The 288358-nt window shown below is 31.8% G+C and overlaps 1 protein-coding gene and 2 long non-coding RNA genes across 6 annotated transcripts; 1 reads left to right on the plus strand and 2 right to left on the minus strand.

Moving 5' to 3' along the window:
- Positions 1 to 1147: 1147 nt before the first annotated feature.
- LOC126736839 (uncharacterized) lies at positions 1148 to 1833 on the plus strand. The gene is made up of 2 exons (XR_007660800.1): positions 1148 to 1584; positions 1653 to 1833. It is a non-coding gene; the product is annotated as an uncharacterized LOC126736839 (long non-coding RNA).
- Positions 1834 to 2728: 895 nt separating this feature from the next.
- Positions 2729 to 235476, minus strand: LOC126736832 (homeotic protein proboscipedia). Of its 3 annotated transcripts, none has more exons than XM_050441382.1 (12): positions 235258 to 235476; positions 121370 to 121598; positions 119031 to 119217; positions 14951 to 15093; positions 7745 to 7931; positions 7557 to 7688; positions 7377 to 7510; positions 7107 to 7317; positions 5332 to 5574; positions 5036 to 5275; positions 4828 to 4979; positions 2729 to 3367 (listed from the first exon to the last, which is right to left on the minus strand). In XM_050441382.1, exons 2-12 carry the CDS (start codon positions 121565 to 121567, stop codon positions 3056 to 3058), a joined length of 2139 nt encoding a protein of 712 aa, XP_050297339.1. In that variant the 5' UTR covers positions 121568 to 121598; positions 235258 to 235476; the 3' UTR covers positions 2729 to 3055. The 3 variants fall into 3 exon arrangements, with proteins under 3 accessions (XP_050297339.1, XP_050297338.1, XP_050297337.1); XM_050441381.1 differs by lacking the exon at positions 235258 to 235476 and adding an exon at positions 146920 to 147401 and having other exon boundaries at positions 7377 to 7501; XM_050441380.1 differs by lacking the exon at positions 235258 to 235476 and adding an exon at positions 146920 to 147401.
- On the minus strand, positions 33240 to 35475 carry LOC126736837 (uncharacterized). 2 transcript variants are annotated; one of them, XR_007660798.1, is made up of 4 exons: positions 35338 to 35475; positions 34028 to 34187; positions 33550 to 33979; positions 33240 to 33470 (listed from the first exon to the last, which is right to left on the minus strand). It is a non-coding gene; the product is annotated as an uncharacterized LOC126736837 (long non-coding RNA). The 2 variants fall into 2 exon arrangements; XR_007660797.1 differs by having other exon boundaries at positions 33240 to 33979.
- Positions 235477 to 288358: the final 52882 nt, after the last annotated feature.

Consider the following 288358-nt stretch of genomic DNA (forward strand, 5'->3'; position numbering starts at 1 on the left):
GGAAATTTTGTCAGCCTGTGTTTCTGGCCCCCTAATCAAAAAGGACATATTAGTAGAAGCTACTAAAAGTTTAGCTTCACCTTATTATCAGAGAAAACTGCAGTCTGCCGCACAAAGAATTAACTTAAGAAAACGTAAAAGAGCAAGTCTCGCTTCGAAATTAAATAGACTGGTGCGTTCTTTTTTTAAAGACGATTCGAACTCCATTTGTATTCCAGGCAAAAGACATAATGTTGTTCAAGGTGGTATTGATAAGCAAAAAAGATTTTTAAAAGAAAGTCTTGTCAATCTGTATAAAAAATTTAGACAAGAAAACGATAATATTAAAATTTCTTACACGACTTTTACAAGGCTAAAACCTCTTAGGGTTACGTTTCCCAAATCCACAAGCAGGGACACATGTCTGTGCATAAAGCATGCAAACTTTGGATTTCTCTTACGGGTCTTTATGCAGTACAAAATTGTTAAAAATGTAAATTCTCACACACAAAAACTTTTACACTACACAAACTCTTAGAACAACTATCTTGTTCAAATAATGAACGAGCTTGTATGTATAGAAAATGTTGGGAAGGTGAACCCAAAATCATTTCAGTAAACTTTCAATTTGTAAGTCGCAATACGATTTTACATTATTTTCAATGATCTAATACTACTGAAACGAGACTTATTAAAGGTATTGAAAAGAAAGTCAAAGTTATGAAAAAAGAAAGGATAAGAAGTACCGCAGAAGAGTTGGTTAGTAAGATAAAAGATGAAACTGATAAAATGTTGCAACACCCGTACAGAGTTTATCACCAGGTAGAGTTTCTAAAAAATATGAAACGTAATTTGGCTGAAAACGAACTATGCATAGTAATAGATTTTTCCGAAAACTACATACACTCTTAAGTATGCCGATGAAGTTCAAAGTGTATATTTTGGGGCGTCCAAAGTTCAAATAAGTTTACACACTGGGGCGTATTATAACAAAAATAATAATGAAACAAAATGTCAGACTTTCTGTACGGCCTCTACTTATCTTAGACATGGCCCTAATGCGATTTGGGGAAATATTTTGCCAATTTTGTATGAAATTCAAAGAAAACATCCGCAGGTTAATGTTATTCATGAGTGATAGACCTACTACTCAGTACCGGAACAAAACAAATTTCTATTTATTTGTTCATTACTCCATACAGCTAGGGCTTACACACTCAAGTTGGAATTTTTTTGAGTCGGGGCACGGAAAAAGCGTCTCTGATGGAGTTGGTGGCATGGTTAAGGGAACCGCTGATCGCGAAGTAGCAAAGGGAAAAGATGTGGCAAGCATTGCTCAATTTATTGATATAGACAAAAACAATTTGAAAACAACTAAAATTTTTCAAATAAATGAAGAAGATATTTTATTAGTAGACGCAATACTTAAAGATAAAATTCTAAAACAAATACCAAACACGATGCAACTTCACCAGCTTACATGGAATGCAGTCAATAAATAAATAGTACACTTAAGGGAACTTTCATGTAGTCAATGCAAGGAGCTCTGTTCTCATAACGATTTACTTCCAAATCTATACCCAATTTATGGCATAATACCTAACAGTATCCTTTTTTATTAATTTTTGCGTATGTATTGTTTATATTAAATTTACTTAACTAAATAATTTTAGATAAGAAAACTGGTAAAGACATCTTAGCAGATGTCACAGAAGATACCCCAGAGGATATTATACCAGATGTTGCCGAAGAAAGCATAAAAAGTGAAGGCGATTGGGTGGCTGTTGTTTTTGATGCTGAATGGTTTCCAGGGCAGATTTTAAGACTTGAAGACATTAACCTAGTTATATCCTTTATGCGAAGATCAAAAAAATCTTTCATGTGGCCTCAAAAGATGGACGTTCAAACCATTGCAGAAAACGAGATACTTTGCACTTTAAAACCACCAATTCGATTATTTAGATTCGAAAATATAAGCAAAGTAGATTCCTTGAATAAAAGTTAATTACGTACTTAATAATTGACATTAACGTGTTCATTATTTTAGTGAAAATGTTAAGTTAACAAAAATGTTATGTTTTTCTTATAAGTTATGGAATAAAAGTTTTTGTTTATAATCTTTTTTTTGATGATGATTTCCAATGTAATACTTTATGTATGTTGACAAAAAACTAAAAAATGTGATGTAATTTTAACATATTTTTAAATATGATGCGTTTATTCAGAAACATTCTTTTTAAGTAATTAGCAGATATCCCAAAATCATGTATTTACTAAAATTTGGTGCGCTTCTCCAAATAAAATAATAAAATCTAAAAAATATGCTGGTTTTATTTTTTTATTTGCAATTTTTTACGAGTGACGGAAATGTTAAATTATCTAAGACCTTCTAACAAAGCCAAAAATAACAGCTTAAATCACAATTTATTTCCGCTTTCAATGTTAAAACCTAATTTTTCAAAGCTGTAGCAATTTAAAAAATTTATGACATAACTTAATTCCTTCATCAATTTTTTAAAAGATACTGATACTGAAATATTAAAGGTTATTGAAAATGACCCATTTATATCTTTGTCAATTTTCTTTACTTATATTTATTTCTTTTATTTAGACTGTATGTCCTCACTTACAATAACCCCTTCTAAATAGCATATATAATTTAATTTGACAATATGCTTCCTATAAGGTTATTATAAACACTTTCATATATTTAAAACATTTTATTTAACATAAATTGAATGCGAATCATCTTCACCATTTTATAGTCACTGTTATCTAGAACATCGTTGGAATATTAACCATAACCCATTACATAATTGTTAACATTGAATTGTCAAAAGAAAATAAAACTGTAAGATGTAAGACAACTACCTAACCGTGATGATGTAAATTAGCGAATATGTGTTATCTCTAAAGCTATATTTTCCGACTAACACGACTGATTTGTACATTTTTACAATATTTACAATAATAATAACTATTCCATTGACCTAAAAACTAACTGGACTTAACAAAACAAAAAAAACATTATTAACAGAATATATATCACTTAAAAACAATTTGATTGCACATTACATCATATTTGATAATACTCTGGGATATAATCGTTAGCCAGGTTACTTAAAAAATTAAAATCTGATGATCCGTTGCTACTCTCAGGCGGCGCTACTTGCTGATTTGCGTTTGTAGTTGTACTGTCGGTGTTGTAGTACTGGTGGAAGTTGTAATTCTCACTGTTTTCTGTGGGAACACTAGATGGCGGAGTCATCACTCCTGGAGCAGCATTAGGAGGAAATATTTCCGAGGTCATTGTATATGTAGTTTCTCCGTTTGGCGGTACTTGATTGGATGATTGGGTATGAGGATAAGCGTTTTCATAGTAACCCATCTAAAATAAATAAAAAGTTTTGATAGTTACTTATTATATTGACTTATTGACTTATTGTATTACCATCACTATTTAAATAATATTAAATTTAGCATTTTGCTTCATAAATAAAAGATATTTTGCTAGTGGATGTGTAGGTAAATTTATGCTACTTACTATAAGTCGTAAGGAAATATTTATAAAATAAATATTCCCTGGTATTTTTCGTAAACCACAAAATATGGTGTTTTGCTATTATGTGGAGTTTAAATGGAATTTAAATCTTTCAGAATCTGAAAATTTGTTTTCTAAGTAGGTTATAAATTTGCCTTTCTTGCCTTTCATTTTTTTTTGGAGGGTTTTTGAAAATTTTAAATAATTACCATAATTAATTAATAAACTTAATTTATTCTAGAAGAGCTGCAACATCTAATAAACTGAGTTGATGCAAAAGGACAAGAAATGGGGCTCAACATATAAATATCAACAAGACAAAATTGATGGCCTTCAGTCGACAACCACATCCTGATACTGCACTGCAGATTGATACGAAAAATATTGACAGAGAAATCCAGCTTAAGTATCTTGAATGTTCTTGAATCACCGAAAAAGAAGATGTAGAATAGAGACAGCCTGAACAACATTCCAAAAAATGAAACCTGAACTTAAATTTACGGCAGAGAATGATCAGTGATGCTGTACGGGGCAGAGATCTGAACAATTAAAGCCGCTACAGTTAATCGGTTAGAAGCTTTCGAGATGTCACACCGGCGAATGCTGAAAATATCGTGGACAGCTAGTAAATATAGTTAAGCGCAGGAAAACCTGATATTTTGGACATGTCTTCAAAGGAGAGCGATAGAGAATCCTACAATTGATCTCGATGGGAAAAGTAGAAGGACGTAGAAGAGTGGTAAGAAAGCAGGCTTTCTGACTAAGGAACATTCGCGAACAGACCGGTATTCGCGGCGAAGAGGAACTATTCAGATTGGTGCAGAAATCCAATAGAGGACTTGCGACTTGCCCAAGTAATTATCAACGCGAGGAGGATCTGATGAGCCACTTGAAGAAGTGTTAAAATTTGATAATAAATGGCACTACCTTTTTAAGTATTCTTCTATAGTTCGTTTTAAATTTGATTTTCTCTACCTCAAAAACGATATAAAATTTAACTATTAAAACGTTGGATTAGTTAGGTAGTTTCCAAGTTAGAATTTTTATTCATTAAAGTGATTTCCGGTTGATAGATAAAACCTTAGCTCACAAGTATATGAAACAATCTTAAGTGAATCATCGTGTTTAAGAATTATTGGTCTGGGATTGAACTTAATTATGCAAAGTTTGATTTGATAATTCTAAATACCTGAATAAGTTTAATATTTATTTAAATAGTGACCTATTATCCCAGAAAATTGGTACAATATAGAATTTACGGAAAGCTTTTAACTAAACAATAAATAAAAAAGTACTGGTGTGCCTACCTTATTCTGTTGCTGAAACTCCTTCTGAATTTGAGTGTTAGCATAATAGTTGGCATCTTGGACGGTGCTGGTCATATTGTGAGGTTGCATATTTTCGGTTCCTTCTGAGCTGTACATACTATTTGATGCATATGGATAATGATTGTATGAACCTAAAAAAATAACTAGCTAGATTGTAAATTTAAAAGTAATTAAATTATTTTCTTACCATGATCAGAAGGATGGTAGCTGTGACCATAACTGTTTTGATTGTTTCCTGTTAAAGCATAGTTTTCTGCACCATGAGTTTTATTATAAGCATAGTTGTAGGCAGCATGCTGTTGTGCATAGTTTTGATGAAAATTATGTACTCTTGAATTTCGACCGGTTCTTGGCAGGCTGTTGTGTGATTGTCCTCTGCTGTACCCAGCTCCATCTGTTACTGTAGTATGATCTGGATTATACATTCCTACACCATAAAGAACATTATTAAAATAAATATTGTTTTAATTCTAAAAAACACACCATCACTATATAATTGTGGTCCCATTCCATACGCTCCCTTGTTTTTGCTATAGTCAATCTGATTTGTATTAGCGATTTGATATTGTTGACTTCCAAAGGTTGCAGATACGCCTCTGGTGGCAAATGGAGGTATCGAATTGGGTGGCATATTTTGGATCGTTACAGTCGCTGATGCTATGGCAGTAGCAGTTGTTGGAGAAGATCTTGGTAGGTGGGATGGATACATCATTGTCGGCGACATACCTGTGAAGTAAACAGAAAATGCAATAAACAGCAATATTCAGTTCCAGTACCTGGTTGCCACATTTGAATAAAATGGACTTTAGTCTTCTTATACAACATAAACGAATATTTTATATGTTAATAATCAATATGGACAACTTCTTAAGAATATAGTTAGAAGTGAAGTTAATTTTAATTTTGCAGGCATCTTGAAGAGTTGAAATGTTCCAACATCTGAAGTTTTTTTTGTCTCAACGAATGTTACTAAAAATGTTGCCTTATAATTATTCTATCTGTAATTTAACTTATCTTTAGTTTATTATAACTTACATATTATTTGAAAAAAAAACGCTCTATCACTGGACTAAAACATTTTATCTTAGATACAAGTTCAGTATATTAATGTGTCAAATATTTATGAGTGATCAGCTAAGTATCTGTGAACATTCCCTCAAATTTGCTGAATCTTGAACATTGGTTAACAAAATTGTCTGAGAGTTTTTTTGAGGTACAAATAGCGTTCTTGTTAAAAATTATTGGGTAAAAATTATGCACTTTCTGGCCTATTCAGAGAATATCATTGAATTTTAAAGAAACCTCCCAGGTTTATTGGTGTGCTAGATTTCGAACAAAGGAAAAGTAAGGATTTGGTTAAAAAAAGTTCGGAAAAACTCTTTTTATATCTATCCACAGGATAATAAGTTGATCTTACCTTAAAAATATGCCTTTAAACAGACCTCCCCAATTTTTGTAACTATATATTTGTCTTACTTCACTTCCTCATATACAAACACTGTCATTACTAACAGCATTTTAAAATAGAATCTGCGCATTTAAACTTGTACTCGCTTAATGAAATACTTCCCATTTTATAATTTTTAGCATTTTCGCTCCGTTAAGGGAAGGGTCGAAGGGGATGGTTTTCGTTTCCTTTCATGCTCACAGTATATTAGGGGTACGAAATATATTAGATCATTATAAGGTTACTTAGGTTTTTGTCACCGTGATGACAAATTTGAGATCCGTAAACCTGTATTGTATATGAATGTATATCACCTAAGTTTCAAGATCATTTGAAGGTCAAACAGAAGATTCGACAAAAGATGTTTTGAGAGGCGCTCAATTTAAATCATAACACCTTTTCATACCTATTTTACTATTTTTTTTTCGAATTAACCCTCATATGTTCTTGAAACTCAAATGTAGGTTAACGGACCTTGAAGTAGGCATCACCGACCGCAAAAACTTCGGTAAGCCCTGATTAATTACGGTAATCTAACATTTCGTATAGCATATATTCTATATATATTCTAAACATGAAAAGATATGTAGTAAAACCATCCCGTTCCATCCCCGTGTAGGGTGATAGGGGGATGATGATGCATAAAATCATAAAAGGGAATACGATTTTTCATAGGGAGATTAGAGGTAGAATAACAAGTGTTCGGATCATCCGTTTAAGCTAAAATGACTTATTTCTGTCGGGAGATACTAACTGTTTTTTACTCAAAAAAGATTTTTATAAGTTGCCATATAAAACTGAAATTGCTTACCCAAAGCTCCTGAATGTGACACGCCGCTTGTACTAGCACCAGTTGCAATAACAGGATTTTTCGGTGACATTTTTGCTGCTACAGATGGCGAAGTACTGCTGGTATTCTCAAGGTGACCCAAATTGTCTTTATGGACAATGCTGCTCGGCGAGGCCTTACTTAAACTTACTTTTCTATCACATAGGCTCGGTGAACTTCTCTTATTTTCAACCTATTTAATGATAATAACATTTAAAATATATTACAGCGGATGCCTAAAACACCACTTACTTTGATTGTATTGGAATTGGGGGTGGTTCCGCCCTTTTTTACTTTTAAAGTTGCACTTGAGCTAGCGCATCCTTCATTTGATCGAGAGTCTTCTTCAAGTAGTTTATCAAACGAGCCGGCACTACCTGTAATTTCTTAAGTAAGACTTAATTTTAAATTCTATGCAATCAAATTACTTACCGATACTACTGGGTCCATTAGAATTGCCATTACTGAATGCCCCTGTATTGTTATTTGTCGCACTTGGGGTGTTATTGTTGTTACCCCTAGAAGATGTTATATCTGGAACCTCTTCTGGTGTTCCACAAAGACCTAAATATTTTATATTTAGGGTATGACATATGGTCTTATTGCATGTATAAACTTACTTGCTGAAGGCATTTCGCATCCCTGACAGCTCTTTTTGGACATTTCGTCATCTAAGTATTTATCTGATAGCTTAGCGCTTTTGCTGCCCTCGCTAGTTACGGAATCCTTGTCATCGCCGTCTTCTCCTTGCTTTCCAAGGGTTTGGCGTTTGTGTTTCATTCTTCGATTTTGGAACCATACTTTTACCTAGAAGAGTTAATATATTTAAGATTAATAATTTATTAGGTAACTTAGACGGATTAATATACAGTGCATCCCAAAAGTTATGTCTAAATTCATTTAAAATTCAGGGGTTTGTTCGAAAAAAAAAACGCTCGGGCCCGTCAATTTTTATTTCAAGTTACGCATTTTTGTACGTGAAGTTTGTATATACAGGGTTGCTCAAAAATAAATTACGACCATCAACTTAATTTTTTCAAATGAAAGCACCTTTTTTTATTTTATTTTTAAATTTCGCGTGGAATTCTACATATGTTTTATGCATCATGTCCTATACCTAAAGTCAACAGCTATTGAAAAAAAAGATGACCAAACATTATTATTGAAGTTCACCTTACGAGTCACCTTATCTCTGAGAATTTTTATACAGAGCAAAATTTTATTCATTCGTGTTTTTTTTTATTGTTGGCTGGTGACCGTGAATTTTCATAGAAACTGTATGAGAGTTGTACGCCAAACAGATATTGTCAAGTGTAAAATGTACGAGCAAAGTTGCAGTTTTCACAACGGTAAAGTTAACGGAACGAGAAAAAATAGAAATTCTGTGCATGGTTGGTTTTGGTGATAGAACACGTACTCAAAGAGAAGCTGCTCAATTATTCAATGAAATCCATCCTGATCGTCCTCCGATATGTCAAAAGGTGGTGAGTAGACTAGAGGCTAAATTTAGAGAATTCGGTCATGTTAGAGATCTTCCGAAATCTGGTCGTCCTGCTCGAGATGAAAATGAACAACTTGACGTTTTGCTTTCTTTGGAAGAAAATCCAAGCACTCCTCTGTCGCAGATTGGGGCAAATTTACATATGGCGAAATCTATAGTTCACCGAATAGTTAAAAAGCACAAATATCACCCCTACAAAGTTATTCTTGTGCAAGAGTTATTTGATGTCGACCCTACAAAGTTATTCCTGTGCAAGAGTTATTTTATGTCGATTTCGATTAGCGAAATGAGTTTTGTCAACGCTTACAAAACATGTGCAATCTAAATAATAATTTAGTAACAAATATTATTTTTTCCGAAGAAGCCACGTTCTGTTTAAATAGTAGTGTGAACAGTCAAAATTGTCGATATTGGGCAACAGAAAATCCGCATTGGATGTAAACACCCAGTACCCTCAAAAATTAAATGTGTGATGTGGAATAGTGCGTGGAAGAGTAATAGGTCCCTTTTTCTTTGAACAGACTTTAACGGGACAAGTGTATCTCGATTTTCTCTAATTTGAATTAGTTCCAGCATTACTAGCTTTATTTCCAAATCCATTGTACCCAGCCTATCCTGACGAAGAACTAATTTTCCAGCAAGATGGCGCTCCTCCGCACTATGCTGCAACTGTGCGTACATTTTTGGATGAAACCTTTCCCAATCGGTTGATAGGAAGGAGAGGACCCATAGAATGGCCTGCTAGGTCGCCTGACCTAACACCAATGGACTTTTTTTGTGGGGATACCTCAAGTCGAAGGTATTTGTTAATAGGCCAAATAATCTAGACGACTTGAAAGAGAGAATTCGCCGAGAAGTATGCGCGCCATAACTCCGGAAATGATTGAAAATGTGCAACGAGACTTTATTGATCGCCTTGGATATTGTCAAGCCGTGAATGGCAACCATTTTGAACATTTAACTTAATTTTTGTTCTGTTTTTATTTGTTACATGAATCGTCTTTTTTTCGATAACTGTTGACTTTAGGTATCTTAGTTAGTAGGACATGATGCATGAAACATACGTAGAATTTCACGCGAAATTCAAAGATGAAATAAAAAAAGGTGCTTTAATTTGAAAAAATGAAGTTGATGGTCGTCATTTATTTTTGAGCAACGCTGTATATACAAACTTCACGTACAAAAATGCGCAACTTGAAATAAAAATCGACGGGTCCGAGCGTTTTTTTTTTCGAACACACCCCTAAATTTTAAATGAATTTAGACATAACTTTTGAGATGCACTGTATTTCATTTTAGTTTGTAAAAACGCCTTAAACTTGTACCAAATGCAAGTAATAAAATAGGACAATATATTCCATGAACATTTAGAATATTTAGAGAATTACCTGAAGCAGTAATTTTAAAACTTCTAATATTTGTTTAAGTACTCATTGAATGTTAATTGTCGCATTGGTGATTGACGAACATTTGTCAAATTGCTGATAAAGCTATTAATTAAAAAAATTATTAAGAACATTTTAAGATTTTGTAAGCTAACCTTTTCTGTTATTTATAATTTCGCTTGTTAGTGCAAGATTTTCTAATTTAATTTGCTAATATACAGAGTGCCTCAACTCAAACTACCCACCCCAAATAAAAGTTTAAAAAATTTGCTCAAATAGAATTTATTATTCAGGTAAAATTTATTGAGGTACCTATTAACTTTTCAAATAATAACAAAAAAGAATGACAAATACCTATCAATCATTTATGCGTTTGGTACATTAAGTCTTAAACACAAATTTTTTAACAATTTTCAAAATGACGTTCACGTTACAAGAACGAATTGAAATTATTGTTTTTTACATTAGAAACAAAAAATGCGCTTGAGACCGCTGAGAATTGAGCTGCAGCTGCAAGTCTTAATGAAATTCATCCTGAACATTCTTTTACCCATAAAAGTGTGTTAGAATTGTGGAGAAAATTTACAGAAACCTGTTGGCAACAAAAAACGTGAAAGAGACATACGAAATTAAAACGTTGAAGTTGCACTCCTTGGCCATGTTGCTATGGCCCCAACTAGTGTATCTACTAACTGAATCTATCAACAGACGTATCCCGAAACAGCGTTCACCGAATTTTAACATGACATAAGCTTCGACTCTACAAATAGCAGTTGGTTCAGGAAATGGACGAAGATGACGTTGATCGCAGAACACAGTTTTGTGGAAATATTTCGGAAAAATTGAACAACCATAACTTGTCATTGTACAATGTTTGCTTTTCTTATAAAGCCACGTTTTCCTTAAATGGAGAATAAAACCATCACAAATGCAGGTACTGGAGCGACAGTAACCCTCATATCCAGCACAACACATATCCAGCGTCCTTTAAAACTACATGTGTGGGCGGGATTTCTAGGCAATCACATTGTTGGATCATACAGGCCCATTTATCAGAGTTTTTAGAAAACAACCCGGATTTGGTCGAAAACCAGCCAGTCTTTAAACATGATAGAGCACTACGCTCGTTTTGTAAGAGATTTTCTAGATGTTACTTTTCCTGGTCGATGGATTGGAAAGACGGGTTCAATAGACTGGACGGCACGATCACCTGATTTAACACTGTTGAACTTCTTTCCTTGGCGAAACCTAAAATCAGTTGTTTACAAGACGCAACCAGAATCAGTTGAGGATTTAAGACTACGAATCGTAATTGAATGCCGTCAGCTAACTGAAACATTTTAAAGGGTTCGAGAGGAATTCGAAGCTCGATTGTATCACTGCATGGAAGTAAACGGCGAACATTTCAAACAACTTATAAAATAAATTATTCTTTGTACAAATCATTATTAATTACATTTATTATTATTAAAAATCACAAAAAGTTTATGGTTTTTATCTCAGTCCGAGTGCATCAGAAAATTGCTCTTTTTCAAATTGAAACAAATTTTTAAAATGTTAATTTTTATTTTGGGATTCTCTTTTTCTCCACTACCAGCTTATTTTAATCATCTTCTGACCCTCATCATTAGTGCCGAAGCTTAAAGCGGCTAATTTTTGTGGTAAGTTAATTAAATTAAAAAAATAGCTGTCTATTTGACGAGCTGTGATTTCAACAAGAATGACAATAGAGGCCTCAAAGTTGACAGTTATACTCAAGGTCAAAAGACCTTTAAAATAAGTATCAGTTGACAGTCCTTTCCATTTAACATTTTGTTCACCCTCGCTTAGAGGGTGAAGTGGCGGAGCTTAAAATAGGCGCAAAATATATCCCCCTCAAAACAAAAATCGACGGGTCTGGGCATTTTTTTCTGTCCTCAGTTCCCCTAACTAGAGTTTGACTAGTATTAGGTGTAACGTATGCCGATCAGAGGATATCTCAGAAACACACCAGCGCGAGTGGGAAATAGGGAATCGGTTTAGCACTACAGTTCTCTCTTTAACTTTGCTTATGATTTTCTCTTTCATATTAATCTATAGATGTATCTGCATCCAAGAAAATGGTTTAATCTTTCAGATTTGGTGACCTCAATTGATGTTATATAGTTATTTGATATAATGAAATTACATTAATTTTTTTTTGAAACATGATCCCTTAGAGGGCGCTACGGATACTCATTCCGAAGTAATTTAAGGAATGAATACTCTGGCCGCACCGATAACGGAATGAAGTTCTTCCTTATCACAAACTATATCGGAATGCATATATTTCGTAATATCTTACCATTTCATGAAAATATACTAGTGTAACGAATAAACATAGGAACATTTTTATAAGATTAGCAAAAAAAATTCTCAACCAAAACTGCCCTAACGACTGAAATCGTCGTTAGCGAATATGTATATCATATATGATAATAATCATGTTTTAGCGTCAAATCTGCCCTAAGGGACTTATCTCTATGAATGTCATGTAATGATACAAAGTTAGGCCCAAAACTATGCAAAAATTGTCTCATAGCTAATTTTTTTTAAAGATATATGAAATACCCCTAGATCAAATTATTAGATTAGAAAACCTCTTTCCTTGACCAAATTTTTTAAGAATATTTAATGCTGTCAAATATCACTATGCTGTCAAAAATTAGATAATTATTGCTAACGAAATATTGCGTTAAGAATCATTGAAACATTGATAGAAATTTGATAATAGGAGTCAGTTATAAGGGTATATGGTAAAATAGATAACAACTGATCGCTTTTTCATAGAATTAGTAAAAATATTTTTTGGACTAGCTTTGTCATTTATTAGACTGTACCTAAATACATTTTAATGATGGAAATGCGAAAGATCAATATTAAAATTTTTTAACTTGGTAAAGGACAAATTTTTAATGAAAAACTGCTAACGATTACTTTTCGATAATCTCTGTTTCTAAACGAATAAAGTTCTTCTATTAAATTTTGACATTTTATTATAACTCTGTAGGTATTACCTGTGTGAAAACATTATCAAAAGTATCTATAAGGCACTGAATTAATATTTCATAATGACGGCAAAAAAAAGTTTATATATTATTTAATAATGGAATATCAATAATGGCAAGGTTTCTGCTTTTTCTGGATTTTTAAATAAACGCTTAGTCGAGGAACTATTAAAAAATATCATTAAATTAATGTCGTTATTTCTAGTGTACAAGTTTATAAGCATGACTGAATATATTTTAAACAATTTTATTTTCAAACCGTGATATATTTAAACCAAAATTAACATAATATCGTGCTTAGAAATTGAAACCTAATTTAGTGAAATTAGCTTTCTCAATCTATCTATATAATGAATAAAATATACAGTGTTGTTTTTAATTTTTGAATATTTCTTCACCTAATATGAACCATTTTCCGGTACAAGGTACGCCTAAACCAACTTGATTTAAGTTTATACTATTATGACAATATATGATGGAGGCAGTTTGATTTCCATATCTATTTCATTTCTTTCAGTAGTGAGTTTTTCCAACTCCAATCTGGTAAACAAAAATCAGTTTGGCTTTTAAAATTATAAAATCACTGTAGATTATGAGAAGCATTCGATTGTATAATAGGTATTAATACTGTTGAAGCCTAATAAGTATAGCTTACATGGTGCCGAGCTTTGGGAGGATTTTAAGTCATATATCTCTGAGAGGACTTAAGAAGTCTGTATAAAGGGCACGTAAACAAATATTTTATAATGGCATGTCAATAATTTACGACCTCTTAAAAGCTTGAATCTTTCGAGAGATATGGATGATAATTCGATAAAAAACTCTATAGATCTGCAAAAAATTATCGCTGTGGACACTCAAAATATCAAGACTTGGTGTGGTGCTTGTAAACTTTTCCTTTTCCTATTAAAAACTCGTATTATAAAATTCAAAAATATAAATATGAATGTGGAAAATAGTGCTATTGACATTTAACTCTTAAATGTTGTTAAAGCTTTCAAATTCCTTGATTTACATATGATTACAAATGAAAAATTCAATCTCACTTACATTTAAAAAACAAAGTTAGCTTCAGACTGCTATTGTGGAAAGGTTACTGCCAGGGAGGCGCCACTATTGCCAGAGCTAATTTCCCACTGCTGGTATCCTGACTTATTATATCACTTGTTATATCTCTCTTATACAAGTCTTAAGATAGCAAAACACAAGCGTCAACACAATAATTGTGTCATGTTATTATACATTAACAAAATTTTTGACTATTGAAAAAAAAACGAGGCTATTTGATACATCCTGTATGAGCCATTTTTATAATAAAACGAATGGACGTGAGCAATTTTTCTAAAGCATAAAAATCTGAAATAATTTATTCTTTTTATTATGAGGGCACTATATATCTTGTATATCTAAGAACTCGTCGAATATTAACTTTGTTCATTTCGACCTCAAAACGTCAATGGCTCTAATTAGATAACAAATCGTTTCTCTTCGGAACAACACGTAACAACAAATGGACTTGTGCACATCGCAATCTGTCGCCTCACTAATGAAAAATCTCGGTCTTGCAACCTATTATTTCCAAAGGAATTAATGTAAAAAGGCAAAAAGACGTTACGAGTGGAGTGTTATATGTTGTTCTGATCATTAATCAGGGCGAAATCCATTAAGAAAGACGCGACGGTACTCTTCGATCTATTAGGTGGGTTTTACTTAAGCTCGAAATAATTGGAAACTTGTCTTGGACTGAGGCCGTTTAATTTGATCTAATTAGGTTTATTAAAATATAGTTTTTTTTGGTTTTTGTTTTACCCAGCCTGGGTTTTTAAAGAAATTATAAATTTGATTGATACGTTATTTTTGTCTTCCTCGAACTTTATAATTTAAAAAATCGTATTAAATAGTTACAGTTTTTACCTGTCTTTCTGTAAGATCCAAAGAAGCAGCAATCTCTATCCTTCTTGGCCTACATAAGTATTTATTAAAGTGAAACTCCTTTTCTAGCTCTAGAAGTTGAGTGTTGGTGTACGCGGTTCGAAGTCGCCTCGGAAGGCCATTTTCTGAAATAAAAAAAATAATAAAGATAATGAACGTACTTGCCGATCTATTGATCCAAAAATCCTTCCATTTAAATAACGGCATGAAACCGGGGATAGAAAACAAACTACTCTGCATTTCTAATTTCCAACGTCTTTCCTCTGGACCCGCGTAAAAAGAATTCAGTTAAATATGATTGCGGTAGGAGGGTGGCCTGCGTGAGATTTATGCACGGGGGGTAGCGAGGGGGGAACAAAGCATTTAGCTTCCGACGCTAAATTTTAATCTACTTGCAGAAAAGCAAAGGCGTAGAAGGAAATTTGGTTTTAAATTATGGGTTTATCTCGGGTTTAGAATAGAATAGAAATAACAATATAAACAAAAAGTTTACACTTTTGATAAATATTTAATTCAAGGATAAAATAATTTTATTTTATTAATATAAATAAACCTTATATGTAGCTTTAAATTTTATAGCCTGTCAATATCTCTTGTCATCTTAATGACGCGGGCCATTAATGAATGGTTTGTTTTCTGACCTTAAACTAATGTAACAGTTAAAGGACTGCAGATACTATTAAGGATTGTAATTAAGTTGAAGTTTTTCACGTTTAACATAAGGAAAAGTATGTTTCCTACATAAAGAGGTTAGGCTTCATTTCGCCGGTTTTTTTAATATTCTGTATTTTTAGTCGTGCAATTTTTCTCAAAGTTGGTTAAATTTTGGAATCTTAAAGACTCACTTATTTATTTTATTACAATCTGAATCAGGTGATTGTTAGGATTTTAAGAATACATAGACCTTCATAAATAATAATTTATTCATAAGCTGTTACTAGCAGAACTCTATTCATTAATTAGTGCATAATCATTCAATTTTGTTCAACACCCTATATATAACCGCCATATTTTGACTGTAGTCTTAAAACTTGTTTTTTTTTATTCTATTTATTTCTTTTTCAATAAAATACTTCCACTTTTATTTAATTTTTAAATTCAATTTCAAATTTGAAATATTTTTCATGCATTTTTATCTTGCAGCTATGTTTGTAATTCGAATAATAAATTTCAATTTTATATTTAACTAACCAACATGCACTTTTTTAAGAATAACATTTAAGTATAGCAAATAGAAATCAGATTCAGGTCCATTTTGAACGATCTTGATCTTCTCTTCGTAAACTTTTCTTCTAATATCTCCACAACAGAAATCATTGGCCTTAAGTCTGCTAAGCGAGCTGGCCATTCTACTTCCTTTTACCCGCGAAGAGTCCTTTCGGTAGTGTCTTGATCACGTAATCTGTATACAGGGTAGTTAAAGCAGGAACTATGTCAAGAAGGAACGGAAATAGATCATTTAAAAAGCCCGCGTAAAAGAAGTTTCGGAATTATTTGTGTAACTTAGTTGACACCGATGTTTCCTATACCCATGTCACAAACTTAATAAATATACCTGGAATGCAAATCTATCGAAATCCATTGAAAAATACATGACCACTACTAGGTGGCCGCCATTTTGCGTGATTGTGTCCTTTCGAAGTTGGTCACCCTGAGAAATTTCAGTGGTGCCAATTGTAGGAAAACAAAACATTTAAAGTTTTTGGAAGGTTAACTTCAAGTAACGTTATGTTAGGTGTTGTTGCCAATACAGCGGATTTCCCGCTATAGATTTAGCGGAAGAGTCTGTAACTTAGCGGGTTAAAATTATTTTAGCTGACAGCGGATTTTTTAGCGGTATAACTTCATAATTTAGCGATAACTTATCAAATAACGGAACCACGTCAGTATAATTGGGGAATCCCAATATGATGTGTCCTCTAGCTTGGAAACTAAAACTGGCTGGGGAACCCCAGAATGGAATGGGAAATTGTTATCTCTTATTGATATTGCTTTGGAATTGATTTTTGTTAAGTAGATAAGGTGAGTTAGATTAATTTGTGTCTAACTAATGAAACTATTTAATTTCGATTTATAAAGTAGGGAATGAAATAAAAGCATTAGTACTTATCCGTTTGCTTTATTTAGATGTGCTGTATTTATGATCTTATATGTACTTACTTTACACTTATTTATACTTATACACTTACTTTTTGCTTTGTTTGCTAAGTAGTCAAAAAGAAACCAAAAAGAAAAAGAGGGAGAAAAAGATTAATTTCTTGCAGGCATAATTAAAAAAAGACGAAGAAGAACCAAAGACGGACAAAATAAATGAAAAGAAAGATTTTTAGTTTCGTCCAGGCGGTTAAGACCATGAAGAAGAAATACAAGAAGAACTATCTGTGTGCCTGCAGTACCTCAACTGATGCCTGTAAAATTCGTTGTTTTCTTCCAGGCACTAAAAGAAGAGGAACAAGAGAAAGAAGAAGAAGAAGACATGCAGGATAAAATTAATGAACTGTATGTAAAAGGAACATCAATAATTTCTTCCAGGCAGTTGATGTTATGACAGAGGGAAGCAAGCAGAACTGTGGACTAAAGTAATTTAACTGCCGGTAAACATTTTTTTTTAATTATAAAAAAATTCGTTAATTTCTTAACGCACTTAAAAAAAGAATAAGAGAAAAAAGAAGAAACTATGCATGATTAAATTAATGATTTGCCTGTAACGAAAAAATCAATAATTTCTCCAATATAGTTAAGGTTCTGAAGGAAAAACATATAAGAAGGACGGAGGTCTGTAGTAACTCAACTGCATGTCAAAAACTCGTTAATTTCTTCCGGACACTTAAAAATGAAAAAATCAATGATCTCTTCCAGACAGTTGATATCATGATTGAAAGAAAATAAAACAATATCTGTAGTAACAAACAATATCTGTAGATGTTTAAAATTACCTATTGCTATTATGTAACGTAGGCATATAGATCATAAATATTATTATAAATAAAAATGCGTGTTTGACTTTTTCCAGATCTTATCACCCACAGAATATTTATTATCAAAGGGTAATTATACATTACTACTAAATAACTATACACAAATCTATACATACAAAATTTGGATGCTTAAAAAGTTTACCTGCCAAATTTTTTTTATTATACCTTAAGTCAATAACTTAACTAAAGGTAAAGAGTACTGAACACTGGTTAGCGGATTTTGACGGAATTAAGACTCAACTACAGCAGAGAATCAGATCGGACTATTGGCAAGACTGGTGATGATTACAAAAACGAAATAAGAAGGTATATTTAGTTAAGCATTTAAGATAGTTAGATCTCTGTTAGATCTATATTTTTATTATCTATGTTTTAGACTCGATCTATAATTTGGTTTAAAAATTTTTGCTTGTGTTTACTTAACTTTAACTACTTTAACTAAATAAATTAATACTAAAAAATTATAATGCTTCCAAAAATCTGGCAGTAATTTATTGTTTGTATAGCTTCTCTTCTGACATATCAAATTTATTAAAGACCTGTGGAGACCGCTAACAAACGCTTAAAGCGCCTTATGTAGTGACGTTATTTTTGGTCATGGTGGGCATTTGCATTAACATTCCAGGTATATTTATTGAGTTCGTGACTCACGTACAATTTGAGCGCCATCTGTCATTTAGTTCTTTTACAGTACCTAATTGGTTATTTCATCTCAAAAGTGTTTTGTGAACAAAAATATCGAACGTTGAATTTGTCCTAAATTTTGTATTGAACTGGGTCCAAAGCCTGAATATGTTGTACAAGACTTTTTACTTTTTTTCCAAAAATAAATTTACTACTTCGAGGCAGCGGTTTTCACTCGATAGATGATATAAAGCAAAATTGCGACGAGTAAGTAAAATCCAAATATCACTTTGCATTTAAGGTTTCTGCAAAAAATGTTTTAATATTATGTTATGTAAGAAATTTCTCCCCATATGTTTAGCTTCATTAATTGTTAAAATGTATGCCTTTTAGTAAAGATTTTCTGCTGAAGTTGATTAAAATTTCTCCAAAAGGCAAAATAAGACCTTATCAGGAAATAAAATATTTCGTGTGAAATTTATATATTATATATATTATATTATATCATTGTGAACGTTTTGCATGCGCTTACAAAATTGAAGATGCTAATGAAAATTTATATGATTTTGTAAATAACCACGATACTGACCTTTTGAGTTTGATGCCTTCAAGCATCCTTTAAAAATATTTAAGGTACAGGGTCTTGAAATAAATGAAGGTATTTTAATTATATTATTGTCAAGCTTAACGGTCAACGTAAATTTTTACGTAGAAATTACAAAGATACGCTAAAAAATAAAGTGTAAAAAACGAACAATTTAAGCCCATTTTAAGAGTATTGTATTTTAGTTTATTATCGGTTGGCAGATTGCTAGTTTTTGAGTTTCAGTAATTTAAAACGTCAAATATATATTATTTTTTATTAAAAAATACTTCAAAATGCACCACACTGTATATTTCAAGAGCGAGCCGCCCTCTGCTTGAAGTGCCCTCAAAAAAAGAAAACTGAAGGAAAAAGTTCTGCGACGATAAAAACATCTTGTAGCCACCAAGATTCCGTTCGCTCGAGCACATATTCAAATTATCAGCGAGTTTGTTTTTCGTATTTTTAAAGTTCTGCACCCTTCGTTCGTATTTCGTATCTTTTTTTCTATAAATCAGAATTAAGGGTAAAGAATTTTTTAGCGAAGTATTTTAAATTAACTTTTTTCTGATAATTTTACAAGAAGACTGATTTCATAAAAAGAGCATGTACAATTTTGATTTTACTAGTATCTAGTTTATTAAATAAGGTAATTATATTAATAAAGTATATTGATAGTATAAATTTAATAATTAACAAATTTTAAATCCAGTAATTTTTTTTATAAATTAATTGTATATGATAATCACAATTTATTTATATTTTTAAAAGACTGATGTTTTTACAATATTATTTCTATCATTATAAAAAGTCTAATATAAATTAGACCGCCACTATTAATTCAATACTAGATTCAAGACCAATAGAATTAGGTATTTCCTCAACAAATGATATGCTGTCTTTTCAACCTGTTATCTTTTCCTCTTGTACCTGCTAGATAATTATATTGTACGTGTGGTACGTAATAGGAAAGTTAATCGAATGAATTTTAAAATTGTAAAAATTCGATAAGACCAAAAATAGTCATGATAATTAGTGAAAGAATTTTCGGTTCGATTTGTGGTTCTATTTTTTTCGGTTTTGTTAATATTGTTTAACAAGGGTTAAAAATTTTGGTACCACTTCCACTTTGGTCACACATTCATGGATCTTTTTAATCCACACCATCCGCAATTTTTTGTCAAGTTATTAATTTATAACAATCATACATAAACACTAGTCCAACAAACGCTAAACATGACCACCGTTAACCTCCATATAATACAGATTTTGTTCAAATCGACGTTTAGGAGGGAAAAGAATAAGAATATCAAAATACACGTAAAGAATAAATAATAATGTCACTTAGAGGTTAGTTTAACTTGACCAAAGTGAAATCAGACCATTGATTTTTAGTTTATCGTGTTAAACAAAAAATAATAGTCAAAATGGTTTATACCCTATAAGAGATAGTGAAGTGATTTTTTGCTAACAACCAAAATGTATTTCGAACACGGAACTTTTCAATGAACGTGAAGAAAACAGAAACGTGCAAAGAAAGTATATCATAGAACTAATTACAAAATTTAGGGAAACAAGATCGGTGGCCAATAAAAAAAGGAATGTTGAGAAACCGATAAGGAAGAGGTTGCGGTTTTGGGACATATTAATATGGATCCTACACTAAGCACTCGACAGTTCAGAGTGTATCTACGATCAATCGGGGAAGTATACAACGGATTCTCCCCCATAGGTGGAAATCAGAAACTCATGATTTCCACCCCTATAAAATAAAGCTGATAGTGAAAGAGCTTTAAATAATCCCATTTATGTGTTTAACATTTGTTTCTCAAATAAATGTTCGTTTTTCTTAAACGGCACTGTAAACCGTCGTATTTGCCGTTATTAGTCGGTCCACAATTAATAGTAGAAGACAATTAATAGAAGTCCACAATCCACACATTTATCATAAAACACATACTCAACATCCCGAAAAATTAAACATCTGATGTAGCCTTTATGGCGATCATATTAGACCATTATTGGACCATTTTTTATATCAGCTTATCTTGATGGGGACAAAAAGCTCGATCCGGCAATAACGAACATTATTGAAAATGACAATAACAATCAATACGTTAAAGGCGAGGTGATGTTTCAGCAGGATGGTACCCCTTCATTACGCAATAGCTGTCTGCATTTATTTAAAAGATAACTCCTGGTCGCTGGATTGGATGGAGAGGCTCTGGTGAATGGCCCGCACGCTCGCCTGATTCTTTCACCTCTGGATTTTTCTGGACCAGCTTTACCAGAAGAATTGCGCGAAAGGATTACATTTGAATGCCAACAGATAACTCCTGAAAATCTGAATTATTGCATGGAGGTTAACGGTGGCCAATTTTCAACATTTGTTGGAGTAGTGTTTATGTATGATTGTTAAATATAATATTAATTGTTAAATATATGATTGATAAAAATAACTGCCATACTTTATCAAACTATAAATAAATTAAAAGTTTATAATAATACTAATAATAATAATTTTATAAATTAAAAGAATTTCGATTTATTTCGAAAAAACTGGATAAATTATTAAAATAGTCGATAGTTTGAGAACCGCTGAAGTAAAATCCTTTAAACTAGAGACAGTCGTAAAGAGAATCGAAGTAAGCGACTATTTCGATTATACCAAAAACCTTGTTTGAAAGGTAAAACTCGAGCCACTATTCCATTAAAAATTTTCGAGGTTAGTTCCACCCTGGCTAAGGAATGACAGATGGGGTGGTATTATACTCTGAAAATGTTTCCCCTTGGTAATATAAATTGACGTGTCCGAGCGTTTTCTTTAAAAAATCTTTACGAGCCCGACATGGCCGCCGTTTCGTTTTCGTTTAGCCACTCTGTATATTGTGTATAATTAACATTATTTGGGCTTAATGAATATCCTATAATTGATTTTTTTCTTTTGTTGGTAAAATATAAGAAGAAATATACAGTGAGGACGCGCAAATTAGAACAAATTTATTTAGAATTCAGAGGTGTTTTAAACGCTCGGACACGTTAATTATTATTTTTTTGTGCGATTTTTTTGATGATGAATTCATGTATACAGGGTGGACCAAAAATGAGCTACATCAACTTATTCTTCTATATAACTTCTATCAACTTAATTTTTTTAAATAGAAACCCAATTTTTATTTTATTTTTTAATTCTGTATAAACTTTAACTGTTAAAGTATATTTTGTATACCATGTCCTATACCTAACCTCAATATTTATAAGAAATTTTCGATTAAATTTTTTATAAATAACCATGAATTTTTGGAATAGTTATATATAAAAAAAACAAAACAAAAATAAATGATCAAATTGTTGACCATTAACTTCCTTACAGTAACCAAATCGATATTCAAATTCTTGTAATACTTTACTTATTGTTTGAGGCCGGATTGGTTGTATTTTGGCTCTATTTTTTAATTCTTCTAAGCTTTCAGGTTTATCAAAATAAACTAGAGACCCACAATTCCTGCCTATACGTTTAATTTTTTGGGAAATTGTGTGTAGCTTTCCATACTCCAGTGTGGATTTTCTGGTATTTACAAAACCATCTAAAAAAAAACTTGCCTCGTTGGGAAAAACAATCTTACTTAAAAATTGTGGGTTTGCATTACATTTATTCATCATTATTTCGCAAAATTCTATTCTGCGGATGTAATCATTTTCAGTAAGTTCCTGAATTAAATGAATTTTATATGGATGCCATTTATTCCTATGCAAATATTTTAGAACCCATGATTTACTAACTGACCCGAGCTGCAGCAACGTCGAGTTGATTTTTGTGGATTTTCTTGTAAATCAAGCAAAATATCTGATTGTCTGTTTTCTGGGAGCGTGGGATGGTCAAGGTCATATTTGTCTCTAACATGACCAAAATCTTTTTTTTTCAATTTTGCTTACTACCGAACGTGTAGGGGAAACTGGCCTAAAATGACATACCCTAAACAAAAGCTTCCACAAAACTTAGGAATATTTATTGATGACCATTCATTTCAAGTTCAGTGAGTTCGTTAGTTTATGCCAGTTCCCATGAAAGGCATAAAGCTTTAATTTTTTTCATTTTAAAATATTGATGCCAAATTTTAAAAAAAATGGGCAGCGTGTCATTTTAGGCTTATACTTGGGCAAAATAACATACACCTTTTTATAGAAAATGTTGCAAATAAAAAAAGTAGAAATATTTAAAAAACCTTTATTATGAAATACAAAAATATAATACTTTGGTCATTTACGAAAAAACAAATGCCTATTCAGTTACAAAGTTCGCAAGTAAAAAACTTAGTGCGACGGGAGACCCCTGCGCATTCTGCGTGTCTCCACTTTTTACATTTTTGACACCGCAGCCAAAGCTCGCCTGATTTCGACTGGGAATAAAGGCTGTTGCAATAGATACACGCAGCATCTTCATCATCGTCTTCAACCTCAGCAAATGGATCTTGATTTTTTTCTTCATCATCGGTCCACAATTTGACTTTAACCTAGTTACGTTTTGCACGTCGCTCCAAGACTAAACGTTTCTCTTCTTCTTTCGCCTTGAGTTCTTCCATGTTAGGTGTAGATGTTAGCACAACTGTTCCCTGTCTTTTCCGATTTGTTCGTTTAAAAGATGCCGATACCTTGGGTATTGGAATGATGCTTTCCACGGAAACCCGGCTACTATCTAGTATATTATCTTCTTCTTCATTTGGAGTTATATGGAATGGTCCAGGTCTGTCCCTGTCGGCTTGTGATGGTGGAGGGGATGTGTTTGGATGAGGTCCTTGGTGGTCTCGTGTTTGTAATTCGGGATCATTTTGTTCAGGGATGGCGGTTGTTAATGACGCAGCGAACATCCAGTCGGGAAAAACATTGGCATTAAACGAATGGATTCCTGTTTTTTTGAACCCACTAACGGCATTTTCCATAGTTGCACTGCGTTCATAGGCTTCAGAAAATAGCTTTTCTACTTGAAAAGGAGATACAGTGCGACCTGGATTATTCACTTTGTAATCGCTTAATTATAATAGGCAGCTAGAGGACCAAAAAATGACACATCCAGGAGTTGTAATCGGTGTGTGCAGTGCGGAGGAAAGCAAATCATTAGAACACCATTTTCTTTAGCCAACGTAATAACTTCCAATTGATTTTGTTATTTTGAGATGAATGTGTAAACTTTATAAAATGTTTCAGCCACTTACAAATCAGGTCACCTGTCATCCAGCCCGATTCTTAACACAAGCCCAATGTCCCAGCTGGTGCGTTATCAATTAACTCTGGCTTCCATTTTTTTTCGAGAAAAAATGAAGGAGAAGAATTATGTTATGTTCCGCTACTGTATGTTCCAATAAATTGAAAAATTTTTCAACTTGCGGCTTATTGAAACCCTGCGCACGAGCCGCTGAAGTGGCTTCCGGTGTTCTGAGTGAAATGTCAGGATTGCGCCCCCTAAAGCCCACAAGCCAATCCCAGTCAGCCTTTTTCTTAATCCTGTTAAATCTGTGGGGTAACTTTTTCCTTTCAGCTAATTCAAATGCCAATTGCCTGACCTCTGTTGTGTTTAAGCCAAACATGCATGTTTCCAATTTCTTAATATGTTGCACTATCTCGCGTTCAAGTTCTGCAGAAAATGTAGGTCCATAACGACCCAAGCCTTTTTGAGAACCTTTTATTCTTTTATTTTTATCCTGTGCCCTTCGTCTAAGCGTTGCTTGCGCTACACCATATCTTTTAGACGCCGCCAACCAGCCCAGATCACCGTTTTGGACTGCTTTAATAGCTTCGCTCATGCTTGCCTCACCCCAATTTTGACGCGTCGATTCACGCGTATACTTTTCAACCATATTATCTGAAATCATAAAAACATAGGTATAGGTTTCAGCCTAATGCCTATGTCGTTTTACACCAACACTGTGTATGTCATTTTACCCAAAGAATAAGTGTGTTAGAAATGACCCAAATACTTATTAAAAACACAAAAGAAACCGGGGTTAAATCACATCAAAATAAAAAAAAAAGTCTATTTTTTCACCTGAAGTAACCGTACTTAGGCTTATTGTATTAAGTGATATCGAGAAATTAGGAACTTTTTTTTCGGTTGGCATAATAAATACCGTCAAAGAGTGCTGTGTGTGAATATATATGTATACTCTACAGGAAACTTTAGTCTTGAAATAATTATTGAAAATTAACAAATTAAAGCCTTGTTATCTCTTATGAATTCTTTAATTAATAATTTAGTACATATCATCAAGACCAATGAGCAATGTTACAGAGAGGAGTAGAAGTATGGAGGAGCAGCAATTTACTGTAAAATTACTGAAAAAATTAATTAATTCCAATGAATCCTGAGAAAAGTGAATGGCAAAGGAAAAGTTAAATAAACTCTCAATACGTAATGTTTTTGAGTACTCGATGGCACAATATACACTGGCAAAGAGTCCAAGTGCTGTGTGTAAATATATATACTCTACAGGAAACTTTGGTCTTGAAATAATTTTTGAAAATGAAAAAAGTAGAGCCTTGGTATCTCTTATGAATTCTTTAATTAATAATTTAGTACATATCATCAAAGACAATACAAGAACAACGATCCAATCCGCAAGTTGCTCAGATAATATATTTACAAATATGGAGTATGTTATAGCCTCGGTTGTATTTGACAGTTTTATATTGGATATGGTTTAAAAAAATGATTTTAAACTAGATAAGAATATTATAAAAATAAAAATATATAAGTTATAGGCACATATTCTCTCGAAAATAAAAATCAACTTTTATATCGAGCTTGTGAGAATAGATTTTAAACATAAATTATAAATATGTTGATAATATGTACAGAAATTAATGGAATGGGAACAAATTACCAGACAAGAATACAGCAATATACATACAAATACCAGAGAATATTTGTGAGATAGCACAGAAAATAAAACATATGCATAGTATTGGGATTATCAAATTTTAACTAGCATCATAAAGACCTAGAAATTTGGAAAATTTCCTCATACTCTAAAAGTGGCTTGCTTAAACCTTGATTTAAAAAGGGGGATCCGGAAATGTCTATCTATTGGCTGTTTTTTTCTTGTGATCTTCGAACATGGGATATGCTTTCGATTGGTAAAGTTTTTACAAAATGATAACGTTGTTAGCCATTGTCAAAGTGGGTTTTTAAAGAGCAAATCAACAAATACTGCTATTTTTGCTTTTGGTAAAAATGTGCTTGAGTACTTGGAAAAAAAACTGATTCTTGATATATTACTACATTTATCAAAAGCGTATGACAGAAAAGTACTTATTTTTTAAGCAGAAAAATATGGAATAAGGGGTAATGCATTAAAGTGACTTAAATCCTATATAAATAATAGAATTCAAATAGTCCACCTAATTAAGGAGCGTAAGACTGGAAGCATATTAGTCTCAATTCTGTTCATAATTGTGGTAAATGACCTATACTTCATGCTGGAAAAATAGAGATCCCGCACGGAGCTATTTTTATCAGAAACAAATTTTACGAATTATAAAAAAAATGAATTACAAATAAAGGTGTAGATTTATATTTAAAGATGTAGGCATTGTGACTCTGTATGCAGTTTATATCTACAAAAGTTTCACGTTTTTTTTCAAAATAAACATAACAACAATACAAGGAGGAGCATACAATACTAAAAAAAGTGACTTTAAATATATTTATCATAGACTTATAATGACCAAAAAATCATCTTTGAATACGTGTTAAATTATTCAATGCCCGCCCAGACCAAATAAAAAGAATTATAACTTTATCAAAAAAGTTAACGATTAAAAAGTTGTTAGTAATAAATGGATCATAGAGAAATTTGTCCAACTTTATAGGTTACTCAATGCGTATTTCGATGTCTAGTTTGTACCTTTTTTGTCAGTCATTGCAGAATTTAATTTGTGCCGATCTTATTTCATTTCAGATGCGTGATGTATGTTGATTTGAAATAAAGCAATCATTTACTTATTTCAAAGCTTACTTAGATCCGTGTGAAATTTTTTGGTGCGTTATCTTTAGACAAATAAAAATTGCAATTATTTAAAAACAAATTCTTGCCTCATTTACTTTCTTCTTCAGTGGGACGGTATTTAAAGGCCCTGCGGGCAAATTAATATCAGAGAGTTCAAACATCAGCAATAAAGTGTGTCATGATTTCTATTTACCGTATTTTGAAACCTAATCACGACAAATTTGTTATTTTTTTTCAATTGAAAATGCTAATGTCGATGGGTAAGGACTAGTCCTAGTTTTTTTCGGTATTTCTTAAAAACACGTGTATTCTGCCCCGCAGAGTAGACTCGACTGAGGTCACAGCTGCAAACCAATTAGATTTTGTCATTTACGACAGCGTTGCCACGTCTCAAATTAGAGAAGTGGCCGATATGCCATTTTACCCTAGTATGTCATTTTAGGCCAGATCGCAAACTTCGGCCTGTGTTCGAGTCTTGTCGCCATATCCTACCATCATCAAAATTTCAATTCTTTGTTTTTCAATTAAACGCGCCATACTTTTAAACTTTGCAACTGCATTTGACACTTACATATACCTGTTGAAAAACTATGAAAAAACATGTTTAAATATGCTCAAATGACCCAAACAGTTGCAAATTTATTAATAATGTTAGTATTAGGTATAAGATATGGTATACAAAACAAACTTAAATTTCTATGCAGAATTAAAAAATTGAATAAAAAACAAGAGTTTCCATTTAAAAAATTGAAGTTGATGGTCGTTGCTTATTTTTGGTTTGGTTTATTAAAGTCGACGTGTCCAAGCGTTTTTTTTTTAACACATCCCTAAATTTTAAATGAATTTGTTCCAACTTGCGCGTCCTCACTGTATATTTAGACGAAACAAAACACACATACATTTCAAAAGAAATATTTTGTGTTAGATGTACGATTAATTGTACTTTGGCTGTTGAAGATAAATATTTTTGTTTGTTTCTTTTAGAAAAACCAATGGCGTACCATTTTTGTTTAAGAATATTGAAGTAAAAATCCCGTAGGAACGCCACTGATAAAAAATTAAACAAACTTTCAGATCAAAAATTGTTCTTTGTTACTCTAATAGTAATAGAAAAGTGATGAGTAAAAAAAATGTTTGTTTCTTAAAACTTTAACAACACAGAATATGCTGTTAAAGCTTAGACACTGCAATTCGGGACTCCTTGTATGTAGCCTAGTTCATCTATTCCCCAAAACACGTGTAATTTTATAAAATCCTCGTGATACATCAGAATTAAAAAAAGATAAAATAAAAATATTTCATTAATGTAATATTCCATTTTAATGGAAAAAAGAGAAGTTCCAAAACTTAAAATGTAACAGAAACCATCGTCAGGATAGAGCTGTCGTCGTCGTCGTCGAACTTCGACCCGTATCCAAACAACCCCACCTCCCCCCACCAGCGCCCGGTTCACCGCACACTCTTTGATTGACATGTTCCTCATCAGTATTCCAACGATACGATTGGACAAACGCAGCTGTCAATCAAAACGGTTACGTGCACCCCGTCCGCCCTATATACACATATACACACACACCACCACCACCACCGCCGCCTTTGGTTGCCTTGGTTACTGTTTACTGTGTTTTTGTTTGAAATTTAGTTTGTGTACACGAACGGCTGCGTAATCGGGGGGATTCAGAGTTAATTAAATAAATAATTGAATTGCCCGGCTAGGGTTGATATATCCATAATCAAATATGGCCGATTTGTTTCAAAAACCGTTGACGGCGAGACGTTATAATTATAATTGAGTTTAATGTTCGGTTAAAGTTTTTGTTTAGTTTTTTTGTTGTAGAAGAGCTATGAATAATTAAAACTCTTTGAAATAAAGTATTGAGTACTAGATTAGAAAACCTATATAAAGTTTTAAGCTTTTAAGAGATGTAATAGTATACAGGGTGTCTCTCATTATTTTTTTAATTGAACTCCAATCAAACCACATTATTATTGTAATTACAATAAGGGAGTGCTTACCATCTAACTAAACAAAATCAAACTCACCTAATAAAAAAGAAACAATCAAATTAAAACAATATAGGTATCAATAAAGGCAGTAGTGAGATAAATACCAAAATAAAATAAGATTTAGAATAATAATAAGGACTAGAACAGCGGATTATGAAATTAATTTAATTCCACACTAAGTAGTTTTTCTTTAAGAGTTAAAACATTTATATTAAAAATATCTATATTACAGAGTTGAATCACTTTATTGCACTAAGGCATAATTTTAAAAGGGGATAGACTAGCCAAATTCACAATGAATAACTTAGTGTTTATAGGTCTAAAAAAAACTTGGGTACTTTAAAATTTATTCTATTAATTAAATTCAGATTACTATATTTTTTGTTGTTTACTATATGATGAATTCTAAAAAGAAGTCTCTCAGCAACTTTAGCTTACAATAAGTAAAATGCATAACTTAAATAGTCACGACTTTTATTTACATACTGGTAGTTTTCATCTCTAACTAATTCTACAAATGTTTATACTTAGAAGCTTTGTTAATACGAGAAATTCAAGCTTATTGATGATTTAATATACCACCGAAAATAAGTCTAGTTCATTAAATACAGGTTGTTTTAGCGAAAACAAAACCAAGGCATTTTCGATGTGAAAAACATTTTTTTTTAAACCTTGAACACGTTGAATTTATTTTCGAGCAGGACAATGTTTAATGAGCAAGGCACCCTCAAACCAGTCAAATCACCCCCTCGTCTTAATCTTAAATGGAAACGGGGGTCGTGTATTACCTTAGTCACTGGATATGAGAGCTTTTCAAAATTCTAAAAACAGCGAAAATTAAAAAGGGGGCCTGGACTATGTTTTGGATATTTTTTTTTAAAAAGGGTAAGTCAATCTTATTTTCGAAGGGGTAGCTTATTAATTAAGAGGACATCCTGATACCTACAACCCTTAAATCACCCCTAAAATCTTAAATATCATCATCCTCTTGATGGTACCTTATATTAAAGCCTTTTTTTGCTATTAATTTATTAATTCTTAGCAAAAGAAACACTCCCAAATGGTTTTAACTTAAAAATAGACGAAAATAAACATTTACTTCTGCAATCTTTTCTTATAAAATTTCTTAATATTATTGCTAAATACCTAGTCGTACACCATACACAAAAACAAAACAAATAAAATACAAACACAAGTATCTATCTGAAGAATTTGAATTATTTGATTTTTAAAAACCATAGGTACTTTTTTATAAAATGAGATTTTAAATAGTTTAAAATATTTTACGTGTAGACGTCCTGTCTTAACAATGGTTTATTCTACTCAAAGAGAGTTGAGAGAATAGAGTGTTTCTTTCGACACAACATTGTGCCAATACGGTACCAGTATTTAATGAAGAAAAACGGGACAGAAAATATGTTCTGGAATTAGTGGCTAAATTTAAGGAAACTGGCAGTGTATTAAAGTAAAAGCGTAAAGTTAAACGTGCTGTTGATGCTAATAAAGCAATGCAAATAGCTGTCCTAGGTCAATTTCATGCCGAACCAGGAATAAGTGTCAGAAAATTGGCGACGAGTATAGAAGTAAGCAAAAGTTGCGTTCATAGGATACTTAAGGAAAACAAATTGCATTCTAACAAAATTCAACTGGTGCAAGAACTACAAAGGTTTCCATCTTTTTCGCACCATACATGTGATTTTTTATTTTGTTTCTTTTTCTTTATAAATACAATTTTTTTAACACATATTTTCCAAGTTTCTAAGTTTATTAACTGTTAAGTGTTAGTAGTAGTAGTAGTCGCGTTATATCACTCCTGGAATACTTAATGCCAGATGTCAACGGTTTTAAAAATCGCGATACCATTCTTTTTGTCTAAAGAAAACTATGTGATTCTTCGGCAATGAGCTTTTGGTTAGATTTTTTTTGCTTTTTATAGGCAAATAAAGTATTCTGAATTTGAATTTAAATGAGAACGATTATGATGAACGAGTGCAATTTTGTGAAACCCTTATTGAGTTGATCATTGTTAATCCGCGTCTAACTTAAAACATCTGCTTCTCAGAATATGAGGGTAAAAGTACGCTTTTACTTAATGGTAAGTAAATCTTCATAACTGCCGCTACTGATCAAATGCCAAACCTGGACAGTTTCGCTTTCGACAGTTTATACCCAGTTCGCTGTTAAACTAATGAGGAACTTAAATCATCTTTGGGCGGGAATCTTTGGTGACTCCCTTGTTCGGCCGTTTTTTCTACCCTGGTAAAATATATCAAGATTTCTTGGAAAATGAGGTCAATCCAAGAATAATAGAAATAATTGAAAGCCGAAACGATTGTGATGAAGATCAAGATGGAGCACCTCCACACTATGCTCCTAATGTGAGGCAATATCTTGATGATTTATTTCCTGATCGTTGGATTGGAAGGAGAGGATCCTTTTTTGGCTAGCTAGGTCGCTTGATTTGATGCTACTTGATTTTTTTTTAGGGGGGCATTTAAAAACTAAAGTTTACGCTACCCAACCAGAAACCCTGGAAGACTTACGCCAAAGAATTATAAATAAATACCAGATGATAACACCTAAAGTTCTGGAAAATATCAGAGTTCGTTTTGAGCATCACTTTTATTCATATATTGAAGTGGGCGGAGCTAACCTATCTACTTTTTACTGGCAGTAAGCAGTTATTCCTTGCTTTTTTTAATTTATTATGAATCAGGATCAAATATTCTCAGAATGTTAACAAGCTGCCATTATTAAAAAAAGGCCCCAGTCACATTAAAGTATTTAGTAATATTAAGGAACAAAACATGAAAATTAAGTGACACGTGGCTGTTTTTGGCGATTACAGTAACTATACTAATTTAATAAATTTTAAAGGTTATTTCATCCCCTCTTACGGGGTTGTAAGGAAAACGTTAAAAAATAATTTGAACATATCTGAGAAGGTACTAAGTTTTACTATAGAACTGACAAAGCTATACTATTATCAAAGTTGCCTTAAATTTATGTTCTTAATAAATTAATTACAGCTCTTACATACTCCCGTTAGCTTTAGACAATTATTACATCTCCCTATTTTACTTCACCATATTGAACACCAAGTGTAATCATGCCATTTTATTCAAACTTCAACTGTTTGACTTCTTTTTGCGAAAGTTTAATAAATTCAAGTGGCTGCTGGAGACAGACGGAATACCTAAAGCCAGCATCGGCCTGCCTCCCCCCTTTGAAAGGGATGAAACTCCGGCATTGATATTAAATTTCACCTGGTGACAGATGGCGATGTGCTTTATCACTCACGAATAGGAAACACGTCAAACTTTATTAATAATTTGTCGTTTTCGACTCCTGATTTCATTGAAGTTTTGATTTCGTCGGTTTCATAGATTAAAAATAGAGTGGAATATTTTAAGGGGAAATATATGGGCAGCCAAGAGGCAATATATTCTGTTATTAATGGTTCATTATCTGCATTAAAGTTACTTATTCAATGAAAGTTATTAATGGTTTTTATTTCAATAAATACTACTCCTTTAATGGATTATATTACCATACTATATATCTCTATAGAGTGTTTGCTACCATATTACTACTGTTATACTCGCCGAGCTGTTCTTTCATAAAAGATACAAAAGCACTATGGGTGGTCGGTCAATGACTTGCAAAATGGGATATTCTCATTGGAATATAATTTTTTTATGTTTACGCATTTATCTAACCCAAAATAAACTGTTAGAAATCCAAAGTAATATACAAATAAATTATTTAGCTACAGATCATATTCAATACTAAATAAATAAAATTTAATATACTAAGCCCCACCCAGCTTAAAATATAGGTGATGGATTTGCCAAACTGATTATATTGCCTTTCATTTGCATAAATTGAAAATGTAATTGAATTCAGTCAAACAGGATCTGGTTACTAAAGGGCTAAATAGGGATTACAAAATAAACATTAGGTCAGGGTTGATTTAAACAATACTTAGAAGCAAAAATTCATTTATTTATTGTTGCACTGTCTGACAGTTATACCTCCAATTACAAAGCAGAATATGCTATAAAGTAATTAAAATCTAAATGTAAATTAAACCTAATCTATTACTACTAATTACGTGTATCCTAAAAAAATAAAAAATAATGTAAAAAATCTAAAATGCAGTACACTGTGTCCCATTTTGGATGAGATTGCAGGGTATCTCTCTCGGGGTCATTTTTTAAGATATAACTTTGCGGTTTTCGCGATCCTGTATCACTTTTTTTTAACTTTCAAAGCCACAAACAGAAATATTCCAACTACTTTTCTTCCTAAAATACAGGGCGAAAATGAAAATGTTCACTTTTGGAGATGTTATTAAAACTGCTTATAAAAGATATTTTTATATACCGGGTGGTGCGTCGCCGAGCGAAACATAGGAAATCCCATGTAAATTTTAAGTGGGTCAATTATTGGCTAAGAGACCAATCTAGCAAACCCTCGTGCAAAGTTTCAAAAAACTTTAATAAGCGAATCTTGAATTTATTTATTTACTGGTGCCCGTTTGGTTTTACCTGAACCGAATTTGGTAATTTTGCAATTACTTTAATTGAATAATGTTTTAGTATTTTCGGCGAGTAATATATCGTCTTGCGAAGGTGTTTGTTGTTGTATAACTGCAATATGTTCTTGGTCCCCTTCATCAGCTATATTTTCAGCGTCTGTACTGCGTTCTTGTATTTGCTGTTCGTCTGCGTCAACGTCATCGTCGTTAATTTCTCTTTCGTCGGGAACGCAAATTTTATGTTCATTTTGAGACTTCGGCAAATTGCCGCGCGTCCTAAAAACACTTACATAGAATTGTAATTAAAACTCAAAAGTTATTTACCTTCGACCTTCTAAATACGGCAGCAAAAATGTCATTTGCTGTGCAAATTTCCATGGCGTAATTTTTTTGGTAGCCTGGCCACTTTGTGTAGACAGGCGTCTATTTCTTGCATTATACAAACATCGTCTAAGTTTGTCCCATTTTGTCTTGGCGTTGTCCGCTAGAAGTAAAACCAACGAAATACATATTACACTTTGTTTCAGATTTCTGGCAACTGGAAATTCGTTTAGGAGTATGGGATTTAATTACAGAATGGGATTCAGTACAGTTCGTGAAATAGTAATCGAAGTGTGTGATGCCATATGGAAAATTTGGGGCCTATGGTACTGCCAAAACCAACGGAAGAGTTATGGAAGAAGTCATCAGCTAGATTTAACCAACTGTGGAATTTTCCGAATTGCGTTGCTGCCATAGACGGCAAACACGTTAATATTCAGTGCCCTATTAATGCAGGATCCACATACTACAAATACAAGGGAAGTCATTCGATAGTTCTGTTGGCGCTGGTTGATGCAGACTACAAGTTTATTACCATTGACGTTGGTTCCAACGGCAGGAATAGCGATGCCGGCATATTAGAAAAGTCCGATATTGGAAAAATGCTTGAGAACAGAACACTGAACATGCCAGCACACTTTCCACTGGAACCAAATGGACCACCTCAGCCTCATGTCATCGTGGGTGATAAAGCATTCCCACTGAAAACATACTTGCTTCGTCCATACAGCAAATATCACTTACAAGGAAATGAAGCTCATAAAATATATAACTTGTAAAATATATAACAGGTTATCAAGAGCTCGACGCGTTGTGGAAAATGCGTTTGGCATTTTGGTAGCGCGATGGAGAGTGTTTCATAGACATTTGGAAGTACAACCAGAATTGATGGATAAAATTGTTCTTGCTTGTTGCTGCCTCCATAATATGTTGTGTTCCGATGCATACGAACCTGATAATGACACTTTGAATATGCCTGATGCTGCCTTTCAGTATCTTGACGGAATGAGACGGAATTGCCCTAATGAAGCTTTTAGAGTTCGAGAAGCTTATACAGAATTTTTCAATTCACCTTCGGGTAGAGTAGCTTGGCAGATATATATGGTTCGCAGAGGCAGAGTAGACCGTGATAACAATTAAATATCTACGGCATGGAACTTTCTAATAGAATAAATTGGTAAAAAATTAAGGACTAATACGTGATCAAAATTCATTTATTTCATTAGAAAGTTCCACTCTGTATATACTGTGTATGTCGTCTGCTAATGCGTTTATACATATTAATAATAAAAGAACAAAATCACTAAATTTACCTGTTATTTGTTAGTGTCTACCAATTTCTTCCCAAGCTTCTTGCCGAATCGTCTGGTCCCTGTACTCTGCTGAGTGGCTGATGAGTGATTGTATAGCACTTCATGATTTCTTACAAGTTCAATTAACTTCTCGTCCATTTTTCATATACTTATATGATTTTTTTTATACCAAAACCTGTGTCAAAACACTAAACGTAATGTCACGTTCCACTACAAAATGTAAATTGGCGGGATAACAGAGGCGTGTTATCATGTGAGAGCAGACGAACGCGCCGTGAATACGTGAGGTGACAGCAGTATGATTCTGATACATAAAATTCTGCACGTGCATATCACGAGCTCACGTGACGTGATGATAGTCTTTTTCCGCCTTAAGATGCAAGATTATTGTGTACTAAAGTACTCAAAGGGTAGTCCAATATTGGGTCAATGTTACGTGGCATCTGGACGACTGGATACCTATGCGACGGACTGTATCCATGTGATGTAGCAGCAGGCACGTTAATTGTCCAAGAAGCGGGTGGGATTGTTGCAGATTTATTTGGTGAAGTTTTAATGTTGCGATCGTTATCTTATATTGTCGGTAAAATGCACTGTTTGTTTAAACGATAGAAATGTATAATGCAATGGCTGATTAAATAGCCTATCAAAACTCCAGTAACAAGCTGTTATTTAATTAAGGATTAATATGCATGTAGTTAGAGTGCAATGTGTTTTTGCAATATATTTTGCCTTTAAATTCATCAGATCATATTAAATTCTTTCAAAATCCAGGTTCTCGTTAGATTTGGCTAAAAACCAATAAGAAAATTCCAGTCGTTAAGTCGATTGTCATAATGCAATTCTCGAACAATATTTACCTTATACGGTTTAAATTTGCCTTTTTACATTTTTTTTCACTTTTGTTTTTGAAATTCTGGATTGGATTTTAATCGGAATACTGTAGCCCGAGATGGCTGACATCTTTCTGGAGACTTAATAAGATCTCTTTTATTTTTTAAATTTTTTAACAAAATAAAATAACTCGAATCTTTACATGTTTAAATATAATTGCAGCGCTGCTTCGAGTTTTTTGTTAGAAAGGTTTAAACATTTTATAATATCATACTTTTTAAAATTTTGGAATTATTCAGCCATCATTATTGATTTGTATTGACTCTGTGACTTAGTATCCATGAGTGCAATAAACAAAACATTTTTTATGCACGTTCAAGTTTTATGCATGTGTGAAAAAATTCATCCTACTAATAAAAAAAACAAACATAAATATGAATTTTTCTGATTTTTGAAGCTAAAATTTACTTAGGATTAAGATTAATTATGATACATAAAAAAAAAATGCAAAAATTTGACGTTAGAATATCGGTGTTCCATACGGTGTTCCATTAAAAAATACCAAGTTTGGGCACATCTTAAAAACAGTGCTCTAAAAAATTGTTTAAATACGCCACTGACTTTTATGTAAAAATATCTATTACAAGCAGTTTTAATTTTTTTTCTATCTTACACAGGGCTTGAGAAATAATAACGTCTCAAAAAGTGAACGTTTTTGTTTTCGCCTTGTATTTCAGGAATAAAAGTAATTGCTAGTAAAAGTAAAAGCTATATCTTAAAAAATTACAGAGATACCGTGTAATCTCATCCATCCCATACAGTGTACATATTAAGAATAAAGAGTACAGAGGACAGCACAGGATAGTGAAAGTTTTATAGGACTGGTATATGCGACCTCTAATTCTTTTGCGAATAAAAATCTAAAATAAGGAATAATTAGAAATCATGTACACAAATTTTACGTGCGTGTTTACGTTTTATTTATCTCTGCTATTCATGCTATTATTTTTGTTCTTCATACTTTTGTTTATATTATAATTATAATTGGTGGTAAGCTGTCAGCTAAGAAAGGAGAATCACGTCGTGTTATCTTTCGTGAGCACTGTGCCGTAACTGCTAAGCTGTGCAGAAGTACGGCTCTAACCTCCTCGCGGTGGCAACTATAACTAACTAACTTATAGTAACAGGGTCGCAGTATGGTCATCTCTGGGTACCTGACAAATATAGTCGGTCTGAGAGAGAAAACGCTAAGCACACCCCAATGCAAGAGGGAACAGCATATCTCGAAGAATTATTGACAATAGTCGCGGCAAACAGATAGAGTAATAAAAGTATATATTATATGAGTAGGTATACTAATTTAGTCGCCTAGAAGTTTAAAATTACTTGTTTTTATAAAACAATACAGTTTTACAAGATATAATGATTTATCATCTTTTTTATCAAGCCATTAAGATAAGTGTTTAAATAAAATTAAAAAGTAATGGCGGCAGACAAAAAGGTAGTTGGTAAAATTGATAACTACAGATAAAAATGTATTTTGATTTTAAAACAGAAGGTACTGGGATAAGAGTTTTTTATAGCTCAATTAGCAATAATTAATATGACATGATAATAAGCCATTAATAATATGTGCCTTAAAAATTATTCATAAGTAGAAAAACAATTATAATTAGTCGCTCTACCTAAACTTTCATCATTCCATCCATAGTCCACATTCGCTGCTCTTCTTCAAGACCATGACCTATTGCCCTTTTCCAATTTTCGGCAGTAATATTGTTTAAAGCTTCGTCAATTAGGAGTTTAAGATCATAAAATTTAATTGCAGTATTTTTCCTTCCGACTTGATTTTTTATCTAAGCCCATATCACCTCTATCGGATTAAGCTCGTATAAAGAGGAGTTCTTAGAACAGTCCGACCAGTAGATTTTGCAACTTCATAAACCACATATTTGTACTGAGCACGATTCTCTTTAGCCAAACTTAAAAGTTCGGCTGTTATCACGTCATGTTCATACCAAATGTCTTTGCTATCTAATAAACTTTGAATATCGACCTTCTTGGTTGCAATTGAAAGGACTGTTTCAGCTTTCCTGCTACGAGGCATTAGCTAAAACTATTATGCAATTCTTCTGAAAACGAGGAAGAACTTTTTTAAACCATTCTTCAAAAACCTCTGCATTCATCTCCTCAAGGTACGCCCCAGTTTTTTTCAATTCAAATACCCTTAAACGAACCGATATGGACTATCAGGAGTTTTTCTTTTCCTGATAGGATTGTCAAGCTAGTAGATAATCCTTTAACAAAAGCTTCTCTTGAAAGGCTTGTTACGGTGGTATCTTTCCACACTTTTTTGACCTTATTGCAAGGAATATCAGCCATAAAATGAGTGTTTCCAAATCACTTACAATTAAGGGCAAAACTATAAACTGAAATAATAACCCATTCGGCTAGACTAAATTTATAAGGATCACAGACCAAAAGGCGTCAGTCTTCTATCTGTTCGGCGAGATGACTATAGTAGGTTATTCTATTTCATAAATGCGGACTTAATTAATATGCACATATGAGGTTCTATTTTAATCAATGCCTTACTGCGCTACCTCTTGCGCAGTTGACCGTCTTTTCTCCTTCACTCGTGGGACAACATGGATGTACACAAAAAAAAAACAAAAAAAACAGGAAAAAAAGAAAAATATCAACAATAAACTCTTTAGGAAAGTCCTCACTTGAAGCTAATGAGGAAATAACACCTAGCAGAACAAGTAATGAAAAGAGGTCAAAGAAACTCAGTGAAGCAGGCAAAAAAGGCTGGCCTCATAGAAAGACATCACAACAGAAGTCAAGGAACTAGCCAGATACGTCGCTCACTACCAAACAAATGGACTCCATTCAGAGTATCACTCTGGACAAAATTGAAGGTGGCAAAGATCAGACCACAAAGCCTGCTTTCCTGGGCTGTAATTACAAACTCCTGCATTGCAAAGATAGGGCGTCAGCTGTATGGGTGAAAGTAAACATCACCGACTTGACACCATAGTAGGGCCATAGATGAACACAAGAATGAAGTGGGATACTTCCCAAACTCAATTGCGTTGGAGACGAGCAAGATTTGAATCTGCTACAAAGGCTACTATCAAAGCCTCTTCATTAAAATATGGCGACTACTAAAAAGAGCTGAAAGAGGCTCTCTTGTTACATTGGTCCTTTCGGTAGACCAAAAATCAGCAGTTAGTGTGACGAAGTCAAACAGGAATCTAAAGTTCCGGTTTGGACAAATTGCCCTCAGGGTCAAGGCTGAGAATGTAAGGACGGAAACGTCAGCAAATGAAGGAGATTGAGTTGGAAGAAGGGGATGAAAGCACTCCTCCAAACTTAAAGGTAACCAAAATGAAGTCTGTTCAGGCAAATATTTATCATGCTAAGGCTGCATCGGCAGCAAATTAACAGAAGATTTGCTGGTAGCACCATCAACATAGGGCTTGTACAAGAGCCCTGGATTGCCATATACATGGCCTCAATGTACAAAACACGACGCGCAGACAGGCTAAGGGTTGCGCTTATCATAAATTCCGATATTAACTATCTGCATCTTACAGAAGTTATAGATGGGGATCTTATAAGTTTATAGGATGGGGACACTGCTGTGATGCTAATCGAGTTGGTCTCAAACAGAAGCAGGAGAGAGATTATTTTTGTCTCAGGCTATCCACTTTTCAGGGGGCACACGCGAAGCAGCACCTCTATATATCAAGGAACTTGTGAAATTTTGTAGATGTCATGGAAAGACCCCTAGTTATTAGCTATAATGCGAATGCCCACAATTAAATGTGGCAAAGCACAGATATAAATAAAAGAGACGAGTCACTCCTAGAATAACTAATAGCCACTAATATGCGGATTGCAAATAGGGGTAATAATCCAAGATTTTAAAACACCATTAGGGCCGAGGTTCTTGTTCTGGTCCTCATAACTAACAAATCTCTTAAGAAATTCAGTGACTGGAGGTCTTTAAGAAGACTCAATGTCGAATCACTAACACAACATTTTTGAAGCAAGGAGATCGAAGAAGAATTAATCGCTCTACAGAAACACCAGGGCAACAGATTGGTTGAAGTACTCGCAAGATCTGCAGTCTAGAATAACTAGGAAGACATTTTCCATTATAGCGCTTAAGGAATTGGATGCATCAGTAGGAAAACTAACTGATATGATAATATCCTCATTTCAAGACAACTGTCCTATAAAGATAAACTCTTATACGAAAAGGGTACCTTGGTGGAATAGAAATCTTGAGAAACTGCGCAGCAAAGCAATATTGAAATTCAGTAAATTAGTAATAATTTAGTAGAAAAAAAGCATAGATGAAAGGGACATCAAGATTATTTTCAATATTTACTTTAACCAAAAAGCGAGTTTTAGAACAAAGCAAGAGACAAGGAAGGAAATTGAGATTAAAAAAGGTGTAAGACAAGGATGTATACTCTCCCTAATTTTATTAAACTTATACTCAGAAGACATCAGTAACAGAGCACTTCCAAATTAAGATATAGGTATTAAAATAGATGGCATACCAATAAACAACTTAACATATGCCGATAACAAGGTTGTAACTGAAGAAACTCCAGTAGAAATTTAGATATTAATTAACAAAATTCGCAAAACAAAACTAATAATGGTGATTAAATCATCACAAAACCTACCTGACCTAGTATAGTTATACATGGTCATGTGAAAAATATTATTACCAGAAAACTGTTATCAACGAAAATAGCAATAGCTCTAAAGAAGTCAAGATCAAAGTAGAAAAAGCTAGAGCTACATTAATTAAAATAAATAAAATAAATAAAATTTATAACTAAATAGCTTAAAATCCGCCGCGTGATGTTACATGCTGTCGGTTCTTTTCTAGAATAGAGAAAATAAAAAGAAGGAATTCATGGTTGGAGAACTTAAGAGAATGGTACAAGTGCAACCAACTGTTCAGATTTACAGTATCAAAAAGATGCATAGCAACTTCGGAACGAGGATGACTCCTAAATAAGAAGAAAAAGAAGTCATTGTAAAGTATGTTCCCGTAAATTCCTTGATATTTTTCACAATGTCTGGGAAACCTTCGAATAGTTGCTATAATATTGTATGGAGGTAACCAGCGGCCATTTTCAACAATTCATAAGATAAAAATTATTCTAATAAGAAAGTATTAATCAATAAAATTAAATTCGATTTCTCGGCAGCCCGTATCTCAAATTTCAAAATCAAAGAGCCATTTTAAAGAAAGTGTAATGCCATTTAAAAAGTATAAATAAATTAATAAAACTAATTAGAATAAATTTAGTGATAGAACTTATGAGTAAATACGCTGAGTTGTTTTCGATGGGCCACTGTATTAAAAACATAGATCTAACCATGGATTTTAAAATATTTTTTAAGAAATACTTAGATAACACAGTATAAATTTTTTCATAAGTTAAAAATTAAAAAATATGTAAGCAATAAATGAACAAGCTGACTGCATGGTGACCTTGCTGTACTAACTTAAAGAATCAAAACTGTAGAGCCAAAGATTATTTATTAGGACCTCTGATAAATTCATTAAAATCACTGAAACTTTTTTTATCCCCCATTTTTATTATTCTTGTAAACCTATAAGAACTTATCTAAAATAATAATAAAACCTAACCTTTTACTTAAATTACCAAAATTGATTGAAACTTTTTAGGTTAACTCAATAACCAATAAATTAGTATTTATTTAGAAAAAAAAGATTAAAGTATACAGCCAGTAAATCTTGCAATAAAACGAGCATTGTATCTTTTATGGTAGCTTATCCACACTCACGTCCCTAAGCAGTAAACAGCCGAAGAAATTTATGGCCGACACATCCAAAGCTCAACAGGTTGAACAGGGTTAAATGTAGCACTTCATTGCTTCGACACCACACCATAAATTTACGTTGTTTCCAGAGAATATGTTGTTGCTGAATATTAGAGCCAGTTTATGGAAGTAGGAAAGCTTGTTTCATGGTTTTAAATTTTCATCATTCAGAATATGGAGAGAACTATGATAATATCTTTAAAGGTTTTAGGGTTTTAATCGTTTGATGATTGATATTTTGGTACTTTAATTTATTTATTTATTTATTTATTAATGGACTTACTTAACTCAATATTGTAAAAAAAATTACATAAGATGTAGATGACGTAACCTATAACTAATATATTATATTACTAAATATTCACAAGGAAACGTAAGTATCACAATATTACAGAGATTCAAAGATGTTCGTTGAAGAAGAAGACGTTGAAGTTCTTCAAGAACGTTCATAATAAAAGCAGTCAATTCCATGAGAAGGCTGATTGATCAACCCAAATTCTTACTAAAAAGGAATTGTGACCATAATTGTGCGATGTGTAGGACAGTAGAATGAAACTGCCTGTCTAGTTTATCTGACTTGACCATGAAAACCCATTTTATGTGCAGGGCAAAAGTTTATAACATGAAGAATATCATAAAGTTTTTTAACGCTTAAGTCTTTTGTGTAAGTGTTTGCATCGAGTTTCTAGACTTTTTAAATTTAGGGGTAACAAATTGTTGGTAATTTATTTCATCTAGATAATTAAAAGGCAAACCATTCTGTTTAAAAGCCACATATCTTGATATTTATGTTGCATAATTCCAATTGTATAAATTTATTCATTAGAGTCAGAGGACCAGATGAATTGTATGCAAAATGTGAACGTACCAGTGAACAATAGAGCAAACTCTGTTAAAATCCTAAGAAGACTTTTTAATAAAACAAAGTATTTGGCACAATTTAGTTACTACACTTACTTAGTTACCCACCCCTAAATAAATCTCTGATTGGAATTCCAGCGTGGTATCATTTATGAAATAAGAATAACATTTCCCAGCATTTAAATCTGACAGAAGCCTGAAGATGTAGATTAAAATAAAAGAATCATCAGCAAAGAGGAGAAAATAGCTGTGGTAAAAGAAGTTATTGATATCATTTCTATAAAGGTTAAACAATAGAGGTCTCCTGTGGAATACCAGACAATACTTTAATCTCATGTGACTTATAGTTAAGCATTCTAAAAACCTGTCTTCGATTAGTTAGCCGGACTAATAACGGCTGCATTTATAAATTTATCAATCAACAACTTATGATTTACACCCTATCAAAGGCCTTGTGCAAAGCATGTACTTGATACATCTCCTCCTCAGATAAAAAAATTAAGAAAAGAAAGGACATTGAATTCAGAAAAACGCCAAGCAATGAAACCAAATTGGTGATCCAATAGTTATCCCTGAAGAGCATATGTAAGAAATAAACTGGCTATAAAACTGAACTTTTTAAGGCAACTTGGTAATATACCATCTGGTCCAGGGCACTTGCTCACATCTAAGCTGGATAATGTAGTGTATATATCAGAAATTGGTATTTTTAGACTAGATATACGAATTATTAAAAAACAAATAATCACAGAGATATTTCGGTGAAATAATCCGCCAACAATTCAACAATAGCCTCACCTATAGTGCTCTTGTAGAATAGCACATAAGGTATATGGAAATTGGCTCTCCCGAAGCGAACAAACTTTAAGAAGTTCCTCAAGTTAGTACCTAGAAAAAATTCTATTGGTTGAATATAGCCATTATAATACTAACCTTTTAATGATTTACATTGGGCTCTAATGTTACAGGAACTTCTATAATTACAATACATTTTGTTGTTGATTATGTAATCCTTTCTTCTCAATTATCATATAATTTAGTTCCGCAGAAAACCAAACTGGAAATTAATTAAAATAATATTATTTTCTAGTAAATATTCAAAAAAAAACTTAACGGCTAGCTACCGTTTCAAAAATATTGTTTTCATATAAATTCACTTTCTCGTCATTCAGCGGAAACAAACTGTCACCGTTTTTCTATGGGCGACGTCGTTTGAGAACTTTAATTGATTGACAAGCCGAAACCAAAGAGGAAACGGTAGCAGAAATAAAACGAGACAACCGAAACGGTGACCGTCGAATGATAAACGAAACAAATGATCCTAAAAATAATGAATTATAATATATTATTGCCTTTTTAATTTTATTATGATGTTTATGCTGTAAATTATCAATATCGATTTCATGCATATTTAGTGTAGAATTATAGAGCTGGTACTGGCATAGAAAAAATTCTTATATTTCAGTTAGACTGTAGATTAGCGGTGACACTTGGTTTGTTTAATTTCAAAAAAATCATTAGAAGCAACTTGAATAAGCAAGTCATTAAATATGTGGTAAGACATATTCTAGGATTTCGAATTAATTTTCTAAGAACTTAAATAACTTTCAATTTTCTTCTAAATATTCGAAGTCACTTTGAGTTCCTTCTACATATTCCTGTTGTAGCAATCTAATTTTTGTTCTAGAATTTTAAAGCAACTTAAAAAATCATATTTTTTAAGCATATAAAAAATTATTATTCTACTCCAGGTATTTATATCCAGGAAAAAATTTTATATGTTTTCCAGAATTTGGAAATAATTTTGTGCATTTGCTAGGCTTTTAAAGTAGTATTTTATATTTTCGAGCTATTTTTTTGAATTTTTTTGTGCTTTTTACAGTTTTTGCTGAATTTTTTGATGACTTCCAGGAATTAAAAATAATTTATTGTATAATAATAAGTGTTTTGATCATATAAAGTTTCTCATTTTTTTTCATTACTTGAAATAATATTTATGTCTTTAGAAAATTTAATCCATCAAGGAAATGAAAATATCCCTTTTCATGACATCTATTACAAAAAATATGCATTCATTTTGTTTCGAAATAAGTACCTATTATGCCATCTAAGAGTCTTATTTTAAAGTATGAATTAAAGTCACTTAGTCTAAAAAGGTAAATTATTCAAATATATAATAATAATAACAATAAAGGTCTTTTATTCAAAATTTACAGATGTAGTTAACAATAATAACATTCTATAATTAAGTAGTCGAGAAGCAGGGCGGAGTCTAGCTAAGACAGCTACTATACTGCACCCTACTCAACGGTCATAAACTACTTAAGCTACAATATAAATTAAATCTATTAAATTCATTAAATACCCAAATAAAGAATAATATAAGTATATAATTTAAATAAATATTTAATAGCTAAATATAAAATTTAAAAAAATAAATAATTAAAGGCCTAAATTACGGGTTGAAGGTTAAATGTAAAAGATATCTCTTAAAATATTCAATTTAAAATATTCGCGAAACCTCAACTCAGTATCCAAGTCAATGCCTAAATTTTTTGCACGATCCATCTTGGGAAGAGGAACATCATTTAATAAGATATTTAAATTATTTTTAAGAAAATCTTTATTAGGTCCAAAAATCATAACATTTGATTTAAGAGGGTTGAGTTTTGGATTATGGCAAGAAAAAAGCTGGTTAAGTAAATTCAGGTCATTAAAGAAGATGCATGCAAATAATCCTGATGATTGAAGTGAAGATAACCGGGTATCATCGGCAAAAGCTCTCAGTTTTCTCAGTACTTTAATGATTTTAGTATATCTGAGGTGTATATTATGAATAATAATGGTCCCAGGATTAACCCTTGAGGTACGCCTGATAAAATTCTAGCTTCTTCGGAAAAAAGAATTATTTGAAAATATTTTTTTAAATCTATTATGAAGATCTGATTAAATTAACATCACCGGGCCATCCAAAGTCCATAAAATTTCAGTTTCGCCAATATAAGTTCGTGGTATTCGCATATGCGTCCTGTTTTTACTTTTATATTATGGCGCTATCCAACAGTCTAGTTTTTTAAAACATATAAACTTGTTACAGACTATAATATTTAATGTTTTATACTGTTCCATGCATCCTGAGTAATTTTTTATTTATTCAGGTCATCAGAAGTCGTAAGTTTATTCTATTATTTTTCGTGCTCCCTATATTAAGTACAGTTTCAAAGAAAATATTTTTTGAGGCTCATTGACCCGATGATCTAATAAGGAAGCTTCCACTGGACGTGAATACAAACTTGAAAAAAGTTAATGTGCAGGAATAAGGTTTTTTACTCAAGAAGTAATTTTTATTAGTAAAACAGTGATAATTAAGCAAACTGGTGATTTTAAGTTACTTATAAAGCAATAATAAAATAATAATGATCTGGGGTAAAAGTATATATTTAAGCCTTATTGCATTAGACCCGTATTTGGATCCACTTTCTATTACACTACTATCCAATACACTGCTAGTATTTGATCAAATATATTTTTTAATGATATAATAAACTGATTTAAGATAACCGAAATATTACAAATAAAAACAAAGTACCATTAGCATATTGTAAAAAAATAACTGTCGATCATAAAACTGAGATACGCTTTATGAGAATGCGTGAAAATAGAAAGCTGTATTTAAAAAAAAATAGAATTATAGATTTCCATATTTTTTCCTAAAATGTAACCACCAAAACTGAAAGGATTCTAGAAAAGGATTAAAAGAATCGTAAGCTTACTGAGTGTAATTAGACTTGAATTTTTAAGGCAATGGGCGCTAAAGGTGCTGTTATTCACATAGATCTCCTAAAAGACCCGCTATATAGATATATACATATCTATGTGTGCCTTGTCTGAAGCCAGGTTAAAGTTCAAGCAATGAATTTTTACATGCAAAAGTGATTCAATGGATTTATTCATTGCTACAATTTGACGATGGCCAGAATAATAGCAGATCATGTTATCATCATATAAATTACTGCATAAAGAAAAAAGGTTAGTTTAAGATATAGTTATATTTCTGATCCAATAAATTCCTAATATTCCATTTCTAATATTCATTCTACTATTCTAACCTCTACTATCTAGACCTAAGTTCTTTCCGAAAAATCTTCGAAAAAAATTGCAGAGCCAAATTTGTTTCTTTTGTTTTTCTTGTTAAATATTGATGTTTTTTATATATTTTTTGCCGCCATTATCAAAAAAGTTTTATGCTTATCTGTTTCCGAGATCTCACTGACAAACATGAAATATTATTATTTTAGAATGAATAATACCTAAATTTATTTGAATAATGAAAACAACAATAAAATATATCTCTCAAATCCTATAAAAAACAAACCAATAAAGAGGAAACATGCATTGTTTTACTTAAACCACCTGAAACGTACAGAAAATATTTCGTTTAAAAAAACAATGCCGTCTGGTTTACGCGCGTTTATATCATATAAATACGATGTACCGGTTGGTCGATTGTTCTTCCGCTGGTTTCCCATGGTACTGCCTTGAACAATGGCTGCACCTAGTCAGCCATTGTTCCCCAGCTTGTAGGCTGTCATTAAAATAATGACTGCAATTTCCATTTTTTTTATGCCGCTGGCTTTTCTAGAGATATTTTTATGATAAACATGCGTCCTTCATATCATTATTATTATTCAGTATTGGTTGCAGTATCTTGTCACGAATTAGTATATTTAACCTTCAAAGAACCACATATTTGCATTAAACTCTATTTAACTCACCATAATAGTAATTTTACTACTTCTTCACTGCAATTAAAATAGTATAATAAACGAGTGAGAAATAAGCAAAATTATACACAAGGTAAGAGATTGGTCAAGGGAAAGTTTGGTTAGGCAAAGTAGAATTTGAATTCCGCACATGGTATAAGACTATACTCTTTATACAACTATTAATAGTTGTACAAAAGTAAGTTTTGTTTATTTTTTTTAAAATTCATTTCCGTTTAAATAGCTTACCTTTTTGACTCCAGATACCATGATTCATGTTTTAAAACATGACTGTTAGATGGCGCTATAGTAAAAAAGTGAACATAGTATTTACTTAATAGTTTTTTAGATCCAATGCCCTTAATTCATGTTTTGTAGCATAACTTTCAGATAGCGTGATAGGTACTCATCCCGAAACAAGAGCGAGATATTATAGGACTAATGCTATTCCTTAATTAAAACCTATATCAGAAAGCATTTCGTTGAAAAGCGACATTTCAACTCAATATAGAATATGTATCTCAAGCATGGTTAAAAAGTGGGGATCTGTGGATAATATAAAAACTCAAATTATACAACGTGTTCCGGAAGTTTTACCGTTATTTTTTCATATAGCAAGCTTTATTCTTATGGCACTTTAATAGTATAAGACTTTAATATTATAGTATATAGTTAAATTTGTCTTTTAAAAGTTTTAATTAGACATCCAAAAATTCTTGAAAATATATTTTTTTAAAGTTAATAGAAGAACGTTAAACCAATATTGATATTCTTCTTAAAAAACGTATTTACTAAAATTTAAATAGTTCAATTTTTTATCTAGTTCTTACTGTTTATTTGACCAATTTCTGTATATGATATAATATGGTAATTTTACAGAAAAGCGTATACACCATTGCAATTACTACTGACCTAAAAACCTACAATATACCCTTTTTATTATTTCATAAAAATACACATATACATATATAATACGAGTATAGTTTTCATAATAATTATGTTAATATTCTATAATCGTCTTAGTTATTAAACATCGATTTCTAAGACACCTTGAAAAATCTTAACCCTAAAATTTTAAAATTATAAAACTTGTAAATGCTTTTAGAAGATCGTTTTTCTCCTTAGAAGAAATATAAAATTTGCCACGGAGTCTCTAAAAAGCCTATTTTTCCATGAAACATATATATGCTATAAGATGCTCTTTCTAAAGTAAAACTAACTATTTTGAAATTATGATGATAACCGTGGTTCTGATGGTAATGTCCAATTAAAATAAGAAAACTGATAAGAATCTGTTATGGTTTTAAAACAGCTACAGAACATTAAGCGGTTGGATAGTTATGAATAGTTGAAGAACATTATTCAACATCAGTAAATGTGCTCCAGTAATATCTCATTTATTTTTTTTACTCGTTTTATTAAAGAAACCTTAATTTTAAATAAATTTTTTCAGTTTTAGAGGATGCACTAAAGAAGTGAAATTATCAGAAAAGTGAACATTTGAAATTGTAGATAAAGGATATATAATACCCCAAAACGAAAAAAAGGATGTGCCCATCAATAATAGTATTAATAGTCCGATTGCTTTAGCCCCAGCAATCACCAAAGTAATGAAAAAACTTATTAACCAGCAAAGTTTGAAATACCTGGAGTTCACCAACATCATTAGCGACCGTCAGTATGGTCTTAGAAAACACAGGTCTACTGGCGATCTATTGGCCTATGTCACTTATGTTTGAATTGAGGCTAGCGAGAAATATGGTGAATCCAGCCATTTCAAAATCCAAAATATTTCAATTCCAGAATATTTCAGACATTCGATAGGGTCTGGCATGAGCTTTTAAACAAACTGTATTCTTATGTTTTGCCACCAACTCTTTTTGCTTGGATTGGAAGCTTTCTCGAGAACCGAATCCAGATTGTCGTTAATGGAAAGATCTCGCAGAGCTTTCAAATCAACGCTGGTATCTCTCAGGGATGCAACTTGTCCATCCTTTAAGTCACCCAATCAAAGAACTTTAGCCGAAAAATAACAACTATTATTGCCAACCTTAACATCATTTTGGAGTGGGATGAATGCAATCTAATTAAGTTTAGCGCAGCTAAGACTTAGGCTGCTGTATTTACAAAGAAGGCTGCCTCTGCCCCAAGCCTTATTATGTCTGGGATTAAATTGCCTCTGTCTTCGTCAGTTCGCTTGTCAGGTTTGGAGGTTGGAAGTAATATATCTTGGTTATATTACTTCCAACATCATTGGAAGGAAGGTGGTGGATCTGACAGTGTCTGATCAATACCATTACGGTAAATGCTCTTCCGAACAGACCCATATCATTCCACTTAGAGCTATACATGCAAAATTTACTCGACAGGCAGATGAAACTCATAAATATAATAAAGGGCATGCAGACGCCTAGAACGTCGCTAAAACTCCTTTTTATGAAGAAGTGCACGTATGGGGATTCAACTCACAAAGCACAACTTTCCCGAACATTATAACTTTCAGAACCTTAAGCACTGGCGGTTAAAGTAAAACTACTCGATACTCGAGTACCATAGGTTTTTCTCTTTTGTGTCAGTGTATTCCGTAACTGTCTGAAGATGTGCAAGCCGTGTTAGGGAGAGCACCCACCAAAGCCATATGCTTGAAGTGAAGCGTTGGTAAAGCGTACCTGAAACGCAAGTCAAGTATACAACATGTGTGCATCTTGCGATCGCATACCAAAATAGTGTACAAAACGAAGATAGTTTTTAAACTGTCGTCGTCCGATGAAGATAATTTACTTGCAGTTTTGCATTTAAACAATATTAACAAGGCGAATTTTCAACAAAACGAAGGCGGTTTTGGGTGCATCCCTTTTGGCAAGAACAAAGACGACATAGTGCTTTAAGTAAAAAAATCTGCTGTCAAACTTTTCTTTATTTGTCTAACACTAAATAACACTGGCTTGTTAAAATTCTGAAATTTCAATTATTTGCGTTAAACCAAGATTCAGCTTATTCTTCCTGATGAAGGTTGTTCCAAAGTAGATTAGTATCTTGTGGGGATGCTGGTTGAAGGACTGTAAACTGAGCAACTACTATTTTGAGATTGTTCTGAGCACTGAGTTGGGGGCGAGAGATAAGGTACTATAATCACACTGTTCCCTTCTAAAATATCCGAAGCTAATGAAATTATACCAATCTTAAATCCTCTCTTCTGTTCTGGATTCGATCAAAAATTCTTACTACTTCCATTCTAGTTCACGCTTTTTTGCTGATATTAAATTGGTTCCCGCTGAAAGAACGCTGTACGCTTGACAAACTTGTTTGGCTTTGTCTTTGAATTCGGTTAGTGTGAACATTTGAAGTAATATTAGTTAAATCTTGCTGCTGCCATTGAAGATCTTTTTCTAGGTTATTTTCGGGTAGATCAGCAACCTGTGTAGCATTATTTGATTCATCTAGGCTCATCATCGTATTTTCTGTTCTGTCTTCACGTTTTATTGCACCGATACTGGATCATTGGGAATTATCCGAAAGCTCAGAATGTGAATGAAAAGTCAACATCTTCTTCAGAATCCTCTTTGTAAATTGCTTTTGCTTTTTCAAGAAGTGGTGAAAGGGTCCAAAAAATTTATATATTCTGCTAAGTAATACTGTTTATATTTTACACATGTAGCTCCTGAAGACTTATATTCTTTTGTCTAACATAATGGCCACAGGTTTCTCTATTGTAGCTTACACTCAGAAGCTGGAATCGAATAAAAATTATAATACGTATATTTATTATAATAATTATTATTATACTAGTTTTATTAAGCGTAAAAGATATTAAATACCTTTTTATTTAGTGAATAGTACAAAGAACCTGAGGTACTAAAGACTAATTAATACTATTTTATTATAGGTGTTTTGCTACAGGATGCAACTTAAAAGCTCTATCGTGCTACTTTTTAAGGGGGCATACCACTTTGAGAATGATTATTAGAGATACGTCAGTTCGCATATGAAATGCTTTGCAACAAGAGTATAGGCCTAGCCCTACACTAGAAATTTGGACTGATACCGCAAAGCGTTATTGGGATCTCTGGAATCTACCAAACTGCATTGGAAGTATAGACAGGAAGCACATCAGATTAAAATGCCCTTCAAATACTGGGTCGGCATATTTTAATTACAAAGGATATTTTTCTGTGGTACTATTGGCAATGTGTGATGCCGATGGTATGTTTTTAACAATAGATGTGGGTGAATTTGGCAGGAATAGTGATGGGAGAGCTTTAAAAAAGAGTGCATTTGATAAAGCTTTGTCATGAGGAGTATTAGGAATACCGGACCCCAAACCACTCTCAGGAGAAATAACAAATTTCCCATATTTTTTCGCAGATGATGAGGCTTTTTCGCTAACACAAAACATTTTAAAACCCTATCTCAAGCGAAATCTAACAAGTAACAAGCGCGTATTTAATGCAAGGCTTTCAAGAGGCCGAAAATTAGTTGAATATGCTTTTGGCATGTTAACATCCAAGTTTAGAATTTTAGAAACACCAATCAATTGCAACGTTAAGCAAGTAGATGACATCATCCAGGTTGTATGTGTTTTACATAACTTTATCAGGAAACGCAAAGGAGTTTTTTCAGTGGACCAGCAAATTCCAACTCTTCATAACAACGAAAGGCTCAGAAACAAAAATCGAGCGTCAAATACAGCTCTAGCCTTTAGGGATCAACTCGCTGATTTTTTGATGACACCTAGAGGTTCTATACCATGGCAAAATAAATACCTTGTGCAAGAATAATATTATAAGAAAACACTGTCAAAGTTTTAACTTTTTTTTTGCTTCACAGCTCTAAAAGTTAAAAACAATGGCATAATATAATTCTACCTAATATTAGAAAAATAAATGTAATACAATAAAAATTATTTGTTGTGCTTACCTGATGCATTTAATTGTTTTGCTATAGTTTGCCAAGCTTTCTCCTGCACATTTACTCGATAATAATCTTTAATCTTGATCATCACGCATATTTTTAATAAATGTATACACAAAAGTATTCAAAATCAATTTTATACATAACCAAACATAATATTAGAACACCTCGGTATGCATCAGTCGAAAATAGATCGTGTCCTACGTTTGAGCACGCATGCAGTGAGACACTGCATCAAGAAGCTTTAAAATCTTTCCAGCGGCCGTCGCGCAGCTTCCATGAGCGTCGTTCCATATAAAATCAAGGAACACTGCACTTAATGCACACCTCATGTGCACATCATTCCTTTTCTCTTTAAGCGCACATCTTTGGTGGGCAACTCTCCCTTAGGATTATAAAAAGTGGAGAGAAGTAAAACTTAGAGACGTGATTTTTATCTTATCTATTACTTTGATAACATATTTGATATACTCAGCACATGAAGTTAAAAGCTTCTAGTGCTGTTGAAAGGGCAGTCTGTAGAACAGGAAGTCCACAAATGGCGAATTCACTCTCTTCATCAGATTTATTTAACAATAATAATTATACATCACAATCTAACATATCTTGGATCGTGATGTCCTTCTCCTTGAAGCTTCTGTTACATAGAAGTTGTGGGATCTTTACGGAGTTGTTAAGCGAATTCATCCGAGAGTAAATTTTCAATGTTGCTATTAGCTTTGAAAATAATTATATCCTTATTAGACCGTAAAGAGGTTAAAAGCTTTAAGTCCAAAACTTTTCTGTAAACCAGTAAGTTAAATTATAATGGAGCCCATGGAGCAATTTCGTTATCTCAAGAGAAATCTCTTGATACAGCATTTAAATGCTTGAAATATGAGTGTCAGAGGAATTAGAGTTAAGTTTACTTGTTAGTCAACCCTAAGTAATTCTGGAAAGTTGTAAGCAATGTTATGCAAATAGCATTTCAAATACATGTTTTCAGATGGAAGAGTTTTCTAATCTGGTTGAAGTGTTCAATGAAATTTTGAATTTGTAGCATAACTGCAAAATCTCTGCGGGATATTTCTTTAGTTTATCTTTCAAATCTAGGGATTATTCTAATTTTTGAAAATATAACATAATAAATTTTATTGTTTGCTGATGATCTGTAAATGTTTTTGTAAACTAAGTTACTTGTCAGTTATTAGAGGCATATTTATGCATATTATGCTACTTTAATGGTTTGAATCCTACTTTATTGGAATATAGTATTGATTCGACCGTGTTAAAAAAATAACGGAGCTCAAAGATTTTAGAGTATTTTTTGACAGGAAGCTTTTGTTTGCACCTCACATTATAAGGTCCTTTTATAATGCATATCGAATATGTTTGTATCTTTGTTTAATAAATGAAAATGGAGATCTATTAAAAATAACTCCATTGATAAAAATCTTTAAAAATAATTTTTCTACTACCTTGCGTAAAGTACTCACTTTACGCACTTCCCAGTTGACACAGTTGACTTATTTGACATCTAATTTTTAATTTGTCAAAATATATTTTGAAATTTTTTTTTACAGTAAAGTCATTTGGTATTTTTTATTTTTTTTTATGTTTTCTTCAGTAGTAGAAAAATTTTTGTATGTTACAAGTATGTAAAATCCCCTTTTTTAAATTTCATGGAAATTGTCTGATTGTTGATTGTCAATTGTTCATTGAATGTTGTTGAAATGTGAAATATTTTCCATTCATAAAAAATATAATTTTATTATGAACACACGTGTTACATAAATTATAAACTGTTACATAATTATAACTATTATAGTAACTATATTATATTTAGTTTCTTTAGACAAAAAAGTTAAGCAACGATTAATATGGTTTTTAATTTTAATTTTAAAGGATAATGCTAAATTTGATAAATTACAAATAAAAATGTAAAAATTTGAACGAAAACATCGTGAGTATGTATAATGAACATTCAACTTCATTTTACTCACATTATTCCCGTTATCGATTGCATTAGCTAAAGTATATTCGTCGACCCCCGGATCCATATCTGATTGGATCACAGTAAGCTGTCAATCAAAAAAAGTTGCCGTAGCTCGTCATCCCTCGTATTGGAATATTTTTAGTCGACCCCGCGCTTCCCTCCTATCCGGGGTGGTTTAATCCGGGCTGGTACAAAAATTAAATGGAAATTCACCGGCGCGGCGCGTCTGCAGCGTCTCAAGCCGAGGGTGAATTTCAATTTTAGTTTAAACGCTTTTTAAATCACTTTAAATAACTTCGCATTATTTGACTCACTCGAGTTTGGAGTTTTCCTATCCCGCGTCGAAATTATTAATTATGAAAAATTAAGATTCCGAAAGTTGTTCGGGAGAGAGTAAGCCCTTTCGAGGTTTACCCCTAAGAATTATATAATCTAAAATTTTGTGTTATTTGTAAAAGAAAAAGTTTATGATTGGTTGATAGTTTTTGATTTAAATGTAATGGCGATTAATTATTCAATCCTGTCTCTCAGAAGAGATCTTGATTTCGATAATAATTATAACATTTATAGCGGGACATTTGGATTGTTAATGGTAATTATTGTTTGAAATTCAGATTTTTTAAAAATCCACGGGTTTTTAGATCTTTGGCACTAACAATATCTAATTAGTAAATTTCATTACTTACCTGATGTCGTTGTTGACACTCGCAATGTTTGCAATCATACGTCTACTGTTTGTTAAGCATATTCTCCCATTATTTTATTATTGATTTTTAATATTTTCATTAAACGTTTATATTTTTGACTTTCCTTTAGCATTTAGCTTTACTTTAATGCATATTAAGCTTTTTTTCGCAAAACAGTTATGGCGATTTGGTAAAGAAGTTTGAGTGTAATGTTTTCCAGCCTATACAGTGTATCTAAAAGTGTGATCAGTGTGATTGAAAAATGCTTGGATATATCAATTTTCTTTTATTTTTTTGCATGTTTTCAGATTTTTGAAAAATATACAAGGTGCGTCAAGCAGACTAGGCAGCTGTCAATTTTAAATAGAACACCCCATTTAATATTGCGTTTTTTATTTCTATAATAAATTCTAAACACACTTCATGTATAATACCCTATACCAATCTTGAACTGTTTTCGAAATATTAACATATGAAAGTCGACGTTTTTAAAAAGTTTACCAGGCTGTAAAATCTAAATGATTTAACTTGGAGAAATACGGGTCGCACTTTCCAATCTTAGTTTTTCATAAGCTATCGTTTCATAATAAATTTAAATTCTTAATTTTAATTATATTATTCTAAAACTTCAATTAAATTCTTTAAATTTAATTGAGGTTTAAATTAAGAAAAACAAATTTCTAGTTTCAAAGTATCAAGCAAATAACGGCCTTTTTATAAAGGTATTGTAATAGAAACTTCGTACACAGCAAAACTATTTAATTAAATATTTAAAAAGCTTTCCCTGCACTTCCTGACAGTACACAAGGTTGAAATAAGATTTGTCAATAACGTTTCGCATCATCTGTTGTGTAATTTGGCCAGCTTTATTTGTCATGCATTGTTTTATCTCTACATTTTCATGTTTGGTGACAAATACTCTATTTTTCAAACGGTCCCAAAAAAGTAGTCTAAAGGGAAGAGGTCTAGGGACCTATAATAGCTGGTTATTCTATCCATTTAATTAAAAAAGTAGAATTTAAATAATCACGGACCTCTCGAGCATAGTGCTAAGGAGCTCCATCTTGTTGAAACTATAGGTAGTTGTCTATAGTTTGGACCGGTCAAACGTCTAATTTCAGTAACAATGGGGATTCGCATAGGTCCAGTACCTGCAATTTTGGCGGTTTAAAATACCATGAAGCATAAACGTCGCTTCATCCAAAAACACAATACAGGGTGTTCCAGAACTATGGGATCAAACTTCTGGGGGTTGTTCAGTGCAACAGAAGAATCCATTTGAGTATAGAAACCCATGTCCGAAAATGCGTCACTACGCCACTACGGCCCTAAGACGCGTTAAAATTTATAAAAAACATTAATTACCTAAATAGGATCTGCTGCGTTTATTTTTACCTTTTGTATATGATACCATAACAACAATTGTTTAAAATCAACTCTTATCAATTCTCAATGTCATGTTTAAAAATTTTATAGATTACAATTTTTAAACATTTATTGCTAATGGAAAACTTTACCAATCAAGAATTGGCGGATATGCATTTGGCATACGGAGCAACAAACTGCAATGCACGAGCAGCATCGCGGTTGTATCATGAACGTTATCCCGAACGACAGCATCCTGGATACAAAAAGTTTATTGCGGTTCATCGGCGGCTCGCTGAGATAGGTATGTTTAAGACCAAGATGCATGATACTGGTGTTGCTCGAACCGTAATAACGGTCGAATTTGAAGAAGAAGTTAGCGAGTTGCCGATGAACCATCAAATAGCGCACGTGACGTCGCTAAGAATATGAATACGAGTAACGCTTCTGTCTGGCGGGTACTACATGAGCAACAACTCCATCCTTACCACTTCCAGAAAGTTCAAGGTATGACTGCAGCCGATTATCATCCTAGAGTTCAATTTTGTCGATGGCTTCTGGATCATATCATTGCACAAACATCTTTTTACGATATGTTTTGTGGACCGATGAAGCCTCTTTCACAAGAGACGGTATTTTTAATAGTAGGAATAGCCATGTTTGGGACGAAGTAAATCCTTATGCAATTTTTCAACGTATAGGCAGGCATTGTTGATGATTATTTAATTGGGCCATACCTTCTACCAAAACGGTTAACAAGACCTATTTATCTGCGTTTCTTGGAGGAAGTCCTCCCAGAACTTCTTGAAAATGTTCCACTAAACGTTAGACAGCAAATGTGGTTTCAGCATGATGGAGCGCCGGCTCACTTTGCTGTACAAGTACGCGAGTATTTGGCTCAGCGGTTTGGGCCAACGGTGCCCAAACCGCTGATTGCCAGAGGTGGAGCAGTTTCTTGGCCTCCTAGGTCACCCGATTTAACATCGCTCGATTTTTTCTTGTGGGGACATGTAAAGTCTCTAGTCTACGAAACTCCAGTAGAATTAGAGCTAGACTTAATTGGACGAATAACAGCAGCATTTGAAATCATTCAAAACGAGGATCAAATTTTTAGTGTAGTCCGCCGAAATCATGTGCGGCTTTAAAATCGGTATATTGAGGTTTGAGGAAGGCATTCTGAACAATTGTTGTGATGGTATCATATACAAAAGGTAAAAATAAATGCATCAGATCCTATTTAGGTAATTAACATTTTTTCTAAATTTAAACGCGTCTTAGGGCGTAGTGGCGTAGTGAGACATTTCCGGACATGGTTTCCTATACTCAAATGGATTCTACTGTTGCACTGAATAACCCCTAGAAGTTTGATCCCATAGTTCTGAAACACCCTGTATTATTTAATAAGTTCTGATTTTGGTCTAGTTTTCCCATGATTGTTTCACAAAATTCGATTCTACTGTCACCTTCCAAAAGTTCTTGCACCAAGTGAAATTTATAAGGACGGAATTTATTTTGTTTTCAAATTACTTCAATCGATGATTTAGGCATTTCATCATTTGTTGAGGATTTTGGCCGACCAGATCTAGTCGTTTCTTTAATGCTGCCAGTTTCGTCGAACCTTTTTACTATTTTCTGAGCAGTTGATAAAGTAATTGGATTTCGATTTGGAAATAAATCATTAAATAAATTAGCGACCTCTTCGTATGGTCTAACACGATCTTCATAACCCCTTAACCTTATTAACGTAATTTTTTCTCTTTCATTTAATTGAGTCATTTCGGACAATATTAAACTTAGCGAAGACGTCAAATCTATTAATCAAAGTTTCCCACCTGCTACCTGTGACACAAAAAAGTATCGAGAGTTAAAAAATTTAGATTTTCGAAAATCGTTCAAGATTAATATAGGGTGTTATACATGAAATGTATTTAGAATTTATCATAGATTCCAAAAATGCATTAATAAATGGGATGTTCTATTTAAAATACCACTTAACGCACCCTGTATATTTTTCAGAAATCTGAAAACATGGATGAAATGGGTTTATATTAGGAACGACAAACTGAATAAAAAAATGCTGAAATCAATTTCTATATAACGAAGGGGGAATAAAAACAACCATATTATTTTACCCTTATCTGCAACCCCTTCGACAGGGTAAGATACACCCCTAAAATCTAAAATAAAAAGAGGGTCGAGTGATACATCATATTGAAGCTCTTAAAAAATGCTTTCCAATCATACCATAGAAAGCCACATTTCAGAAAACTCTTCTCTGTTTATTAAGGAAAACAATAAATGAAAACACATTTTTAAAATTTTTTTGTTATTATTTAATAAAATATTTAAAATTATTTCCGTTATTTTGAAGACAATTTTAAAGCCTGCTTTCAAATTCTTCACGTACATTTACAGAGGTTTCTCTAGATAAAGTACGACATTCCTAAAATATTTTATTCTGGAGTTGGTTTAGTACCTCAGGTTGCGTCTTAAAAACCATAGAATTTAGGTGACCCCACAAAAAGAAGTCAAGAGGTGTTAGGTCGGGGATCTAGGTGGCCGTCCAATAGGACCTTTTTCTTCAATTCATTGGTTACGATAATGATAATCCAACCATTGTCTAACAGGAACTACATAATGAGGAGGTGCTGTTGGAATTGTAGTAAGCGTTTTTCTAAAGATTAATTTTCGTGTATGTCTTCCTGATTTTTTAATTCCCACATTATTAGTGGTTCGATAGACCTCTGTAGCATTTTAGCATACATGTCACCATTTAAATTTCGTGGTATAAATATTGAAATTCAAGTTTCAATTTGAATTTCATTTCAAGTTTTTAAATTGTCACCCTGTCGCCAAAAAAAAAACAAAATTAAAGAAACTTTACTGGAAAGTGTAATCTGCTGTGAATTAAATGCTCTTGGTACAGTACATAACAAAAAAAACCTCAATATCATCTCATAAAATTCTTTAAAACCATAATAGAAAGATGATTGAAATACATCTTATCTACCTCCATGATATTTGTTTTAGCAAAAAATATACAGGGCGAGTTTAACTTGGAATAAATTCACTAAATTAGAGGTGTTCTTTTTTTCGAAAATATGCTCAGACCCGTCAATTAGTGTTTTAAAATGCTTTTATTTTAATATTAAAAAAATTATACAGAGTCGAGTATGAACTATACCTTCATCGATTATTTTTTTTACCGGCAATCCTATTTTTTAACGACTATTATTAAACGGTTTAACAAGTTACACAAGCGTGCCAAATTTCAATTTTTTACTCCCTGTCTTTTAAAAGATATTTGACCAACAATATCTAATTCGCTAAATGAATTCAATTAAATAGTTTTTCTTAAATAAATGCTTTGACATTGTGACAAAAAATATGTTATGAATACAAGTAAGGAAAGTAGTATCGCATTTGATTGATATTTTTGCGACGAAACTGTTAGGGGTTTCATAGTTTGTTGTTCGCTATTTGTAAAATGCCCTACTTATTTGAAACACACAAGGAGATAGTACAAGAACACAAAACGAAGTTATACATTTATTTAGAGAGAATTTTCCTGATTTACCTATATCGCAAAGTACCCCAGATTTAAGAAAAACAAAAAATCATCGTCGAAGTGTTTTCCATGTCCCCACTAGTTAGATAGCTAGGGAACTGGAAATTTGCCAGTCTTTGGTGGCAAGAGTTCGTAAAAAAAATTATTCCTATAAAACAACAATCCTTCAGGAACTCAGCAAATATGATCTGAATAGAAGACTTCAAACATCTACTAGACAAGAATGTTATAGAAAACGTCCAAACCAACATATTTATGTTAAATGGTGAGGTAAATTGTCGTTATTGGGCAGAGAAAAGCCCACACTGGATGAGTGAACGATACACATCTAGAAAAAGCCAATATTTAGGCAGGGATTGTTGGTGATCGAGTTAAAGGACCAATCTTCTTCCAAGAAAATCTTAATGGCGCTTTATAATAATAAGATATTTAAAATTCTTGCAGGAAGACCAGTTCTAAATTTGCCTATTTTATTTCGTTGCCCTATGGAAGTTCACGTGCCGAATAGAAATATCTGGTTTTAACAGGACGGCGCGCTTCCTCATTTGGCAAGACCTGTCCGTGAGTACCTGGATGGTGTATCTCCAGGTAGATCTATTGGCAGAAGAGGACCATTTGAATGGCCATCCAGGTTTCCGGACTTGACACCTTTTCACTTTTTTCATAGGGTTACTTGAAGAGCAATGTTTTAAAGACAAAACCGGCAAATATTGAGGATTTGAAAGTCAAAGTCAAAATATACTTTATTTACTAAGTTACAAACTTGTGCTAAAAGCTTCCTAATCCTAGAATTTACAATACTAGTAGTTATTTGGTTAAACTTAAAACAGAATACAGAATCCAAATACATATTTCATATCATCAAAGCAAAAACTAAAAAAAGAAGAAAAGAAAAGGCAATAACTAACATAAAACAAGAATTTAAAAAAATCTGATCTACAGATATATAATTAATTTTTAATATTAAAATAAGTCGTTAAAATACTCTTCAATGCTGTAGTAAGCTTTTGGTCAAATTAATTTTTGTTTAGTTCCCTCCTAAACTTTTTAAGGTCTGTAATAGTCCTAATCAAAAGAGGAACATGATTAAATATTTTTCGACTAATAATTATAAGAGAGTTTCTCGTGAGTGAGGAGGTGAGGATTGGAAAAGATAAGTTGTTTACTTGACGAGTATTATGACTGGTGCAGGATGGTGGACTAACGAGCTTATGTATGAGTGTAGCAGTTTCCAATATTAAGACTGAGGAAACTGTTAAAATGCTTTCAGCTACAAAAAGAGGTTTACGAGAAACTCTCAGACCAATACCACACAAATACCTTAATGGTTTTTTCTGAATAGTAAAAACAATGTTAAGGAATTCCTTGGAGCACAAACTCCAAAATGGTAACCCATACCAGATATGAAAGTCTATTAAAGCGAAATAAACTGAGCGAGCAAACAACCCCCCCAGCTCAAGCCTAGCAACTCTGACTGCAAAATAACCAGAAGAAAGTTTAGCAGCGAGGCCTAAAACATGGTTGTCAAACCTTAAACTTCCATCAATGAAGAAGCCCAGAAATCAACAATAATCCCTACTATGTGGCCTCTGCTCATCAAAGAAAAAACCCTTCACATTACACTTAAAGCCTAGAATAAAAGGCTTATCAACAATTAATCAAGCTGATTGCAGATGCACCATTCTTTAATTTTGTGAAGGTCATCTACTATGAGAGATCTTACTACTTTTTGATCTTTGTTATGCCACTGAGTTGTAGTATCATCGGTAAAGTGGGCCACTAGTTCATGCAGTGGTAGAGAACTTAAGTCACCAATGTATAATAGAAATAAAATAGGACCTAACAATGACCCTTGAGGTTCACCACATTTAAGGTGTGCTATCCCTGAAGAAAATCCAGATGCAACCACCCTCTGGGTGCAACACAGACAGGTATGCTTTCAATCACCTCAAAGCCGCTCCCCTTAATTCGTAAAAATCAAGCTTTGACAGCAGTATTTCATCATCCAAACAATCGAAAGCCTTGGACAGGTCACAGAACCCCGCCGCTGCAGCCTCCTTGGAGTTCATAGATAAGAACATTCCTGTATTATTCGTTCATAGAAAGAATGAATAAGACAAGAGTGTAGGCTAATTTCCCGTGAAATGATCAGAAATGTTCAAAACGACTTTTAGTTCCGTTTCGGGTATTGCCAGTTAGTAAATGGACAACATTTTGAACACTTATTAAAGAAAGACTATTGAATTGAATTCATTTTTCGAATTGGATAATGTTTGTTGGTAAGATTTTTAGCGAGTTTAGTTTTCTTACCACTTCGCACCTAGGTGGTATTATTAAAACATCTTCCTCCGGACTATTTAAAATTGGTATGAAAATATCGCCTCTTCTGCTTTTTACCATCATGGTCCAATTACTATAGTCCAGTAGACATTGGTATTTTGTGATAAAATCTCGCCCTAAAATTCCGTCGGCTGGAATTGGAAAATCGTGGCTTACAATATGAAACATGCTGGTAAAAGTACAGTCTTGTATAAAAATATTTGTTTTTGTAGTTCCAATAGAGTTTGTGTAGCCTTCAGTCACGCCTTTTATTTTGCAAATGTTAGACCTATCAACGATTTGTTCAGGGTCTATTTTCGTTCTTTTGAAAATAGAAACGTCCGCTCCAGTATCAACCAGCAAGGTAACTGTTTGATATCCTGTCATTGCTGTTTGGACTGCTACAAAATTTGATAGTGCTAGGTCCATACTATAAATTTTTAGGAGTGCCCCAAAGGACCTTGTTGGGGTTCCTGTGAGTTTTCCTGATGGTCACTCGCCGTATCCATCGCTCTAATATACGTATTTGGCCGTCTAAAGTAGCTGGGTCGACTATTGTAGCCGCTATTACCCCTTCGTTGGTTGTAATGTCTCTCATACTGACTGTGTTGGTATGTATCAGTGTTGCCAGATGATTGGGTGAGAATTATGGTACATTCTGGACAAAATTATGGAATTTTGTACAAAATTATGGTACAATCATACAATTCTGTCAGTACACAACCTTTTCCTATGTATGACGTCACGTCACAGTCGCGCCGTCGCCAAACTTATAAAATGTGTTACATTTTGTTGATAATGGATTATGAATTTAATCAAATTTCCTATTCTGATCATTTCTTATAATTAAAAGAACGATTTCTAGTAGAAATAAAGTACTTTTTCAACAAAGATAGTAATTTATTGAAAAATGAATAAAACATTGCACTCAAAATCTAAATTAAAAATAGATAAACATTAACACAAATACATATACAAATTTGTATATTGTAATATTTGTATTTGTAATTTTAACCAACCCTGAAACGACTTATCTAATTCCCAATCCTGTCGATAGCTTTGGGGTCTATTTGCTCGTCTATTTTTATTTCCAAACTGAACTTGTTTTAAGTTTCGTTCACTATTTTCATCTTCGGATTCAGAATCAGAAATATTTATATGTTTTCGTTTTGAGCCGGAGTTGGAGGTCATAATCTTATAATAATTATTGAAGCTTTATTCCTTAGTTCTATTTCATCCTCGACAGCCAAAAGCAAACAAAAATAATAACAAACAACTTAACCTCAAATAATAAAAACAAATGACAGACTGTTGACGTTGACGTTAAGAAGGGTTGTGTCTTAATGTTGTTTTGTGTTTAATGGGATTTTTCATGTACATTTCGCATTTTACTGCGAAATTGTTCATATCATATTAATATAAAAACTAATTATAGAAATTTATAAAACCCAAAAAAAAAACAAAATTATGGTACAACTATGGCACATTTCTGCTTATGGTACAAATTATGGAGCAAGCAAAATATGTTGCAAAATTATGGTACAATTCCATAATTATGGTACGTCTGGCAACACTGGTATGTATTGGGGTCGTTTCGCATGGTATTCGGCCTGTGTGGGGGTCTTTGATCGTAGTGGCCTCTTCTAGGAAAATTATTCCTTGATCTACCCCTAAAGTTTTGTCTGTTTGTGTAAAATACTGATGCGCCGGGGGATGCCGGGTTATCAGCGCTGCAATTCACAAATTTCGCCAGAGCTTCTTGCGTGGTTTCGAAGTTTCCGGCTTCCATGATAATTTTTACTTTTTCCGACGCTGCATTGGTGCTTAGAGCTTTGACCGTTGTATTGGTTGTATAAGTCTCTGCGACTTGCTCCGGAACTCCTTCGCCTATATACGCCCTTTTAAGCTTTTGAGCCAGTCCCTCTATTTCAGAGAGGTATTTCTCATCGTTATGGCGTTGCTTTAACCCTAAAAGTTTTGATGACACGGACTGCGAACTTTCCAGTTTTATAGAATTTTTTATTTTCGCATGAATTAGATCCAATGTGTCGCTGTCCCCTACCAAATCTCTTGCCTTACCAATCAGTTTGGTTTTGACATAAGCCACAGCATTTACCTCATGCGTTTCAACATTTGCTTTAAGCAGTGTTAACGCATCAAGAAATGAGGTTAGCTTATCTCCCGAACCGTCAAATTCGCCAGGCAAGATTTTGCTAGCGAGATTAAAAAACTCCATCGTGTTCATAGGCATTTTAGTGATCAAATTTTGTGTCTTGTTCGTCACTGTATCTGTTTGTTGATTGTTAATGTCAGTAATTTCGTCTGTTAGATCTATTTCAACTAGCTCGTCCTTTATTTGGGGGTCTATTACCTTTACTATCGATATAGGGACCTTGTAATCAACAGCGAGAACTTGGTACGATCTAACAACTCTATCTCGGGAAGTGTTAAAAATAGGTTTAATAGAGTTATATTGATTTTCGTTTAAATTTGGATTAATTCCTGCTACTGTTTGTACAAATTCGTTATATAATGTTAATAAACTATCCCTGACCTGGTTTCTGACATTTCCTGATTTGGGCACCTGTGACTTTAATACTCTTTTTGATTCCTTTATAATATCATCTTTCAAGTTTGATAGCTTGGCATAAACATCCTCAAAACTTAATTTTACGGTTGACATAGACAAAATTTAATCTTAAATAATTCTGCTCTGTCTTATATTAAAAATTCATTCATTCGAATTAACCCATATGTTTAATTTAAATTAAATAAATAACTATATTGTTTCGTTAACATTAGCCTAAAATATGTTAATTTAATTAGTTACTCTATACGAAAATAAATAGCTACCTATTATTTACCATATCACTAACACTACTCGGTAGTAATAAGATCCTATCCCATAAAATAAATAGTATATTATCTCTTTGATGTTAATTAAAAAAAATGCATATAAAATATGGTCGTTTGACGCCTGTAACGAAATACTACTCTAATCTAATATGTGCCTGTCTAAGAAAAAAAAAAACTGACCCCTGCTAAACTAAATAGTATACTTTAAAATGCTTTGCAATGTCATTTAAGTGAATGTCCTCATAGAATCTAACGTTTACACCTTTTTTGAAACTATTAAATTGTCCTTGTGTCAGCGACTTGGTAAAATACTACCGTTTATTATTCCTCGGAAGTAAATGGGAAACTGCGTGGAAACTGCCATAACAGTTTGTGCCCAGAAACCGAGATCCAAAAGGTTGACAAAACAAATATTGGTACATACCAGATATCGCCTGCTTATATTTTTTTTAAATTCTCGTTCTTACACATCTGGCTGTAAGCTTTAGGCGTCCTCCGTAGACGTCCTTTGTCCCTGTGGTGCCCTCAGATATATGCTTCTGCCTATATCTCGTTTCAGACTCCTTCGGTACATTTTTCGCACATTGAGGACAGTCAGTATTATTACGCACACGGCTATGATGTACAGTACGATGCGGATGTCATTAGGGACGCTCATTTTATCTTCCTCAACGATAAAGTTCGAGTTAACCACTCCCGTACTTGTAACGTCACTTTCCTTCGAAACGGATTTTCCCATATTTACGAAGTTTAAAAAATAGGGATTCTCACTTTTCTACCGAAATAGCGCGTTACTTTTAAGTAAAGAAAAAAAAATTAAATTTTTTTTTCATTTTACGGGACTGGCAGGATCGCCATGTAAGAAAGTAGACTCGTCTCAGGTTTAGAATCGACTATATTGATCAGATAGAAAATACATATACATTTCGTTAACAATAATATTAATTGGTCTTGATCTATTAACCTACATCAGTGTTGCGACCTAGATTTGACGTTGGGTTATATTTGTTGATACTAAATAGTTTACATAAAGGTAGCACCACAGAATATCTTTTAAAAGACAAAGATTTAAAAATTGAAATTTGAACGCATATGTAATTTGTTAAACCTTTTAATAATAGTCATTAAAAAAACAGGGTTGCCATATAAAAAAATAATCATTCTCACATTTGAGACATCCTGTATAAAATTTTTTTACATTAAAATAAAAGCGATTTAAAATACGAATCGACGTGTCCAAGCATATTATCGAAAAAAACACCATTGATTTAGTAAATTTATTCCATGTTAGAGACTCGTGCTGTATTCTTAGTCAATGGCAATATACCAAAAATATTCTAAAATCATCTTGTCTTCTAGGACACCCATTTTTAATACTTAAAAAAAGGCCAGGAATATTAGAAAGTCAGATCATAGAGCCTTGTTTCATTGAACAAAATTTAATAGAAAAATTGTATTTGAATATGTTCGAGATGTGAATCTCATCGATTCTTTCATTACTGCAAATGTTGAATCTAATCATAAAGAATTCGATGTAGAAATTTTCAAAGAAATTTTGTTTTAATAAGATTTGATTGCATTATGCGAAAAATCTAAGAAATTATTTAGGTACCAATTTTGTTGATAGTTGGTGGCCGACGTCCTACGAAATGTCCAGTAATTCACGGACTTCTTCTTTATACTTTTTCAGATACGAGAAAATCAGTGGATAAAATATATTATAATTGGTTGTATTCATTTGATTAGTGCTGTGTGTTAAACATGTCTTCATAGGCACCCATATAAGGATATCGAACGATCAATGATATACATTGTTGTTTAGTTCTATCTTCAACTTCGTTATTTACGTTACTCTTAAGTATTCACACATTAAAATGGTCTTTGCACGGAAAAATTAGGTTTCCCGATAAATTATGTTTTGTATTTGCTAGACATTGTTTTGAACATGCCTTATCACATTCTTTATTAAATTAATTAATATTCAATATTAAGTTATCCTTGTTGATAATAAATAGTTTTAATTCTTTAAGGTGTAATTGGTAAAGTGAAAAATGTATTATAGTATAAAGTATATATAATGCAGTACAATATTTGCTGCCAGGGTAGTCAGAATTTGTTTCAATTATGCGAACATTATAGTCAATATGCAAAGAGAATATTTTGATCGTGAACCATAGTTACGAGCTGTTGATGTATGATACAGGGTGGTATGGACATCCGCTACATCGCAGACGCTGAAAATTCTACCAAGAGTACTATGGGAAGGTTGTGGCAGAGATTTAAAAAGGCTGGCGATGTGAGACAAAGGCATGTTGATCCAATTGTAACATAATCTATACATGATATGATTATTCGCTTTTGTGCATTACGCAACCCCAAGATTACTGCAAACCAGCTAAGAAGTGAGCTTCAAAATCTTCATGACGTTAGTGTTACTGCCCAAGCAATAATGAATTGGTAATTTTCATGTAAAACAATCTTTACGACAAACGTCCCGTTGGAGCTTTAGTATTATCCCGTGGAAATCGCGAAAGGAGATTAGCTTAGATTAAAGAACATCCGAATGGTCAAGAGCATCAATGGGCATCCACTTTTTTACCGATGAATGAAGGTTTGGTTTATATTCTGATTCATGAAGTCGAAGGGTGTGTCAAATTCCTAATAATGCCTTTCACTTGTAAATCATTCAAAGAGTTTACAGGTACCAAGGTGGAACTTTGATGATTTGGGCTAGGATTTCTATAGATTTTGAGACAAATCTAATTTAACAGTAAACCAATATCAGGATCAAAAAATGGAACCCATTCATCCTACAGAAATTGTTGAACAATCTATACTTATGCACAACAATGTACGTCCGATGTTGGAAGAACCTCTAGAAACCTTTTGGAGCAGTAACATATTTAGATGCGCAATCATCTGACTTAAATCTTATTGAGTATGTTTGAAATATGTTGAAAAGGTGAGTTTAAGTCAAGAAATAGTGTACTAGACAAGGAAAGAGTTGCTGAACTGTGCAAAACGACATTAACAATTTAATTAAGAGTATGCCAAACATAATGATAGGTGGAGCTGTTATCAACAACAGGGGTAGTTATACACTCCATTAACAAACACTTTTCTTTTCTATAAACTCTTTTTATTTCAAATTTTTGTTATTTTACTTCTTTAAATTGACATACATTATTAATTTATTGTTATACTACGATGAATGTTAATGTTTTTGATACACTTATGCTTAGCAGTGTTTTCAAAATAAATTCAGATGTATTTACTTTCAATATTTTGCAACTACAAGTTTGTATTTAATTGTCTTTTAATACATTTGTCCCCTAGACCATTTTGCGGTGTGGATTTATTATTGCGTTGTCTTGAAAATGGATGGATTATGAATGATCTACACAATTTGAATTATTTGGCTCTATATGGTATAATATTAGATAAATATCTCTAAATATATTCTGTTTTCAACTATTTTACTAAATTTACGATCATCCTGTCAGAATATTCAACGCATCGTCCAAGAATGTTGATTCAAGCAAATGATGTAACATGAGTCTCTTCACTGTGATGCTTTTACGTGAAAGGGTGTACAATGTTTCATGATCATAAATTACATTTTTTCAGGTCAATAATAATACAATATAACAGTGCGTTAAGCTTTCGATACAATCTATTTGTTGTAATATGATATGGTAAAAAGAAATATGTTTGATGTTGATTTATTATTGTGTATTTTAGTTGGGATAAATTCGAGCATCCTAAAAAGAATATGCTATTTCCATATATCTAACTTTAAGGTGCAATTGATTGATTTTCTTAAAATTTTCTACTAGAATATCGGATATAACGGGGAAAAATAGGAGAGGTCATTACAGTTTTAGATTTTGTTGTCGTTTGAAAGTACATCCTGAAAAAGTATTCAAAATAAGAATGAACATTTTACTAAGATTTATTATCTTGGTAGAGGTTTAGTTTGAAACATAGTTTGGATGATCTTTATTATAAAAAGAGTATTTCAAATTGAAAACTTAGCCTAAAAACTTTCCAGGCTAAAGCTCTCTATTGTAACATAAAAGAGTTTAGAATAAGGGAAATCCATAACCAATAAAGTAAAGATTTTGGCATCTAAAATTGCATAATTTACCTACCATGCCTCATCTAAATAGATCTTTCTCATAAGTAATGACTGATCTATTGAACTTTAGTACTCTTAAGCTCTACCAGTTAAAACATGACCAGGGGATGAGGATCCGGAAGGGTATATCAGAGTGCAGGGTCACTTACAATAAAAGATATTTCAGAAAATTAATAATATTTTTAATAAAACAATTTTTAATGGGTGAATTTATTACGTAAATACGGTTTAAAGGGCTCAATCAATAAGCTAAACCACATTAGCCAAAGTTTTCAAACAAATCCAGTTCGTTTATCAAGTTTCCTTTTATTTTGTCACCATAACCCAAACCATACATACAAATTTACAACTGAAAACACGATAGCGTGTTAAAAATGTGATGAATTCGACCCCTCGTGGCCCGGGGAAAGTGCAAATGTAAATCAATTCATTACTCTCCGGAGAGTAAGGTCAAAAACGCATTGTCATTACCCGATTATATCGCTTGAAAAATGATCCAGCTGACACCGCTGCGGCTACCGGTCAACGTAATATCACACCATGACTTTGAACAATTTTTTTCCTGTATTTGGTATAGTTCATGTGAGTAAATTTGGGGATAAGATTTCTCATATGATAAATTAATTGGAATTTATTTATTGCTTTTTGTATAATTCCCAAGTAGAATTTAAAAAATTGGCCCTTGAAAGAAATATTTATTTAATATTAAGTCGTTTCTAGTAAACTATCAGAATATAGTTCAAATGCTATAAAGTTATGCATACATATTTTTATATAAACTCTCACTTTTTGCTCATAAAAGATTGTTTTAAATTTATTAAAAAAAAACTCTTTTAATAAATAGCTTTTTATTTCGTATTAAAAGATAAGTTTAAATCTGTGATCCTTTTGTGGTATGTCTCTTATAACTGGACTATTACCGGCAAGGATTAAGTTTGTTAAATAAATAGGAACTATTTGAGACTATTAGTTACATAGGGTTATCAAAGACTCGTCTTAAAATAATAGCTCTAATTTTATTAGGAAGGAAATTTCTTATTTCAAATAGACTTTAAATATAAGGTAATAAATAATTATATATAATTTAATTCCTTATATATTTTAATAAAACTTTATTATGCAAGACGCAAAACAGTTTCATTAATAAATCTAGTCCTGAACGACCAAAGTAGCGAGTATCTTTAAAATAAGTGCCGTCATAACCATAAACACAATGAGGCAAGTGTTCCGGGGATTATCCAGATTCTCCGAAATGGTGTTTGTTTTATGGTTAGAATCCCCCTGATTTTGATTACTTCGCTAGAGCTCGTAACTTACATTCTTATATGGTTTTAGTTTTTTTCATATTGCTTTCACATGTTTCATATTTAGAGTCATTTAGAAGCTAATTTGGTTGAAATATTGGGAAATATATTATTTCCGAGCAGGTAAAAGATTTATATTTTTTATTATTGAAAAATCGCAGTGAAAAATTCGTCACTTGAGGAGCAGTAAAGGGCGTTAAACTCAGTCGTTACAATCATTGTTAAAATAAAAATTTTATTTTCTAAAATGAGAAAAGAGCTCTGATTCCACACGCTTGAAATCACTACAAAGAAAAATAGTTTATAGTACATTCTATAGAAATAAGAACCGCTTACAGGCTTCGCATTAATTAACATTTAAAATCAGTACTAGAAAAATATTTTATGATATTTAACCGACGGTTTATTTAATGGCTTTGAGTCAAAAAAAGTTTAAAATTACTACTGCTAAAATTATTTTTGTATTCTTAAAAAAAAAAATTATAACTGCTAAAATAAATTTTGTATTCATCCTGAATATTACATTTAACAAACACTAATTTTCAAGCCAAATTGACAAAAAAATAAACACTATTTTCTGCTACCGAGTAAACAAGCGACTCTTTAAAATTACTATTGCAACAAATACGTATTTTCAAAAGAAAATGAAATATTTTTAAAATCTAATGATAATGTTTTTTCTTCGTGATTTTTAACGTTTTTTGATCCGAACCCAATCAAAAATTGCTTGTTTCGTTGTTAGTTCTGGGTACTCAACTTTTTAAATCACTTCTGGGATTTAAAAAAGTCGATTTCGAACGAAAAACCCTTTTTTATAAATAATAACTAATTTTCTTAACAGTGAATTTAGGCATTCGTCTAGCACGGAAACTAGTAAGTTTTTTTTCCAATATTGGCTTAAATGCAGTGAAATGTTTATATAAGCAATTATTTTAAAAATTGGTCCATTTAAACTCTAATAAAAAAGTAAAATGTTTTTGTTTTATTTCTCCCGATAAATAAATCATTAATTAAATAAATGTTTTATTGCTTCCAAGTCAAACTTTTTTGTTAGGTTTACATTAATAAACCCTTCAGATAATCGCTGATATAAATATTTTATTATTTACAAGTTGACGAAAGAAAAAGCAATTTGCAATGATTTATAATCAAGAATACTTCAAAATCACTGCTAGAGATATTTATGTTAAAAAAAAAATCCTTATTGGCATAAAAATTCAATTTAAAAAAAAAGTGTTACTTGTCCAAAACACAAAAAAACATTAGATAGTGAAAAAGATATTACAAAATGTACTTAGACAAATAAGGAACATTTCACGATTATGGATAACCAAAACATATAGATAACCACAATATCACGAGGATAAATCAGTGCGAATAATATAGAATTTATCTAAAAATGACCGCAATTGGCTACAGATATAGCTTTTCTAAAATCTTAGATATTACTGAGAAAATACTTATAGGCCTTATGAATTCTTGTATATCATTAACTTTTGTTAAATGTAAATGAATACATTTACTGTATTTAAGAGTGCATTTTTACAGATAGGCAAATAGATCCCTGATTGTTATACCATCCTCTCCACTTGCTTGACTCTTAACTGAAATTATGTGGCGATACAAACTTGACTTTTGATCTACTAAAAGTCAAGGGAGTAGTTACATTCTTATGCTGATTATGTATATACTAGGAAACCCTTTCATTAAGCATAATTGCAATGAGCATACTATTTATTCATATTTATTGCATCGGCCACTTCAGGTGGGATTTCAAAGTTAGGCTTATAAACCAGATTTAATTATTTTGCGTTAGTCCAAAAATCCTTACTAGTTTTTGCAAAAAATTGATTGTTATGTGTGATTTTTTCTTTAGCAATCGCATGCTTAAAAACCGTAGAATATTTGTCTTAGTAGTGGTTTTTATGTAAAATATTAAATTGTAAGAATTATTTCTTATTATAGTTTTTTTGGTATATATAGGTTATTATAAATTTGTAAATTAAAGTTAGAAATAGTGGCTTAAATTGTTTTAGGACTGAATCTCGATTAATCACTAAAAAATCTTACGGTGTGTAATAAAAATGATCCATGAACGAAACGAAATCCATACTTTTTATTTTACTTTTAGCCTACCACTTATTATGTTAAAAGTTATATATTAAAAAGAATAAAAATGTATTAAAACAATTACGAAATATTGATAAAATACCCTTTAGCCCTTTCCATTATTGTCCAATGCCTATGAACTTAGAAATCATAACTTAAAATTTCTCACAGCAAGCCTTAACTCAATATTTTACAAGAATCAAAAAAAGTGAGGGTATGTTGAATAAATCAGTGATAATTTTGATAACTCATAAATTAAATGTAAACTAATTTGATTAATTTACTTTTTTTTTAAAGATTGACCTACGAATTACCTTTCTTTTTTGTAAAATTTTGAGTGATGAATATAAAATTACTATTGGGCGGCTTATTAGAAATAAATATTGAAAAATATTATTTCTGGTCTAGTCTGAGAATACTTATATTTAATATTTCATGATTTACCTCAAGAACAAACAACGAATTGACTAAGCTCTAGCCAGACATTATCAAAGTAATTATTACCGGACGATAAGATTTGCTGAACCTGTACAGCGACAACCAGACTATCGAGGTATCAAAATTGTCTGGGAACAAAATCCGGAAGGCCGGAGATCTACAGGGAGACCGCGCATGAGATGGAGAGACAGCATCGTTGTAGACGTAAGAGCGATGGGAATAGAATACGATCCTGAATTAATTAATGTAAGTTACATATGAAAGGAGAATCCAGTCAGCCAAGACCCACCAAGGGTTGTAGAGCTACAAATGATGATGGCTTTACTTACGTTTTAGAACTTTAGAACTTAATGTTTTAGAACATTTAAACATTGATAGATCTTTAGTATTATGTTTTATAAATGAGAGGGGCTATTAGGGCTCCACTTATTAAAAAAATATGTTACTTTGTTAAATTTAAAAAAACGACAAAATCCAGCCAAATAAAATAGCAGGGCAATCTCGTTTAAAATTAACTTCCACACATTCATTAATTAGGCAAGTTTTCGTTCCCCTTTATCGTCATATTCAATTCCTGTTCATCTCGGGCTCCCATCTCTGGTCCGGGGCGAGAACAAAAAGGAAACATATCCATTTTAGTTGTTTTTGCTTCCGCTCTGACCGCGACCTGTTTCGGTGCAGGTCCTCTGGTCATTCTATTAGCATCTAAAATCTAGATCGTGGTTGAGTTCTTGTTCGGCCTGACCCTTACTTCCACTTCACACGTTATTATGCGGCGCTCTTATCTTGACCGCTTCGCATTAAGACCCCCCATTTTAATGTGTAAAATACTGGCCGGACACTTTGTTTCTAAGTGGGCATTTTAGAAATGTTTTGGGGGGAGTAACTTTTCGTGTTTATGCGGAGAAGATTTATGTTGTTGTGTGTATAGAGTTACCTTTTTGGTTGAGAGAAATTACGGAATTGTAGATTCAGGATGTGAAATATTTGGTTAGGGCATAAAGTCTTGCTTAAATTTTATAAAATGAGGGATTCTTGTTCCTAGAAAATCATTTGGAAACGTCAATTGCATTTTTTTATATGATTTCAATAAAAGAGATTTTCATTATTTTAAAGTCTTCTTGTGGAGCAACTCATTTCATTTCTCAAATTTAGTCTGGTCCCAAAGAACTCGTACTCGTACTCTATATAAAATGCCATAAAGATAAATTCCTGGGAATTTTAGATTCGAGATCTTATGCCAGGTGTCCTTCAATCAAATATTCTCACAGAATCTGAATACATACCAAAGGCAATTTATCAATAAATAAGACATTTCCATATAGAATGTGTCTTAATGAAAAGTTATTGGAGTCATGTTATTCGGGTGGTTTAAGTGTGGATTTCAAGCAAATCCTATATAAAAATTTACAGCACACTATCTTTGGAAAATAAACTTTTAATTATGCTGATTAAATAAAGACTTCATTTGTACTATTTTACAATACCATAATTTTTTATGTAGACGTACATAAAATCCGACAAATTTTGTTAAATCGACCAAGCATCTCCACGAAATTTTTAAGAGAATTGATTTCTAGAATATTTTGTCCACCACGGATAAAGAATACTTAGGTCGTATAATTGACCACTTTTAAGGTACTTGTATCCTATACCGAAAAAGTTGAAATAATACATATTTCAGACAGACAAAATATATTGGAGTGTTCTTCTTAACTTCTTAAATCCTTCGCTTTGCTTTTTTGTTGATCTGTCGAAAGCGTTTGATATGGTTGACCAAAGTATTTTACTGGAAAAACTTTAAAATTTCGTCATGCGAGGACTTGTTGATAGATTAAGTACATACCTTTTAATAGAAAACAGTTGGTTCAGATTAACATCGTAAAAAGTGCGTTTTCATCTATTACTTGTGGAGTTCTTCAGGGATCTTTAGGAAACGGTTTGAGACGGATAGTCTACTAAAATTCCTCATCCAGCAAAAAATTATTAGCTATTAAAATTATTAGCCACCTTTTACTAGCACGACTCATGTGCAACATTAAAACAAGAGATTGAGAGGGACTTTCAGAAGGTAAAATACTGGTTTTAGAAGAACAAACAATCTCTAAATACTTCAAAAATAAAACATCTGCCATTCTCTTCATATACTTTAGGATTACCAAATATGGTACTTTTGACAAATAACAAAGAACAAATTTTTGACATTTGGCGAATATATTTTTTTAAAGTGCTTAAAACACGTGTAGCTTTGAAAAAATTATATGGATTTGATGAGACCGTGACTTTGTGTTCTTACCTTTGTTTTGTTATTTCAGTTAGCCAAAGAATGTGCCGACTCCAATCCTGAAATTGCAAGTATTATCAAACGATTACTTAACGTCGATGACTTACTTTTTAGTGCTAACTCCATTGAACATGCCAACCAAATTTGTCAAGAAATTTCTCGTGTTCTGATAAATGGTTGTTTCGAGTTACGTTAAATGGTATTTAAATGACTCAAGGGTGCTAGATGGAATAAAAACCAAAGACGAGACTTGCGGCATACTAACATTTGGTCCAAATGAAACCACGAAAACTCTAGGCTTGACTTAGTTCTGCCATAGCGACAAGTTAGCATTTTTCATTGATGTACATAATTACCAGAATCATACAAAATGATCAGTGTTGTCTCTCATCGCTCGCATATTTAATCCTTTAGGAATGTTAAGTCCTTGTACCATTATAGGAAAGATCTTAATGCAAAGATTATGGTCCGCAAAAGTGTCCTGGGATGATCACATACCAGTAGATCTAGCTCAGCAGTGGCGCAAATTTAATGATGACTTGCCTCTTTTAAACAAGCTAACGATCGAACGACATGTGGCGTGTCAAGAGGCAAAGATATTCGAGTTACATGGTTTTGCTGACGCCTCGGAGAGAGCATACGGTGTATGTTTGTATGTGCACAGTCTAGATAAAAATAATCAAGTACACGTAAAGCTTTTATGTTCAAAATCCAAGGTTTCACCTATCAAAACTCTAAGCATACCCAAGTTAGAATTGTGTGCAGCTTTATTACTTGCTCGTCTAGCAAACAAGGTCAAGATGTCTTTAACCATAAAATTTCAAAATTGTTTTTATTGGTTCGATTCATCGATAGTTGGATCGAACATCGACATGGATCAAAACTAGTCCAAAAGTTTTTGTTAAAGACCTTCATAGGAACCCGAGTAGCAGTAATTCAGAATCTAACTTATGATGAGTACTGGAGGTATGTACCGACTCAAGAAAATCCAGCCGACTACGTATCACGAGGATTATATCCACAACAAATTCTAGACACAGATATGTGGTGGCATGGACCTGAGTTTTTAAAGGCACTTCCTGCTGAATGGCCGACTTCGTTAACCAAGGTGGATACTGTACCAGAGTTAAAACCATTTTCAATCACTGCTATACCAGTAACTAAAATCTACCCATTTCCTTTCGAAAGGTTTTCACAATTCTCTCGTTTAATTCACGTTACGTCATATATCTTGCGATTTAAAAATAATTGTCTTAAGGTTATTTCTGATAGAGATAAATGTCCGCAAAGTATTCAAGAATTAAATCTTGTCAAGAAATGTCTAATCAAAGCCGTACAGAGACAATCTTTTCCAGACGAATTTTTGTGTTTACTCGAAAAACGTTTTATAAGCGATAAGAGTAAAATTCTCCAGTTAACGCCATTCCTAGATTCGGATAAACTTATTCGTGTTGGAGGCAGATTAGGTTTTTCTGATTTTTCACCAGAGAAAAAACATCCAATACTTTTACATTCAAATCATCCGTTCACTAAACTGCTCTTTACTTATGAACATATTAGATTATTCCACGTTGGACCTCAAGGTTTGTTGTCCTCAATAAGAGACGAATTTTTGGCCAGGTTCGGGACGTAATTTAGCTAAAAGTACGGTCAAAAAATATATTAGATGCTTCAGATTTAAACCTGACTTTGTACATCCAATCATGGTAAATTTACCGCGCGACCGCACTGTTCCCTCTCCTCCTTTTCATGTCAGTGGACTTGATTAGGCAGGTCCGTTTTTGGTGAGACAGGGATTGAGTAAGTCTCGTGCTTGTAAGCTAGAAAAATGTTACGTATCAGTATTCGTGTGTTTCTCCACTAAGGCATTGCACCTTGAACTTGTGTCGAGTTTAACTACCAATTCTTTTCTATTAGCTTTAAGGCATTTCGTTTCAAGAAGAGGAAAGCCTTCTAAAATTGTAAGTGATAACGGCACAACATTTGTGGGAGTACACCGTGAGCTAAAAGCATTTTTGAAATTATATCGAAATGATTTAAAGGAAACTGCAACCAGAGAAGGAATCGCCTGGCAGTTTATTTGTCCATATTCTCCACATATGGGGGATTTGTGGGAGAGGCTTAAAAAGCGTCAAGTATCATTAAAAACGTGTCCTTGCAAATGCGCATCTTACTTTTGAGGAGTTCGCTACTACTTTATTGCAAATCAAAGCTGTCTTGAACTCTCGCCCTCTTTGTCCTCTCTCATCTGAACCCAATGACCTAATCCCGTTAACCCCTGCTCACTTCCTCATTGGAAGACCCCTCACAGCTGCTTCAGACGATAATTTGGAAGACATCAAGGTCAACCGTTTATCAAGATTTCAATTAGTCCAGAAGATTTGTTAACATTTTTGGCGAAGTTGGCAACAAGACTACATATCCGAATTGCAACAACGACAGAAGTGGAAAGTTAGCCGAGGCCAGTTATCTGTGGGCACTCTAGTTCTAATCAAAGATGATCAAGCACTCCCTACAGAATGGAAACTTGGTCGAATCGTCCAACTTCATCCTGGTGGTGATGGAGTTTCCCGCATTGCTTCCATTCTCACAAGCAATGGAATTATCAAGAGGAATTTTCAGAAGATTTGTCCTCTTCCTTTAGAGAGTTGAAAGTGCATCCCTTTCAATGCCGGGGGCATGTTTACGCCAGTGAATAAACACTATGAATTATATTATTTTGTGTTAAGTTCGGCAACATTGCAACCAACGCGTCACACCAGTTTTCCGTCCGTTGCTATTAGCAACGATCCCTAACCATCGGCTCGAGCCCAGCATCCAAGTACGTAGTAGGAAGAAAGTATCAAGCGAGACTAGAACGCCGAGTTTACGTGTGCGCGGGTCGGAACAATAATTTTCACTTTAATTTGTCAATTTTGATTAATAAAGTTATTTATTTTATATAAGAACCAAGTGATTTATCTAGACAAGTACAAGCATACAGTCCACCAATCCAATAATAATCACTAGTAATGTATCAAGAAAACCAAGGATATAGAAATCTTAACAAAGAAATCTAGAGGAACATTCGAAAAGGTTTAAGAAAACATAACAATGAGCTAATTATAAATACAATCGAAGATCAGTATGTATGAAAGTTCAAATGTAAAGTCAAAAATTACTAAAGTAAAAAAAAAAGAAAATATTATAGTTAGCGATAGTAGAAGATTAGATAATAAAATCTTAAATAGAAACCCCTATTTAAGATTTCTACAAAAACCTGACAGTTCCGTCAATATCAGAGGAAAATAATAGAAAATGAAGGATATGAAGATGTCCGAGAAATAAATAAGAGAGAATTACAGATAGCACTATATAAAATAAAAGCATGATTATTGCTTAATAAATGTTTAACAGAAGGAAAAATTTCAACTGAGTGGCAAAATGCGAAAGTCGTCTTATATAAGAAAGGAGACAGAAAAAATATAGATAATTATATAAACCGGCTTATTATCACACTTATATAAACCTCTTACAAAAATAATAACCAAGCGGTTGACGAACAAGATGAACTCATACCAACCAGTCGAAGAAGCGGGATTCCGTAAGGGGTTTAGCACTAGTAACCACCTACCGACAGTTCGTACTCTTATTGAAAAAGCCACAGAGTATAACACAGCACTTGATTTAGCCTTTGTCGACTACCAGAAGGCTTTTGACTCAGTCGAAACAATTCTGAAATCCTTAGACAACACAAGAATCGACAACACTAGATACTCCCGCCTTATCAATAATAATGCTTCCCATATTATAGATATGTTTTCCATAGATAATGCTTTACAAACTTACAAGATTCCAATCAAAAGAGGAGTAAAGCAAGTAGACACCATCTCACCAAAACTTTTTAAGAAGACATCCAGGTAACTGTTGTCCAGTAACCACCAATCTCTAGAAGTTGTCTCAGCATATGGCCACAAAATTCAGCTTAGCAAAGAAAATAAATCTTTTGGAATCACAAGAAGAATAGGCCTCTCCTGTGCAACTTTTGGCAAACTATTTAATAATTTTTTCAATTTTCTATAAATTTTCAAAGGAAAATGTTTGAATCCTGTGTGATGCTGGTGCTCACATATGGATTCGAGACAATGACAACTACCCACATATTTGCCAATATGCTGCAAACCACCAAACGAATAATGGAGAAGACCATTATACGATTCACTTTAAAGGATAAAATTCACAACCAGAAAATTCGTAGAATGAAAGTGACGGATGAACTACTTGTGGTACAACTAATATAGAGATGGTCATACAGCAAGACAGGATGACTAAAGATGGGCACATGAGATTTGTGCACATGAGAAATTTTGCAGGAAGGAATTAGACTGCTAGGGATAGAATAACGTGGAAAGATTTGAGAGAGACATACACAAACATGGAATGAGAAGAAGAAGAAGAATATAAAATAGCCTATAATGATACAATGTAAAAATTAAAACGGCTAACCAAACAAGGCTTTTATACCGACTCACGAGAAAATACACCGATCAAAACTTGTACCCTAAAATTGAGACTTTTGTACACCTACATTGCAAATTTTTAAAGCATACACTAATATTCTTTAGTTTAAATCTTATATTAAATGCATATTCCAGAACACTTTTGTTTTTTTTATACCTGGTATGTTTTACGCGCACATCCAAAAGTTCTCTTACTTCTGGCCTTTTTGTTTGTATGCAACTGTAGTTTTGTATTTTATATTTAAGTAATTTGTTCTGGCAAATAGGCACTATTATTACTAATACTAAGAAAAATACTGAGAAAAATAAGTATATTTTAAAATACAAACAAAACATGTTAGTGATACATATGATATTTTCAGTTTTTTTTTGTCCTAGTCGTCTTGACACCTAGCAAATTTAAGTTTTTTTGTAGTTTTGTAACTGTTAAAACGATATTAAATAAATAACAAAAATTTGAAGAAGGCGTTCCGAAACAAGTGTTTTTAAATATAATAATAATATAAGGTTATGTTTTAATACCAAAAACATACTTACCAGGGTAAGTATGATGATTAATAATATCTAAATATTCTAACTTAATATAATTTAAATTTAAATTATCTCTAAAAAAATCTATGGCCAAAACGAGTATTATCCGATTTTTGTGCATAACTTGAATAAGATAAACGAATATAATTTTATCTTAAATATATGAAAAGTTTTCTTGTGTTTAAATTTCAGAAAGAATTACAAATTAGGTTTAAATTAGGATTGCATTTTTCTTAAGAATGTATGTTATATTTTTTGCAAAGCTTTTACACCTAAAATTAAAACTCGGATCTACGTTATTTGGTAGTTTTTCTGGGCTCAAGGCAACAACTTGTATATTTTTTCCATTAGGCTTTCCATGTTACCAGAGCAGCGTTGCAAAAGAAAATCCGGATTTTTTGTGCTCAGTCCGAAATCCCTCCCTTTGGATGCCGCGTTCAAGAAAAAACCCCCAAATAAGGATGATGCTGGAAATTCCGGTCCGTTTAAAAAGAACTAAAACCTACTTTTATCGTTAACCTATTATTTCGGTAATCCCAGATTTAAGTTGAGGAGTTATATTATTTTTAGTACTAATAAAAGCATTGTCCTAAGATTTAATAAAAAAGCATATCATAAATGTTTCTGGTAGATTAATTTTGCACATAAGAAATTAAACACAAAAGAAATTTGAAAGATGTTAAGTCGTGCAGGGTAATTAAGCGACGATGCAGAATTTTTTGAAGGCGGAAAAATGTCACTAAGCCAATAAAAAGACGGTCCTCCGTCGACCGAAAAAAGCCCGATCGGAAGGGAAAATGTCTTGGAATCGCGAAAGGGCCTTCCGAGAGTAATAAAAATTAAAAACTGCTGCCTCGAAATTAATATTTTATGCAGCGACGAAATATGGATAGTGCCTCTTTGCTGCCATGCTAGCGAATTTTTATGACCTTGTAAGAGGGCAATAAAGAAAAACTCCATAAATCTTCTTCTTAAGGGTAACCCTGAACTATGTCTTTGAGTTTAAAATTAAGCACATTTAAGGGAGTAAACACTGGATTTTCTTGTGGAAAAAATTATTTAATCCAAGAAAATATAATAATATTGTCAATTTTGCACTATTTGGTAAATATTTATTTATTTTTTTCAATAAAAGGCAGAGCCAGTTTACAAAAACAATAATAGATAATACTAAATACTAGATAATATTACAATACAAATATAAATATAATACTAGAGGTTCAAAAAAATATACTAAGATAAAACCTTTGAAAAAACAATCATCAACAAGGCTAAACACTTAACATTATCCAAGGGACGTAGGTTAAAGTCTAAGATTATTTATTTTTGATTTGAATGACCGTAAGCCACTGGAAAATGGATCCAAACTATTTTTATTAAAGAAATGCAAAGTCCTAGTCAGTGGAGAAAAAAAGCCATAGTTGGCCGAATGAAAGGGTAAACAAAAAATAGGAGAGTTGATCCTTCTTCGAGAGGCGTTAAAAGGAATTGCTTCCAAGACGGTAAAACAATGATATAAACCATTTAAGATCTTATAAAACGTTAAAGCATCAGAATAATGCCGTCTGATTTCAAGATTAGGGATATTAAATTGGACACTAATAGCATTATAGTCGATGTAATAATTACGAAAAATATTAACTTCAGCTCTACAAGAAAGGGATCTGAAGAATCTTCTCTGTACAGCCTCAAAGCGTTCAATATGAGAATCATAATAAGTGGACCAAATTACAGATGCATACTGAAGCAAGAAACGTAATAAAGTGAAAGATGTACACTATTTATAGTGATAAAACTAAGACTACGTATACTCCTGTAAATATTATCCAAAATGTGCGGCAAAAAAGTTAGCTTGGAATCGAAAATAACACCTAAATCTTTAACTATATCAACTGACTTAAGTTCGTCATTGTTGATTTTGTATTGATAATTAATGATTTAATTAGAACGACCAAACGAAATATATACACACTTCTTTACATTCAGTTCGAGACTATTGCTATTACACCACTCAGCAACACTATTTAAATCCAATTGACGTAGCTCATCATCAAGATGACTCAATGGCTTTATACAATTTAAAATCATCAGCACAAGCAAGATGCTTTAAATGAACAATTACATCACTGAAATCTCTTATGAACAAGTTAAAAAAGACCGATCCAATATGCAAACCTTAAAGCACGCCTGAAGATACTTCAATACCATTAGAAATATAATTATTTATCTTTATACTAACTGTATGCGACCAGTCAAAAACTGTGAAAAAAATCGACCAACATCATACCAAGGGCCATAGCCCCAAACTTCCTAACCAGATGTTCATGACCAACCCTATCAAAGGCCTTTGAGAAGTCTGTACACACGCTATCGATCTGTACAGACCTCTCAAAAGCACCAATCAAATCATACTGGCATAAAGTCAATAGGTTAGTCACCGTAGATCTACCCTGAGAAAAACCATGCTAATGACCACTAAGCAATCGCCTACAGTCATGAAACAGCCATGAAAATCGCACAGAAAACATCTTGTCGAACATCTTAGGAATTACAGACTGAATACACACACACCTCTATACTTACAAATATCAGTTCTATCGTCATTTGTATGAATTTGTGTTAAAAAGCTTATCTTCCAATAATCAGGAAATTTGCCTGATGTTAATCTAAGATTGAAAAGGTGATGCAAATGCTTACTCAAAGTACACACACAGTTTTTAAGAAAAACAGATGGTATACCATCAGGACCAAAAGAATTTTTGTTAGGAAGGCGTAAAATTTCAAATAAATTGTAATAATACTTATAGTCAGGAGCCTTGCTGATAGGTTACCTATATCTAGTTTCAAAATACCTAGCAAATAAGTTTACAATATCTTAAACATTACCAACAACCTCCGCTTCCATATGCATACTATTAGGGTACGAATCAGACCTACGAAGAAGAATCATGAGAAATTTTAGTATGTAATCTTTCAATATATGATCTAAAATATTCATCACGATGAGTTTTACATTTATTCCTCAAATTTGAAAACATAATCCAATTAAAATGTTTTAGAGATTTAGAATGATTAATTGGAACAAGCATCTCAATAGCAAAATAGAGAGCATTGTAAAAAATATCAATGCATTTATTAATATCTTTCTGATTAAAAGCAGTATTTCAATTCATGTTAGAAAGGTAATTATTAATGGCAACAAAATCACAGTTTACAAAATCATAATAATAAATATCAAACTTTGACAAATACAAAACTTTGACAAACTTGAGAAAAACAGATCAAGAAATGTACCAAACAAATTTGGCAAGCCATTTACCTGCTTAAGATTAAGAGAGTTACAACAACTACATAGCACATTTGCAGATGATATAGACTCAGCCGTCTCAACACGCAGTCCGTTCACAGAGTTCCTCCATACCGTATGTGGCAGATTAAAATCACCACTCAATGGAATATCAGAACTAGTATGAACACTCACAAGATCCATGGATGTAGAGACAAATTCCTCATAAATTGATAAAGGAGAAGCAGGAAAGATGCACAGGGTGGCCAAATAAGCGAGGTAAGCGGCTGTATCTCAGGATCTGTACATCTGGCAGCAATGGATTTTTTTATTATTATAAAAGTGGCCATGAGAAAAATCTGGAAATTATTTTTAAGTTCCGTATTTCACTGCAAGAGGGCGCAACTAAGACTTAAATAAAAGAAACGTCTTTTTCTCCGAAAACTTAAATATTAACTTATACTTTTGATATTATTTTTAGTAAGCCTAGATAATTTGCTATAATTTTGGTTTATGAATTATTGACGTACGAACGATAGTAGGGGTGGGGGAAGCTATTGAAAGTGGAATCATTAAAATCGGTGTAAATTCTAAACCACTTATTCGATTTAAGCAATTCAAAATTTATTCGCAAAATAAATGTAGCTGCTTTAAAAGTCTGATCTCATCACTACCCTATTATAGTTCCCAATAAAACCGCCAGAGGGCGCAATTTGTAATAATTCCAGTTTTTTTCATTTTGCCCCAAAAATTCAAATTGACGAGAGGCAAACAATAACATTAGCCTAATAAGCTAAGCCTTTCATAGAACAGTAATAAATAAACAACTAGATAATTAAAAAATAATTCCTTAATTTAGCATATTTAAGACAAAATTAAGCAGAATAAAGCATTAAATATAGATAATAGATTTGTTTGGTATATATTGCCCTGAATACTTACATGGTAAATGATTCTTAAGATATCTATTTGTTGCATGTTTAGTTAGTAGTTTGAATTAAATTAATTTCATTTCTTTCAAAATTAAACTTAATATCGTAAACATTATCATGTGCCAAAAAATGAATGTTTTGAAATATTATTAGTTTTGTTTTAATTATTAATAGTTTTAATCTGCTTTCTGATTGTGCCATTTAAATTATTTTAATCGTTAGCAATTTTTCAATTCTTACCAATATTTTAGATTAATTATAAACTAGCCTTGGCAACTTTAATTTCTAGATTAATTTTATACTGAATATTTTTGTCCAACTTTTTTTTAATAATTAGAGAGATATGTATCGATTATGTATTACATACAGGGGGTTTTCAAAGTTAAGTTATTTATTTTAACACTTTGTAGAACTCATCAAAAGAACTTAATAAACTAAAAATCATTAAATTTATTTTAAAAAAATCTTTAAAAATTCTTTTAGTTAAGTTAACTAACTACGGTTTTTACAAAAATTGTTCTCATTTGTTCGATTAACACACAATAACATCTTGCTCGGTGAATTCAAAGCTCTTTACAAGCTTCGAAAATAAAATCCTGTCTTCCGAAGTCTTTACTGCAGTATCATGATACACCAACTTTTTCAAAGAGTCCATTGCGCCATATCCATCTATTCGAAAACTTATTATTTAGATGCTCATAAACCTTTGGTCTAAAATGTGGTGGAGAATTTTAGACGAAATGTATTGGAGCATGCTACATATTCTGCCTTAAATTTAGAGAAATATCTTGTAATCATTTTGGGAGATTGTGCCGAAGAAAATCTAAGTAAATTTCACCGGTCAGTCGGAGTGGAAAAAAGTAGGGTCTAATAAGCATGCTATTTACCATGCCAGTCCAAATATTTAATAAAAATGTATGTTGAAACATTGAGAATTGAGCATGCGGATTTTCTACTGCCCAAACATAATTGTTTGTGAAAATTTTGCCCTCCATTTCATGGAAAAATGTGAAATCTTGTTTGCCAAGCTATTTTAAAAGCCACTGACAAAGTAAAACTTCTAAGATGATCTTCAGGTTTAGAATACTAGTAGTAGACTTTGAAAACACCCTGTTTAAGAGGGTAAAATGAATGTTTATTGTCATTTTTTGAAATGGCTTAAAAAACATTTAAAATTAAAGAGTTAGTTGGTCCAGATATCATCAAATGTACGTAAGAGCTAGACTATTAATATAGTAACTTTAAGATAAGAATTAAATAATGAATTTAAAAAAAATTGCATAATTTTATTGCATCTGATATACAGTTTATCATTATTTTAATTTATCCATAGTTCTGTCCAATAAAACAAATCTGGGAATTATTTCATTATTCAGAAGTTTTTTGATACATTTCATAATTTTTCACTGGTACAGCAACAAATGTAATAGCGAATTGTATTAGTAAAGAAAGACGCTTTCTCAATATTTATAGCCAAATAATTTAAATTTTTATTACAGTATATAAAAATAAATTATGCATCCTCAACAACCAGTATGTTTAAAAAAAAAAATCTTTATTTTCCAAAAATAAAGTTTTTCGTTCCCTAAACACAGGTTTCAAGAACTTACCTAGCGAAAAAAAGCATTAAAATTCATCAAAAAATTTTCACAAAACATATGAATGAAGATAAATTATATAAATATTTCTTGAATAGTAAACTACAATTAATTAATATAATAATATGTTGTTAAAGAACATATTGAATTTGGCTTAATAAAAACAAGTAAAAATTTTAACAAAAGGGGAAATATCGAAACAAAGTTGACGCGAATCCTTGTCGTTATATTTATGAGAAGAATATACACAAAGTCATCCATCAATCATATCGGCCGTTGTGTAGGGTTCTACGGATAGGAGCAGTCTCGGGAAAAATTACGTCTTCAAAGATGCGGCAGAGGGTCCGTCACAGTGAAATATTAAAACTGATTAATTTCCTGTCAGAAACACAAAGAAATTAAAAGAGAGACGAAACTCTGATTTACAGGAGGCTACCTTGAGTCAAGAACGAAATTATTTTCGTTATAGTAATTTATTTTAATATGGTGAATAATGAGGCGCAGTAGTTTTATTGAGCTGCTTACGACTTTCAAAGAACAAAGCCGCCGAGACAAAGGAGAAGTTTTAAGGTTTATTAAAAAGGCGAATAATAAATCCTAATTGCAATTATAGTATCGTTGAATACATTTCAATTACAACAGATTATAAAATTAAAGTTTTCCATTGTAGAATGTATTAAAAGTGCGTTTGATTATGTCGAAAACTAAATAAGAATTTTTAGAAATTAATATTATAACTCTATATAATAGCTATAAATAAATTTGAGTTTTCTTATTGAATTATTGTCTCCTCTTGTGCTTACAAGGCATACATTATTACTGACAATTGTTTATTTTACAACACCGGGCTTACAGATCAAACAGACACAACTACAAGGTAAGCAATGCACAAATATACAATCAAAAAGCAACTTAAATAAAAGATAAATATAGCAAAAAATAGAAAACTTATCATAGAATTTCTTAAAATCTTAACAATAATAAGACTCATTACTGCTTGGCATTAGATATCACTTTAAGTAAAAAATAAAATAATAAAAAGCACAGAAGTAAACAAAAATCCAAAAAAGAGAAGCCGCGCATAGAATAACTGAACACGAGAACACGACATATGACAGATTTTGTAACATTAAAAATACCAAATTGAGCCTCATTCTTAAAAATATCACGGATATTACAAATTAGTGAAAATTTCAGTAGGTTGATTCTTGAGGTAGAAACATTTAAAAAAGAAAAAACGTCTGTTACTAAGTAGGGGAACCACTTTTTTAAATTTTAACCATAACTCTTGGTAATGAATGCAAATTTTAGACGTTACTTAGAAACCATGAAAATCATCTGCAAGTATACTAGTTATACTTACGATAACAAAACAGATTATATTTTATAATAAATCCAGTCTATTTTATAACTTCTCATGTTATAGATTTATTATTTATATTATTTACGAATGTCATCAATTTATTTTATCTAAATAAATTAAATTTTTTTACTGTTTTTACGGCACTATAGAAATAAAATATCTGCAATTATTTTCATAAGATTTTTCCTACTTAGATTAAGTCTACTCTTAATGTTTGTAATATTATTTCAAATTCAGTTATTTTAATAAATAGCATTCTTATTTGCTTTTATAAGTTACTTCCATTTATAAGAATTACAATAACTATACAGAATTACGGATCATAAAATTAAACTTCATTAACCAAAGCTTTAAAAATGTGCTTATTTATAATAAAATTGAATCAATACAGTATATAAGCTTTGAAATCTCACTTATTCATCTGTTTTAATAAATATAATCCCAACCTAATTAGAAACTTGTAATATTACAAAATGTCCTACAGTAAATGCGCAATTATGTGTATAAATAGGTATGTCTCATATTAACCAATTTATTAAGATTTTTTTCAAGAGTGCAAGGCGTATAACACTACTTGACGTTACTGTTAATTTTTTAAGAATCAATTGGTAACGAGTAATAATAGATCGAAATATGTTTAAATATTAATTTAGAAAATCATATGGACTCAATCACCTATGCAAACATTGAAATTAATTGGGACTCTGAATTTTTCCTATAAGGAAGCCGTTTCATTAAGTCTTGTTAGAGTTACTTATAGAGAAAATACAATTTTAATAGACTTTATATGAAATTTTAATAATTATTAATATGCATGGCTTTTTTTTTAAGCCTTAAAAATGAGTAAGTAACTTTATATAAACCTATTCCGAAAATTTGTGGTTTTGAAAATATTTGCAAATTAATATTTTTTTATCTTAAGAATACGGTTGCAATATCAGTTGACCATAACGGTGCAGCATTAGAAAACAATCAAGTGATGCAATAATGTCAATATTTATCATTTGCATTACGTCATTTCCGAAAAAAATAAAGAATTACCAAATACTGTCATGAAAATTATACAAAAAAACTTCAAGAATTTTGGATCCATTATAGCAAAAAACAATTAAAAAAACTCAGTTGAAGCATAAAATAATATGATTTTTACAAAAAACTTACTAACCATCTTTTTGCAACGCTTAAAATTATGTGATTTGTCCATTTCTCTAATTCAATGTTATCCGCTCATTTAGAATTTCAAAGGTATATAATTTTTTTATAAGAATTCCGTTTTGAATTATTTCAGAAATTATTGTTGCGATAATAATATTCTTAAAATAACATATTCCTAAAAGTTATATTAAATTACTTTAAACAAATAAAAAAACTTCTTTGGTATTTTACAGGTATAATATTTCATTTCAGTAAACTGTATTTAAACATTAACAAATAATTTAAGTTTTAATAACCAAGGTTGCGTTTACTTCAGAAGAAAAAAAAATTAAATATTTTTGATAATACCTGTAATTTATTACCTAGTAAGGAGAGAGGCTTACTTCATAGTGTAGTACTAATGTAAATACACGTAATTAATATTAATTTCAATATCTTAGACAGTATATATTATAAAATCATTTAACAAAACACATAATTTTCCCAATTATATTATGACAGTTGAATGTGAATATGAGAACATTTAAATATACCGTTTACTGCAATTCCTTTTTTTACCTAGGATTCCAATAGGCCATGGATTTTATAGTAAATAAGTCAAAGTATATGGACACTACACTATGGAATATACTAAAATAGTGTGTTAGTTGTTAGTAAAAACAATTGGTAAGAAACAAAATCACGGGCTGACAATGCAATTTAAAAACAGAAGAATGACTTGTTAGCCTTGAACGTGGACAAAACTAAATTTATACCTTTTTGATCTACCACTATTTAAAATTCATAATGCAATAATAATAGATCCACAGATGGAATTGAAAAAAGTGCTTGCCTTAAATACAAGGGAAGGTATTTTGATAAACTTTGCATTAAAAGAAATATAAATCAAACTTTGACATTAAACATGTCAAAATTAACTATAGGATAAATTGAATTATTAAACTTGTAATTTTTAATAAGAAAAGATACCCCATAAATCAAGTTTTCAAGGAGACTGGTCTGCTTTCTCTAAACTCTATAAATTAACACTATATAAATCCTTTTTACCTCTTAAGTCTAATGCTAATGGAGATGACGACTTAAGTACTTAAGACTTTGCTATGCTGTCCACTAATCATAATTTATTTGACACACAGCGGGGTATATTTCTAAGTCTTGGAAAACTGCAAAGTTTTACAAGTGCTTAAGGGAAAAAATTGTCATTTTAAAAACTTACACCTTATTAGCATTTCGTTAACTTTTTCTGAGGTCTTTGAGAACATTCTTTGTAATCAGATGAAGATGTATTTAAACAACTATAATATTCCACCCATAAATTGATCCAGGTTTAGAGTTCCACATGGCTGTTCAACCGACGGACATAATCTCTGATAATGAAAAAAGAAAATCTCACTTTATTGGTTCTCGTTGACAATTTATTAATTGTAACCTTAAAATAGATTGGCTTCGGTGATTATTTCTTAGGACTAAGCTACTTGAACAATGGATACCAATAGGTTTGCTATCAATAGGATACCGATAGATTTGATGCGATAGAACCTATATAAAATACCAACTCTAATCAATTTTTATTAGAGAACAGGGTACCTTAGGGATCCATACTCGGTTCTCTGATGTTCTCTCTGCATATCATGTCATTCAATAATTGATTGAATCGTTGTCAACGCACATTTTTGCGTTGATGACATTCAGCTTTATATATCTTTTAACGAATCAGATTTAGCAGTAAGCAGTATTCCTTAGGTAATAAAAATATTTTTGACAGCAAACACAGCAACTGGATAATCTGCTTGTGAATTCTATCAAGTCTAGGGTCATGTTTTTAGGTAAAGAATAAGCAATCTCTTCTGCTTACAGATATTGTTCGAATTCAGCCTTTAATTGACTATTAATCCAAGTTTTGAAAGATATTTCTGTTGACAAAATCAATTTTATATAAAACATAACTTAAAGTAACCTTATATGTAAAGGTAGCTTATATGCATTTTGCAGCTTGTTTACGGCCCTTGTCTGACACTGGTGCAAAATAATCTTTTAAAAAGAAAAGTTTAAATTCAAATTCAAACTACAGAACATCAACAACTAGTAGTCTTGCGGATATATCCTGGTTATCAAAAGCTAGAAGTCTCATATAAAACTGATATATATAACCCAAATACTCGTAGAAGTCTCTCTTTGGAAAACATCAGCATAAAATGGCTATATTTACAGCATTCGCTTAAATAATTGTTATTGCAAAATAAAATAACTCTTTAATATATATTTTTTTCTTTATATCTTAGACTTTAGGTATCCTAAGCCTAACAGCATGCTATCTTAATGAAAGTCTTTAGAAAATACAGGAGATAACGCTCATACTATTATAAAATAATATTTTTCACTGGAAAGCTATCAAAGTTTTAGCTTTACTAATGATTAAATTAAACAATTTTTGTCTATTTATAACAATAGAGAATGAGTTTCGAGTGGTGATTAAACATTTTCATTTTAAAACCTTTACACCGAAAGAAATCAATGCTAAGTTAAATGCAGTTTGTGTGTTCCTGCTTCTGTGCTTGCAATTCTTTATAATTGGATAAATGAATTTAAATGCGACTCTTCATTCATAAAAGCTTAACATTGTTCCGGGCGAGCAGTGGAATGATTTGAGGGGATCGTCGAAACTAAGGCTATTTCCGCGCTCTTCCGTGATAATCTTGCACAGTTTTTTTCAGAGATACGTAACTCTGAATGAAACATGGATTCACTAGTACAATACAAAGACAAAGAGAGAGCCACAACAGTGGATTTTTGAGGGTGAACGGACTCCAAAGAAGGCGAAAATGGTAAAATTAGCCGGTTATTTGTTATTATCATTGTGATATATTGATAATAACCAAAATAATCGCTTAAAATCATATTATTTTTTTAGAACTACTCTTTACTGCTCTTTATAGTATCGATGTATTTAAGGCTTTCTTTTAGTTTCTCCACCTCTCTAGTAAACTAAATTTAATTACTGTTTAATACAGTATTTACCGTTAGGATAAAAATAAAACGATCATATAGAAAAAAAGTAGAAGAATTCAATTTTAACTCGTACATATTTATCTTAGTTTAAAGTAATATTATTTTTATATTCGTATGATGAAAGTGAAATACGTGAAATTATTTTATCTGTCACTAACAAACACTCGGTTAGTGACAATTGAACACCCTACTCTCTTATTAAACACGTCCTTGATTTATTGGTGACACTGACTACATATCTTGTTAATCTGTAATTTCAGGAGGGGTAATTTCCATCGGCTCTGAAGAAATCTCTTGTTGGTTGGATAAGCATCTGATATCCAATTATCGAGGAATTTCACTTTTATGAGTGTTTTTGAAACTTTTTGAAAAGTGTTTCTCTAAATGTTTGGAGTTTTTTCTACTCTGATACTTACTAAAAGAAAATTTCTTTTAGTAAATATCAGATTGCTTTCAGGACGGGTCGCTCTACACAAGATGCAATGTTGTTTCTATATTCATATGTTTAATCTAATTTTTTTTCCATTCGGATCTCCGGGCGGAGGCTGGTCGGGGGGGGTCCATCAGGCAGATCAAAAAGCCTAAAAATCAATTTCTGCAACATCAGAGGCCTAAACACCAATATTAATGCAGCACACCAACACCTGCAATCAAATAAGCCTTACATTCTGGCATTGGCAGAAACAAAGGTGAAACCTTCAGCAACAAATGTTCACCTCATTTATCCTGGATACGATCTACACACCCGATTTCGACTAAACTTTGGATTGGCAGTATTTGTCAAGAACGATTTGAGTTGCCAGCGGGAGGAAACGCTTGAACCTGCGGACTTCGACGTCATGTGGTTCAAAATAATAGCCAGTGGTGCCACGAAATTTATCTGCTGTATCTACAGACCACCAAGCGACACCCAATATAGACGGCTCTTTTTAAACCTGGTTGATTGCATTAACCATCTGCAAATTGACTACCCAAGCGCAGAAATCATCGTCATGGGTAATTTTAACGTTCACAATATCAACTGGCTGCGCTTCTGCAACAAGAACGACGATGAAGGACGAGAAGCTGAGCTATTTGTCACCATATGCGGGCTTACGCAGCTTTTGGAAGAACCTACCAGAATCCCCGATCGAGACGGCGAGTTCGCGAGTCTCCTAGATCTTGTCTTGGCTTCAGACCCTGATTCGTACACTGTATCAATACATGCCCCCCTAGGAACATCGCACCACAAATTGATTACAGTCTCTTGCCAGTTGGAGGTTAAAACGCAGGATCCTCCGATACCGCGAAAGGTATGGCACTATAAATCAGCAGAGTGGAACCATCTTCGGGAATTTTATCGCTTATTCCCTTGGAAAGAAGTCTGCTTTAGAACCAATAACATCTCAGAATGTGCAAACCAAATTACAGAGACGATCTTGGCAGGAATGGATGCTTATATCCCTTTTTCTACTAAATGCGGATCAAACAACAAGCAATGGTTCAACCTGAATTGCAAAAAGGCAGTAAACACTAAAAACGCAGCATATCGCAAATGGCGTCAACATCCTTCCATCGAAAATCGGAGGAACTTTTTAGCCTCCAGAAATAGCTGCAAGCGAATTATTGATGAATGCAAAGAGAGTCACAACAACAGGATCAAAAACAAACTGCTAAACTGCCCAAATGGAACAAGATCTTTCTGGTCGGTATCGAAAGCCGTTAGTCAAGGATTTGCTAAGTCGGCCTTGCCACCCCTAAGAGCAGATGATGGTTCTATCGCGGTAACAGCAAGGGAAAAAGCCAACTTACTGGGTAAACTCTTCGCGTCCAATTCTACTCTGCACTTGCAAGGCAAAACACCGCCATATTTGCCAAGGGTGAATTCATCGATGGGAGAAATTTCGTTTCCCCAACGAATTATAAATAAAATTCTTAAAAGCGTAGACACCAACAAAGCTTCTGGACCCGATGGAATTTCAGCCCTAATACTAAAACGTTGTGCAGACGAATTGACTCCTCCCTTATGTAGACTGTTCACGGCATCGTATAAGCAAGGCCAATTTCCAACAAGCTGGGAAACTGCTCGAGTGCAAGCTGTACCCAAAAAGAGTAAGAAGGCGATGCCCTCCAATTACCGCCCGATTGCACTAGTTCCAGTAATATCGAAGATTATGGAGAAAGCAATCAACCAACAACTGTTAAGATATCTGGAATCATCTGGACTAATCAGCGATCATCAATACGGCTTCCGAAAGCTTAGATCCACCGGCGATCTTCTGGCCTACGTCACACACTTGTGGACGGAGGCCATGGAGAAGCACGGCTAGTCCCGCTCAGTCGCCTTTGACATTTCCAAGGCATTTGACAGAGTGTGGCATGAGGGACTACTAACCAAGCTCTCCCCAATCGGCATACAAAACTCATTATTGAATTGGATGAAAAGTTTTCTTCAACAACGAACAATCCAAGTAGCCGTCGATGGATACCTCTCCGACAAATTTAACATTAACGCTGGAGTCCCTCAAGGATGCATTGTATCCCCCACCCTTTTATTGGTATATATCAACGATTTGCTAGGAACCACTGTCAATCCAATTTACACCTTTGCGGACGATAGCACACTTATTTCCACATTTAAGTCCGCCAAACCAACGACAGCCACAAGTTCTCAGAATCTTAAGCAGCAACAACCAACAACGATATTAGAGGAATCTTGGAGTGGGGCGATAACAATTTGGTCAATTTTAACGCTAAAAAAACGCAGGCTGCAGTATTTACGATGAAGACTAACCTTGGTAGCCCGGAGCTGGTTATGGCAGGAAAAACATTGCCAATAAAATCATCTTTACATCTTCTAGGAGTCGAGGTCACCAGCAGAGTGTCCTGGCATGACCACGTTGCCGAGGTCGCCAGGGCGGCTTCCAAAAAACTCGGAGTGCTTTTCAAAACGAAAAAACTGTATACACCAGAACAGCTGCTGACTCTTTATAAGGCTCAAATACGCCCTTCCCTCGAGTATTGCTCGCATGTCTGGAGCTCTACACCCAAGCATAGTTTAAACCTGCTGGATTCTATACAAAAGAGAGCTATTCGTCTTATCGACAAACCAGAACTGACAAAGAGTCTGGATAGTCTGGAGCACAGGAGAAAGGTGGCTGATCTCTGTTTATTCTACCGTTATTATCACGGTAAGTGCTCCTCTGAGCTGGCAGGCCTGATTCCATCCAGGGCTGTTCCGGCAAGAAGGACGCGTCTAGCAGTTGCGGCTCATCAACATCGAGTCCACCTGCCTACCCCAAGGACGTCGCTGTATCGGGACTCATTCATCTGGAGAACATCTTCTTTGTGGAACGGGCTTCCACCTCACATATTTCCCGACGGATACAACCTACAGCGATTCAAGATATAAATGCCCAAACATATCTTCGCGCAAGCACCACTCCAAGAGTGACATAGGACTTTCCTCTTGTGCTTGTGTTTACCATTAAAAAAAAGTGACTAATTTAAAGCTATTTAGGGGCCCAAGCAACACGTCATATATTATTATCGTTAAATATATATTTATTCAACGATTTTTTTTGTAAATTTTTAATTTTGATATATTTATTAACCGTATGCTATTCTGTTTACTGAAAGGAGAAAATTTCGGCATTTAGTTTTTAAACTCGATTCCTACACCTGAAATATTTGATAAAATTCTTCTAAAAAATCACTGTTTTTCGTCCATATTATCCAATGCACTAACGTTGTTTTTATACTAAATATTTATATAAAAAATTACATGAAATTTAAATAAACAGTGTTATTAAATCAAATATGGCATATATATTTTCTGCAAAAAAATAGTTTTTCATCAAGACAACCCTTATCCCCTACCCAGAAATTCTTTTGAAAAACCACTGTTTTCATCCATAATATCCAGTCTAATAATATTATTTTTTTATTAAATATTTTATAATTTAGATATATATGATTATACTAAATTTAAATAAATAAATTATGTTATTAGATTAGTTATTAACAACGAAACCAGCTATTATTCATGCGTTTTATTTTGGAAAACAATTATTTTTTTAAAACAATTTCTTACTGGTGCGTGGGGGGCGGGGGGTAAGGGTAGGGTTATTGAAAAACGGTTTTATTGGCAAAATTAGTAGAAATTAGGAAAGCTGACACGGAAATTATATCTCACTCTATATCTCTCACATAAGTGTACTGGATACACACACATTATTACAAAGACCATTGTGCATCTAATTAGCATTATTATTGTATTATAGAATTATTTGTAAGTTTTCTTTGTAGCGAAAAAATAGACAAACATCAAAAATTTCAATTCCTTTATACTCGCAATACTAAATATTATTTTAAATTTATATTACGTTTTACAATATTGCACATAAAACATGACAGTACAATTTTTGTTACTTATTATAATTTATAATTTTCATACCCTTTTTCCGTTTATTCTAAACGCTACGTAATATTGATATTCGCGAGCTGTCGTGAGCCGAAACAAGATTTTGGTTTATGGTTTAAAGATGACATGAAAATGTCTGCTTGGGGTATCGATCAGGGGGGAAAACAACGACACGAACTGACGTAGAATGACTTGCACATCTCCATCAGACACCAACTATTAATAATGTTTATCCACCCCCGTTTTAGCACATCTCCCATCCGCTGATATTTAATATCAGATTTTGTTTTGGGTGAAACCTCGCGTTGTGAATTATCTTCTAGTTTTTGTTTGTTTGTTGAAAAAAATTATATAGCAGTAGTAGCTTCTATTTAATTAATAAGAAAAAATAGACCGCGCTTTCATGTTTTGTTGGCAGAATGGATTATTATAGGTAAAGCTGTTTGTAGCTGACTAAATTAATTAAAATAAATAACTAAAAACTACATAAACAATATTGTCAATAAAATAGCAACTACAAAAGAAAAATCCATATATTTCCTCCTTTTGTTCTGTGAAAGTCAGAGGGTGGCCAGGAACTGAGGAACCGAGCAAAAGTCTATAATCCACGGGTGTCCTTTTTCTTGTTCCTATTCCTTTATCTTGGTTTTTTCGAACGACTCCTCGAGAGAAATAATGAATAAACAGTGGGGACTTAATGACTTGTGCTGATTGCGGCAATGGCAATAATTTCGGAGCAGTGTTCCGTTAAGACGTCCAGAAACCGCGCGGCTCCCTTATTTATATAGGTGAGCTGCAATTTTTAATTATTAATGGGTCTTTTTTGGGTCTTAAAAGGAAATAAACGTTTCGGTTTAAATAAAGTTGCTATAAGACGTAGGTTGTTCGAAAGATATATACATATATATAATAGCTTTTAAATACGTAGTAAAATAAGTCGATAACTAGACTTTTAAATAAGAACATGTTTTGTATGTCAATGTAATTTTTAATTAAAACCCACTAAGTGCTTTCGGTCTGTTAAACTGCTTTGTCAAAGAATACATCCAAAAACACACCACATAAAAAAGAACGCAAAATACATGAACACATGTACAAAGGTTTAAAACAAAGGAAAACTAGCATACTTATCTAAAAATAATAAAAAACTATAAACGAGACATTAACAATTCGCATTGGCATTGGTAGACAATATAAAAGTCATTGTCATCATAAACTTCTAAAAACTAACTGGTTGTATGTGAACTAAGGTTTTAAGTTTAAGTCCAAGGCTAAGGTAAATATTATAGTGAAAATTTTATTTTACTCTGGTGATTTTTTGTGTTTCAAAATTTTTTAATGCGAAATGTAAGAAAATCATAATTCTTTACAGATGAGTAGATTTATCGATGTTTAGACAAATCTAAGATAAGTTGGTGTTTTAACCTCACATAGCGAATGTATCTTAACTCTTTAACTTTTGCAACTGGAATAAATATGTTATTAACCGCGAATTTTTACACGAATATAAAAAACTGAACAGAAATAAAAACAAAACTTCAAGAAAAAAACATGCGGCTAAATTTGATTAATTTATTAATTTTTTTGAAAATTAAAAAAAAAATAAATTTATTTCGATTCGGCTAACGCTAGCGATTGTGATTGAACATATTACTACTATTTAGTATTCTGTTCATTTTGCCTCATTAGCGGTATTACAATACAAGTTTTTTAGCCTTGGTTGAGAAAGTAATGGATTAGTTAGAGAGCGTATATTTAAACAACAGAATATAAGATAAAAAAATTCAAAAACTTAAATGAAGGGATTAAGGTTCCAGAGCAGAGAACACAACACGATCTAATGATGATGCTGCAAGCACGGCGCAAATTTAATAACTTAGAACATAAAAACTGAGCAAAAATGCATTTAAACTTATGTTTTGCCCACAAAGAAGCCACATCACGATGGTTGCAAAAAAAGAAGGAATATTTAATGAGCATATACCAATAAAATCTTAACTCATCTCAATGCGCCAAATAATAATAATAATAAATAATAATAAACGACTTTTTATTAAACTCGGCGAAGGGCAGCCAAAGCTGTTTGCTTAACAGAGCATACAGAAATCAGCAATATATAATATTATAAACTACATGGTATAAACAGTCCTAAGTAGTAACAATAATTATGATAATGAGAAATTTACAAAATTCAATCCAAATATATCTAAATGTTCACACAACTCTGGTGTAGACCTATATTTACACAGCATAAACCCTTTTTGTTAAAAGTTGACAAACTACAATTTCGAAGGTTATTATGCAACAAATTGTTGTATACTTTTGAAGCAAGAAACGAAAAGTTACGTCGAAACATAGCCGTGCGATGCTTTGGTATATTTAAAAGGGTATTTTGACGTGTGATGCGATCATGAATGGAGAATCTAAAAGTTAAACAATCTCTAAGATACTCAGATGCTCCACTAGAGATGATTCTATGAAGAAAGCATGCGAAGTGTACCGTCTCTCGATCCTGCATATTTAACCACTTCAGTGCAGGTAACTTGTATCTGACGTGATCACAGGCCCTTAAATTGTAAATAAAACGTATACATGAATTCTGCAAGCATACATGAATCTTTTTTTTGATGTTACATCCAGGGCTCAGCTACACACAAAATTACAATAAGCAGTATGAGAGAGACCCAATGTTTCGCATAAAACCTTTCTCAACGGCAGTTCGAGTATATCTTTACTTTTGTACAGATTCCGCACTGACATATACGACCTTTGAAGGACCCTTGCCAATTGGCTGCGAAATCGTAACTTAGAATCAATTATGATGCCGAGATTCTTACATTCTCTCACGATCGGGATTGGAATTTGGGATACATGAACAGCCAAATTATTCGTTGCCCACTCATGATCAGGATCAATGTATATTACGACGGATTCAGTCGCAACCCAATATATTTAATATATTCAACTACTGACTTTAAACACTCATTCAATCGAAGAACAGCTTCGTCCGCATTTGCTTTAGAAAAACTGGTATATATTTGGGTGTCATCCGCGTATCGTTGAATTATACAATTATTGACAATAGAATCCTTGTCACACGTATAAATAACAAACAGCAAGGGTCCCAAAATGGATCCCTGTGGCACGCTTTTAGATAAAGGCCTCAAAGATGATTCCTTATCCTCAAAACCCACTGATTGAGTTCTACCTAATAGGTGGCTCTCAAAAAAACGAATGGACAAAAGAGAAAATCCCAAAGAACTCAACTTAGCGCACAGAACCTTGTGACCTATTGTGTCAAAAGCCGTGCTGTAATCAAGCAGAACCAGTACAGCTGCAACCCTTATCAGCTGCTTCATATATGTCGTCTAGGACGCGCAATAAAATAGATGTTGTACTAAAGCCTTTACGAAAGCCTGATTGATTAGGGCTAAGGAGAGAGTAGTGCTTTAGATAAGTAGTCACTTGGGCGTAAATTAGTTTTTCCAGGATCTTAAAGCACACACATAACAAATTTATAGGTCGTAAGTCACTAAAAGTTACTAGTTTATTATTTTTGTGCAAAGGAAGAACCACATATGATTTCCACAGATCAGGGAATTGGCCACACAGAAGGCATTCATTAAATAGATGTGTAAGAAAAGGGACTATAACCGAGCAGCAAAGTTTAATCATTTGGATCGTTATACTATCCGACCCACAGGCATTTGATTTAATAGTAGAAATTGCATTTAATACATCAATTTCTAAACACGGTGTAAACTGAAAACTGCTTGTTGGATGTACCTGTTTATATTTATTTATACAAACGTCAGTGATGATCTAACGCTAAAGCATCAATTGATTATATAAAAAAATTGTCTATATCTTCGGGATTCCTTAAATGATTTGGTATTGTTATATTGTGTTTTTGTTTTCCATAAATATTAAGATCATCTAGAGCTTTCCATGTATCTTTACTACTATTATTTCGTGCTACAAATTGTCAATAGGCCATTTTCTCTTTTCGAACAGCATTTGTAAAATAGTTCCTGATTTCTTTATAAGCTTGCCAATTCTCTAGTTTTTTTGTTCGCTTATATTTAGATAATGTTTTATTTTGCTCCCTTTTCATAATTTTTAATATATCCGTAAACCATGGTGCCTTTGGTTTTGTCATACATACCTTTTGAATAGGTGCGTGGCAATTAAATAACGCCAATATTGTGTCTGTCATAAACTGTGCTTTTTCATTTATACAAGCAAGATCAAAAATCTATCCACACCTAGTGTTTATCAAGTCAGAGTTAAACGCCTCAAAATCAAAATATTTAAAACTCCTAAATACAACAAATTTAGGTTTCCTGCTAGTTATACTACATAAGAGTTCACACGATAAGCTGGTGGTCTGTTAACTCATGCATATCATGATGTTTGATGTCACCGTGCATCATATTAACATCAGATAGAATAAAATAATCGAGCAAAGTACAATTAGTTTTAGAGAGTCGCGTTGAATCTTTTACGATTTGCGAGAGAGAAAAAAGATTAAAAAAGATATCAAGAGTACTAGTTGAACTATTACAAGTCAAAAAATCGACGTTCATATCACTCATACACACTAACTCATCACACAGAGGAATAACTGCAGCAATAGTCCGTTCAAATGCCGTGATACCATCTAATAAATTAGTTTTAGACGGACGGTAAAAATTACTAATAGCAACATTTATCCCTCCCACTCTGACCATCACCCAAAATTGCTCAAAGATTTCTACAGATACAGTATCAATTGGTACCGCTGAAAGGTCGTCTCTTATGTATATGCCTACTTCCCCTCCCCGAGATCTGCGATCCTTCCCATAAAATTTAAAACCGTAAATAGCTAAAACCTCATCACTTATCGTGTCGCTCAACCAAGTGGTATTTAAAACGTAAAATATGGAGTAGCTGACATTGAAAATAAATAAACCAGGACTTTGGTCATTGCAAAAAAGTTTCCAGAATTGGAGGTTCCAGAAAAGAAAACATTCACTGGCACTTTCATTGATTAAAGTTCGTAATCTACTAAATTAAGACATCTGCTCTCGTGAAGGAAGATTGATCACCAGAGTATATTATATTAAAGATCAAAACATTATTAAATGACTAAAACTCATTAAGATATCGACTGGTAATAGACTTTAACTAAAATTTAGCCCATATAAAAACTACACAATATCACAAAATACTGTCAACTTTAACCAATTGCCATCAGCACAAAATTAAGTTTTTTAATAGGAAACAATAGCAATATTAGTTTTATTGTAGCTACTGGCATGTACAGATTTGATGTCAGGTGACGTACTTAAGATATCCATAGACTGCACAAGTTAGATATTGTTAATGTTGAGATATTGACAAAAGGTGCCCCTCCCATAACAAACCTAAAAGTAACTTTAAAATTTTTTAGTCAGTGGGAAGCTGCTTTTGCTACTCGGCCGAAAGATCCAAGGTTGTTACCATCGTAAGCTAAGCTAGTGCTTTCGAGAGTTCAAAACGTATATTCAATAGTTTGAAGTCATTTTTTAAATTCCACTTCTTGGTCAAATCTTTGAGACCTGACTAAAAAATCAAATGGAAAATTACTTTGACCAAACTTCATTGTTTTAACGGATACAGCGGTCAGGGACCTAAAGATTATGTGACAAGATTCTGGAGGGTTTTCAGTGCAGTTTCTACTCTCAGGCAACATTTTATGATTTGTCAAAAGCTTCCGAGTGTGTTGAGCATAGTATACTCGATTAAAAGCTCATCTTTCATAGATTTGACAATTTAAGTATTAACTTGTTCCAGTTCTAATTAACAGGCAGGAACCAATATATCTATTTTGGAAGTAGTAGTTTAGTTTAGTACTCAGAGTTTACTGATAACTCATGGCTTGCTCCAGAACTGTGTTCTTGAGCCCACTCTCTTTCTGGTGTATCAATGACCTTCCCAGCTATCATCCTGGGTCTGTATTTTATTTTTATGCTGATGAAACAACATCCTTGATTGCTGATAGCAGATTATCCGGCCTGGATACTGCAGCTAATCAGTCATGCAGTCACCTGGGGAAGTGGGCGATATCAAATCGATTATACTTAAATCAGAACAAATCCAAGAAGATAATTTTATGTCTTAAAGATTGTAGTCATGGTCAAGAGTCTCTGGATAAAGTTGTCTTTCCTTGGGGTCATTTTGGATTCGGGATTGACCTGGAAGTTCCAAAGGGGTCATAAACTATCGTTATTGCTTTTAATATTAAACCTGCTATCTAAAAACCCATCCAAAAAGTGAAAATGTAAAACAGCAGAAGAAAAAAATGCTTCTGTATTCTTGCAATTAGACCATTCATATCAAATCAACGCCCTTGATATTGTAAATAAAAATTCCGCATACATTGAAGTCCTGGTATCAAGATCCAGCACTCTGAAGGAGCACAAAGTGTTACTTGTCATGTTCTCGTTTATGACCCCTTTGGAATCTCGACAAACCGAGAACGTTAATAAAGTGAGAATGTTTAAACGAGGAGATTTTTTAGAAGGGGTAAGGGATGAAAAGTGAGATAGGGTGAAAATTGTTTGCATTCAATTTAATAAGCATGTCCAGTACGGGTTGGCTTTTGTTAATTTGTATTGTGCAGAAGGGAAAAATCGTGGGACAACCAATATCGTGCCAGTTAAGACCAGAATCTCAAGATCATTTTTCTCCTGGGAGTCTTTTTGCTAGAAGGAAAATTGTCGAGGGTTCTGGTGATCAAAGTCCAAGTCAACAACTTAAAGGTGGTGCAGCAATCCGTGAAGCAACGTCTATCGCACACAGTGGTTCGCCTTTACCTAAACAAAAAGTTCGATGGTCATTCCCTTGGACACCCACAGCCAAAATGCCTCAACCCATTGACGAAGAAGAATCCAGTAAAACCCCGAAGGAAAGAAAAGAGAGAAACAGAAATGATTTGCTTTTATAACAAAGACGAGGAAGAGAAACATGAAAAAATCGACAAATTAAAGATTGTATTCATGGTCAACAGTCTCTGGATAAAGTTGTGACTTTCCTTGAGGTCACTGAATTCAGGATTAACCTGGAAGTTCTATCTTGGGAAACTCTCGTCTGAGTTATCAAGATGTATATTCCTAATGCGAAATATGTACACCTCAGTTTCGGCTTGCGTGCTCAGGCTTGCATATTTTGGATACTTCCGCTCTGTACCGACGTACTGTTTGTTTAATTGGGGTCACTCTGCTCATATCTTCAAAATATTTGTATTACAACGCAGATGTTTAATAGTAACTGCTTATCTGAACTATAGAGAGTACTTCAGCTTACATTTCAGAAAACTAATAATTCTGACCCCGCCTTGTGCCTATATTCTCCTATATCTCCTATTTGTCAGGGAGAATCCTGAAAAACTTATGACCCATGCTGATATTCACTCACACTATACAAGGAACAATGGCTTCTTAGTACCGCAGTATGGGAGGCTTTATAGATCCCGTATAAGCACATCTTACTATGGAGCTCAGTTTTTCTGAAGAATCTACCTATTTTTGTTTTTAAGGAGTACCTAACTAAAAATGCCTTTTACTTATTTGAGAAGTACCTCCGGTCCAACTTTGCTGACCTTATGTGACCTAATTATTTTATGCCTTGTATTCTATCTATCTATTCTATTTATTTATAGTTGCACTGTTAGTTTTGTTTATTACATTCTTAGATATGTGTTTGCATTTCATTTTATATATTTCTTGATTTGTCTAAGAATGCACTTCATCATTCGAGTTAACAATACTCGATGAATAAAATATAACTAATCAGTTTAATAATCACGTCCAATGCTAGTAACGCCAAATATTTTATGAGAAAACAGAATTTATATAGTTTAATTTTTTTCTGATCAACATAAACCAAGTTTAGATTTAACCCTTTTCATAATTTAAAAAATCTTTATTAAATAGTGACTCAAACCTTTAAATCATGTTAATTATTATTACTACCATATAATCAATAAATACAGTATATTATCCCTAAAGCGGCTACAAATCGTTGGTTAACCGAATTTACTTGTCCACTATAAATGTTTAGGCAGAGAAATTGCGTGAGTTATAGCGCCCTTATCCCGGACTTCGTTTGGGGTGAGCCACTGACAAGAGCCACTCCATCTTTCTTGCTGTTAAGCACGTCATTAATGCCCGACGTCTTGATAACATTCTTACGATACTATTTTGCCCTATTTGTTTCGTTTGTTTGATAAGCGATTTGTCGGGGTACAGCTGATGGGAACCGAGACAATTGGTGTTGGACATACACAGGATGTATTACTAGAGCATTTCGAATTTATTTATTAAGTTGGAGAAATAATAAAGTAGTCAAATCATTTGATTTGCATGGGCCCTAGTAGATTTGGGTTGCGTACGTTTTAAGATTATATCATTAAGCAGCAAGAATATTTCGTATATATATCAATCATTCTTTTCAAGAAATTGACGCTTTACTTCGATACTATCGCGAACTTAAAAACTATCCTAAACACGCATAAATTCGCGAAAAGAACACATAAAAAAGGCAAGCAATTTTGGTCATATGAAAAGTTACCTTCTAAGGTAGCTGATCCATCTGCCATAAGTAGATATTATGCTGAGTGCAATAATACAGCGGACACCACTTGAATACCACTGGAACAACTCTTCTCTAATGTATTCATCAATTATCTATTTTAAGAATTGTAAATACCAACGCCGAAGGTGAAGACTGCCTTTTATTAAAACACCTAAAACTTTGTTTACCATTTTTTTACCTTAAGTATCAAATCCCTTAAGTTTCGACAAAATAAGCATTCCACGAGTAGTGTCTAAAATTTTAGAAAGACATATCCATAGGACCAACTACTTCCTTTTTGTATTTCTTTACACATTATACCAGATTGCCAATCAGGATTTAGAAACAATTTTAGCACTGGTCCACTGGTCTTGCTAACTCGATAAATGATATTAGAAAAAGTAAGGATATTAAAAATATTACATGTTTGGGTTTCTTAGACTTTAGCAAAGCCTTTGATACCATTAATCACAAAATGCTTCTTGCTAAACTTAAACACGTTAGTCTTTCAAAAGCTTTACTCCATTTTTTTCTATCACATCCTAAGAATCACTCTCACTGTGCTGCAATAAAAAACAATAAACCTCGTTTAACTAAATCACAGTATTTGCAAATATCTTATGGCATATCCCAAGGATTCATATTAGGTCCCTTGTTGTTTACAATTTATATTGCAGATATACATGCTTATTTAAGATGAGTTACATATTTATTTATTTTTTCTAAATGTAAATTGCAAATCGCAGAAAATAATTCTAACCTTGATTTGAAATGCACGCCATATTTCATAGTCATACATTATGACTTGACAAAACGAAAGTTGACATAGATGGGAGTTCTAAAACATGGAGCATTTTGCAGTAGAACAATGCGTCAAGATTGTCAAAAATTATTATCAAAATTGTGAAAGTTAAATTGACAATATTTGTACAGTGCTTTCAATGTTTGTTCGTAAAAATGTTCCCAAGTCATCTAATTTGAAAAGCATAATCAAAAAAATTAAAAGTACTGGTTCGGATAGTAATGTAAACACGCGATACGAGCTCATAAAGATCGTTCAAAACAAAAACATCACGGCAGTTTGTGAAAATGTGACAGAAAGGCCAGCGACGTCAATTCGTCATCGGGTCCAAGTATTGGATATTGAACAGGCAGTCTCCAGCGAATTCTTACTAAAGATTTAGAGCTGCATGTCTACAAAATGCAACTGACTCAATAACTTCTATCAGCCGACCCTGAACAGCCAAGAGACTTCACCAATCCTTGAGCAAGCTGCTGATTTTGAGGCCTGATTTCACTGGATTCAATAGGTTCATTAATAGACAAACTGTCGCATTTAGGGCTTAAAAAATCCACCAATTATTTATCAGAAAGCAATGCCTCCGCAACATGTCACGGGTGGGCCTTATGGTCTAGCTAGACGAATAATTGGACCGTTTTTCTTCGAAAAAGAAAAAGGTAACGTTGAATGGCAAACGTTATCGTACATGATATGAGGCACAGTTTCTTGTTCCTTTGGAAGCTATTGATTTTGACATTTTGTTTGAGCAGGTCGGTAACACATGTCATACCTCCCGTGAAACATCGACGATCTTGCACGAGTTTGCTCCTGGTCGTGCAATTTCCCGTTTTAGTGACCAAAAGTGGCCTCCATGCTCTTGCGATTTAACGCCTTTAGACTTCTGGCTGTGGGGTTATCTAAAGTCACAGGTTTATGCCAATAAGCCTGCAACCATCGAAATATTGAAAGGCGAAATTAGATGCTGTATCAATGAAATACCACCACATCTATACAATAACGTTACTGAAAATTTCGTCAAAAGGGTACGCATCCACCAGCGAAGCCGTGGCGGTTTCATGATATTTTCCAAATCAATAAATATTTCATTACTTTGCTACAAAAAAAACATGTTTTATTGAATACTGAAATTTCGCGCTCTTATTAAAACACCATTAATATGCAGAAAATCACAATCTAGAACTAAACGCGTCTGAATCATGTGTTATCTTTTTTGTTGCATCAAAGCCTAATATAATCTCTGGGAATTTTGCTGTAAAAATTAATAACCTATTATTGACAATTATTAACAAAATTAAAGATCTTGGTATTTTTCTGGATTTCAAACTCTCAATAGAATATCGAAAAGTGCATACCTCTTAAAGCAAAATACTTTCTCTGTAATAGCTTGGTTTTATCTCTTTTAGACTATACTATGCTATGGTGACGTTGTTTATGGTGGTTACTTCATATTAAATTTGGTAAAATCAATTCAAAAGTTGCAAAATGCTTTTTTGTGATTCTCATTTTACGTATAGAGATCATATTACCCCATATTTAAATAGACTATCCACTTTGTCCATAAGTAATAAAAATCTCAAAAACAGGTTAACCACCATATTTGCGTGAATTCTTTTATTATAACCAGCACATACATAACACTTGTAATATCAGTATATTTTCTAAACCATAAAATAAAACAACAAGCTTTCAAAAATAATTTAGTTTTATAGGCATTAAATCGTGAAACAAAATACCGGATAAACTTAAGGAACTAAACATAAACAAATTTGTGAAACTAATTAAAGTAGAATTAGTAATAATAATTCAGAACATTTCGAAAGTTTTTTTGTTGGGTATAAGTTCATCACACTGATTGTCGCCTGCGTATTGCTCTATTTTATTTAAGATCTGGTTAATTAAATTTTCAGCTATTGTTTATTATTTATTGCCGACTTTTTCGCCTTAAGGTCTCTCCTATGTTGCTCTCTTTTAATTAAAGTATGTATTCCTGCGTAAGCCTAGAAGTACCCGGCCTGACCTAGAGATGTCGTTAGTAGTATGAAAAATATCAGTGTATTAGAAAGTATACAATCTATAAAGCATATGTTTCAAGTTTGAAGACGCCACGTTGTTTAGTATTTGTTTGGCAGCCATCAATAGTGAACGTTTTCAGTAAATTTGTGAAAATGGAGAAAATTGGTCATCGTTATGTGATACAATACTTTTATTTGAAAGGCCTCAGCCCAACCAATATAAAAGCTGAACTGGATTCTACTCTGGGTGAGTCTGCTCCTTCGTTAACAACAGTAAAATATTGGGTAGCAGAGTTTAAACGAGGTCGTACGAGCTGCCAAGACGAGCATCGCAGTGGTCGACCAAATGAGCTGACGACTCCAGAAATTTTAAAGAAAATTCACAAAGTGGTACTGGATGATCGTCGACTGAAAGTGCATGAGCTAGCGGACATAGTAGGCATTTCAAAAAGTGCGGTACATCGCATTAACTGAAAATTTTGACATGAGAAAGCTGGGTGCCGCGTTTTCTCACACTCGAGCAAAAACAGTGTCGTGAAGATGTTTCAATTGAGTGTTTGGCGAAATTTAATAGCAACAAAGCAGAATTTTTGCGTCGTTTCATAACCATGGATGAATCATGGGTCCATCACTTCACACCTAAGACAAAAGAACAATCAAAACAATGGACTTAAAAGGGAGAACCGGCTCCAAAGAAGGCAAAAACCGTTTCATCTGCAGGTAAGGTCATGGCGTCGGTTTTTTTGAGATGCGCGAGGGATAATTTTCATTGACTATCTTGAAAATGGTAAAACTCTCAATGGCGGGTATTATGCGAACTTATTGCCGCATGCCGCATTTAATTAAGAAGAAAGTGTTGTTTTCCTCAAGACAATGCACCAGCTCACAAATCCGTTATTGCAATGGCCAAAATTAACGAATTAAAGTTTGAATTGCTACCTCATGCACCCAATTCACCAGATTTAACCCCTCAGATTATTTTCTGTTTCCAAACTTAAAAAACTGGCTCAGTGGTCAAACATTTTCCAACGATGAAGAAGTGATGTCTGCAGTTAATGGCTATTTCGAGGCGCAAGACAGTTCTTATTATAAAAAGGGTATCGAACTTATAAAACATCGCTGGAAAAAGTGTATAGAGCTGAAAGGAGATTATGTTGAAAAATAAATACATTTTTTTCCAAAATTTTCGTGTTTTCTTTCTTGGGTCGGGTACTTCTGGGACCACCCTCGTTTATTATGTCTGTAAAAAATATGGGTATGAACTTTAGTGATAAAGTTAAAAATTTAAGTGAGTAATAATATGTTAGTAACTTATTAATTGTTTTTTTTTAAGGGTAATATGACACAAGTGTACAAATTGCATTGTAGTTACCTAACTATGTATTGATTTTATAATAGCAATGATCTCCTTATTTCTCGTCAAATATATGTTTTTTATAATCTGTTTTTTTGGGCAATAAAAAAATATTTGAATTTGAACTTGAATTTCAAAATATTTCAATTTTTTAAGAAAAGCGTTCACAGTGTAAAATAAAATTTTATATACATATACATTTATATCAGTTTAATATTTACATTTTAATATTTAGATTGGATAGTAGATATATTAGAATCAATCAAATACATGAAAGAGTGGGTCTCATGCCTTAAAAGCTCTAAATACAAAAAGATTTAAATGTAGTTTAGAGGAGCTACAATAAACTTTCTTAAATTTAAGAGAGTCTAAAAAAGAATCTCATACTTAATTAAAATACATACATACCATATTTTAAAATATATATAGAAACTAATCTACAAACACTATGTCTACTAAGCTAAAACAAATAATTATTATATTACCAGCAACAATTATCCTGGACGGTCTAGAGTCAATAGGGTCAATCTAAGGAACCCAGTTGATTCTTTAGTTCAGGTAAAATCCCATGAACCCTCATGAACTTTCATGAACCCACTACAATTGTCGTTAAATATTTCAGGATATTTTCGTAGAAATGGCCATTAATCCTATGAGTACAAATTATTTCTTCAAATGCCAAAGAAATAACTCATTCTTGTCAAAAAAAATTGATCGTATACAGGGTGTCCCGGAAAATATGGAAAATCTCTCGGATTCAAGCAGAAAATAAAAAAAATAATATAAAACTTTCCTCTAAAAAAATTTCTATAGGCCCTCCCTACGAAGACACAGTCCCTTAAAGACGCCACTGGAAATAGGTTTTTCTTGAATAATTTTTGAAGTATTTGCTGTAATTTAATAAAAATTTTACGTGATCAACACTACTAAGGACCTTTTAAAATGAAGCCTTTAAAACACATTTACCTTGTTTATTTAACCAGAAGCGGACTAGGATGTATGTTATAATACTTAAATTTTTAACACCATGTATGATAAAGATTTTGAAATAATAAATATGAAAAGCTTGAACCTAAAACTAAAGAAAAAGTACTTGTTCGTTTTTAATGTAACAGGTATTCAAACAACAAAGAAGTTCTATTTTAAATTGTTTAATCTGAAAAAGTACCTAAATGTTTTAAAAAATGTAGTGAGGTTTTTAGAAAGACACCTTAACGAAATTGTTTAAAAAAATGAAAACATATGTTTTTCTTGAAACGAAAAAACAACCTGAAAAAAGAATGTAATAAATAAAGAAACTAATAATTTGAAACAATTAATTAAAAACATCAGACGTAGGTTCAACATGGGACATCTGATGCACTCGCGGGTCGACGAATCGTGGACTGCTGTATTTTTCACAACAATCCTGGATTATTCCTTCTCACGTCACAATGAATCCTGATTCTCTGTAAAAGGTCCTCCCGAATATTGACAGGAGTTGAATAGACCAAGGTTTTGAGGTAACCACAGTAAAAATTTAATGGCGTTAGATCGGGAGACCCAGGAGGCCAGACAATGTATACTCCTCTACCTATCGACCGGTTTTAAAAAACGTTATTCAGGTAGTTCCTTACAGCAACGCTGAAATGAGATGGTGCTCCATCATGCATAAAATACATGTTTCGTCGGATCGCAAGTGGCAAATGCTCTATTAAATCCAGAAGATTGTTCTAAAGGAACTCCATAAAAGTTTTCCATTCAATCGTGACGGTAATACGAATGGCCTAATTAAAAAATTGCCAATGATTCCTGTCCAGATATTAATTGATTGATACTGATGTTGATGATGAGAAACAACAGTGTCATAAGGATTTTCATCAGCCCATAGATGCGAGTTATGTAAGTTTACAATACCAAGTTTGGATTACTTCGCTGCTGATCTAATAGCCAGCGCGAACTGTATTCTATGAGGAAAATCTTCCGGGAATTAGGTCATACACTTTTTGTAGAGGATATGGTTGTAACAGCTGTTCTTGAAGTACTTTATGTATTATTGTTATTGGTGTATTAAGTTAAGCGACTTATTTTCGAGTGCTTTTTGAAGGAATATTAGCTACAACATCCAAAATATCTACCTCCAATTATACCGTACATACTGTTCTTCTCTGACCAGTATTAATTTCCTAAAATTACAATAAAGAAAGTCAATAATATCACCTTAATGAGTGGAATCGCGTATCAGTTTCCCTTAGACGTTGGTCAATTCGTTAAAATGTCTTTAGTTCTGGAATAGTGCGATTAGAAAATCTTTCTACATACAACCTTTTGGCTTCCAATGTATTGCAAGACGCATGACCATACATAAACTGCATATCTGCATAACGTAATATACAATATGCAAATAGCGTAAATTAAGGCATTATCTTAATACTTTGTTATGATAACATTTTAGTTAATAATTTTGGAGAGAGATGCCATTGGTACGCTGGCATGACTTACTATGAAGCTCTTTACTGTTTTAAGAACATCATAAATAAAATTTCTGAGCTATTACCATTATTGACTTTCCGAAAGATCTAAAAGACGTTTATCCAAAAACATAAGATATGTTTACCTGAGATATTGCTAACTCTTAGAAGTTCGTTTAAATTTAAAGGATTTGAGAATTTAGGTTTTAGTATAAACAATTATTGGTTATAATTAAGAATTTTGATAAGCCTTTGTGAACAGAATTATTATTTTATATATATATATATATATATATATATTATTGCTAATAAATGAAATTATTATTTTCTCAAATATCTTATTTTCAAATTCTATTCATTTTATGGAATTTAATTTGAAGACCGTTTCATATCAAAAAAACTTATTCACAAAAACGAATACTAAAGCCGACAGGAGCCGTCGAGTTGAGAATTAGTCGGATGCGACTTAATAGAGGCTGTCATAAAGCCGTGCTAATGATACAAAATGTCGCGGCGGGGGGCGATATCATTCTATTAACAGCAGCCATAATGGTCCGCTGTCGTAAATTAATAATACGAATCCACAGGTTCATTTGTATGTTTGATTGTCAGCGCACCGTGTGTTTGGGGATTTAGATAATTTAATTTTGTCCAGTTTAACGTGCTTGTTTTTGTATTTTTAAATACAAAACATAAATACATTACGAGGGTTATATTTTTCAGTTTTTTTTAGGAACTGCTCATAAAAGTTGAAAACAAACTATATAGATTTGTACAAAATCGATAATGTGCGGGGTTACTAAAAATAAATTATTAAAGAAAAAATTGATAACAATTATGTTATTGATTTTCAAATAATGAAAAAAGGTTTAATTGAATATAAAAGCCATTTACTATTAAAAATAAGACTAATTTTGTCTAATGTTGTACTTTTATTTAAGGAAATATGGCTACGTTACTAAAACCCTGAAGAAACCCAGGTATTAAGGATTGGTGGTGATATTTTTAATGATATAATAGTGTCTTCCGGAGTACATTTAATGCCCCCCTTCAAGCTAAAATAATAAAAAACAAGCCTCTCTTCTACTTGTTTTTTTATTAATTTTACTCATAGATTTAAATATAATAATGCCTTCAGATTTAATGATAAGATAAAATTGCTCGGGGAGGTTAGGTCCTTAGAATATGCTATAGAGTTGACCTCTTTTTAGAATGGCGTGGCCTAAAGAAAATAACATTAAATATCAGTTTCATAGAATATTATTCACACATCATTCACTTATAAAATGAAAATGCCTAATCTTAAGATTCTAATTAGAGTCAATTACTCACATTCTTATTCACATAACTTAAAAAGTACATTAAACAGTACATTCAAAACTATGAGGGTACTTAATACTATTTAGGGACCGTGATATGATTTTTTTATGCTTACTTTTAAGAGTGTGTATTGCTGTCTAGCTCTATCCATTTTGAAATACTGCTGAAATATTTCGTTTATCTAGAATGTAATACATATTGTATTTATATCAACAAAATAGACGGACTTCAAATACATTTTCAAAGTACAGCCTCTTTCCAACACTGATCATCGAAGAAAGGATTATGTGTTTAAGTAGAACTTGGAAATGAGAATCTTCCATATTTATTGATACGTTCTTCTACTCGCTGCTCTCAGTGGCTAGCTCTGCTTCGTTTGTCCCTGTGAAAAATGATAATCTGATAATTTGCTTGGACTAATTATGGTGTCAATGAGCTATTGTTAAAATAATGTTAATGTTTTGAAAAGAAAACATACGCTGACAGGTGAATACGTCCAGATCATTATCATCCAGCTATCTGTGTTAACTGCTGAACATAATATTCCTTTCTGTCTTAAGCTCTTTGTATCTAGTTGCTTGCACGTTTCTTTAAATCGTCCATCTAACGCGTGGAGGTCTTTCTTTGCTTCTTTTATTTGAAGCGTGGTCTTCACTTAAGTAGCCTTTTCATCTAATTTCCGAGTTCGTCATTTGTGCCATATGTCCAGCCACTACGAATTTGGATAACTGCATCAATGATACTGGTTATTCATTTCTTATATGATCGCAAAACACCGAGCATTGACCTTTCTTCTTTTCATTTTTAATGTTTAGATGTCTCTTGAGATTTGGATTTCATAACTATGATAATTATACTTGTTCACCGGAGCTACTTTCTCATCACTAATAAAAATTTGGTTACTGGGAACTAAATTTGTCATATATTTTGTTTTTCAGATATTCATTTTTAGACCTACGTCAGAATATATAGAAAATAATTTTACAGGCTACAGAAAATTAGATGAATGGTCATCGTCAAATGAAATATCACATATATAAAATTAATGTTAGGCAAATAAAAATATAGTATCGCTTTTTAACTGTCATATCTTGTGCCTGAAGTTGAATATTGTTTTTACCCGGAAATCTTCTTAAGATATTTGCATCTGAGTAGATCAGCATATGAGTCTTTCTTTAATACACGAGATTACAGCCTATAAAATCAATTTGCCAAAAGTGTTTAGTTAATTCATTATATTTAAATCACAAAACAGTTTTATCACTAACGAAAACTTTTTATTTTATTCTCGATATGTGTTTTGTTCACGGTGTATTATCATTTGCGTAGCATCTTCAAGAGAAAATTAAAACCTTTTGAGTTTCGAAATACGTGTCGAGAAAAAAATAAAGAGTTTTTGTAAGTGATACAACTGCTTCATCAAGTGTCACAATACAAGTCCCAACCTTAGGACTATTATTACATTATTCAGATCAGCAAATCTCTCTTTTTAACCTTAAATCTGCCTTAAACAAAAAGCGATGACTTTAACACGTGGGATTAGAGTAGGTAAAGTTAATTTACTGAAAATGTATAATTAGATTATTGTATTTAGGTAGTAAATAAAATCCAACTAAAATAAACACACGTTTATAATATCTTAAAGACGTATTAAAAGGTATAATACCCATTAGATTATATAATTATAAAACGTCAACCTCATTAAAATGGCAGCCTATTTAACAAACACAATTTCTACTATCTTCTTTATGTCAAAATATTTTTTTCCAACTAATGAATAGTAATTAATTGAAATAAAAACATCAAATTTTATCTTGTGGTTTAATTAGGTCATGCATGATGACTCAGTTAATTGGATCGTAAAACAAGTAGCGTCTGATTTAAAACTTAATCAAAGCAATCGATACTTAGCTACCGAATTATAGCCGTCAGCTGGATTAGGCCTAATCACCACAACTTGCATTTTCATCCTCATGTTTTGCGCGAACCGTGACACAGCACTTTGCCTTTTCGGTATCGACAAATCGACAAAAAAAACTTCTGTTTGGATATTATACAATATACAAGAACGATTTTATCAGTGACGGCTTGTGAACGTTTTTCTTATTTTGCAATTTTCTTCGCTTATTTATATTAGTTTTTTTAATGCAGGGCTGGTTCATTATTAAACATTGGCCATGTGAATAATATTATTTTACATATTTTTAAAGCAATATCTTATAATCCATATTCCATTTTGCAAAAAGTAAAGTATTTTAATTACTTTAGTACCTTGTGCAATTAAATCACTTTTTGTAACTGTATCAGAGTTTTCTTTGACGGAAAATACCTATTTGACGAAAAAATTTACATTGTTTTGTTATTAGAAATAACATAAGAGACTGCCATTATGTTTCCTTTCTAAAATCTACATTTAAAAAAAATAATCCATATATATTTTTTTTATTACTTACATATTTAATCTTAGGACATTAATCATTCAAGTAAATGTTTTCTAAAATGTAAATTTTTATATACTTTGAAAAGAAATATAAACTTATTATCAGGTCGCGGTCTTTGACTAATACAACTCATTTGTTTATTCTCAATATTTTGTCATATATTTTAGTGACTTCTTCAGGAGAAACTACTTATTAATATATTTATATATATTACTATATTTTGTCATAGGCTGTTCTATGACGAAATGTCACGATTCGCTTTACAAAAACCAGGCTTTGGAAAATTCATAGAAAATTTTAACTATCAACCGAGATAAACCAATCATACCTAAGGCATTTTCGATACATTTCAAGAAGAACGAATGGGCTAGAAAAACTTATTGTGGAGTGGAAGATCAATAGTAAACGATCAAGAGGAAGGTCTCCGACGCGATGGGTGGATCAAATCAAAGAAATCATTGGTTACACTCTTCAGGAAGCTTCTCTTGCAGGTCAAGACAGAGAAGGATGGAGAACTACGATCCGAGCAATTGAAACATGCTTTCGTGTTTTTAAGAAATTAGGTGTGAAAACTAAAGGTACTTTCAATTATTAATATTTTGATTGTATTATCTATTTATTATATGTTATATTTTTTCTAGATTTCTGTTTTTCAAAATTAATTTTAGTCTCAAGGAGATATTGAAGGATATTTTCTGGACATACTTTTTTAATACTAATGTAGATTTTCTGTCATGAATGTTCAAATCATCTAAATTATAAAATTTTAAATGTTTTAAAATTAATGATACTTTAATTGATTGATTTTGATTACAATTAATGATATGGATAATATAATTGCTGCTCATGATCAGGGGGATAACAGTGTGTTAATTTTGTTGAATTATTTCAGGGCGTTTGACATGATAAATTAAAAGTTGCTATGTGATAAACCTAATTACCACAAATTTCAACAAAAATCGATAAACTTAGTTAAATCCCATTCGTAGTCGTAACCAAAAAGTCCGTTTAAACGGTATCTATTACAATGAAGTCAATATTAAACCAGCGTTACACAAGGGTCTAATCTCTGACCATTGCTTTTTTTTTTAAATGTAGGTATTGCGGATATTTGAAATGCTCCTAAATTTTGTCAAGTACAAGCAGATGCAGACGACACACAAGTTTATTATCGTTTAAAGAATAAAAATTACCATTTGGCTATGGCAAACAATTATTATCTTAAAATACTAGAAAAGTCATAAGCCCATAATTTTGCTTTAAATCTAACCAAATCGACTACTATGCCTGAAAATCGTAATCAAAAATTTCTAGGCGGAAACATTAGTATTGATATTAGTAATATTAAGTTACCATACTCATTATATAAGTAGTCATGCTCGTAATTTAGGTGTCATACTTTACTGCCATCTTGAATTTAAGCGCATCATTTAAAGACTTTTTTTAAAAACACTTATTTTTCGTGACTGGAAGTACGACACAGGGATCGGATATAACTCGTACTACTGTGTTAGATTTATTTATATTTATTTGTGGAAATTTGACAACATCTCACACATATATAATCCTCCAGTGGTTGTTGTAAATATTTTGACAAATCCATATGTCTGGGCAACATTTAAAAATCAACTAGTTTATGGAAAAGAAAGCCATTCAAGAAAATTACATCACTTATAGCCCTGTTTCTACGGTCATTTATATATAATCCTGCAAAAATATATAACTCTATTCTTTGTGGAATTCATGTCTCTTAATGCAGCCTAATTTAAGATTTTGTATTTTAAACATTCTCTAATAAAACGTCAGTTTTTAGTTCAAATGTATAAATATATTAGTTTTAATGCCCTATATGTGAGTGCTGATTTAATTTTTTTGTAGTGAAAAGTGATTTCAATAGTTTCTGGTTGTACTTGGATACTTATTTATTGACTGTATGGGTATTGGAAAAGGAAAAGAGAAAATAGCGTTTCAATAATTTTTTTTTTAAATGGGACAAAAAAATATTTTTCTTTTAGTTTCTAAGATTTTAGTTAAAAAAATGCAACCATATATTAAAAAAATCCTTGGAAAAAAAAGGAAAATCTGCAAAAACTATTTAAAGCAAAGTTTGGTTTTTCAGAACAAAAAGTTTATCAATTTTTTTAGAGTATTAATCTTTAAGTGGATTAATATACTTAAAATAAAAAATCCAAAAATTATTAAGTCGCGATAAAACTTAACTAAATAAAACGATAACCCATTTAAAATGATATTGTAGGATACAAGGTAATTTAAATAACTATATTAATGTTATAAAATAAAAAAAAAATTGAAAAACTAAAGAAAATGGGTCACTACAACTTAGTTCTGACTGATTTTACTATTTATTTTGTTTTTAAGAAGTTCCCAAATTATATACTTTTTTATTTTCTTCCTTTGTTTCATCACTTTTATAATATATGGTGAGCTTCTTCTTTTTTACTTTTTATAACTAGTTTTAGTTTAATATTTATATTACATCACAGGATATTTTTTTCTATATATCATATTGCTCTTAAATTAAGTAAAATACGTATAAGAACTCATTATAGAAGTGGCTTTAACTTTAAAGCTTTTTTGGGCTATTGCCTTTTAATTTTAATATAAAGCCTTGAGGTGCCTTTGATGAGTCCTTCAACTTTTTGAAAACATATTTTGTTAATTTTGAGATCTTACTGCGAGAATATTGAGTTATTTAAAATTCCTATAGAGTATTTACATCTTTACATTAAGTCTAGTATATTAATATATAGCATTGACAAATTTATAAATAAAGTGTTGATATTTGACCAATATACTTTAACTCTTTTACGTGACACACTGATAGAAAGATAAATAAATAAATAGATTGATAGAATGATTTTTGAAACTTCAACTACAGATCAAAGAAAAAGGCAATTCAATGTACTCTTTATATTAAAAATAGGAAGTTAATGATGATGAAGAATTAAAATGTTGGAAAAAAAACGGTATGGTATATAATATTTAAAAAATAATTGTTTTTTTTTAAAGTATCAAAAGCCAAAAAAAAAGAAATTATTAAAATTTCATAATAATTTTAAAACTTTGTGCATTTAGCCAAGCTCCCTATTTTTTAGTATTTTATGAAATATATGACAACTTCAGAAAAAGTGGCAGTTTCTAAGATAACTTTAAAATATTCTCATCTCTTACCAAGAAAATTCAAAATTCAAATAAACCAACAAAGCTTTCCACCTCAACTTTTTGCAAGCCAGCTCATCATTTCTATAGTTTAAAACTGACACAATTCGGACCTTAAAATATATAAACTGTTATAAAATACCTTTCAATTTATAATATACGTTTCGAAATATCTATATCGGTTTCGTGTTTCTTGATGACTTTCATGCATCAGTTGGTAGATCCAACTGGTGCATGCCAAAAGACATTAAAAGTAATATGGCTCTGAATCATGCGAACCAAAGTGGGCGTTGACAAAACTGCACGCTATAGCCTTTCATTTCTATAAAATAAAACACATTTTTTATGCTCTATTTTTAGACAAATAATACATATAGTTATTGTCCTTCTATTCTACAATCACTTATTCCATTAATATATGAAATAAGTTGGGGCTCCCTTAAAAGCTTAGTAGAATAAATTGTTGTAGCTCTTACCTTGTTGACTATTTTTTCTTGTAGTTTTCTTTTCTTTCATCCAGGGGTATTCTGGTACGTTGACTCCAGGAGAACCGAGTCCGTGGGGTACTTCCATACCATATCCACCTGGAGAGGTATGCTGCGGACTTATTGATGTACTGTGAGGAGGCATTTCGGCGGAGAGGTGCGGCAATGCAGTCATATACTAGAGAAAATAATAATTTTTAATTATTTTAAATTTAAAAAATGAAAATGAAACTAAATACTCATATTAAATCATACATATATAATATGACAAAATTAAATAATTTTATATGGATAAAAGTATGTAACCATACAAAGAGGGTTCATTTCAAAGCTTTTAACTTCAAATATGTAGAATTTGAAGATTTAAAAAAATAAGAAATTCGTAAAAATTGATCTCTCTTCTTCTCGTAGCATTACAATGCTTCGGGGGTATTAGCTGCATCTACGACTCATTTCCACCTATCTCTGTCTAACACAACCTCCTTCCAGTCCCGTATCCCTAAGATTTTTATATTCTCTCTGATATTGACCCTCCATATATCAGCTTTGGTATTCCTAAAAGTCTCTTTCCCATATTCGTTGTGTGAATGTCTTAATATTTATTCGATAATTTCACGAGTGGTGTATTTAACAAGTATACCAACACTGGTCGAAAAGTCGACCATTATATTTTGTCCTTTACAAGTAAAAGCGTTCACACAATGTATACGATTAACAATTGGACCAACAAACAAATACATCAAGACACTGGTTTATTGAACATTCCAGTGTAATCACGATGGATAGCGGCCATAATATCGTTACGGCCTCTGCAGCTTTTGTTGTATTGAGTGCCTGTTATTTAAAATTAAGGAGGAAAAAATATATAAGCTTCTTTTAATATTAATAATATTAAAAGAAGATGATGTTTCTGTAAATAGAAGCCGACAGAGGTAAATTTGTGTTCCTATATATTTATGTAGATAATTCCCTATTTTAATTTTATTTTCATTTGACCACTTCATCATAAAAATATTAAATAAAAAATATTGTTATTCCAACACGTACCCATTCTACCGGCTTCTAAATATGGAATAAATAGTAGTAGCGAACTAAATGAACAATGTTTGGACGTATCGTGTGAATGCGCCACAAATATAGACCAGTACATACTTGTCAAGTGTACGATGCACTGGCGATTCCTTTGACTTGCCGCAATTTTACCGATACACGACGGGAAAACGGCCAGCACTCGCCAGTAACAAATAATTGCAGAAGTAAAGCATTTACACGATATAACAACTGAAGGCAATTGATAAATATTGGCCAAATATACCACCCGTAAGAATTCGGCTTAAGCCTTTCTGCTTTTATTTCGTTTACCACTCCGAGTTGAATTTTATTGGATCATAAGAAGAAAGCACTTGATTTATTAGCATTCAATTTTATATTGTGATTTTAACCATATTTAGAAATGATAATTATTAAATTGTGTTGGAGAAGGAAGTAAGGATTCGGGACAAAATTTCGTATATAGGTGTGAACTATCAGCATACTGCTTATGTTTTATATAAGTTAATTTTTTGTTTCCATATTAAGGAAAATAATAAGGGTCCTAGAATAGAGCCTTGTGGCACTCCAGTATTTGAAGGTACACAGTTTGTTTTTAAAATTAAGCGTTAAATTTTAAATACAACGCAATGGAATCTGTCAGAAAGATAACACTTTATTAAATTTAGTGATTTAGTTGAAATTTTGCAAGAAACATCTTATGATTTAAATTATTATCAAATGCTTTACTAAAGTCTAGAAGACACAAGCAAGTCGCTAGTTTATATCATTGATAAGGAAATAGTTTTATTGAACTGTTTACAAATATTGGACTCACTAATTATAAATTTGTCTTTAATTTTGGAAACAATTGGTAAAATACTAATAGGTCTTAAATATTTAAGCTCCTTAGCGTCGAAAACTTTAGGTAGTTGCTTGCTTATAGTTTTTTTCTACAAATCAGGAAAAGTTCTCTTTTAAACTCAGATGACGTAATAAAGTAGATGAGCTACTTAGATATTTGATGATGATACCTTACAAAACTTTTAAAAACAATATAAAAAGAATTACTTTGTAAGTTTTTAAGGCAGTAACTTTACTGGCAGTTATAAGGAAACAAAATAAATTATGACGAAATCATCGATCAAATTTGTTTACATATTGCAGTATTTTTTTTCAAAAATGGTTAATTTTCAGATAAAATGTGTTGAAATGATTAGTTAAAAGGGATAAATAAACCGAGTAATCTTAAAACGGAGTAATAAACAATCAAACAAAATATTTAATCTTGAGCAACTTACCTCGGCCATAGAAGGTTGGCTATTAATGAAGCCGGTCTCCGCACATCCGTCCATAGGATGATGCGGAGTGCCTCCGACATTAGCACCGCTAGGAGGCATCCAGTAGGGCCCCCCAGAGGCGCTGTCTGGCGTATTCGACCGCGTTTTGACTGGGACAAAGTCGACCTCCTCCTCGATGTGCCCCCCAACTGTAGGCATTAGTGCGACGAGACCACTTTCTTGGTCTAATCTGGAAGAAGAACATCAATTAAAAATGCAATAATTGTTTCTATTGTAACGATATTGGCAACACCGCGAACCGAAATCATCGTGGTGATTGACCGAGACACGTACGAAGGTCAGTTCAAATCAGAATATTGGCGCGACTTTTAAATCGTTGATAGTTTTAAATAAGAATAATATAAATAAATATTTTTATAAGTTCTAAATGATCGTTATTAGTGTGTATGTGTAATTTAAGTCAGTTGACTATTTTGAACACCGAGTGTTTTAATTAACACTAATGAACAGGTAAAAACGCTACATTATTATATTTTGTAAATTCATGCTATGGGAAATATATAAACTGTATTTACGGTACGGTGTACTCAATTCCAGGTGAGTAAGAAATATTCAGTAATATTAATTCATTGAACGAAATTATTCCAAATGACCTGTGAACGGAGATAAGCATATTATGATTTTTTTAATCAAATTTGTAAATTTGTAAGCCTAAGTCAGACTCAATTATAAACTTAGGAGACTCGTCTTTAAAGATACTCATAGAATTGAAAGATGTAGGTAGTATTCATATTTTATGTATTACACAAATATCTATATTTATTAAATAGAATGCTTAAGTACATCTCAGTTACTTTATAGTTTACATAAGGAGCAGATACTCCTAAGACACATACTAAATTTCAATCACAATGTATTTTTATAATTATCTAGCTCGTGCAAGGGAACTCTTAAATAATTCATCATTAGAAAAGTTCATTTTGTCAATCTTCTTCAGGCTATCAAAATGGGACCAAGTATTAAGTTTGGATGTAGAGTTTCTGGAAAAAATTACGAAGTTGCACTGTCTTTATTGGTTTAAAATAATACGATGTTTATATTTATTTATATCAAACACCTTACAAATAATAAATCCAATTATAAGGTAAATAAATAAAATAAAATACAAAATTAAACCAAATACTGAAATAGAAAACGATGATTCTAAATATAACTAAATAGTAATACCAGATTATTGATATAGAGTATTAGATACTCTATATGAATACTTATAATTTCAAATGTTATATACCTTTACCGCAGAATCTGCAAAAAGATCGGCATACTTTGACTTAGAATTATATAGTTTACACATTGAATGAATTGGTGAAAATTTTAGAATATTTGTACGAGGCGTCTGTAAGTAAAAGAAATTTCTGAGGCGATAATTCTAACGTGGTAATGCAAAATTAAGTTTTTCTAGTAAATCTGGTCAATCTACCATTGCCATTGCCATTGACTAATTTTAATAAAAATAGTAGTTGCCATAATAAAACTTTTACGTTTCATAAGTGAATCGTGATTAAATCTTGCTAGAAGTTCGTCATTGCAACAGCTTTGTAGACGATATATGCCATATTTTTTCAAACTTAGATGTTTTGAAAATATTCGTTGTATGTTCTCTAAACCAGAATGGACAGCATAACCAGGAGACCATACAATAGCGGCATACAGTTAATAATTTAAGAAAAACGAGGGCACCAATGACATTTACCAAAAAAAATTAAAAAGCCAAGAAAGCCATTCATTATAACATACTGACAACGGTCTGAAACGTAATATTTAAAAAGATTCAGAAAAACCAAAATTTGATAATTTAACGAAAAGGATTCCATGATAAATTAACCATATCGATAGTAGTATCACTAATTAAAAATTTACAAACTTCAGAACGGTAAAACTAAAGCATATATCGTTTCTGCTCAAAAATCCCAGTATTTTTAGGGCTTTATTAAAGCAATTTGGTAAAATTTACTAATATTATCCACAAACATGAGCTAAGAATCAAAATTGCAGACATTCACGTTGGCCATTATGGAGTTTTGTAACTAGTAAACATTAGAAAGACAAATATTTCATCTGCTAAATAATATCCAGTTGAGTAGATCCACACTGGTTTGGATAAACACTTCTGGATTTCGCAAGATTTATGTATACTATATTTCCAGGAACTTTAAATTAAATTAAGTGCCGCTCTTTGTACAAAATCATGGATTCAGAAAAAAGGATATTGTGGCATATCTACTCCTTATCCGGAAACTTTACCTGTGAGCTGAGAGTTAGCGCTTATTGATAAAGAGCGTTTCTATGTTAAAGCCAACGTATTGCTCTTGATATTAAACTTTAAATAGTATCTCCCAATTTAAACTTCTTCTTGAGTAACATTTTTCTTGAGAATCCATCCATAATTCCCAAACAATTCATCATTTTTTTCTCAAGAATCCTTATAATGAGTAGTCTTGATGATTTTTTTGCTTGATTGTTATCATTTTCCTATTGTCTTGATTTTTGGATCTTGGTCTTCTCGAACTGTTTATAGAGTCGTAAAGCCATTACTTTATTTTGAATTTTCGGTAAGCCATAGGGATGTGGAGCGTCTGGTGCCTACTGCGTTTGACAATAATAAAAACTCCTTTTTTCTAACACTTTTATGCCCTCCACGTGTATAAAAGTTATCTTATTTTAAACATGATTACATTTACCAGCTTTTGCTAAGAAATTACCTAAAATAATAAATTAAAAACCTGATGATGATGATGATGATGATTTTGATAAAAATGTGATAAAATTGTTTGCACTTTTTCAGTTATATGCTTTAACTTAAAAACCAGGCTCTTAACATATATTTTTTTCCTTCGAGGTTTATACGCAATAAGCTATGCTACCAAATAAACATCAAATTCTTAGAACATTGAATACACTAGAATAACCATTGGCTGGTTTGGATTGAGCGCAACATCTACACAGGGGGCAGAGAGGATATTTTGTTGATAAACATGCTTAGTATTCCATGTTGCCAGTGATTACTCAATTTTAACAAAGAAAATAAAGAGCTATAATAAATTATTATAATTAGCAGAAACTGAGTTGCATTTTTTATTATAAAGCAAAAGAAAGAGTGGAACTTGTTTAATAACCAAAACTATTTTGTACTATTTTACACTAAACACTAATAATAATTAATATTTTTAATTTGGATTCTTTAAATCACCAAATTTCCACACACAGCGGCAAAGCTGTAGATTTTCCCAGATATATTTTTACAATAAAGGTGGCAACTGCGCTCGTTGCTTACTTTTGGATGGTGCACATTTCATACAGTATTAGTATTTAAAGGATGTTTGATAGATGTTATAAACGGCTATGGCCAAATGATATGAATAAAACTTTTTCTTATAGCCGTTAGGAGTTACATTACCCTTTATATTTTTTAACATCTAACAATTCAATAATTTTTTACCAAGAAACTATTGTTTGTAGAGGTTTAAAACCAATATAAATCGATTTAGTTATTGATTGTTAATATCTGGACAAAAAAATTTAAAAATCCTTGGGAATTTCAGGTGATACGGGCATTATATCGATTAAATAACAGCGGGCGCGGACTATAAATAGGTTGCTGGCAAACGACACATGCTGCGTTCTAGACTATTGGTTGCTGGATATCGATCGGGCGGTAGCTTCACAGATATGAAAAAATATCTAGAAAAACAATACAAGGTGATATCGGATACGTGCATTGTAAACATAGAGGTATTACATGTTGCCAAGTTGCTTTTTTTTGTTTTTTTGTCAGGAATTTTTTTATTCTGAAAAATTTGTTGATTACTCGCGAAGTATATATTAATAGTCAGCAAATAAACAAAACTTTACACCTGTTACAAAATTTAACACATTAAAAAAATATGTAGTGTATTAAGAAAATTGTATATTAAATGAAAATTTGGAAAGTCGATTTGACATCATTGTCTGAGAGATGGTGAACTCAAACAACCTCGCCTATGGTTTGCAGCTAGGCTTATTCTAGGCATTCAATGTTCTAAGATCAAATTATACTTATGCTAATTTTTACGTAAATGGCCTGGAACACAAAGCAGGTAAATATTGAGAAAAATAAAATCCCTATATCTATGCAAGTAACATTTCATTATTTTATTATTTATATTATTAACATTTCATTACATTATTCATTATTAGCATAACTTATTCCGTACAAACTAGAAGCAAAAAAAGATATGTTAAGGGCTTTTGAAAGCTTTTTGAAGTTTTTCGTCTATTATTTTGAGTAATTTTTTAGTTAAATTGGTTTAGTAGCTGGTAAATTTATTAACCTTTAAAACAAGACAATAAAATTTGTGGAGGACATAAAAGTGATAGAAAAATGGGTTTTAGTAAACTAGTAAATATTTGAGAAATAAAATTTTGATATTGGTCCCAGGGTGAACCGTGCAATTCCCACTTATATCTTATTTTATCGATAAAATTGGACGTACAACAGGTGGGTAAAATAACGGAAATCGATCTCCTAATATACTGTATATCAGTCGAAACCAATGAATTGTTTCGTTTAAGTAAACACATAAAGACAAGGTAAGCTCAAAATTCTCTTTCTACTCCCCTACTGCCTATCATCTTTGAAATAGATTGTCTTTACACCAATACTCCCATTGGAGAATTTGCCAACATTTTTCGAAATAAGTTAAACAAGAATGCAGTATTATAACTTCTTACTGAATTACCATATCAGGAGGATGAAGCTAGGTCTTTTTAATCCTTAAGCCTAACATAAGAGAGTTGAATCCATCTTACAATGGATTCCACTCTATCTTCAGATGTTGCAAACAGTTACTTATGACTCTGGTATATAGAAAATGCATTCAAGATTTTTAAAAGAGCTACAGCTAAATACGGTTAAACTTACAAATCCTAATAATTTTCTGGAAGCAGATAATAAATAATTCAGCTCTGTGGTTCTTGTGAAAGTACTATGTTATAGAGTTTCAACTATCTTAAGTAAATAACGACAAAGATAGTAAGGGATTAGCAGCAGCTCGGTTAAAGAAAGAATCCGATAAGGTTTAAGATTTTAAGGGCAAACAAAACTATAACTTCTCGGAGAAAATATGAGGAAAATAATATAAGAACTAAATTCTCGAAAATAAAAGTGATAAATGAAGAATTTAGTTAAAACAGCGAAAAATTAATATGTTAAATTATTTATTAAAAATAGTTATGTATTCTTATTTAAATATTGTCGATTAAAGAAACTTAAATTTGGCAGATCCTCTGTAGTCAACAAATACATGTCCTACAAATTTTGTTAAATGAGTTGTCGTAATTATTATTTTTTCAGTTTTTAATATATGGCATGTGTCGAAATGAAGGAACGATCCCAATTAACGAAAATAAGATAAATTGCTCGGTTCCAATGTTTGTCGGATAGTCTAAGTTTGACAGGTAATTATTTAAAGTTACTAGGTGTTACCACAGTTTTGTGTTTTATTTCAGGGATTATACGATTTAACAAATTAATAAAAAACACATAAAATACATTTTGGGGAATGATTATATACTATCAATGTATTATTGAGTAGTAATATTAAAAACCACTTAAAAAGATCAAATTTATCTGGTTAGCGAACTAAAACAAAACAACCTTACGCATACAAACTTTTAGCAATAGTATTGTAAAATTTCCTATGTAATTTAATTTGCTCTCAAGTAATTAAAGTAATTGCCCAGTAGCCTGAGAGAATTTCGTATTTATAGAAAAACAATGTGAATGCACCATTGCTTACTGATCTATACAGGCTATTATGGTTGGCTAGTTCTCATATATATGTCTAAACGAATTTTTATAAATTAAGACTAAAATCGACCATAACTTAATATGCAGCTTCTTGAGATTAAGGCCCGCCATACATGAGGGCAGTGCAGGGTAGGGCAAGTTACACAGAGCAGTCAAAACACGTGTCACACAGTGTGCGCGCATATTGGAAGGCAGTCTTCATAGTTCTGTTGTGATGTAGTATGAATTTATTTATTTCGAAAAAAAGTTTTTATCTTAACTATGATGATGTTTTTGGATAGTTCCGAGTCAGAGTCAGATGCAGAATTTGACCGTTTTAATTTATAATATATTATCAAAAAGGAAGAAATCATTTTGGAAGAGCAACTACATGAAAAGAAAAAATACGCATGGGGAACAATTTGATGAAGTACATAATATAATAGAAAACTCTGTATACTCTGATGGTTGTAACGCAAAAAAACCAATAGTGACTAAAGCAAAGCTACCTGTTTGTTTAAGGTAATATTTTCATTATTCTTTATATTTTAATGAAAAAAAAACAGCGGTAAAAAATCAAAATTTTACACTGCAAAATTTTCAAAAAAAAATACGAACATTTTCGGTATTATCGGGTTGAACAGGTATTACTTCAACAGGAAAGTAAGAGCTGTTCGTAAGTGTATTATAAGAATAATTGCTGCTGCTAGTATCGTAGGTAACCAATGGTGAAGGAAGAGCTGTTGAAATCGTTAAGCTCTTGGTAAGAAAAGTTGGAGGATTACTGTAATTTTGATGTTCACGCTCCGATGTACGCTGGCTACTGCAAGAACTTGGGCTTGGTGATAGAAGAGGTGTTGACCCGTAAGAGGAATAAGGCTGCGGAATATGCATATTATTAGATGCGTATGAAAAAGTTCTTTGGCCTGTATTATAAAAGTTTTGTTGATTCGCATTCTGAATTTCTAGATATTCAGCTTCCACTTGAGCTACAGCTTAAAACACATTATTTCCCGCAAGATGGTGAAACTTAGGAGCTATTTTTTTTGGTTGTTTGATACATAGACATATAAAAATATTCATAAAGATGATCATCTAAAGGCTTCTGTTCTGCCTTTTCAACCGTTCTTTCTTCGGCTCTTTTTTGACATTGAATCATTGACTGTTTTATTAATTCCTTCATACGATCATTTTTATTTTTTTTATGTTTAGACCTAGATGTGGTTGGCTCTTTTTCAGTTTCTTTTTGCCTATGTTTTAAGTTTCCTTCTCCGTTGTTCTTACCAATACCAGACGTAGACGGCTCCTCGACTACGTCATAACTTAGTTCTTGGGTGTCTTTAAACAAATCATGTCGAATATCGCTGATTATCTCCTCACTCTCAAAACTATCATTCTTTGGATCATCTACGAATTCCACTTATTGTGAATTTTTATTATCACCTTCTTGCATGTTACCTTCACGGCTTCTGCTTGACATATATGGAAACAAAAAATCCATTTGTGTTTGAAGTTTCCATTTATTTATGCTGATACCAACAGCTCTGCTTTTAAGACATTTTCTTTGTCTTCGCAGTGCATCACGTTGGCAGTTTTATCTACAGTGACTTCGCCTCATTTCCTGTAAAAAATTTAATTTTTAATAAGCTATACTAAAAATAGAAAACATTTTATTAATATCAATAAAATCTTTTTCATTTTATTAATATCAAAAAAAATTGCTTTTATTTATTAAAAAAAATTGCAAATAAAATTATCATGTGATGTGTCATAATAATCATGTAGGTACATAGTTTAAAAAGTAGTGACTAGATATAACTTTTTTGCAGGTATTTGGCTATTTGGAGATATCTATAGAAGCATAGCATACAGCTACAGAATGGGCTATCAAACAGTTGCTAAAATAGTAAATCAAGGATCTACAGCAATATGGACCAACATGCAACCACTATACTTACCAAAACCGACTAGTAAAATCTGGAAATATATTTATATTTATATTATTTTCCATTGTTTGTTGAAGTTGATATAAATTATACATTTTCTACCATTGATGTGGGGTCAAGATTTAGCGATGATAACATTTTTTCAAGCATCCCACTTGGAAAAAAAAATTATTCAACAAACTTTGGGTCTTCCACAACCGGCCATATTTGATATAGCTGAAGTGCCTTTACCCTATGTTTTTATCAGAGATGAAGCATTTTCCCTAACAGAAAATTTGATGTGACCCTATCCAAGGCGAAGCGTTGCAGATAATTGTAACCTTAGAAACAAAATGTTTAACCACAGGTTGTCACGTGCCCGTCAATGTGTTGAATGTGCCTTTGGACTTCTCGATTTTCGATTTTGTTTCCTCAAAAAACCCTTAGAAATAAAAGTAGAAAATGTTACCAATATTACAAAAGCAGCTTGCGTCCTGCAGAACTACTTAAGAGGCAGTAAAGAATTCTGTAGCAACTTAGACGAAACCGATACTAAAATGCCTACCAATCAGTTACTTGCATTGCAAAAAGCTAATAGCCGAAGTACATCAAGAGCTTTTCTAATAAGACAGTAATTAACGTAATATTTTAATATAAAAGGGCAAGTATCTTGGCAAGAGGCAAGTGTTTTACAAGGAAAATTTTAATATTTTATTTAAGTAGTGAACACTCTGTAGTAGTGAACACACTGTAAAATCCTAGTAGTTCAAAAATTTTATTAAGATCTTGTTGTATCTTCCATAAAAATGTATTATTATTATTACTTTTCATTGTATATAAAGTTTACATTAAACTTATTCACGTAACAAACAAACCTCTTGTAATAAGTTTGTAAACTTTACATACCTACAATAAAGTAAATAAAGTAATAATAACCATCAAAATGTAATGATTATATTACGTACCTACCTCAAAATTATCCACTGCGAATTAATGTACATATACACGAGAGTAGATATTTGATTACCGCTTTCTAAATTACGGTTTTTTCCTATATGATTCCTTAATTGAACCTTCAACTTTGATTTTATATTATTAAGATCATTGGTGTCATAAAGAATCATGTGCTTCCTCATCAATTGAATTAAATTTTCTTGATATAACTCGAATATTTCACGCAAAACTCAAAACCAGAAACAACAAATTATTTCGCACGTGGCGCAAAAAACTGTTTCCGAGACATTGCGCGACGCAGGTTTATTCTGTTCTGCCCTACTCTGCGTTCCAATTCGCGCCGCGGTATTTAATTAACGGTATTTAATTATTTAAGAAACTCTGACAAGTGCACCTTTTAAGCTATTCCCTATTTGAAGAAACAATATTGAAATTATTGTGTCAGCCTTCGAGATTTGCTAACTGTTGTCAAAGCGATGGAGAACTTCTACAAGTACCTCTATGGGAGGAAGTTCTTGCTGCAAACTGACCATGTAGCTTGAAATAGTGTCCTTTAGTTTAAAAATCTAGACGGGCAAGTGGTATGTGTTTCACTAGTATTTTTAAAAAAATGTATAATTAATTGTCAATCTCTAAAAATGTCCATATAATTTAAAATGGCATTATATTTATTACAATTTTTTATTATTTTTCAACTTTAATATATGTCAGCTGCAACTTAATCTAAATAAATTAATATCTGACTAGAGGTCGGTTTTAATAACACTTTAAAATTTTTTAAAGTGTTATTTCCTAAACATTAGAAATAAAACTCGATAGGATTTTTATTTACAAAAAAAATACCTAGGTCATCCCTTAATTTCGGAAGGAAAGTAAGTTTAATTGCTAGCTGAGTGAGTAATTTCTCAACAGTCTACTCTTGCCGTCGCATATATCCGTGAAGTTTGTAATTCTACCGCGTCTAAAGTTTTAAAAAGATAATAATACCCGTACAAATTCTAAATGGTATATCAATTAACTTCAGGACTAATTGAAAGGCCTTTTATCTCCACTATATTTGTTTTAGCAACGAATTTACATTCTGCATTAATGGCATATAGAAAAACAAAATTAGCACTATTAGAATGAAATAAATCATTATATTTTTAGGGAAACCAAATCATAATACCTAAGAAAAATATTATATAAAACACACAATAGGGCCTCTTTTCATGTCATGACTAGCATCATCTCCGGGATTAAAAGCCCTTTTAAAAGTAGATTTTCTTTGGATATAACCGAGAGGGATATGTTAGACATTTGCCTAATATTGCTATTGATATGTTTAAAAGTATAAATATTCTATAGTTGTTAAATGGTTCATTGAGACCTTTAAGGTATCATATTTAAGTCTCTATTGAGCGAAATGAAATGAAAAGATATCTAAAACTATTTCAATAAAACTTAGTTAGTACACCTTATCTAAATTATAAGAACGTCTATAATTAATGGTCTTTATTAGCTAATATTTAAAAAAAACTTTGACAAAAGAAACAATCCCTAAACGTCGATTATGTAGGAGAAATTATAGTACGGTTTTCCTTTTAAATTTTCTGTAAAAGAAGCGAACACACCATTTAGTCTTAAATTTATTCAATTTAAGATTACATATTTTTTATAATTTAAGGCGCTTAAATTCATTCTACTACATCTCTTCCTGTTATTTCAAGCCATTTCTTCGAGGCATTTAAAATTATGGTTTTCTTTCTTCAGATGTTTAAAGTGCCTTTTTAACTTATTCCAGAGATTTAATATTTCCTCTAGGCATTTAAAACCATTTCAAACTTTTTGGAATTTTAAGTTGTCCTTCAAGGAAAATAAACTCACCGTCTTCTTTTAGATATTTAAAGTAATCTTTAATATTTAAAGCTCAAGTCATTTCATAGCCTAATTTTTTCGGAAATTTAAACTAACTTTTTACTTAATTTCAATCGTTTGATGTAACATTTTATGTTTTTTAGATATAAGGCTTCGCAAAGTCTACTACTTAAGTAGGTAATACTTAAACTCAAAGAAATAGTCCATTTTTTTTCCGAAGAGACCGGCTTAATTAAATAGTAATTAAGGATTACACGTATTTCTAGGCATCATTAGACTCTTTTGTGTATTCACTAATAAAAAGAAAAACAAGTCCAGTGTAAAAATTAAAAGTTAATAAAATAGGACGGAGACTAGTTATCACATATCTATATAATATAAAAGAGTTTGTCCTGACTGACTGACTCATCATCGCAGAGCCCAAACTACAATAGTTAGAAATGTGAAATTTTGCCAACGGGTTCCTTTTATAATGTAGCCACCGGATAAGAACGGATTTTTCGAAATTCCACCGATAAGGGGTAAAAAATGAAAAAAATTGTTACCCGTGACCTCGAGAACTAAGGGGGCGTGGCTTCGGAGTTTGAACGGAGACTGCCCGCACCAACAAGTCGCAGGCATCAACTTAAGAAAAAAAAATTAACTGCAACAATGTTTTTTTATAATGTAGGCCCCGGATACGAACGAACTTTTTGAAATTCCACCGATAAGGGGTGTTAGCGATATGATATTAAAATATTTTCTGCTTTACCTCTTGTTGCTTTGCAAGTCTTGGCCGAGTCAATTAACTTTTCATTTATGTCTGGAGTTTTCCCAGAGTGCTTAAAAAGAGCAATGATTGTTACTCTTTACAAGGGTGGCGATCGCGACTGTCCTTCTAACTTCAGACCTATAGAGTTATTGCCTACTTTAGCCAGATAGTGGAGCGGCTCGTTAAGGTGAGGATGGTTTCATTTTTAAATAGGTTTGGCCTATTGAGTCTTCATCAGTTTGGCTTTCGTGAGTCTGTGAGCACAAATGATGCTATCTTTAGCTTTCTAGAGCACCTGTACAACCGACTGAATGTTGGTGAAGTTGCAGCAGTGATATTCTATGACTTGTCCAAGGCATTTGACTGCATGAGTCACAGAGTGCTGCTGATAAAACTGGAGCTCTATGGTTTCAGAGGAACTGCCCTTAAGTGGTTTCGAAAAACGGCGTGGCAATTGTGGGTTGCATGTACTATCAATGAGGCGAGGCTTCGGATTTTATTTTTGTGTATTGTGGGTTGCATGTACAATCATTTAGCCGTGGCTTCGGATTTTATTTTTGTGTATTGTGGGTTGTATTTACTATTATTGGAGGCCTTCTTCGACTTTTCTTTTATTTTCACGCGAGCAACGCCGCGGGAATTCAGCTACTTGAATATATGTGAATTGAATATATAATGTTTGGAATTATATTAAAATACCTATTGCTAAAGCAACTCCTGTGTAAAATAGTTAAGGAATGCCGTGCTATATCCAGAGAAACATTTTGTAAATAAAGGGTCCGTGATACAAAATGATCCATTATCCATTCTGACAAATTTCAGGAAATATAATTATGTGGTATCAGCGGATATTGCAAAAATGTTTGGGTGCGTATTAGTTGATAAAGGGTCAAAAGTTACCGCGTTATTAGTTTAACACTATTAGGTACGGATAGGTGTGCTCGTCCTTTTTGACCATTAGATGCTTATTTCAAGTGGGTATTGAAAGTGAGAAAAAGCATGTTTCCACTGAGAAAGTGGGCATCCTTGCATCCTCGAAGCTTCTCACACAAATAACATTTTTTAGTATATTATCAGTGATAGTGAATTAAAAGCTCTAGGCATTTTATGGGATACAAAATCGGATTTATTTGGATTTTTCATTGTATTTGAAATTCCTAAGCTTTAATAAAGAATTTGAAAGCAGGCTTTATTATTGTCTTCAAAATAGTAGAACAGTGTTACACCTGGAAAGTTCATTTTACTGTGGAAAGCATGCATATGCTTTAAATAAAAAAAATCAATTTTTTTTGTTTGTATGTTTCTTAGGGATAGGTGTATATTTGACATGAGAAATCAATGTTACTCAAATCACAATTCTTGTAAGGTTTACAAGAGGGCATGGAATTTTTTCAACACAAATTTCAATTTATTTCCACACCAGCGCAGCGTAGAGGTAAAGCTCAAGGCGCGTTATATTAAAGTGATTCCCCAGTATAGTACAGTAAATCTGTCGAAAAAAAACCTTCACACTTTTTTTTGCGGAAATCATTAAAAGAGCATTCAAAAAGCTTAACTTGAAATTTGTGACCTCGACGCGTATCGGGTTTTTGAAAAAACTCAAAAGTTTTATGGATTTCATTTATCTCGAGAATGGTAGATTTTTGGAAAAATTTGTAAGGACAAAAAATGTCGGGGACATCATTTTCAGCAACTCTTCTCATTGAGTTCACTTGCTGCGATAAAAATTACAAAAAATAGATGGCGCCAAAGTACCCAAAAAAGCGTTTTTTCGCTTTTTGGGATATAAAAAAATTATTTATTGCAGCATTGTCAATAAAAAAGTTGTTCGTCTCAAAAAACCTAAAAAATTCATCAAAAAAATTTTCTTGGCCGATAAACTGTTCCTTAGTTATAGCGTCTTAAACCTGTTCCCGTAGAATTTCTATTGTAATCGATTTAATATAATTTATTTTGTTTTATTTTTTTTTTTAATTTTTACGAATATACTTGCACCTACATATGTATATTACCGACTAAGTTGATAATAAGAAAATTTACACACATTACCAAAATTAATTATAACAAAACAGATTGAAAAAATTTAAAAAAAAGCATCTTTTTGATAAATTTGATTAAAAAATAAGTAAAGCTATAAAACAGAACTAAAACACTAAAATGATGTCAGAGCACAGGTCAAAAGGTATCATTAAAAAAATCGTCAAGGCTATAATATGCCCTTCATAATAAAAGTGATTTTAATTTCTTTTTGAATTTCTTAACTTCTAAAATTTGTCTGATACATAGAGGAACATGGTTGTAAATTTTTTTGCTAAGGTATATAAGTGAGTTCTTGGTGAGGGAGGATGTAGGGATTAGTAAGGGAAAATCGTTAACCTGGCGAGTCATATGACCAGTGTTAGAAGGAGGTTTAGGACATTTATGAATAGGAGTAGCTGTTTCTAAGATAAAAAGAGAAAAAAGAGTTAGGATTTTTTGAGATATAAAGAGAGGTTTACAAGAATCTCTTAACCCAGCGGAACATAGGTATCTAACTGCCTTTTTTGAATCACAAAAATTATGTTTAATAATCCCTTGTTGCTTAAACCCCAAAAAGGCAAGCCATAACGAAGATAGGACTCAATAAGAGAAAAGTACACTGAACGTGCAACTACCTCTCCCAGCTCATGCCCTGCCATTCTTACTGCAAAGCATCCAGAGGATAATTTTGATGCAAGATTTAGGATATGATCTTCGAAGCGAAGGCAACCATCAATGGTAATACCAAGGAACTTACAACTTTCTTTGTATTGCAAGGGGGAGTTTTCACTAAACATAAGGCCCTAAACGTCACACTTAAATCCCATAATAAAGGTTTTGCCCACATTAAATACAAGCCTGTTTGCAGCACACCACTCCGATAAAATCTTAAGATCCTTAAAAACCCGGGCTCTATCATTATCAGAATCTCTATGATTCCATAAAATGGCGGTATCATCAGCAAACTGAACCACTTTGCCCTGCAGTTTTAATGAACCCAAATCATTTACATAGAGCAAAAATAATAGTGGTCCTAACACTGAACCCTGAGGTACTTCAGTTTTAAGGGATCTGGAATCGGAAAAGATACTGTAACTATTTGAGTACGATTAGACAGATAGGATTTCAGCCATTGCAATGCCACACCTCTAAAGCCATAATTATTGAGCTTAGACGGCAGTATTCCATGATCTACACAATCAAATGCCTTAAATAAATCGCAAAACACTGCTGCCGCGGACTCTCCAGAATTTAAGGACACATAGACACTCTCCAAAAAGCCGAAAACAATGTCATGAGTCCCTTTTCCCGTTTGAAATCCAAACTCATTTGCAGATAAAATGCAATTATGTTGCCAAAAAGACAAAATCCTGATTTTTGCAAGTTTTTCAACTATCTTGGAGAGAGTAGATAATATAGAAATTGGATAGAAATTACAAGGCTCACTCAAATCTCCACCCTTATAAAGAGGGATAACCACTGTCTCTTTCAAACATGCTGGAAAGATGCCGTTATGAAAGGAATTGTTTATGGCAGAAGCTAAGGCATTCAAAGCTGAGTCAGGCAAAAGGAGTAGTAATTTTGATGATATTCCATCAGCTCCAGCTGATTTATGTTTTTTTAAGCTTTTAAATGCATCTTTAACATCAGTAAGGCTAACAGGATAAATGAAAAAAGAATTTTGAACTGACGCTTGTTGAATATAATGCAAAGGGTCAATATTTATATTCACATCCTTGAGCAATAAATGAGGAATATTGCAGTAATAATCTTTTAAACTATTTGGTCTTACTTCTGGTTCTAAAACTTTCTTATGAGAATGCCTAAAGTCATTTATAATTGACCAACATTCTCTCTGCCTATTTGAGGACACATTCAAGCGGTCACTATAATATTTAACCTTTGCTGCTTTTATCGTCTTTCTGTATGGACTACGATATTTCTGATGATAAAGAATAATGTTTGCATTAGTTGTATACTTGCACATAACTTAGCCAAAAAACGGAGATTTTTAGCTGAAGTTCTTTTTAGGAAAACACTGATTGATCTTGTCACATAGCACATGAAATAACAAAGTTAACGGGTCAGGAGCCATTTCAACTCCATTCCAATTAACCAAAGCTGTAGTAGAAGAAAAAGCATTGAAATTTGCTCTGCTGAAAATTCTTCCTATATAATGAGATGAAGGAAATACAGTGTTGCATGGAATCCTAGCGAGAATGGCTTCATGGTCAGAAATACCAGATGAGAGTACTCTACATGACACATCATTTAAATTTGTACACAAATAATCAATAGTAGTTACAGATGAGGATGTTATACGTGTGGGTGAAAGAACATGCATCTTTAAGTCATAAGATTCTAATATACTTAAAAGGGATGTATGATATGATAGCAAGCTTACATTAGTGAAGTTAATATTAAAGTCACCAGCCAATATAACTATGGAGTGTAGAGACAATTGGGATAATAGAGAATCAAGTTTGTCCATGAACATACCAATATCTTCTGTGGGTGGTGTTAATGATCTTTTAATTGTGATTTTTTTAATTTTTATGAATATCGCAGTTCATCTGTTCATCAACGACTAACTTAATTAATTTTATTAGGTTTTCAAACTTTGTTTACATTATTATTATATTGTGCACTCATGTACTACTATGTATTATTATCGCAAAAGGGTGATTTACACGTCAATGTATTAAATGAATAAATAAATAAGTAAATAAATAATTGCACCGATTGTAAATATGTGACATAATAAACAACAATTTTTCTCGTACTTTATTATAAAACGAAAAAATTACATAAGATTTTTTCGTTTTATAATAGAGTACGAAAAAAATTGTTTATTATTTCACATATTTACAACCGGTGCAATTGTTTACCTTATCAAAATGAGTAAGCATAATAATTTCTAAAGTAATAATTAAAAAGTAAGAATTACAAACAACTTTAATTATTAACCATGAATTAATAAGTAATGACAGTTAATTTCACTGTCATTATAACCACATAAGAGTCATAAGCGCAACAAGCTAAAAGAACAAGGATTAATGTAAGTACAAAACAATTTAAATGAAGATTACCATGAAAGAAACAACTTTCAGCGAATTCTTTCACAGTTTACCAACAAGAAATATTCTAACAAGATAATTTATAATTTTTTTTTATAAGTGTTATGCGACTGCGCATGACAATTTTTTTACATCTCTTTTGACCAATGAAGTTAATATTCATATACTATTTTCTTAAATAATCATATAATATTTTTCATTTTCTTATTATTGTTCATTATTATTATTTATAATTTTGCAATTGAGAATATTTTTTCTTATTGTAAATATGGAGGAACGTTTTTAAATAGTTGTATAAAAAAACTTGATTTCATCATACAAAGCAAAAAGGTAATTGTACACACTATAACTAGGGAACGGTTTATCGGCCAAGAAAATTTTTTAAATGAATAATGAAGGGTTTTTTTGAGACGAACAACTTTTTCATTAATAATGTTGTAATAAACAAATTTTTTCTATCCCATAAAGCGAAAAAACACTTTTTTGGGTATTTTGGCGCCATCTACTTTTTGCAATTTTCTTCGCAGCAAGTGGGCTCAATAAGAAGAGTTGTAGAAAATGATGTCCCTGATATTTTTTGTCCTTACAAATTTTTCCAAAAACTTACCATTCCCGAGATAAATGAAATCCAAAAAACTTTTGAGTTTTTTTGAAAAACCCGGTACGTGTCGAAGTCACAAATTTCAAGTTAAGCTTTTTATATGCTATTTTAACGATTTCCGCAAAAAAAAGTGTGTAGGTAATTTTTCGTCACAAATTTACTGTACTAGTAGGCCTACACGAATTCTTGTATTTTTACTAAGGCTTTTTGAATTTCCAAAGCCAATGGCGTCCTTTATTATAATTTTTTCTAATTTTTCTTGTCCGAGAAGGTCGGTTTTCTATATCTTGATCATTTAGTCTATTTTTTGATTGATTTATGAATTTACTTATTAAATTATCGTTGTGTAATCCATTTGTAATATAGTAGGCAAAACGTCATCGCAAATCTCATCGCTGTTTCATAATCATCCAGTTCTTTATCGTGGGAATTAGTGCAACATTCGATGCTACATGTTTCGCAAATTGCTGACCGTTTTAGTCCAGATTTCCTGCAACCACAAGTTATTCTACATCCGGTTTAACACGATATGATCTTCGTTAACGACTCTGGTGCGAGCAATGAAGTGTTAACGATCATTCAACCGATCCAGGTTTAGATCTTTGCTACCGGCAATTCTCGGAACTTAGCGTCAGTTGGCGGTTCCTAGCTCACTGTGGACCACTGATTTTAAAATAATTTTCAGCGCAAACCTTCACATTCACTTAGATATTTAGAAAAAGAGACATTGCTACAATTTAAAAATCTGCTGTGGAAAATATGAGAATTAAAATTTAATAAACTATAATCTTAAATGTTATTATTTATAAGTTTTCTCTAGACAAAATAATTGAACCTTGTCTGTGAATCTATCATCCAAATCAGAGAAAACAATCCAGTTTAATGTAAAAAAAAAAGAAAAAAAGAAATTATTCAGTTGAATATAAATGTTGTTGAGTTGTCGATGATGTTCTTTTTCTTCTTTTAGCCAAAAGGTTCGGTGGTGTGTATATTCTTGCATTTGAATTGTACAAATCGTGAAAATAGTCCGAAGAGTAGGCATTGTTGAATAAACCAGATTTTCAACAATATAATTTTCTATAAAATGAGGGTTTTCTTATATAAATGGATGTGTGTAGCATTAGTAATGATTAATTAAAAAAAAGGTTTATTTTAGGTTTTATTAAATTTACTATGATATTGTGGATTTCGTGTTTTGGTTAGTTTATTGGTATACCTTAATTAATAATAACTTAAACAATCAATATCTTTATAAATTATGAATGATTTTTCCAATTTTGGTATCTAGCTTCCTTGATAATGTTTTTAATATAACTTGTAATATTTTACTATACCAACTGTTTTATTTTCAAACCAAATATATAAAAACATTATTTGAAGGTCAAATATTTTGGAGCAAATATTCATACACATTGTTTAAATCGGAAATCAAAAAAAAATTAATTCAAGCAAAAAAACGATTCTTTCATTAATGTGTTTTAAGAAGAGTGTTAATCAATATACTTGTAAGTAATTTTACATCGTTACACCAGTATTTATAGCAAAAGTAAAAATTGATTTTTAATTGAGCTCGTTACTATAAACTTTAATGAACTATTACTATAATTAAGTTCATCAATGAAAGACCATCAGTTAGAAACTAGAAAAAAAAGGTATTGATGACTAAATGGTTTTATCAAGGAAATCGTTATCTATGGGAATTAGTCATATTATTTCTCTGTATTTGAATAAGCTGATACTCAGAAACCTAACTGATTAAAAAATTTAAGATAAAGGACGGCAGATATGAGGTTTGAAAAGATAAAAGGGATAAACAAGTGCCTTAGATACGTAATAAATATTTATTTCAAAAAAGATAGATCAATTAACGAAAACTCATGGAAATAAATACTAGCAGAAATATATTATTTTTAAAACAGGATACCTAGCGTATGAAATAAATGGAAACAAAAAATATCCAGCATAAATTTGTCAAAACGAGGAGGCCTAATTTACTGGCAAGGAAGGCAGTACATAAATGTACTGTAAATAATTGTTCTTAATCCAATCTTAAATGTAGAATATGATTTAAACAATAATTTTATAAACTTTAAATGATTTGTCTTTAAATGGTGCTGATATTTCGTTCCAAATTAATAGCTGCGATTCCTAATTTTGTGGACAATCCTAGTCTTCACAAATCGAAATTTTTTTAGCCAAAATTAATAAATTTTAATTTTGTTGATGATAGCAGATGTAGTTAAATGAATGATTTTTGAACTTTTTATCAAATTCAACTCTTCACAAATGAAATATTTATGGCAGAGAACCCAATAGTCGATGCAGAAAATTATTTGAAAAGATTTAAGTTCGATTATTATTATAAGATTAAAAAGCTCAAACCTAATTTAATATAATAAAATGTACATGCATGCATTCATTCGCTTTTATTAGGTAATACAAATTCATATTTATTATTTTTAATTGTGTTGAAATTTGTGATTCTCATGAAATCCTACATTAATTGTGAATTACGTCCATTAAGGCATTTATTGGGAAAACTATATTAGGTTATAAAAAGATTCTCATATCATATTTATTATTGGTACAAATTATTTATTACTTAGTTCTTATGCAACTTCTTTTTCCAACATTTCATATATCCTCTTAAATTAATTTTTAGTTGCACTTTTAATCTTACAGGACAATCTTAATTTTATGTCTAAGAATGTGAGATTTTTTTTTTAAAGATTAAAAATATTACATTTATATTAGGCAAACGTTTTATTATCTAAACTTTTACAAAATATTTTTGTTCAGATTATTATAATATTAACGCATTAACCAAGGAATATATCACTGTCCAATAAATTGTGTTTTAAATGTTCTGAAAAGCTCGTAATTACTTTACTATATAAATTAATACACTTGACCTTACGTCCAAGAAAAATTAATTATAAACACAATTTCAAAAAGAAATCCTTGATGGTGTCTTTTGAATAACTCTTACTAACTTGATCTACTAATGACTAACCTAATCAGCAAAACAACATATTCTGCTTTTATATTTCTTTTGACAATCACATTCACAATTACCTATTTTTGTTCTGCTTTCTCTTTATATGGGAAAATATCAAATGTTTATTAAAAAATATAGTACATTGCTTACTTTTTTAATATATTTAAACATTTATTGCTGATAAATAGCATCTGATTCTTTCAATCAATTTATTTCTTGGGTTTTTGCACTTCGTTTATTTACTTCCTTTGCTACTAATTACCTTTTCTGCTCTTAATGAGGTTGTTATTTATTAAAAAAATAACTTACAATTTATTCCCACTAATAAGTTCTTATAGGGAGCTACAATTACCCAACAGCTTGTTTCGCTATATTATAGGTGGAGTTTATTTTATGCAACTACGTCAAAACTTGATTAATTGTAATATGTTTCATTATAACATATGATTTATTTTAGTTTTCGTACATACTGAAAAGAACTTAGGAACACATCCAATGAATATATTTTTATAGTCTATCTATTCTGAATTAAATAATTCTAAAAGCACACAGGAGGAAAAAATATTAAAGAATTTTGCCGCTACCAGAGGTGATTGCCACTCTTTCCCAGGTTACATTTGTTACACTATTTTAACATAACATAAATTTATTTTAAAAATAAATTTTATTATCTAAAAAAAAAACAGTGCAGAAAATTTTAGGAGATTCAATATGTTCAATATACCAGAAAAATTAAATGGCGACATGTAAGATTTCCATTATTTTTGTGTCCATTATGTTGCTCTAGTGACTTAAGTTGCGTTTTAAAAACCACATATTATAGATTACCCCACAAAAAGAAGTCAAGAGGTGTTAGATTCGGGAATCTAGGTGGCCATTCAATAGGACATCTTCCTTTAATCCACTGGTTAGGATAATGAACAGCCAACTATTGTCTAACGGAAACTACATAATAAGGCGGTACTCCATCCTGTTGAAATTGTAGTAAGCTTTCTTCTAAAGATAAATTTTCGTGTATTTTTCTGTTACAAATATTGGGCCGATAATACCAAGTTCCAATATACCGGCCCAAACATTAATTTTCTGGGGGTACTGGGTATGCCCTTTTCTAAATATTTGTGGGTTTTCATTATTACAGTAACAAAAGTTTGGCTTTTTAACATGCTTATTTAAGTAAAAGGTCTCACTCACCAATGAAGGAAATTTTTTTAACTAGTCGAGGTTCTGTCGTATTTTTATCATTTATTATTTTACAATATCGGATTCTTCTATTCGAGTCGTCGTCACCAAGTTCCGCAGTATTTGCAGTTTATAGGAATAAAACTAAATAACATTTAAGTAAGTACCTTTTATATTGATTTACGAGATAATCCAGTTGCTATAGTTGTTTGATGAGTTAATAAAGTTGAATTCGTTGCAAATTGATCCAGAATTTGAATTTGCGCTATTTCGTCTACTAATCTCGGTTGATTTATCTATTTATTCGTTATAGAACCAGCTTCTTCGAATTTGACAACTAGTTGAGGAACATACTCCGGGCTTACATTTCGACCTGGATGCCTTTCATTAAAATGTTGAGCTGTCCTTAAGAAATATCCATAGATGAAAATAATGTCTACACGTTCAGCTATGCTACTTTTCGTTTACACTAAACCGAAAGTCAACTGTTCCTAATATAATAATGTTAATGGTAGAAGTTACTTCTAAAGTAAATTCTGTGATAATAAAATACAAAAATTTATAAGCAACGCTTTTTTTAGGCAAAAAAACCATAGCAAATAAACCAATAAAAATATTTACGAGCTTAACGTGTTTAGAATTCTTAAGACACATGCTAGTAGAGACACTAGCTACCGATAGGTAGCCATCATTTTAAACATTAAATTAAATAATAATAAAAAAACAGCTTCAAGAAGATATATCACTCGACTCTTGTTTCTATTTATGACTTTAGAGGTGTATCTCACCCTGTCCAAGGAGTTGCAGATAAGACTAAGATAATATGCTTGTTTTTGTTCCTCTTTCGTTATATAAAACTCTTTTTAGTGTTTTTTGATTCAGTTTTTCGTTCCTAATACATGGGCATTTTATATTTTTAAACTGTCACATGAAATTGAAAAAAATAGATAAGAAACTATGATTTTAGACAAATATATAAATTAATAAATAAATGTCCGTATTTAATAATTTTAACATTTAAAACGAGTGTTGTGTCAAATAACGAAATCAAATGTTCAGTGTTTATTCCTAAACTTAATGTTGGGTTCTGTATAATTCAAGGTTTAATGCATCCCTTAACTCAAATTTTGAGTAAAGAAATTTTCTACAACTTTAATTGGAACGAAATCAACAATTTCGTAAGTATTGCAACGAAAAAGTTGAACAACTGCATGATTGCATACCTTGCGGTACAACAAATACGATTTGTAAATAGACAATTTGTACAAACCGACAATTTTTTGATATAACTTGTAGATAATTTGATTACCTAAAACTTCATATGTTAAAACCTATTGCGGATGTTAAAATGACGGAGGTAGTAGGAAAAAATCAAATAAATCAAATGGTTAACAATTTAGATTGTTGTTTAAAATATTTTAGTTGAAAAATTGAAATTTAGCATCTCGGGATGAAGGTTTACAAAACTCGTCGAGACTCGTTTACAAAACATCGAGTCGAAAATTGCGAATCCGTATTATTTTAAATTCAATTTCTAATTTCATTGGGCTACTCTGCAAAACCATAAATTTCCAAAATAAAAGCATAACCTAAATGTATATCATTAGCTAATTCTTTGTACATACATATGTCTAATAGAAGATGAGAATTGCACGTATTTTAATTGTTTGTTGTTTAAAGACAAATTTAATTTTATAATTTCTGATGTGTTATGAATAATGAGACTTCCTCATAATATTGAATGAAATAAAAAATAATAAAAGAACAAGGGTATAAGAATATTAAGTACTAAAATATTTTCATTAACATATGAACAAAATCTAACACACGGCTCAAACGATATAAGTTATAATTAAACAAATATTAGGAAAATTAGACATGAAAAAAATATTTAATATTTTTTAAAATTCTCTAGCCGTTATGAATGACAATCTAAATTGTTTTCTAATTTGTGTGTTTAATTTATTCTTATTATCTCTGTCAATTTTGCATACACAATAGCTAATAATATTGTGTGTAATCAAATTATCTATTATAAAAATGTATATTGTTATAAGCAAATAAATGTTATAAACAAATAGGTGTAAGAAATAAGTTTAACATCAAAAATAAATGTTATGTCAAATAACGTAACTAAATGTTCGGTGCTTATTCCTGAACTTAACATTCCGTTCAGTATAATTCAATGTTCTCCAACGCATCTTGTTTATATAAATATTAAACAAGAATTACGCAAGTTAAAAAAACTGCATGATTGTATGCATACCTTGCGGAACAACAAATATGATTTGAAAATAAACATATTGTGCAAAGCAATATTTTATTGATATGGACTTGCAGATAGCTTAATTACCTACAATTTAAAATACTAATAGTTATTGTTCATGCAAAAATGACAGAGATAATAGGAAAAAATCAAATAAGTAAATAAGTTAACAAGGAAACAATAAGAAATAAGTTCAAGATTGTCGCTTTTAATATTTTTGGGGAAAACCTCGAATTTTGCATCTCGAGTTGGAGGTTCACTAAGCTGAGTCAAAAAATTTGGATGTCCGAATTATTTTGAATTTAATTTATAATTTCACAGGGTTACTATGCAAAACCATAAATTGACGACATCCAAGACAAATGTGTCTGGTTCAATTAGTGAAATTATCTAATTTAATAATCTTTAAAATATATAGAGGCGAACCTTTAATGGCGGTAATCTAACTATAGCTTTTTTCAGAAACAAAATGTCAATAAAACTAATAGTCATCTAATTATTTACCTCATCGACTAACACATTTGGAAAACATACTCTTTTTAATAAGTTCATTACTTTTTAAGCAAGTTAATCCACATAAAAAACCACTTGGGCAATTATAAATAGACGAGATGCAAATATAACCTAAATGGATATGATATACAAACTGTTTGTACATATGTCTACTAGAAGAATATGAGAATAAATATTGCATATATTTTAATTATTTGTTGTTTAAAAGCAAAATTAATTCCAGTTAATGAAATTACCTAAATTATAATTTATTAAAATATAAAATGACGGAATTTTAATGCCGGTAATTTAACTACAGCATTTTTAAGACACAAGATATCAATTAAACTGATAGTTATTTAATTATTTACCTTATCAACTAACATAGACGAAAAACAAACACCAATAAGTTTGTTACTTCTTAAGCACGTATATCCACATAAAAAACCATTTGGTCAATTATAAATAGACGACATGCAGGCATAACCTAAATGGATATGATATATCAATCCTTTGTACATATGTTTACTAAAAGAAAATGATAATAAATATTGCATGTATTTTAATTATTTGTTGTTTAAAGGCAAAATTAATTTTTTATAATTTCCTATGTTTCATGAAGAATAACGCTTATTAATGATATTGAATGACGTAAGAGATGCAAGAACATGGGTATAAAAATACTAAATAATAAAAGTTTGCTATTAAAACAAAATTAAAAAGATTGGATGCTCCATAAAATTATAGAAACTGTATTGTATTATTTTTGTTGTTAATCTTTAATAACAATTTAATTAACTTTATTATCAAAGAGCTACCTTAAAATAGTTCCTAGGCTTTTTAAATAAAATAAATGTTTCTGGTTAAATTAGTGAATTTATCTAAAAAATTAATAATTAAAATATAAAATGGCGTACCTTTAATAGTGGTAATTTAACTTTTTTAAGATACAAAATGTCAATAAAAATAATCTTGCAATTATTTACCTCATCGACTAACAAAGTTGCAAAACATACACTTTTTAATCAGTTTCTTTCTTCATAAGTACTTAATCTACATAAAAACCCACTTGGCTGATTGGAAATAGACGACATACAAGCATAATCTAAGTGGATATGATATACCAATCTATTGTACATATTATGTTTACTAAAAGAATATGAGAATAAATAGTGCATATATTTTAATTATTTGATGTTTAAAAGCAAAATTCATTTTATATTTTCTTATAAGTCATGAATAATAATGCTTGTGAATGATATTGAAAGCGTAGAAGATAATGAAAGGGTATACAAATACTAAATACAAAAATTTTCTATTAATACAAAACCAAAAAATGCTTCATAAAATTATAGAAATTGATATAGGTATTATTTTCGTTGCTAACCTTAATTATAATTTAATTATCTTTAATATCAAAAAGCTACCTAAATATAGTTTCTAGGCTTTTTAAAAGAAATTAATATTTCTGGTTCAAATAGTAAAATTATCAAAATTATAAATGATTAAAATATAAAATGCCGGACCTTTAATGGCGGTAATTTAACTATTACATTTTTAGGATACAAAATGTCAATAAAATTAAGAATCATATAATTATTTACCTCATCGACTAACACAGTTGCAAAACATACACTTTTTAACAAGTTTATTACTTCTTAAGCACGTAAATCCACATAAAAAAACCACTTGGTCAGTCGGTACCCACTCTCACAGATAACGTATTTCTCATAACTGTCATCACACATACACAATAAAAAAATGTAAATTGTTGCAAAAACTAAATTTTTCTTGCTGACAGCTCGTGAATTTTTGCAGGTTGCACCGATGAGTCGCGACGTTTCGATTTTGGCGTCGGTTTTCCGTCCAGCAGCAGCAGTTCGCGCGCTCCCGAGAAATAGAAAACCGAATTGTTGGGTTTTACATCCGTGGATACAGTGAGCGCGCCTTGTTTTTGTTTCTCTCGCCTCGAGGAGGTCGTAGAACGTCACGTGGTGCCTTTTGCCTCCAATCGTCATCGAGTATTCGCAGGGAAGAGGCGGACCCTACCGAACGAAGGGCGGTACAACGCCTGTCGTGTTGGGTTCCACTACAATTATACAGGTAAAAATTATAAAAAAAACCTCGGATTTCACATGAACACGCCGCCGATATGCCTTTGATATTCTTATTACTTTAAACACGGACGTGCTGGATGATCACGCGAACCTAGCGACCATTGCGACTGCCATTTAACCTTTTATACGATGTGTTCTGTTTCTCAGGATTTGTTAGTTGATGAAGTGCATAATTTAAATGGCTAACATTCATTTTTGATGAGACTGGTCATATTGAAATAAGAAAGGTAATAGGTTAATATCGCTGTCACGATATTAAAATTAAAATGTTTGAACTTAAAGCAGTTTAGGATTATCAAGTGTTATGTACAGGTGATTTAGAAAGATCGAGTTTTAAATAAGCCAATAGAAGGAAGGTAATAACTTATAAATATGTGCAAGCATAACTGCACGAGACGTGATAGCTTTTTTTAATAAAAAAAACTGGTCCGCTAAAAAAATATTTTGAAAATGACCAAACAAAACATAATAATACTATGTATTGGTAAGTATACATGTTTAATATCTGGGTTCATCTTCATTAAATAATGAGTTTCCACTTGAAAATTTGTCTATTAGTTTTATCTATAAAAAAAAATTATTTTATAGTTTTTGGCGTCGTTTTCAATTTTAATATATATAATTATTGTAATTTAACATATTTAGATAGATCTTTGCACAGCTAGGATACATAAAAATAAAAATTATGTAAGTAGCTGATAATAATTAATAAATATGAACGGTTCAGCATAGTTTAGTTTAAATATTATAAAATCATAAAACAATTAATCTTAAATTAGTTTTATTTAAACATAAATACCTAAAATATTGTATATCATAGGCATTTTGATATATAATTTAAAAAATTTATAAACTAATCAAACCTGAGAATTTTATTAGTTTTGTTCAACTTAAGGTTTTCTATGCAGAAATTATTGAATTAAATTGAAAAGCTGTTAAGAATTAATACTTATGCCCTAAAATTTGAATGTATACGAAGGAAACTGAATATTATCATTGTCACGAAGCCATCTAATGAAGGTTTTAAGAACTACTATTAGGGAAAATTTGGTTGCTATTGCTGATGGATTAATATTGCTTTTAATTGCTTAGATAATTTACATAGTCACTGTATATAAAGAAAATATTTTTTGTCCTTAGTTAATAAAGAATTTATAAAGCCCAAATTACATTAATAAGTACAGCAATGTATAATATAATAAATGTACAGTAAAATTCTTTTTAATGCTTAGTTTTCAATTGCAATTGCCGTTAGTTATGTTATATAGAATTATATTACGAGTATATGAAAGCATAACTAAAATATACATGATAAACCTTTATTATTTCAATAATTTTCCGCAATCTTTTATATATTGTAAAGTAAAATTCAAATTTGATTAGATTTAAATGTGTAATTGAGAAAAATGTATAATACTAATTGTAGATATTAATAAAAGAATAAAATTTAAAAGCGTAATGCTTATGACTTCTACAAGCTATGTATAAATCTTAATAACCTATAATACAATTCTAGATAAGAATAATAGATTTTAAGCAAGGCGCGGGTTTTATAAGAAGTATATTTTATACTACAATTAAATATTTTAAGGGGTAAACAAAAAAGAAAATATGATTATGAAAAATGAAAAATCTCCATTCGGCAGTAATTTTAATTTGAATGATTATTGATTAATCTGCATGAAGATATGATAATGTGCATACCTTAACTCTATATAATAAAATTATTTATTCAAAAAATATTTTGGATGATTACTATTGCAATACACTATCTTTAAGATAATATATTGCAAGAAATATTGAACTGCATCACTTTCAATATGATTGTTTTTTGACTTTAATATTGGGGACTATTTAGGCATTAAGTGGGTTTATAAATTAAAAGCATGGAATTCATTTCAAAAAATTTTATAGTATTTTAAAATTAACTTGAAATTTTAAAACTTTAATATTTTATTCCACAGATAAAGCGAGACAAAATTATGTTCATAATATCTGTAGTTACTGACAAATGTTAATTTTCTATGTCTGAAAAGCTGTAATCCTGTTTTTGGAAACTTAATTAGTTAATTAATATTTCCATATCTTGTATCTTGAAGTATGCATTTTTAACATTTAACTTAGCAAACCTTATAGATTACCGATATAGATATATTTTGAATCATGTATTCTGTTTTAAACTAAATTCGAAAATAATAGTCTTATATTAATAATTATATCTGAATATTTTAATGGCTCAACATAATTTTAATATATTAACTTAATGTAAGATTTAAAGGTTAAGTATTAAAAATAAGGTTCTTATAAAATCACAATATTTTCGATTTTTTATTTTACTTTTTTATAATGCCCTTTAACCTTTTATACAATGTGTGTCTGTTTCTCAGGATTTGTTAGTTAATGAAGTGCATAATTTAAATGGCTTACATTTATTTTTAATGAAACTGGTCATATTGAAATAAGAAAGGTAATAGGTTAATATCGCTGTTATGAGATTAAAATTAAAATGTTTAAACTTGCTTAGGCCTGCATTACATATTAAAGCAGTTTAGGGATATCAAGTGTTATGTACAGGTGACTTAGAAAGGTCGAGTTTTAGATAACCTAATAGAAGAAAGGTAAGGAGATGATACCTTATACAAGCATAACTTCACTGGACATGAGCCATTTTTATTAAAAAAAAATATAATTCGCTTAAAAATTTTTTTGAAAATGGCCAAACAAAAACATAATAATACTGTCTATTAATAAATATACATGTTTAATGTCTAGGTTTTCATTTAAAAATTAGTCTATTAACTTATAGTTTTTGACGTCCTTTTTTATTTTAATTTAACCATATTTAAAATAGTCTTACTGGCAAGAACTTTTTAGAACTAGGACGCATAAGAACAAAAATTATTCTTAAATTAATTTTCTTTCAACATGCATAACTAAATTACATGTTATAAGTATTTTAATATTTGATTTAAAAAATTTATAAATTAATCAAACCTTGGCATTTTTAACGTTTTGTTCTAGTTTAAAGTTAATGATATAAAAGTTGTTCAATTAAATTAAAAAGCCGTCAAAAATTAATTCTTATGCCCTAAAAGTAAAATCTATACTAATAAAGGTTTTAAGAACTGCTATTAAGGCAAATTTGATGGCTATTGCTGATGGATTAATATTGCCTTTAATTGCTTATATAATTTACATAGTATATATCATACATATAGTAAATATTTTTCTTGTCCTTCATAAAAGAAAAATACTTAATAAAGCTATTAGAAAACCCAAATTACATTAATATAATTTAATATAAAAAGTATTGCGATGTATAACCTTACAATTTTAGCCGAATTCTTTCTGATACTGAGTTTTGAATTATAATACGAGAAAATGAAAGCATAACTAAAATATACAAGTTAAACCACTGCTATTTCATAAAATATTTTTTAATAAATTATTATTGCAATAATTTGTCTTAATTTTTTACATGATGTAAAGTAAAATTAAAAATTTGATTAAAGTTATAATGTGTTATAGGAATAAAGATATAATAGTAGTAGATATTAATAGATAGTTAAAGTTTAGAAGCGTATTGGTTATGCCTTTTGCAAGCTATCATTGAAAATTGCTATTATAATTATTTATAATACAACTCTAGATAAGAATTATAGGTTTAAAATAATACGCAGCTTTTATATGAAGATAGTATATATGTATATATGAACAGTTGGTTCTACTATTAATTATTTTAAGACGCAAACAAAAAAAGAAAGTACAGTTACGTAAAATGTTCAAAAATCTTCATTCGGCAGTAATCTTAATTTAAATGATTATTGATAAATTTGCATAAAGATGTGTGCATAACTTAGTTCTATGTAATAAACCTTATTATTCGGAAAAATATTTTCCTTTTCATTAGATGCCATTTTCATTGCAAAGGTTGGCTAAATCAATAATGCTATGCGTATTCTTAAAATAGCAGATCTAAACATTTGATTTGTTGTGCATCTGCACCATTCACGCAGATTCCTTATCTACGAGTGGCGTTTTCTTTTGACACTTCTGCATTAAATCCTTCCCTATGTAAATACTTGTAACAAATAACATGTATTTTGACTTCTATCATAAAATATCCCAGATATTGTAATTTTAGTTTTTTAATTATCAGAATTGTTTCTTTCTCTTTGTTCATGCATTTTAGCATTTTAATATTTATAGTTCTTTCTATTCAGCTAATTTTAAGTATTGTTCGATAAGTTCGAGTCAATGCCTTCATGCCATAAAGCAGTACCGACAGCACATAGCATCTCAGCAATCTAATTTTTAAGGCCAAACTAATATCTCTTGTGCAGATTTTTTTTCATTTTCATAAATTCTGATATTGCCTTTTCTATACTAATTATTATTAAAAATATTTTAAATGATTTCTATTGATTATAATTATATCTCCTACATAATGTATTGCAATAAATATTTAATATTAAACATCACTTTGATATTATTGTTTTTTGACTTCAATATTGAGGATCCCCAGGCATTAAGTAAGTAAATAAAGTATTTTAGTTTGCGGGTTCCATTTAAAAAGCGCATTTATTTCAGTTACTTTTTCTTAATTTCTTTGCAAATTTAAAATCCAATACCAAAATAAATATTTTAATTAGTTTATTTTAAAGTTAATTTAAAATTTTACAACCTTAGTATGTAATTTCACAAATACACAAACAGATTAAATTTGTGTTATCATATATGTTACTGACAAATGTACATTTTTTATTTCTAAGAACCAGTAATTCTGATTTTGGAAACTTAATTAACTAATTTATATTACCATATCTTGTATCTTGAAGTATGTATTTTTAATATTTAACCTAGTAGCCATTATAACACTCGAATTTTTGATCAAAAAATTGATTAACGTATTCTGTTGTAAGCTTTATTCGCAAATATATATGTCTGAATAATTTAATGTTTTAATTATATATTTTAAATATAGCTTTGTTTTGACGATATATTAATTTAATGTGAGGTAAAAATATTGTAAGTATACCATTAAGTACTTAACTTCCTAGTTTTTTTTAATAAAAATAAGGTTCTTATACGACCACAAATTTTCAATATTAAGCAAAGCGAAATAATAGACAAAGGGTCCTGTTTACTTCATAATCTTTATTTCAAGAATCCCGACGCGTTGGTTAAAAAACGGCACAGACATAACATTACAATACATCTAGCTAAACATCTTATTACTAGAAAACATCTTATCACACCGTATTTACAAACATGTGGTTTTGTTTGTAAATTGCAATTTGTTTTGTAATTTTTTACAAAACAAATTACATTAAACGCGTCGGGATTCTTGAAATAAAGATTGTGAAGTAAACAGGACCCTTTGTCTATTATTTTGCTTTGCATAATGGTACTTCACCCTGGAGAAATTTATAGTAATTTCAGTATTAAATTTTACTTTTTTATAATGCCATTTAACCTTTTATACGATGTGATTTGTTTCTTATGATTTTTTAGTTGATGAAATGCATAATTTTAATGGCTTACATTAATTTTTTATAAGAGTGGTCATACTAAAATAAGAAAGGTAGTAGGTTAATATCACTATCACGATATTAGAATTAAAACTATCCTAATACAAAGAAAGTAAGAAGGTAATAGCTTAAATATCTACAAGCATACTTTCACTATATCTACATGACATCTTTTTAATACAAAACATGCAAGCTATGTTTACTCATTTTTAAAAATATTTTTGAAAATGAATAAATAAAGTGTACCTTTGACCTATGAATTTCAAAAAAATTATTTTAATTGGAATTTTCTTATAGAAACGGTTAATTAAATTATAAAGCTGTCAAGAATTATTACTTACATATATTCCTAAATTTAAATTTATAGGCAAAAACTAAATATTAGTTGATTTATAAAAGATAATGAAATCATTTAATGAAGGTTTTAAGAACTAGAACTTAGGAATATTTGATCGCTATTAGTCAATTTGTAACAATGTAAAAACCCTTAGTAACAATGTATATAATTATAAGATGAGAATATGCAAGCATAACTTAAATATACATGATAATCCTTTGCTTATTAATAAGATATTTTGTAAGAAGTTAATATTGCAATAATTTATTTAATATAAAGGAAACGTAGTTTTTACAATTTATAAAGTAAAATTCAAATTTCATTGGAATTAAATGTGTAATAGGGATAACTTTATAATTCTGAATGTATAATTTTAAACATTCATTAATAATAGTTAACATTTAGAAGCGTATTGCTTATGTCTTCTACAGGCCATCAATGCTATTTTGTGCATTTATAATATAATTCCAGATAAGAATTATAGATTTTAAGTAATGCGAGGCTTCTATAAGAAATATAAATAGTCTTCTAATAGAGATATTCCTATTATTATTAAATATAAAACAGAAAGTATACTTATGTAAAAATTTTATTCGGCAGTATTCTTAATTTGCATGATTATTAATTAATCTGCATGAAGATATGAAGGATGCGTATAACTTAACTCTATGTGATAATTCCGGGTATTCAATCAATATTTTAAATGATTATAATTGATTACGATTATATCTTTAACATAATGTAAGTACTACAAGAAATAATGAACTGCATCACTTCAATATTATTGTTTTTTGATTTCAATATTGGGGCTTTTTTTGACATTAGATAGATATATATAAGTTTAAAGCATGGACTTTATTTCAAGTTCATACGTAATTTAAAAGACGCATTATTTTAAATTACTTTAGACCTTTGCTCTATTTCTTGGTAAAATTCATATTTAATTAAAAAAATAATATATTATAATTAGTTTATTTTAAAATTAATTTAAAATTATAAAACCTTAATTTTACAGATATAATGAGACAATATTGATTTAAATTTTATTCGAAAATAATCGGTTTATATTAATGTTTATATCTGAGTTATTTCATGTCATAAAATAATTTTAAGAGATCTTAGATTTGCTAGTATATTAACCTAATATCAGGCTAAACATTTAAGTATACCATCAAGTAGTTAACTGTTTCGTTTTTTTTAATAAAAATGACGTTTTTGTGATCAAAATATTTTTAATTTTTGTTACTTTTTTCCATTATAAAATCAAATTGTTGATATGATAAATAATTTTATCAACCCACTAAACTATTTGGAAAAATCTGAATTATGCACTGAAACGAAGGGTGGACCTAAAATAGTATTAAAAATGTGTACAAAACACCGATGGCACTAAAAAGTCTTTAAGTTCGTTGAGGTTAGTATTACAAGTATAACCCCAAAATCAATAAGCTTCATATAAGACAAGGTAGGACCAAATAAGAAACTGATTTTATTTATTCTTGCATAGAATGAACGATAATGTGCACAAAACAGTTTTTTATAATTACTGTAATTTGGTTAAGTAGGTTAGGCGTATATAGTGAAAGTATATTAAGTTTAAGTCGGACAGGTTAGATAAAATTTTTTAGTTGAAACAATTTTGTTAAATAAAATTAAAACGCATTGTTACCAATAATATGTATAATATGTATATAATTGGCATACGTTCATTTAAGACAATATAAATGAAGAAACTTTGTTTTCATTAAGGGTATTTTTTAATGGCAAGTGATTTATGGTTACAATAATTACATTGACTAGCAGGTTATACCGTCGGCTCGTTAATTTGTGGATCTTCAAAAGAATATTTGAATAGCTGCTTAAAGAGTACACTCTTAAGTTTTTTTTGCTGAAAGGTCTTTGTTATAATAAAAATATGTTAAGTAAAACAAACTTTTTCGAGAACAAGAAAAATTATCCAGAAAAGTTCATATAACAATATCCAGGAAGTTTAAATCGGGAGTACTCGGGAGTAAAATGGGAAAAATCGCTGATTCAAATAATGGCACATGTTTTAACCATATGTGGGAAATATTCCATTATATTTAAGTTATATATTGTCTTTACGGTTTATTTTTAAAGATGTCTGAATGGAAAATCAAATATATATACAATATATATTATATATATTATTATACAATGTATATATTCAAAGGAGCAGGCAATTAGTAAACTATTGGACTAATAATATCACTCCAATTATTCACACGTATACGGAAAATTAGTTTTACTGTTTTCTAGAGACCACCGCGTAAGCATTTTCACCTATTAAAAAAGACTATTGCGTATGGAAATAGTAGCAAAAAAGCAATAAAATTAATTCTATGCGGATTATCTTCTAAGCTTGAACGCGTTGTAAATTGTAAGCGCTAAAAAGTTTTTCTAGATTTATCTAGGGTTATAACTTCAAATTAAATAGTTTGTTCACAGTTCTTGGTCGGCCACCAGACTTACTTACTTTCTTAGATTCTCTAATATAACGACAAATAAAAGCAAAAGTTTTATGATAATGTGGCCGACGTTCGCATCAAGTGAGATTTCTGCTCTATTTAGACAAGCGTGCTGGATCTCTTCATTACACAGAGTTGCATCATGAGCTAAATGCCGTAACATACCGTGCCGTACAACTTCTTTAAATAATAATTTATAATTTTTTTCCTTGTTTGATAAATATGATTTCCTTTGTTTGATAAATATGTATAATAATATAACTTTAAGGTTTTTAAATATTTTTGAAGTTTAACTTACCTACATGTGATAAAAAAGATCGTTTTTATAATAATTACACAAGTCAAAAACAGCTGCTTATAATAATTTTTGTAAATCTCATTGGGTTTCTATATTTGCATTTACTCTTTTTATTACACTTGGCTTTGCAGTTTCTGTTTTTGTATGTTATTCATTAATTTCAGATTTGGCGTAAGCCACATATCGTATAATAATTATTTTAATAGGTAAATATAATATGTTAAGAAGGCTAATATCTTTAAGATTAAATTCTGAATATTTAATTGATACTTGGAAAAGAAAAAACACTCTTAATAGGTTAAATTTTATAAGAATACACACTAAACAGGATAGAGAAATTTATTAAGGTAGAACCATAAAATAATTAGTTTGTTACGATAGACTTAGGTAGGCATAAATTGACCGTATATGATATGCCTTTTATTACTCAGTTTACACAGGGATTACATATAGACCTTCCGTCTGTGTTTCAAACTTTTTTTAAAAGTTCTTATGGTTGAATTGGGTTAGCAAAATTAATGGTTACTATATTATGGGGAAGTCGTTAAAAGATAAAAATTTTTTAGTTTTAATATTAGTATAATATCAGTATGAAGTTATTCAATATACAGATCGTGTTTTCCTTCGTTACTTATAGGAAATCGCATAGAGGCGAAATTTTGCAATGTCACGCGTGTACGAGTGCCTGCAACAGAGCACTCACTGCCCCGGCCGGCCCGAGGACGGGATTAGCACAAAATATTAACCTACGGATATATATCCGTATTTGGCGACAAAATGTCCCAAAATATTACGCGAAAATCCAGGCATTTTTAAAATATTTATTCTAATGCGGGTTTTACAGACATGAAAATGTGTGAAACTTGCATAATGAAAATTGCAATGAAAATTAAAGCGTTATTCTAATAAAAAATAAAATATCAACTCTGATAAAAATATAATAAAAAATCAGAAATAAAACTCTAATAAACAAACTTAACAACATATCATTTTTTAAATAAAAGGCTCAAATAAACCGTCTTCTTTCGCTAAACAAAAACTTAACCTATAGTAAAAGCTATTTCGCACCTCCAAAAGACAAACTCAGGTAAAATGGAATTGGCACCTTCGACAATTTTATTTCGCAACTCCTCTAAATTTGTTGGCCTACTAAATTCATGCTTGTAAATGGTCTGCTTAAGGTAACCCCACAGATAAAAGTCATTTGGAGACAAATCTGGAGATCTAGAAGGCCATTTATTATCGCCAGTCCCACTAATAAGGCGGTTAGGAAAAGTAGTTGTTAAAAATTCTTTTACCCTAGCTGCGTTATGAGCAGGACAGCCATCTTGCTGAAAATAAACCGATCCCAGGTCTACATCAGGTAGGATTTTAATGGCAGGAAGAACTTGGTTTTGCAGTAACTCAAGGTACTTTTGGACGTTTAAAGTGCCATCAATAAAAAATGGCCCTATAACATTGTCGCCCAAAATACCTGCCCAAACATTCAATTTCTGAGGATACTGGGTACGAAACTGAAAACTTATGTGCTCGTTTTCCTGAGACCAATAACGAACAATGGAAGGATTATGTTTGCCATGTAATGGAAAAGAAAATTCATCAAAAACAAAATATTTTTAAAAAAATATTCGTTTTCATTTGCCTTTTGTATCATGCTTTCACAAAATTCCATTCTTCGCCACTGGTCTTCAATAAATATTTCCTGAGTTTTTGAATACTAACATTTGTACCCATATTTTTTCCAGATACGAGCAACAGTTTTATTGCTCTTTCCCAGTTCCTCTCCAATACTTCTAGTGGACCGTGTCAAATCAAGTTCTAGGGTACTGTAAACCATTTCTTCCCGCCGTTCTATATCCTGGAACACTTCAACAGGTGGTTCTTGTGGTTTTGTGTGGCATTTTTTACAATCTTGAAATATGTCTCAAAATTCGTAACCACATTTGAAACCGTTTTTGCACAAGGAATCGGTCTATTCTCAAACGTCACTTAAAACAAATCTCTACATTGTACTGCCGAATTGCCTCCATAAAACCATTTATTTAGTTGAACTCTTTCGGAAGGGGTATAAACAGCTATAGTGAAAAAAACACGAAAATAACGCTCAAAAATTATTAATGCAACGTGCAGTAACACAGCAAAGTGAGGTCTGCTGACTCCCGGTTCAAAAAATAAAAACGAAAAATTCCGCCGCCTGCAAGCCGCAACCAAGCGGTGTTGCCATTATTTTGGGTAATACGTACGTAGCTCACGATAACACGATCTGTATATAACCACATTACGAAATAATTAATTTGGGTTTCAACACATTTGTAGAAATTAACTGCATATGATATTCCTTTTATTATATAATTTATCTTATATAATATTTTGCAATTTTTGTAGTATTAGGGCTAAACAAATTATTAAATTTTATTGTAAATAATTTTTTAGTTAAAGAGCTTCACATATAATATATTTATTAAGGATTAACAGTAAAGTCGCATTAATTAATCGCTTATAATATGCCTTTTGTTACTCCTTTATATAGAGAACTTCTATATTTTTGCATTTCTCTTTATACTTTTTTTATTTTGCGGTTAAAATATTCAAAAGTATCTTTTCGTGAATACCTTTACATACATACATACAATTAGTTAATTTAACAATAGATTACTAACCTAGAAAGGAAAATTTAAGAAGTCAAAATCGCAAGTATTTTAGCATTTCAAATAAAGCCGATGATGTAACCTACTAATCTATATGACATGATTTATTTGATGATTTACCAAGTCTGGTACTGTTGCGTAATAGGCGGTGTTAAATAAATTATTTACCATTGTATAATATTCTTGTGTATTTTCGGTGTATTTTCTTCTGGATACATGCATAAAATACTAGTTATTAACTTAACTTAAACATTCTGAATCTTATTTTGTACACACAAGTTTAGAAAATGTGAACTTTTTAAGATAAAAAATTATATTAAACACTTTAAAAGGCAATTTTCACGCTTATCTAAGACCAAAGTTAATAAAATAAAGAGAAGCTCATCATAAGTTTCGTTTTGAATAGTAATAATTTCCAACCATTTTTAACATAATACGATTTTCAGATTCCGGTATATTCTCTAATATACTTATAAGTGATGCAAATGAACCCGTTTTGTGCTTCTAAAAAAATCAGTTGACGTAGGGTCCTCTGAAGAGCATTCGCCTCAAACCTGCCCATCTTAATATTATTTAAATTACAAAATAGTTTTACCACTCATCAAAACTCTATATTTTTACTGTCAAAGTAGTATTTCAGCATTCGAGTAATTACCATTAATATTCTATGACAACCTCCTCAAATAAATTTTTCAGAAACAAAATTGATAATATTAAGATATGTATTTATTAGCAACTTGGGCCTCCTTACACGAGAGCGATTTAAAATTTATATACGACGTTTTGGCGACCATAAACAAGTTTTTTTAGACTTATATGAAATGAATATTTAAAAACCACTTTAAGAATTCATTATACTTTCATATTAAAAAAAAAATAAGTAAAAACTAATTTATACGTAAATATTTCCTATCCATTTATCATTTTCTTTAGAGGTCTTTTAGAACGTATACAAAATTACTATTGAATAATTTTTTAGTAAGGAAAAACTCATCAGTTCAGAAATAATAAATAATATTAAAATTATTAAAAGCTCTGACAGTATTAAGATTATTTCAATCCATTGAAAAACATCTTAATAACTCCAAATCAGTAGTAATTACAAAAAAAATTGTAAGGATCTTTTTGGTGAAGAAATTCATCCCTTTAACATAAAACAAAGACTAATAAGATCGCTGCATAAGTTTTTAAAATATTAGAACTTTTATGAAACTTATTATATAACATGTAACAATTATTTCATTATTTGTATGCACTTTTCATAAGACCTCCATGCAAAAAGAGAGATGTTTAGACAGTTTTTTACATAAAATAAATTTTACCCTTAAAATGCTTTTAATAATATGCAAGTGCGATACATAGTTGAAATGATAATTAAGCAGACTATTTATATCTTGTTTAACTCAAAATTGGGCTTGCAAGAAAAAAAGTGATGAATTTTTAATTACCTTCATATAAAGTCAAAAATGAAAATTTAAAAGGTTTTAGGAATTCTAGATTTTTCCAAACATATTCAAATTTCTATTCAATATAAAAATTGCTTTTTAATAAGAATGAAGTTGGTCACTCTCGAATTTTCGACACCCTGTAATTGAAACAATATTCCTCAATGTTTTGTTTATTGCCAATAATCTGTAAACCGTTGCCGCCTAATTCTATTTAAAGCCATAATGCGGATAACCATCTAACAACTTAACTTTCCACTTTTCGAATTTTATTATAAAATAGTGTTAAAAATTATTTACGTTTTCAAGTCAGTTTAATCTTTGTCCATATATGGCTGACAAAGTAAAAAAAAACCTAATAAATAATAGGTTTTTTAATAACCAGCAATTATATAAAATAAAAAAAAGGATAAAGAATGGAAAATTGCATAATTTATCAACCAAACCTGAGACATAAAATGACACATCACTAATAGCTTACTCAAAAAACTACGCCTAAAGTAAAAAAAAAATTGTTTAATCAAGACTTGACCATCAAAGATTTATGACCAGTTTCCGTCTTAGTCCGCCCGTCATTCTTGTCAAGAATCCGAAACCATGAATATTAATTCTCTATATATTCAAATTTGTCTGGAAGGTCATTACCATGTGGTTTTCATTCGTTAAATCTAAATCCCATCCCATATGCTTCATGCAATTCTCAGTAAATAGAAGCCGAAGAAATCAATTAATCATAAAACATAAAACCACCCAGAACGTAGGGTTGAATGATACCACAAAAGGCGAGTTAGGCCTCATGGTAAGGATATTATGGTACAATGGGTTACACCTTGCTACCACATGTTTACTAAATAGTAATGAAGAAATGTAATGCAGCCAGTAGTGTGTAATTAATTTTTTTAAGTCATTATATGAAGATAGCCGAATAAACCTATTTAAAAGTTGCGGTATTAAAATGATTTTGTTCTTTTAAAAAATACTAATAAAAAATCTTTATATGTTGTAAATAATTACAATATAAAGTGATCGTTTTGATTGATTAATAATATAATTGAAATAATTTATTAATTATTTTTTATCCTTTTTCATTAAATCATTATCTACATACAGTATTAAGATGAAAATTTTAAATTACTTAGCCCACTTATTTAAAGGTATTTTTAAGTGTCAAACATTCGTTCTTTTGAGCTTATGTCAATTTAAACATTCTTAAGGGCCGATGGAAATTGGATAAAAAATAAAATAGAAAGTTTTTAATATCTAAAAGTGAAGAAATGATTCATTTTGTTTTTAATAATAACTTAAGTTTTAACTTGCAATAGAGAATTGTGTTTTTTTCTAAACATTTTTAACGTAAATATGTATTTAGGTACTTACTTATTTTTTTTTACTTATCTTTTGGTGGCTCAAAGAAAACCTACCATAAGGCATAACTTACTATCAGAGATTTTTTTAGAAGATGACCAGAAACGAGTGTTTCTGAAAAAATTTTTTGTAAGGTTATTATTCAATTTACAAAAGTTTTTCATATTTTTCTTTGCCAAAAATTGCAATTTTGTGGGGGATTTAAATATATTTTAATTTAAAAGATGATAGGGATTTTAATGTTAATATTTCCTTAAATATTTTAGCTGAAAAGGGATTTTTTTATGCATTAATAAACCTACGAGAGAAAATGAAACCTCCTCGACTATAATAGATCATTTATTTTTTAAAACGCTAAATATTCAAAATCAAATAAGTGTTATATAATCTTTTTTCATATGGGCTGCAATAACTGATTACTACTCTATTGGCTTAAGCATTGAAAAAAACAATAAAATACCATGAACAAAATGCTCAAGCAAAAAAAGAAATTAACCATGAAAAATGAACTAGTTTGTTAAAGACAGAATTTTGGCATGAATGGAAGATTTTTGTCCATAATGGATTAGTGCACTTTTATAAAATATTACAATAGTAAAACTCGAAAAAGAAAGCCGTGAGTTTCGCAGGATATCTTAAACTCTATAAACCATAGGGATTATCTTAAAAAGCAGCTTATTAAAAACTATCCCCCAGAGTTAGCAAACAAATATAAAAAATATAGAAATTGTTTAAAATAAACCAATTAACTCAACTAAAAATATATTTTACAAAAACAAAATTAATGAATGCAAAAAAGATTATAAAAAACTTTGGAAAACCATAAATGAGGTAACTGAAACGGAAAACAAAAATCAATATTCTAAACGCTTTTGTATTTTTCATGAAGATAGTTACATAGAAAACGAAAAAGATATAGCTAATGTTTTTAATAATTTCTTTATAAATATAGGTAAAACCATACAAAACAAAATTGATAAAAATTTGAAATTGCCAAATTATGAAAATAAACAGGCTAATACGCAAAATAATTCAATATTTTTAAAACCTATTACTGAGAACGAACTGTACATACATATTAAATCCCTAAAAGCTACCTCTTCCCCTAGAGAAGATGGTATAAGGGTTACATTAATTCAAAATAATCACAGATTTCTCGTGAAACCTTTGTTTTATACATTTAAAAAGTGCTTGGAATCAAGCGTAATTCCAGATGCTTGGAAGGTATCTATAGTTACCCCAATATTTTTAAGGCAGAAGATAAAAGTTAACCCACTAGCTACAGACCTATTTCACTGACAAATAATTCTTTCTAAATTGTGTGAAAAGTGCCTTAAGCAACGCTTTAGCTAATTTTTTGAGAAAAAAAATATATAATAACCAATCTGGGTTTCAAAAGAATAGATCTACGGAAGACGCTATGTTTACACTAATTACAAATGTTTATTCCCACAATGCTAATAATAAAGAGACTCTAGCAATCTTCTTAGATTTATCAAAGGCGTTTGACACGGTAGCGCACAATATTCTTTTGGACAGGTCAGAAAAAGTTGGTATAAAGGGCATTGCTTCTAATAAAAAATTATTTTACTGGTAGAAAACAGAAAGTGAAAATTAACCATGTTTATAGCGAATATGCGACTATTACTACGGGGGTGCCCCAGGGTACGGTATTAGGTCCTATACTTTTTCTAGCTTATACAGGGTGTTTCAGAACTATGGGATCAAACTTCTGGGGGTTGTTCAGTACAACAGAAGAAAATAGCATACGTGACGTCGCCAAGAATATGAATACGAGTAACGCTTCTGTCTGGCGGGTACTACACGAGCAACAACTCCATCCTTACCACTTCCAGAAAGTTCAAGGTATGACTGCAGCCGACTATCATCCTAGAATTCAATTTTGTCGATGGCTTCTGGATCACATCATTGCACAACCAAATTTTTTACGATATGTTTTGTGGACCGATGAAGCCTCTTTCACAAGAGACGGTATTTTTAATAGTAGGAATAGCCATGTTTGGGATGAAGAAAATCCTTATGCAATTTTTCCAAGAAAACATTAGAATCGTTGGTCTGTCAACGTATGGGCAGGCATTGTTGATGATTATTTAATTGGGCCATACCGTCTACCGGAACGGTTAACAGAACCTATTTATCTGCGTTTCTTGTTTTTATTAATTTTATTACTTTTTCCCCAACAAATGCAGATCAACCGAAAGATGAATATTTAATACTCCATGCGTCAACTTGTAGTAAAATCAAAAACTGTAACTATGGCAAAATTAATAAAGTCAATAAAATAAAATATTTGGGTATAGTTATAGGTAAAAATTTAAAATAGAATGAACTCATAGCGGCAGACAAGCCGCGTTGCCGATGTGATTTTTATAAGGGTGGAATTATTTTTGGTGAAATGTAGCCATTTGACTCATAGTTATTACCCAGACAGATGGTCCAAACCAAGTAGAAATGGAAATCCGATCTATAATAATTTTGCTCAATTCAATGGACTTAATTGACCTTCCAAAAGATGTTTTGAAAAGTATAATTAGTTTACTTCAGTTCAGTGAAATCCTCTTGAGAAACCACTGAACTCTTATTTTTATAGATTCATAGTTTATTTTATGAACTCTGTGAAGCAAAAGATAATTTGACTCCTTCCAATAAGGAGTAAATTTAAAAATTTTATCGAAGAAACCTCGTAGATACTCTACATTCTTATTGTATGAAGAGTTAAATGTCCTTAGCATTAGAAATTTGTATATATTATATTGTTTGTTGTGTTTTCCTAAAATAAATAACAGTTTTTCCCTCGTGTCACATAGTCGCTACACAAGAATAAATTTAAAAGAAAATTTTGCACAGCCAAGACTATTAATTCATTTTGCTATAGATTTAATTTTCTATTAAAAAGCTGGTTATGAAAAGTGATTCCAAGACTAGAACAACAAAAAAAATTATTCATTCTGCAAAACAAAACAACATTTTTTTTTATATTTGAATCTTAACATGTTTTATATTTTTATTCTTTTTAATATTACATTTTTTAATGTCCACTTTTTCGTTTCACTATTGGCACATCTGTCGCCTGGCCAAGTTTATCCATCTTGCCATGCGCGCCATTTCGTAAACAAAGAGTGAATTGATGCACACAAATTGATTATCAATTTAGGCTCGAAAAAATAAGTAAGGTATATAGGTATTTATTTTGATTTATTTAACTTTAATTATTGGGCAAAATATTGTTTATTATTATACTTATTAGTTATAGTTATAATTACGAAGTTTTGAGGTATTATTATATTGTAATTTATAACTTATAAGTAATATATTTCGATTTGATTTTATTGATTTTAATATTTATTTTTCTCACCATAAATTAAAATTGCTTCAACATTGTCTTTATTACAGGATGTATTGTATATTATAAAAATGGTCATTTACTATTTTATCAATCTTAAATATTTTCACACTAGCAGCTACTGTTTCATGTAAACTCTCATGAATCCAAAAATAATAGGGAAAGTACAAAGCCTGGTTTTTTGTCTGGGATCGTCATTCTGAGATTGCTACCCAAGTAGTCCCAAATTATTAAATTATTGATAGGCTTTAAAAGAAAAACAAGTGTTTAACAAACAGGTCAAAAAATGTTAACAAAAGAAAATTATATGTATGGTTTATAACTAATTTAAAGTGAGGGATTTATATTTCATAAGTATTCCGGAGGCGGCGAGATCATATGGCAATCTCTGGCTTTTTACATTGCTTCTTTATTTATTTATTTATTTATTATTAACCTAAAGACACTTAAATAATAATAACAACAAACTTTACAGAAAATTATTTAACAGCGTAATTTAAAGTAACTAAAGTCTAATAAATTAAAAACTAATATCACAATAACATAACAACCAAAACAGACTCTAAGGCTTTACTTTTAATTACCCTTAAGACGGGTATACACACAAAAAAAAACTCTACATGTCTATGATTATTTGCCTATCTTAATTTTCTATCTACGGAAATAAATAATGAAAAGTATAAAATGAATTTTTTGCATCTGCTATTCTCCGATCTGTCAGATAGAAGATCCCCAAATTCATTTTCATTTGGTGGTAGTGTCAACAGAGATAATTCATTTATGTACTACATGACTTAGAAACTTTTGTTGAACCGATTCAAGCCTTGATATACAGGGTGCCTCCGATTAAGTCAGCAGGATTGGTATCGTCACGTCAGTTTAATTTAAAGATCAGCGAGACCATAAGTGATTTACTGAAAAATGTTATATAACAATTTAAAGGCTTTTCACGAACATATAAGAACAATTCAATCGAATTAAATTTTAATAAAATGTTGTTGTGGTTGCCAATTATTGTTAATAAACTTATACATATTTGGTAACTCGTTGACCTACCTAATAGCACTCCGGTTTACTAAATATTTTTATAAAAGGTCACATTTAAACTCAAAATTTTTGGAAAAAACAACAGGAGAAAACAAACAAATAAATCGACGACCTAACCTCCCGTAGCCGTGTGTATATAATTTCTTATGTATGACTTTATGATGATGTCAAATGCCTTTTCAAAATCGTAGTAAATGCGAAAAGAATTACAGTTAGAGTTAAAATTTTATACTGTATTTAAGTTAAAAGCCAAAATAGTTTTAATTGTAGAGAGATCATCCAGAGAACCAAATTGTCGATTAGATAATATTTTATATTTAAGAATTGAACTTTGCCTCCATTTAACCGACCGTGTAACTCTTTCGGCCTCCTAAATTCTAATGGTCACCCTTGAATTTGGGACACCCTGTACAATAATTCAGAAAAAGTGAGTGTGCTTTTTTTTCTCTAGAGTTAATTTCCTTAGATCAGCATTAAACCATTTTGGAAATGATGAAGTTTTATACTTTTTTAATGGGACATAATAAGCTACACTTGTGGCAAGCAGCTTATAAACAATATTCGTAGTTAAATTTACATCTTTTTTACTTAAAATGCTACACCACTCCCATGAAGCTAAGAAATTATTAAGTTCCCTATAGTTTGCATTCCGGAAGTCATAATAATATTCATCATAGACTAAACTACTAGTTTTTGATGAAGTAACCACAGGCAAAGAACATGCATCTCCAAAATGATTAAGGCTGCTTTTAAACAGTTCATCTAGCGCTCTTCTAACTAATCAATTTTTTATACTACTAAAGACTAAATCTAAAAATACACTTCTAGTATTAGGAATACAATTAGTCTAAAAAAGCTTAAGATATCCAAAAGTTTCTGCCACCTGGAGCACTAAATCCCCTATTGGACACAGTACTAATATTCCAAATTTATCATTTGGCTATTCAGAAATTGGCAAATTAGAGTCGCCAAGAATGTAAATATTATCGGAAGCATTATGCCAAGCATTATCGGCAGCACAATGCCAGTTATACAACTCTCTAGATGATTAAGGTGGTAAATAAACACCCCCAATTTTAAACTTTTTGCCATCTACTTGGCACAAAATAAAAAGTTGTTCCACCCTAGTTTTAGGAATATTAATTCTTTGTGTTGAGATGTTGTTTCTAACAAAAACCAAAACGCCACCTTCACTTTGCCTTTTACTGGTAGACGAGTTACGGTCGCTAAAGATATTAAAGCCATTACAATACAATTCAATTTTTGCACTTTTGTAAGCTTCTTGCTGCATTTTGGTCTGATCCCTGCATATCTTGTAGAAAGAATCAATCAGCTTTAAACCAGATTTTAGTGCAAGTTTGACAGTTTCCACATTACTGCAAACGACTTTAACTGGTCTAGGTTTCCTACGTTTTCCAACCTTCTTTTTACTCGACTTTAACGGGAGCATCTTGTTTAACTTAAAGCCCAGTAAAAACCTCTGAAATCTTCGCCTTGTCTCGTTTTATGCGATCTTCTAAATTATTAGAGCTGGATTCCTGTACATTATACAGCATCAAGTTTTGTGCACATGCTGTTCGTTCATGTACTTCAAACAAAATTGACTCGGTGGGAATATAATTTGGCTTTTCCTTTTTCCAGTGCTAAAACTTTTTCATTTGAAGACCTAATTTTTTTCTCCAACGCTATCACTTTTCTCACCGTAATGGCCACGCTTTTGAGGGAAATACGACAAGAACCACAGAAGTGCATTAATACACGCTTCTGTAATTGCACTGCCCTGACTTCTGAAGCTGACAATCCTGAGCAGCGTTCTTGCAGGTGCATACGTCCCCTGTAGCTGTCCCAAGCAATTGTAAGCTTTTCATCTGCTCCCAAGTTCAAATTGCAAGCTTCACATTTTGTATTCTGAGTCATAGTAAAAAAATAGCACTTAACCTCCAAAAAAAAAGCAATCACATTACTTTTTGTTCTTTACTATTTGGTAACTCATTGGCCTACCCAATAGAACTCCGGTTTACTAAATATTTGTATAAAAGGTCACATTTAAACTCAAAATTTTTGGAAAAAACAACAGGAGAAAACAAACAAACAAATCGGCCGACCTAACCTCTCGTAGCCGTGTGTATATAATTTCTTAAGTATGACTTTATGATAATAATAATAATAGTAATAATAATGTTTATTTTCAAATGCAATATAATAAAAAAATACATGAAAATTTAATAAACATTCGTTCGGCAATAAATACATAATGCCTCAAGCCTTCAGGAGCTAGTACGCTGTGCGAGGACTTGATGGCTTGGAAATCAAGGCTTCAAGAACTCAATGGCTTGGAAAACTAATCAAAATCAAACAATTTAACAAAACATTTTTATAACAGGATTACCGAACTAAAGACCTACTGTATTTTGTAGTCCTTTGAAAAACTGTTTTTACCGTACTGCACCAAAGCAAGACACAGATCAAGATTAAAATTAAAGGACCATATAAGTGGACATGTTAATTTCCAATATTTACCAAACCATCAATAAGCAGTCTATTTTGAAGGATAATAAATTTTTTGATCCTACTTTTAACCAATCCCAATGAGTTGCTACCTAGAATAACACCTCTTATTTCTACTGGTAAAAATTTATAACATCTGGTAAGAAGATAAGTAAAACAATGTTGCCCTATTGTCTTCCTAGCTGTAGTGGTTTGTGAAGAATTCTGTTGATGATTTCTTGTATTATACTGATCGTTAATTAATTTGACTTAGATTTGTGTAAATATGTTAAAATATTATAAAAAAATATTTGATGAATATCGAAATTTTTTGTTTCACTGTACAGTAGATCTGAGGAATATAGTCTAAGTCTTTTATAAATTATTTTAATGATACTTTTCTGAACGATTTATAGGCATTTTAAAAATACGTCTCTAGCCCCTCTTCATCCTAAAATTCCAAGAGATTCTATGATGAAAAACGCAGAAATTTAGTTTTATCATAATTTACACTTAATTTTTTGCACGAAAACCAATTAAAAACATCCTTTAAAAGCTCTTCTAAAATTCTTATTAGAATTTCCCAGTTTTTAACTGCTTTAGTAATAACTGCTGAAAAATTTGTTTCCAAGAAAGGGTTTAAATAAATTATAAAAAACAAATGTCCTAGTATAGTGCCCTGAGGTCTACCGCACTTTACAATTCTTGTTTCGCTAAAAAAATTTCCTATGGCAACCCTTTGGGTGCGATCAGATAAATAATTTATAATTGTAAATAATTTATGCGGCATTCCCCGTATTCCAATATTATCCAAGTCCTCCAATAGTTTATGGTGGCCAACCGTATCGAGTGCGTTAACCAGATCCAGGAAGATACATAAACAAGGATTACAACCATCGAGAGATTTGTAGATTTTTTTAGTTAAATTGCCTATTGCGTCTTGGGTACTAATGCTTTCGCGAAAGCCAAATTGTCGATTAGATAATATTTTATATTTAAAAATTGAAGCAGGCGGTTCTTAAACGCCGTTATATGGCGGTAGCTGGAAGTGAAGAGATAAGTAAAAACAAGTTAGTTATTAAAATGTTCCTATTATAAAAATAATTTTTTGATATTTTGTTAGTTCCTCATAAATAGAATTTTTTTTTTAATTTTTTAAAAAATTTAATTCTGCACATTATTACTAGAATTTAGCGTATTTGAAGGTCGCTTAAATAGGAACTTTGTTTCTATGAGGATTTTTTTAAATGATTTAGTTATTCCAAACTTTCTATAGCTACTGTCGTGTCGATTTACTATGCACCCGAGATATTATTCAGATTTATTGAGCCTTATATCTCGTATGAAGGAAGTTATAAGCCGAGTCGGCCAGTCCTTTTTCCGCTGCCTTTGCCGTGAGATTGATGACATCACTTTAGCCCATGTGTATTGAAATAATATTCTGTGTGTTGTGCCATTTGTGACAAATTTGCTATTCTAACATATTACAGGACATAATACGGCGTTTTGTCTATTTTATTTTTGAATTTTATTTTATAAGATCTTTCATAACTTTTTCCTTTTGATAAATTGATATTAAATTCATTTTTGAAATGTTTTTTTACTTTTTATTTGTGTTACTGTGCTCGTCGACATCACAGCTTCAGTTTTTCATTTTTAATTATATATTATTCTAAGATCATTTTTCAATGCTTAACGTGAAACTATTAAAATGGACAGACACTAGGGATGTCCCCAAAGAGCAACCCTCCTTAAGCTTGCATAGATAATTCTCTTTTTACGTGTTTTTAGGAAGGGCCATCAATCTTAATCTCAAAAGGTCCCTTTCTCGATTGGAGTTTGTCAAATTGGATTTCATCATGAAAGCTGTACACAGCAAGAGCGGATTTTCAAATACTTGTTTTTGTTTTACTATACAGTGTGGCACAAATTGGATGTACATGTATGGGTATCTTGGAAACTATAAGAGATAGAAAATTGGTTAAATAGGGAAAGTTGTAGGCCATTTAGTTACCAATTAAGTGCCGCTTTCAGAACGATTTTATCTTTTTCCGATTTTGAAATATTTGGAAAAAATCAAAAAGTTGCATTATGGAAAAAGGGCTGTATTTTTTTTATTTCAACGTATTTTTAAAATCTGTAAAAACATTATTAGGACAACTTTTTAAGGACAACGCATACCTGAATTCAGTTTTTGTTTTCGACGTTTCGGTTCTGAGTTTCCATCCTCAACTTCTTTTTTTCTTATGGCGGCCATTTTGTTTTTTTGCTGAATTAAAAAGATTTTTTTCTTCCCTTTAAAATGATGTATAACACTTTATGAAAATATTTTTTGTTTAAGTCAAAAAATTAGATAGTTTATTTTTCGCTGAGTTGGCCATGACTTTTATTGGCATTTTGTCATACACACAATTTTTATTAACTTAATAACTTGCTAACTTATACTTTTACGTAATTTCTAACTAAAACAATTAACTACTTGTAACAATAATATTACATTAAACTATTCAAAACGACGGCTATTTTTGTTAAAACATTTTTCACATTTCTTTAAAACACTTCTAGTTACCTTGCGCAGGGTGTTTCTATTTATATTATTTAAGACATTCCGAACCCTATCCTCTAGTTGTTCGAGTGTCGCAAGAGGTTCAAATTCGTAAACTTCATTTTTAACATATCCCCAAAGATAAAAATCCAGGAGTGTAATATCTGGAGACCTAGCTGGCCAATTTACAGCACCGCGGTTCGCGATAAGTTTATTATTAAATGCTTGCGTTAACAAGTTTTGAACGTCCCGAGTATTATGTGCGGGACACCCGTCCTGTATTCTAGCTCTCACGGCAGGTAATATCTGCTCTTCCAAAAGATTTAAATATCTTTGACCCGTCAGTGTTTGGTTATAAATAAAGGGCCCAATAAGGTGATTATCTAAAAACAATTATAGCATTTTACTTGAAAATTATTTTGTGGAGTGGGTAATTAACTTACCGTACATACCACACCATACATTAAATCCAAATCTTACTTGTAGTCTACGTTCAGCTACTTCATGAGGATTCTCAGCAGCCCAAAAGTGACGATTATGCCTGTTAAATACTCCGCAGTTGCTAAAAAACGTTTCGTCGGTCCAAATAATTTTCCTGCTGAAATTAGGTATTTCTTGACATTGCCTTATAAACCAGTTTGAAAATTCTAATCGTCTTGGGTAGTCTGTATCCCTTAAACCTTGAACAATAGTAGGCTTATATGGATGATATTTATTTTTTTAAGGACTCTTTGAATGGTAGTCCTTGGTATATTCATATCAGTTGCACCTTTTCGGGTCGATGTTTTCGGGTTGGCATTAAAATGATCTAAAAGGTTTTCATCGCGAGCTTCATTGTCCCTTTGATAATTTTCTGGCGTCGGTATTTCAAAACTTCCATGAGTTCTAAGGTTCATGACAAGCCTAGCGAATAGTCTTGGATCTGGCTGTTGTCTCTAAGGTTACAGTTCCAAATACCTAGCGATTGCAAGATTTGCATTTCTATTACATGTAATTTAACATTCCAATATGTCAAATTTTTCTTCACTGGTATATCGCATGGCTATTTTCGAAAATTAAAAATTTAAACAAAACTCACTAAAGACAAACGAAAATAACTAGATACGAAAAAACTATTTAGCACTAACAAGAACAAGAACAAAAAATTAACAAGATAAGAACTACTAAACAAGATAAAAAGTTAAATCAAATAAATAATATTTTGCAAAACTGTCAGTAAATGACGCTAAATCATTAAGCAATAATAATTGTTTATATGACAAATCGCCTCCGTAGTCATGGCCTCCGCATTCATGGCCAACTCCGCGAAAAATGAACTTTGTAACTTTTTGACATAAGAATGAAATATTTTCATAAAGTGTTATACATCATTTTAAAGGGAAAAAAAAGATCTTTTTAATTTAGCAAAAAAACAAAATGGCCGCCATAAGAAAAAAAGAAGTTGAGGATGAAATCTCAGAACCGAAACGTCGAAAACAAAAACTGAATTTAGGTATGCGTTGTCCTTAAAAAGTTGTCCTAATAATGTTTTTACAGATTTTAAAAATACGTTGAAATAAAAAAAATACAGCCTTTTTCAAAAATGCAACTTTTTGATTTTTTCCAAATATTTCAAAATTGGAAAAAGATAAAATCGTTATGAAAGCGGCACTTAATTGGTAATTAAATGCCCTACAACCTTCCTCATTTAACTAATTTTCTATCTCTTATAGTTTCCAAGATACCCATACATGTACACCCAATTTGGGCCACACTGTATACAGTGCTTTTGCTTATTGTCCTTCCCCCACGTGTTTTTTTAATAAGTTAAAAAAACAACAGCTTTGCATAAAAAATTGAAGTATCACTAAAAAAATAATTTATAATTTATTCTAAAGGTCGCAATGGATACTATACAGGGTGTTTTCAAAGTTAAGTCATTTATTTTAACTGCTTTTAGGACTCGTAAGAAGGAGTTGATATACTAAAATGTAGAAATCACCTATATAAAAGTTTAATAATAAAAAATAGATAGTAAGACATCAAAATTTGAAAAAATAAGAATGTTAATAAGCAAATTCTTTGTTATTCTCGGCCAATGCCGTGTAAATTCTTACCGTTTTTTTGTTTACTGCTCTTACCGTTTATCAACATTTTTATTATTGTATGGTTTTGAGTACACATCTTTGGCTCGATCAGTTGTATCAGTCTTTTAATAGTGCGTATCTTATTTGTCTGATTATTTTGTATGGACAAAAGGCTTATCAAAACAATGAAATGGTGGACATAATATTTACACAGGGAGAGTACCAACAAAATGCAGCCGCAGCATGCAGGTTGTATGCGGAAAGGTTTTTTTTAAGAAATCATCCGTTTGTCCATATGTTTGTAAATTTAGTTATTAGACTTCGTGACAGGGTATTTAAAAGAACAACGAGGAGGCCACGTTGGAAGAGCTGTTCAACCTAAAATGTAACAAATTAAGAAAGGAATTTTAAAAATGGTCGAAGACGACTCAACAATGAGTAGAGCCATAGCAGCTCAAGTTGAAGATTCTTAAGTGTGGAAGACAATACGATGAGAACAGTATTATCCTTATTACAACCAACGGGTAGAAGCGTTACAACCTGAAGATCATCCTAGAAGAGAGGTATTTTGCTAGTGCCAAATTGGTGTGGCGGAGCCACATTTAATTTTCCACATAAAATTTCAACAAAAGTCATGTTTACGTAATAGAAAATCCGCATGCTGTAAAAAGATCTTATTTTCAAGATACATTTTTTAAATGTTTGGACTGACGTGGAAAATGGCATGCTTATTGACCTCTAGAATTTATTTAAATTTTCTTTGACACAATCTGTCACAATTATGAGAAGATGTTCCTTTAAATGTGAGACATGATGGGGCGCCACCAATTTTAGATGAGAATTTCATGAACATTTTAATAACGAGTTTCCGAATAGATTAATAGGGCATAATATGGCTAATAATGACTGATTTCCGGTCACAGTCCTCATCTTGAGATATAACGCCTTGCGATTTTTTTTGTGGGGCTATTTAAAAGAGTTGGTCTATCACGATAGAGCAGTAAAAAACCAGATAGAGTCGTTGAGCAAGATTGTGTATTAATCTAGCAAATAAAAACAATTTTGAACAAATTTATGTAAAAACGGTAACCATTTAACTTAATGAAGATTTTTTTTTAACTTTCTAAAGTAACTTTATTAATATGCAACATTTATATAGGTGGTTTTTGGTATATTAACTTCTTTTGACGGGGTCTATAAATAAATGACTTAACTTTGAAAATACCCTGTGTAGACTTGTGCTTACTATTTTTAAGACGCTCTGTATATAAAAAATATATACATATTCTTAAGCGTGAGCAACACATTTTCTTTGATTACTAATTTCCTTTCTTTTTCCTAATAAATAAAAAAAGGAATTATTATAATTAGATATTATAATTTACTTATTTACTTAGATTAGCCCTAAAAATAGCAAAATAAGTAAATATCTTTTTTGCTTAAATAATTAAAATCATTTTTTTTTTAATTATTACAGATATTACTTATGTGACCATTGTCAGGAAACCAGTATTAGCAAAAATATCAGACATATTAACAATCATAAAGTTTAAACTTATTAAAGATGCTTAATTGTAATCCCTAATTTATGTAAAACTCCCACTTTTAAATACAATTAAGTAATACAATAATTAACAATGCTTGAATATATAAGAAAATTTGATTAACAGTTATATTTATTAAAAATCACTACCTACTCCTTTAGGATACTATTATGAAAATCTAAAAAAAATTTAGGGTTAAATTAATTCATATTCAAAACTCCTGAAGTTATCAATAATTTAAATCAATTTTAAGAGAACAATATTTAACTGTTGATAAACAGGACTATCTGTCGATTATATGAAAACTGAAGTCCACGCATCTTCGTAGCATGGATGAGAAAGCCCTTAATAATACAGGGTTGAAAATGATGTGTTTGCGGATATTGAAAATCATTAAAGATACAGGCTGGACCAAATGAGAAAAAGGTTGCGCAATGAACAGTTTCGTTGAACTTGAAATAGCAACGGATATACAGGGAAAAAAGTGCTTTAAAATCCTTTACATCTTATTTATTATGAAAATTATAATATCGACATTTCCAACGTGAAAATGAAAAACGTATGTGTATAACATATTTATGTTCGGTCAATAGATAAATATTCGGTTATGTTTATATTTAGTATAAATCTACGATTACCTTCGGTTTTGTAAGATGAATAGACAATATTTTTGAGGAAAAGCCTATGTGACAAATTCAAGGGGCGTTATGTCAGGGTACCTCGCAGACCATCTTACTGATCCCAGCACCGGAGCTCTCTAACTCTATAAATATAGTAATAGACAAGAAAAAAGATAGAAAAAAAATTATTTCTCTGCGCGATTAGCACTCGCTAACCTTGGACTTGGACTTGCTAGGTTAATGGCTTCTGCTACGAGGCAATCTGCCAGCACGATTTGGAGATTCGGAAAAACCGTCGGGTATGTTTCCCGAATCGATAATTTTCAGAATTATTAATACTGAAATGCATAGTGACGCTTCCCCTACGATGCATCCGGCATCATCCCGCCTGGCTACCGGCGTGAATAGGTTCAGCTACAACTGGCAAAAGGAAAGGGTTCCAAAGGATAGGAAAGGAAAGAACGACCACGTATTGACACGAAAAGGATGACACGGAAGTGGGCTTGATACTTTCACTAAATTTAATTCTTAAAGGCACGTTATATCTAACGGCAAGGAGTAGGAAAAGTTTTAGAAAATGAATCCGAAGGATAGGAAAGGAAAAGTATGACCACGTGTAGACTGGGTGAAGGATGACGCGGAAGTGCACTCGCTAACCTTTTCTCTATGTCAGTCGGCATCGTTTGGCTTTAGACATTCTTATACTACCCAATTTACAAACATTAGCCCATTTTTATGGCTAATGGGATTTTTCACAGTTGTTAATGTCGATTACGGAAATGTCATTCGAGATTATCGATATTTTAAGTTAAATATGCTTTGTTATTGTTTCTGTTTTTATCTAATGTCCACGGTTTACGAAGGAAAAATATTTCTTATAGTTTTATTATTGGTTTTTAAAATAGATTTTCTTCCAAAGGGTATGAATAAGATAACGAACTTTATGATGGATCCTCCTAATTGTACACTGTTCCTTTCCCAGTATGTATTTATTATAGCTTAATATATTTTTTTTAATTTAAATATATTTACTATTAAAACATAAATTTAATATAATATTATTATTCATTTCTTAGATTTTGCCTTAGAAATGGAAGAAGAACAAGCGAATGTTTTGAATTTGAAACCCATTTTTTTTCTTTAGTCGAATCACTGGGAATTTCCCAATTTTCGGGCGTACATAAGTGTGGATAAACTATATGACCTTATAAACTTAATGATCATTTTAAATCTGAAAAAAGTAGTTAACAAGTTAAGAGAATTTGTTGATTTTTAAATCTGCTACGAAAACGTCCCATCCCCACAAGAAACATGAATATATATATTTTCAATGAACTAAAAAGAGATGAAAATAATAGCAAGACCATACAACCTCTGTCTATATTTCTATTCCGAAGGCCGGCGACGACAACCCGAACTCTACCCGATCGGAACCAGTAGTAGAGATCGAGAGTAGGGTTTAGACGTTTTTTCTATAATAGAAAGGTTTTTTCTTTCTATCGAGTTATATCCTTGAGAACCGCTGACTCTTCACCATGGACTTTTCCTATGGCGTAGTTAAACAAATGATCATCGTGAGAACCGCTGAATCTCCACAACGTGGTTGGTTACCTCAGCATATTTTATCTATATAAACCCTTAGTTTTAAGATCATATAAGATTATTGTGACTTAAATGATTGTATTGTACAAGATTTATAACTTGCTACTCTGTCTACGCAGTCCGTAAGATTGTGCCCCAAAAGCAGCTTCAACGTCGAAGAAAACTCCTGGGAGTATTTCAACACTGGTAGCGTAATCCAAAGAACCAGCGACATCTGGCATCAGAGCTCTCTACAGATGCCCAATAATCTCGGGAAGAAGAAGTCACTGTAACTGTCTTTTCCTTTTGCCTCTATAAACCCTCTGTTTAAGGAATTTTTAGGGATAATTTTAGTAACAGCGAAGTGGACGCTATTAATTTTAGTAAAAGCGAATTGCATGCAATTTTAAGTTCCAATAAATTGGTAACCAGCATTTAATTTTGAACGCTTTTAATTTTACCAATAAATCAATAATTAGCGAAATAAACGCTTTTAATTTTTAAAGTTGATAATAAATATATATTAACAATTTTTTAATTGCTATATGACAGATATTGATCAATTAGGTTATTCACTTGGTGGCTTATTTATTATAAAAGAAAAAGAAGAAATGACACCAAAAATGAAGTAAGATCTTTTTAGAACTAAATTAAATAATATTATACCATATATATGATTGTAACAAATTAAATAAATTTATTAATCGTTGTAAAAGTTTTATAGATAAGTGTGCGAATGACGATGAATTAAACATCATTTTTTTGAATTTATACAAGAAAAGCTTGTGGAAAAAGCTGAAATTTTAGTTGGCAACCAAGCTGAAATTACCAATTGGCCAATATTAAAAGACGTTTTAATCCAATGCTTTTCGAATCGGAGAGATCTGGATTGTCTAACACAAGAATAAGTTAGAATCAAACCCAATAAAAATGAACATTTATCAAATTTTGGCAAAATTTGACTTCAACTATTAAAAAGTAATATTGCTCAAAAAATTAGTAATGATCCTAATTATTCAACGGACGAAAAACTGTCATATAAAGCATTATTGAATGTTTTGAGTTTTGGAAATGTCTAGAGTGTCTAAAACTAATTATAATAACACTAACAATAATTTTAGTAATAATCAAAATAATTATACACCAATATATAATCAACAACTTTATAAAAATAATAATGTCCCATATAATAATTTCTCTAATAATTCGTCGCTAATCTTACCAAGGGGCGAACGCGACATTTTTTTCGTTTTGGAGTTAGGTCCATCAAGTGATCAGATTTAAAGGTATCTATGATCTAGCAAACTGGCGAACGTTCATCTATAGCAGTTCCCGTAAACATCAAAATTGTCTTATAGGCGTAAGCACTAAATACATTATAGGATCAGACTAAGAGGCGAACATGCACAAAATGGAGTTTTGCCTAATTGTCAGATCTCACAATAGTAATATTGGCTGTTATGCCTACATCTTTCTGTAGCGCAGCCTATTTTTACTGTAGTTAATAGTAGTGCTTTGAAAAAAATGGCTGTGTTAAATTATTATCGTGAATTAGACGATCGTGGCCTTCGTGAAGTATACCTTTTTTCAGATGGTTGCGGCGGTCGGAACCGCAACACGGTTGTTTTTACTATGCTGCTGCATACAATAGCAAATTCGAAAAACCTTAGAAAAACGTATTTACATTTTTTTGAAACGAACCACGGTCAAAGCGAGGGCGATTCGGCTCATAGCTCAGTATCAACAGCTATGTCTTTGGCCGGCGACATCTTTATACCTACTCAGCTTCCACCTATTCTAACACTGGCTAGACGAAATCTACCATACACTGTTATTAGCATAAATATAAATGATTTTTATAATTTTAAATCCCTTTCTAAAAAAATTCGTATAAAGGCGGTAAGAAAATTCGAAACAGGCGAGGATGTCGATTGGGCGAAAGTAAAGGAGGTTATGGTAGACAAAGACAATATTTCACAACTTTTAGTAAAGAACAGTCACCTTGCTGAAAACTATTTTGAATTGCCCCTTAAAAGAAATACGCTTGAAATCATGACTCAGCCTATACCTCTTTCAAACAAAGACTTGATAAAACTCTCTTGAGATAAGTACAATGATCTTATTAGTTTATGCACAGGTCTTACGCCGGTTGTAAAAGATCCAATATTTCAAAAATATTTTAAAGATCTTCCGCATGAATAAAGAGCCAAATGTTTTTAATTTTAGTATGTTTCGATAATCTTTATTTATAAATTATAATAAAAGAAATTATCATTTATTTTTTTTGTGGTTATCCTCTAGTATCTACTGTTAAACTATGTATGTTTACTTTTAAAATATTATTAAGTTTTTTATGTATAGGAGTTGCTATTCTTTAGTTCGTTAGCTTCACTGAAACTAGTTGTTACTCTTAAGTTGTATTAACAATATTTTTCATAAATCTACCTTTCATAACGAATAAACAAATACCTGAAAGAGCGGTTACATGTTTTATTTAATTTGAATATTAGTATAATAGAACAGGCAAACATCCAATATAATATTCAAAAAATCTAACCAATGGGCGAACGTCCATTTGGGTGAATTTTAGCTGTAAATAACTTATAGGTATTCAAATTTTACACATATATTTGGTATGTAGTAGCATGTATATTGACCTACGTAACACCATAGACAGTAAAATAATTAATAAACTATTTAAAAAGTAATCGTGTTCCAAATAGGACCTATTTTCTTTAAAACGCTTTCCTGTAAAATTAATAAATTGGCGCTTTCGCCCCTTGGTAAGATCAGCGACGAATTATAATCAAACTCCGCAAAATTTATATTTCCCAACAGGCCCAGTTAATATGGCACCTCCAAGGCAATTACCGCCTCAGAACAATTTCACTAATAGTCAAGTTTTTGGAAAACCAAAAAATGTTTTCAAGCCCAATCAAATAAATCCAAGATATTTATCTAAACCAGAACCCACGTCAACAACTTCAAGAAATCCCTCTATGCGAAGTATTAGACCACTTCCAAAATACAAAAATACACAAAATTATTTTCAAAATAATCCAAATGATAAACCTAATTTTACATTTGAAGAATTACATAATCAGGAAAATCCTGATGAAATTAATGAATCTACTGATCCATATGATCCAGACGTAAATGAAATTTATGAAAAAGACTATCCCCAAGAATATTTCACTGCACTTGATAAGAGTATAGAAAATACTAAAAATTATGACGACAAACAAATTATAAACATGAAAATTTTCAAGAACTCGCCATGGTAGACGAACCAACATAACAGAACTACATGTTCCTAGTTATAATTCATTATCTTAACTTGAAATTAGCCATCCTAAAATAAATTTATTTATTGATACTGGTAGTAATAAATCAATACTTAAACCATCTATTGCTGAAAAATATTTTCCAAATTGTATTTAAAATTCTAAAAATGTAATTAAAACAGCAGTTGGTAGTAAAAATAGTCAATATCAAGCGACAATTCCTTTATTATCAGAATATGGAATTAATCATAAAATGGATTTTATTTTATCCGTATGAACGTGTATAAAAATCCTGTAACCGTATTCAACGGAGAAATATTAAATTCTCATATACGCATTAAGCAGCTGTATATTCCACAAATACTTAGCTATGCAAGAAATGGATATGCAGTAATTGAGATAATAAACAATTCGGATAAAATTATAATTTTGATTTTAAATAGACCTATTAATATCGAGCATTTTATTTCAAAGTCACTTGATTTTAATTCCTATGAAACAATGAAAAATAATTCAAAAAATATTTCCAAAATGTACCTAGTATTTAATTTTACTTTAATAATGAGACAGAAAATTTAATACCTTTAAATATTTAAATTCCGAAGAATCGCGTGCTATTATTAATTTATGTACATAATTTATAAATTTTTCATAATTCTCGCAGGTTGGGAAATTCGTTATTTAACAATTTTATGATATGTTCGTTGCTTGCCGGAGCACCGTCTTGTTGGAAATAGAACTATTGGAGGGTAGCTTAACGAGAAGTTCCATGAGTGCTTTCATCTACGTTAGTTTGTAAGAGATTTAAGTATCTCTCGGAAAAATAAGTTGTTATTAAAAAAAGGCCCAACCACGTGGACATCCACAATGCCCAAAGAGACGTTAAATTTAAACCTAATTTGGTGCTTAAATTAATGAACTCGCCATGGATTTTTATCTGATCAATCAATGTTCAAGGTTAAATAAAAAGTTAGTAAATTGGCTTCTATCTGACAAAAGTACTTTTAATAAAGAGTTTGGTATCTTATTAGTTTCTTAAATAAACCTCTGACAAAATGTCATTTTTTTTAATCGCATCGCCATTAAGACGCACGACGTCCCAACCACGCTTTGTATTACCAAAAATTCTTTATTTTCGTCTAGAAGTTTGTTTTTTTTTACTTTAGCAAAACTCTTGTAAGCTATAAGGTTGTCTTTCAAATGCCTTAACATAGCTCTACCAGGTTGTCGTCTTTTTTTGGATATTTATTTAAATAGATTTCTTCATCATTCGCTTCATTTCAACGATAGAAAATAAAAACTCCAACATATCGTATTTTTTATCATTTTAAAAGTTACGTATTTTAAAACCGACAACTAATCACACACACACTTGACACTGGCAATAAATTCTACTTTGACAGTTATCTAGGTAACTAAAACAAACAGAAAACATCACTACGGGGAAATTAAAAATAAATATCAAAGACTAAGAAATCTTAATTTTGTTAAATTTAATTACTTACCTTGACCAAACATAAACACGTTAACCATGTTAAACAGAATTTCAAAAGTCAAAGTCAAAGTCAAAAAAGTTTATTACCAAAAAAAAAATAGTTATAAATATAATTACATGAGAAAATAAAATTTGACAATTTTTGGTAAAAGGAACTGCTTCGCGATTATATAAAACCGATAACGCAATTGCGTGAAACAGGCCTTAACAAGAAAATGACATTAGAAACCATCATATTGAAACTGAAAAGAACCGAAAATGACTTGTGGAAGTTACTTGTTCTATGTTGAGATATTCTAAAACTTCCAGCATTACGAGTATTGTGTAAATGCGAGATAGTAGTAAATAACTTATTTAAATAAGGGGGTTGACCCAACTTTATTATTTTATATATAAAGGCATATATGTGTAATTTTCGTCTCCTTTCCATATTTAAAATAGAATTTATGTTTAAATAAGGTGTGATATGCTCCCGATAGGCAGCGCCATAAGAAAATCTTACACAGCTATTTTGCAATTTTTGTATGGATCTAGAAAGCTCAGATGTTATAGAATTAGAATATACGATATCACCGTAGTCGAGTAAGGAAAGAATAAGGCTATTGCAGAGATAATATTTGGTTTTACTCTTTAAGACATGTTTAAATCTGTACAGATTTCTGAGACGCTGAGTCTCAAAACAAAGGTTAGAATCTAAAGTCAATCCTAATATTTTTACTTCATTGACAACTGGAATTTTTTCTCTATTAATCTCAATATTTATACTTTAATATAAGTGTCTCAGAATTCCTGAATTACAGCCATATAAAATGATGTTATATTTAGTAGGGTTAATTTTTAAGTTATGCTCCTTGGAATATATAATAACATACAACCTATGTTTAGTATATCCGATTTAATTTTTTGCTCAGAAATATTAAAATTTAAAAAATTTAATGGCACGTATACCTGAGAATCATCAGCATATTGTTGTAATTTACAATGTTCAATACAGTTATGCATATCCGCAACATAAATCGAAAATAAAAGGGGTCCCAATATGAAGCCCTGAGGAACACCAATTTCCAAGTCAAGATACTTTGAGTGCTCCAAACTTCCATTGTTGGTTTTTAACAACACCGAATGTGATCTATTTTTAGGATATGAATCAAAAAAAGAAACCGTGAATTCGGAACAACCAAAATATCCTTGATAATATCCAAATAAACTTTGCAAGGAGCATTGAGTGATTTATTGTATCAAACGCGTTGCTAAAATCAAGCACCGCCATGCAAGTACTTTGTTATGTTCTTCGTTAAGTTTTATATTATCTAACATTCCCACCAGACTAGTAGTTGTACTATAATTCCTCCTAAATCCCGATTGCGTATCTGGAAGTATACCAAATGAGTTAACAAAATTATAAAGTTGTTGGTGAATATGCTTTTCTAGAATTTTAGAAACTACTGATAAAATACTTATAGGCGTTATGTCTTTTAGTTCTTTTGGATTAGAGATTTTTGAAATGGATCTTATAAGTGCTTTTTTCCAGATTTCGGGATATACATTTGTAAGAATGCAAGTATTTAAAATGTTTAGAAGTGTTTTTTTACAAAAAGGTAGGCAAAGCTTGATATCATTTATACAAAGTCCGTCAGCTCCTATAGCATTTGATTTTATGGTTTTAATTATACTGTTAACGCTTTCTTCATGAAGAAGACTTAAATTTAATTCTTGATTACTATTATTCCATTTATTTTCATTATAAAAATTTAATTTGGTTTGTGATATATTATTGTGAATTTGGTTAACGCATTGAGAAAAATAATTATTTAGGGCTTCTGGATTACTAAAATTACAAGGCAAATCGGTATTCTTTGATTTAGTTAGATGTAGTTTATTAGCATTTTTCCAAAAATCGCGATTTTTTTTGTAGAAAGTGTATTAAAACATGATATTTTTTCCCGCTGAATAGCATGTTTTGTATAGTTTCACAATTGCCTATAATAGTTTAAATTTAACTCAGTTTTGTTTTTTTTATATTTTTGCAGTGCTTTATCTCGGAGCCTCATAAACAATTTAATATTGTCAGTTATCCAGGGAGTAAATGGTTTATTTTTAATAGTTTTAGTCTTAATTGGCGCATGTTTGTCAACTAAACAAAGTATATTGTTGCTAAAAGCCACAAGTTTATCGTTAACGGAATTTAGGTAATAGATACTATCCTAATTAAGTCTTAAAGCGTCATGCTCAACTAAATCCATATTAATAACACTATAGTTCCTACATTTTATTTTAAAATGTCCCTCTTTACTTTTAGAAAACTCAAGACAACAAAATACTAAGTTGTGATCACTAATGGTTTGTGACAAAGACAACGAACCGACTCCATTAATTGAAAAATATTTATTTATAATAATGACATCAAGTAGGGTACTTGTATTGTTAAATATATTCCTTCTTGTAGGCTCGGTTATTACTTGATTTAAATGAAATGTATTCAAAAGTGTTAACAAACTGTCAGAAAGTCTACACTTCTTTAGTAAATTAATATTAATATCCCCCATAGAAACCACATGATCAAATAAAGGAACAATATTTCTAAAAAGATCTTCAAGGGAATCAAGAAAACTGTTAATATCTGATGAAGGTGGACGATATATCACGGTAAACAAAATATTTTTGCTAGAAATCTGAGTTTTTATGCTTTTAGAATTCGAAGTTCTGTGGCGGGTTGTGAATATGATAAACTTCAAAATTAACATATTTTTTAACATAAAAACCGACCCCACCGCCACGCCCTAATCGATCTTTCCTGACGAAATTATAACCCACAATTTGATGTGCCAAGTTATCAGTAGAAGCCGTCAACCAGGTCTCAGTCAATCCCAAAATGTCAAAATTATTATCAGTTATATAATTTACAAATTCATCGAATCCAGTATTAAGGGACCGAATATTGAGATGACCACATAAAAACTTATTATTGGATTTTAATAATTGATGCGTATTAAGACCAAACTGGCCATTTCCGCCATTATCATCCATTACAAAAAAAAAAGATTGTTCCTATTACCCTCCGTCAGCACCCCACGCCAATGCCATGCCCCCGAAAAATAACTAGCTAACCTAGCCATATCCATAAAAGATAAAACTAAGAATAACATTTAAAAAAAATGCCACCACACATGCTATGCTAGGCATATATGAACTATGCTAGGCATATATCAAAAAATAAACAAAAATGAAAGTACCGTAAAACGGGGCTACTTTGTGCAGGTTTTGAGGCATTTTTGATTCTAGGCGCTGCATTTATAATCGATTCAACTTGAAAAAAATCAAGAGTAACAATACGGGTCATACTTATAACCTGCCTTAAAATAGCGTTTTTAGAATAAACCGTTTTGAAAAAAAAACTAAAAAGATGGGTGCCAAAGTATGCCCCGTGTTTGTAGTTACATTGGCACCAAATTAGGCTTTTTTTTAGTTTTTAAATAAAACATTCAATATTTTTAATGAAATTTCTATATTCTTAAACAAAATAAACAAAACACTTAAAAACTAACAAAAAATATTTTCTAATATTTGGCACAGTAAAAGAAAGGAACTAAATCAAAATAACATAAATACTAATCATCTTCACATGCCTCACAGGTATAATATTTTTCTTTTGATCCCTCGTTACAAATACCACAGATCCATTTAAAACAACCATTGCATAGAATCCAGTCTGGTCCAGTATAACCAGACCAATAAGCAGCACACATTCCACATTCGTCTTCATTGTGGGTACTTGAGGATGATGGTAGATTGACATCTTTTAATGTCGATTTTTTAAAAATTTTTGCTTTTCCTTTGCCTTTCCCCTTTTCCCGCAATCTTCTTTTTGTCATTATTTTCATTTTCAATTAGTTTTTCCTTGTCTTGCTCCTCTTTAGTTTCTTCACAATCGACTTCTTTGCCGGGAATAATTTTTCGTCCCCGCTTTCGTTTAGGGTTAGTGCTTGATTGTCCACGTGTCTCCTGAAGAAACTCTAATAAACTATTATTCAAAATATCACTCGTAGATGCATTAATTGGAGTTTTTGGCAATTTGGATAAAGGCTGCTGCGGATCATATGGACAAATTCGGATGGCACGAAATCCGGATTTTAAACTGTCTTCTACTCTTTCCTGTAGAGATCTCCACAAGCGATCCAGAAGATTCGGCAAGTGTTCTTTAGGCAGAGTGCCTTTTACGCGACTGGTCTTTCTCCAATCGTCTAAAATAGCCCTCCATTTCTTTTTCATGGAAGCAAATGTGGGGTAAAAAAGCCATATAAATATTATTTTCTTTAGCAGCCTTTACCACGGTTGGAGAAAAATGTGAGGCTAGGTTATCACCTAAAAAAACAACAGATTCACCATTACAATTTTTCTTTGACGTGGGGCAGCAACAGTTTAAAAAACCATACCTCAAAGAGATTCATATCGAACCATCCACTGCTGCTGTTATCATAAACTGCCCCTAGATGGCCACCAACAGTCCAATTTTCGTAAATGTTGTTGGCTTTATAGACTACCATTGGTGGTAGTAGGATTCCATTTGCGCTTCCGCAGACCATTACACTTATTGCTGAACACGAATGTTCTTGCACCCTTTCAACCCTTTTAGTACCCCTACGAACTAAAACTTTTTTGACCCTGGGATCGTCTGTGAAATTAGCCTCATCATAGTTAAACACTTGTTTCGCAGAAATGGACTCGAGAACAGGTTTAATGTTATCGAAAAACTCCAATATATCGGCGCGCCCAACCGAAGCACGTGCACGCTTAATATTAGATGCCAATCAAATGCTAATATTATTTCTGGTAATAAATTTTTTAATAAAGTCGGGTCCTGGTCTATTGTTGGGCCATTCAGGAATATTTCTGCCTTGTTTTGTAACATATTTTTGCACGATTTCTCTGGCGTTACTAACAGTAACGGGAAAACCCCAATCTGCTACCTGGTTGATGGTCTCTGAAATTATCCTCTCCTCCTGTTGGGTAAGGATGGTGGGGTGACCTATACGACCCTCATGTTTCGCAAACAGCTTATTCTGAAGAGTGCCTCTAGGTATTTTCCATGTTTTGGAAGCTCGTACTTGTAACATCCTCCCTTCCCTAACAGCTTGCAATGCATTCGCTAAATTTTATTCCTTGTAGTTTTTATAGGGCCTCGATCCAGGCAACCTACTATAATTTCGCACCATATTTCGCGCCGCGGAACATACCGACCTGTCTGAAAAACTCTCGGACACTGAATATTAAAACTAGACAAACAAGCCTAATATAAACAAAGACGCGCACGCTCTGCCAAAGTTACCCCGTGTGCCAAAGTAGCCCCGTTTTACGGTAAATCCCTAGTAGAGTCGGGTATTCCAAATATAAATTTAGTTTGTATATAATCCATTAAAAATGTTAAGCTTCAACCTTATAAACTAGTAACTGTATTCAATTTTATTTTCAACAACAGCATTCTTACTATACTACTTACTATGCTATTACGGATTGACAAAAAGAAAATTAATTAGCTTCTGCCAAAAAATTAAAAAATAAAGTAAACAAACAATAGCATTATTCTATCATACTGAAATGTCTTTTTATTTTAGAAATAAATAAAAAAAAATTCACATTATTAATTCGTTCTAAAATTTAACAAAAAACAAAAAAACATATCAGACCAAAAATAAATTAAGTTATAGAAAATTAATAAAAGGAAAATTTGAAAATACAAAATTCAATATTGCGCTCATAAGAAAAACAAAATTTGACTACGCTTTTCTTTTTAATATCGCTCATATATTTTCTTTCTTATATTCTTTATTTTAAAATTCACGCTCATTTCTTATTCTCACCCTGAAAATTTTATTATTGTATCTTTTATAATAAAAAAGATATAAAGGATTTTATAAAACTCACTTTTCTTTTTCCCTATATATTCGTAGCTTTTCCAAGCTTAAAAAGTAGATGACAGATTAATTATAGATACTTGATTGTGCCATTTTCTTCCATTTAATCCATGCTGTATCTTTAACGGTTTTTAATATGCCCATGTACATTTTTTTAAACTGGACATTCTGAATAAACCTAAAAAATATACTTAAATAATAAAAATAAATAAAACAAGAAAAGTACAAACGACAGACAAAGGAACCCAAGGAAGGAGCAAAGCGAGAATTATAAAACCGTCAAAAAGAGACATGACGGCTGATTCCGGATTTATCCAGTTAATAGGTATCTCAAACAGTGGCTTATTTACAATTTTTTTAATTTAAATAGTCCAAGAATATCTATGTTTCTCGTGAAAATTAAATATTGAAGCAACTTGTTTATTGAACATGCAGAAGTACGCACTTTTTCAGTGTCTGTTCTTATCATTATTTGTATATATATTTTAAAGTATATAATATATTTATAGTATATCTAAAAAGTAGCTTCATTTACTTTACTTTTCTCCATATTTGTATTGGAATAAATAAGTAGGGGTGAAAAAGTAAAGAAATAAATTTATTGGATCCAAGAAATACTATATTTTTTTTGCGGATGAACTAAAAAAATACATAATTGTATGTCATCGGAACAATTGTAGATACATCGTCGTCCACCGTAAGAACTGTTAACTATAATTTATATCGGCAGACAAAATTCCTTACAATTTAAAATGCATTACGAACAGGAAATCGTTGCTAGGTTTTATACCTGAATGAAAATAAGAACAAACATCGGTTCGATAAGCCTGTTTAAGTTTTTACGTGTTGCGCTGTTATTATTTTACTATTAAGGAAACTGTTACCTATACCTATGAGAAATTAATCAACTGTGACTCGGTAAAATGTCTTGTAAAGTAGAACATAGTTTTACGGGTAATTTTACAAAAAAACATTTTTAACAGTTTGTTAAATAGTTTTTTGTTCTACTTTATTTGTTTAGGATACAATTTTAATTTTATTAATTGTTTTTCTGTGAGAACTTTAGCTAGAATTTTAGCCTATGTAGTGTAAAAGATGAGTAATGCTTCTTTTTTTTAAGAACCAATTTTTTATTCTGATGTGTTATTGTTGGACTTCGAGATCCAGTTATAAAAAGCAGTTAATTTTTGCCTTGAATTTTTTTAACAATAAAATAAAATATCTTCTATAAAAATATTAAAAAACTAGATTAAGTTATGCTAATACTATTATTTATTGGAAAAATTTACAGTATATCATTATAAAACTTTCAGCTATGGGAAGTCCAATATTTTCTTAATAGACGGAGTATCCTGAAAATAGTCCGTAATATTTATATCATTTAAGACACAAAAAAAATCTGCGGGGAGCCCTTTAAAAGGCTGAAGATTCCTTATGGATTATTTCCCGAGCTATGATTATATAAAGTTTTCTTTTTATTTTAAGCCACAGGAATTGCTGATAATGTAGTGTAAAGAGCACATTATTACTAGGACGCCCTATTTATTAAATAAATATCTATATAATTCTAAGACTGATATCCCATTTTCTTTGCTTAATAATTTATTATTTTTTTACCGATAAAACAAAAAAGGGAGAAATAAATGAATAAATTAAATTATATGGTAGATAGATGCAAAATTAACCTTCAAAATAGTAGCAAATTAAAACCATTGAAAAACACATAAAGTGAAGGTCGTTCTCAGTTATTTTTAATTATGAAACTTGAAACTTTTGGTATAATTTTTGAACTGAATCTAGAAAATATTTCCCGCTGAGTCGGTAACTGATTTATAAAGTTATATACCCGAAAAAACACGAGATAGTTTAATGTTTATTTGATTTGCGCTAGGTGTACATTTTTGGTTGAACTTCAACGATAAATATCGGATAAAATCCGCGTGATATATGTTGAGATATTTAATATTATGTTTATGTAATTAACGTTTGACAAGAAGTTTTATCTAATAATATACAATTATTATTTCATAAAGCTTAAATGTTTAAGTATAGTATATTGTATACTATTTAAAGACGACTACAAAACACGTTTAATAGAATGAGCTTACAAACATACTTACTATCAACAAGACATTTAAATTTTAGATATAGAAAACCAGTATAAAACCTATATTTTAATAGTTAATTAATTGTTAATATGGAATTTGTAATAAAAGTATCTTTTTAAGCTTAAATTGTGGTATATTATACTGGGTGTCAAGGAACTCTAGCCACAAACTTTATAGGGTAATTCTCCAAGAAAAAAATAGAGGGTATTAAAAATAAAAAAAAAGTTTTTAAAAATTGGCAGATGCGTTTTATACATCAGAGGGAATTTTTTGACGTACAAGAAAAAAATTAATTCTTACCAGTGGCGTCCGAAAGGGGTTTATCGTACTCCACAGCATTTTTCTAAAATAAATTTTATTTTTTAAATCTCTGTTTAATTTTGAGTAAATTTGTATTCTTTATTTTAGGTTTTTCAAAAAGTGGGAAATACATAGAAAAGCTACTATAAATAGTTATAAATATGAAGTAGAAATCCAACAGTCATATATATTCAGTGAGCATTATAAAGTTTAAAGAATTTTGTTATTCTATAGACAAATAAATATATTCGATAAATTTGCATTAACAGACATATGTGCTATAAGCATTTCTTTTTTAATTACTTTTATTTAAAAAAGTAAGAGTAGAAAAGAAACTGACTGATATATATATATATGATATATATATATCAGTCAGTCATATATATATATATATATATATATATATATATATATAAAATATATAAAGTATAAGAAATTAAAATACTTTTTTTTATAAAGTAAGAGTAGAAAAGAAACTGACTGATATATATATATATGATATATATATATCAGTCAGTCATATATATATATATATATATATATATATATAAAATATATATATATATATATATATATATCAGTCAGTTTCTTTTCTACTCTTACTTTATAAAAAAAAGTATTTTAATTTCTTATATATTGTTCATAAAGGAAATATTATTTAATTTATTAATATTATAAAATTAACGTAAAATAGCCTTTAGACCCAACATATTAGGCTAAAATACTTTACCTTAGTAATCACTGTCGGATAATAATTTTATATAATTACATAAATGTAGTGTATGAAAAGTATATCGTATGCTACACAGTCGTATATATGTGATATCGGGGTCATTTCATCAAATATTTGAGGTGTAGTAATCGAGTTTAAAAACCAGATATGTAAGTCCCCTGTTGATTTTTTTAAATGTCGAAATTTTCTTCCTTTTGTAAACAGAATAGTATATGATATACGTATATTATATAGTTTAATAGATATATCTTGACCATATACGATTGATAAATTACACCAAAACCAAAAATTTACTAAATAATCGTTGAATAGACATATATTTAATGATAATAATATATTATGATGTGTTGCTTGGGGCAAGTAAAACTTGTATATTATATATTTATTATTAAATTAATATATTTTTCCTCACCTAAACTTTCTAGTATATTTTTCTTAATAAAGGCTATCCATTTTTATCACTTTGAATGCCGTAAAGGTTCGAAAAATACAGCCGTCCTATTATACCTATTATAACTTTTTTGTATACCAGTATTTTTTTAAGTTATACCAGCACTTGTTATATTCAATTTTTCTTTAAAAAGTAATAAGTCCTAATTCTAGGTAAAATTACTAAGTTATGCTATTTTCTTTTTAAAAGACGCTGCATTTTAAAGTAATAAATAGAAAGGTTTATTTAAGTTCTCGTTTGTTTAAATTCATTTAGATTTTTTTAATTTAGATATTCGGATACTTTTAAATTGCAGTTAAAAAATATACTAGAATCCCTCTCTCTCTCTCTCTCTCTCTTTCTCTCTCTCTCTCTGTACCTATCTCTTTAGTATTTTTTATAGCATTCACTCTAAAGCTCACTTCTAAGGTTTTTTTCTACAGCCAACCTGCCCTGTAAGATTAAAAGTGAAAAAGTAAAAAAACATTAGTGATGAAAATTTTAGGAAATTTGTATATCAGTATCAAGAAACCAATTGAGAGTGGTTGAAACATCTGATTCTTTTAATGATTTTAGTTAAAAGCTGGTTTACCGTATTAATTATTATGTTTCATAAAAATAAGAAACTTTGAGTAAGAACCAGATTAAATAAATCTGCAAAAAAACGACATTTTTCATACTTTCGAAAAGTTTTATCCCATAGTATAACATCACTATTTTAATAAATACAAGGCAATTTACTGAAGACCGATAAAAAGGGGTAAAAAATATATATATAAATATATGTATTATAATTTTTGTTTTTGTGTTAGAGGATGTTGATCCTAATAATTACCAAAAAATATCATTCACATACTCTTTTACCTTATTTCACACCTCTATAAACAAAAATTAATAATAACTACTAAACTAAAATCTATCAGGAATTGATAACATTTCACTAAAAGTAAGAAATTATTTGATTGTCTTTAAGAGATAATAAACGATTCTTTATATTTTACAGCTTAAAGTCTGCACTGGTGAAGCCACTATTAAAGATTTAGAGCACTAGGAGTAGGAGTGATAATCCATAGTGGTATCGCTCTACCTAACTTCTTCGAAATTGAAGAAATTAACAAAAAAAAAATTAAAATAGAATATTTAATTTTCTTAAGACTATAAGTTATTGAATGCTGTGCAGTTTGCTTTTTAAAAGTACATGCGATAATACTATCTTTAACTTTATTGAAGAGCCTGTTTTCAGGTGTCTGGGTTCTAGGTAGCTGCGACAGTTTTTTTTTTAAATTTTTTAAAGCTTTTGAATGCTTAGATCAGCAAATATTATTACAGAAGCTCTCACATTAGGGCTGTTAAGTGACTTAAGGGGTCAAAAACAGCAAACGGTATTGATGATATGGTAGGTATCTATGTTCGGCAGTACAACGTGATTATCAAGATTCAAAAGTAGTAACTTATTAGGGGCTTTTTAAAACCGAGAAAGTACTTTAACAAAAAAGATAATTTATGAAAGATTATATAAATGTTTCACCCACTGCTTCACAGGGTTCACTGTTAATGGATAGCATTGATTAACATTTTTAATTTTTAAACTGTCAACAAAACTGTTGTTTTTTTCTTGATCAATAAAGTTTGACCTTGAAGACTATTGAATGTTGCGTATAATGAATGATAAAAATAGTTAGCTGATTAAATTTGTTCTACTATTTTCGCGCGACAGATTAGTCGCGACTTACATAACACATGAAATTTCCAATTTCATAATATTATTCTTATATTCTATTCAAGAAACATACACAATGAAATAAAACTAACAAATAACAGTTTAGAAGACAAAAAAACGGGAACCTAATGAACGGTGAAGTAGCAATAATCTAGATTTGGAGTCTTCCTGAAACCATGTATGTTGAATTAAATAATGAATATATTTTTTCCTTTACGTTGTCAGATCCTACTTTTGCAACAAACTAAACATAAAACGAATTCTAGGAAAATATATGGAAAGCGCCGGAAGCGGCAAGGCAAGATTTATCAGCAGATGCTTAAACCGAAACTTAAGTTTATTATCCCGAGGGACTTTAAAATAAAACTCTAAATCGCCTATTATTCTCTTCTTAATTGCCGCAGTTAATTTAATTTATCCCGGTCCTGCAATAAAATCGGGAGAGTCTCGGCCGCGGTCGGCCTCGTGATTAACGCCCGTGGCCGCGGTCTAAGAAACGCCACATTTGTATTCCTGCGATGGCACTGTCCTGCATGTGTTACATCGGACCCTGTAAAAGAGGAACTCCATTGTTAGCCTTCGGTCTTAAAAGTTAAAAATACCAAAACTAGCTCATTGCAGGTCGCATTAATTTTAATATACTGATGTACTTCTATACAGTAAACATTTGCTTTTTATTAGAAATGCAAATAGAGCTATTATGCTGAGAATACATTTTAGGGAAGCTATATTTTGTTCCAATATATGATACAAAGATATTTGATAGGCGGTCAGTGTATTAATAAAAAACTTAAAGAATTCTTCTATCAAATTGACTGAAACTTTTGAAAGAGGTGGTTAAGAAGATTCTGAACAAAAGCTGGTTGTTATTAAACGGTAAAGAAGCTGACTAACTACATCAATAGAACAGTGCTGATAACGTAATTGGAATAGACTTACGAAATATGTTTCACAGTTAGTCTAAAATACCTGTTAAAAACTGGAAGTGATATTATGCCATTTTTGTTTTACAGAGTGTTTATTATAAATTTTTGAATTGACCAAAATTAAATACGCACAATTTAAAAAATTTCCTTCATTTATTGTAAAATATGCTATATTCAAACCCCTTATTTTTAAGATATCTTAACTTTTGTATAAGGTAATCATAAAAAGCGTATTTTTAAACTTTTTTATTAAGATTTTTTATTAAAGACTAAATAATGTTGAAGATTGAAAATCCATATGCGATTGCTATATTAAGTATTGATGTTGCTGTTACACCCTTAAAAACAAAAATTAATAGCCTAGTTTATCTTAAATGTCAAAAGTAAACTAAATTAAAAAAAAACAGACTTAAATGTAGAAACAACTAATATTAAAACGATTGATAATGATAGTCGTTGACAATTAACTATTTACCAACAATGTGTAATTTTTTTTCGAAGCAATCTTGATAAAAGTTCACAAAATACGCTTCTTACCTTACACAGAACTCAAGATATCTTAAAAAATTAATGGTGCAGGTATAGGACAAATTTAATAAAAAATTAAGGTATTTCATTTCCTCTCTTCATATTTTAATTCAGATAAATTTAATAACATAAAAATATACCGGATGTTTTATTTAAAAATGTTGACATATTGCGTATTTAATTTTGGAAAATTCGAAAATTGTTAAGAAACACTCTGGAATACAAAAATGACAAAATATCACTGCCAGTCTCTAACAGGTATCTTAGACTAACTGTAGTATAAATTTCGTAAGGTTTCCTAGGTTGAATCCGTAGTTATAATTATTTAATCAACCTCTCTAATAAAAACGAAAAAAATCACAAAAAAAATTTAAAATATTATAACAAAATATCATTTTGTAAAATAATATTAAGGGTGTACTATTAGAGAGAATACATATTTTATGATAACTATTTTGTGATCTACTCTGTAAAAATATTTTGTTTTTTAGATTTTTGAAAATTTTACTTTGCTCAAGAACTTTTTGTTCTTTGACGTATAGTTTAGACGCTATCTCTGCCGTATGCCTTGTTGACTCACCCAGTATAATTTCTTTAAAATTATTTTTTAATATTGTATTATCCTTATAAGTTACTCATTTGAACAAGAAAAAAGTTGGAATCAATAAAAAGTGTATTGAAATAAACATTTCATAATTTCATGGACTTAATGAAGTCGATCTTGCTAGGCATAGATCTGCGACAGATCCAGAGCCTCTTAGATATCATCGTGTTATCAGTGGCGAAGCGTGAACTTTTTTTTCGGGTAGACAAACAATAAAAATCGTTAATTAGAAAAAAATGTGTATTCAATATTATTCATTTAATGAAATAGAGAATGAAAGCGCATGAAATATTAACTCAAAGAGAAAAATTATGTAGTGATATAAAAAAAAAAATAATTACTACTAGCATAAAAAGATAGATAAATAAAAATAAATACTACTTACAAAAAAACACAACATAGGTATAACTATAACTTATAAATCCATAATATCCATTATTTTAAAATTAATTAAAGACAAATAAAAACACAACTAAAATACAATTGCCAATATCGAACAGTCGTTCATAAGTAACCACTAACAATAACCCTCAATAGCATAATAAAATAGCTGGTCGACTTCGATAGACAAAAGCTCGAATGTCTTTTCCGCGAGTAAATTTTGCATACGTAATAGGCTGAATGCTGATGCGGCCGGACCTCTGCCACCTGCTTGATGCGTATATGGTTCGATTAATTGCTCTAAATTTCGGAAGACAAATATCAATGTGTCTTTCTGGGGCTCGTATACAATAATTGGGTGTCAGTCAGCCTTGCATTTTTATTTTAATTGGTGCGTCAGGCGGGGCGCGCCTTAGATATTATAGATAGATAGATATTATAGCCGTTTAAATACTATATAATAATAGTAAGGAGCGTTCTGTGTTAATTTTTTTTAATTGTAATTCAACAATTACATAAAATAATTACGTAATAAATTAATGACAAATAACTGGATAATTTTGGGTAGACAGTGTCTACCTTGTCTACTCGTACGCTTCGCCACTGCGTGTTATATGACTTCAGTTTACCAGGAATCATGAACACTATGGTGAAAATGATTGGAAGCGTCTTTTGTTCACTCATGAGCCGAGATTCAGCCTACAATATCCGGATGCTCGTGAAAGGATATGGCAAAGACCACAAGAATGTTTTTTCAGTATATATCTTTAGTCCTAGGATAGGCTACCAAAGAAGTTCACTTCCAGTGTTTCCTGGATTTTTTCTAAAAGAACCCCTTAAACTGCTCTCACGTACATTAAAGAAATTCTGCAATATTTTGTTGTTACTTATGTTGATTTTATCGAAAATAATTTTATTTTGATGCATAATAAAGCCAGATTCCATATCGCAAAAATTATTCAACAACACTTAAACGATATAGACATTCCTATCTTAGAGTGGCAAGTGTTAAGTCCAGATGCAAAGCCAATTGAAATATTTGGGATATGCCTTGGGCGAATACTACGAAGTTGTGTTCCTGCTGCTTTAAGCTTAAATAAATTACAATACTCGCTCTTTTAAAAGAATGGGACTTTATTCCTTAAGAACATATTAAATACTTGATTGCATGCCAAGAAGAATGCAAGAAATCATTCAGGCACGTGGAGGCAATACTTAAAAAAGGCCGTTTGCAAGTTCTGCTAGCAAAATATTTCAGTTTTCAATAATTGAACGTCTCTTTAGCAAACTTACTAATTGATATGTTTTCGTAGTGTTGTAACGAAAAAGTTTTTTTTCCCAATAAAGGGTTGATTGTTGTAAGAAACTACTTAAAACATGTTTTATTTATGTGTCAGTTATTAGAATAATAGCACATCACAAGACATTTCAAAAAAAATAAGAATAAGTTATATATAAAATATTCATTGCTGCGTTTTTCCTACCGGAGAGTATATAATAGCCAATTTGGTTTCGAATTTAAAAAAATATATAAAATAATGATCAAGTTCTATACTCATGCGGGGTTTCATCGCAATCCGTCATTTAGTTCGCTTACAGTAGTAAGTTTGCTAATTAATCTTAAATATGTTTTGCGATTTTTGTAATGGCTAAAAATATCGAACAAAGAATTTGTCCAAAATTTAGCATTGCAAATAGAATTTCGCGTAAAAAAAATGTCGCTGAAAAGATTAACAGTGAATACACTTAGTTAAAAACACGTACAGTGCATTTGAAAACGGTCGAGATATCAAAGTCTATATATTTCAACAGTTTATATATTTTTCAGTTGAAATATATAGACTTTGGAGATATATCAAAAGATTTGGATCGCTCTGATAGGCTGTCAATATCTTTAACATCGACTGTCAATTGTAACGAACGTGTTTACCATCGGTCTCAAAATTATTAAGTTTTTAAGTGGGTTAATGTCTTTAAAAGTTAAGTTATTGTGTAGGAGAGTATTCCGCTCGCCGTAAACAATGGGTAAAGTCCAAAAAGAAGACACTGCCAAGTCCCATAACTTAATAGTCTCATAACTTACAACCATAACATAAACAAACCAGTGTCATTTATCAAGAGTGCATCTAACCACATAATTTTTTTAATTTTTATTTTTCTCTGTGCATTAAACCTTAAGTAGTGTTGGACTGCAATATCGACACAGTTTTTCCTCCCACGAACAAGTGGCGTTTTCCACTTGCCTTCGTGGTGTGAGTGGAGCTGGGCGAGGGTACCGATATCGCAATGTCTGGCTCTTGCACTAAGTGTAAGACTGCAGTTACTTGCAGAGAACCTAAAAGAAATGGGGAGGTTTTTGGTTACCCTTGCGACCATTGTAGAAGCATGGTCTGTCAAAGCTGCAGTGACTTAAGTGCTACTGAAATCAGGGCAGTGGTGTTAAGCAAGAGATCTATGCCCTTCTACTGTAAAGAGTGCTTAGGCAGCGTCAAGCAGCTGCTGGGACTGATCGATCGTGTAGGAGTACTCGAAAGGGATGTTGGAGTGCTGAAGACTGAAATATCTAAACTGCCTTTTGTACTGGATGAACTTGAAAGGGTCAGGACAAAGTTGGATGCATTACAGGTGGAGGTTACCTCATCTAAGATGCCATTGGCTTCCAATGGCAAGTCTCAACAACCACCACTTACTCAATCAAACGCCGAGGCTAGTAATGTTGTGTTGCAGGAAATTATTGAGAGGCAAAAACGTAACTGCAATTTAATGCTTTTTAACCTAAAGTCCGAGTCGTCTGAAGATCCGACTTTCACAGCAGACATCTCTACTCTGCTTAACGATGTGTGTGGCCGTAATATTCCTATATCCAAGGCGTCTAGATTTGGAAAACCCAACTGTAATGGCTGCAGACCAGTTAAGATCACACTGGTGAACCATGGGGATGTCGGAATTCTACTGAAGAACAGGAGTAAGTTCTCAGGAAAAAAGATATACATTGAGTCTGACCTTACCCCGGCTCAGTTTGAACACCTTAATAAACTCAAGGAAGAACTAAGGCTGCGCAGGGACCGTGGTGAGGATAACCTCTTCATTAAGTATATCAATGGTATTCCCTCAATAGGGGCAAAAAACCAAGGGCAACCACCTCCTCCTCCTTAAAAAATCTAGTTTCTTGCTATTACCAGAACGCCCGCGGCCTGCGCTCCAAGACCAATACCTGCTTTAGTGCTGCGTCTACTTCTGGCTATGATATTATTTCCATCACAGAAACTTGGCTCCAAAATGATATACTTGATGGTGAAATCCTTCCCAACTCATACGTAATGTACCGTTCTGACAGAAGAATTGACCTTGTTGCTGCTTCAAGGGGTGGTGGTGTTTTACTGGGGATTCTGAACCACCTCTCCTCGGAAGCCCTCGACCTCTCTGCGATCAGCCAAGAAATACCGGAAATCGATCTGGTAGGATGTAAAGTCAAATTTAATCATTTCATACTGTATATTTTTGTATTGTACGTTCCTCCTTCCATCGACTCCATGCAATTAGAACGCTTTCTCGAAGCCTTTTCCATGGTTAATGTAATCTATTCTGAACATGTGATTATCCTGGGAGACTTTAACGTCCCCACTTATATTGAACACTCGGTATCTCCCAATAGTAAACGTCAACTTCTAAGTAATTTTTTTGATTTCCTAAACTATAAGCAATTCAATAACGTGGTAAATAACAATCTTCGCTGTTTGGATTTAATCTTTGCAAGCTTTAATATCTCTGTACTTAACAGCGGTGCATCTCTTGTCCCGGAGGATACCTACCATCCTTCTTTGTCATTTGAATTCCATGCAGGCCTTATCTCTCTTAATAACCTACCCCTTAATAAATCTGAAATAAAGGAATTTAATTTTAGAAAGGCTAACTTTCCGCTTTTGTATCAGCTGCTACTAGATACTGATTGGTCGCCTATCATGGTGCAGCAGGACGTCAACTCCGCATGTGATGTTTTTTATGATATACTGAACAACACTTTCGCTAGAGCGGTACCCTTCAAGGTAAAACGTAAAAGACGTTTCCCTCCCTGGTTTTCGGCGGACATAATTCGTAATATATATAAAAAGGAAAGAGCATTTCGTGATTTTAAGATTTCCAAGTCTAAACATCATCTAGAGATATTTAGATCTCTGCGCAAGACAATTAAAGCTCTAACTGCACAAGCCTATAAAATGTACATCCATAGTATTGAGAACAAAATAACCTCCGATCCGAGTGAATTTTGGTCTTTTATTCGAAGCAAACGTAATCAGTCTCAAATCCCCGGCTCAATGAAGCTTTCTAACCAATCATACAATACGCCTGACAGCATTGTGTCCGCTTTTGGAGATTATTTCAGGAGTGTATACACGAACTCACTTCCTAGCGATCATCCTGTCGTCTCTCAACCTCCCTTAACTTGCATAGACGTCGTCGCGCTCGCGGCGACCGACACTATAATGGCGAGCAAGTGTCTCAAAAGCAAAATGACCTCTGGCCTAGATCTAATTCCTAGTTTTTTAGCTAAGGACTGCTCTGTTGCACTTACAGACCCTCTGCTCCACATTTTTAATCTGATTCTTAACACAGGTATTTTTCCCAATATCTGGAAGCAAGCTAAAGTTTGCCCTATCTTTAAAAAGGGCGATGCTGGAACAATAGAGAATTACCGCCCTATATCCATTCTGTGCAATTTCTCAAAGTTATTTGAGTTGGCTCTCTATAAATTAATTTTTCCCAAGGTTAAGTCCATGCTGGCCAACGATCAACATGGCTTTGTTTCTGGCCGCTCATGTACTACAAACCTAGCATTCTTCTCTCAGTTTGTGTGCGAAGCACTTAATGATAGAAGTCAAATCGATGTTATCTACACAGACTTTCAAAAGGCTTTTGACCAGATTGACCACTTCATCCTATTAAATAAGCTTGAACGCCAGTTTGGATTCTCCGATCGCTTGATAAAGCTCCTTAACTCCTATTTAGTTGACCGCTCTCAGTTTGTAGTGGTCGAAGGCTTTAGATCTGCTTGTTTTTCACCCACCTCTGGAGTTCCTCAGGGCTCTAACTTGGGCCCCCTTCTCTTTAACGTTTTCGCTAATGACTTGATCTCCACCCTCAATTGTTCTCGGTTAGCATATGCTGATGACCTAAAGGTTTTCCATAGGATTGACTCTATAGCAGATTGTGGTCTACTGCAAGAGAACATGAATGCTGTACACCATTGGTGCACTTTGAATCGGCTTAACCTTAATGTTTCCAAGTGTAATGTGGCCAGCTACTTTCGTATCAAAAGTCCAATTGCCTTTAATTACTCAGTTAATGGAGAGTCTCTGGCAAGGTCTACCTGTTTCAAGGATCTTGGAGTCACCTTTGACCAAAAATTTTCTTTTATCCCTCACATCGAAGATACTGTTTCTAGAGCTACTCGCATGCTAGGCTTTATTATTAGAAATTGCAAACTTTTTTTGAACACTGCCACTGCCAAAACGCTCTACTATGCATTTGTTAGATCCAGGCTGGACTACTGCTCCCTCGTTTGGTCTCCCATTTACAACCAGCACATTCACCTATTAGAATCAGTCCAACGGCGATTCCTTAAATGTTTGGCATTTAAGGATGATGGAGTCTATCCTCCAAGGGGTTTTGACCATAACCTGCTGCTCTCTAGATATACTGAACGGTCACTTGCGAAGAGGAGAGAAATGCATTCGGTGAAATTCTTGTTTAATTTACTTAACCATAAGATTGACTGCCCATCCCTTTTGCAAAGGATTTGCTTTCATATACCACGCCTAGGATCCAGACAGTGTCCAGCTTTTAACTTGGACACAGCCAGGTCCAACATTCTGTACCAGAGTCCTATTCACTTTATGTGTCAAAACTTTAACACTATTGCTGATTCTTGTGACATTCACCATGATGATTTGGCACTTATCTTGAATCACCTGCGTATGGTCGGTGGGGGAGGCTAGGTTATTTGGTTTTTGGTTATTTAGTTTTTAGCTTGAATACATTTATTTACTAATTTTTTTTTTTGGTCTTTTGATTTAAATTAATTCTTGATTCTTATCCTAATTTAGTGTTGATTTTTTATTATTTATTTTCTCAAGTTCACTACTTTTTTTTTTATTATATAGCAATTCTTTTATAGTTCTTTTATAGTTTAGTTGCATGAATCTAAAACAATTCATGCATTCGTACATTTATATATTTAATTGATTTTCCTGTAACTGGGTATATGTAACCTGTTGGAAATAAAGCTTATTATTATTATTATTATTTAACTAAACTTAGCATCGCTAGGGCAAATGAAATGGTGACTGAACATTTTCTTTGAAGTTTAAGAGATATAGCCGGTGATTATTATTAATTAGTTTGTATCATTTTATACGATTGTTTAGGCTTGACTAAAGCCAAAAGCTATGATAATTCTGCAAAAGCTCAATCGCGTAAAGCTCGCTAAAGATTGAGTATACGTTATGCCTACGTCAATTTTCTTTAAAAAATTAACCTAAAAAATACCAAACAAATACTTTAAATGCGGAAAGTACGTAACTGCACCCCAACGAGCATGGTAAACTATTTTACCCCACTCTTAACTTCATGAATTATATCTTATAGGAAGAAGAAATTTAATTTTTTTAAGAGCTATAAGAAGCCCATATAACAAAATCTCATCAATTGTATCCCTAATACATTCTGGATATAAGTATGTGTAAGTTTAAATACTATCTTTCTGCTATTACATTCCTAACACGTCTGAAGCTAAACTAGATTTAACTTTTTCTATCATCATATCTAGTTATCCTTTAAAAATATTGTAAATTATGTTATTGTATCACGCACAGAAGCGAATAACTAATATGTGTAATAAGCTCTAACACCTCGGGTTTTGGATGAAAAAAACCAATATCTACACTTAGACAATCATTATCTACACAGATACCAGGAAAGTTAGCACAAAGAGTTACATGATAAAGAATAAATTTGTCGGGATACTCCATAGGTAGCCTATTTTTCCTTAGTGTAGATTACTGTAGATGCTGAATTTTTCCTTCAAAACCAGAGGTACTATAGCTAATTACACAAGTTGGCTGTTTGCTTCTATTCATAAATCCCGTGATTTTTTTTTCTTTTTTCTTTAATTTTCTGGCTACCCTGAAGAAGCCAACGAGTAGAAACACGTGTCGGCAGGTATTTGTCGGCACCTTTGTTTCCTCTGCTCCTTGTCCTATGGATTATCCTAAAAATCCTATTTATTATATATATATTGCTAAATAATAAAAAAATACAAAAATATAAATAAATATAATCTTTTGCAAGAAGTTTTTTTATTATCGGTATCAGATCTGTAAAAACGGAAAATAACTTAAGATTTTGATTTTGTTTTTTTATAGCAACATTGCATTGTTTTAAATAATAGAAACAACTTCGTAGCGCTCCACTTTTTGATTTAGGATGCACCAAAACCAACTCACTTTTATAAGAACACTAATGGTAGTATCTAGGAAACTCTAGCCTTTATTTATAAGTAGTAATAAAAAACATATTACGCTTTTGATTGAAAGGTTTTAGTATCAAATATAATTCTGATTCCGGATTTGTAATTATAGTAATTAGTTACCAACATCGTAAGGATTATTCTCACACCTGTAGAGAAAAATATTTATTATTAGCAGTAATTGAAAATTGCATATTAAGATCTATTTATTATGTATATTTCTTTCTGATTAGCACTTTGGAAGATAATCAAAAAATTTATAGTTAACAAAGAGACAAAGACTAAGAAGAATGCAAAACATATAAAAATATTTAATGTTAAGAAGATAGACATAGATTCTACTTAATAAAATAAAGAACAAAAATCTGGTGTAAATGAAAAATAGAAAAGTAGAAACAATTTTAAAATTTTGAGTTTCTTGCTTTTTCTGATATGTTTTGGTAAAATATTAAAAAGTTTAAGCCCATATATATCTAAAGCGTTTCTCTCCTATTGACTTAGATTTACGATCTGTCTTGATTAAATTATTAAAACCAGTTAATTGATTTTGATTGATCAACTCGTATGTACTTTTATTTAAAAAAAAATTAATCCTTAAAAGAAGAAAGTCTTAAAAGTATTAAGCTCTTTTGGATCACAGATAATAGATTTTCTATATAAAAGAGGTGCAATATTAAAATAGTTTACCAAATATGATATTTAAAATTCTCATCGAATTTGTACGACACCGTAAATAAGCTTTAATATTAAAATGCTTGATATATCTTTCAGTTTCTTAAATTTGAATGTTAAACCTCTTATTTTTTGGTACTAAGTAGTCTAGTAATAATATTTTAAATTGCTATCCGGAATTATTTTAAGATATTTGGGTTGGTCTATAGAAAATATATACAGGGTGACAATTTAAAAAATTTAAATAACCATATTTTAGGAACGAAAAACTAAATAAAAAAACGCTGAAAACAGATTCTAACAAACGAAGGGGAAACAAAAATAAGTTAGTTATCCCACCCTTAAAAAAACTTAATAAATACATTTCAATAATACCATAGAAAGTCACATTATAGAAAATTCGTTTCTGTTTATTAAACAATAAATTAACAATAAATAAGAATACTGTTTTGAAATTTTTATTATTATTTAATTAAATGTTGGAACTGATTTTCGTTATTTTGAAGCCTACTTTGAAATTCTTTACGCACGATTATACATTTTTTTCTGGATATAGCACGGCATTTCTGAACTACTCTTTGCTGGAGTTGCTTTAGTGGCTTAGGTTGCATTTTAAAAATCACAGATTGTTGGTAATCTTTATAAAAAGAAGTCAAGAGGTGTTCCGATTTCCTGATCCAGGGATCTAGGTCTCCATTTAGTAGGACCTCTTCTTCCAATAGACTGGCTAGGATAATGATCATCCAAGCATTGCCTAGGGGCAACTACATAATGAAGAGGTGCTCCATCCTGATGGAATTGTAGTAAGCGTTCTTATAACGATAAATTTCCGTGTATGTCCCTCTGATTTTCTAATTCCCGCACTATTAGTGGTTCAATAGACCTCTGTAGCGTTTCAGCATACATGTCGCCATCTAAATTTCCTGGTATAAATATTGGGCTAATAATACCGTCTCCCAATGTACCAGCCCAAACACTAATTTATTGGGGGTATACTCTTCTCTTAATACGTGTGGTTTCTTATCATTCCAGTACTGACAGTTTTGTTTATTAACATACCTATTTAAATAAAAGGTGCACTCATCATTGTGTAATTATTTATGTTGGTATTATTATTAGTGAATTTTGTTTTCTTTTGCTTGCGATTTCTATATACAAGATAAAGAGTGTTAAAATATTTAGTGAATATGATTCGACTGGGAAATTTTAAAACAAATACCTTATGTTGTGATGGTGTGTTGTATTTTAAAAATTTTAATAGTGGCTTGTAGGCTTTTAAAGGCACGTAAATACAACTTATAAATACGTACGCGTAAAACGTAATTTCTTTAGTCCATGCCTAAATTTGGTTTAATTTTAAACTATAGGTTTCGCTTCAGAATGTACAGATTTATATCATTAATCTACTTGTATCGATAATACAGTGGGGTAAAATTTTCTGAAATAGCGAAAAATGCCCTTATGTTGGTAAAAATTTTCAAAGTAGCCATACATTGAACCACCAAATAGTAATAGCGCCTAAGTTGATTTATATTATTCTGCAATTCATATGAATTAAAAACTAAATTAAAAACTTCTTGACTACGTTAGGTATTCTTCTTAAGTTTGCTTTAAATTTTTTTGCAATTTCAGAAAAGTTTGCAAACTGTTTAAAATTATAAGGTGTACCTTGTATTTTTTTCTTGTAAAAAACCTCGTACTTATGAATTTTTTTAATGCCAAACAGGGTAGACTAAATTTAGTTTTTTTCGGGGAAAACATATAGGTATGTATATGGACATTATTCAAGGACTAAAGTTAAAGCTAATATCTAGGGCCAAACAAGGGATTAAAATAATAATCTTGACTTTGTTGGGGTAAAAGCCTAAGGATTTATTAAAATTAACACAGTATTTAGTCGGAAGACTAAATTGGTACTCGCGGTGTAAACTTAGCTTACTGTATGGAAAATTGGACTATTGAATTTAAATATGATCTGTTAACAAGTGGTTTGCTGTTATTATTATTCCTTAGATTTTTTCAGTCTTAATTTTATCGCTACGTGCATTATTGTTCTATATTCGAACTAAAATGCTTTTTGAAGACTTCTATAAGGACTTTGATTCTAGAAAAATATGTTTATGCATTTTAGTAAGTACAACAAGCATTTATTATAATATAGCTTTATAATATTTTCGTAAAAATAAGTAATTTTAATTTAATTTTAAAAACAATAAACAATATGTTTTTGAAGACGTTAAGGCTCTAAAGTCACTAAATAAACATGCGCCCTACAATTGTCAAAACGCAATAAGCCACTAAATATTTCAATTTTTTCTTTTAAGATAGGTACTATTGAATTTAATCATTTTGTTGAATGAATACTAGGTATCATCTCTTTTATTTTTTTTATATAAAATAAATTTAATAAAATATTGAATGATTTCTTACAGCTTTTTCTTACAGATTAACAGTGGTGTTTGTAGAAACTTCTTAAGTTTGGTAATATTGTCTATAGTTAGGTAACCAATAAATAGATTGGTATGTCCAATACTATTTTTATCGCTTGTTTTTCTTGTTTTGCAATCTTGAGGTCTTGCTTTCATATTTTAAGAAAAAGTAATTGCTTTATTTTTATTCATTAGGCCCTTTAAATTTTAGATCTAAACTAAATAGGTAGCACCTTATTAAAATCTAACAATTTATATGTACTTATTTAGATATATACTTTGTATTCATATACATAAAAATAAAAAACCTAACTTAGAAACGAAGCACTATCGAAATTCTAAATCCAACAATACAACACACTTTCACAACATTGCTTTTAAATTTTAAAGTAGCATTGTATTCATTAAATATTTTAACACGCTTCATCTTATATATTAAAATCATCAACAAAAATGAAACAAAAACCAGTAATAATAATAACATAAATAATTACACATTTATTCACTCTGTTACTACCTGCTCTGTAGCGCAGTATAATATATAGTGATAAATAAGCGCATTTCTCAACTACATATTATACTGCGGACAGAGCCGCTGAGTTTTATGGTGCTCTGTGCTGTAGTATAGTATGGAAATACGCGTCCGGGTCGTCCCCACCAAGTTCTTGCAGTACTTGCAGTATTTAGGGATAAAACTTATGAAATTTAATTACCTTTCTTATTGATTCACGAGGTAATAGAGTTGGTACAGCTGCTTGATGAGTTAACAAAGTTGAATTTATTGGAAACTGACAAAGAATTTGAATTTGCGATGTTTCGTCGACTAAACTCGGTTGATTTCTCTTTTTTTCGTGACAGAACTAGTTGCTTCGAATTAGGCTACTAGTGGGCGAACATATTCCGAGCTTACATTTTAACCTGGATGCCTTTCGATAAAATATTGAGCTGTCCCTAAGAAACATTTATCCTGGGAATCATAAATAAAAATAACATCTACGTGTTTAGCTATGTTATATCACTATTCACCATTGTTAAAGATAAGAACTGCTGCTATTCGTTTAAACTGAATCGAAAGTCAACTGTTCTTCAAATAATAATACTAGTACACGTTTAGTACAATCATTCTATTAAATTTTTGACGAAAAAATACCTTGTAGCATGTTTTTGCGGAAATCGTTAGAAAAGCATTCAAAAAGCTTAACTTAAAAATATTGGATCGAAGCGTATCGGCCGTCTGAGAAAACTCAAATAAGTTTTGGATTTCATTTATCGCGAGAATGATACATTTTTGGAAAAATTTAAAGGACAAAAATTGTCCACGGCCTCATTTTTTACAACTTTTCTCATTGAGTCAACTTGTTGCGATAAAAAGTACAAAAAGTAAATGGCGCCAAAGTTCTCAAAAAAAGTGTTTTTTTGGTTTTTGGACTAGATTTTTTTTTATCGCAGCAATATCAATAAGGACGTTATTGATCTAAAAAAAAAATTACAAAATTCATATAAAAACTTTTTTGGGCGATAAACAGTTCCTAAGTTATAGCGTGTACAATTATGACCATTGTATTTTGTATGATGAAAACAAGTTTTTTAAAACGCAAAATTTGTAAATATCTTCTGCTATATTTACTAGAATGATAAAGATCGATACTAACACAATTATAAATAATAAGCAAATTACAAATATTATATGAATATTTAAGAAAATAGAATATGAATATATATTTCATTGGTCAATAGAGAGATAAAAATATTCCTCGTTATAAGGAAAAATGTTAAATAAATCGATGAGAGTCGTTGCTTTTATGAAAATTTATATTTAAAATAATTTGTACTTACATTAGTCCTGTCACCTTGTTGCGCTCATGACTATTATGTTGATATAGTTACAGTAAAATTTAATGTCATGACTTATTAGTTCAGACCTAATAATAGTTATTAGGATTTCTTTAATAACTACTTTAAAATTACTTTCAAATTATAATGTTTATACTATTTGATTTAATTGACTAATTTTTTTTTTTAAATTTTATATCAAACATATGCAAATAATTGTTCAACACATTTACAGTACGGGTAATTTTTTATAATGCATAATATATTTTGAACTAAGAGAGCTCATCAATAAAATGCTTTGCGGATGTTATTTTGTCTTTAATTATATAACTTTACAGAGCTTCTTGCCAAAAATCTTTCAGTGGTTTAACAGCAACATTTATAATTTTGTAATAAAAAATATCATTAACAACTTTAACAGTGTACAGCGTAAGTTTTTCGTTCCTAATATATGGTCATTTCAAACTTTTAAATTGTCAACTTGCATATATTAATGCCACTGTAGGTTATGGTACCCATATTGTAATCATGTAAATTTTGATTGTGTAATGAAAATGGTATAAGTTTATTTTGTCTTATCATAGCTTACCGCTAGTACGTTAATGGTAAACTAGCCAAATATTATTTAGGATCTTTAATTTCTTTAAAGTATCTCATATATTTTCTCCATAGAGAAGAACTATATTAGACAATCGTGATATATATCACAAGCAACAAGGGTTCTAACATAGTTTCTTTCATATCATTATGGCAATGCTATATACATAATTTTTACTGTAGAAGAGGTTCTCTAGTGTACTAAAAGTTTTATCGAGATCAATAAATATACATGGTGTCCCAAAATTAGTGGACCAAACGCCAACCCTGTATTCTTTGGTCAAAAATAACCTCATTTTTTGCTATAAACATATATCGGCAAACGCCCCCCAAGGGAGCTACGCCCCTTTTAAAGGGGGCACCTGAAGATGGTTTTTTCCACTTATTTTCGAAACGGGTAAATATAAAAATTTTAAATTTTGGTATTCTCCCAATTTTGATATGCTGAATTTAGTTGTCATTTCATAATTTTCATTATTTAGTCAGGTGCGTATCATTTAGGGGGTGAGCCTAAAAAAATACTTAAAAAAAAATTGTTTGCAAAGTTTTTGTTTTTTTTTCTTTAAATTTTAAAAATTTAAAGCTTTTTACGTAAAAAAGTACCTCTTGGTCAATAACGCTAGGAATTACCATTTTCGAGAAAAACGCATTTAAAAATAACGCTGCATAGTATTATTAATAACAATTTTTATTAAAACTCAATAGAACGCTTCAAAAGTAAATTGACAAATAAAATTGAAAACAGATAAAAATACTAATTTATTTGAGGCAAATGTTTAAACAAGTTTCCGTTTTCCTGAATGCATAACCTGGATCTTTTTTGAATGTTTTCGATCTAAGAATTTTAAATCGGTTTTCTCTTATTTGGCCTGCAGCTGCGAGAATTCGCCTCTGAAGCTCTTCTGGAGTATCAATTTCGGTGGCATAAATAATATTGGACATATTACCCCAAAGATAATATTCCAGAGGATTAAGGTCGGGCGATCGTGCAGGCCAGTTTATTGGACCACCTCGGCCTATCCATCTGCCTGTAAAATTATTGTCCAGCCAGTTTCTCACCTGTCGGCTGTAGTGAGCTGGTGCCCCATCGTGCTGAAAAATCATTTCCAGCCGAGTTTCTATGGGAACATCGTCCAGTAAACCTCTGAGATTGCTTTAAAGAAAATTTAAATAATGACGACCAGTTAACCTGTGTGGCAAAATAATTGGGCCTATCAATTTATCTCCTATCAAACCCGCCCATACGTTAAAGGAAAATCTATGCTGAAAGTTAGTTCGTCGAACTACTCTCGGATTATCGATGCTCCAAAAATGAGTATTACGGCTGTTAAAGCCCTTACTCCTAGAAAAAGTTGCCTCATCTGACCACAAAATTTTTTGACGATGATTTGGGTGATTTAAAGTCCAATGACAAAAGTCTACTCGAGCTGGAAAATCTTCTTCTTCTAACTCCTGAACCCTTTTATAATGGAAAGGATGGTATCCTAACATCTTAGTCATTCTTCCAATCTGAAATTATTTTTATATATTTTAAATTGCATAGGAAATAAGCCTAAACCTTAGTAAGCCACTAAACATTCTAGCTAGTCGTCAAAAGGATTTGTTTTAAGGTGTTTGATGTTTGTGATAAGACTTATCCAAGTAAATAAAGTAAATAATAATAATAACAGTAATTAGAGTATTTTGAAATGAATTTAATGCGATCCAACGAAAATAATTAATAACAACACTATTTATACCAATCTCAATTTTCAGTTTTAAGTACTTTAAATTTAATTTTTTGGATAATAAATTAGGTACTTAATTATTAATTTATCATATTTAATTTTACTTACATTTGACTTTGGGATATTGGTAATCTCTTCTAAGGTTCTCAATAATATTTGAGGGTTTTCTTCAATTAAATTCAGTACTTCTTCATAACCATCATTTGCAATTGGTTTTCCTTGCCCTCGAGCACGTTTGAAGGATCCATATTCAAGTAAATTTCTATGAATTTTAACAAAAACTTTCCAATGTGGAAGCCTTCTTGCAGGAAACCGCCGATACTCTCGTGCAGCGGCATGTGCGTTTCCATTGCAAAACCCATACATAAAATGAATATCTACTTTTTCACGGATCGAAAAGTCTTCCATAGTTAAAAAGATATTAACAATTTGAATGCAAAATGACAACTAATCAATTACAACAAATGTTAATGTCATTATGCGTGTGTCAATTTTTTCTAAAGCCTGCTACTAAGTTTTCATAAAAATTGGTAGTGACAATAATACTATGCAGCGTTATTTTTAAATGCGTTTTTCTCGAAAATGGTAACTCATAGAGTTATTGACCAAGAGGTACTTTTTTACGTAAAAAGCTCCAAATTTTTAAAATTTGAAGAAAAAAAAACATTAACTTTGCACACAATTTTTTTTTAGGTATTTTTTTAGGCTCACCCGCTAAATGATATGCACCTGACTAAATAATGAAAATTATGAAATGACAGCTAAATTCAGCATATCAAAATTGGGAGAATACCAAAATTTAAAATTTATATATTTAGCCGTTTCGAAAATAAGTGGAAAAAACCATCTTCAGGTGCCCCCTTTAAAAGGGGCGTAGCTCCCTTGGGGGCGTTTGCCGATATATATTTATAGGAAAAAGTGAGGTTATTTTTGACCAAAGAATACAGGGTTCGCGTTTCGTCCACTAATTTTGGGACACCCTGTATATATCATATATATTTATCAAATATAACATAAAAATGACCATGCTTTTAATTTTAAATGAATGCATTAAATAATTAATTTAAATAAGACATTTAAATAATATAGTATATTTGAATACTGCATATAGTTAAATTTTATTGCTGGTTACTCCGTTTTATTCTGTTATAAAGTTTTACTTAAATATACTAAATGTTATTAATAAACTATATCGAGTTGTAGATATATGAGTGTATGATAAGAAGCTTATATTGTCCAGAAGTACATAAATTACCAAAGAAAGGTTTAAATTTTGTGTAACGATAGAAATGCTCAATACAACAAACACACAATGACGTATTAAATATAGAAATAAATATTAATCACTAAAAAAACTTTTTACATTTGCATAGAATTAGGGCGAAATACCGTTAAAAAAGCAGTTTCACACAATCCATCAAATTCGAATGTCACAAATGACCCATCCCTAAAACTAAGAAACAACTTTGCACAATGACTCAATCAATTTTTGACTTCTATTTGTGCATGCTTCAGTATGACTACAAAGTGTGTGACCTACTAATTCGAAGACATATATGATGGATTAGCGCAACCCTCTTTGTGTTTACGTTCGTAGTAAAAGTAAGTAAGCAGGGTGAAGAATAATGTGTTTGAATGAATGACTGAACAAATTTATGCAGTGTGCAAATTTTGAATGAGAATCAGTGATTAATCTTCGCATTTATTTCTTCTAGTAAGGGACTTTATTTTATAAAATTAGCATCTTAAAATGTAAATAATTTAGTATTAAAGCAGCAGCGAAAGTTTTCTCATAAGTTTCGCCTGCTTGCGAGGCCATACGTCTCAAGACGGCAACCGCAATGTCCGAAGGGAGCCCTGAAGTGTATGTAAAGTGGCGCATTGGGCCCTTTTGGCCCAAGGGTTGACTCATTTCCTGACCAGTACTTTGATTAATGATGCCTAATAACTGGGCACTGTTCGACGGACCGGTCGCCACTTTAACTCCTGTCGGAGCGAGCTTTTGACTTTAGCCTACGGCTGACGGCTTTTGTTCTAAAAAGTTTCGCATAACTTCACGGGCTCTGTTCTCAACTTCTTGTCCGTAAAATCATTTTCTGCCGAGGTTCCTTACAGCACATAAGGCCTTCTGGTAAAAAATACCTGAAATTTTATTCTATACACTATAACAGTCTTATAGAACACGGAAAATATGTTATAATAATAGTAATAATAATATAAATAAATTTATTTACTTCAGATACCCACATACATAAATATTATGCATACTAAAGACATACAAAATTACGAATTATGCACCTAGATAGCCGAATATCTGCATGTCCTCCTAACTGTTTTTACGAAAAAAAAAATTAATAAAGTATACCCTAAACATTACAAAAAAAGAACTAAAATAACAAAACATACAAATGAATACACATCATCCTACCCCAAGCTCTAATTCACTTTCACAATGTTGTTTGGAATTAAATCAAAAATTTTTGGTTCAAGATAGTTTAAAGATCTCTTGTTCAAATTTGTGTTAATTTTTTGAGTAACTATAAAGTGTTTGTTTAGGTAATTTCTGGTATTATTTGAATGCATTATATAGTTGTTTTTTTCGTTATTTTTTTAATAAAGCAGCATACTTCTAATACATAGATTAATCAAACATCAAAAATATTGCTAGAGTATAACAGATTTGTTGAATAGAGCTTATTTTTTTCAAACACAACTTTTAATATACAGTGCATCTCAAAAGTTATGTCTAAATTCATTTAAAATTCAGGTGTGTGTTCGAAAAAAAACACGCTCGAACCCGTCGATTTTTATTTCAAGTTGCGCATTTTTGGACGTAAGGTTTGTATATACAGTGTTGCTCAAAAATAAATTACGACCATCAACTTCATTTTTTCAAGTGAAAGCATTTTTGTTTATTTCATTTTTTAATTTCGCGTGGAATTCTACGTATGTTTCATGCATCATGTCCTATATCTAAAGTCAACAGTTATCGAACAAAAGACGACCAAACATTATTATTGAAGCTCACCTTACGAGTCACCTTATCTCTGAGAATTTTTATACAGAGCAAAATTCCATTCATTTGTGTTTTTTATTGATGGCTGGTGACCGTGTATTTTCATAGAAACTGTATGACAGTTGTACGCCAAACAAATATTGTCAAGTGTGAAGTGTACGAGCAAATTTGCGGTTTTCACAATGGTAAAGTTAACGGAACGAGAAAAATTCTGTGCATGGTTGGGTTTGGTGATAGAGGACGTACTCAAAGAGAAGCTGCTCAATTATTCAATGAAATCCATCCTGATCGTCCTCCGATATGACAAAAGGTGGTGAGTAGAATAGAGGCTAAATTTAGAGATCTGCCGAAATCTGGTCGTCCTGCTCGAGATGAAAATGAACAACTTGACGTTTTGCTTTCTTTGGAAGAAAATCCATGCACTCCTCTGTCGCAGATTGGGGCAAATTACACATGGCGAAATCTATAGTTCACCGAATAGTTAAAAAGCACAAATATCGCCCCTACAAAGTTATTCCTGTGCAAGAGTTATTTGATGACGATTTCGATAGGCGAAATGAGTTTTGTGAACGCTTACAAAACATGTGCAATCTAAATAATAATTTAGTAACAAATATAATTTTTTCCGATGAAGCCACGTTCTGTTTGAATGGTCGTGTGAACAGACAAAATTGTCGATATTGGGCAATAGAAAATCCGCATTGGATGATGGAGGTAAACACCCAGTACACTCAAAAACTAAATGTGTGGTGTGGAATAGGGCGCGGAGTAATAGGTCCCTTTTCTTTAAACAGACTTTAACGGGACAAGTGTATCTCGATTTTCTCCAATTTGAATTAGTTTCAGCATTACTTGCTTTATTTCCAAATCCATTGAACCCAAACTATCCTGACGAAGAACTAATTTTCCAGCAAGATGGTGCTCTTCCGCACTATGCTGCCACTGTGCGTACATTTTTGGATGAAACCTTTCCCAACCGGTGGATAGGAAGGAGAGCATCCATCGAATGGCCTGCTTGGTTATCTGACCTAATAGCAATGGACTTTTTTTTGTGGGGATACCTCAAGTCGAAGGCATTTGTTAATAGGCCAAATAATCTAGACGACTTGAAAGAGAGAATTCGCAGAGAAGTGCGCGCCATAACTCCGGAAATGATTGAAAATGTTCAACGAGACTTTATTGATCGCCTTGGATATTTTCAAGCCGTGAATGGCAACCATTTTGAACATTTAACTTAATTTTTGTTCTTTTTTTATTTGTTATATGAATCGTCTTTTTTTCGATAACTGTTGACTTTAGGTATAGGACATGATGCATGAAACATACGTTAAATTCCACGCGAAATTCAATTTGCTTTCATTTGAAAAAATGAAGTTGATGGTCGTAATTAATTTTTGAGCAACCCTGTATATACAAACTTCACGTACAAAAATGCGCAACTTGAAATAAAAATCGACGGATCCGAGCGTTTTTTTTTCGAACACACCCCTGAATTTTAAATGAACTTACACATAACTTTTGGGATGCACTGTATAGTTCTGCACTATGTTTAAGGAATTTAAAGAGTTTTGATACAGACCTCCACATACAACAATACCATATTTGATAATAATAAGTGATTCCACCAAGGATTTATATACGGATAATAATAATTTTTTGCATACCATTTGCCTTAGGATATAAAATATTCGTAATAGCTTTCGAATATCCTTAGTTGGATTTAAAATATGTTCGCTCCATTTTAAATGCCTATTCACTGTAACACTCAAATATTTATTAAAAGAGACCTCTTTAATTACATTTTCATGTTGAGTATCGTAACCTACATCTAAAGAATGAAATGTTGGGCGGTTTGCTTCAGTTAAAGAAAATGCAATATAATTTGTTTTAGATATGAGTGAGAGCTTAAATCTGTCTAGTTATATTTTTATTCTACGAATGCCCATAATTGTGCTTCTCCTTACTTTATCCAAAGTGTTATCTGAAAAAATGACTGATGTGTCGTCGGCATAAGATATTACAAATCCGTTCACAATTTTTAGATCTGTTAGTGAATTAATATACAAAATGAAGAGTGATGGGCCCAGTACGGCTCCCTGAGGAATCCCAATCTCCACTGTCAGGGGATCACTCAAAATATTTTCTATTTTTAAAAATTGTTGTCTACTTGGTAAATAGTTTCAATAAACTTAAGATCGTACCCCTCATGCCGGACCTGGACAACATACAAAAAAACCGGTCATGGGGCACGGTATCAAGGACCTTTGCCAGATCTAAGAATACCCCAATACACTTTTTATTATCGTCGAGTGAATTTGTAATTTGTATAGTAAGCTGATAGAGAGTGTCTATGGTACTAGATCCACTAAGAAAACCATATTGGTGTTTGGATATTAAGTTTTTTTCTTTAAATATGTTAATAATCTGTCTTTGAGGCACATTTTAAAGATTTTTTAAAAATTATTTATTACGCTAAAAGGTCGATAATTGCTGATACAAGGCACGTTTTTAAATTACGCCGCCGCAGCGCTGCAGTCGCCGTTTAGCGTATGCCCATAGTGTAGCTACATCAGTTGGGAAGCCACAGACGCCATTACGACGCCGTTTGATCGAGTCTTCGTTCGTTTATGTGATTTTAAAATCCCGCCGACTGTGAAGTGCGTGGTGTGATTCGTTTTCTCCGTGCTAAAGGTTTAAATGCAATTGAAACGATCAATGCAACTGCGTACTGTGAAACTTTAAAAAAATTGCGCAGCGTAATTCAAAACAAAAGGCGTGGTATGTTGAGTGCAGGCCTTTTGCTCCACGATAATGCTAGTCCACATTTAGCAAATCGAACGCAAGAGCTCATCACTTCATTTGGCTGGGAACAATTGGACCATCCTCCATACAGTCCCGATCTAGCGTCATTCCGATGATGAAGAAGAAAAAACGTCTGTGCAGCAGTGGTTGTCTAGTCTGGCGGCAAGCTTCTTTGACGACGGCATATAAAAGCTGGTTCCAAGATATAAGTGCCTTAATAATAATGGAAATTTTGTAGAGAAGTAGAGGAAATAATGCTCTTTCAGGTTAATAGAGCTTTGTTTAAAAAAATTTACTTATTGATTTTTTATATCAAAGCGGTAATTACTTTAAAAACATGCCTCGTATTTGCCTTATCTCCGGATTTAAGAATAGGCGAAACAACTGAAACTTTAAATTGTTTAGGGACTTTACCTGCGGCAAAAGTTAGGTTAATAATGTGAACCAGGGGAGGAGTTAAATATTGATGTGCCTTTTTAATAAATCTTGATGTAAAATTATCAATTCCAGGAGAACTATCATTCTTAAGAACCTTTATTTGTATAATTACTTCGTTTTCATTAACTGGATTTAAAAATAATGATAAAACTACTCGAACAGGAGCCTCCAATAACATATTTTGAGTTGGCTTAATTTTTCTGTACATATCTAATCCTACTGATTAATGAAATATTTATTGCAATAATTTGCTAGTTCTCTGGGGTCATTAAAAAGGGCATCTCCGATCTTATTTAAAATTGGTAAAGAATTTTTTTGCTTTTTTGATTGCCCATTGTTTCAGTTATAAATTTATAAATTTGTTTCAGATTGCTGCCAGAATTTTTAATTTTATTTTTAGAATAGGTATGTTAAGCTTTATGAATTAGTTTATTTAAGAAATGTCTATATGTTTTATATATTTTATTTTGTCACGTTCGTAATAATTTTGCAAACGCTGTTGTTTCATTTTATCTCTCTTTTTTACTTACTATTATAGCAGTTGTTATCCAAGGTTTTAGTTTATCGAATTCTTTTACGTAAAATGATTTAGTGTAGCTGTATATAGTACCTGATCGTAAAAGCTTGTAAGAGTTTTATAAAATTTATCAGTTGCTTTTGACACGTCTGTTTCACTCAAGACAGAACAATATGATCAAGACACGTGTTAGTATCTAATGTTACCCTTGTGGGTTAATTTATATATGATAGATTACCGAAATGACCAAAAGGGAATAGATACGAATTTGCCAAATTATCTTCTTTATTCAACAGATTTATATTGAGGTCGCCCAAAAAGATATTTAAATCAAAGTTTGTATTCTGCGATAAATACTTTTTAATATCTGTATGTACGTGCACATTATATTCAGAGTACTGTTATCCTTTTTTAAAGCAATTTGTCTTATCGTGACATTAGACTTTTAAAGCAAAATGTAATTTATACCAGCAGTTAAACTACATTTTATATAAATCACAACACCATCCTTCCTATTATGTCTAGCGCCGTTATAAAACATTATATCCGTTAATATTATATTGATTGTCATAAGCTTCAAATGATTTACAATAATGCCACTAAAATTCAATTTATAAGTTTCTAAGTATACTTAAAATTCATTAAAGTTTTTATGAATAGTGTGTTTTTAAAATTACTTTGATTTGCAATTTCATTAATGTCGACCGTATATCCTGTTAAATTTCTCTATCCAAAGCTTCTAAATTTTCTAATAGAATTACCTCTTGTTGTCCTGCATAAGCCATTAGCATTGTCCATGGTAATCAATTTTTGTTAGTGTGAGGGTTAACTGGTACTGGTAGGACGGACATTCTGGATTTTTTTTGTTCTGTGTTAAAATTTATTTTGTACTTATGATTCGCCAGCATGCATTTGATATACTTTTTGTATTTTTTAGGGCATTCTAAGATACTATGATTTTCGGAAGAAAATTCGCAGGTTAATTTGTTAGGACAATTTTCAATTTTATGATAGACATGCTGACATTTAAAACATCTTTTATAGACTATAAAAGACTGTAAAAAAGCCTTTGACTCCGTGCCCCATAGTTGGCTTCTGCAGATAAAATAAACCATTTAAAAATTTTTGTTTTCTACGTCTCGGTATTATAATCCTGCTGCTTGAAGAGCGCAATGAATGACTATGAGCATCGGGCCTACGTCTATATGCAATTTTTAAGCTACTGAGAATGCACTGGTATAAAAAGAGAAAACCCTATGATATGCGAGTATCACAAGTAGCGCCAGTGCTACAAAGGTGTCTGTAGATCTTTTTCTTAAAGTTCTGTAAGTTGTAATGTTCGAGAAGACGTGCTTGAGTACACAGACTTGCACTTCTCCATCAGCCATCCCATATTAGCTGTCAGTTATTGTTTACAAATTAAGTATAAGGCAAAATGAGCTCTGAAATGTGCCAGAAAGCAAAAAAAAATCGGATGGGTCACTGTCAGGGGATCACTCAAAATATTTTCTATTTTTAAAAATTGTTGTCTACTTGGTAAATAGTTTCAATAAACTTAAGATCGTACCCCTCATGCCGGACCTGGACAACATACAAAAAAACCGGTCATGGGGCACGGTATCAAGGACCTTTGCCAGATCTAAGAATACCCCAATACACTTTTTATTATCGTCGAGTGAATTTGTAATTTGTATAGTAAGCTGATAGAGAGTGTCTATGGTACTAGATCCACTAAGAAAACCATATTGGTGTTTGGATATTAAGTTTTTTTCTTTAAATATGTTAATAATCTGTCTTTGAGGCACATTTTAAAGATTTTTTAAAAATTATTTATTACGCTAAAAGGTCGATAATTGCTGATACAAGGCACGTTTTTAAATTACGCCGCCGCAGCGCTGCAGTCGCCGTTTAGCGTATGCCCATAGTGTAGCTACATCAGTTGGGAAGCCACAGACGCCATTACGACGCCGTTTGATCGAGTCTTCGTTCGTTTATGTGATTTTAAAATCCCGCCGACTGTGAAGTGCGTGGTGTGATTCGTTTTCTCCGTGCTAAAGGTTTAAATGCAATTGAAACGATCAATGCAACTGCGTACTGTGAAACTTTAAAAAAATTGCGCAGCGTAATTCAAAACAAAAGGCGTGGTATGTTGAGTGCAGGCCTTTTGCTCCACGATAATGCTAGTCCACATTTAGCAAATCGAACGCAAGAGCTCATCACTTCATTTGGCTGGGAACAATTGGACCATCCTCCATACAGTCCCGATCTAGCGTCATTCCGATGATGAAGAAGAAAAAACGTCTGTGCAGCAGTGGTTGTCTAGTCTGGCGGCAAGCTTCTTTGACGACGGCATATAAAAGCTGGTTCCAAGATATAAGTGCCTTAATAATAATGGAAATTTTGTAGAGAAGTAGAGGAAATAATGCTCTTTCAGGTTAATAGAGCTTTGTTTAAAAAAATTTACTTATTGATTTTTTATATCAAAGCGGTAATTACTTTAAAAACATGCCTCGTATTTGCCTTATCTCCGGATTTAAGAATAGGCGAAACAACTGAAACTTTAAATTGTTTAGGGACTTTACCTGCGGCAAAAGTTAGGTTAATAATGTGAACCAGGGGAGGAGTTAAATATTGATGTGCCTTTTTAATAAATCTTGATGTAAAATTATCAATTCCAGGAGAACTATCATTCTTAAGAACCTTTATTTGTATAATTACTTCGTTTTCATTAACTGGATTTAAAAATAATGATAAAACTACTCGAACAGGAGCCTCCAATAACATATTTTGAGTTGGCTTAATTTTTCTGTACATATCTAATCCTACTGATTAATGAAATATTTATTGCAATAATTTGCTAGTTCTCTGGGGTCATTAAAAAGGGCATCTCCGATCTTATTTAAAATTGGTAAAGAATTTTTTTGCTTTTTTGATTGCCCATTGTTTCAGTTATAAATTTATAAATTTGTTTCAGATTGCTGCCAGAATTTTTAATTTTATTTTTAGAATAGGTATGTTAAGCTTTATGAATTAGTTTATTTAAGAAATGTCTATATGTTTTATATATTTTATTTTGTCACGTTCGTAATAATTTTGCAAACGCTGTTGTTTCATTTTATCTCTCTTTTTTACTTACTATTATAGCAGTTGTTATCCAAGGTTTTAGTTTATCGAATTCTTTTACGTAAAATGATTTAGTGTAGCTGTATATAGTACCTGATCGTAAAAGCTTGTAAGAGTTTTATAAAATTTATCAGTTGCTTTTGACACGTCTGTTTCACTCAAGACAGAACAATATGATCAAGACACGTGTTAGTATCTAATGTTACCCTTGTGGGTTAATTTATATATGATAGATTACCGAAATGACCAAAAGGGAATAGATACGAATTTGCCAAATTATCTTCTTTATTCAACAGATTTATATTGAGGTCGCCCAAAAAGATATTTAAATCAAAGTTTGTATTCTGCGATAAATACTTTTTAATATCTGTATGTACGTGCACATTATATTCAGAGTACTGTTATCCTTTTTTAAAGCAATTTGTCTTATCGTGACATTAGACTTTTAAAGCAAAATGTAATTTATACCAGCAGTTAAACTACATTTTATATAAATCACAACACCATCCTTCCTATTATGTCTAGCGCCGTTATAAAACATTATATCCGTTAATATTATATTGATTGTCATAAGCTTCAAATGATTTACAATAATGCCACTAAAATTCAATTTATAAGTTTCTAAGTATACTTAAAATTCATTAAAGTTTTTATGAATAGTGTGTTTTTAAAATTACTTTGATTTGCAATTTCATTAATGTCGACCGTATATCCTGTTAAATTTCTCTATCCAAAGCTTCTAAATTTTCTAATAGAATTACCTCTTGTTGTCCTGCATAAGCCATTAGCATTGTCCATGGTAATCAATTTTTGTTAGTGTGAGGGTTAACTGGTACTGGTAGGACGGACATTCTGGATTTTTTTTGTTCTGTGTTAAAATTTATTTTGTACTTATGATTCGCCAGCATGCATTTGATATACTTTTTGTATTTTTTAGGGCATTCTAAGATACTATGATTTTCGGAAGAAAATTCGCAGGTTAATTTGTTAGGACAATTTTCAATTTTATGATAGACATGCTGACATTTAAAACATCTTTTATAGACTATAAAAGACTGTAAAAAAGCCTTTGACTCCGTGCCCCATAGTTGGCTTCTGCAGATAAAATAAACCATTTAAAAATTTTTGTTTTCTACGTCTCGGTATTATAATCCTGCTGCTTGAAGAGCGCAATGAATGACTATGAGCATCGGGCCTACGTCTATATGCAATTTTTAAGCTACTGAGAATGCACTGGTATAAAAAGAGAAAACCCTATGATATGCGAGTATCACAAGTAGCGCCAGTGCTACAAAGGTGTCTGTAGATCTTTTTCTTAAAGTTCTGTAAGTTGTAATGTTCGAGAAGACGTGCTTGAGTACACAGACTTGCACTTCTCCATCAGCCATCCCATATTAGCTGTCAGTTATTGTTTACAAATTAAGTATAAGGCAAAATGAGCTCTGAAATGTGCCAGAAAGCAAAAAAAAATCGGATGGGTCGTTCTGTGACTTGACAAAATAGGGGAGTGTTTTTTTATAGTTATCCTTCAAAATGGCATGAAATTGAGCATCGTGAAAAATGGATCGCGACAGTGCGTCGAGAAGAGTAATTATAAGTTTATTTATTAATTTTTTTACTAATTATTATTATAAATGTATTAAATAAACGAACGCACAAATATTCAGCTTGATCTTATGGCTAGAAAGGTAATAACAAACTGCTTATTCAAACCTCTGTATTTCGGTTAAACATGATTGACTGACGCTGAAGAATTTTTTTTCTAATCTAAAGAAAAATCTAAAAAAATTCTAATAGAGGTGTAAATAGTTTCTCAATGACTCCCTATAATTTAATGCAATTCTGTAGAAATTTAATTTTATAGTAATAACATCTAAACAGAGTTATAAATTCAGTAATATGTATATTTTTTACGCTTACGCGCTACTTATCAAACATAGTTGTAAATATGCCTTCGAAATGTTGTTTTTGTTACATAAAGTCAATATTTTATTACTAAATAAGACAGTTGTGGAAAAATATTTTACATTAAAACACGTCAATATTAGCTAGTTCTAAGTTCTAAGCTACTTAACTAATATTAACATTAGCAGTTATATGCTAATGCTATGTTTTTTTAAACTTTGTAATTAAAGGAAAAAAGATGAACCTCTACAACTGGATAATACAGGTTTTTGCGCTTCTTCCTGCTGTTTGTACCTGGTGTCAAAATTATCCCCTTAATTAATATTGAATTACATCTCAGCATCTCGAACATATCACTCACATAAAAACTCATCATCAGTTTTCAAAACTGTTCTTAACGATTTTCGGCAAAAGCAAGAAATCTTCATAGCTTGAAAAAGATTTTTAATTACTAAAACTATTTTTTGTTACAGTTTTATCTCAAAAATGAAAAATATTCTAAATTACAAAAATACTTTTTTGTCGTGTAACTAATGGTTGACTGAGCGCACTACGTTGACGACAGAAGATTCCACTCGATATCACTATGGTCACGCGCAGATGATACTTCATTAGCGTATAGCGATGTTCACTTGATATTCATTACTACCTACTAGTATATCTTGCGTGTATAACTCTAGGTAGAATGATATGGGACAGTTTAGAACAGCATTTACCGTGATGATATCGATAAAATAGAGTTAGATTCACCACTTTCCTTCTTTGCGCCAAACTGTCCAAGCTTCCAGCTATTTTGGATCTCCTATAAGACCCTCCCTCTTCTGGAAACAATACTCAAGATAAGGACCGGGTTTTTGAGAAACGACTTCTGCTATTCCCAACAAAACAAATTGAGTTTTTGAGAAGCCGCTTTTGCTATTCCCGCTACATGATCATGCCAAGACATATTGCTTCCAACCTCCAAATCTAACAAGCGAACCGACGAAGATAGCGGCAAATAATCCTCTATATCATGATCAAATACAATATACTGTCATCAGCAAAGCTCAAAATTGGATCAGAACTCCCGTCAAGAAGGTCGTTGAGGAAGAGTGTAGGAAACAAGATGCATCCCTGTGCCCCAGCGTTAATTTGAAATTTATACGATGTGTGTCCATCCCACAACCTGGACGGATCGGAAAGAAGCTCCCAAGCTAAGCAATCAAAGGTTTTCATACTAGACTCTATCAAATGCCTTTGAAATATTCAGATCTATTGCACGGGATTTACCGTATTTTTCGATAGCCTCAGTTCAAACATGCGTGAGATGTTGGTGGATTTCCGGTATTTTAAAACTTGCTGGTTGACAAGTTCCTCTATTACCTTGGCGATTACCGGGACTAGCAATCAGACGGTAACTCATGAGCACCGTCTTTTTTCGTTTTTTAGGTATCAGTTGAATCCGCTCAAGTTTCCAGTCTCCACGGAAGGAACCTCTTCTATAGCATTAGTCATCTAAGCCACGGCCCCTGATAATTCAGTTCAGCCATAAGTGGACGCGCGACTTTGTGTTTGCAAACAAAAAATTACTTAAAGGTTCGCGTGTGCTAATAACGGAAGTTTAACTATAGAAAACCTCAAACTTTTTAAAATGGCGAGAGAAATATACGGAAAATCTGTGTGGACGAAATTTCGGGACAAAGAAAACTGATTAGAAATCAAAGTGATTTGGGTGCTTAGGAACTAAATCTGAACAAAATTCAATTAAATGGAATTATGGTTTCAAAACGGTTAGTCAACCAGATTAAAATACATGGGTTAATTTATCTTATTTTGACCTTCTGAACATGTTCCCAAAATATTTTCCTTTCCTCCCGAATTACCCTGTGTGTATAATCTTATATATTATAGGGGCTATATTATAGCGTATTGCTTGACTTGATTAAGTCCTTTGACGCTGTATCATAGCGGACTGAAACCTCAGGAATGCCTTAAAGTGTGACGGAATCCACTTAATCCACACATTTAGCTCGTATCTTAGTAATAGATCAAACAACGGAGTTTGGAGTGCCACGTGGTATTGTTCTTAAATCAGTTTTCTTCTTTACATGCAATATAAATAATATAACAGAGATGACAAATATTGTATGTGTTTTTGCTTTGCTGATGATATGATTATGCTAACAGTACTAGGATCTAGAAAGATATATATTAAAAAGTAAAAAATATAATTATAATAAATAAAGGTTTACATTTTTAAATCAGTTATCCGTCGGTTTACCCTAAAAGCTTTAACCTAATTATTATTAAAATAACTAATATCGTTTATACATATATAAAGGCCCTTCATTAGGCAAATAGGCCTTCCGATCCCAAAAGCATATTAATTTCCTTATCTGGATTAAGTGTATTAGAGAAGGTAGCGGAGCGAACGATGTTGGCGTTTGGCCCACTCTGGAGGCTCTTAGCTAAATCAAACAGCGACGCGCCACGACGCCTTGCAAGGAGTGTGATTAATAAATTAAAAGTAAACGGGTGGTAGACCGCACCTTATAGGGTAGAGACCTAAAGTTTTTTCCTATGTATATTTAATTAGGTATTGACCTGTGAACACGAGCTTTAGTAATTTTTTCGCAAAAGAAAGCCTTAAAAGCGGTACATTTGTTACTGGTTTACAGGACACGTCCAAAACGTAGTTGCAGTATGCGCACCAATCCGATGGGAGCAAATACGTGACCCTAGCGTTTCCGTGTGGCGCTTCTTTTTAATGTTTCCGTAGCATGCAGCTGATTACTTTTCTGCTTTTTTTTAGCGTCGACCAAAAAATAAATATTATACCGTCGTGACAACGAGTTCTTATATTAGGAGGTTCATCCAAAATAATAAGTCATAATATACATATACTAAATATAATATATATCATGTATACTAAATCCTCTTTACAATTTTTATATCTGATGATGGTCTGTTTCTATTATTAGTATTTCTACTGCGTAAAAAATAAAACTATTATGGTAAAAGGAATTATTATTAAGTCATGGAGACTACATATTAGGAAACAGATCTGTATGCTAAGCGTGCGTACCCAAAAATGAACCATAATTAGTTTAATAAACTAGCCACATCGGCGCTGTTGGTCAGATACCTCTTTCTGATTGGCTCGACCCACCTTTTAACAGTAAATATTGTTATTATTTGCAAAAAAGTAATAATATAAATAAATAGAAGGATAGAAAACTGTCACGTACAGAGCAGCCAATTAGAGCGAGGTATACTTCTGACCAACAACGGTGGCTACATTGCGAATCCAATTATCGTTTAATTTTGCATACGTGATGCGTATGCAAAATTGTATGCTCATTTGGAACGCGAGAAGATCAATCTTCTCGTAGTAAGTAAATACATGTATTCCGAAAATATACCCTCTATATTTCGAAAGCATTTGAAAAAATATAAAAAAATACGCCGAATTTACTTTTGAGGCGACATTTTTACGGCTGGTTTTTAGCTAATTTTGCTTCAAAACTTTTTGGACGGGAGAAACAACCTCTACATTTCCAAATGAAAAAGGGGATTGATTAATACCTCATTTAAAAAGTCGTATTTGTTTTTTTTTTATATTTTTGAAGAAATTAAGTAAAATCGTGAAAATATTAAGATATTTGGCAATAAAACGCAGAGAACGAAGAAATTCTGTTCATTATTTCCTAAAAAATTATAAATTTGCTATTTAATTTCTCTATATTACTCTGAACAATACAAGTCTAAAGTTCTCAACACGCAGCTATTAATCTTTTCTTTAAATCCTGCAATCTAGGAGTGTTTTATAAATATTCGATAAGTCTAGTGATTATGGTGAGTATTTTCAATCTCCTCGTTGACCAATTAATCAGTCGCGAAATAAAAAAGACCTTTTTGTAAGATAATGTTACCAGGCATAATTTTAATATTCCATTTATTCCATTTAAATTTCCATTTATTAATTTGCATAATTTTTAATATTCCAAATTAGTTATTATTGAGGGTTCTATTACTTCTGCAATATATTTGTGGCTAATTACAACAGAAGAATATTTAATAAAATTTGATAACAAATTTTGTGAAATATTTTTTTTTAAACCTTAGAGAAAATAAAAATATATCTCTAAGTGTAATAATAATTATAATAAAAATAATGTTAATAATAATAATAATAATAGTAATATTGATAATAATAACCTCGACATATGGGAGGAAGAGGAATGGTCGACATAGAAAAGCAGCTGACAGCAGATTAGTAACTTGCATTCCTTTTTCTTAAGAAAGGCTGAAACATCACATATTCATCGTGCCGTATGTGAAGCAGATGACTCAACACCACATCAACTACAGGAGCTTGAGCTGCCCTTATATCATAGCACCGAGCAAGAAAAAATGCAAGGTTGGATGGGAAAACCACTACATGGAAGGCATGTTCACGAGGTTCAACAAGACATGTCGACATGGCGGCGTCGAACTACTGGTTGACTTCGGGACAGTTTTTCCCCAAAACTGAAGGGTTTTTTGTGGCTATCCAAGATCGAGTAATACCAGCAAGAAATTATTTAAAGTTTGTCGTAGGTGACCCAACGGTTCAAAGTGACAGATGTAGGCATGAATGTGAGACAACGGAATCTATTCAGCATGTCACCGGTGGCTATCAAACTCTTGCAACAACGGAATATAAAGAAAGACATGATCTAGTTGCAAAGATACTGCATCAAGAGCTAGCAGAAAAACTAAACTCCTTAAAACTATAAGCCGAAACCAGTTCTTGAAAATGAGCAACACAAATTTTATTGGGATCGCACTCTACTTACAGACCAATGAGTAAGTAACAATAGGCCTAACCTAATACTAATCAATAACATTTCTAAAAAGACAACCCTTATTGATGTAGCTATTCCTAATAATAACAACCTAAGAGCGAAACATAATGAAAAGATTGTTAAGTACAGGGATCTAGAACATCAGATACGAAGACAATGGGAAATGAGAGAACTGCGGAAAGTTCCAATTATTGTGTTAACAACAGGAAAAATACCAGCCTGATCAAAAATATGAAACTGCTCAACCTTAAGAAAAGCATCTATAAGCTGAAATCGACGCGATTATCAACATCTCAAATCGTCAGATAGTTCATTGGAAACGCAGATAACATTAACTAGTTTAAAAAACATATCATGCACTTTTAGCCTAAGTTTATATCAATTATTATTATTATTATTACTATATTATAATCATAAAGGCAACTCACTAAGTCCATTGGGGTTTTGGCTTGCAATGAACCCTCTATCCCTGCTGACTGCTGAAATACGGGTTTGCTTCAGAGAATAACGGTACAGAATTATTAGGTTGGGTTCTGCACGATATGGGTAATGGAACATCAAGGCAATGGAGCTGACAAACTTTACAAATATCTAGGTGTGAAGCAGGCGCGATAAGTGGATCATCCAGCAATGAAGAAAGAACTACTACAAAGTTAGTTTTTCCAACTTTTCTTTCTAACCACAAGGTTAATTAAAAAGTGAGACAGGTATTAAAAGTAAAAATATGTTCAAAGCATTAAATACATACGCCACACTCGGTTACTCTTTCGGTATAATCGACTGGAACAAAACCGATATCAAGAACCTACAACGGAAGATCAAGATCAAACCATACAACACTTGACTGGAGGCTGCCAGGCATTCACCTTGACAAAAAACAAAGAGAGGCTCGAATCAGTGGAGAATCAAGAGCTGGCTGGCAAAGTGGCCTAAAACTCATACTTGAGGATACTCTTCCTTACAACAAGTAGGTCGATCAGTCTGTTCTTGAAAACAATAACTGTAAGCTATATTGGAATCGCAGTATTCTTACAGACTAGCGTACGATGCATAACAGACCAGATCGCTACTTAAAAATAAGAATGCTAGGCAGACAACTCTTGTCGATGTAGCAGCATCCAATAATCTACTTAATAAACACAAAGATAAGATAGCCAAGTACAGAGATTTGGAAATACAGATAAAGTGGCAGTGAAAGATGGAAAAGGTCCAATTATTATTTTGACATTAGGTGGTTATCCCGAAAGACTTTCTTAAAAACATCAAGCTACTTAGACTTAGGGAAAACCTTTACAAGCCTCTGCAAAAAGCAGTTTTCCCTGCTACAGCCAGAAGCGACCGGGAATTTTTTGGGAATGCTCCAGCATTCTAAGTTCCTCACGGGCTTGATAGCATGGCAAGTAACTATCTGAGATGAGTGAATGTTCCTCAAGAAGAGAGAGCGAGCCAGATGACTGAATTCATAATAATAAATCACACAGAGGTAAAAAAAAATACTTAAATGCAAATTAAATAATAATCTGAAAATTATACTAAAAACAAAAGGCAACTCCAAAAATATAACAAAAGACTATCAACTAATATGTAATCCCAGCACTTAATTAAAATGTTGGACACCAACTTGGGGGAATTATGCAGGAAAATAAAACCGCCATAATAAGAATATGCATGCCCAATCCTAAAGCTAGCTGTGCGCAGGTCCATCTTCCCCGAAACATGGGAGGAAGAATCATAGTTAACATAAAAGAGCTTTGTCGATAACAAATAGAGAATATGTGGCAATACTTTGCCCAAAGGAAAACGTAACTCTCCATGGTACAATCATATGTGCAGACGATCAACTGCACTTAATCAACGATCAACTTAAAAAATGGAACTGAGATACAAAATGACAGATGTAGAAAATGTATTGGAAAACTCGAAACCATAGATCATATAACATCAGGATGCAGTAAGCTAGTAGAAGCAAATTATATTGAAAGAATAACCTTGCAGCAAAAATCGTACACCTAGAACCAATAAAGGTATACCCAATCCGAAACGAAGACCCTGTGGAAGAAAATTATATTTTTCAAATATACTGGGACAAGAGGATACTAACAAATAAAACGATACAACCGGGCATAACTTTAGTTGACAAAAATAACAACTTACCTGATCGACAAAGCTATCCCCAATAACTATAAAATTGCAAAGAAAAGGTTCAAAGATATGAAATGGTTCAAAGATATGAACCAGTGTCGCAAGAAATCCGGCAAATATGGACAATGGATCAGGAAGTACCTGCTCGATATTTTTAAAATATACTGATAAACAAAATATAGCAGATGACAATAGTAGAACAAATATCATCTGCTTCTACTTACCTAGCGTCAAGACAATATCTAGAATGTCACAATAAGGTTGACGGTATTGTGTATTAAAAGATCCTTTAAAAAGAAAAACTTTTAGGCGAAATACAACCATATTAAAAATACTTTAAAGAGGAAATACAAGAAAATGAAAATATTAGAATCTATTGAGACACAAACATGACACAAAATGAAAAAAGCATGTTAATTTTCGAAATACCGTTACATTTTAAATTTAGATGATTTAAATTTCCATATAAATATTATTTGTAACTACAAGTAAGCAGACAAGTACAAAGATAAATTAGTAGAAGTAAAAAAAAATATATTTTTAGCTAAAATCAAAAGGAGAGTCCATTCCATTCGAAACTTAAAATATAGATCCCGTATTCTTTACAAATAGCTAGGTTCCGCTCGTTTCCTTATTATTATAATGCTATTTTTCATTACATAACTTTAAGTGATGTATGAGTTAATCTTACATCACTCAAAGTAATGTTATATAAAAATTCTCTATTTTATTAAATTCAGTACTAAAACGAATAAAAGTATTATTAAAAATTTTACGATAATATACTACTATTACTGCTTCTTCTTCTTCTTCATGATAATAAAAATTAAAACATCTTATAGATATAAAAATGCAGCAAAAAAAATTAGAACCTACTACTACTACCTTTAAAACATACTACTGTATACCAAAAAAAAACAAAAAATTAGAAAATTATTGAGACAAAATGATTAGGCTTAAAGTCCAAAAGCCTAGATAAAAAGGATGTTGATAATGCCTTTTGAAACAATTACCAACCAAATATATGAAACTGCAATATACTTTTACTACATCTTCTTTACTCCAACTTCAAAGGATATTTTTGTGCTGCAAACATAAAAGGACAACAACAAAAAAAGAGGTTTTATTTAATTAAAGCCCGACGTTAGTGTGGCGGACGTTATACTACAAGTTGCGGCCTCCTACCTGGCACGGTCGTATCTTGCTCTTACAAATGTCCCCACATGTCGCCGCTATAGTTTCGCAATTATCCCGTGCTCATTGTGGAATTTACGGGAGGGTAAAGGGCAATTTCTGCAATTTATGGCGTGGCATCGTTAGATCCTGCTTTTTTTTGCAATTCATTACATGCATAATTATAAATGCTTCTTTTTAAGTTTTAATGCGGTAGAAAAACTCATGAGCCGAAACTAAACTTTATTCCAACTCCACTTAAATTGTGTTAACACAGAATGTTCCGCTTATTAGAAATACATAAACTATGTATATCTGATACTTTAAATGCCCGAAATTAGGTGAAACCTAGGATTTACCAAAAGCAAGTCGTAAAACCCTGAAAACTAGTTATTTTGCTTCCATCTCGGACTTCTACTGGACACAAACAATACATCTTAGGATTTACCACACCGTATTGGTAAAAGTACGAATTATGTTTTTTATAATAACAATATCGATAAATTAAGGACGTCGCTATACAAAGACATATCTGTTTTTCTTTATCGAATCCTAACCTAGAATTCAATTACTTTGTGTTGTCGTCTGTGGTATCGTTTAAAAAGTAACAATTGGAATCCCCTTCGTTATAATGTCTGATAAAAAGTGTTTTTATTAAAAAATAAATAGCATAATTGCAGACAAGAACGTTCAACATTTTTACATCAACAGTGACAAGTATGGTGCCTATATTAACAGAGTGAAAGAAGCAAGTAAAGCCTAAAAAAGCAATACACTATAGGAGATTAAAACGATTTGATGTGATAAATGTTGGAGGTGAAGAAAGACTTATCGTGCCAGTGAATTCAGGATGTAAAGATATACTTTACTATGTGGAATATAATAATTTTTACTTATTTTTTTAATTTATGACAGGAGACACCAAGCTCATCGTGCAATTGGACATGGAGGTAGAACGAGAACACTGAAAACGGCGAACCGCAAATATAAAAATGTTACAGTAGAAGCTATAACATAGTATTTACAGTTAGCGAGCTGAAGAAATTGCTTACAATTTACTTGATATTTTTACACTTTTTGGAGCTCCCAGCATACTGCACTTGGATAATGGACGTGAATTTGGTAATGCTGCGATATCTGTCAGCAGTTTGTCAATTATGGGAAGGCATTAAAATTGTGCATGGGAAACCAAGGCATAGCCAGTCTCAAGGATCAGTGGAACGTGCAAATCAGGACATTCAAAATATGATTGCCACGTGGATGGAAACAAATAAATGTAAAAAGTCGAGTGAGTCCTTAAGATTTGTTTAAGCTATGAACAATCTGAAGATCCAGAAGCGGTTGAGGAAGATTCTACTGACTTGCCATCTTTTGTGAATGAAACAAATAATAATCCCTAGGATAATCCTGCTATGAATCAAAATGATAAGCTTACTCTTATTGGAGAAAATGGTGGCGTTGAAATGAAAGAGGAAAGCGAATATCAGAAAAATTAAACAAAAACCTTAAATATTAAACGGAATAGGGAGGAAGCTCATCGTTCTTTAGAACAACAAGCAAAAAAATGAAAATAATTTCAAGTAAGAGATTTAAGCCTGCAACACGTGGACAAACCGTTAAAAGTAAAAATACCAGACGTGGATCGATCCAAAACAGATCCTCGGATTTTGTTGACCATTGTCTTAGAAAAAAACAGATAAAGATTTTTATCGTCTTGAAACCTTGAACAGGAACCTTGGCTCAGTTGTTTACAAGAAATCAATTTACTATTTGCAAAGAGAAAATTTCATGAGTTCTGGAGATGTGCCATCTCAGGAAACTAGTGTAAGAGGCTCAGTGCCAAAATTGTCGTTATGCGGGGGTAGCCAAGGATTTAAGAAATGTAATTGAATTCGAAAATGTTCCACCAAAAGATGTTAGTGCAGATCTTCTAAAATACTCTGCAATTCCAAATGACACGGAGTTCCCTGTACCAATAAATAAATATTTTTATAAGAGGACATTTTAATGCATAAATAAAAGGATTTTTTCTTTAATATTAATAAGAATTTTTTGCAATATTAGTACTTGAATTAATGTTTTTTTAATATGTCGTTTAGGACTACTATGATTTCTATTTGAATTTAAGAATATTGAAATAAGAAGTGTTTTGGTGTGACTTTTTGTTTCATTTATAAAGTACCTTATTTTTAGGCATTAAAATTTTAACCATCATCGTTTCGGGATATCGATTTCTGTAACGTATCAGTGGTATTCGAACTTTTACCAATGTGGTATGGTAAATCATAAGATTTACTGGGTAAAAGTCCGAAATGGAAGCAAAATAAATAATTTTTGGGCTTTTCCCACTTGCTTTTGGTAAATCCTCGGTTTAGCGCGCTTATCCTAAGTTTTACGAAATTCCCGGCATTTACAGTAACATATCTATACCATGTCGGTATACACTCATATTTATTAGTAAAGCAACGATGTAAAGTAACATAATAACCAAAAAGGGAATTGTTTTTATGTATAGTGATAAATAAGTGTAAACAAATTATATTAATATTGATTCGATTTTAAGACCAACTTATCACATAAGCCTAGTTATCAATATTTAGAGTTAAGAACTTAATTGTGTGTTATACAAGTTCATCATCAATATCATCAAACAGCGGTTTGCATTCAGTGCTGGGCATATGCCTCCCTTAGTACCTGCAATCGCTTTCGGTCTCATACGTCCTGTATCCAGTTTCCCTGGACTCTCTTAATATCGTTTGTCCATCTTGTTAGTGGTCTGCCTCTGTTCCTATAGGCTTCGTGCCTCGGTCTCCACTCCAGAATACCCTTTGATAAGATGGTCAATTCATCCTCCGTTGTTCGTGCCAAATGGCCAGCCGAGTTCCACTTTAAGGTTGCAGTTCTCTGCATGACATCAGTTCTATCCGGTACAGTCACTTTGGATATCCTATCTCTGACACAGTTTTAGCGTTGACCGCTCCATAGATCTCTAAACAGCTTGTGCAAATTTTTTTAAATTTTTAAGTATTACCGTTTTTTCCCTAAAGGTTACAATATACATTAATTAATAATAATACTTTTATTATTTCATAAAAACTATGCAATATTACAATAACAAGATTCCATGGAATAAAAGGCAATTTCAGCTTCCATTCTTTACACAAAGAAAGGGCTGTTGAAGCCTTGAATTGACAAAATTCTATAAATAACGGTATATACATTGGTACTGCTGATTAAATATTGGGACAAGAAAAGGCTATAGAATATTTAATAATACTTTACGGAAATTAACACTATAAAGTTTTAAACACTATATACTATTAATATAAATTAATACATAATAAGGATTAAAAAAAAAATAAAGAAAATAATAATCATAAATCTAAACTACTTCTCAGGGAGGTTTTGTTTCATATGGTTTTTAAAACACCCTGCAGATCCAGTAAAATCATGTATTTTAAATTTGTTTATGGTTGATGCGATCAAATATGAATAGGACTTCTTAAAAAGTTGCTTTTTCTGATTTGGCACTGTTAAAATGTATTGTCGTCGAATATTTAGATTATGAACATCCGTCCGAAATCTAATCTTACTATACAAGTAGGGCGGATTTTTAAATTTTATTATTTTATAAAATAAATACAAAGAGTGCAAAAGGCGTCTTATAACCATGCTCAGCCACCCCAATTCATTTAGCTTATACGAGACAGGTTGTCTTCGTCGTATTCGATATATAAGACGTAAGCAAGATTTTTGCATTTTTTCAATATGGTTTACATCAACGACATCCAAAAAAGGACCATACACCAAATCCGCAAAATTAAAATTTGACAGTATTAGAGATTCACATAATAACGCTTTAGTCTTAGAAGTCAGTGAATGACGGTGTGCATAAATTAATTTAAGTTTTGAAAATTCTTTTTTTAAGCAGAGTTCTCACATGTTCCTTAAATTTAAGTCGGTTATCTAAGATGAGCCCTAGGTTCCTCGCAGAATCCTTAAAAGATATATAATCATCCCCTAATTTAATGCTCAGTCTATCCATGAAAATTGTGCGATAATTTGCAGGACAAAACAATATAGCCACGCTTTTGCTGGGATTTATTTTAAGTAAATGATCACTTGACATAGTTAATAATTTATTTAAATCATAATTGATATTAGCATTTGCATTAATAGAGTTACTAATGGGAAAAGACTTGCATATTTGCCTGTCATCAGCGTATAGATGATACTGACAGTATTGCAGGGATTTTACGATATTTGAGCTAAAGGTACTATAAAACAAAGGTGCCAATAACCAAAAAACCCTGAGAAAAGCCTACCGTTACCCGCTCTAAATCAGAAAATATATCCTCTACAACTACCCTTTGAAACCTATGAGTTAAATATGAAGAAACAAGATTATAAGGTTTCCTCAAAACCAACATATTTTTAAATCGCGAGTAGTAACTTGTGATTTATCATATCGAACGCTTTACTATAATCTAATAGAATCAAAGCAGTTGCTTGGTTTTAATCATAAGCACTGACTATATCATCTATTATGTCACAAAGAGCAGTATTGCATCTAAAACCAGATTGTTGAATGAAATTAATTTTCCATTAGAATGTTATAGTTTCCATTAAAATGGATTGAAAATGGCTAAATTCAGTCGGATTAGCTACCTTATGTAAAGGAAGCACATTTGCAAGCTTCTAAGTCTTGGGAAAATATGATTTGCTCAAACAGTAGTTCATGATATGGGTCAAGAATGGAATAATAAAAGGACAGCAAAGTAAAATTAATGTTATATTCAGATCATCCATTCCAAAAGCTTTTGATTTAATTTTTAGTATTATATTAGAAACCTGCTCTTCTGTAACATTGTTAAACGAAAATTGATCATAAGTTAATTTATTAGTTATTTTGCTTTAAATTTATGTCAATAGAAATCCCAGAATAGCAAAATATCCAAACCCTAGCCTTAACCTATTATTATACCCTAATACTTATTACAATAATAAAAACAATAACAAAAACAAAAGCAGAGAAAAATGATGTTGATAATACATCATACTAACTAAATTACACATAAAAAAAACAATAAAATTCCTCTATTGTGTAACTACACCAAAAATAATAATTTTCAATTTAGCCTAATCTTGATTGTTTTGACCAGATTAAGATTTGTTATTTATTGTAAAAAAAAAGAACCCAAACAGTCCTATAGCATGCATTTTAAATTTGGAAGAAAAAAAATGTTTAGAAATAGAATGTTATCATATTAAATTAATTATTCAATATAAAAATATTTATTTATAAGACTTACTAGCTTAGTTCATTAAGATCCATTTGATTATAAATGTTATGCACTCTATCACCCACTTTGACCTTTATTACACCATTTCAGGAGCACACATTTTTAAATTCATAGACCTCAATCGCCTTAGACATAAGATTAAGACGAGATTTCGTTAGATCCTCCTTGATCCTAATTCCCGTCGATTTAGAGTATTTTCGATTTTTTATCACGGCGAAGCATACTGTATCGGTTTTAAGTTTGATGAGTACTGCCAGCGGTGAATTTTTGGTTGTTTGTTTTGATGAAGTTCTGTGGCATTTTAGAATGTCCGCGCTGATAACATCCTCTATTTTTAGCTTTTTCTTGAACAATTTGAGCATTTTTGGCTTTATATCTTTTTTTTGTTTCTTTTGAGATAGCAAATATTCTCAGGTTGAGACTTCGGAATTCCTGTTCCGAATTGTCAGGGGAGGTGTGTAACTGAAAATTATCCTGTTATAAGTCCTTTACCTGGTCCTCTAGCTTAGTTATACGTTCATGCTGTTCCTTGAGTTTAGCAAAAATTTTTTGTCAAGGATATTTAATACCCTATCGGCAATAGAGTCGAGAAACCTATCCGTGAATATGTTTTTAATTTTCTTGATGTCAGACTCAGAGAGCACCATTTTGTTTTAAACTTCACCTTCATCAATTCACAAGGATACCAAACTATTTTACCAAAATAATTGGAAATTAGGGCAACTTATTACACGCTAAGCCTATTCTCCTTTTCAGCTTGCATCTTGGCCAATCCTGATCTTGCGTCCCAAATATTTATTTGAGGCATCCTGTTCAATACTCTAGATATATTCTCGCGGTTGGTTGGTCATACAATGTGTCTTCGTAAAATTTATTTTTAAACCGACTTCTTTGCACCCATCATGAAGGCTCTCCAGCATAGTCTGTAGCGGCTCAATATTGTCGGTAGTTATGACAATGTCATCAGCGAATGTCAAATAGCTCAGCAGTTGTCCGTCGATATGCTCATTTCTTTCGAGTTTATTCTTTTAAAGACATATTCCAATATGCTGATAAACAGATTCGGAGATATTAAGTCGCCCTGACAAACTCATCTTTCAATTTGAAATTTATTTGTGTCTGCATGTAACAACCTTAAACATGCAGTTGCCCGCTTGTAAACGTTTTTCAATAGGGTTTAATTAAGTCTATAGGTAATCAATATAACACTAAGCCAGCGCTAGTAACATTTTTTGTTGATTTTCGAGATCGACGGTCTTTTCAAAATCTATGAATACCAGGACAAGTGGCCTGCTACACTCGATACATTTTTCTGTTGGTCTTAAAAATTTAAAGATGGTTGTTTGTTTCATCCCCTGCTCTAAATCTGAGCTGTTCACGTGGCTGGTATAAATCTAGTTTAGATATTAGACGCTTAGCTGTAATCTTTATAAAAAGTTTGTAAGACATGTGACAATAAGGTTATCGGTCTATAGTTTTATAGTTTTGCGATGCCTCCCTTTTGGTGCTCTATGATTATTACAGCCTTATCTCACTCGACAGGTGTTGTTCTCTTCAGAAGATATGAACAGCCTGCATATATTATTAAGATTAAGTAGTATGTTTCTTTCTGCTTTAATAGAGTAATTTCTTTCAGCGAAATTTTTATCAAATTCAGGGAAATCAGAAATATTCTCTGAACCTTGGTTTTGTGTCCTGTAAAAAAGTCTTACCAACTTTAAAATTTCCTCTTTATTTGCGGTAGTACGGCCTGCTCCATTCTCTAGCTTACAGATGTTCTCGGTACAAGAGGAGAAGGTTTCTTCGAAGAATCATCAAACTTTTATTGTTTTCATTATTTATTTTACAATTTGTTGTTATACAAATTATAATAAAATAACAATAATTAATATGAATAGCTTTGTATGTATCGTTTTATTAGGTAATACTTTATCTGTTGACCTTATAGTTATAAATAAATTTATGTAAAATTACAGCTGAAATAGCTTTTTTTCTATAAGAAACCAACTTTGGTACAATATCATATGAGTAATGATGAAAATAAAAAAATCGTCAGAAGCATTAGTCTATGTCAAAGTAAAAGCTTTAAAGCAAAATTTTAATGACAATATTACATATTTCTTTACTATTTTTTTTAAAACAATAATACTAAATTTAGGAAATAAATGTTTCTAATTAACTCCAATCTGCAAAATTCCAAGAAATTTAGTATTGTGATCAAATGTTCATAGATGCATCACACTAAAAATTGTTTTTAAATAAGTTAAAATCTAATTTAAAAATACCTTTAAAAATTTCATACCAAGTACTACTGTATGCTAAAGAAATTATAATTTGGCAAATTATTGAGATAAAAATCAATAGCTTGAAAATCCAGAAAGCTAAAAAAAAAGTGGATGTTATTAATCAATCTTATGAAATAATTGCAAAATAACTATGTGGAACGAGCAATTAAAAATTACTCTTAAGAAACCCAGTTTTAGTTCCCAGGAGGAGAAACAGCTAAATTAAGCTTTACTTCTTGAATCTTCATTTTCAATCCATCAGCATTTGGACCCTATTAATATATATTATCTATTCCAGCATTACTCAAAGTATGCTCCGCGCAGCCCCGGTGCTCCGCGAAACCTCCGGTAGGGCTAAGCCAGCAGTCATAATAAATGAATGCATGTATTAAAGTGGATCCTATAAGAATAAAGTTACCTAACATAAAAATAAACAACCAAAACGAAACGCCTACTTATAGGTGTTACTGGTACATATACGAAAATTTAATATATGTATTATTAAGTAAATGCCTGACCTATTACATCGAAATGTTACGTCGTTACTCGTACGCCACCATTCGCCCCTGGACTATAAACAATCGAATGACCTCGGTTCGTCGCGCTGTTTCTCGTGCTCGTGCGTCGACGCGTACTTCGGAGAAAATCGTCTGGCTCTCCGAAGTTTCTGAGGAATTCGAGATGATTCGATGGTTCCTGGTATTATTATAAAGGATTGTTTGGCGCGGAGAATTTATTAAACAAGCAACGTACCACAAAATTTACTCTCACCGCGCTCAGTATTTTATGTTCGCTTGTCTTGTTGTTGTTCGTAGTGGTTGTAAAATCTTGTATTTCGTGCGTCAAAAGATACTATTTATCATAAAATTGACCAAATCAAATTAGTGTTAAAGAAGAATGGAGCGCTGGCTTAAAGGTGTTACAGAAAAATGTGGTTCGCTTGGATGATGCGTCAAATTCAAATCAAGGTGATAGGGCGGCGTCAAGTTCTAGTTTTATGGATTCAAGTTCAAGTAGTAAAACATCTAATGACAGACTGAAGGTGAAAAAACGAGTATGATGAATCATACAATGATCTCGGATTTATTGATTCCAACGGCTCACCTCTTTGTATGTTGTGCAGCAAACTCCTTCCTAATAGTTCGATAGTACCTGCTAAGATGCGCCAACATTTAGAAACTGTACATCCCGACTTCAAAAACAAAAGTACAGTTTTTTTTCTACGTAAAAAAGAACAATTATTAAGAAGCCAAAGAACTATGACGTATGCGACTCAGACTGTGAATGTAAAGGCCACGGAGGCATCGTATTTGGTTAGTTACCGCATTGTCCAAGCAGGAGAAGCGCACACTATCGCTGAAAAGCTAATAAAACCATGTCTGGTAGACATAACAAAATGTATGCTCGACGAAAAATCTGTAAAGCATCTTTCTACAGTGCCGTTTTCGAACGATACAGTTACGCACCGAATTGGGGATTTCGGAGCAAACATAAAACAAGAACTGGTTTCACGGCTTCAAAATAACAAATTCGTCTTGCAAATGGATGAGTCGACTGATGTTGCTGGACTGGCCATCTTGCTAGTAATTGTGCGATATCTATATAAACATTCACTCAAAGAAGACTTGCTTATGTGCTCATCGCTACCTACTAACACAACCGGCGAAAAAATTTTTAATACGATTAACATATTTTTTGAAAAAAACTAACATGATTAGAATGATTGCATTGATATTTGTACCGATGGAGCTAAGGCAATGACAGGTAGAACAGCAGGAGCAATATCACGAATAAAAATGAAAGCGCCAAATTGTAGTTCCAGCCACTGCATCCTGTATAGACATTCACTCGCGGTTAAGAAAATGTCACCAAATCTAAAAGTGCTTCTTGATGAGTCAGTAAAAATAATTAATTTTGTCAAGTCACGTTCACTACAATCCCGATTGTTCTCAATATTATGTGAAGATTATGGTAGCGATCATAAAACACTATTGCTCTATACTGAAGTGAGATGGTTGTCTCGGTGTAAACTTTGAGAAGGCTTTTTGAACTAAGAACAGAATTAGAAGCTTTTCTTAACGAATTAAACCTGTCACTACAAGGAAAACAGATATTACAAAAACAAAATACCGCAATTTACTGGATGCCGAACCAGACATGAGAATTCAACTTTCTTCTATCAAGCCTGACATTACCCAGTTGATAAGGAATAAAAAACAATTACATGCCTCGCATTAAATGAACTTAGTGTTATCATTTGCTTACTAACTCACTACATACTGTATCACAGAATAAACGATCTCAATGAGATCGTTTATTCTGTGACTGTATCTATCTTTTTTGTATGATTATTAATAAACAATTCACATATAACTGCTTTTGATTTTAGTTTAGAATTTAGCGTTCCGTTAAAAATGTAGTTTTTTAAAAGGGTTCCGTCACGAAAAAACTTTGAATAACACTGATCTATTCTTAACTTTATTGGGTACCAAGTCTGTAAAATACTTTAAAATACCACTTAAACTTCTAGATACGCTAATCATTCTGTATCATTTGAAGCCACACCTAGTCAGCCTCAAGTCGTCATCTAAGTTCCTCATCATCTCCAAGCTTACATCTACGAAGGGAGAATGCTAGCAATGTATATTAAGCTAACCAAAAATTTTTATTTTAATTTAAAAATATTAATTATTTAATTAAAATTCCAAAGTAAACCGAAAGTATAACTATTAATTCTAGGTATTATTTAAAATTAAATGGTTTGAAAATTTTATGCTGAAAAAATACATGAACATTTTTTAAAGTTTATACCTAAATTTCCGAATAAATGTGTGTAACCAACTTTAAATATCTGCAAAAGTTTTTTTAAATAATTTATATTATAGCTTCTGATAAAAGTGCTCCAGCATTTATATAATAATATTCTTATTGCCGAAAAAATATAGTAAATGCCTATCTTTTATTTTATAGATATTTTCTGATATTTGAGCTATTTCAAAAAAAAAACTGATAATTTAAATATTGTTCAATGGCCGCAATATTGTGCGACGTTTTGTTACGATTATCTTTAGTGCTTAATATAAAAGAGACAGTATTTAGGAATAGGTATTTCTTATTGTTGTAAATATATAAAAATTTGTGATAATAAATATACTTTAAAATGAGTAGAAACAAAATTATATGATTGACAATTGAACAAGATAAATAAATAGAAGCATATGTGCTTAATACAATAAATGTAAACAACATATGCATTAGAGACCAACAAATCAATATACCTTAAAATGAAAATACCTTAATTAGTGGTAATTGGTGGTATTCCTCATTTCTTGACATGGAAATAAAAAGTCTTACTTTAACAAATTTTCAATTAAGACAGACGCGTTAATGGTCGAGCGAGCAACATTGTTAAACTTGACTAATGGTAACGCGTTAATGATTATATAATTATACGAATTTTTATTTAAAAAAAATCCCAAATAAACTTTTGGATAGACATTGCAATATTGCAAACTTTAGAACCAGACTAGCAATGTTATTTATAAGCAATATAAATAAAATATGAACTAGAACTGAACTTTAAAGTATCACATTATCCGCCTGCAAGAAGATGTCAATATATATATCCTTACAAGCTGCCTTCTGTTAGTTAAGATATAAGTTAAACCATTTGAGATGCAATTCTCTGAATCCATTGTGCTTCGACTTGTTAATAAAGATATTAATAATTACACAATCAAAAGTTTTAGAGAAATTCCAGAACATTATTGCTATTAAGATAATCCTTATTTAGATAGAAGTAAACTATACTAAAAAGGGAAACACTTAGCATCCTTAATGCATTTGGTACTTTAAAATCTTAATTGATTAAAAGTATGTGTTTTATATTTAAATAAAAAAAGAAGAATCATGGAAGAAGACGCTGTCCGAGAATTTTTTTAAGTGTGATAATTCGCGAATGTTTTTTGCAGATAAGTGTTAGCCTCTAGTAGATCTATGTTCTTCGCAAGACTAAAGAAAAAGAGGTTATGACTGTTTTATTAAGCACTTAGGCTAATGTTTAATTATTTATATTTTTTAATCACCTAAAATACTTATGTGCTTTATTTTAAAGCATAATTATTTGTAAACCTTTTTAGACCTTCACTTCATTTGGTAACCGTCAATCGAAACATCGACACAATTGAAGTGTAGTTGGAAAAAATATTTTTTTAAAAATATACTTTTCAAATAATATTAAGAATTAGATAACAGAATTTTTTTTTGTGTACTCAGAATAATGTTATATTATAACTAATAATAATACGTAAAAAAAACATAAAATAAGGAAAAAGATATAAGAACTAGAAAAAAACAATAAGATATTTGTAAAATTTTACAAATATAATCAAATATACACGGACAAAAAGTATTCACAAATTATCAAATCACATTTTTTCCTTTTTAGATACCCGCCTCAAAAAACTATTCGCAAATTAAATTTATAAAAAGTTTTAGCTCCTCTATATCCAAACCTAAAGTAAAAGTTCCCCGCGAACGCGAAATATTCCAAAAACCAAGTTTGGGGAAGTTTGCGTGGAAGGATAAACAATTTAACAATTTAATTAAGAAGTCTAGTGGAGTACACAGTAGGCTGGGAAGTTGTTCCTCTTTATACTTCATTCCGAGCAGATGTTTCGTCCGGGATGGGCCAAGAAGTTCGCTTAGAACCGCTTGCTTCTTGAGAAATTTGCATATTAATGTATAGATTTTCCATTAATGAACAACGTGTTTTAGTTAAATTTTCGAGGACATATGTAAATCTAAATTAATCGATTAGGTCAAGCAAGGATTTATAAAATTAGCTAACATCAGAATTTTACAGTTTCTGCATTTGGTTGCAGTTATACAGGATAATCACTTTAAACACACCAAAGAGTTGTAGCGCGTAACTCGGTTCAAACCAATTTATTTCCAACCCGTGTGAGTCATATCTACTATCCAACCACAAAAAAAATTACTAAGTCCAGACAAGCAAATTTTGTTTTAAAAGATTCAGAGATTTGGTGACCGCCAGCTTTTAGACAGTGGAGAAGGTAGTGGGAGAAATTTTAATAAAAGCGCCACTTGATTTAAATATTTTACACCAAACCCTGATATATTATGATGGTAATATAAGCCGCCCTTAATCAAAAAAATGATGACCTATATTTATGCTTGTACCTAGATCCTAAAAGCTGAAAACAATTTGGGAAAAACTCAAATAACAATCCATAGGTCCACCAGATTGATATAATCATCCAAGAATTTACATAGTCACTTCCATTTATATAAAAAAATTAAATTCCACTGAGATATTTAAATTTAGATAATTATTCAAAATGTAATACCTCACTGGCCCTAAATACCTTTTACAAAATCTAGTCAAGTCACATTAATCTAAATAAAACTTTTAAATAGTAATGTTCGAATTTGAAAGCCTACTAATGGTATGTTGGTGCAATAAAACCTATTAACCAACAACCAACACTATGACTAAATATGTTATTTGTAGCAAATAGCCGATCCCTTACAAGGTGATCCAGGCTCAATGTCAAAATCAATTATGTCGATGCTCGACTCAAATGGAAACCCTAAGGTTAATGTTAATAGACTTAGCAAGAACCCCTTAACGTTTTTGTTTTACATAAAAGAAAATAAACCCATAAAATTCAAATTAATAAATCAACCCCCAACCCTAAATCAAACCGTTCAATAAGAGAAAAATAAAATAAAATGTGCAAAAACTTGCGTGTCCTCTAATCTCTTGTGTATTTTGGCTAAGGTAGCTTAACTCGACAGCTCTGGAACCAGTCAGCTACAACCAGGGTAACGACCACATGGGCAAGTCGATTTCAGGCAAGTTCCAATCCAAAATCGCAGAGCCACAGTACAATGCTCAGTCCAGGCTGTGTTAAGGCTCACTTCAGCCGGTTGCCAACAGTGTTGGAGTGACCAGAAAAAAAACAGAGAATAGGAAGAGACCAGAGAATAGAGGAGAGAATGAGAAAAAGGAGAGGCCTCTAAAATAGAGGACAAAAAAAATCAGTAAAATAAACACACAATCAATTCTATGGCCATTACCAACATGTTGCTACATACCTAAGGTGGTGAGCGAGGCCTAGAGTCTCGTTTTGTGGTTAAAAAATTTCAAAATCCCATAAATGGTGTGGGAGCAGCCGACCAAATCCAAAAATATCAGGTCAATCTGAAATCCTCTCGGCTACAACTTCCCACTAGACGTCCATCAAATTAAACCCCAAAACTTGGGAGGAATATTTTTCCATTCAACCGAATTACCGGCAAGATGAACTTAAATTTTCCTTAAAACTACAAAATGTCGACTGTTCTTTCTGATAACGGGATGGCTACAGGCTGGACAAGGAACTGACAACTGACCAGACAGTGCCAGGTGACACTAGCAGTGAACTTGTCACTCTCTCTCTTCGACACGATCTGACCCTACCTCTTGGTGCAAACTACGCGGAGCCTCACTCTATCAAAATAGAAATTCCGCAATACCACAGCAAAATAATACTGCTCGGATACTAAAACATGGAAAACTAACAAAATTTTCCCAACGGGGCTACGAAATTCCAATTTTCCTCTTACGTCGCTCTGCCTGATTTATGACGCTCCGTCATCCGCCAAATGGAAACCAAACTTTAATGGGAAACAGCAACGCTGCCAAACCTTCACAACAACAAGTGTGTCAATAGTCATTACTGTCAATCACAGTCACTGTCAATCGGCTAGTAGGGTTAGAAACCAGATGTCAAGGCACGTTTATTTACTAAAACTTAACTTGAAGAATTGAAGGGAAATATAGCAAGCAAATAATACGACTAATAACATAAACATAATACGACTAACTCCACAGAGGTGTGCTGACAGGATAGGGTAGGTAAATACATTCCTAAAAATAATCAAACCCCAAAAGCCTTAAAAAAAAATTAATTGCATTACTATCAAACCCCAAATTCCATTTATAAAACTGTAAATCACACAACCCTTTCAAGCCGATACCAAAACCTATAAACTTTTGCCCGAATTTATATGAAATCCCATGTTACATGCTTAGGGCAAAATCTGCATGTAACATTTCAGCACAACAGAACAGTTTTCTATTAAAAATATGCTACTGTGTAATACGCTGTGATTGGTCAATATGGATATTGCTGGCTTTGATACTTTCGGGTTTTACTACACAATATTTTTAATATTTTATAAAAGCGTGAAAAAAGCGTGACAGATGACAAAATTAATAAAATTTCGAGAAAGAATAGAGATTGTTAGGTTAGCTTCTATACCCCTTATATATCAAAAGTGACAAGTGTCATTACAAAACTGCTTGTGGTTTTATAAAAGATACCTGTTACTCTTTTACTCTTATACATATAGATAAAATATACTTATGTATTTCATCTAAATCTAACATTAACGACGCTAGCCTTATTTTTTGAAATATCTATTGCTAGCTGTCAAATGATGGAAAACTAAAATTGGTCTTAAAACCGCAATTTTTGCTTATATAAAATTTTTTGTATCTGTAGTAGACATAAAAAAACTCACCCTGTATATTGCTAAAAAGACTTTTAGATATTTAATAAGAATCTTAGTCATTATAAGCAGTATGGTTTTAGTGTTAATTAAGAATACTTAACTTTTTTAGTTTAAATTATTGCACAGTCAAGTTGCGTGTTACTTTAGGACTACTCGGATGTAAACTTATTAAGGAAAAAAAAAAATTATTTAGAGCTTTTCAATAAAGCTGCTTTAATTATCACGAAGACCATAATAAATGAAAAAAAAATAATCAAGTTATATAGGTACCTGAAAAATAATGATAAATTATTAAAAAAGAAAAAACGAAGAATATGGACTGACGGTGAACGTAAAAAGAACTAAGTTCATATTAATTATTAAAAGGACAAACAATTTCAGACAAATCTACGTACACAACCAACCATTACAGTAAGTAGAAAAATATAAATACCTCATTATTAACAAAAGCAACTGCTCCCAGGAAATAAGAATTACAATAGAAAAGGCAAGATCAGCGTTTTTGAAAATAGAAAAGACATTCTGAACAAAAGATATCAGTTTGGTCCTGATGATGATAATACTCTTGTATTCCATTTAAGAGTAGCATGGTCAGTCTTAAGAATGTATCGCTTATCATAAATATAAATATGATATGTTCAGTATCTTTCGCTGCTACCAATAACCCTTATCTGGTCACTTACGTGACTAAAGTTTCATTCTGGCTTTGATAGGGCCTTACTAAAATAAGCTGCTAAGTCCCTTGATCATCATCTTATTGCATTTTCCCAAGGGTTTAATTTAAAAAAAGGAAGCATTGGCTGCCATTCGTATACCCTTAAATTCAAGCTAGTTAACTGGATCTATCTAAATAGGACAAGAGATTTTTTAAAATAAATACAAATCTTAAAGATCTTGACAGTCGTTCTTACTATTAGAAACTCAATCACTTAATATTTATTTCTAATAAGGTGTGAGTTTTACCAGCTTCTCAGAATTTAAATTACACAAAGGTTAACTAGACAGTTTGAAATATTAATGAGCATATCAAATGCAACTATTAAAGAAGCTTGTTCGGAACAGTATTATTTTCCCCTAATTTCATAATTAGTTTAGTGGCAACAGCGCTCATCTGTCAATCTATTTTATAATTACGCGCTGTTATTTCCCCGCCCCTCGGAAATAAGTCAGTCCTCTATTGTCATCGATTTGGTAACGATTAAGTAACGTCGCGCGGCCGCCGTATTTTGGCCCTCTGTAATCATGCGGTTACTCATGTAAATTTTAAGTTTAATGTTTGTTAAATACTCCCGATAACTGTGTAAGAAGTGTTTATTTGTTTTCTTTATCATTTGTAACTTAAGTGTGAATAAATAATGTTCTGAGTTCGAGGAATTCGTAGTTTATCATTTGCCCTGTATCCGAGTATTTTAAGTGGATAAAGCAGTTAAGACGGGTAGTTTTATCTGGCCCCAACAAAGCTTCTATGTAGAATAGGAATCATAATTCATAATCATAAAACAAAAAACCTAAAAATTAATTTCTGCAACATCAAAGGCCTAAACACCAATATTAATGCAGTACACCAACACCTGCAATTAAATAGGCCTCATATTCTGGCATTGGCAGAAACAAAGATGAAACCTTCAACAACAAATGTTCACCTCATTTATCCTAGATACGACCTACACACCCGATTTCGACTAAACTTTGGATTGGCAGTATTTGTCAAGAACGATTTGAGTTGCCAGCGGGAGGAAACGCTTGAACCTGTGGACTTCGACGTCATGTGGTTCAAAATCATAGCCAGTGGTGCCACGAAATTTATCTGCTGTATCTACAGACCACCAAGCGACACCCAATATAGACGGCTCTTTTTGAACATGATTGATTGCATTAACCATCTGCAAATTGACTACCCAAGCGCAGAAATCATCGTCATGGGTGATTTTAACTTTCACAATATCAACTGGCTGCGCTTCTGCAACAAGAACGACGATGAAGGACGAGAAGCTGAGCTATTTGCCACCATATGCGGGCTTACGCAGCTTGTGGAGGAACCTACCAGAATCCCCGATCGAGACGGCGAGTTCGCGAGTCTCCTAGATCTGGTCTTGGCTTCAGACTCTGACTCGTACACAGTATCAGTACATGCCCCCCTAGGAACATCGGACCACTAATTGATAACAGTCTCTTGCCAGTTGGAGGTTAAAACGCAGGATCCTCCGATGCCGCGGAAGGTATAGCACTATAAATCAGCAGAGTGGAACCATCTTCGGGAATTTTATCGCTCATTCCCTTGGAAAGAAGTCTGCTTTAGAACCAATAACATCTCCGAATGTGCAAACCAAATTACAGAAACGATCTTGGCAGGAATGGAAGCTTATATCCCTTTTTCTACTAAATGCGGATCAAACAACAAGCAATGGTTCAACCTGAATTGCAAAAAGGCAGTAAACACTAAAAACACAGTATATCGCAAATGGCGTCAACATCCTTCCATCGAAAATCGGAAGAACTTTTTAGCCTCCAGAAATAGCTGCAAGCGAATTATTAATGAATGCAAAGAGAGTCACAACAACAGGATCAAAAACAAACTGCTAAACTGCCCAAATGGAACAAGATCTTTCTGGTCGGTATGGAAAGCCGTTAGTCAAGGATTTGCTAAGTCGGCCTTGCCAACCCTAATAGCAGATGATGGTTCTATCGCGGTAACAGCAAGGGAAAAAGCCAACTTACTGGGTAAACTCTTCGCGTCCAATTCTACTCTGCACTCGCAAGGCAAAACAACGCCATATTTGCCAAGGGTGAATTCATCGATGGGAGAAATTTCGTTTCCCCAACGAATTATAAATAAAATTCTTAAAAGCGTAGACACCAACAAAGCTACTGGACCCGATGGAATTCCAGCCCTAATACTAAAATGTTTTGCAGACGAATTGACTCCTCCCTTATGTAGACTGTTCACGGCATCGTATAAGCAGGGCCAATTTCCAACAAGCTGGAAAACTGCTCGAGTGCAAGCTGTACCCAAAAAGGGTAAGAAGACGATGCCCTCCAATTACCGCCCGATTGCACTAGTTCCAGTTATATCGAAGATTATGGAGAAAGCAGTCAACTAACAACTGTTGAACCACTGTCAATCCAATCTACAGCTTTGCGGACGATAGCACACTTATTTCCACATTTAAGTCCGCCAAACCAACGACAACCGCAAGTTCTCAGAATCTTAGGCAGCAACAAGAAGCTTCAACCAACAACGATATTAGAGCAATCTTGGAGTGGGGCGATAACAATTTGGTCAATTTTAACGCTAAAAAAACGCAGGCTGCAGTATTTACGATGAAGACTAACCTTGGTGGCCCGGAGCTGGTTATGGCAGGGAAAACATTGCCAATGAAATTATCTTTACATCTTCTAGGAGTCGGTGACCTCGACTCCTAGAAGTGTGTCTTGGCATGACCACGTTGCCGAGGTCGCCAGGGCGGCTTCCAAAAAACTCGGAGTGCTTTTCAAAACGAAAAAACTGTATACACCAGAACAGCTGCTGACTCTTTATAAGGCTCAAATACGCCCTTCACTCGAGTATTGCTCGCATGTCTGGAGCTCTGCACCCAAGCATAGTTTAAACCTGCTGGATTCTATACAGAAGAGAGCTATTAGTCTTATCGACAAACCAGAACTGACAAAGAGTCTGGGTAGTCTGTAGCACAGGAGAAAGGTGGCTGATCTCTGTTTATTCTACCGCTATTATCACAGTAAGTGCTTCCCTGAGCTGGCAGGCCTGATTCCACCCAGGGCTATTCCGGCAAGAAGGACGCGTCTAGCAGTTGCGGCTCATCAACATCGAGTCCACCTGCCTACCCCAAGGACGTCGCTGTATCGGGACTCATTCATCTGGAGAACATTTTCTTTGTGGAACGGGCTTTCACCTCACATATTTCCCGACGCATACAACCTACAGCGATTCAAGATAAATGCCCACAAATCACAAATATCTTTGCGCAAACACCACTCCAAGAGTAACATAGAACTTTCCTCTTGTGCTTGTGTTTACCATAAAAAAAAAAAAAAAAAAAATACGTTACATAAAATATTTGATTTACCTCATAGTGGTTCACCCAGTGAGGCAAAAAGGCAAACCAAGAGGTACTTATCTTATTTATAAAAAAAGGAAGAAACGACTTCATTATTAAATTATTATATTAATTTTATTTCATCGCTTCAGTATCAAAGGATAATAGTCCGTGCTTTATAGGTAGTACCAAGAACTTACTCAATTTAAGTACACTTAATAAAGAAAAACTCAACCAGGTGAGTAATCAACTGAGAAGGGATTTAAGCGTATTCAGTAATATTAAATTTAACAGTAAATAGATTATCTGCAGACAAAAGAACTAAGTAAAACATCATATGTCAATTTACTATTGAATTAAAGTTAGGGTACTTAGCTGGTGTTAGGCTGCTATCGGGTGATGATGGTTCCAACCACTATAGCTGTAAGATATTCCAAACCAGCTCGACAGAATCAGGGAAAAATAGAATTTAAGTATTACAAAATAAAATAGGCATTCTTTCGTTAATTTTCTTAAAGAAAAATACACTACAAAAATACTGATAACTTTTAATCTTAATAAAAGGAAGTGCGGACCCTAAAATATATTATGTTCTCTTATAATTTTTTTAAAATCTATAAACATAATTAAATCAAGATGGCATGCTGTAAAGGCTATTTAAAAGAAAACTTTTGAAAAAAAACTTTATTACATTACCTCTTGAGAACATGTTTAAAATAAAAATAAAGATAAATATCACGTTTTTTTTATAAACGATGTAGTTTATACATACACTTATATAACAAATCTTCAAAGCTAAATATTGTTTGTAAGGCATAATAATAGAAATTAACGATTTTATTTCTTAACTTAAAATTCCAAACTATCAAAAGTATAATTAAATCAAAGAACATAATGTTAAAAGGATGATTCCCTTTACCAAATGAAGCTTATAAAGATAGACTGCTACTGCAAAAAGCCATAAAAAATTAAATTAGTTTTATTGCACAATATGGCCGTCCACCATATCTATGAACTTATGGCAGAAGGAAGTAAAACAGCTATTAAAAAAATTAATTTCTGTCGATATTTAAAATAACACTTAGAATATGAAATATTAGACCTGATCTAATCCAATTTGGCCATTTGTTAAGAGAGTGAGTAGATTTAACACCCAAAACGTGAAACAAACACCAAACAGCAGACCAAACAATTACAAAACCGTGTTCCCGGTCGTTGGTCGGTAGCGATGATGGAGCCATCAATTGCATATCTTATTTTAGTCACGTGATTAGATAACTTACAGTTAATTGGCTTTGGTTTTTAATAAACCAAGCCGCCTTAGTACTTTGAAACTCACATTTATTTATCTAGATTAAAATATACATTTTTATATCTATTTAACTAATTATATCTTATTCTTAAAATCTAAAGCGGACTAAAACTAATACTAATAAATATATACAAAATACAATAATATATGGCTGCCGCATCTTGGGGGTCCTGGACTGGCTGACCGTTGTGGGGATGGTTTGCTGACCTAGGCGGAGGTGGAGGGATGGTCGGAGCAGGGGATCAATCCTGTCGCAGCGTGTCGCCGGGGAGGTAGTACGGAGCATTGGGGGGTGCTTGGGTGGAGTGAGGTACTTGTCCTTCAACTTCGTCAGGTGATCTACCAAGGGTTGAGCTTGGAGATCTTGCAGAATGGTAATGTTGCGCACGTACAATGATGCGCCTGACATAATCCGTCAAGCCCTGTTTCTCGCTGCTTGAAGTCTTGCTACCTGGGTAACACTATTCCTATAGTATCAATTGGTGTAATTTACAGAGCTTGTAATGCAAAGACAGGTAAATAAATATGATATTTAGCTGTTGTTGGTTCCAGTTTGTCCAAGTCTAGTTTTTTCAATGTGCACATTTCAGCATTGTATTCAGGTTTATGACATGTGAACATAAACATTCTAAACGTATCATCGCAGGTGTGTGCACGTGAATTGTGTGCTCCGAGTTTAACAAGCTGTTTCTTAGGACTGAGTGGCTGTTTTATGCGTAAGTCGAATAAGTTGCTGTTAATACTTGCGGGTAAACAGTTTCTTGACCACTCTCCAGTCTCCCTGTAATTAAAATTTAAAGCTATTTATAAAATTGATTGAAACTACAGTTCTACAGTAGCGAATTTGTTTACCTGTGTTGGGACTATATTCCCGATAATTGTGCAAAATGAAAGATCTAACAAATAAGCAGCTATTAGCATCACTAACCCAAAATATGCAGTCTATGAAAGCTCAAATAATACAAGACCTTGGCACCAAACTAAACGAAAATATGCAAGCTGTTAAAAAACTCGATCAGGAGAATAAAGCACTCAGAGTCAGAGTTCAGCAATTAGAATATCAGACTCGTTCCAAAAAGTTTGTCCTGTTTGGTATTGAGGAAACTATTCATGAAGATCTTAGTCCTATATTATCGGATTTTGCACAGACTATGCTACATATTAATATTATATCCCATGACAATGATGAGGCCTTTCGGATTGGAAGATCTGAACATAGTAATAGAGTAAGACCAATATTAATTAAGTTTGTAACGAACTCTGTCACTCCTACCTAAAGAGCTACTTAATTTAAAGAAGCTCCTATTTTATAAGAAGTCTGCCAAAAACCAAGGGTACTCCGTTAAGCTGAAAAAGGACTCTCTAATAATTGATAATAAAACATGGCACCTGGAAGATCTGCAAAAGCTTGTTCCACAAAATCCTGAACCATCTGAATTAAGCCCTAACCTACCATCACTTGAAATTGCACTGCCTAATGCCCCACCAGTTGCCAGTAAGACTATCTTGGTAGCCAATCCATTGGAACAACGTTCATCTAAGGGAAAAACATCAGTTCCTGAAACGAAAACTATAAACACAAGATACAACTTTCGTTCAAAAAACTAAAACAACTCAACATGTTCGAGAATAACAAACAGTCCATCACGCTATTATCAAAATGTGCGCGGCTTAAATTCCAAAATCGATATATTCTGTTCTTCAGTAAGCGATTGCGAGTACGACATTGTCGCATTAACAGAAACATAGCTAGGTGGGGAGGTTGACAGTTCTGAATTATTTCCAGCTGAATAGGAGGTACGTCGAAAAGATCGAAGTACAGGTCAATTTATCGCGTGGAGGCGGTGTCCTTCTGGCTGTCAAAAACCCAATAGTGTGCTCAACAACACACTAGTCATATCTCTAATAGTTTTTCTTATATACCAGGTGGTGCGTCGTTGAGCGGAACATAGGAAATCCCATGTAAATTTTCAGGGGTCAATTATTGGCTTCCCTGTACATTTTACAGAAAATGTAAGATAACTTTTTGAAGAGACCAATCTGGCAAACCCTCGTGTAAAGTGTAAAAAAATTTTAATTATTCAATTAAATGTAATTGCAAAATTACCAAATTTTCGGTTCAGGTAAAACCAGACACCAGCCACCAGCAAACAATTTGTTATAAGGCTTTGTCAAATCTGACGTACAGCCGAATACAAGAAATGTTTTTTTTTCGTTTTATCAATCTCCCAACTATACATTCAAAGTAAGACACGATGAAGTTAAACCAATAACAATTATTATTATCAATTATTAAAAAAATAATTTTATCATACTTAGAATTTAATTAAACCAATAGCAGTATCTAAAATATTTTCAATTTATTTTCCGATCAAGCCTATCTGGTTCATTTCAACCATTAAACCTATTGTTAGTAAATTCGAGTCCAAAGACATTTCAATAAATAATTGTAAATGTTCAACTCAGAAGATCGAAAATAGATCCGAAAAAAGAGAGAACAGAACTCTTAATATTTTACTAAGTGTGGAAAAATAAAATACAATATTTTTTTTTAAAATAATAGAGAATTACATAAAAAAAATCAATTAATCAAATGTTCAAACAACCCCCCATTAACAGCTAAACAATATCCTAACCGATCATAAAATTCATTTCTAACGTTACTAAGTTGATATTGGGAGATTTTATTACATTCTAACGAGATAGCATTTTGTAACTGGTTTATGACTAACTAATGTAACTATAAATGAAACTTTTTAAATGACACCACAAAAAGAAGTCATTCGGTGAAAGATCAGGTGACCTGGCTGACCAAAGTATCCGGTACCGTGGACCAATAATATTACCGTTAAAAGCATTTTCCAAGCACTCTCTAACCATACGGGCATTATGGACCGGGCAACCATCCATTTGGTACCAAATCATTTGATCTTCCTGAACAACTTCTTCCAAGGCGGGTCCAATCTGATTTTGAAATAAGTCCAAATAGGTTTCAGCTGTTAGGTTATAGTCCATAAAAAAGGGTCCAATGATATGGTGTCCGATAATTCCCATGAATACATTTGTTTTTTGGGAATATTGTGTCCGAGTATGAACAAAGCGATGTTCATTTTCTTGGCTCCAATACCGGCAATTCTGAACATTTGGTTCATTGTTGAGGGTAAATGTACATTCATCGGTAAAACAAATATTTCTTAAAAAAATCCTATCATTATTTGCTCTTTCCATCATTTCAAAACAAAATCCCATTCTTCGCTCTTCATCTCCTTCCTGCAGCTCTTGATGTTTTTCGAATATATACGAATAATATTTGGGTTTTTTTTAAAGGTGCAATACCGTTGTATGATGTTTATTTACCTCTTGCCCAAGAACCCTCGTACTATCGAATCATCGAACCATTCGTAACCTCGAACCATCTTGTTTTCCTCCACACTCAGAAGAATATTAAGATCTCTCTTTCTCTCTTTCTTCGGCTCTATTTTCGATATCCTGAGTTGAATATTTACAATTATTTATTACGGTACCTTTGGACTCGAACTTATTGTCAATACCTTTAATAGTTAAAATCGACGGAATGGGCTTGGTGGGGAAATAAACTGAAAACATTTTAGATACTGCTCTAAAACTGTTTTTCGCATAATGCTACTTAATTATGGCTATTTTTTCGTCGATTGAATAATTCATACTTGTTTTCAAATATCGACTGTCACTGATTTATTGACACTTTTTCTCACGTCAGTGACAATATTTATTTTACTGGAGCCCGTTTGGTTTTACCTGAACCGAAAATTTGCTAATTTTGCAATTACATTTAATTGAATAATTCAAGATTTGCTAATTAAAATTTTCTGAAACTTTGCACAAGGGTTTGCCAGATTGGTCTCTTCAAAAAGTTATCTTACATTTTTTCTATAAAATGTACAGAGAAGCCAATAATTGACCCCCTTAAAATTTACATGGGTTTTCCTATGTTTCGCTCGGCGACGCACCACCCGGTAGATTTAAGTCTGTGTAAATCTTTACTTTATTATAAACCACTGTTTGTGCTTATATTATATATACCTCCAAAATAACCGATGAGAAGTTTAAAAGATTCTTTGATATGCTATGACAATTAGACATAACTGGCGACTTTTTAATAATTGCCGATTTCAATGTGCCCAATTATGTAAGTAATCAAGGCCAGCGGGATAGAAAGAGCGAACACATATGTTAATTAATTTTTTGTAATTTTTGAGTTAAAGTAATATGTTAAATTAGTCTAATAGGCTGTTAGATTTAGTGTATTGTAGTGCTGAATGTAGAGTCAGCCAAGATAAATTACCAATTCTCGGTTATTGAGATTTCGCTATACAAATATATATTCTTTTTTAGGGTTAATAATTTGCGGTTGCTTATTTTTATATAAGTTTGGGATTATTACTATAAATTATTGAAATATAGTTTATACTGTGATGTTGTGGAGAATATATTGGTTTATGTATGTTTTTACTATATCTTAAAAATTATTAAAACATTATTGTAACCTTATACTGTTAGGTTTATACTGTTGGGCTGTACTGCTAAAAATAAATAAATAAATAAAATCAGTCCTACAAATTAAGTAGCTCTAATATTAGGAATACTCTAAATTGAGCGAAATATATGAATCCATATATTTCGCTCAATTTAGAGTATTACCGTGCCCTAGAAACACGGACACACTTTTCAATTTTTGAAGAATTAATTTTTGTTTCTTTTTCACATTTGTTTGGTCTTTTGGAAAGAATGGACGAAATGTTCTTATTAGTCTAAAACCTTAAATAATAATGTAACACTTAAGCCTTTAAATTCAGTATTTTTGTTCGTTTAATTTTTTCTAGTCGAGATTTGAAAAAAATGTTGTATGTATAAAATTAATGGATCGCAAAAGAAGGCCACGAGGCCTTCTCGGCGGATATAAAGTCGACGTAAAAAAGAGGTTTCTACAGCGAGACCGGAAAGTGAAACAGGGCCCGTCGACAAAAAGCCAAGAAAAATCGTCTTTGTAAAGACGATAAAAGCGTGGCTTCGTCTTTGCATGTTGTGCTACAAACACGAACGACTCAGACTGAGATATTCCCGCGAACGTTTCTTTGTTGTTTACATTGTGTGCTGACGTATCGCAATTTAAAAAACCCGGATTATAAATGGCGGTCCTTTTGTAAGCCGAAAATATACATTTTTAACATTTGAATCATATGCATGTCTCGTAAGTTGCTTTGTTATCAGAAGGAACAGGCTTTATGGCTATAGTGCTTATACGTTTGGCTTTTTTTAACTAACTGAATCTAAAATTTTAGTAACTCCTATAGAAGATTCAAAACAAAATTAATAGAATCTAATAAAAAAAGTATCTACTGCAGTGGTATCAGCTTTGGCCGACTAAAAAAAACGAATCGAAATCAAACGGTCTGCCAGGATGAAAAATATACATCACGCGGTGGCGTGGCGGCAGATGGCTCCGAGGGTGCAACGCGAGAATGTTTTTATTAGCGCCCTAATCCTATGATTGATGAAATTGATGTAGGCGAACTTCTTTCGAAATATCTCTTGCATTTATATAGGTAAACTCTTATTAAAAATATTTTTTTTATATTTAATATAGTCAATACTTCTTACGGTCGCGAATCGTAATCTTTTTTCTTAAGTGCGAGAAATTATGAAAAATGCTTGATTTTTTTTTTACTCTTTTTGGGTACAGCTTGCACTCGAGCAGTTTTCTAGCTTGTTGGAAATTGGCCCTGCTTATACGATGCCGTGAACAGTCTACATAAGGGAGGAGTCAATTCGTCTCCACAACGTTTTAGTATTAGGGCTGGAATTCCATCGGGTCCAGTAGCTTTGTTGGTGTCTACGCTTTTAAGAATTTTATTTAAACCCGAAATTTCTCCGATCGATGAATTCACCCTTGGCAAATATGGCGGTGTTTTACCTTGCGAGTGCAGAGTAGAATTGGATGCGAAGAGTTTACCCAGTAAGTTGGCATTTTCCCTTGCTGTTACCGCGATAGAACCATCATCTGCTGTTAGGGGTGGCAAGGCCAACTTAGCAAATCCTTGACTAACGGCTTTCGATACCGACCAGAAAGATCTTGTTCCATTTGGGCAGTTTAGCAGTTTGTTTTTGATCCTGTTGTTGAGACTCTCTTTGCATTCATCAATAATTCGCTTGCAGCTATTTCTGGAGGCTAATAAGTTCCTCCGATTTTCGATGGAAGGATGTTGACGCAATTTGCGATATGTTGCGTTTTTAGTGTTTACTGCCTTTTTGCAATTCAGGTTGAACCATTGCTTGTTGTTTGATACGGATTTAGTAGAAAAAGGGATATAAGCTTCCATTCCTGCCAAGATCGTCTCTGTAATTTGGTTTGCACATTCTGAGATGTTATTGGTTCTAAAGCAGACTTCTTTCCAAGGGAATGAGCGATAAAATTCCCGAAGATGGTTCCACTCTGCTGATTTATAGTGCCTAACCTTCCGCGGCATCGGAGGATCCTGCGTTTTAACCTCCAACTGGCAAGAGACTGTTATCAATTTGTGGTCCGATGTTCCTAGGGGGGCATGTACTGATACTGTGTACGAGTCAGGGTCTGAAGCCAAGACCAGATCTAGGAGACTCGCGAACTCGCCGTCTCGATCGGGGATTCTGGTAGGTTCCTCCACAAGCTGCGTAAGCCCGCATATGGTGGCAAATAGCTCAGCTTCTCGTCCTTCATCGTCGTTCTTGTTGCAGAAGTGCAGCCAGTTGATATTGTGAACGTTAAAATCATCCATGATGATGATTTCTGCGCTTGGGTAGTCAATTTGCAGATGGTTAATGCAATCAACCAGGTTCAAAAAGAGCCGTCTATATTGGGTGTCGCTTGGTGGTCTGTAGATACAGCAGATAAATTTCGTCGCACCACTGGCTATTATTTGAATATGAACCACATGACGTCGAAGTCCGCAGGTTCAAGCGTTTCCTCCCGCTGGCAACTCAAATCGTTCTTAACAAATACTGCCAATCCAAAGTTTAGTCGAAATCGGGTGTGTAGGTCGTATCCAGGATAAATGAGGTGAACATTTGTTGTTGAAGGTTTCACCTTTGTTTCTGCCAATGCCAGAATGTGAGTCTTATTTGATTGCAGGTGTTGGTGTACTGCATTAATATTGGTGTTTAGGCCTCTGATGTTGCAGAAATTGATTTTCAGGCTTTTTGATCCGCCTGATGGACCCCCCCGGCCAGCCTCCGCCCGGAGATCCGAATGGAAGGCGAGTTTACTTCCGGAAAGTTTTGGTCGTGAGGGAGCCATCATGCATTTACTTTTCTTCTCCATTTCCCCTTTGGAAACCGGACACATCGACATGGCGGCGAAACGTGAGTTCCATGGAACCACTTCACGCCGCCTAAGTCCTATCTGGTGGTATTGAACCAGGCGATGCAAGTGGACAACATCTACCACCAAAAATGATGATGGACTCAAGGTGCTTTTATTATATTTTTCACAATAATAAAAAAGTGCAAATTAAGTCCGAAACACATGGATTATTCTTCAAGTAAAATATCTAAAACCAATATCTAGTATAGTTTTAATACATCTGTAATACTCAAAGCGTTTAAGAAATTGCTTTAAAATTTTTGTGCCTTCATATTTTATTGTCTTTGCTTTTTTTTGAGGAGTCGATATGCTATTATATTATATACTTATAAATTTGAAAGAATAAAAGAAATAAATTTTACTGGAGTAAACTTTCTACAATTAAATATATAATTGATAATAACCTCTTTGTAGCAGTCTCCCTGTGTAGTTAGTGGTGCACTATTTGAAATATTCTATCAAAGAAGAAATATTTATTTGTAAAATTTATGCTTTCTGTTTTTTATTTATAAATTTCATGCATGGAACAAAATTGACGGTTTCTCATTTAAGCATAGCGTCATTAACAGCTCATTTCGAGTTTGGGAACCATGTTCTCGATAAGAATTATGATGATATTGGGGTAGCAAAAACAAATCTAAAGCCACATATATTGTGCATAGTGTGTACTTATTCAAATTGCAAATTATCATTTTTAAAGATGGGATAGAATTGGACGTCATGGGGAGAGTGTTGGGGTCTATATTAAATCTTCATTGTCATATGATTTGGTGCATTAGCAATATTCTGATTGTATTGAGTGTCTTTGGGTTAAATTACATTTAAAAGGTGAAAGTTTAATCATAGGATGTATCTATCATCCACCTGACTTTCCTGTAAGGCGGTTTATTCCTAAAGTCGATGGAAGTCTTCTAAATCTGCTCACACAAACCGATAATTTTATTCTTTTAGGTGACACCAATATTAACCTATTTGATCCAGCTGAATATGACGTTGGTTTGTATATTCAGCTGCATGACTGTTTGAGACTAAAGCAAGGTATTAATGAACCGACGATAATTACTGAAACATCCTTCAAACTAATAGATCATATAATAATTACGGAGGATTTGAGCATTTTACGGTCAGGCATTTCTGATCATAAATTGATTTATGCAATTTTCGGCTTTAAAGCTACGAAAAAGGAAGTGGAATCAGTCGCGAATCCAGATTTAAAGAATATTAATCGATTGGGCCTTTATAATTCCTTAAAATCGATCTCCTGGCATAATATTTTTGATTTAGATAATATTGATGACAAAGTCAAATTTTTTAATGATAATATTAATTTGCTTATGAACATATTTGCGCCTATAAAGACCATCAAATTAAAGAATAAAAATCTTCCATGGATAACACAGAATGTAAAATTTATGATAAAACTTCGAGATAAGGCAAAATTTAAATTTAAAAAAATAAGACTGCGGAGTCTTTGCGAAATCTTGCGGATTATCTGGTACCATATTTATCCTACTGACATTAATAATTTTTTCGTAAATAACATACTCCCAAGTAATATTTTTGCTGAAATTTATAAATACTATGAAAAACCAGTTATTGGTGCAAAATCTGAAAATTTTAAAGTTCTCATTGTCTCAAAAACTGAAGTGTCGAAACATTTAAGCTAAATCAAAATTAGGGCTGTTGGTTTTGATAGAATACATGTAAATTTTTTAATATTTTGCTGTCCTTTTATTTTAAAATAAATTTGTCATCTAATAAATAATTATATAGCAAATTCTCTATTTCCTTCTGAATGGAAATGGGGTGATATTGTGTCAATACCATAAACGAATATTGTAAAGTGTTTCAATGATGTAAGGCCTATTTCCATTCTTTCAATATTGTCTAAAGTTATTGAACGAGCCCTGAAGAATCAAATTGTAGACTATGTGAAGTCTGAAAATTTGCGTGACGCCACGCAATCAGGCTTTCGAAAAGGCCACAGTTGTGCTACGGCTCTTCTTAATGTAACGGATGGTATTTTTAGATCTATTGATAAAGGTAATTGTATTATTCTGGTTCAACTCGATTATTCCAAGGCATTTGATAGCATAGATCATCATATGTTATTACTAGTCTTGAAATATCTTAGTTTTCACCAAAGTTCAATCAGATTAATTCAGAATTATCTTATGAATCGCCAGTAAAAGGTGGTTTTGAATCGCAATAAATCATATTATCTTGGCGTTAATTCAGATGTCTCTCAGGGGTTAATTTTACAATAAATTCTTTTTATTTTATATATTTCCCAATTTCCTAAATTTGTAAAACACTGCAAAATACAAAAGTATACAGATGACATTCAACTAGAATACTCTTTTTTGCCCTCCCTATAGGCTCAAAGTTGTCTCTCTGTACCTGAAGATCTAAACACACTATACAAAATTTCTAAAGACCAGGCTCTTCACTCAAACCCACGTAAATCATTTGTAATGTTTTTTGGCAGGCCTATTGATGTAAAACATTTGACTGAAAGAGTTGTCTTGAGGATTGGCGATGGCATTCTTTCTATGAAAACAGAATGCAAAAATTTGGGGCATATTTAAGATAACGAACTAAGGTTTAAAAAATATATTTCTATGTGCATTCAAAAATGTATAGGGAATCTACGTGCCTTATATAACTCTAGACATCTTCTTAACAAAATCTCTCTGTTTTTATCATTGTGATGCTGTTTATGAACTTGTTTGACTGCAGAGCATTGTGAGAAAATAGAACGAGTTTAAAAATATTGTTTAAGATTTATTCATGGTATACGCCGTAGACAACCAGCAAGTCATAACCTGGAGGCCATCGCACAGTGCTTCGAGCAATGGACAAAATTCAAAAACTCAAACCCAAAATTTAGAAAGACGTATCATTCATTATAAAGTACTACACCCTGTATATAAATATTTTTATATTTTTTCATTTTTTGTCTCTCGTTATAAGAAAAATTATTGTAAAGGTGACCGTCTCATTTTTTTCTATTTTGTACCTGATGTTTGAGATCGTACCGTTTGAAAAGTGTGTGGTATTTAATCGTTTTTAAAATTTAATATTATTTTTCAATCCTTATGGATAATTCCAAGCCAGGTATGTATAATTTTTAGCAAACACTTTATTAATGGGCTTATACCAGTTAGTTATACCCATTATAGCTTAAACCAGTGTTACTCAAACTTTTTTCGTGACGGAACCCTTTTAAAAACTAAATTTTTAACGGAACCCTAAACTCAAGCAAAAGCAGTTATGCTTTTAGTTTAGACTTTAGGGTTCGATTAAAAGATTCGGTTAGAGTAATATGTAAATTGTTTATTAAAAATCATACAAAAAAAGATAGATACAGTAAGTAGTGTGTTAGTAAGCAAATGATAACACTAAGTTCATTTAATGCGAGGCATGTAATTGTTTTTTATTCCTCATCAACTGGGTTATGTCAGACTTGATAGAAAAAAGTTGAATTCTCATGTCTGGTTCGGCATCCAGTCTATTGCGGTAACTCACTTAGCAATGAAAAGCTTTCGATTTCTCTTACCAAAACAAGTAATCTAATTTTCTTTTAAAGGCAGTTATTTTGTTGTTAACATTGAAAACTGTTGTCTGTTTTCTATGTAGTAACAGGATTAATTCGTTAAGTTTTCCAAACATGTCTGCTAAAAATGCTAGTCTAAATAATCAACTTTTATCGGACAAACGGTCTTTTAAATTAAAATGAACATCTGTAAGAAAAGCTTCTAATTCTGTTCTTAGTTCAAAAAACCTTGTCAAAGTTTTACCCGGGACAACCATGTCACTTCAGTATGGAGCAATAGTGTTTTATGATCACTACCATAATCTTCACATAATATTGAGAACAATCGGGATTGTAGTGGACGTGACTTGACAAAATTAATTATTTTTACTGACTCATCAAGAACCAATTTTAGATTTGGTGGCATTTTCTTAACCGCGAGTGATTGTCTATGCAGGATGCAGTGGCTGGAACTACAATTTGGCGCTTTCATTTTTATTCGTGATGTTGCTCCTGCTTTTCTATCTGTCATTGCCTTGGTTCCATCGGGACAAATATCAATGCAATCATTCCAATCGAGTTGGTTTTCTTCAAAAAATATGTTATTCGTGTTAAAAATTTCTTCTCCGGTTGTGTTAGTAGGCAGCGATGAGCACATAAGCAAGTCTTCTTCGAGTGAATGTTTATATGGATATCGCACAATTACTAGCAAGATGGCCAGTCCAGCAATATCAGTCGACTCATCCATTTGCAAGACGAATTTGTTATTTTGAAGTTGTGAAACCAGTTATTGTTTTATGTTTGATGCGATATCCCCAATTCGGCGCGTAACTGTATCGTTTGAAAGCGGCACTGTAGAAAGATGCTCTACAGATTTTTCGTCGAGCATACATTTTGTTATGTCTACCACACATGGTTTTATTAGCTTGTCAGCAATAGTGTGCGCTGTTCCTGCTTGGGCAATGCGGTAACTAACCAAATACGATGTTTATTTACTTTTATTTTTAAAGTCGGGATGTACAGTTTCTAAACGGCGGCGCGTCTTAGCAGGTACCATCGAACTATTAGGAGTTTGCTGCACAACATACAAAGAAATGAGCCGTTGGAATCAATAAATCCGAGATCACTGAATGATTCATCATACTTTCGTTTTTTTACCTTCAGTGTGTCATTAGATGCTTTACTACTTGAACTTGAAACCATAAAACTAGAACTTGACGCTGTCATATCACCTTAATTTGAATTTGACGCATCATCCAAGCGAACCACATTTTTTGGAACACCTTTAAGCCAGCGCTCCATTCTTCTTTACTACTTATTTGATTTGGTCAATTTTATGACAAATAGTATCTCTTGACGCACGAAATACAGAATTTTACAACCACTACGAACAACAACAAGACAAGCGAACATAAAATATTGAGCGCGGTGTGAGTAAATTTTGCGGTACGTTGCTTGATTAATAAATTCTCCGCGCCAAACAATCCTCCTTTATATTATACTAGCAACCATCGAATCATCTCGAATTCCTCAGAAACTTCGGAGAGCCAGACGATTTTGTCCGAAGTACGCGTCGACGCACAAGCACGAGAAACAGCGCGACGAACCGAGGTCATTCGATTGCTTATAGTCCGGGGGCGAATGGTGGCGTACGAGTACCGCTATAAAATTTCGATGTAATAGGTCGGGCATTTACTTAATAATACATATATTAAATTTTCGTATATGTACCAGTAACACCTATAAGTAGGCGTTTCGTTTTGGTTGTTTATTTTTATCTTAGATAACTTTATTCTTATATAGGGTCCACTTTAATACATGCATTCATTTATTATGACTGTTGAGTAACGCTAGCTTAAACTATACTCTTTTAAATGGCAAATACAGTTTTTGCGGTAATTTGCGGCTTAAGCAAATATTTGTTTTTTTAGGACCTCTTGGCAGCATAGCGCACAAAGATTTACTAGAAACATAGCTGTTGGCTAAAAAAAGTAAGACCAAAGCAGTTAGCGGTAAAATTTGTCAATTGATGAATATATCAACAAGTGACTAACAAAATAGAAAAAAAAAATTGAAAGTTTCCCAAATTTTTTGTGCCAAAATGGGTCGGAATTGGCAAAAAAGTTTTAGAAATAAAACTAACCTTGTAATTCACCATAAGATATGGCTAGAATCTAAAACGTGTTTGAATATTAATACTAGGATAATCAATGAGCCTAGACCTTCCTCAAAAACTAAATGTGGAAGACCTAAAAAAGATTTTACGGACAGTAGCCAAAAAACGAAAAAAAGACGAATTGCCGATTTGGTTTCCAATTATACATCGAAGGAACTAACTTTCATTGCACATGAGTCCGGTAAACAAATAACAAATATCGTTGCAACAAAAAAAAAGTCTTCCCTTACAAGATACAATGGCACTTTTTTTTAGATTTGGACCTTTCTCAAAGAAAATAGAATTTGCCGAGGTCAGTCATTAATAATTTATATGATGATTGTTTGCCTTTTTTTATAAAGTTTTGTGTTTTCGAAATCAATTGATTCCGCAAAATTTTACCTTTACAAAACAAAGAGCAGAAATTAAGTTATAACTTCTGTTGCAATAAACCCTTAAGAGCATTTCAAAAATTTTAGAGAGTAAATCATTAAATATAAAATTAAATAAAAAGTTTAATACAAACTTTTTATTTATATATAATTAAAATTAAATACAAACAAAAATTTAATAGTTCTGATACTATGACTGACGAATATTTGTTTGTAGTTGCTATGTCACCTGTTAAACTGGTAGATGAAAAACGCGATGTTTTTTGGAAAAACTCTCAAACTTCGTCTACGTTTTATTGTAGACCCATACATTTTTTATTTTCCAAAAAAAATTCCGATTTAGTCAAAAGCGAAAGCGCCAATCTTAAGAACCAAATTGACAATTTAGAGAGTTGCTATATTTCAGTTAATGGTGTGGATGTGAAACTGCAGTTTCAATTTCATTTTACCATGTTAGATGGTAGCTGCATTAATACCCTATCTGAAACGAATTCAACTCAGAAATGCTTTATCTGTGATGCATCTCCAAAAAAGATGAACACAGAAAAATTTTTGAAAAAGTTAGAAAAATTGAGAATCTTAACTTTAGGTTGTCATCCTTTCATTCGTAGATTTGTAGTTTTGAGTGTTTGTTACATATCGCCTATAGATTACTATTTAAATGTTGGCAAATTAAGTCTCCTGAAAATAAGGTGGTAATTTTAGACAAACCCAAATACGGCTACGGATCCACGAATGATGGGAATACAGCTAGGTGATTATTTCAAAATCCAGATTTAGGTTTTTCAATCACTGAAAATAATAAAACATTAATTTTTAAATTTTTACAAGTTTTAAGAATTGTGTGTATAGGACAAAAAATGAAAATAATGAAATTTGAACAGCTTTTAAAGGATACCAGAAAACTCTACATCAACCTAGACCCTTGGTATTACATGCCATCATGTGTGCATAAGCTCCTAGTGCATGGAGGCGAAATTATTAAAAATTTTGAGTTGCCAGTCGAACTTTTAGCTGAGGATGCTCTTTAAGTATGGCACAAAGAGGTTAGAAATGTGCATCTAAATAATTCAAGAAAACACTCAAGAGAAAGATCAAACAAGAACATCATGAATAGATTATTACTTACTTCAGATCCATTCATATCTTCTTTGAGAAAAGCTACAACTTCCAAATCGCGGCAATATAACATAAATGATATTAAAGATTATCTGAATTTAGACACCGATGATTTTGATCTGTCGGAAAGCGATTGAATTTAATAATGAGTTGTTTATTTTGTCGTTCTCTTGACCTGTTTAGTTTGTTTACAACTCTTTAATATTTAATAGATACTTATTTGTTTCTCATACTCATAAAACTTGGCTTTATATAAACAATTATGTTTTATTGGCTCTTCGTTATATTTTTTTTGTTATTTTTACATTTTTGCTGTTTATTTTTTTGTTACCTAATAATAATAAATAATTTTTGAAAAGATGAAAGCCACTTTGCATTTTTTTATCGCGGGCCAACGTCTTGGAGGGTACTTAATCGAAAAAGTTTGGTGTTGTATAAATAAAATAGATTAGTTTCTATATTTTTAAGTACGTGAGTGCGAAATTAATTATGTAAAATATGCCATATGTAGCTCAGTGCATAAGCTTCATAATAGTTCTGGTTTAGTTTAAATCGGTTAAGTATAAAAAGAGTAGTAATTTTTGTCCCATATTCCCATATACTCCAAGCACTGTGCATCGGGTGGGTAAATATGAAACAGAGACGTTTTATTCATAGATGTGTATGGTATCATAAAATAATAAAGTTAAAGTCTCCTCAATATTTATTTCAAAAAATCACATTCAAGGGGATCATCATACTTAGACATCAATCTGCAAAATTCGAGAGATCTTTTACATATGATCTGGCTAAAGTCTTTAATAGTCTACCCTCTGCCCTTCAAGTCTGCTCTATCTCAGCTTTCTCTAACCATCTTAAAAACTATGTCTCGTCCTTGCCCTAATCTTCTTCATTTAATAGCTAATTTCGCCAATAATCAAATCTTGTGCCCACATTATCTAGTTTTATGATAGATTATTAAAAATATATATATATTTTTAAATTTGTAAGCTTAAGGATCTTTTTTATTTTATTGAAGGACTGTATGTCTATTTCTCCTTAAGCATAAGTGTATAATTCAACTGAACAAGTTATGTTCAATTGCACTCTTGCGTTTTCATTGTATACAGTGCATTCATAAAGTAGCGGATAAATTCAATAAAAATGAAATGGACCGTTTCCGAAAAAAAAATGCCCGAACCCGTCGATTTTAACATTGGATTTAGCGTTTTTATACGTGGAAATTAAATATACAGGGCGACTCAAAAAAAAGATATGACGTCATGAATATGTTTTTAAATGGAAACAACCATTTTTTAATACAGAATCAGAAAGTACGCATATATAGTGGTTCCAGAAGCAATTTTGAATGAAAAATGATGATGAAATGTAAAATTAAAGAAATACCTATCTAAATAAAATGTTGATATTTTATTTTTTTTAGTTGTTGTCAAAAAGTGAATGCATTTTGGTGCAACTGCTTGAAGTATTTTTACATTTGCAAGTAATGTTTATTCTTTTTGAGAGGCTAAAGCAGTGTCATCCTGGGTTTTATTAGTAAATACACTTTGTTACCTACTGTTATTGTATGAAATATACGAAAATTAACCTAACGTGAAAAAATCAAAATCTTGTACATGATTGGTTTTGGAGATATGTCGCGTACTCAAAAGGAGGTGATTCAGTTGTTTAATGCAACCCATTCTAATCGGCCACCTATTAACCAAAGTATAGTAAGCAGAGTTGAAGCAAAGTTTCGTGAATTCGGGCATGTTCGGGATACTCAAAAAGCTTGTCGGGGTTCAATAACTGAAGAAGATGAGCTTAACGTTCTGTTAACGGTCCATCTTAAAGCCACAATTAAAGGCACGGCTTCTAATGTTAATTTATCGTGATCTATTGTACATAAAGTACTGAAAAAAGCAAAGTTCCACCCTTAAAAAATATTCTTACATTCAAGAGCTATCGGAAGATGATTTTGATCGCCGAAATGAATTTTGTGAGCAAATGCAGCAAACATGTAATGATAACAATAATTTTGTAAAACGGATAGTACTTTTTGACGAAGCAACGTTTACTCTAAACGGCAATGAGAACAGACAGAATTATCGATACTGGGCGACCGCAAACCCTCATTGGTTCACAGAATGTCATACATAATACCCTCAAAAAGTCAATGTGTGGTGCGCTATAGTGGAAGGAATAGTTTTAAAATCTCACTTTTTTGATGACACTCTCACTGGTGAGATGTATTTGGACTTTTTTCAAAATGTACTTACCCCGCTCTGATAACTTTGTATCTGGATTTGGAAGAACCCGACATGCACCAACATGATCTTTTTTTTCAGCAAGATGGAGTCCCGCCACACTATGCTTTACCTATTTGAAATTATGTAGATGAAGTTTTTCCAAAACGTTGGATAGGTAGGCGAGAGTTCATTGAATGGCCACCCAGATCACCAGATTTAACTCCCTTCGATTACTTTTTATGGGAATACTTTAAAAGTAATGTGTAGGAAGTCCAGGAAATTAGAAATATTACTCCAGATGTCTACAGATGACAACGTTCAAAAAGAATTTTTAAATCGCTTTGGTTTTTGTCAGGTTGTTAACAGTGCTTAATTCGAACATTTTATTTGGATAGGTATTTTTTCAATTTTACATTTTTGCATCATTTCTCGTTCAAAATTACTTATGTAACCACTATTTATTTGTACCATATCCTTTGTAAAAAAATGCGTTCTTTCTGATTCTACATTAAAAAATGATGGTTTCTATTTAAAAAAAAAACATATTAATGACGTCATATCTTTTTTTAAGCCACCCTGTATATTTAATTTTTACGTAGAAAAACCCTAAACCAAATATTAAAATCGACGGGTTCGGGCATTTTTTCAGGAACGGTTTATTTAATTTTTATTGAATTTATCCGCTACTTCACGGATGCACTGTATACTTATACTTAAATAAATATTATTATTATTATTATTTTTATTATGATACAACTCTGTCTTATGTAATATTAGAACCTGAGAAAAAAAAAGCAGCCATCCACAAATAAAATAATAAGCACAAGTGCGCTATTCTGGGAATTCAGAGAAAGAGTGTCATTACGTTAAAAGAGGAAATAAAATCTCAATACAGGTACACATGCCAGAACAAACAGAAGGAAGAAAATGATTAATGACTTCGCTGCATTATTTGAAAATATTTCCCCATCTGGAAAGTTGAATACAAAAAAGAAAGTTGGGTTTTAGGTATAGTGACACGCAAGAATTACAGAGGTTTGTTTTTACTTTTCTCGATATTTTTTAAAATTTTTATATATGTATGGTAGGCTTTACAAAAGATTAGCTTTTAGCTAATAATGATTTATTCTCAAATCTTTTATTTCTTAAATCATTTCTAGATTTAATAAAAAATGCGTTTTGGTAACTGCTATTTTTCAATTTAAGGAAAAAATCATATATAATATGATAGAAGAGGAAAAGTTAAATTTTGATTTTTTCTATACTGGGTGTCTTAACTCTATTTACACTCGATTTTTTTTTGCCTCTGTATATGATACGAAAAAAAAGTTAAGATAAGAAGTGTTTAGTTAAGAAGTTAAGATAAAAAGCAAAAATTGTACACAGGTTGGTTCTCCCAGTTTTCCTCAAGAGGAAAGTATTACGAATCACAACACAGTTTTGTCACTAACCAATACTCTTTATTTTATTTTCGACACGTGTTCCGCTAATGCCGTTAGCATCTTCGGAAGAGGATTAAAACTCCAATAGGACTATTTAAAAAAGTACTACGAGTAGAGAACTTTCAACTCCATACATGTTGTATACTATTTTTTTAAGAATATTAATTTACCTTTGTTTCATTTGTTTTCGTATCATATTCGTTTTAATAGTCTTTTTAAATTTAGTGACTGTAATTCATGTTCTAAAGTCAGTTTTAGATAGCACCACCGGTATTCATTCCCATACAATTTAATTAATTCAACTTAAATAGTCTAGCTAAAAGAGATGTGGCTTGTACTAGTTTGTATTAAGATATCTTGAAGAAACCATTTTTAAATAGCGATATTAAATGTATTTCAGATTAAAACGGTAGTAATTTTTTTATGTAGCTATCCAATATTCTCAAAGAAATAAAGCTAGCTAGATTCCACATATTAGTTGTTCGTTCCTTTACGTTAATTTTTATTTAGTTTTTGGTTCTTGTTACTCTGTCCTAAAGATGCGAAAAGGCAGAGACACCTGTCAGCAGGTACCACTTCAAACTTAATTATTTCAAAATTATTGCAGTTTTGTAAAAAACCCACAGACTCTCTTTTACTTAGATTTGTTTAAGGAATGCAAATTATAGGTATCTTTTAACGATGAAACATCCCCAACTCTTAACTTATCTAGTTTTTTTGATGGATTTATGAATACATATATTTCGTTACAGCTGTATAAAAATACATTTTTTTTACGATCAATCTTCAAAATGACATCTAAGATAAATATATTATCGTATTCTAGTCTATGAAGAAAAAAACGTTATTTTACTTGTTATAGGTATAACTAACCTTTAAAATGATTAACTAGACTAAAGTTACTTAAGCACAATGGTAGAAATAACTGGTAGATATAGTACAAAACACATTTTTAAAATCGCTTTTAAGGAAAAACCGTCAAACTGATTTATTTTTATACTGGTAATGGGTTGATGAACCTTTAAAATCCAGGGCACTCCTCAATAACTTGGTCTGTAGTTTTATCTTTTTCCCAACATCACCGGAATTCTGGGTTGTCCGCGATGCTGATGATTAGCAGATAAACATAAATATTAATATTTTATCTTTGTTTGCACTTCAATACAGCAAAAACTGCAAAACTGGAACCAGAAGCGTAGCTCCCCCAGCGAGTATGCTCTGCTGGTATATAGGACTCGACAACACCAGTCCTATTGTTCATTCTGGAGCCATCTATATACTAGGTTCCCCTCTTTAGTAATGTAGATTCATTCGAATGCTGGAACTGTGATATGGGTCACAAAACCTTTAAAATTCACTGTCTCAGTCTGTCAGATGTCATACAGTCTGTCTATCAGAAGGAGAGGGCATTCCTGTACGGCCTGTGATCAGATTTCTGTATGACTAGTCTCACCAAAGTTTCATTTCACTATGGTATTTCGAGTGCTTGACAGACTGCGAAAGGGGTGTTATCATGGGTCAGTTGTTATCATTAGGTAGAGTGCGCTTCTGGATATTCGAGGAACGTTACGTACTAGAGGATATCTTTAACTAGAGCATCCTCTATCTTTATCATGAAATGGTGCAGCGCCAGGACCATGAATTTGCACGACAGTGGTCTTTTGACTAAGATACTCTCTTTTAGATAATTCTACCAGCCTCTACATTGTCTTCAGCAGAAAACTCGTAAAGCTAATTGTTCGGTACGATTTGGAGTCTGTATAGTCGCTTTTTCCTGGTTTCGGAATAAAGACAACTCTCATTTTTGGCCATAACTTTAGGACGTAGCCATGAGCAAGGGAAATCCTGAATAGTCTGACGATATGCGGAGAGAGTACATCTAACCCATTTTGTATAAGGCTTGGATATAACCTATCCATGCTCAAAGATTTGAAATAGAAAAATGATTGAAGTGAAATAATTATTGCCCATTTCACTCTCTCGTAGGTTATTAGCCTTCTAGCAGTCTCGTATTCGATTCGAATCGGGGCCGCAGAGCTGCGAGGGGGATCGTGAGATGAGTTGGAGCCTGGAAAGTGACTGCGTAGCATCACCTCTAGAGTCTTTCACTCATTGGTTGTAAACCCGCCATCTGGAAATGATTTGGTGGTTACCGTGCTATTGTTCCACCAGGAATTCTTCGCATTTGCAGGTCCCGCCTTAGTAAACAGCTTTGCTTGAATTCTGCGACTAACGCACGAGTTAGATTGAAGCCGGAGATTAATCAGTGTTCCTCGGATTTTTATAGGCTAGGGTATCGCGCCCAATATATTTCTCCAGCTCAAATAGAATGTACCTTTAGTCCGACATTGTGACCTTAAGGGACACGCTCTATAAGCCAAAAAGTTTTACAGTGTTGGAAAAACAGATCCTAAGATCAATAATTGATTGGCCCCTATTTTAGTAGAAAGTAGGGATACTGCCCCGGTTGAGTTGTTCTAGGCCGTTTGAGGGCACGAATTCAACTAGGGAGCTCCTTAGATTCCCATTTAAGAAATTAATATATTTTACTACTGTAAAAAAAATAGGCCAGAAATTAGAAATAAATATCTCGATTAAATTAGAAATTAATCCACAAGCCCAGAGGCCGTGATGCGAATTAGAATTACAGCTCATCAGAAGCGGAAGACCCATGTCTTCACAATATTTGACCACTGCAGCGATAAGCAAAGGGGGGATGGAGTGAGTCAATTTTGATGTAAAAGTAGGTAGTAAACTACCAGAATCGTTCATATACTTATTGACAGCTTGATGGATTCTAGGTCCCTTGTGCAAAGACCTGTAAGGAAAAAGCACTGCATATTCCTAGTTAGGATCCAGGCAGGGTGCATGTTTGTGTAATGTACCGCCAACTAAACCTATGCTTTTAACAGAGCACTGAAGAGTCAAGGAATACTGTACCAAGACAACGTGGATATTAAGCTCATTAAGCCTTTTGCACAGAACAGCAGTAGATTCCGTACTGTAGATTGACTTGCATAAATTTTATTAGGCTTGGTGCATTATATATATCAGGCTGAGGTTACATATAAATAGGCTGCAAACTCTCAAACTGTATAAGAACAGTATATTCCATAACAAGTGCGAAATAAGCAAAATTCTACACGAGTAGAGAGGTTTGTTGCCCGAGCCGTTAGGCGAGAAGAACGGCTTTACGAGTGTAGAATTGTATATTTCTACGACAATCAAATAAAAGACCAGAGTGTCCAAAAATTTAAGTGTAAAAAATTCAAAGACAGATAAGATTCAAAGAAGATTCAGTCAGTAAATTTAGGGAAAAATAGCGTAATTTAATACTACTTAAAATGTTTTGTAAAAATTTAAAACTTACGAGTATTTCCGGAGATATCCGAATAAATCAACAAATCTTTTAAATTATTTTCTGTCATGTGAAGTTGTAGAACAAAGTAAAAATAAACTTTTTCATAGCCACTTTTTTCGCCCTTCATGATTGTAATTTAAAAATGATGATATGACGTTTTGTCTTTTAGAGTTCATCATCAACTTTTTTTCTTAGCGTCACTATAGTCAATTGCATCAGATCCAAATACTTCTATTTTTACCTTTTCAAAAAAAGTACCACTATTGTATATTATTACATATTATTATTAAAAAGAGTTTGTAAAAGCAAATAGAAACTTAAAATCCAATAAAAAAATTAAAAATGTAAAATAAATTTATATTACTCGAAAAAAAAACTATTTTTTTTATATCAAATGTTTATTTCTCATTCTTGAACAAACAAAAACTATCAAAAAACAACAAAGATTACAAATAATATGTTTGCTTTTATTTGTCGGTATTATTTTTTGTTACATATATTTATTGTAATTCCAGTACAATTTTGAATTGTAATATTTTTAGGAGTTAGGTTGGAACTGCAGGAACTACAAGTAGAGTTTCCTTGTGCAAATGACAAGAAAACTCTACTTGTAGGTCCTGCAGTTTTTTTTTTGCTGAAATTTGGGTTTTTTGGGTGCTGGTTCCTCATTTTCATTAATTTGGGACATTATTTGACTTAAAACATTTAGGCGGTTTTGTAATGAGTTATTTATATATACTTCAGCAATTTCTGTAGATTTCCATCCTCCGTGTCTTTTTAACGTTTCTATATTCGCCCCAGAATCCACAAGCATTGTTGCAGATGTTCTTCGAAAACAATGACTCGTGTATAATCCAGGATTGGGTAAGTTCAAAAATTGTGCCACTTGTTTAGGCATATTTCCTTGTTTGTTTATTCCATTCACTTGCTTGGTGCAGCGTCCATTTTGAAAGTTAATGAAGATACTATTTGTCGCAATATTTGGTGGCCGTAGAGATAAATATTTTTTAAATAAGGTATAAAACTTTCCAGTGATTGTAAATTATCTAGGCACTTTAGTTTTTGTATCAGGAACATTTATTATTATAGCGGACCCCAAGTTCTCAATATCCTGAACTTTCATTAAGTAGATCTCCTGTCTTCGACAAGCTCCCATAATTCCTAATATCACAGCAACCTAAAAAATTAGTACATTATATACATGTTTATGGTATTTTAAAGATCTAGGACATGTGGGTAAATATATGTCTAAATACATGTATGTAGCTTTGTAGCAAGATAAATATGATCTGGAGCATTATTTATAAAATGGTTGACTTCTTCTCCAGTTAATATCTTTGATTTTTTTCCTCGATAACCATCAGAATGTTTTTTTCAAAAATGCTCGTAGCCTGGCATATTTTGATATATTTGTATTGTGTTTAATGTTAATTGTTGTTCTAATCATTGAATACACTTTCCATAGTGTTGAAGCTTTATTAGACTTAGCTAACTGACTTAAAGAGGCGAGAATCACATTTTCGGAGAACGAATTAGCCCTTTTTAATTTTTGCCATTGCATGAAAGTGTCATATTGTTTAAGGTATAAATCTTTCGATTTTTCAGGCAACAAACTGCCAGCAGTCGCCTTCGATAATTCTACAATTTCCGGGGAAGTAGCAGTGAAATCAAAATCGCTACTGCTTTCAGTATCAGTCACTAAGATGAAATAAGTTAAACTTATAGGAATAACTAATGAAATATTTAAATTTACACTTACTTCTTTCTAATGTATTGGCTAATATTTATAGAAGTATTTTTCTTAGCTTTTGGAATGTTTGGATGTCAAAATGCATAAAAATATTACACAAATACAAAGTTGAAGATAGGTTAGGATGTCAACGTTTCTAGGTTGGGTTTAGATGCACACGGAATTACGATTCCGTTGTAGCTTTAATTGGTTAAATGTATTCATCTTACTATAAAGTTCCGTGATCGCGGACTTTTGTAGATTTGTGTTTAGTCAATTCGAAGTATGACATGGCTTAAAATGACATAACGGTGTTAAGGCGACAACGGGAAAATTTAATAAGGATTATGTTTTTAAATCTAGTCATCTTTATTCAAGATTTGAAGTATGACTTTTAGCTGGCGCCGCAAGTATTCATTTCGTAACAAGTGCGAGAATGAACTTTCCCACACTTGTTGCGAAATGAAGCCATTTCTTTACCAAAAACTATATCGAAATGTACCTATTTCGTAATAGTCGTAGAAAAAATAAGATTTTTTTTTGAATTATGATATTCTTAGCACTATAATACTACTTATATTTTAAATGCATGAATTTATCGTTTTTATTTGTTAATCTAATTTATGGTGACATTTTTTTCTAATATAATATCTAGACTATTTTTTCTGGCTGTAACAAAATTATTCAATTTCATAAATTTGGTAGCGTTCAACATTTCTTTTGTTTAACTTAATTTTTTTTTATTGTTACTAACTTTAATAGTTTTCAACTTTCCTAGATTCCTAAAAATATGATGTTTATAATTTTTTTAAAACTAATTGTATTTTATTATACTTTTTTGCAATTTATTGACAGGATTGCCACCGTCCTAAATATCCTCGACCAGTTAGTAAATAATAATGAGGAACTCCATTATGCTTAAATATTAAGTTGTCATCAATAATTCGTTTTAAATAATCTATATTTTTTAGTTCCAGTAAATGCTTTCTTTTGTAATCTAATTTTTCTGCATAATTTAAATAAAAATGGTGAAGGTCTTAAGTTTATATTTCTTAACATTAGATATGCAAAAATGTATGCTTTGCTGGAACCTTATTATTCCAAGATTTTGTAGTCCCAATTGCAGTATAATTTGAAAAGTCCACTTAAAAATTACCGCAAAATTTTAATATAAAAAGTTCTAAAATATAAAAAAACTTATATTTTTAAACTAATTTCCAGCATTGATTTTTTTTCGCAAAGAATTGAGAAAAAAAAAAATTTACATTACCATTTAATGACTAATACTTTTGTCATGTGACGATTTATTTACAAAAGATTATAATTAAATATCTCTCTTTTCAAGTACTTTCCTAAATTTCTAAAAATTCCTTAAAAAATATATTTTATACTTAATCAAAATGAATAATAATGACTTCCTAAAAGTACAACATGGATTAATGCCATTAGATAGGGCAAATTAATTGAAAATGATGATGTTTAATTTATTTTAAGGCAGGTAATCATTAAATTACAAAAGTTCAATTTCGTTACATTTTTACCTGAGTGAACCTTGAGTAATTCTTATATTTTTTAAGACATATTATTAGACTTTAAATATGCAAATTAACATCGTATATTTTAGGATTTCTGATTATTTTGTACAAGATATCTCTATCTGATAGAATAAGTAAGAAATAATCAAACATATTCGGAAGAGCCTTAATTATTTTCTATCTTGTCTCTTAATTTTTTTATTAGGTAATTTTTATATTAATAAAGGAAAGTTCAGGAAAAAAATTTATATTCACACATAAATTTTAAATAAAAACTTGATTTTATTACTAATATATACCCACTAGTTTACAAGTTCTCTAACCAACGTTACTTAGGCAGGCAACTTTTTATATTCGTAGCCATTCTAAAAAAACTAAATTGGTGCTATTATCGGTTCAATCTTAGTTCGGGCCAACCAAACCGCTTATTTAGCCACTTTTCCTGGGTCACCATATTTAAATATCTTGCCCTCCATCTGAACAGGTTCCCCGCCAACCACAGCTCTGCAGCTTATGTGAATACAACTCCACCGACTGTTATTATCTGCGATTATGTTTTATTATAGTTAATATCAGATAATTTGAGTTACACGAACTAAGGAGTTTTCGAGTATCCTTAAAGCATAAAATTTTATTAACTATTTTGTATTCTTCAAAAATTTAGGTGCAAGGTTTTTTAGATTTCGTTAAAAGTGATTTTAAATGTTGATTAATCAAAGGAAATGTTCAAATTTGAATAAGATTTAATTAAACTGAACAGATTTTTAAGTTATTCTTTGCCAGTGCAAAAACTCTCAAGAAACGATTCTATCAAAACGTATAATTTCCCAAACTTCAGTTATATGGCCGTGTAGGCCACAACCTATCATTTCAAAAGCTGTCGTTCGATAATATTTGAAATTGGACCTTGTTAAAATAATAACTGTCGAGGCAGACGAAAAAGGACTTATACGAATATAATAGCAGATGGTAAAAAATAATTTGTTCGTTTTTGTTAATTATAAAAAAAGCCATTTTGTTCAAGAAAATATACTAATTTTTCTACCATGTTTGTTGTTCTAAATTGAGTGATTAAAAAATCAAAAACTGAATGTCCTGTAATTCTTTAAAAACAAATTAATAATATGAATATATTGGGTATTTCATTAAGGTTGGCGAGGTACCATATCTCATCAATACGCAAAAAATTGGTGGGAAAAATTGTTAAGTTCCTAACAATGCTGTTAAGAGGTTGTAATTATTTTGATCTAGGAAAAAAAGTGAATTTAAAAAATTTCTGAAAAGTTACAAAAAAATATTACATCAATGATTTGTTTTTAAGCCAGTTATTTATTTGTATTTTAATTCTACTTATTTTTAGTTTTACATTTTATGTTATAAAATGTCAAATAATGGGGAAGGGGAGGGGAAGAACTATTTATTAAAATCCTAATAATTTTGGTTTATATTAATCGAATTTGATATACTTGGTCGCGTTTAGGAAAAAAGAAATAGTTGCTACCTAATATTGATATTTTCAATTAGTAAGTACGTTATTCTTCTTAACTTCTTAAGTGACATATTTATGGCATAATTGTCAAAAAGAATGAACTTGCAATAAAAAAAGGTAAATGATTTAGTTCAATATTCTCTCACCGCCATATACATTTATATGGATTAAAATATTAAAAGAGGTTTTTTTTTAATTAAAAAATAAATTGAAAAAGTTTTTGTTATTTACTTTTCTAACAAGTTTTTTTAATACTATAGCAGAAATATAGACATTTTGCATAAAATATACACGACGTTTTGGAATATGTGTGCGGATATGGATGGGTATGAATTTTTCACAGCGCCTTCCTACGCAGTTCTCCATATAACTGCGTAGAAACAAGCTATGGGAAAAAATTAAAATATCCATTTTCTAAAAACGCCTCTGAAAATAAACCTATAGTTATATCTAGATAATATCTAGACAGTAGAGTAGCTAATACAGCTAGACTGCGTCACTTATGCATACTTAGTTAATAAATTGATTTGTAAATAATGTTTGTAACTTTTGGTAATATAAGACATTATTATTTATATTATTATAATTCCGTTTCCAGGGACGGACTATCTCGAATAAATTTTTAGCGTTTTACGACAAATCTTACTCTAAAAATAGGTACTATTAGTCCATATCAATTAAATAGGAGGATTACTGATTACATTTTCTTCCCAGTGAACATTTATTCTTTCTAATAAACTTTCTTTAGTGTCTATTACTGTAATTGAGCCTCTATGAACATTGAAAGACTAGAATTAGTAAACAACAACTTTGTTTGAGTTCAACATGTGCTCAGGGGCAAGGAGGATGTTTTGTTTACAAACATATTCACCGATTCTCTGTTGTCAAGTTTACACAATTTTCAAAAGAGGAAATTTTCAGCTATATTTTAATACATATAATAACGTTAATTTAACTTATTGGTGTTAGATTTTAAATAAATAGATTTATCTTATTCTAAACGCAAAAATAATATCTTTAAAGCAAATTAATTAAAATTTACATTCTTATTCCTAAAACTGCTTCTAAAAAGTTTGGAATGGCAACACGGCAAGCAAAAGCTGACGTGAAATGTCATTTTATCAAACGGCTTTGTATTTACATTGTGCATTTGTGCAGTTCTATGTTTTTCTTTAGTTTTTGGTTCAAAAAGGAAAAAAGTCTCATTTGTGTTTTTGGGTACCGTTAGGATAGTAAAAACTTGCCTAAAAACTATGCCATTTGTGCCACCCTATTGAAAACAAAGCGATTTAAGCCGATCTGTTGACATGTAAATACCAATACTATCATAACACCATATCAAAGGAGAACCGTCATCATAAACGTAGAATAGGGGATAATAGAACTAAACCTAAATAAAAACCTATTCAGAAATCTATAAAGTATTAAGTTTTTATAAAAAACCTTTACCCTAATGAAGTACGTTGAAAAACGCATAAAGATTTCATAAACGGTAATATTGTTTATAATTTAAAGCATAATATATTATTAATAAATGTTTATCATGTAAATATTTTTTGACGACGTCATTGGTTAAAGTAAAATCTGTATTGTTGTGACGAATGAGTTACTTATTTTATTGGGTATTACGTCACTTGTAGCAAAAATCAATTTAGAAATTATTAATTCTTCTTCTTTTCAATTTTTGAGCATGTGAGATAGTAATTTTTAAACTTGTCACAAGATTTCCTGTATCAGTGAAATCAACAATAAGATCGAGCGGCATTGCGATGTTGTTGCCTTTTTCTGAAATATACGTTATCTGCATTCATTTAACTTTAAATATTGACGTCTTTATAGAGTATATTATCATATTTTATTTAAAAAAAATCCTTCATATTTTATTATCGATCAACAGTAGTATTGTTTTGTGCCTGTCAAAATACGTGAAATTTTTTAATGATATAATAAAGTGTTTGTTTGCCATTTCTACATAAGCATTTGGTATTATTGCATCAGAGATGTTCCAAGCAAACAAATTGCCGATAGTTGCCACGGCAATGCTAATTCTAGCCTTTCAATGTTCTAAGTCGAGCATTTTTAAAATACCCTGATATTTAAATAATAACTAGTCTAAAACATGTATATGATCTAAATTATAATATTCTCATGTATTGCCAATAGCACGGTATTTATTTATTTAATAAAGGAATCTATTTACATTGTTATTTCTACTTACATAATTTGTATAATTTACAAAATTTGTTTTAGTTTTTGCTTAAAAGTACCAAATTTAGATTCAGACAAATTTACTTGTCTTCATTGACCATTAGCGCTGCGGACCAAGTGTGTAGCTGCTTCATTTACGCTAGAGTGGTGAAATTGTAATATGAAATTTAGAATGTCTGTTATTTCCAGAAGAAATTCTAAGTATAAAAATGACAACTACTGAGAAGAGTCTATAGCAGCATAAAGTACTTTATGTAGAAACTGAATAATTTATTCTGGACATTTTCGACCTGCTCAATATAACAATTGTAATATGGGAACCAAACAACCGACCTATACTTCAAAATTGGCCTAACAAGGGAGTAATAAAGGATTTCAAAAGTAAACATAGATAACACTTGATCTTATGAATAAAACCAAGCACCTTCATTGCTTTATTTGTTATATGATTGTTGTGCCTCTCAAATGATAATTTTAAGTGTTTTCAGAATTCCAAGTCAGAAACTTTTGTTTTAGATCTAATCGAAAGCCTATTTATAAGTTTTCTTAATTTTAAAAAAAGTAATTTTATGGCATTTATTACAATTAAGTGACATCTTGTTAAAACCACATTAATTAACAAATGGTATAAAATTTTCTTGTAGAAGAAAAGGATTATTGACTTCTTAAAAGATCGACATCATCCCAAATATTAAAAGCCTTCAATTTTTTCTAAGACCAAATCAATAGATGCAAAACACAACAGGGCCATAATAGGAACGTTGTAGTTGATTATCAATCAATATAGTGACCTGTTTTAAATGTTGTTTCCAACTATTTTAGTATTTATTATTTTTTTAAATAACTAAGATCTTTAGCAAGAAAGTAAGTCAGACCTGCAATAGAAATAATTTTTGGAGTTAGCCCTCATCACTTAGCTGTAAGCTTTGACCTTTGTTATGTGAAAGACTAAGGTAACGATTCATGAGAAATATTTTTATGACCTTAAAAATTGTAATTTTTGTCAATTAATAATCATTTGGCCGGCACAGATTGAGAAGTGTTATTTACAAATAAAACAACTAATATAATAATAATTTTATTTTATGATATAATATACTTATTAATAAAAAAATGTTATAAACTATCCCTTTAAAGAAATATAAATTTCTTACTTATTTTTCCATTTTGGTTTTCTTTAGAACTTCGCCGTTTGATAATACAGAAAAAAAAACACCTACACCCTAGGAAGATAAGCCTTTTAAAACCAATTTTTATATCTGAAAATAAAAGTTATATAATCAACTATCGCCCTATATGTAACCAAGCAGAACTACTGGAACAAAATTACTAAATTGTCTTAATAGTGGTAAAATAAGCTGGAGTTTTACAATTGTTTTTATTCTAGCAAAATTTGTATTTATAAAGGGCAGACCTGATAATGGTAATTTCGTTTTATACCTCATTCATATTTAAAATAATTTGGAGAGGAGATCCCAGGTTGACTCGATCTATATACTCGACAGATTTCTCTAAAGCTTTATTTAAAAGTTCTGAAAAATTGTTCTTAATAAGTTCCAAATAAAATTCATCCATTCTTATGTCTTAGTAAAAAAAAACGTTCTGTTTAAATCCTACCCGATGTTTCCGGTCCAGACGGTAATGAATTCAAGCTGATGTTATATGGCCATGAAATACAATAGATTATGTAGTTTTTTTTGAGCATATAATTTCTATGCTAAACCTAATTTGACAACTATATTCCTCATGAAAAATCTTCAGAAAGAAGTGCATGAATTTGCTGATATTAAGCATGCAATTGTTATTCTTTACGAATTAGAGGATCCATAAATTTTGGGCAGTCAAGTTCGACTTCTAATTTTTGCACACTTTTAAAAAAATCTGCATTGTATAGAACTTTCACCTCAGTTGATATAATGTCTTGAAAATACCTAACTTTGGCAAACCTCTGTAAAATATATATATTAAATAAATAAAAAATATATATTAATAAATTTTTTTTTTTGACTTTTATGTCTATTTTTATTAAATCGTTTAAATATTTTCAGAAAATCTGCTATTCGAATATCGTTTTTTATAAAGCCTTCCGGTTCTAAGGCATTACGTGATGCAAGTCCATATACATGTAAGTAAGCATGTTCAGAAAGCATAATTTCTATTATGGAAAATATAGAAGTACATATAGAAGTGACGCAATCCAAATTTGTCAAAAAACCCACTAAAGCCAATCCTTCAATAAATTTCAACTTTTCCTAATAATTTGACATTTAGTTGTCGGTGGTGATATCGAATGGACTGGCCTGAACCAATACGCGATCCATTCGCCTTGGCGGGAAATTTGAATTTATTTTAGGTGTGAATAAAATAGCTCAGATATCGGGCTTTTAGGTTAAAGACACATACTGACTGATTTAATAAAGGTTGTTATTTCAATTATTCACTTATCTATATTGATGATGAAATTACACTGAATCAGGTACTATAGAAGATATATCTATCCTATAAAAGAAAAACTTCACACCTGAAGTTATCACATAAAGTTTATAAGTGCATAGTCTATGGTTAATAGATAACAGTAACTTTATTATTACCTATTGCATTCTTTATAAATTAAAACCATAGTTTTTTTTATCATGGCATATTTTTTTCGAAATATTAGGTATGTAAATAATTTCTTTAATAAAATGCAATTAAATAAAAATAGTTTTTTCTTGCTTTAAATATGCAGAATGTAAGAATGGGAGGATTGTGTTAAAGCAAGCCCGTTCCGGGGAAACAAAATCCAGGTATTTTTTTATATATTTGTTATAAAGATTCGGGAAACTATAGTATTTTAAAAAACAATGGAAAGAAAAATATAAATTTCAGAAGCATTCTTCAGGAGCATATAACGGTGTAGAAAAAAAATGTAGGAGCAAATGCTATTAAGATTTTATGTAACTATCCAAATCCGGAAGATTCTTCTCATAATGTGTGACACCTTACAGCAAAATAGGTTTTAAATTTAAAAATGCCATAGTTTGCCTTAATATTAATTTTTGTGACATTAACAGGGTGGTCCAGTTTAAACGTCATAAATTTTAACACGTGATAGAGAATTTTAAAAGAAATAGACTTTCATTATAAAATTTTTCTCAGAAATGTTTAATAACAAAGATACAGGGTGTTAAAGTTAAGAATAATTAATTGTTTATTTATCATAACTTTTAAACTATAAGCTTAATTTTAATTAAATTTTGCATGCAGACTATTGTAGAGAATTGTTAATTACTGATGAAGTCAATTGTAAAAAAAATTGCTAGTTGCGTAACATACGGAGGAACTTTTGTCTCAAATCTGCGAGGTGATAAAATATTTTTTATAAGAAGTCAACTGTTAAATTCTCCATTTAATTTGAAAAAAAAAGTTACTCTTGCAAAATTATGATTTAACGCACTATTTTAGTCTACTTAACTTTAACACCCTGTATCTTTGTTGTTAAATATTTATGAGCAAAATTTTATAACGAAATTCTATTTCTTTTGAACTGTACCACCCTGTATTAGCTTCTAATGTTCAAATTATTAAATTTTTAATAAATTGTTTATGTTAGATATAAATTTGCATTATATTATGTTTTATTTATACTTGTTTATAATATAGTGTTCCAAAATTGGTAATGCATGTGTTTGAAATAAATCCCAATTTTTTTATTTCTATTCTTTATTCATCAAATTTTTATCTCTTGTAGTTTTTGGGATATTAACAAAAATTAAGTAATATTTCTTAAAAAATATTCTGGTATTTTTTTATTTCTAAATTTTTTAAAATCTGTATGAAGTTTTTGGAAGCAACTTTTTATGTAGGAAATAATTTTGTGCTCTTTTCTTTAATGCAATTCTGTTTTTCACACCAGTATCAATCAGTTTTTTAAATGACACGCTATATTAGAGTCCTTTCTAATGAGGTAGCACACTAAATAAAAAAAACTAGTACTAATGAATCACGTACTGTACATTCAATAAACCATCCCAGACCACAATCCTGTACTACAAAATAATGTCTATCAACAAATTTGAAAGTTACATTATTTACAGTATTTACTTATAAATACAATTGTCATAAACTCTTTTCCTACAACCATTTTCTCTTTTTAACAGTTTTCGAAATCGCAGTACTAATAAATCACGGATTTTGTACTGTACATACATTCAATAAACCATCCCAGACCACTATCCTGTCCTACAAAATAATGTGTATCGACAAATTTGAAAGTTGCATTTTCCTAATTTTTATTTTGATTTTTTTAAACTATTATTCCCCTATTATTATTTATTTTACTTAGCCATCGGTATCAAAATTTTTACTTCACCTGGCTATGTATGTATATATATATTCTCATAAGTTCGCTGAACATCTTATAATATTGTATCATCCACATGTGAAACTATGTTACAAAAAGCAGATGGTAAAAACTATGAGGAAATATATTTTTTTAAAGAAATGGCTTATTTGACATAATTCCTGTACTGAGTTTGGCTATTAAAGAAAACAAAAACAAAATTTATATACAATTAAATTTTACTGAAAAAATTAAACTAATTTTAAACCTAATAACACAAATATAATTTTATCTTCCTAAAGGGAGTGTTATATGGCGGTGGTTAAAACTCGGTTTGTCTAACAAGCCCCAATCATGTAAAGCTGAGAATTGTGTCACAATACGTAGCGGAAAAGATTTACTGCGTTTTAAGCGACGTTCTTGGGCAGTAAATCAGAAAAGGCGAGAAAGAGCCGGTAGTCGCCCGGCTCAGATTTATAGTCTCGAAATATTGACATAATTCTTGTAAAGACTGCTATTTTAGTGATTTATGAACTCGACCAGTTTTAAAATAAGTTATTTATTGATTTGTTGAGGCTTAACGGATAATAATTATTACGTTATGAATGTTAATTTATTTGAAATTTGGCCTACTGGTATATTTTTTTTTAATTAAGAGTTAGATTTTTAGAAACGATGTGCAGTAATCAAGAGCCAGTAACATATATCACAGTCACATGAATTTTAAGAAGAACAATATACTAAAAAAATAAGAAAAAGGTTCATTTAGCAAATAGAGTATTAGAAATTGGGATAGATAAACCAGTAAACCAGTAAGTAAGAGTTTAAAGGTCGAAAGCGCTCGCATAGTTGCCGCGCCAGTAAAAAAGTCGAAACTTTTGCTTTTTTATGGAGAACACCAAAAGCAATTTAGAAAAAAAGTATAAACACTGCATAAAAGGTAGTGGAATCACTAGACTGTCCTAGAAACTGTTGTAATTTCCACCCAAGCTATGCTGTACAATCAAAAGCAGCCGACAAGACTGGAAAAGTAGTGTGTACTGAAATTGTATCTGGAGCTGATTTTAGCTCAAAGAAATCAACTGAAAAGCCCCTTACTTTTTTTGATATGGATGAAAAAAAGCTTAGGAACATTATTAAGGAGTCATTTGAACACCATTTAGATCGGTGGAGACAAAAATTGAGAAAATATTTTCTGAGAACCTGGAGAACCTGGAAAGAAGCAACGCGGCTTAAAAAGGAAAATTTGGAGCTACAGCAAAGACTGAAAGATGTAGAAACTAAGCTCGAAGACATGGAAGTGGTGGAAAAGGCAGAAAATCTTGTTGCGTCAGGAATACCTAACAGGGTGAGACCGAACAGGGTGAGAAAAAAACTATAAATAAGGTGTTGTCATCTATTGGAGTAAAGAACGGGGCAAATGAGATAGCAGACTGTAAAAGACTAGGCAAAGACGGTGGACCAATACTAGTGGGGCTGAAATACCTGGACATCAAAACTGCAATTCTTACAAAAATAAGACTCCAAAAGGGCACTACTGTAATGCGGACTGGAGGGGAAAGACAGGAAAATCTACCTCAATGAGGACCCGCCAGTAAAGAGAAGATAGCATTTCAGGCAAGCCCCTTGCTTATCTTAGGGCTCAAATTTATTATAAGGCGGCTTTCTATAGAAACGAAAACATTTTTATTAAAATAAAGCATGGAGAAGCACCTATTAAAATTAAGCTTGCAAATGATTTTCCAAAGTAGTTGTCATGCTCAACAGGTATGTCTTAAAAAAAAAAAATTCCATTTAACTTCAATGACATATTAGATGACTAAAAAGTCTGTGATAATCAAGAGTCTGATAATATACAGGATGTTGCTTTATTTAATAATGTTAATAATATAAATATAATGCATGTTAACATAAGAAGTATTTACAAGAATTTTAATGAGTTTTTGGTATTTATTGAGTCAACAAAGTCGACATTTAATGTTTTGATAATGTCTGAGACCCATTATGTATATAATAGTCAAGACTTTGAAAGAAATAAATGTGATGGTTGTGTTGCTTATGTTAGGCATGAGTACCTTGTTGAGCATGAGATTATCAGTCACAATACATTAAAATTAATTCGAGCAAGAATTTATAAAAATAATACCACTGCGGATGTTAGGGATCTTTTGCTGCTACTAAATCTACTACTCAATTTTTAATAACTACTATCAAACATCCAAAGTAAATCCAGGGATAATTCAAGTGTTGTTAGGCGATATAAATATAGATCTTTTTGCAACAGCGTGTGAACCCACAAGTGACTATATTTCATTACTTCACAGCTATGGCTTGGTCAGTACTATGGATAAAGCAACAAGAATATCAGGTAATTCAAAGTCATGCTTAGATCACTGCTTCATTGGGTACAAGAACTCATATTTTGGTAATCTAAAGTCTTTAATTTACAAACATAGTCTTACCGATCATGACTCCATCCTATTAAGCATTAAAACACAATCGAGTAATGTCGAACAAAAACAAAACTACTATAAGCAAATTGACTACAATAACAGTGGTAACCTTTTATCTGTAGCAGAATGGGATGAGGTTTTCGGATCGGAGGATATTAATGTCTGTGCAAACCTTTTCTTAAATAAAATAAAACGTGTGGTGCAATGTTCATCAAAATTAATTGTAATAAGGAATAAAAATAAAAAACTTAAACCGTGGATCACTGGTGAACTCATTAACTCTATAAGGCATAGAGATAAACTAAAGAAACTTTGCTGTATAAGCAAAAATAATATAAATCTCCTAAATCAATATCAACCATATAGAACAACTCAAGCAAAATAATTATACATACAAAATATATGTATTATAAATCACAAACAAAAAATGCACATGATTTCAAAAATGTGGAAAGTTATAAAGGAGGCCACCGGTGACCAGGTTTTTAAACAAGAAATTAAATGCCTAAAAGATAGTCAAAATAAAGATATAACAGATAAGAAATTGATAGCTGATGAATTTAATAACTATTTTATTAATATTCCAAAAAAAATATCTGATAAAATTCAATAAAATAACGAGTATTGTGCGAATATACAAAAACACTTGTTAAGTTTTTTCTTAAATCCTGTTTCTGACATAGAAGTGACCAATCAAATAAAATCACTTAAAAATGGGGTAAAGGGAGGAGGAGACAATATTTCCTCAAATTTGATAAAAAAAAATTAAATATTATCGTGTGAAGCCATTATGTCACCTAATAAATTTAGTCTTTAAAACAGGAATTTTATATATACTAAAAAGCACCAAAATACCTCCACTTTATAAGCAGGGCGATAAAAAATTAACAAAATTGACAAGCACAATAAACAAAAAAAAACAAAAAAAATAGATAAATGTTTAAAAAAACAACTAGTAAATTACCTTGAAAATACCAAATTATGAAATGATAAGCAATTTGGTTTTAGAGAGGGGTCAAATACGGAGAATGCAGGGTAATTGAAAAAATACTACAAAATATGGACAAGGGAGAAAAGGTATTTTCTTGGCCTCCAGAAGGCATTCGACACAGTGGCACATCCAGTTTTCCTATTACGCTTAGAGGATATGGGCATTAGCTTTTCATTCAAGCACTTAATTTTTTATTTTTAAAAAGGTCTTCATAAAAGTATTTATATATACTTTTATCACAAAAAGTGTTTTCACTACCTTCATTATCTCAAAGATTATTCATTCCTAAATATGGTATTTTGCACCTGATAATTAAATAACCTGTATAATAAAAAAAAACACAATAATTAAAGAATCCTAATGCTTAAACTGTAAAAAATAAGCATACTATAAAAAAAAAACGATTATTATTCATAAAACGTATCCGAAAAGGAAATATATGCGAAAAATCACTATCCGTATACGCGGATTTTTTCTGTCGTCAGCGGAATTTCTTGTCAGTTCCAGCATTGAATATTAATCGAAGCTGAATGAAATGTAGATTTATTCGTGACAGCTCTGCCGTGCTGACCGGGTCTACCCGCAGCTGTCACGCTGATGGTCGAATATCCCGCATCTCCGTCCACGGCCCAAATTCGAATTTAATTGAAAAAAACCTAATTCATATGCAGCCAAAGTAAAAAATGCAGCCATGTTTACGAAAAATATTTTTCTTGATTTGAATATGATTTGTTTTCTATTATTTGTAGACTTACGTTTACTAAATGCTTAGAATATGAAATTAATTATCTTTTTTTGTAGCAGAAAACCTAGAAGTGTGGGGATTATATTATGATGATTTTATATTCTTATCTGCAATTTTTATAATTAAAATTTTATTGTGTTCATCATATTTGAAATTATTAATCTTTATCTTTATAAAGAAACCGCAAGTTCATCAACAGGCGAACCTGTTATGACGAATTCTGTTGCGGCCCATTTACATCGCGTCAAAGTAATTAAGCCTTTATCCCAGTTATTTTCGGTTGATTTAAATTAATTTTTCTTTGTTTGCTGTACTGTTCTTTTTTAGGGTTTTAGTGGTAAAGTTGATTAGTCAATTAATATAAATAAAAAAAATGCGCTTATTTAATTAGGGCATGACATTGAGTTCAGTTTTTTTTAGGTATCTTTGATCGCTGGATTTTAGATAAAATCTCTTATAATTTCTGGTAAAAGTTTTGCGAGTAAAAAGATTATCATGCAAAATAATCTAAATCATGATAAATTTATCGTCTAGATCTGAAAGGTACACCTAAATGTAAGGTTTCAAAAGAGGCTATTAAACTTACTATTTCAGGAAGAAAATTATAATAGGCACTTACAAGCAGAAATACATGAAGTAGTACTAATGAATGTAGTCAATGAATGTTATCTAATATAAAGTTACGCTTTGACACCCTTACATTTATCGTGAATTTAACCAGATATTGGCAAAATAATTACTGAAAAGAACTCATAAATAAACAGTCCAAAAATGATAAAGCAACAGCCAAGCAAAA

The sequence above is a fragment of the Anthonomus grandis genome, chromosome 5, assembly GCF_022605725.1.
Source record: "Anthonomus grandis grandis chromosome 5, icAntGran1.3, whole genome shotgun sequence".
Taxonomy (NCBI): Eukaryota; Metazoa; Arthropoda; class Insecta; order Coleoptera; family Curculionidae; genus Anthonomus; species Anthonomus grandis.

Bases quoted from the DNA above. Each gene is read 5' to 3' on its own strand.
- LOC126736832 (XM_050441380.1), bottom strand. The intron at 15,094-119,030 runs GTAAGAGCTACA...TTTTTATTTCAG, and splicing joins AAGAAAAAATAGTCAACAAG to AAAATGGCCTTCCGAGGCGA. The intron at 7,318-7,376 runs GTAAGTGGTGTT...ATCATTAAATAG, and splicing joins CCAATTCCAATACAATCAAA to GTTGAAAATAAGAGAAGTTC.